Source organism: Sus scrofa, chromosome 9 (assembly GCF_000003025.6).
Source record: "Sus scrofa isolate TJ Tabasco breed Duroc chromosome 9, Sscrofa11.1, whole genome shotgun sequence".
In the NCBI taxonomy this organism is placed as follows: Eukaryota; Metazoa; Chordata; class Mammalia; order Artiodactyla; family Suidae; genus Sus; species Sus scrofa.
In genome coordinates, this window is record NC_010451.4 from 45,660,741 (window position 1) to 45,899,145 (window position 238,405).

Genomic DNA, 238,405 nt, shown 5'->3' on the forward strand with positions numbered 1-238,405 from the left:
GCCTAAGGCTAATGGGAAAAATAGAAAGAAGCCCACAGTGGCCTAGAGCAGAGCCAGGGTTTACCAAGTCATATCTGTCACCCATACACGGATTTCGGAGACCCGTCTCATACTCCGTGAAGCTTCAAAACACCTGCCTTGCAGCTCACCCATAAGCCTGCCACTACCCGCCGGACACCGCCCTAACGCCACTTCCGGCTACTTCCGCTCCGCCCCAGCCAGCCAGCGCATGCGTCGTGGGGATGTTTGCGCGCCCGCTCCCAACGCAGAGCGACACACCCAGTTTCCGGCGCCTAGACGAGATTCCTCAAGGCACGGCGCCTAGTCATGATGTAAGTTCCGGTTGCGGTGCTGAGTCGGAAGTGGGAACCCTTCGGCCACTGAGACTCTGTCGTGTCGTCGCTGCTGGCCCTTCTGGCTCTGGTAAGAGACAAAATAGCTGGAGGGGAGGGGAACCTTTGAGGCTGCAGAGGAATTTTTTCCTTCTAGTCGAATGCCAGTCCAAACCTCTGCACTGTTAGCTCTTTCAAATTCTTTTTACCTGTGCTTTCCTGACCACTGGCTTTCTCCTCCATGAACTTCGACCCTGACTGTTTTGGGAACCCCTTACAGTGCTCTAGCTTCTGGCCTCTCTGGCCCCCTTGGCCATTCTCTTCCTGGAAAAGCCAGGAATCTTGGCCTTGCATTAATTTTGACTTTCTTTCTCTAGAACGTGCGCCCAGTGGGTGGGTCTCCCTCCATGCTGCGAATACCTTATGGAACCTGGAGGGATAAAATATAAAAAGTAGACAACAGATAGCCAAGTGCCAAAGAAGAGGAAATTAAGCACAGCCTACGGCTGTGTCATAGGCTGGTAATCAAACCAGTTGAATACATATGGCAGGGTATTGACATTTCTTAAGGCAAGCAATCATTTCACCTCTCAAAACTCTGCTGGCACTCTGCTTCTTGCTCCCTCAGCAGCTGGGTTTAGAAGGCACTTGCAAAATTGAGTAACTAGAGCTCAGGAGCTTATTTTTGATGGATCTTCTCCTTGGGATCAGTTTTTTGCTTCCAGAACAAGAAAATGTTTAGTCTCACTCGCATGGACCATTTTGGTCTCACATGGGAGCCCTTCTGAGATAAAATGGGCCCCAGGAGGGAGTACTGTCTGCTTTGCTACTTGATGAGCTCCTTCTAGCTTGCCGATGTGACTGATGTGACCAAAGGATCTGTTTCCACAGTAGAGGCCTGAAAGGGTAATTGGAGGGGGAACATGTGATGAAATATTTTTTTAATTCCTTTTTTGGTTTGACCTCACCAGGAAACTTAGACCTTATGGAGTATGATTTAATAAAGTTTGATTTTGAGAATCCCAGTTTTGTGAAGTATTCCGAGTATTTCTGTTTAAAAGCAATATCAAGTCCGATGTTAAAACGTGCGCTCATCTCTTTAAAAGCTGTCAGTGGCCCTTAAGGGATAGCAGTATTGCTTATAAACAAAAGATTGAATCAGGGGAGAGTGAAAGGATTTTGTAGGACTGGGCTAGACAGCTATTACAGACTCTTGGAGCACATGTATCAGAGGGAAACATGTTTTTAAAGAGGACGGATTTAGGGAGTTCCGGTCATGGCTCAGCAGAAACGAATCTGACTAGTATCCACGAAGACACAGGTTCGATCCCTGGCCTCCCTCAGTGGGCTAAGGATCTGGCATTGTTGTGGCTGTGTCGTAGGCTGGCAGCTACAGCTCCGATAAGAGCCGTAGCCTGGGAACCTCCATATGCCGAGAGTGTGGCCCTGAAAAAGACACACAAAAAAGGAACATATTTAAAGATAAAATCCAAAAGCTTCTATAGGTTGGTAGTTGTGGAGTTCCTATTGTAGCTCAGGGGAAACAAACCCGACTAGTATCCATGAGGATTCAGGTTTGATCCCTGGCCTTGCTCAGTGAGTTAGGGATCCGGCATTGCCATGAGCTGTGGTGTAGTTCCCAAATGCGGCTCGTATCCATTGCTGTGACTGGCGTAGGCTGGCTACTGCAGCTCCAAGTTGACCGCTAGCCTAGGAACTTCCATATGCCACAGGTGTGGCCCCAAAAAGCAAAACCAAAAAAAAAAAGGATTGGTAGTTGTTACAGAATTCCTATTGCGGCTCAGCAGATTAAGAACTGGACATAGTCTCTGTGAGAAATCGCGTTCGATCCCTGGACTCACTCAATGGGTGAAGAATCCAGTGTTGCCACAGTAGGTCACAGATGCAGCTCAGATCTGGCATTGCTGTGGCTGTGGAGTAGGCCTGCAGTTGCAACTCCCATTTGACCCCCTAGCCTGGGAACTTCCATATGCTGTGGGTGTGGCCATAAAAAGAAAGAAAGACTGGTAGTTGTGTCATACCAAAGGCTGGCAACAGGATAATGCTTTATCTCTGTATGGCAGTTGAAAATGGGAGATTATAGATTACCAGTGACATTGAATATTAAACAAAATGTTAAGTTTCCATTTTATTAGACCTTTCTTTTGGAGTGATGACATCTATGCACTCTTTAAATTTATGAGGTCATTGAACAAATCTAAACTGACATCTCTGGTGTTCCCATCCTGGCTCAGCAGCATGAATCTGACTAACACCCAGGAGGATGCAAGTTTGATCCCTGGCCTCACTCAGTGAGTTGGGGGTCCAGCATTGCAGTGAGCTGTGGTGTAAGTTGCAGACACGAGTTGCAGACACAGCTCAGATCTGACATTGCTGTGGCTGTGGCGTAGGCCGGCAACTACAGCTCTGATTGGACCCCTAGCCTGGGAACCTCCATATGCTACAGGTGCAGCCCTAAAATGAAAGACAATAAATAAATAAACCGACATTTCTACAAAGATTCCCATCAAATGACCAGTCCTCCCTTTCCCTATAAAAGTTTCATATAGGTAGTTGCACAGTGTTAGCTCTTTATCTATGAAAACAATTTTTGTACCGATTTGAATTACATATGAGAAAGATGAGCTTAGTGAGGCAGACAAAACCTTTTTGTTTTTCAGAAAGACAGACAGTAGAGATGACAACAGAGATTTATTTCCATTCTCTATACTATACATGCTTGACTTTCCACTGCAACCCAAGACAAATAGTAAAAACCTTACCTCGAAGTAGGATTATGGGTGTTGCTATTGATTACAAGGAGGTCAGGAGTAACAACATGTAAGATTGAGTCATTCAATATATATTAATTTGGGATCATGATCATGGAATATGCCAGACACAGAAGAAAAAATAATCAGATATGAACCCATACTCAAACTGCTTACCTTCTAGCAAGATAGAAGAGCTACATTAGAAATACAATGTAGGAGTTCCCATCGTGGCGCAGTGGTTAACGAATCCGACTAGGAACCATGAGGTTGCAGGTTCAGTCCCTGCCCTTGCTCAGTGGGTTAACGATCCGACGTTGCCGTGAGCTGTGGTGTAGGTTGCAGACGCGGCTCTGATCCTGCGTTGCTGTGGCTCTGGCGTAGGCTGGAGGCTGCAGCTCCAATTCGACCCCTAGCCTGGGAACCTCCACATGCTGTGGGAGCAGCCCAAAGAAATAGCAAAGAGACAAAATAAATAAATAAATAAATAAAAGAAATACAATGTAGAAACTTATCAATCCTATTAATATAGATAAAATGTTGGGAAGCTAGCTTTGTATAAGTGACAGTATATTATTGAGAAAGGAAGTAATAACACCATTTATGATAATGAATCCTCTTTATCTTTTTTAATAATTTTTTTTTTTTTTTGTCTTTTTGCTATTTCTTGGGCCGCTCCCGCGGCATATGGAGGTTCCCAGGCTAGGGGTCTAATCAGAGCCGTAGCCACCAGCCTACACCAGAGCCACAGCAACGCAGGATCCAAGCCGCGTCTGCAACCTACACCACAGCTCACGGCAACGCCGGATCGTTAACCCACTGAGCAAGGGCAGGGACTGAACCCGCAACCTCATGGCTCCTAGTCGGATTCGTTAACCACTGCGCCACGACGGGAACTCCTATCTTTTTTAATAATCTTAAGAGCCTGTCTGTGTCATGTTCTAATTCTTGGCTTTCAGCTTACTTCCTTTCTTTATAGATGATGCAGGTGATGCATCTCCTTTGTACGAATCTGAATTGTTTACAATTGTAGCCCCACCCCAACCCCGCCTCTTTTTAGGGCTGCAGGTGCAACAAATGGAAGTTCCTAGGCTAGGGGTCGAATCAGAGCTACAGCTGCTGGCCTGTGCCACAGCCACAACAATATGGGATCTGAGCCTCATCTGCAACCTATACCCTAGCTCACAGCAACGCCTGATCCTTGACCCGCTGAGAGAGGCCTGGGATCAGACCCACACCCTCATGGATACTAGTCAGATTTGTTTCTGCTGCACCACAATGGGAACTCCCTAGGATTGGGTATTTTTAAAAACTTATTTTAACTGGCTCCCACAAAGTAGGGGAATCTGCCAGCTTATTTATAACTTAGAAGACTCTCTTTCCATCTCATATCTCTTTTCCTATATGTTGGCTTAGTTTTAGGCTAGGCCTTCTCTAGATGGTGGAAAGATGGCAACTCCAGGTTCCTCTTAACCAGCCTAACAGCTCAAGCAGTGAAAAAAGAGTTCCCTTTTCTGTAGATTTAGCCAAAGGACAGAAGCTGGTGTTCATTGATTCTGATAGGCCTTGCTCAGGTCTGTGCCTACTCCTGAATCAGTCACTTTGGCCAGGACAGATTCATATGCCCATTCCTAGAGCTGGTGGATGAGTCATCTCCTTCTGAACACATAGACTGGGAATGGGATGGATCTCCAAAGGAAAAATGTAAAATGTAAGTGTTAAAAAAAGAGGTTGATGTTTTGGAAACAGAAAAATGATAAAAGGTCACTATGCTTTTTTTTTTTTTTTTTTTTTTGTCTTTTTGCCTTTTCTAGGGCTGCTTCCTGTGGCATATGGAGGTTCCCAGGCTAGGGATCTAATTGGAGCCATAGCCACTGGCCAACGCCAGAGCCACAGCAACGCGAGGTCCAAGCCGCGTCTGCAACCTATACCACAGCTCACGGCAACTCTGGATCTCTAACCCACTGAGCAAGGCCAGGGATCGAACCCGAAACTTCATAGTTCTCAGTCGGACTTGTTAACCACTGCGCCACGACAGGAACTCCAAGGTTACTATGCTTTTTATATTCCTCTGCACTTCAGAGTATCTCAGGATAGAGGTAGGGTGGTGATCAGCTAACAATGACACAATTCTTGGTTAGACTAGACTGTCTCCTCAGTCATTATAGCTAAAAAGCCATTAGCTCTTATGCAGGAAACACTGTAGAGGCGTATGAAGCAGCTTGTAGGAATGCCCCCAGAATTGTCTAGAAATGTTAGAGTCTCTCTTCCTCTAAAAAATACGGATAACTTTTCTGACTTGCATTAGCGTTTGGTAGTATGATTCTGTAAGCAGTTTTAACTCAGTCAGTTACTCTGAAGGTAGGCCCAATATTCTTTTTTCCTCCTACATGTGTACCCCTGACCTCACTCCTTCTAAGGCCTCTGTCCTTATAGCAGTACAGTATCCTTGTAAGCATAATATTCATACCATTTGTCTCTTCCTACCCTTTTCAGGGTTCTATGTCCATGCTGTCACCTTAAAATATCAGAAAGGGAAGAAAGCCTTTCAGGGCACTCTTCTCATCCCATTGTGCCCCTGAGGCCCCTTGGCCTTTGAATGAGAAAATGTAATCAGAAGAGTACAAGTGCAGGCTCAATCAGTTCCTAAGTACCTTTAAGGTATATATCTACTTCATATTACACATTAGGAATTTGTGTTTCTTCAGTATAATAAAAACAGATAAATGGTGAAGGTTAAATATAGAATTAAGCAAAGACCATTTAGTTTTTAGGGGAACAAACATCAGTAGTTGTAAGCCTAGAAGTAGAGATAGATTGCTTAATATAGATTTAAGGAGTTTCCATTGTGGCTGAGTGGATTAAGAACCAGTGTTGTCTCTGTGAGGGTGCAGGTTCAATCCCTGGCTTCCCTCAGTGGGTTAAGGATCTGGTGTTGCCGTGAGCTTCGGTGTAGGTCACAGATGTGGCTCTCATCCACCATTGCTGTGGCTGTGGCGTAGATCCGCAGCTCTCTACAGCTCCAATTTGACCCGTAGTCTGGGAACTTCCATATGCTGCAGATGCAGCCCTAAAAAAAAGAGAGAATATGCCCTGATATGCTTCTCATTTTGCAGTTTCACATCTGACATACAGACTTATATTTAGTTTCTGTGTAGCTGAGGAATTCCCAGCTGCAACTCTTAAGTCACAGAAGCCTGGAGTTCCCGTCGTGGCGCAGTGGTTAACGAATCCGACTAGGAACCATGAGGTTGCTGGTTCGGTCCCTGCCCTTGCTCAGTGGGTTAACGATCCGGCGTTGCCGTGAGCTGTGGTGTAGGTTGCAGACGCGGCTCGGATCCTGCGTTGCTGTGGCTCTGGCGTAGGCCGGTAGCTACAGCTCCGATTCAACCCCTAGCCTGGGAACCTCCATATGCCGCGGGAGCGGCCCAAGAAATAGCAACAACAACAACAACAAAAGACAAAAGACAAAAAAAAAAATTAAAAAAAATAAAATAAAAAAAAAAAGTCACAGAAGCCTGAGCAAGTGCCACCTCATGCTTGTGATGAGAAGTAGTCGACCAGCCTAGAGATTTATGGGAAGTCTATAGTTTTTGTCACATTATTTTTAGTGCCATGTTGTTGTTAACAATTGATAGGGAGTTCCCTTTGTGGCACAGTGGAAACAAATCCGACTAGGAAGCATGAGGTTGCTGGTTCGATCCCTGGCCTCACTCAGTGGGTAAAGGATCCAGTGTTGCCATGAGCTGTGTAGGTCGCAGATGCTGCTCGGATCTGGCGTTGCTGTGGCTGTGATGTAGGCTGGTGGCTACAGCTCTGATTAGACCTCTAACCTGTGAACCTCCATGTGCCATGGATGCGGCCCTGAAAAGACACACACTCACACACACAAAAAAAAACAATTGGTAAGTAGGTGAGTTTCCTCTTTGACTTTAATAATTCTTTCCATTTAATCTGTTTCTAAAAGGTATAACAGATAGAAACATGTCAACATATGAATGCATTCCAGCTGAACTTTTTTTTTTTTTTTTTCTTTTTGGGACCACACCTGAGGCATATGGAGGTTCCCAGGCTAGGGGTCAAATCAAGAGTTGTAGCTGCTGACCTATGCCACAGCAACAGCAACGCAGGATCTGAGCCATATCTGCAGACTACACCACAGGTCACGGTAACGCTGGATCCTTAACCCACTGAGAAAGGCCAGGGATCAAAGCTGTGTCCTCATGGATGCTAGTCAGATTCCTTAACTGCTGAGTCACGACAGAAACTCCCCCAGCTGAACATTTTTTATGCTTTTTGGTTTTAGCTGCCCCCAAATCAGGCCAACTTGTCCAGGTGGTAGGTTTGTAACCTACCAAAATTTCCTTGAATGTTGAAACAAGAGTTGAAAAGCATTACCCATATCATTTTTAAGTGTATTATATTCAAGACATGGGAAAAGAAACAACTATGGTAACATTGCAACTGGTGTGTTATCTGCTCTTCAGTGTCTAATACCTGCCTTTCTATAGCCCCTCCCCCTAGGTCTGGATGGAGGATACTTTAAAGTGAAATGACAGACCAGGAGAATAACAACAACATTTCAAGTAACCCCTTTGCTGCTCTTTTTGGCTCCCTGGCTGATGCCAAGCAATTTGCAGCAATCCAAAAGGAGCAGCTGAAGCAGCAGTCTGGTAAGTAGAGGGCCAATAGCAGCAGATGAGATGACCTAGAATGGGGTCTTCCCAAATTAAGTATTCTTTGAGTCCTTAATTGTGACTGGAATTTAAGTTTACAGCAAAAGTTGGTGGTTGTTTTTTATTTGTTTGTATTTGTTGTCTGTTTGTTTGGGGGGTCTTCTCCTACCTGTCCTTCCCCTTCCATAAAAAGAGACTAGAAGTTCCCTTGTGGTGTAGTGGGTTAAGGATTCAGTGTTGTCACTGCAGCAGCTGGGGGGCTGCTGTGACGAAGGTTTGACCCCTGGCCTGGAAACCTCCATGTGCCACAGCCCCCACCCCCCACGCCATCCCCCTGCCAAAAAAAAAAAAAAAAGAGTCTAGATAACAAGTGGTTCCATCATAACAGATGCTATTTGAGATCCCAAAGCTGTCGAGATGTTTTTGTTTTGTTTTGTTTTGTTTTTTAGGGCCACACCCACAGCATATGGAATAACATCTAATACTAATGCTATTTATTACTTACTGTTCACACTCATAATCTGGTGGGGAAACATGATTCACTGAGTAAGCCACAGGGGGTACCGACTGAAGATGCAATAAGTAATCAAACCAAAGCATTATGTTATAGAGTTAGATAGGGCTCTTCAGATATTTGAACCTTTTCACTTTAAAAAAAAAAAAAGGAAAGAAGTGGTACCAGGAGAGGAAATCACTGCTGTATACTGTAATGTCTGTACTCAGGTACCTCACGGGCCAGATGAAAGGTGGTCTGAAGCTTTGGGAATTGAAAAAGAAAGACGCATTTTAATAAATATATATTTTTAAATTAAAAAAAAAAAAGCATATGGAAGTTCCCAAGCTAGGGGTCCAATTGGAGGTCCAACTGCTGGCCTACACCACAGCCACAGCAACGCAGGATCCAAGCCGAATCTTTGGCCTACACCACAGCTCATGGCAACACCAGATCCTTAACCCACTGAGTGAGGCCAGGGATCGAACTTGCAACCTCATGGTTCCTAGTTGGATTTGTTCCTGCTGTGCTACAATGGGAACTCCAAGATATTTTATTTTAAAAATCACCTAGTGAAAGATATTTAACAAAAATATTAAATCTGAGGTTACAGTCGTAGGTATAGAAAGCATGTCACATGCAGCTATAGAAAGCAGATGTGTTGAAGGAAGAATTATAAAAGCTTTTTGTCCCATAAATAAGATTTGTTCTCAGTAAATAAGATTTGTTTTCAATCCCAGTGTTTCAGAGTCTATCTCAAGTGAAATGCTTCTTCCATTCCATGGAGTGACCAGTTTTCATAACATACTGCTTTTAAAACCGATTTCTAAGACAATCTTAGCCTTAATCTTAATGTGAAAATAATTAGAATAATATCTCATTAATCAGAAAAATGATTTTCCTCATCTGGGACCAAAATTAAAATCAAGTCTAGCTTTCTTCTATAAGGTAATATATGGACTGGAAGAGTTAGGATGATGGTTCTCAGATGTCTTAGTCTTATGAGATTATTCACAATTTTTCAAGCCAGAAATTGTTCCCCTTCTCCTCCCTCAAAAAAGAATAATAGTGGGTTTTGGGATTTTGTTTTGTTTTGTTTTATTTTTGCTTTTTAGGGCCACACCCTTGGCATACGGAGGTTCCCAGGCTAGGGATAGAATCTGAGCTGCAGCTGCTAGCCTACACCACAGCCACAGCAATGTGGGATCTGAGCCACATCTGTTACCTACACCACAACTCACGGCAGTGCTGGATCCTTAATCCACTGAGCAAGACCAGGGATCAAACCCATATCCTCAGGGATACTAGTCAGATTGGTTATCACTGAGCCATGACAGGAACTCCAGAATAATAGTGTTTTTATTTTTAGGGAAAATATTTATATTTTTCCTTTATTTTGTGTGTTTCAGAATTGTTCGGATACAGAGCTAAGTTCTGGCCTTGCTCTCTGGTTAGGATTGAATAAAAAGGAAGTAAGGGCAAGACGGATGAGTAGTAGACAGAGTGATGGGTGAAACAAGGGAGAAATACATGTAATACCAACTTTTTTCTTTTTGTTTTTGTTTTTTTTCTTTTTTGGCTGCCTTGCAGTATATGGAGTTCCTAGGCCAGGTATCAGATCCAAGCCACAGTTGTGATCTGCACTGAAGCTATGGCAACTTAAAAGGGAACCTCTGAGAATGGATCCTTTAACCCACTGTTCCAGGCCTGGGATCGAACCTGCATCCTGGTGCTGCAGAGATGCCATCTGATCCTGTTATGCCACAGTGGGATTGCCATGTAATATTGACTTTTTAATGTGACAAAAAGAGACAGCTCTGGAGTTCCCATCGTGGCGCAGTGGTTAACGAATCCGGCTAGGAACCATGAGGTTGCGGGTTTGGTCCCTGGCCTTGCTCAATGGGTTAACGATCCGGCGTTGCCATGAGCTGTGGTGTAGGTTGCAGACGCAGCTGGGATCCCGCGTTGCTGTGGCTCTGGCGTAGGCCGGTGGCTACAGCTCTGATTAGACCCCTAGCCTGGGAACCTCCATATGCGGCGGGAGCGGCCCAAAAAATAGTTAAAAAGGAAAAAAAAAAAGAGAAAGAGACAGCTCTGATTGAGTCTCTGTCTCTGAAATCTCTCCCAGATTTCTTTTTTTCTCTTTTTTTTTTCTTTTCAGGGCCCCACCTGTGGCATATGGACGTTCCCAGACTAGGGATTGAATCGGAGCTACAGCTACCAGCCTGTGTCACAGCCACAACAGTGCCAGATCTTAGCCACGTCTGTGACCTACGCTGCAGCTCACGGCAACGCCAGATTCCTAACCCACTGAGCAAGGCCAGGGATCGAACCCACTAACTCATGGGTACTAGTCGAGTTCATTACCACTGAATCACAACAGGAACTCCTCTTCTAGGTTTCTAAGACAGGCTCAGAATGGGAAACCTTAAATTAAGAGATTGTAGAAGAAAATAGAAAGTGAGAAAGTAGGAAGTTCCCATTGAGGTTTAGTGGTAACAAACCCAGTTAGTATCCATGAGGATGCGGGTTCAATCCCTGGCTTTGCTCAGTGGATTAAGGATTCAGTGTTGCTGTGGCTGTGGTGCAGGCCAGCAGCTGCAACTCCGATTTGACCCCTAGCCTGGGAACTTCCGTATGCTGCCAGTGTGGCCCTAACAAGCAAAAAATAAATAAATAAAAATTTAAAAATAGAGAGGAATTGGAAAAATAAGGAAATGAGGAAATAAAATTTTTTAAGTATGTGGCTGAGGGAAATTTTGCTAATCAGCACACGTCACTCTTGGAATTCAAAGGAGAACTGAATGGTATAGGAGTAGAGTGACAGAAGGCTTGTCCTGGCTGTAAACAGACATAAGGCTGGCTAGAGTTGGGAGCACTGCAGACATCAAGTGGTGGGGACGAATCAGGTGCATGCCCCACTGTCATGATTTTGGCACCTCACCATCATGGTTTGTTTACACTGAGTTTGTCAGGACACCAGGTCTAACCTGTTTTCCACCAATAGTTAGTACTCTGCCAAAACCTTTGGCCTCCATTATTGAGCTTCACTTTTACTAAACTCACCACACTGAAGCAACTCTTGCTTCTGAGAATATTGCCTGTACTTTCAGAGTAACCGTTTTGTCTGTAGATTTGTGTGTGGCTTTTAGTAAACACTACTTATTTGTCCCTTCAGCATGAATGCCATTCTCAGAGGTTCCCATTTAAGCTGCTATAGAAAAAAAGCAAAGGGGGAGTTCCCATCGTGGTGCAGTGGTTAACGAATCCGACTAGGAACCATGAGGTTGCGGGTTCAATCCCTGGCCTCGCTCAGTGGGTTAAGGATCTAGCGTTGTCATGAGCTGTGGTGTAGGTCGAAGGCATGGCTTGGATCTGGCGTTGCTGTGGCTGTGGTGTAGGCCGGCAGCTGTAGCTCCCATTCAACCCCTAGCTGGGGAACCTCCATGTGCTATGGGTGCGGCCCTAAAAAGACAAAAGACAAATAATAAATAAGTAAATAAATAAATAAAGCTCATAGATACAGCCCTGGTGGGTGTCAGAAGCGGGAGGTGGGAAGTAGGCAAATGGGTAAAGGGGATCAAAATGTACAAACTTCTAAAGGAAATAAGTCATGGGGATACAATGAACAGCCTGGCGACGGTCGTTAACAAAACTATTGCATAGTTGGTGGAGGAGGGATGGCTTGGGTTTGGGATGGGCATATGTATATGGAATAGATGATCAATAGCAATCTGCTATATAGCACAGGGAGCTCTACTCAGTATTCTGTGACAACCAGTACCGGAAAAGAATCTGAAAAAAAGAATGGATGTGTGTATATGTATAACTGAATCGCTTTGCTGCACAGCAGAAATCAATACAACATTGTGAATCAACTATACCTTAATAAAATTTTTCTTTTTTTTTTCTTTTTTTTTTTTTTTTTTTTGCTTTTTGGTACCATACCTGCCACACTGAGGCATATGGAGGTTCCCAGGCTAGGGGTCAAATCGGAGCTATAGCCATTGGCCTACGCCACAGCCACAGCAACATAGGATCTGAGCCTTACACCACAGCTCATGGCAACACCAGATCCTTAACCCACTGAGCGGCTAGGAATCGAACCTGCATCCTCATGGATCCTAGTTGGATTCGTTAACCACTGAGCCATGACGGGAACTCCATAAAATAAAATTTTTTTAAATGAGAAAGGAGTTCCCGTTGTGGTGTAGTGGAAATGAGTCCTACTAGTAACCATGAGGTTTCGGGGTCAATCCCTGGCCTCGGTCCAGTGGGTTAAGGATCCAGTGTTGCCATGAGCTGTGGTGTAGGTCACAGACACAGCTCAGATCCTGCGTTGCTGTGGCTGTGGTGTAGGCCGGCAGCTGTCGCTCCAATTTGACCCCTAGCCTGGGAACCTCCATATGCCTCAGGTGTGGCCCTAAAAAGAAAACAAAATTTTTTTTAATGAGAAAAAGTTACCCCCAAAAGACTATATTGTGTATTCGAAAGTTGCTAAGAAAGTAAATCTTAAAAGTTATCACAAGAAAAAAAATTTTTTTCTTGCTGTGTATGGTGACAAATATTAACGATTTATTGTGGTGATCTTTATCTTGGTGATTGTTTCACAATATACAAACATTGGATCGTGTTTCACACTGAAACTAATATTATATGTCAATGATACCTCAATTTAAAAAAAAAAAAAAAATGTTGCCTGCCTCGAGATGTTCACCCATTGGATGGTTAACTTAACATTCAAAATTATACTCCTCTTGGTTATATTTACTGTATGTACTTGGTTTTCTCTTAAAGAAGGATTGTAACTGTTAACGGCTTACATTTTCTGGCAGATGAACTCCCAGCCAGCCCGGATGACTCAGATAATAGTGTGTCAGAGAGCCTGGATGAATTTGATTACTCCGTGGCTGAGATTAGCCGCTCATTCCGTTCACAGCAGGAAATATGTGAGCAACTCAACATCAATCACATGATCCAAAGGATCTTCCTCATTACTCTGGACAACAGTAAGTTACAGATTTGCAGCCAGTCTATTCATTACTCTGCCCTTCTTGCTTAGACTAGGGACTTATTCTTAGACACTTATTGTATGGGTTAAACAAACTCAGGAACACAGTTTATATTTCAGTGATGATTTTGATGGATCTAAAGCAGGTTTTGACACAGATACAACTTTTATTCCTATTTTGATACTTACTGGGCCATGTAGCTACTGTCTTTACCACCTTAAAAGGGAATTGGGAATGGTAGCCAAATCCACTTTCTTCTCAGAGGTGACCTAAACATTTAGACGAAAGCCCCAGAAAGGTTCAGGTAGTGCTTTTCTGTGTCCTTCTGTAGTTAAACCCCGAAAGTTAGTGCTGATGTCTGGGATTTTACTCTTTAAATGTCATGATATTAGATTTATAACAAAGTCCATGTTCTTTGGAGGGGAAAAAGATCTATAAATACTGTTTCGTGTGTCGAGATCATTCCAATAGTACCCGAGTTTAAGAGAAATGCTGTCAAGATCAATTGTCTGTATAAAACAGAAGCATTAACCTTAACCTACGGGATTAAAACCATTTCCCAGGTGACCCAAGCCTGAAAAGTGGGAATGGCATCCCCAGCCGTTGTGTGTATTTGGAAGAAATGGCAGTAGACCTGGAAGATCAGGACTGGCTTGATATGAACAACGTAGAGCAGGTACCATTCTTCTGTTCCTACCATGAGCCTTCAGCCAAAATTAGCCATGCAGGTGAACAGTGCTCACCTTTCTCCAACCATGGCTTTACGTAGCTCTGTCTCTTACCCTTTTGGAACCTTCTCGTCTACCATGGTGACAAATCTGCCCATCCTTTAAGACCCATTTAAAATACTATCCTGTTTACAGAGTTAGGCCAGTAGGAGTTGTGTTTTCTCCTCTGGTCTCCTATGGTAATCTCTCTCTGCATCTCTTATGGGAATTGTCTCCTCCTGTCTCATGTAGTGGCTTCTTATATACTTGTTTCTCTCTCCTAAAGACATTGATTTATCAAGGACAAGGCCCATCGCTTTCTTTTTATCTTTTCCAAAATCAAAACAGTGCTTTTGTTGTTGTTGTTTTGTTTTGTTTTGTGTTTTGTTGTTGTTTTTTTGACTTTTCTAGGGCCGCTTCCGGTGGCACATGGAGTTTCCCAGGCTAGGGGTCTAATCGGAGCTGTAGCCACTGGCCTATGCCAGAGCCACAACAATGCGGGATCTGAGCCGTATCTGCAACCTACAGCACAGCTCACGGCAACACTGGATCCTTAACCCACTGAGCAAGGCCAGGGATCGAACCCGCAACCTCATGGTTCCTAGTTGGATTTGTTATCACTGAGCCACGACGGAACTCCAAAACAGTGCATTTTTACCTTATAGGTGTCTAATCAACATTAAAGGAATGAAAGTTTGGTAGGGAAGTCTCTTGGCAACTTGTTTAACTTTATATGTTTAAATTATCTTTATCTTTAAAGTCTGAGGTCAGCAGTCACACAGAGTAGATTTCACATGTTTTTTTGGATTTGGGGGGTTTCTTTGTTTTGTGGTTTTTTGTGGGGTTTTTTTTTTGTCTTTTTAGGGGTGCACCTGTAGCATATGGAGGTTCCCAGGCTAGGGGTTGAATCGGAGCTGTAGCCACCGGCTTACACCACAACCATAGCAATGCCAGATCCAAGCCACGTCTGTGACTGTTACTTACACCACAGCACACAGCAATGCTGGATCCTTAACCCACTGAGTGAGTCCAGGGATCAAACCTGCATTCTCATGGATAATAGGTTCGTTTACACTGAGCCACAACAAGAACTCCAATCACATTTAAGTTTAATATCTGATTCTCCACACCAGTGAACAAGTATTCTTTTAATGCATGCTCTATGTTAGGGGCTATGCTAGACAATTAACCTTGGTTAGGATAACCTATATAGACAAGTACCTCAGTATATGTAATATTTTCTAAAGTAATGAGCCCCTGGGCCCTTTTTTCCCCTTTATGTCCTGTGATTCTCATAATAACCTGTGTTGAAATTATTGTTTACATCTTGATGTTCTAAATTAACTTTACAGTCGGGGGGTGGGAATAAATTAGAAGTTTGGGATTAATGGATACACACCACTGTACATAAAATAAATAGACTATATATTCAATATCTTTCAGTAACCTGCAATGGAAAAGAATCTGAAAAAGAATGGATATTTAACTGAATCACTTTGCTGTAAACCTGAAACTAACACAACGTTATAATCAACTATACCTAAAAATAAATAAAAGTTTTGAAAATTAATTTTGTAATGGTTTGATATTTTTGTTTTTCTAATAGGCTGTCTTCACTCGCTTATTACTTCAAGATCCAGGCAACCACTTGATTAACATGACTTCTTCTACAACGTTGAATCTCTCTGCTGATCGAGATGCAGGGGAGAGGCACATTTTTTGTTACCTTTATTCCTGCTTCCAAAGAGCCAAGGAAGAGGTAATAGAATAATCCTTACTGAATACTGTATTGTTCTCTTGGGTATGACTTTAGCGCAGAAACCAGAGATATACATCATAGTATATTTGGAACTGGATATCAGAGGCACTATTGGTTTGTCTTCTAAAGTTTTAGTTTTTCCTTCCTGTGGATTGGGGTCCACCCTTCTCCCCAATTAATAAGTTCCTCCTGGAGTTCCTATCGTAGCACAACAGAAATCCAACTAGGAACCATGAGGTTTTGGATTCGATCCCTGGCCTCACTCAGTGGATAAAGGATCCAATGTTGCTATGAGCTGTGGTGTAGGTCGCAGACACAGCTCGAATCTGATGTTGCTGTGTCTGGTGTAGGCCAGCAGCTGTAGCTCCAATTAGACCCCTAGCCTGGGAACCTCCACATGCCATGGGTGCAGCACTTAAAAAAAAAAATCTGATCCAAAAAAGGAGGAAGGCAGTATGACACACACAGAAGTTCACTGGAGTGATACAGCTGCAAACCAAGAAATGCAGTCAGCTGCCAGAAGCTGGCAGAGGCAAGGAAAGGATTCTCCCTTAGGGCCTCTGGGGGAGTGCATCCCTGCACCTTGACTTTGACTTGACACCTTGACTTTGGCCCAGTAAAACTGATTTTGAGCTTTTGGCCATAGTAGTATCAAATAATAAATGTGTATTGTTTTCTCTTAAAAAAAATAGAACAAAGTAATTTAAAAAATTGTTAAAGGTCTGATAAATTCATTTCCACTGAGGTGTAAATAACAGAGTAGACTAACCTTGGTCACTTCCAGCATTGGAATTTTTTTTTTTTTTTTTGCTTTTTAGGGCCTCACTTGTAGCATATGGAGGTTCCCAGGCTAGGGGTCTAATCAGAGCTACAGTTGCCAGCCTACGCTGCAGCCACAGCAAGGCCAGATCCAAGCCATGTCTGTGATCCCACACTTCACAGCAACACTGGATCCTTTACCCACTGAGCAAGGCCAGGGATCCAACCCACAACCTCATGTTTCCTAGTCGGATTCATTTCCACTGTGCCACAACGGGAACTCCCAGCATTGGAATTCTAACAGGTAATTCCTTAAACCAAAGAATGAATTCTCATGGCTTTTCAAGCATCCAGAGGAAAGCAATATTATTTTGGATCAGATATGTCTTTTCTATTTTTTTTGCTATGTCCTCCCTTGTGCCAGGTCACAGAGCTAGTCTCTTCCCTGTCTTCTTCATGCTGTTCCCAGATTACCAAAGTTCCAGAGAACCTGCTACCCTTTGCAGTGCAGTGCAGGAATCTCACTGTGTCCAATACCCGAACGGTTCTCCTCACCCCAGAGATCTATGTTGACCAAAACATCCACGAGCAACTGGTAGATTTGATGTTGGAAGCCATCCTAGGAGGCCGTGAGTACATAAGCAAGATCTGTGAACTTCTACATTTGATTTCCAAGTTTTATATTCCTGTAATTGCATTAGAAAGCTTCAGATCCAATATGATACTGCCTAAATTAAGGACGAGAACTCACCTTGACCTTTGGGGTTGAATACCAGTAGAATTATCAGAAGTATCAGAAGAGTAAAGAGTCGTGTGTAAAGGCATATAAAAACTCCTATGGTCTTCTTTCTCTCATTTGTCTCCTATCAGATTTTGAAAGTGTAGCTGAATTTCTGGATGAGATCATCGGAGCCTTGATACTGGATGAGGAAGTTCGAACATTTTCAGAAGTCATGATTCCAGTGTTTGATATTTTATTGGGCCGAATAAAAGATCTAGACCTCTGCCAGATCCTGTTGTATGCATATCTGGACATTCTTCTCTATTTTACTAGGCAAAAGGATATGGCAAAGGTAGGTCTGAAAGCTCATATATAGTCAGTTAAGTTGGACGCTTAATAACTTTATGTTTCCCTGTCCTGAGGGCAATGTAATATTACCTGTTGAATAAGAGAAAGATACTTTGGTTGTTGCATAGTCTTAACTCTTTGAAGCCCTTTCATCCTATCATTTTAATCTCATCATATAGCCAAATAAGTAGGACTTGTCTTCTCCTACAGGTTTTTGTAGAATACATTCAGCCCAAGGACCCTAATAATGGACAGATGTACCAGAAGACCTTGCTGGGAGTAATCCTGAATATTTCCTGCTTATTAAAGACTCCGGGTGTGGTAGAAAATCATGGATACTTCCTGAATCCATCTCGTTCCAGTCCCCAGGAGATCAAAGTACAGGAGGCCAATATTCATCAGGTGGAACTGTTTACCGGTGTATCCCAGCCCTGGCTCTTAGATTAAGCATTGTTTCTTCAGAGAGCAGATGCAGATAAGGCTGCTTGAGCCACTGTGGGGAGCAGATTGGTCTGGTGGCTCTCTACCACAATCATGTAAAGAAGTTGCCTTCTTTTTACATGCACTAAGAGCAGAAGATAAACCTTTGTGCAGTTTAAGTATAAGCTGCTACTATTCTTTGCCCTCTGCAGTGGCACAGCTGTCCCCTCTTAATCCTTGTTTTTCTCACCAAGCTGTTTCGTATAACTTTAGCTCCTAAAATCTTATGACTAAAGGCCAGCTTGTAAACCAATCATTTTTTTTCCTTTTCCTCCTTCCACTTACGTCTTCTCTATTAGCATAAATTCTGGTAGAGGTCTGGCCGACATATACCTTGGGGACAATTTAAATCTCTCATCATAACTTTCTAAAGCAGGGATTGGCAAATTATAGCAGTGGCCAAGTCCAGCCTGCCACCTGTTTTTGTAAATGATTTTGTTTACAACCATGAATACAACCATGCCCATGTGTATATATGTTGTTTATGGCTTGATTTCCTGTCACAGTGGTAGAGTTGAATAGTTGCTACAGAGACCATATGGCATCCAAAGCTGAAAATATTTATCATCTGGCCCTCTGCAGAAAACGTTTACCAACCTCTATTCTAATGTTATGCAAATGCTATCAGTTAGGCAGGTCATCAGGAAATCTCTTACAAATGTCCAGGGAAAAAAAAAATTTAATCAGAAATGGGGGGTAAGGTACAGGAAGAGTGAGACAAGATTAGAATTTGTGTAGTTGTGGAAATTGCCAGTGGCTAAGGTTTGGGAGTTACAAATATTAGGATTGTGAAACCAGAATGTTCTGTGGTTGTGTTTTCTGGTTAAACAGTTCATGGCTCGGTTCCATGAAAAGATCTACCAGATGCTGAAGAACTTACTCCAGCTCTCTCCAGAAACCAAACACTGTATCTTGTCCTGGCTTGGAAACTGTTTGCATGCAAATGCAGGCCGCACCAAGATTTGGGCCAATCAGATGCCAGAAATCTTCTTCCAAATGTATGCCTCGGATGCCTTCTTTCTGAATCTGGGTGCTGCTCTCCTGAAGCTGTGCCAGCCATTTTGCAAACCCAGATCCTCTCGGCTCCTCACCTTTAATCCCACTTACTGTGCTCTGAAGGAGTTGAATGATGAAGAACGAAAAATAAAAAATGTACACATGAGAGGTAGGGGGAGCTGGTCTTCTCAAAACAGGGGTGTGTGTGTGCGTGTGTGTGTGTGTGTATCTAACATCTAAGGCATTCACTTCCTTATCCTTTTTCACAAAGGTGCCTCCTGAGGATGAGGCAGAACGAAAAGCTATCACAAATTTTAAGAAAACAAACTTTTCTTTTTTTTTGCTTTTTAGGGCCACACCTGCAGCATATGGGGTCGAATCAGAGCTGCAGCTGCCAGCCACAGCCACAGCAATGCCACATCTTCCCACTAAGTGAGGCCAGAAATCAAACCCACATCCTCTTGGATACTAGTTTGGTTTATTTCTGCTGAGCCACAGTGGGAACTCCTAGATGTTGTGCTTTAATGAGACCTCTCTAAAGTTTTCAGACTTGGATATTCATTTATTCATGGATTCATTCTTTATAAAAATGAATAAAGCACAATCCCTGTCCCTTTTGAACTCAAAGTCTCCAGAATAAAGCAGATATGTTAACAGATCATCAGAATATGGTATAGGACTAAGCTATAGGAGCACAGGAAGGAGTAAACGGTGAAGTCTACAGAAGTTGGAAGTAAGTCTTTATTGCTGAGTCTTGAAAAGTGAGTTTGGTTTATCAAGCCAGGGAGCAAGAGTCCCTTTATATAGAGAGAATCACAAGGATGAAAGCACAGAGCTATGGAAAGTCGTAACTAAGGAGCAGTGAGAAGTCCAGTGTGACTAGAGCAAGGAGAAAGTGGGGTAGGGGTTATGGGAATTGGCAGGAAATAAGTCTGGGGAAGAAGGATATTGGAGCCAAATTGGAGAAAACGCAAACAATACAGAGAAGTGGAAAGAAAATAAATCACTCATTCTACCGCTCAGAATGAATCACTCTTAATTTTGATGTATTTCTTCCCAATTTCATAATCCTTCTGTAAATTATGAAAGTAACACATGCTCAAGAGTAAATAATCTTAAATACAGAAAAGCACAAAATAAGAAGCATATAATCTATTATCTCTATCCCCTGGAAAAATCTATAGAGTTATCTCATTCCTTTTCATTTTTTGGTGATTTCATGGTCAAGCTAAAGAGATTTAACTGAATTGCTATAGACAGAAATCAAAATACATTTTTAGACAGAAGAGTAGGAGTGTGACAAGATTGGTTTTTAAGAAGATATCACATGGGAGTTTCCTGATAGCTCCCCAGGTTAAGGGTCCAGCATTGTCACTGCTGTGACTCTAGTTAGAGTTGTGACTCAGGTTTGATCCCTGGCCTGGGAACTTCCACACACCCTGGACATGTTTGCCATACCCCCAGAAAAGATACTACTTAATTCACTGGTGGTAGGGTGGAAGTTGAACTAGAGAGCGGAAACACTGGCGACCAAAGTGGATGTCTGTGGCAAGCCATTTACTCTTCCTTTTAACTTCTTCGAGGTTTGGACAAAGAAACCTGTTTGATCCCAGCTGTGCAGGAGCCAAAATTTCCCCAGAACTACAACCTCGTTACAGAGAACCTTGTCCTGACAGAGTACACCTTGTACTTGGGATTTCACAGGTAACTCCTCTGATGCCATTGGGAAAGAACTATTTAGTTGTGTTGATAACCAGAAGATTGCAAGTGAATCTTTATATAGGTATAGTCTCACTTAATTCTGAAGGTTCACATTTGGATCTAGTAGGAAGAGAGCATTATGCGCATTTATTTGTGTCTGCATGAATTGACTTCGTCCCTATAACTTGAATTTTTTTTTTTTTTTTTTTTTTTTTGTCTTTTTTGCTATTTCTTGGGCCTCTCCCTCGGCATATGGAGGTTCCCAGACTAGGGGTCGAATCGGAGCTGTAGCCATTGGCCTACGCCAGAGCCACAGCAACGCAGGATCCGAGCCGAGTCTGCAACCTACACCACAGCTCACGGCAACACCGGATCATTAACCCACTGAGCAAGGGCAGGGATCGAACCCGAAACCTCATGGTTGCTAGTCGGATTCGTTAACCACTGCGCCACGATGGGAACGCCCTTGAATTTATTTTTAATTTTTGACCTGTTAAACTTTTTTGTCTTTTTTTTTTTTTTTTTTTTAAGGGCCACACCTGCAGTATATGGAGATTCCCAGGCTAGGGGTCAAATCAGAGATGTAGCTGCTGGCCTGCACCACAGCCACAGTAACGCAGGATCCGAGCCAAGTCTTCAACCTTTACCACAGCTCACGGCAACACTGGATCCTTAACCCACTGAGCAAGGCCAGGGATCAAACCTGCATCCTCATGGATGCTAGTCATTTTGTTTCCCCTGAGCCACAATGGGAACTCCTGACCTGTTAAACTTTTTAAAATTAAAATAAACACTAGTAATTTTCTCTCAACTTGGAAAATTTTAAATTACTATCTTCTTTTTGACATCTGTGAAAGTGAAATTGTTTTCATTTAACATTTGCTCTTGTATTTTCATTACTCATTACTCTTGTTGAAAAAAGAGAAGATTCTACTCTGTGGCATAGAGACAAAATTGACAAAATTAAAGAAATGTTGGCATTCCCACTATGATGCAGTGGGTTAAGAATCTGACTGCAGCCACTCAGGTCACTGCAGAGGTTCCGGTTCAATTCTCAGCCCAGCACAGTGGGGTAAAGGATCTGGTGTTGCTGCAGCTTCAGCGTAGATCACAGCTAAGGCTCGGATTCAGTCCCTGGCCCAGGAACTTCCATATGCCACATAAGTGCAGCCATAAAATTTTTTGAAAGAAAATACATGCTCTTTAAAATAAAAAAGAAAGAAAAGAAATGTGTATAGGGTATTTCAATAAGATCAGTAGGACCATAAAAGATCTATGTATCAGAGTTCTGTGGTAGCCTAGCAGTTAAAGATCTGGCGTTGCCACTGCTGTGGCTCAGGTCACTGCTATGGCATAGATTCAGTCCCTGGCCCAGGAATTTCCACATGCCACAGGCATGCCCCCCCCCCAAAAAAATCCATGTTATTAAAGATAAAGAGGATTCTGGAAGTGTGAAGATTTGATTTGAGAGCTAAAGTGTATGACTTCTAGAAATAGTTCTGGCTAACCATATGTCATTCTGTGATTTTGCTTTTCCCTGCTATTTAGCTGATGGTGACAAGTATAAATAAGAGGAGAAGATAGCTACATTCTCAAAGTTACTACTATAGGAAGGGGAACTAAGAACAGCAATTCTTTTTTTTTTTTTATAATTTTGTTTTATTAGGAATTATAATAGTAGAGAAGATAGTACAACAAACACCTTTTTTTTTTTTCTTTTTGTGTTTTCCTTCTCTGACCCTGTTTACCCTGCTTCCCTGCAATTCTGTCAGAGGAAGAAGTCAGAGAAGAAAAGACTAAAATGCTTTATCTCTTTTTTTTTTTTTTTGAGAAGTATGAACATCTTTAATGAATCAATAACTTACTCCTGCTTTTTTTTCTCATAGTTATATTATGTCTTCCAGGCTAAACAACAAAAATTAGCCCAGGACATGCTCTGGGCAAAAATATTAAGTTCAAAACCCGTCGAGTTTAAAAATTTGAGATTTCATTCCTTCTTTACTTTTTTTTTTTTTTTCCCCACTGTACAGCAAGGGGATCAAGTTATCCTTACATGTATACATTTTTCCCCCACCCATTGTTCTGTTGCAATATGAGTATCTAGACATAGTTCTCAGTGCTACTCAGCAGGATCTCCTTGTAAATCTATACTAAGTTGTGTCTGATAACCCCAAGCTCCCGATCCCTCCCACTCCCTCCCTCTCCCATCAGGCAGCCACAAGTCTATTTTCCAAGTCTATGATTTTCTTTTCTGTGGAGGACAGCAATTCTTAATGCCTTCTCAGGATTCTTAAAGTGACACAGTATTTTCAAAACTCAGCAAATTTCTGGAAAAGTGAAATTACATCTTTATTAGAGATTTTTTCTATCCCTGTCATTGACATTTTAAATGAGATGATAGCAATTTAGCATGTGTTTAACCTGTTCAGCTGCCTAGCATCAAACACAAAAATGAATGTCATCTAGTTTCCCAGTATTGGCTAGCTAACCCTAGACATAACCCACAGAGCCAAAGAGGATGACTTTGAACTGTACACATAGACACAACTACCCAGAACATTGAATTATGGGTCTTCATTTCAGTGGAGACCATTTGGCTGACCGTTTATTTTATTGAATAGAAGATTGGAAGCTGCTCTTAGGTTCCCTCCTAGTGGCTACTAGTTTGTATGTGGTCATTACTAACTGAGATTCCTTTTTCACCAACTTTAGTTCTCTACTAGCCATAGAACAACTGTCCATATAACCAAGTCCACGTACAATCATTGCACTTATGTGGTGTCAGACTATCCTATTGGGCTTTTTGTACTTTGCCTAATCATTACTTATTACATGTAATAACAGTTCAGTCTACACCCTACTCAACCAAGTCACGGTTCTTTCGATGCAGCATTTCAGCTGAAGGCTACTAACTGTATGTAATTGAGTCGATTACATTGAATACCTGGTAACATTTTCTTGGTGCTCTACCCCCTGCCTCTGTCCTGGCAGTAACTTTTGTGAGTGCCTTCTGTGTCATCACAGTTGCAGCTTCCTACATCCTAAAAGGGAATACTAGAATAAATAAATGAGAATTTGTTTTTCTGAAACAGTCTGTCCCTATATAAGACTCCTGACCCAGTCTCTTTTGCTTTCTTGGGGGCAGGTTGCATGATCAGATGGTAAAAATCAACCAAAATCTGCATCGGCTGCAGATAGCCTGGCGGGATGCTCAGCAAAGTTCTAGCCCTGCTGCTGACAACCTCCGTGAGCAGTTTGAACGACTGATGACCATCTATCTTTCTACCAAGACTGCCATGACTGAGCCACAGATGCTACAAAACTGCCTAAATTTGCAGGTGTCCATGGCTGTTCTCTTAGTTCAGCTGGCCATCGGCAATGAGGGCTCACAGCCAATAGAGCTAACTTTCCCTTTGCCAGATGGCTACAGTTCTTTGGCTTATGTGCCAGGTAAGCAGGCTGTCTCTTGGGAACTTCCTATTTATAACCATCTAAGTTTAACTGGGTCACTTTGGAAGTTTAATCCTCAAAATATCCTTCCTTAGTTATTCAGCTGTTTTTGGAGAAACAACTCAAACTTGTAGATAATGTCTATTGGTCAGAGCTTGGGGAAACTGGCAACTTATTCCTCAGCCTTGTGTCCCCACTACTGTGCAGATCAGAAGATAGTCTTCAAAGGATAAAGTGCAGTCAGGGTTTTCAGAGCTATTAGTTTCTATCATTAATGTTTTTGTTATTCAACTTATAAATTTATCTGTCTAATCCTCCCTCTATGCTGTTCTTTAGGGAAAAAAAATCGTCTGTTGGTTAACCCAGAAGGGAGATTGTATATGTATGTTGATAAGAGATTGGCAGATACTCTCAGTCAAAATCAGGTTAAATGTTCTTGATCACTGTGCTGGTCATCTATTGCTGGGTAACAAGTTACCCCAAAACGTAACAACTTAAAACCACAAACATTATCTCACACAGTGTTTCTGTGGGTCAGGAATCCAGGAGCAGCTTAGCTGCTTGGTTCTGACTCTGGTCTCCCATGAGGTTGTAGCCAAGCTGTCCACCAGGACCATAGGAATCAAAAGACTTGACCCAAGCTGGAGGATCTGCTTACAGGCCTAGTCATGTGGTTGTTGGCAGACCTCAGTTGCTTGCTGGCTTCTTTTCCAAGCCACACAAATCTTTCCTTAGTACTGCTCATGGTATGGCAGCTGACTTCCCTCAGAGCAAGAAACCAAAATGGAAGCTGTTTTATAGCCTAATTTTGGAAATGACATGCCATTACTTCTGTGTGCCTCATGGTTTATCTCCTACCCTGGAATAGTATAGGAGGAGATACACAAGGGCATAAATACTAGAAGGCAAGGACCATTGGAGGACCCTGGAGACTGATGACCATAGTCATCTAATGTATTCATCTCTATTCAGGATTCTTCATCTAAAGGGTTAATTAACGCAGAGTTAAGCTTGAGTGTGGAAATATATGCATATCACTATACTTTCTTAAATTGCACTCGTGTGTTAACATTTTATGTTTCTACTCTTCTCTTTACTTGAATGAAAATAAAAATTGCCTTACATTTAAAGGAGATTCTAGATTTATTAATTTATTGCCATTCCTAGTACCTCCAAGACATTTGGGGTTTTTTGAACCTTCACTAAGTGAAGGGGAGAAATTTAAATATTGCTTAATATAGAGAGTCAGATGTTTGGCTAATTCTAATTAATATTTTATTTTTCAGAATTTTTTGCAGATAACTTGGGTGATTTCCTCATTTTTCTCCGCCGCTTTGCCGATGACATCTTGGAGACATCAGCAGATTCTCTGGAACATGTCCTTCACTTTATCACCATTTTCACTGGAAGCATAGAAAGGTGAAGTGCTGAAAGCATGGCTCTGTCACAGTTTAGAGCTGCAAAACATTCAGAAGACCAAGAAATAAACAAGCCTGAATCATAAGGGGTTGCCTTCAGAAGTTGTGTTAACACTAATGAATCAGCTGACCATCCTTATGGTAGCCCAAAATCCCACTCTTGAGAGGCATAATAAACAAAGGACTTTGCCCACAGAGAATTTGAACCTGCATATAAGGTACCTGATGGGAATTCCACTGCTAGTCCCTGGTTAAAATAGTTACCTTAATGCCAGAGACCTTTCCAGGTGCTAATGACCTTCTAATGTATGATAACAAAGTTTGCTCGTGAAATTCTGGGTTGGATGAGCAGTAAACTTGGGTAAATGCTCTCTGATCTCAAGTCTTCCCATTCATAGCTTCTTTCCCAAAGGAAGCTGTTCCCTGACCAGCAGAGTTGCTTCTCTGATTTTTGGTGGTAGGCCACAGGAACCTGTGTACGTAAGTGAGGATTCGCTGCACAAAGAAGAGATTCACAGTCCCCTGAGCCGTGTCAGTGAGAAGTAGGTAGAAGCCAGTCCTTCAGTGAGCTGAGCAGACCTAATGAGAAGTCATAAGTCAACAAATATTAGGCACACATGGTATGTGTTGTAAGTAACATGGAATAATTATATCCTGGCCCTTATCCTCAGAAAGCTTGGAAAGGCAAGTTTGCCCCAGGTGAAGCTCTTAAAGAATAGTAAACAGTATATAATATATTACTTTAGAGAAGTAAACAGAATAGCAAAGCATTAAATAGAAATTCAAGTACTGGAGTTCCTGTTGTGGCTTAGTGAGTGAGAACCTGACATAGTGTCCATGAGGATGCAGGTTCGACCCCTGACCTCGCTCAGTGGGTTATCTGATGTTGCCACATGCTGCAGCATAGGTCACACATGCGGCTCGGATCCGGTGTTGCCATGGCTGTAACGTAGACCTGCAGCTGCAGCTGTGATTTGAGCCCTGGCCTGGGAACTTCCATAATGCCACAGGTACAGCCAAAAAAAAAAAAAAAAAAAAAAACATAGAACTGCAGAGCTTGTTGTTTTGTTTTGTTTTGTTTTGTTTCCCTGTAATTTCCTGTATAGGTTGTAATAGGATGTTTTGGCTCCTCATGTCAAGAGGTAGTTATAAATTTGGGAGTTTTCTGCCTGCTCAGTTTCCTTTCTGCCCTGTTCGTAGGATGAAGAATCCCCACTTAAGGGCCAAACTGGCAGAGGTGTTGGAAGCAGTGATGCCCCACCTGGATCAGACCCCAAATCCCTTGGTATCCAGTGTGTTCCACCGGAAACGTGTGTTCTGCAACTTTGCCTATGCAGCCCACCTTGCAGAAGCTCTAATCAAGGTCTTTGTGGACATTGAGTTTACAGGTACAGCAATCCAGAACTGAGAAGCTGATCCATCATTTAATCAATATTTAAATGTCAGGAAAATATCATAAGCCATCAATTATTAAATACCTATTGTGTGCCACCCTTGATGCTAAGTGCTTTTTCTTCACATTGTCTCTTTAATTTGTTGCTAAGTTGTAGAATCAGGTCTGTCTCACTTTAAAAAAGAAAGTCACATACTCTTATCAGCTTTACTGTATTGTTTTGATAGACTCATACTCAAACAAATTAGGCTATACAATTAAAATCTGGGTCTTTATTTTTTTGTGCCTCAAAATTACAGAATGGTGGATAATGAGATATTCTGATTGAGATATTCTTTTATCTTATCCAGACTGTCTAACCTCCTACAGTTTAATTGTTAGATTAAAAATAACAGCCAGTGATAAAACATGATGGAGGATAATGAGAAAAAAATAGTTTATATCTAATGACTTTTTTTTTTTTTTTTTTTTTTTTTTTGCTTTTTTTGCTTTTTAGGGCTGCACTTGCGGCATCTGGAAGTTCCCAGGCTAGGGGTCGAATCGGAGCTGTAGCCGCCAGCCTACACCACAGCCACAGCAATGCGGGATCCAAGCCGTGTCTGCAATCCACACGACAGCTCACAGCAACACCAGGTCCTTAACCCACAGAGCGAGGCCAGGGATCAAATCAGCATCTTCATGGATCCTAGTCGAGTTAGTTAATGGCTGAGCCAGGAAAGGAACTCCCTCTAGTCACTTATAATGGAGCATGATAATGTGAGAAAAAAGAATGTATACGTATGTGTGACTGGGTCGCCTTGCTGTATAGTAGAAAATTGACGGAACACTGTAAACCAGCTATAGTGGAAAAAAATAAAAATCATTTTAAAAAGAAGGATTCCCCATCCTGGCACAGCGGAAACATATCTGACTGGGAACCATGAGGTTTAGGGTTAGAGGATCCAGCGTCGCCTCGCTCAGTGGGTTAAGGATCCAGCATTGCCGTGAGCTGTGGTGTAGGTTGCATATGCGGCTCGGATCTGGCCTTGCTGTGGCTGTGGTGTAGGCTAGCAGTTATAGCTCCAATTAGACACCTAGCCTGGGAATCTCTGTGTGCCCCATGTGCGGCCCTAAAAAGACCAAAAAAAAAAAAAAAATTTTTAAATAAAAAGAATGTATATAAATGTATAACTAGGTCACTTTGCTGTACAGCAGAAATTGACAGAACATTGTAAATCAACTATAATAAGAAAATTTTTTAGGAGTTCCCGTCATGGCACAGTGGTTAACGAATCTGACTAGGAACCATGAGGTTACCAGTTAGATCCCTGGCCTTGCTCAGTGGGTTAGGATCCAGCGTTGCTGTGGCTGTGGTGTAGGCTGGCGGCTACAGCTCCAATTAAACCCCTAGCCTGGGAACCTCCATATGCCAAGGGAAGTAGCCCTAGAAAAGACAAAAAAAAAAAAAAAAAATTAAGTAAATAAGTAACAAACAGCAGCATTCCCTTTCCCTCATGGCCTTTTGAGATCGAACCCTGAAATGTTATGTTTGAGTAGATAGTAAGTACCCCATCTCACCCAGTAAACAAGGTATGCAAAGCAGTTATATAAGACCCCGTTTAAAGGGAATTTCCTACCATCCAATGACAGAGACATTTAACATCTTACTGGCTGCTTTTCCATGGCTGAATTTTTTTTAATTTTATTTTTTGTCTTTTTAGTGCCACACCAGTGGCATATTGAAGTACCCAGGCTAGGGGTCAAAATCCGAGATGTAGCTGCTGGCCTGTGCCACAGCCACAGCAATGCAGGATCTGAACTATGTCCTCGACCTACACCACAGCTCACAGCAATGCTGGATCCTTAACCCACTGAGTGAGGCCAGGGATCGAACCTGTGTCCTTGTGAATACTAGTTAGGTTTGTTACTGCTGAACCACGATGGGAACTCCCATATCTGAATTTTGACTTTGTTATTTGCTCATATCTGAGACTTAGCTTTCTCGTTTGTAAAAGGAGTTGAACTAATGATTGAGTTCGTGTGTATAAATCTTCATTTTGTGGAGTTCCTGCTATGGCATGGTAGGTTAAGTATCCGGAGTTGCTGTAGCTGTGATGTAGGATGCAGCTGTGGCTAAGATTCAGTCCCTAGCCCTGGAACTTCCATATACTGCAGATGTAAGCAAATAAATAGATAAATCTTCATTTTGTGTGCGTGTGTGTGTGTGTGTATGCTGCACAATAAGTCATTGCAATTATCTTATTATATGATCGCTATAATCCTTTGCTTGTAATAGTAGAGGGCATATTATACTTCCTACTTTATTTTCTGAGTAAGTGGAAGTTGAAAAAGATTGAGACTTGCATTAAGTGGAGCCAAATGAAAAACCTAAGTATTCTGACTCCAAATCCCATACTCCTCCTTTATTATATGACACAGCCTATAGAACTCCATTGGGATCTTTGGTATGTTAAAAGCAGTATAGGCCTCAGATTTTTTTTAGCTCCTGGCCTGATTTTTCAGAGTAATCAAAAGCCAGTTGGCCACAGAGTTGGGATGTTAACTATGAAGAATGTGAGGATTACTTAGCCCGTTCTGCATGTGGCTGTCCCTGCCACAATGGCCAGCTGAGGCCTCATGCAGAGTCTGATAAGCATCCTACATTTAAATGTGGAAGCACTTGTTTCCCTTGGCTGTTCTTGTGCGGCTCAGTCCTTGTCCTTTTCTGCCTGTGGTATTCTTTGTATCTGTCTCCCTCTTGCACTGTCTGTGAGGAAATCAGCAAACACTTGGCTATGATTCTAGGCCTTTATAAACTCCCAAGGCAGGTTTTGCCAGTAGCCTTTGATACATTCAGAATAAGAGAAAATGGTTGCAGATAGACGTAAGCTCTCACTCTTTCTCTAATAACACCACTTTTGCTCTTGCCTTATTCCAGGAGACCCCCATCAATTTGAGCAGAAGTTTAATTACCGCCGTCCCATGTATCCCATCCTCAGGTACATGTGGGGCACAGATAACTATCGAGAGAGCATTAAGGTAAGAGAGTTTGGTGAAACCAAAATTGAATTATCTGAGTTTTGCTCCAGATAAGCCCCAGTGGGTTGTGGCTCAGTTCTAAAATGGTTTTCTCTTCGGCTGGGACTTACAGGATTTGGCTGACTATGCCTCTAAGAATTTAGAAGCCATGAATCCCCCACTTTTCCTCCGCTTTCTTAACCTGCTAATGAATGATGCCATCTTCCTTTTGGATGAAGCCATACAGGTAAAAAAAAAAAAAAAAATTAAATCCAGATTTAACTGCCCTTATATACCATCATACATATTTTTTACTGCTTAGTCATAATAGAGCAATCCTTGTGCCCCTAGTACCAGTCTTGGACACAAAAAATTTGCAAGTAGTAATTACTTCCAATCTTACCATTGTCAGGTTTGACAGGTATTGTTCTATTAGAGACTAAGATCAAGGGTCATCAAAGCCTTATGAGCTAGGATGATACTTTGGCAGAGAGTTGACAAGGAAATGTGAAAGGCCAAACTAAGGTACAGTGACAGAACTAATCAGTCCAGCACTACAGAAAGAAATCAGAGGATCTTCATTCAGTCAGTGACTTTCAGCCTTTCTTCCATTCCAAAACATCAGTTAACAGTGGCTCACCAAGGCAATGAGTCTTGCCTAGAAGATTCTGATTTTTTTTTTTCTTTTTCTCCTAGAAGATTCCAATTTTTTTTTTCTTTTTTGTCTTTTTAGGGCTGCACCCAAGGCATATGCAAGTTCCCAGGCTAGGAGTCAAATTGGAGCTGTAGCCATTGGCCTATGTCGCAGCCACAGCAACACCAGATCTGAGCCACGTCTGCAGCCTATGCCACAGCTCACTTCATTGCCAGATCCTTAACTCACTGAGCAAGAGGCCAGGGATGGAACCTGAATTCTCGTGGATACTGGTCAGGTTCGTTACCACTGAGCCACAGTGGAATTCCACAAGTCCCTATTTGGAATGTTTCTAAAATAGCTGTTGGCATATGAAAGTACCTGGGCCATATCAGGAGTCTGCAGTTGTGGCCTACACTACAGCTGCAGCAACACCAGATCCGAGCTGCATCCTAGTACAGCTTGCAGCAGTACCAGATCCTTAATGCACTGAGCAAGGCCAGGGATTAATCCTGCATCCTGGAGTTCCCAGTGTGGTTTAGGAGGTTAAGAACCTGATTGGTATCCACGAGGATGGGGGTTTGATCCCTGGCCTCACTCAGTGGGTTAAGGATCCGGTATTGCCGTGAGCTGTGATGTAGGTCACAGATGCAACTCGGATCCTGTGTTGCTGTGGCTGCAGTGTAGGCCGGCAGCTGCAGCTCTAATTAGACCCTGAGCCTGGGAACTTCTATATGCTGCAGGCGCAGCCTGAAAAAGAAACCCAAAAAAACCCCTTCCTCCTTACAGAGACAACATTGGGTCCTTAAACGTTGAGCCACAACAGGAACTCTGAGCTTTGTTTTTTGTTTTGTTTTGGTTTTGGTTTTGTTTCTTGTTTGTCTTTTTAAGGCCACACCTACAGCATATGGAAGTTCCCAGGCTAGAGGTCAAATCAGAGCTGTAGCTGCCAGCCACAGCCACAGCCACAGCCACAGCAATACCAGATATGAGCCACATCTGGGACCTGTACCACAGCTCACAGCAACATCACATCCTTCAACCTACTGAGCGAAAACAGGGACTGAACCTGCATCCTCATGGATGTTAGTCGGGATCATTACTGCTGAGCCACAAGAGGAACCCCTCAGCTTTGTTTTTTGATAAACAGTTTTTTTGTCTTTTTAGGGCCGCACCCATGGCATATGGAGGTTCCCAGGCTAGAGGTTGAAATGGAGCTGTAGACTCCAGCCTACGCCACAACCACGGCAACACAGGATCCAAGCCACGTCTTCGACCTACACCACAGCTCACGGTAATGCTGGATCCTTAACCCACCGAGTAAGGCCAGGGATTGAACCCACAACCTCATGGTTTCTAGTCAGATTCGTTTTTGCTGCGCCACTATGGGAACTCCTTGATAAACAGTTTTGCAGTGTTGGTTTTTGGTTTTGTTTTAATGAGCATTTCATATCTTTTATTTATCCCTTTCCCTTTTTTTGGCTGCACCCATAGCATGTGCAAGTTTCTGGGCCAGGGATGAAACCCATGCCACAGCAGTGACCTGAGCCGCTGCAGTGACAATGCTGGATCCTTTATCCACTGCATCACAAGGGAACTCCTGCTGTTTATCTTTTATTTTTCAACTCTCAGGAAGGAATCATCCTCTTTTTGCCCTGTAGCCTATTTGTTTTTACCAAGTTTTCTTATACTATTTATCATCCTTTCTATTTTTTAGACTATAATATTTCCAGGAGAATTATCCATAAGTCTACCCAGGCTGAAAAAAATCCATATAGAGGGATAATTTTTTTTTTCTTTTTTTCCCACAATTTCTTTTTAAACTTCAACCTGTGCTGAGAAATAAAGCCTCATTTCTCTTATATAGTCCCTGGTTTCCCTAGCTTTTGGACTAGATTTTAATAGGACATAGAACCTCTTAAATAATCATCTTCCGTTCAATACACTTTCTTCTCTGATACATTCCACCCCTGGTTTCTGTAGTATTTGAGCAAGATAAAGATTCAGCAGATTGAGAAGGACCGTGGTGAATGGGATAGTCTGACTCCAGAAGCCCGCCGAGAAAAGGAGGCTGGCCTACAGATGTTTGGACAGCTGGCACGTTTCCATAACATCATGTCCAATGAAACAATTGGTACCCTTGCTTTTCTGACATCAGGTAAGGATACAGAACACTTTCTTAAAAGATGCAGTGGTCAAGATCTGCTTCATTTGAGGGTTCAGCCCAGCTGAGACTAAGAATGCAGACTCTGGTGACTGTATCCTCCTCCACAGTCTGAGAGGAAGTGAATCACTAAAGAAACTTCAAAAAGAATGATGTCCGTTGTTGACATGGGAATGAGGAAATGGTCACCCTCACAGCTGGCAGAAAGCATAAGTTAGAATCATTTTTCTTGAGGACAAGTTAGACATATAAATATATCCTGGGGTATATGTGTTAAGCTGAAAAATATTTGTAAACCTTGGTTAAATGTGGTAGATTAAACCAAGACAGTTATCTCTACTTCCTCTACAATTGCACCGTCCAGTTTAGTAGTCACTCGCCACATGTGGCTGTCAAGCATTTAAATTGTGACTAGTCTGAATTGAGACGTGCTGTAAGTAGAAAACACACGGCAAGACTTTGTATTTTAAAAAGAAATTAAGGAGTTCCCAAAGTGGCACAGCGGAAATTAATCCAATTAGGAACCATGAGGTTGCGGGTTCGATCCCTGGCCAAGCTCAGTGGGTTAAGGATCCGGCTTTGCCGTGAGCTGTGGTGTAGGTCACAGACACAGCTCGAATCCTGCATTGCTGTGGCTGTGTGGTAGACCAGCAGCTGTAAGCTGTAGCTTCGATTAGACCCCTAGCCTGGGAACCTCCATATGCCATAGGAGGCGGCCCTAAGAAGCAAAAAAGAAGAAGAAGAAGAAGAAGTAAAGCCCTTGGTAGCACAGTAAGTTAAAGATCTGACATTGTCAGCTTGGGTTGCTGCTGTGGCATGGGTTTGATCCTGTGGTATTTCAGAAAATCAGGGTAAAGAGAAGATCATCAAAGGTCCCAGAGGAAAATCAGGTCATGTACAATGATTTAAACATCAACATGTCTTTGAATTTTCCAACAGGGACATTCGAAGCTGGAACACAGTCCTAAAGACAAATATCTTTTCGGCCTAGAATACTGTAGCCAGTCAAACTGTCAATTTTGTTTGAGGGTAAAATGTAAGGACACTTTGAGACATAAAGATGTCAGATTTACTTCTAATGTACCCTTTCTTGGGAACCTATGAAAAGATAAATATACTCCATCAAAATGAGACAGGAGACAGTAAACCCAAAAGGAGGAAAGTAGAATCCTGTGAGAAAAATGCAAAGCAAGTCCTCAGGCAAGTTCACAGGTGGAGGAACCTTGTGTGGCACCACACCATAGGCCCATAGAACAAGGAGTCCATATTGGAGTGATGGATGGAAGCTTCCAGAAAGAGCATCTCCAAAAAATATCTTTGAGAGTTTTTACATTTCTGGTGGAAGGTTTACAAAGATTTAATGGGGGAGTTCCCATCATGGCGCAGCGGAAACAAATCCAACTAGGAGCCATGAGGTTGCGGGTTCGATCCCTGGCCTCTCTCAGTGAGTTAAGGATCTAGTGTTGCCATGAGCTGTGGTGTAGGTCGTAGATTCGGCTCGGATCTGGCGTTGCTGTGGCTGTGGCATAGGCCAGTGGCTGCAGCTCTGATTCAACCCTAGCCTGGGAACCTCCATATGCCATGGGTGCGGCCCTATAAAGAAAAAAAAAAAAAAAAAGATTTAATGGGAGTTCCCATTGTGGCCCAGCGGGTTGAGGACACAACATAGTATCCAGGAGGATGCAGGTTAGATCCTTGGCCTTGCTAACTGGGTTAAGGGTCTGACGTTAACTGCAAGCTGCAGAATAAGCCGACAGCTGTAGCTCCAATTCAACCCCTAGCCTGGGAACTTACATATGCCACAGGTGTGCCCTTAAAAAAAAAGGTATATACATTACTTTATATATATATATAATCATTAGAATACTGTGTGGTTGTGCTATAAATGACATTTACATGATCTTAATGATATAAAGTCTAAATTATTCAACCAAAGATTTGCTTATATATTAGGGGAATTTGTATTTGGACAAGAATAAGAACTAAACTCTCATCAGTAGTAGAGTCAATAGATAATGACTAAAATTGAAAAATTAAGGACCAGCAGTGTGGAGTTCCTGCTGCAGTGCTTTGGGTTAAGAATCCGACTACAGCTGCTCAGGTTACTATGGAGACAAAGGTTCGATTCCTGGCCTGGCACGGTGGATTAAAGGATCACAATTTTGGAGTTCCCATTGTGGCTCAGAAGTAACAAACCCAGGTAGTATCCATGAGGATGCAGGTCCAATCCCTGGCCTTGCTCAGTGGGTTAAGGATCTAGTGTTGCCGTGATCTGTGGTGTAGGTCGCAGACGTGGCTCAGATCCCGCATTGTAGTGTAGGCTGGCAGCTGTAGCTCCAATTCAGCGCCTAGCCTGGGAACTTCTTTATGCCGCAGGTACAGCTCTAAAAAGCAAAATAAAAAAGATTGCAGTTGTGGCTCAGATTCAGTCTCTGGCCTGGGAACTTCTATATCCCATAAGTTGCGGCTGTAAAAATTTTTTAAATTCAAAAAAAGAACGAACAGTGCTAAGCAAGCCTTATCATACTACTTGGCTTGTTGCACTTGGCCTGTATTAGTTTATTTATTTATTTTGGAGTTAATGCCCCATGATTTAGCAGTTCCTTACAAATTTGTTGTAGGAAGTAATAAATCAATGAGACATGTACACAGTGAAGTTCATCCATCAGTGAAATGCTTATAATAGGGAAAAAATTGAAAGCAACTGTAATGTCCAGCAGTAATAAAGATAGAGTAAATACATAACTCATGGTACAGTCACACACTGGATAACTATGTAGCTGTTAAAAAGGGTATAAACCATCACTATCCTACAGAACTTTCTGTGGTGGAAATGTTCTATAAATCTGGACTGTCAAGTACTATATATAGATATTAGCCATGTGTGGTCATTGAACACTTGAAATGCGGCTAGTGTATCTGAAAAACTACATTTTTTGTTTAATTTTAATTTAAATAGTCATCTGTAGCTGGTGGCTACCATATTTACTAAAATGATAAGATATTTATATCATTAATGAAAAAAATAAGTTACATAATATGTACAATATGATAGCCATCTTGTTTTAGAAATGTATATTGTGTAAATATGGACAAAAAAGCTAGGGTATATTAGCAAAATGTTAACAGTGTTTACTTCTGAACAGTAGTTTTTGTATTTTGTTTGCTTTTGCTTATCTAATGTTTTCTAAACATTACTTTGATGAAAGTGTATTTTAAAAAATAGCAGGAGTTCTCCATTGTAGCTCAGTGGGTTAAGAACCCAACTAGTATCCAAGGATGCAGGTTAGACCCCTGGCCATACATTTTAAAGATTAAGGATCCAGCATTGCCACAAGCTTCAGCATATTTCACAGATGCAGCTCAGATCCTGCATTGCCATGGCCAGGGCTGTGGCTGGGAATGTCCATGTGCTGAAGGTGTGACCCTGAAAAAATAAATAAAGAAAATGAAATAAAGTAAAATAGATGAAAAAAAATAGCAGCCCCCCAAGGATTCCCTCATGGCTCAGCATGTCAAGGATCAGGCATTGTCACTGCTGAAGCTCTGGTTACAGCTGTGGCTCGGGTTCGATCCCTGGCCTAGGAAGTTCCTTGTGCCATGGGTGCAGCGAAAAATAACAACCCCCAGAGGTCTCCAAGTAAAAGTAAGACATAGTAAGTTAAAGATTGCTAATGGATTGAGTTTTTAGAGACTTTGGCTTTTTTTTTCCAGAGATCAAATCACTCTTTGTGCACCCTTTCCTGGCTGAGCGCATCATCTCCATGCTGAACTACTTTCTACAGCATCTGGTTGGCCCCAAAATGGGGGCCTTAAAAGTCAAGGATTTCAGTGAATTTGACTTCAAGCCCCAGCAGCTCGTTTCAGATATCTGCACCATCTACCTAAATCTCGGGTACCTGGATTTAAACTGAGCAGGCCAGAGAGGATGCTCGTGTTTCACTTTGGGGTTTTGATAATGGAATAACTGGTTGGTAGTTATGTGGAGAATAGAAAAGGAATGGTTTGTTTCTAGTTGGCTGGTGAAGGGGTCTTTTGCAGTTTTAATTAATGAGATTTTGTATGTCTTTTGTTATTTAGAATTTCCAACATTCTGCCTTGATCTATGCAAAGATAAGCAGTATTCTTTTAAGGCCACAGGATACTTGATAGATTTCCTTCCTAAAGATTAGAGGAAGTCGTTCTATATCAAAAGAACATTCATGGTATATAAGGGATGGGGAACTTTGTTCCTCAGCCCATCTTTTATCTCCCTGTTTGACCTGTCGCTGATGCTCAGTTTCTTTCTGACGCTGACCTTCCAGGGATGAGGAGAACTTCTGTGCCACCGTGCCCAAGGATGGACGCTCCTATTCCCCAACTCTCTTTGCACAGACAGTCCGAGTCCTGAAGAAAATAAATAAGCCTGGAAATATGATTGTGGCTTTCAGCAACTTAGCAGAGAGAATCAAGGTGACGAGGAGGATAATTTGCTTATTAGTTCAGTAAAAATCATGTTGTCAGCTCAGCTGTTCTGCCTTTTTACCAGTTTCAGGGGGGTTGGGGGAAGAACATTGTTTTGAGAAAATGTAAATAGACCATTTTCCTGGTCAGTCAACAATTTGAACTACCATATTCTTAATAGTATTGTTTTCAGTATGAGGGTAAGAACAGAAAAATAATTTAAGAAGCTTCTACTAGAAAAGAAGAATGTATAGATTTTTATTGGCTGTTTTTGAAAACTTCTCTGTACAGTGTTAGCAATAGATAGAAAATCCATAATGTTAATATAGAACTTTTTAGACTAGAATTAAGATTAGTAGCTTTTAGTCATTGATTTTTATTGGTTTTTTTTTTTTTCTCTGTTCTCTGTATTTGTAGTTCCTACTTGGCTTATATAGGAATAGCCATACATTTTAAAGATTAAAATACTGTATTGTCTTCAGCTAATCCCTTTGTTTGGAGCTTGACAGAGCTCCATTAGCAGTTATGAAGAAGGAAAAACGATGGCACAGAGTCTAATGGAAAACCTTCCTAATTGATACTAGTCTTCCCTTACTGAGTAACTTATTTATTGAATTGGATTTCATCTTTGCCTCGAGCTTAGGCAGATGGGTCCCTGAGGAACTAGAGTTATGAAGGAATCAAATGTCAACACCACTTATAAATTCCTATACCTGTTTGTTCCTAAAACCAGAAACTGCTTTTCATATACCGACTTCATGAATGACTCTGTTATTACGCAAATAACAACCCCCTCCAACCGGCATCCCTTTTTGAATGATGACATTTACAAAAACAGGACTGTTGCCAGAGTGTGGATGTTGTATGTGATAGGTTTTTTTCTTCCTGTTAACATTAATGATCCTTTAAGATTCAGGTATAGGAGTGCCCGTCATGGCTTAGTGGTTAACAGATCCGACTAGGAACCATGAGGTTGTGGGTTCGATCCCTGGCCAAGCTCAGTGGGTTAAGGATCCGGCGTTGCTGTGAACTGTGGTGTAGGTCGCAGATGCGGCTTGGATCCTGCATTGCTGTGGCTCTGGTGTAGGCTGGTGGCTATAGCTCTTAGACCCCTAGCGTGGGAACCTCCATATGCCTTGGGAGCAGCCCTAGAAAAGGCAAAAAGACAAAAAAAAAAAAAAAAAAAAGATTACCTTGGAATTCAGCTGCTCTGTGAATCCCCCTTAATGACCCAATGTTTGTTCTCAGTCTCTGGCAGACCTCCAGCAACAGGAAGAGGAGACCTATGCAGATGCCTGTGATGAGTTCCTGGATCCCATCATGAGCACACTGATGTCTGACCCTGTGGTGCTGCCATCTTCCAGAGTCACTGTGGATAGATCCACCATTGCCAGACATTTGCTCAGGTAAGCCAGCACCCAAAAGCAGCCTCAGAGTACAGAGGTACATTGGTTTGCTATCATCTTTTTCTTCCATACAGTACTATGCACCCAGTAGTACAGTAGCTGTCCCATATTGTTGATTTATTAATGTGTTGGGGAGGCATTTTGGTAGAGGTATATCACTTGATTGTTAAGGATTTAAACATCCAAAACCAGACACCCTGTTGAGAAATGCTGGCTTTAACTTCACTTCTTCCTTCCTCGAGGAAATAATTTCTGTCAATATATGTTATAAAGTATGTCAACCTGGAGCTTCCATTGTGGCTCAGTGGTAACGAACCCATGAGGACGCAGGTTCTATCCCTGGCCTCACTCAGTGGGTTAAGGATCGGGCCTTGCCTTGAGCTGTGGTGTAAGTAGCAAATGCAGCTCAGATCCTCTGTTACTATGGCTGTAGCATAGGCTGGCAGCTGCAGCTCGGTTTTTTTTTTGTTTGTTTGTTTTTTGGCTTTTGTCCTTTTAGGGCCATACCTGAGGCAAATGGGGATTCCCAGGCTAGGGGTCTAATTGGAGCTAGAGCTGCCGGCCTACACCAGAGCCACAGCAACGCCAGATCCAAGCCTCGTCTTGTGACGTACACCACAGTTCACAGCAACACCAGATCTTAAACCTACTGAGCAAAGCCAGGGATCAAACCTGCAACCTCATGGTTCCTAGTCGGATTCTTTTCCACTCTGCCATGACAGGAACTCCTGCAGCTCCGATTTGACCCCTAGCCTGGCAACTTCCATATGTCTCAGGTGTAGCCCTAAAAAGACAAAAAAAAAAGGTCAACCTGGAGTATAACTTGACTTGAAACTTGTTTATTTTTACTATAATCAAAAAAAAAAAATATAGAAGACAGGTTTTGGTTTTGTTTTTGTTTGTTTGTTTTGTCTTTTTGCCATTTCTAGGGTCGCTTCTGCGGCATATGGAGGTTCCCAGGCTAGGGGTTTAATCATAGCTGTAGCTGCCAGCCTACACTAGAGCCACAGCAACGCTGGGTCTGAGCCGCGTCTGCAACCTACACACAGCTCATAGCAACGCCGGATCCTTAACCCACTGAGCAAGGCCAGGGATCAAACCCGCAACCTCATGGTTCCTAGTCGGATTTGTTAACCACTGCGCCACGATGGGAACTCCGGGTTTTGGTTTTTTCATTCGGGTGTTACACTCATCATATGGGTTAACCCACATTCTGTTGCAGCTGTTGTACTCAGCCATGGCAACCATGAGTTTTCCCCAGCCTGCCTACTCTAAGTGCAGCATTAGCTAGAAATGGGTTCAGAGAGATTCTGCCTTTTTTTTTTTTTTTTTTTTTTTAAGTGACCACACCCATGGCCTATGGAAGTTCCTGGGTCAGGGATTGAATCTGAGCCTTGGGTGTGACCTACACCCCAGCTGCGGCAATAGTGGATCCTTTAACCCAATGCCCCAAGCCGGGGAACAAACCCAGGCCTTTGTAGCAACCCACTCCCTCTGCCTACTTAAAATGAAGTTATAGGCAAAAAGACAAAAAAAATTAAAATAAAGATATAAAAAATAAAATGAAGTTATGGAAGTTCTCCTGTGGCTCAGCAGGTTACGGATCTGACATTGTCACTGCAGCAGCTTGAGTCACTCCTGTGACACAGGTTTGATCGCTGGCCTGAGAACTTTCACATGCCAAAAAAAAAGTTATGTACGTTGACCCAGATCTAGGGAAATAATTTTCTTCTAATATTGAAGAAAAGGATGTTCTACTTGATGGTATTTGCTCTTAAGCACTCACTATATTCATGATTCTGTGCTGGATAGTAGGTCTTTTCTAAAGTGTCAGTGAGAATTTATATTTTATTGTGGCTTCAGAAGACAGAAGATATATCAGCCCTTGAAGTATGTTATAAATCATTTTACCTGTCAGGAAGCTATCGTCTGTGTTTACTTGAAGAGCAATCCGCTAACTAAATTGTCAGTCTACAAGGCTTTATCCCTTAACATCTTAAACTGTTCCAAGAGTCTGTCACTAAAACTACAAAGAGCTCTTCCTGCTGATATGAGTGTAGGGTCTCTGTCCTAGGGAAATCAAATCAAATATCACCTGAAGAACAATGTTGAGATAAAATTTGCTAAGTCATGTACAAAAGCCCAAAAAGGCTTCCCAGATCACTCTCTTATCTCATCTTTCTAACCTCAAGTCAGCACTTGATTCAGAATACACTCTAGCTTCAGTCTCAAGGTGATGTACCCAGGTGTTCTATTTTTGGCAGAGGATGTTAGAACTTAACGGAAATAACCCCATTTCCCTTTCTCTTTTTGTCCCAGTGACCAAACAGATCCCTTTAACCGTAGTCCCCTCACCATGGACCAGATCCGGCCAAACACAGAACTAAAAGAAAAAATCCAACGGTGGCTCGCAGAGAGGAAGCAACAACAAAAGGAGCAACTTGAATAAATACTGTGACTTAAACAAACCAGAAACCAACCCCAGATAAACAAATGTTTGTGGTTTCTCTCTTTCTGGTTCTGTTCTTTTCCTTTTTCTTGCTTTTTTTTTTTTTTTTTCTTTCTTTACTAAATTAGAGAATGCTCTTGCTCGAATTACGATAATTAAAATTCCTAAGAACTTTACAGTGCCCTCCTGGCTTGCAGGAAATTATACTTCTTATAGCATCACCACGTTTAGAAATCATTACTGATTTTCACCCTTCGCTGTCTCTTCCTTTTCCTGTCTGTCCTAAGTTACATTAACTTCATCTACTAAAACCTCCTGCCACCTTACTCTTTCTCTTCTAAGAACTGCTCCAACGTCTTTGGTGAGCACTACTCTTACGTATATGATATCACATATTTCAGTGATCAACTGATACCAGAAGGTCCTGTTTTATCAGAGTATTTACTAGTCTTCATGACCCAGACTTTAGCCCTTTTCCTTGTTACAGCTCTGCAGTGTCACAGAATAACCTTTTACATAAAAGCAGACCCCTTGATATTTGAGTAGACTTTTGAATAAGATGATAGATGAGATGAAAAAAGGAATTTTATGCAACTTCTTTGGTAGCTCTTAGTTTTGTGTTATCTTGTAATTCAAATATATCTTGGAGGGCAAACACTCCCCTGTGGGGTTGTCATTACCACAGAAAACTTAGCCCTATAATATATTTAGGAGGATTGGTAAGACAAATTTGCAGTTTTGACACTTTATTCAAAAGTTCCAAGGTGGTAAAATAAAGAAGGATTTTGAGCCCTTTTTACCTTCTGGAAATCAAAGAACAGAAAAGTAGTTTAGTAGAGTAGAAAAGTTGGGCAACAGATATTGTAACCATGAGAAATGTCATTTTAAGAATATCTCAAAAATGAGTCTAAAAAAAAATCACCTTGGTACAACAATGTGTGTACACACACACACATGCTTTTTTATATTGGTCTAGTGTAAAATGAGCATCTCTTTATGTTCTCTCTTCCAGAGAAAGATGTATGTAGTATGTGGCCATGTTTACTAACACTTATTCTAGACAGAATCCTGAGACTATAAAATATATATAGTTAATGTTTGTTTGGGCTTACGACATGATTTCTGAGAGCTGCTTCTAACTCAGCCTTAGGTCATCAATTAACATTGTAGGAATTTGAGCACAACCTTGTCCACCAGCTATTTTAAATATTCACTTAGCCCTATGTAGTTAGTAGGTGGATGGGCTGCACTTTCACAAGTTGAGCTTGAGTTCCCCACTCAATAGTGTAGCTTAACATGCTGAGTGAGGCACATTCCCCTATGGAGTGTCTGTATCACTATTCCTCTAAGCCTGAAATATAACTAACAGGAAAAGCGATATGATCTAGAAACAGGGGTCATTGCTTCATTTAGAGGACGTTATTATTAACCACAGCCTGTTTCAAATAAGATGGTAGTTTTATGAAATTCCAGCACGAGCTGTTATAAGCAGTCTTTGATGTGTTTTTGATGGTATCAGCTGGAAACCCTCAAATCGGAGGGCATCCCACACTAGATAGAAAGTAGATGTTGCCTGTTGCTGTGCTTATAAATGAAAAAGCCTGGCTGGAACTCTTGCAAACGCCAGAATGTAAGATAATAATTCACTATGCTCCTTGAGCCTTTAAGATATAGGTTGACAGGATTTATTTCTTAAAATGAGCTTCATTTCATATTTATTATCTTCATTTATATCTCTGAGAATTAACTATATAAAAAAGCTTCTGTCTGCTTGTATTTATCTTCCAAACCCAGTCTAATAGGATATTTTGACTTTTAAAAGAAGTGGAGAAAAGACCAGAATTTTATAGGAGAAAATTGGAAGAAAAAACGGGCACAAAACCTCAGAAGGCAGCTGTTCCCAGCGGCTTTCTATTGAACAACCTCTATGCTGCCTCTTGTATCTGTGTCTGTATTCTACTTCTGTGTTTAGTCTTCAGATTGTAAGCCTTTCTGGCAAGCTTGTTTTTGTTTTTTTTTTTTAAAGCTCTTTTCCTGAAACTTTTTATGAAAGGCTATGGCACCATTAATGCTGCTGAGTATCTTTAAACTCATTACAAAGACAAGTGCATAGCTTAAGGCCACTATTGGTAAGGAAGCCAGGTGTCCTCTGTGCCTTTTTTCTTTCCTTGAAGTAATTTAAGAACACCCCAAAAATGAGACTAAAAAATTATCATCTTGGTACAACATGGTATTTATATATGCACTTGGACACTTAAAGAGGTGTTGTGTTATCCAGAATGCAGAAGCAGCTCTAAACTTATTAGAGCAAACTTTCTGATATATCAAGTTTTGTGTGTTGGCTTTGCTAGGGTATGATAGGAAAATGAAGACTCTTTAATCAGCTCTAGTATTGCTTTTTAAGAGGGTAATACTAAACTTGGAAAATTATTTAAGTAGGTTTTATCAAGCAATCTGGGTTGTTGTTTTTTTTAATATAGTTTTTAATAGATATTTGAAAAGTGAAAGAAACTTCAGAGGTTTTTTAATGGTGCAGGTGAAGGTGCCGGTTGCTATTTGGTATCACACCCTACAAAAGCTTCATTACTTTATTTGATGCTGGTTGCTAAGCAGCCATTGCACAGAGCATAAGTCTACTGGGTGCCTTTACAAGCCAGAGGCTTGATGCTGCACTGTTGATGTCACGTAAGAAAATAATGCACATGCTCTAACTGCTAAACAGGAAAAGAAACCTAGAAACAAAGAAAATGAAGAACAAAATGACAAAAAAGTTTGATTGAAATAAAATTTGATCAACATAACTGTATTTGGAAACATTCCAGGAAGGTTACTTCTGATCAAACTTGCCTGGGGGTGTTTGTTCAAACTTGTATTTAATAAATGAACATCTGACTTACAACCTTTTGTTATCACTTCCTTTATTACAGTATTAAAAGGCAGTGGCAATTTCAGAAATCCTTCTGAAAACTTCAAGGACTCTACACTTCACTTTTTTTTTTTAAGGTCGTATCAAACGTGTGGCCTGGCTAACTTGACCTCCCTTGCTAGACTTCTGGACCCTGGAGTTAGCTTCAGAAGATGAGTCTCTGGGCATGTATTTTCCTAAGCAGTTCATTTTTGGCTTCACTTTTCTGGCCCAAACCACAGGTCTTTCATTTTAATTGTTGATTATCATGTTCCCCTTTCTTGCCTCTTGTTTCTGTACTCTCCTATGCAAGACCTCAACCCAGATTAACTAACCCAGCCATTCTCCCTGCTCCAATATTCCAGCTACAAACAACTATTGGAGAAAAATGACAGCCTTTAGAGTGGTGTGGCCATAAATGTGTCTCTAACATTACCCAACAACTCTGTGTGTCCTTAACTTAGCAGCTATTCCAAACTTAACCTCTTTCCTCAAATTCTCTCCCACGCTCCCATTTAACCCTTCACACTCAGGTGAACTTGCCTTCTATTTCAAAGACATCAGAATTTCCACTTTCAGACTTCTCTTTCATCATTCCATCTGTGGAAAAGGCCCCACCACTCCAGGGCTAATCCCAACAACCTTATCTCCTACCTCAGCAGGAATCTTGTCAGTCCCCTCTCTCTAGCTTCATCTCTCCCTTCAGTTTCACATCTCATTTGGTTTTCTGATTCATATTCCTTTATAGCCATATTTCTCACTCATCCACTCTGACTTCTGTCCTAATTGTTTGAAACTGATCTATGTTTCCATACTGCTAAATTAACATCCCCAGCCTTTCTTTGACTTCTCTAGAGTATCAGGCAACTGAATCACTCCTTCACTCAAAGGCTGATCTTGGCTTCTTGATATCACTCCTAATTTTTCATTCCACCTCTAACCATTCCATCAATCAAAGTTTTACTTCTGCTCAGGCTTCTTCCAGGTACATTACTTATTCTGTTTTTCTCATCAAATGCCACTTCCCTATATGTATCTTTTCCTCCAGTTATATTTAACTATAAAGTTTCAACTCTGTAGTACATAGGTGTTCTGTTATACATTAATTCAAGGACCTCCTTCTCTAGGAAGTCTTCCCAGATCAGCAAGACGCCTAATTCCATACTAATGCCTTTTCTTTGTTTACAATGCAACTTCTTCAGATCCCAACTCTGCTATATGAACATTTATCAATTCCAGTCTTAAATGGGGACGTTACCTGACACAGAGGCTTTCTTTAAATTCCAGAATGCCTAACAGACTGGAAGCCGTCAGTAAATGTGATTTTGTTCTTTATATCTGAACAGTTCCTTGTGGCTGGTTAGGGAATTAGATTCTAACCCTGATACAGGATGCAAGGGAGACGGGGATTACAAAAGATCAACTAGAGAAAAGCAATGGGCTGAGGCAGATGACAAGTTACGTAGCGCCCCCCCCCCCCCCCACTATACATGTTTGGCCTAGGACCCTCTGCCTTTGTAAGACGATCGTGTTGGCCTAGAAAAATCGCAACAGCGCCTTCCAGTCCTAACTTCCCACGTTGTCCCAGAAAAGCTGCAAAAGCACCCTACACAAAAAGTGGAGGTGGGAGCAGCAGGCTGCCCGGGACGCTCAGGGCACATGCGCCTTCCCGCCCCGCTCCTGTCTTCCGACTTCCCTGAGCGGCTGCCCCAAGAAATGCCTGTTTCTCTGCGGCAGAAATGTGTTGCTTTTTACCTGCTCTCTGATCTCATCTTCTCATACCCACTTTTCCCTCTTGTGAGTGAAGAAAATAAACTGACCCACTGGATTCCGAAGAGACAGTACACCTAAATATATTGGACAGGCGCAGAAAGAGGAGGCCTGACCTTGGAAGCGGAACGGGGTCCTGCCGCAGGTCCTTCCTGGCGGGTGACATTCAGCCAGCCAGTCGCAGCGACGGACTTTCACTCCTAGAACCATGGCCCAGTTTGTCCGTAACCTCGCGGAGAAGGCACCGGTCTTGGTTAACGGTGAGCGCGGCGTGAAGCCTGCCGACTGGGGTACCCGGGCGCGGGGTGCGGGGGAGAGGCCTGCGAGGGCCTGAGGGGAGGACGCGGGCTGCGGTCACGAGGGGCCGGCGGAGCTGTTGTGTGTGCCGCCTGAAGGAGGACTGGGGACAGAAGGCAGATTCGCGATTCTTTTCTAGCCTTTTGGCCAGGCCTGCGGCTTGGGTTCTCTCTACAATCTAGAAGTTCTGAATTTTGACCACGACGGGGAGGGGAGGGAGTGTGCAAGCAGCCGGGGGTTGCCCTGCAGCCGCCGCCATGACGCCCTTGGACCGCTCGGAAAAGGAGCAGGGAGGGGGATGGCTCTGTTAGGAGGGCGAGGGAGGTGAGGACAGAGACGTGTAGAAGTACAGACGTGCGGCCTCATCGGCTTTTCTGCTTCCGGTGGAGTATTTGGAAGGCTACAGAGCTTTTAAGGATGGGTGACCTTTGGAACGTTGCCTTTGCTTTATGCCTTGGCCAGGCTCCGAGGTATTTTGTCTTTAATCTAAGTGAGTTTTCAGATGAAGTTGAACTTTACGGACGAATGTCCCTGCCTTGGTAAGTATAGGAAGGGATATGTGTAAATAGTAATCCTTATTATCATAGTTCAGCGTCCGTGGGGATTTTCCGTTTGGAAAAGCATCGCTGGTCGAACGCTGTGTTTCGGAACAGGTGAATAGTCACAGCCCAGAGTAGTAGTCTTAAGTGAGTAAATGTTTCAGTTGTCTGCTGGGTATCAAGCTATTCATTTTATTCCCAAAATGAGATCAGTTAAATTAACGGAAGCCTTTCCATTAGATGTGCTATATTCTAAGTAAGTGGTTGAAGCGCAGATCTCTAAATAGCTTTCGGTCAGATTTGATTAGAAAAGTAAATAGAAATTTTTTTAATATGTATAATATTTCTGAAGCTATTTTGCTGTGATTGGTATTTTCTTATTCATTGTCTCCTTCCTTTCTTCCATGAACAGTTATTGAAAGTCTTAACAGTCAAATAATTGATTCTTCCTATGGTTCCCTTCCTACTACCAGTTAATACACTTAACCAAAGAACTTAAGTGTGCAACTTTACTAAAAGCACTACATTTTTTACATAGTACAAAGAGAAGACATAGCAGCTTGCTTATTTCGACTTTGTGGATGATTTGAGACAAATTTTCTAGAATTGCAAGTGGGTTTTTTTTTCCTCCTGCCATGGCTTTCACATCTTTTTTAATTCCTTCTTTGCCTGTTTTTTTAATTGCCACACGTGTGGCATATGGAAATTCCCAGGCTAAGGGTCAAATCCGAGCTGCAGCTGCCAGCCTACACCACAACCACAGCAATTCGGGATCCGAACCCCATCCACAGCCTACACCGCAGCTCACGGTCAACACCAGATCCTTAACTCCCTGAGCGAGTCCAGGGATGATGGAACTTTCATCCTCATGGGCTAGTTGGGTTCGTTTCCACTGAGCCACAGCAGGAACTCTGGCTTTCACATCTTTTCAGTGGTGTCTTGAGGAATTGAAGACCAATTTTTTTTTTCCAAATGATTTTTATCTTTTCCATTATAGTTGGTAAGACCAATTTTAATAATAGTTTACAAAAAAAATAAGAAAGTTTTAAATTATGAAATATAACTTGTTATAATTAATTCAGCTCTTTATTATGAATAAAGATAAAGGTTGTTATTCTTCCAGACATACTCAGAAAGGAGAACTCAACCGGGGCCAGAATGCTAAAGTAGAAATATATTTTGTTTTCTAAATTAACTCAGTGTATTAAATGTTAATGTTAAGTATATGAAAAATTGGAGTTCTCTTCTGGTGCGACAGGTTAAGTATCCAGCCTTGTCACAGTCTATGACAGTTTCATAGTCTTTGCTTACCTTTCATGACCTTGACAGTCTTAAGGTGTCTGTCTAGGTGTCCTATAAAGATGGTCCTCAATTTGGATTTGTCTGGAGTTTTTGTAATGATTAGTCTGGAACTATGGATTTTGAAAGAGAATACCACCAAAGGGAAGTGCCCTAATCACATATCAGGATGTGAGTGATATTCATATAACATCACTAGTGAAATTAGCTTTCATCATTTGGTTAAGGTAGTTTCACTAGGTTTCTCCTAAAGTTACTGTTTTTTCCTTTCCATATTTTTTAGAAGCAAGTAACTAGGAGTTCCCTGGTGGCCTAGTGGTTAAAGGATCCAGCATTGTCACTGCTCTGGTGCTTGTTTGATCCCCAGCCCGGGAACTTCCACACGCCATGGATGTGGCAAAAAAAAAAAAAAAAAAAAAAAGAAGTAGGAGTTCCGTAGGGCACAGTGGTTAGCGAATCCGACTAGGAACCATGAGGTTGCAGGTTCGATCCCTGCCCTTGCTCAGTGGGTTGACGATCTGGCGTTGCCGTGAGCTGTGGTGTGGGTCACAGACGCGGCTTGGATCAGGCGTTGCTGTGGCTCTGGCGTAGGCTGGTGGCTATGGCTCCAATTAGATCCCTAGCCTGGGAACCTCCATATGCCACAGGATCGGCCCAAGAAATGGCAAAAAGACAAAAAAAAAAAGAAGTAGTAGTAACTAAATTGGGGGAGGTAGAGGCAGGATTCCATCTCCTGTAGGAGGGAATATCTACATATATTTAGTAGAATTCTTCTATGAGAAATAATTGTCTCTGCCTCATATATTTATTCAGTCATTCATTGTGTGGACTCATGCACATTTATTTCATACTTTGTACCTCCAGTAGTATATTATTTTGTTGCTCAAACTATTCCAGCTTTGGCCATTGAGAACTCTTTCAGTATGGCACCTCTCTCCTTTGGACATTCCCCCTTTCTAGTTCTACAAGATGCTTCAGATTCTATGTATTCCCTGCCCTAGCCTTAAAATAGCCATTTCTCCAAAGAACCTGAGTTCTTTTTATTGGACAATAGTAATTTGAAACTAAGATCTAGGTACTGTATATATTCCTTGCTACTAGTCTACGGTAGTCACCCTTTAATCACAGGGGATAAGTTCCAAGACTGCCAGAGGATGCCTGAAACTACTGGTAGTACTAAACACTGTATATGCTGTGGCTTTTTTGTTTTTTGTTTGCTTGTTGTTTTTACTACTGCATGTATTGCATTCGGAAGTTCCCGGGCTGGGGGCCTAATCAGAGCTGCAGCTGCTGGCCACAGCCACAGCACTGCCAGATCCTTAACCCACTGAGTGAAGCCAGGGATCGAACCCAAATCCTCGCAGATACTACATCGGGTTCTTAACCCGCCGAGCCACAACAGGAATTCTGTATGCTGTTTTTTCCTATACATACACACCTGTGATAAAGTTAATCTATAAACTAGGCACAGTAAGAGAGTAATACCAATAATTAATAAAATAGAACAGTTGTAACAAAATACTACATGAATGTGGTCTCTCAAAATATCTTATTGTACTTTACTCTTATATGAGTGAGATGTTATAATGCCTGCGTGTTGAGATGAGGTGGGTGAATGATGTAGGCATTGTGTCAGAGCATTAGGATGGAGCAGGGACATCATGAGATTCACCACACTACCCAGAAAGGCTCACCGTTTAAAACTCGTGGATTGTTTATTAATGGAATTTTCCATTTAATACTTTCAGACAGTGATTGACCACAGGTAACTGAATTGTGGAAAGCAAAACCACAGATAAGGGGGTACTTCTGTACTAGAATATCATTGCCTCTTGGCCCTCTCAGTGGACAAGGGGGGGGAGGTGTATGCACAGAGCTTCCTCAACTTAATAAAGTTAAGTTCCTCAGTGTAATAAAGTCACCTACCAATAAACCCATCACAAGTTGAGAATGTTGTGTCAAAAATGCGTTTAATACACCCAACCTACCAAACATCATAACTTAGAAACATCATAACAGCACACCTTAAATATGCTCGAATACTTACATTAGCCCATGGTTGGGCAGAATCACCTACCACAAAGCCTATTTTATAACACATTGTTGAATATCTCATGTAATTTATTGACTGCTGTACTGAAATTGAAAAACAATGTTTTTCTGTTGATTGTTTGCCTTTATATCACATGACACACAGGGAACTGCATCTTGCTGCCACTTTGCATCATCATAAGAAAGTATGGTACCAACTATCACTAGCCTGGGAGAAGATAAAAACTTGAGGTATAGTTTTTACAGAACACCTTTCACATTATAAAGTGGAAAAATTGTGTGGAGTTCCCATCGTGGCTCAGTGATTACCGAATCTGACTAGGAACCATGAGGTTGCCAGGTTCGATCCCTGGCCTTGCTCAGTGGGTTAAGGATCTGGCGTTGCTGTGAGCTGTGGTGCAGGTCACAGACGCGGCTCGGGTCCCATGTTGCTGTGGCTCTGGCGTAGGCCAGTGGCTGCAGCTCCAATTCGACCCCTAACCTGGGAACCTCCATGTGCCGCAGGAGCGGCCCAAGAAAATGCCAAAAAGACAGAAATAAATAAAGTGGAAAAATTGTAAATTTCAACAATCATAAATTGAAGACCATCTGTATACACACACACAGTTGACCATTGAACCATGTGGGAATTAGGGGCATTGACCCCCATGCAGTCAAAAATCCAAATACAACTTTTTGTTGGCCCTCCATATCCATAGTTTTCTTTTTTATTGGAAAAAAATCCACGTGTAGTTGGACCCACTCAGTTCAAGCCTGTGTTGTTCAAGGGTCAATTGTAATTATTTCTGTGCCAGTCCATCTGTATATATATTAAATTAAACATGGGTTCATATGATTGTCTCTAGTTCTAATCCATTACCCCAAGATTTGTTCTTGCTCATCTCTAACTTTCCCCTCTTAAAGTGAGAAACCTGGTTCCCGTCATCCACCATTCATTTACTTACTTTTTGTTCATCCCTTATGTACTTGTTAAGCAATTTCAAACTTTTTATACTCCCTGAGAAACAAATTTATCAGTTAAAGTACAGTGTTTGTGTACTGTGTAGTGACTTGTTTCTAAGAATGATATATCTGTGTTGAAGATAATCTTAAAGTGTTTGTTGACTGATAAACAAGATAAACTTTATTCTGATTGATAGTGCCATCTTACAGGCATTGGCAGTTCCATTTAGAAATAGCTCTTGGAGCTTTTGTGTCTGCTTAAAGATTTACCCAAGGCTCTGAGCACAGAGGATGATAGAGGTAGTTATTCTACGAGCAAAGAAATACTCGAATACAGGCAATAATAGGGAAAGTACAAAGAGCTTTGGATAATCTATCTTTGAACAAATAGCACATGCATTTGTGCTATTTTTATTAAGCTGTCTTGTCCTTTTTTTTTTTTTTAATAAAATACTTTTCTCTTGCTGAAATCACTACCAAAAGTTTCACATCTACCCTGGTTATTAAAAATCTTTTTTCCTGAAATGGTAAATACCTTGAGGAATTTCAGCTTAATAGGAGATTCAAATTTTGGCTCTTCTTACCAATACATGTAGGTTTTATTTTTACTATTTGTAGTATTTTGAAGGAGGCGCAGCCATGCTTTTGTTAATCCAGCATGTATTGGTGAGGATACCAAAAATGGGAACTAATTGGTATAATTCCATCTGGATTTGTGGCCAACATTGTGACAAATTTTAGATCTTGTTCCTAAGGATGCCATTCTACATAGCTCCTTCCCTCCCCTTCTCTACCTTTTCCCTCCAAATTTTTTGGTTTCTACAAGAACGTACAGTTACATTGCTGCTGTTTTCTTGTTTTTTGAATCCATCTTCTAGTAACTTAACAGTTAACTAGATTTGCTGTTCATAAATGAAATACTAGTACTCTGGTACTGGCCACTAGTGATGTCCTGGCATAATTGAATGTGCTTATAGCTTCCTGCCTGATTGAACTTCCCTGTGACACAGGTGTTCTGCATCTTTAAAAGCCTCTGGTTACCAGGGAGCAGCTTTGACTTTTCACACCGGGTGCACATTTGGTACAAGCAGTGAATGAATGTGATGCATGAATAAATATTTGTGTCCAGCCCACACATCTGCTTCTTTCAGTCTCTAGTGAGTTCATCCTGGTTTTTTGTTTTGTTTTGTTTTCCAGCTGCTGTGACTTACTCGAAGCCTCGATTGGCCACATTTTGGCACTATGCCAAGGTGGAGCTGGTTCCTCCAACCCCTGCTGAGATCCCTACAGCTATTCAGAGCCTGAAAAAAATAGTCAATAGTGCTCAAACTGGTAGCTTCAAACAGCTCACAGTTAAGGTAACTATGGGCTAAATGAAAACGTATGTGCATAACAGAAAATGTCTTCCCTTGGGATTTTTCTGATTGTTTTGATTAATATATGTATTTTCCAGTGAGGCTGAATCCAACATAATGAGAGATAATCTCTTTTTTGACTGCCCAGAAGGATATTTACCTTTCTAATTTTGTCATCTGGGTTGAAATAATTGGGCTATGTTATGTCTTGGTTTCCTATTAATCTTATAACAAAGAAATGATCATTTTTATTGGGCAGCTCTTTTTTTTTTTTCCCTTTCCTATAAAATAGTATGGCTTGCTTTGCTGATTCCATACTTTTTTTGTCTGTAGTCCTAGAACTATCCCCATTTTGGCCAAAAGATCTGTTGGACTGTATCACACTCAGGCAGCTAATACTCATGGAGGATGAAAACACCAAAACCTAGCAAGCCTGTAAAATGATATGAGGGGTTATTAAAGTGTGTGAAGATAAAGTCTTAAGACCTTAAGAATTGGAACTTGGATTTTATGTTTTCTTGATCTAAGCACAGGATACAGAAAAGCCTAAATAATTAAAGTATTGCTAGCTTTAGAACCTACCTCCTGGAAAAAAAAAATTTTTTTTTTTTTTTTTTTTCAGGAGATTTCCATTATTTCTGGTTTAATTATAAGGGGAAATTTTGCTTCCAGGTGCTAAAAGGAAAAGGTCCAGTTTTGTTGCAGAAAAGCATTTTTTTTTTCAACTAGAATTTCAAGGTTAATATTTGTGATTGTATGAAAGACTTTTCTAGAATTATATATGTACTTTTTAGGGAAGTAAAATGTTGATTTGTGAAACTGAGTTATTATTGAATGTTTAGAAAGAACCCAAATAATAAATGAGTAAAAATGATATATAAAGGGAAAGAGCACTTCATCTTTCAACAGATTTTCTTTGGCCAGACAGAAACGTCTATTCAGAGACCTGCCTTCCTATCGCCATCCTTTCATATGAATGCCATGTCTAAATGTGGCAGCTATTTCCAGGATGTGGGTTGTTTTAGGGCTCATAAAGTGCCTCATAAACTAATAATGAAAGGGTTAAGTCAGTTCAGGTCTTTAAAGAATGCTTTGAAATAATTTATAAGCTCTGGACTACTTACCTTACATAATTGAAAGTTCAAGGGTTCTTGGCAGTTAAAGTTAACATCAGTAATTTTTTACTTTGACTAAAACTGCCCTCTAATTTGATTAGAATCCTTGTGTTCTCTGTTACTTAACCCTGGAAAAGAATAGTTTTAAATATGTAAGAAAAAATGTCTATTAAAATTTTTGCTTCTTTTTCAGGAAGCTCTGCTGAATGGTTTGGTGGCCACCGAGGTGTTGATGTGGTTTTATGTCGGCGAGATCATAGGCAAGCGTGGCATCATTGGCTATGATGTTTAAAGACCAATCTTTTAACATGTCATTATATTTGGTTTATTATTTCGGTGTTCTTGGACCATGTGTGATCAGACTGGTATTTGAATAAAATAAGACAGCGTGTCAAAATCAGTATTTTCTCTATCAAACACTGTATGGAAGGTCACGATTTTTTTTTTTTTAATTAAAGTATAGTTGATTTACAATGTTGTGCCAATAGGCTACAGTTTCTCTTGATGTTAAATTATGTTCTCTTTTGCTTTAATACATTAATGCAGCTCTAAATGCATGTCTTTGTTTAGTCTGCAATTGGAATATTGCAAGCAACCTGGTAACATTTGATGGTAACATTTGATTTTGAAGGCTTGAAATAAATGATAATTAAGCTTTATTTCTAGAAAAGTTGGGGAAAGACCTTGAGAAAACTAGAACTTGCTCCAGTAGAAGAAATAGTAATACCATGAGCCAAATATGATGAAGTTAAATTATGTAGTATAAAGAATAAAATTTGGACTGTTTTTCTTTGCTAAAATCAGAGAAAGACCCTTTTGACAACACCTGTGTCTGTAAATATAGGGGAACTCTGTCAACTTGAATATAGCCTCCCTAAGAGAGAAGAGCAAGGTGATATTCTGTGTACCTTTGTGACATCTTTAACACTAGGACAGAGTGAATGACAACAACAATGTTTTGTTTTGTTTTGTTTTGTTTTGTTTTGTTTTTAGTCTTTTTAGGGCCGCACTTGCGGCACATGGAAGTTCCCAGGTTAGGGGTTAAACGGGAGCTGTAGCTGCTGGCCTCCGCCACAGCCACAGCTGTGCCAGATCCTAGGCGCATGTGTGACCTACACCACAGCAACGCTGGATCCTTAACCCCTGCACCACGACGGGAACTCCCTTTTTAATCTAATTTTGATATGTGTTATATTCTGTCCAATTTGGTTTTTTTAGGACCTATCTTTGCAAAAATAAAATATCCTATATAGGGAGTTCTGCTGTTGCTCAGCAGGTTGTGAACCCGACTAGTATCCATGAGCATGCAGGTTCGATCCCTGGCCTCACTCAGTGGGTTAAGGATCCGGCATTGCTGTGAGCTGTGGTGTAGGGTGCAGATGATGCTCAGATCCCAAGTGGCTATGGCTGTGGCATAGGCTGGCAGCTGCAGCTCTGATTCAATACCTTAACTGGAAACTGCCATATACCAAGTGTGTGGCCCTAAAAAGCCCCTCCCCCCAAAAAAAAAATCCTATATAAATTTAACAGGGTTATAATTTAGTATCATCCATGGGTCTAAATAGTGTGTTGTGGGAGTTCTCTTTCGGCACAGTGGGTTAAGGATCCAGTGTTGTCATTGCAGCAGCTTGGGCTCCTAAGGCCAGGTTCAATCTCTGGCCCAGAAACTTCCACATGCTGCTGGCATCCCCCCCAAAAAACAAAACAAAACAAAACAACAGTATATTATGTCCTGAAATAAATACAGCTCAGTCTGTCATCTTGAGCTATTTTGTTGAGGATTTGAGAACAACTTAATCATTCACTGGCTTTTCCTGGGGTCTTATCATCTGTGAGTGGCTCATTTGTGTGTGTCTAAATCTATTATAACTCTCTTGCAGCCCGTGCACAACATGGAATACCTACGATCTGATGATAACCAAAAGATGATTGCATATTGGAAAAGCATGACTCATGATACAGTATTAATCCTTTAATAGTATTGAACCTTTAACCAGTCAATCCCAAATTCACCAGCAGGTTTAGAACACTGCTGCCTTAGCCAATAAAGGGCACAGCTTTTCTATGTGATTAAGGCAAGAAGTCTCCAAGAGAGACTGTTACCTTCTAAAATACGAAGTTATGCCTAATTTACTGCAGGTGGCCAAAACTGAAACTACTATTTTTCAAAAAGTATTCAGTAACTTAAAATACGCACCCAGAAGACTGAAAAGACACTGCTACAATAATAGTGCTGTTTATGTGTTTCTCTATTGCATACATGAATGAATAGTACTTTTTTTTTTAATTTTAAGCTACAAGATCAGCTAGCACTGGTAAACTTACAGAGGCGTAGTTGATTCCTAATATGTAATATGATTTTATTTTAACCACATAGTCACACCAGAAAGCCCTCAAAATAAACATCTACTACTCACTTCACTGCTCCTTCCTTCTCTGCCATTTGGCACACCTCTGGTATATGGTGGCTAGTAGTGTGTGCATAGAACTTTCTTAGGTTAAAGTAGCAGTGGACTTGGTAAAGTGGCCACTTGACTTCAGCTGACCTGTTACTTTTTGCCCTAAACCCCAAATGTCTTGCCTCCTAACAGAACTTTTCAGGCTGTCTTTTGAATTTTTGTGTGCCAAGTGTTTGCCACTGGCAGCTTCAGTGTACCTCAGATATTTATGGTGCATCTCCTAAGTCCAGGTATGCTGAATGGTAGAAACATTCATGAACAAAACTGGTACCTGTTTCACAGTTTGGTCTGGTAAGATAGGTAGTTAAGCATATAGTTAGAATAATGTGAGAAGTGGTCTAATGAGGAAAGTGGAAGATCTGCATGGAAGAGTAACCCAGACTTGAGAAGGGGGATCAAGAGGCTGTCAGAGGAACTAATATCTAAAGTAAACTGGAAGGCTAAGAGCCAAGAATGGAACGAGGTGAGCGGGGCAGGTGAAGCAGCCTGTGCAAAAGCTATTAAGGCAAAGAAGGTCTGGCACATTGGAGGTTCTGTAAGATTGTGTGTATGGCTGAATATCCCATTACAGAGGAGAGTAGTGAGGTGAGACCAGAGATAATGGAGACCAGATAATGAAGTGCCTTTATACCATATTAAGGACTGGACTATCTGAAGGGTAGTGAGTGGAAAGCCACTGAAGGTTTTGTATAGGTAGCAGTGGCAGGCAATTTCAAATCCAGGTATCAAAAGCTAGGATAGAGGAGTTCCCACTGTGGTGCAGCCAGTTAAGGATCCAGTGTTGTCTCTGCAGGGGGATTGGGTTGCTACTGAGGTGCAGATTCAATCTCCAGCCGGGAAATTTCCGTATGCCACAGCCAGAAACAAAAAGGATAGAAATATCATGGGGTGCATGTAAGAGTGTATGTGGTCCTGCATTTTTCTGAATACAGAACAGTATAGATAATAACCATTTAGTAGTAGGCATCATGAGGAGAGGGGAAGCCATAGTTAAAGTAAGAGCCAGTTATACAAAAACCAGTCACTGTGGTCCAATAGTATGATTCCTCAGGAAAGCGCTCCAAAAATTATTTAACATAAATACCAATAAACAGCAAAGTCTTCATGAAGCTTGCATTTCAAAACTACATTGAATATTCGAGTTCCCGTCTTGACGCAGCGGAAACGAATCCAACTAGGAACCATGAGGTTCCCTGGCCTCACTCAGTGGGTTAGGGATCCGGTGTTGCCATGAGCTGTGGTGTAGGTCACAGACGTGGCTCAGATCTGGCTTGGCTGTGACTGTGGCATGGGCCGCAAGTAACAGCTCCAATTCGACCCCTAGCCTGGGAACCTACATCTGCCACAGGTGTGGCCCTAAAAAAACAAAAGAACAAAAAACTACATTGAATATGAAACCACATTTCATGTTTAATATTTGTTCTATACACCTCAGCTTTATTCTCCTTAGATAAGTTTCCTTTTTCCACTGATTTTTTTACATTCCTCAGCAGGTTTTCTGCCTTGATTTCTAAGGGTTGCTAAATGTGATTTACTTTTTTAATGTTTCGAATCTGTGCAGCACTTTACATTTTCACTATCTCAGCCCTCAACTTTCCTCTGATAGTCCCATTTAACAAGTCAGGAACTAAACAGCAAAGCATTAAATGACTTGGCTAAGATCCCAAGTAATTGGAGGAACCACAAGTTGGGCCCAGTGGTGATACCATGTAGTTGGTGCCCTGACTCTCCCGGCCACCTTGTAGACTTCCCTGCTTTATAATACTCACAGTTCTGTTCTGTATTTCTATATAGTCTCCATCCTGCTTTGTCCTGCAGTCAAGCTATTTAAGCTTTATTGTCCCATTAGATGTGTGCCTACCTAATCTAATATGAAGTGAGATCTAACTTTGTGAGACTTCATATTTTCTAATTAGTGTGGTTTTCCTTTCTACTGGAATACAAATTGCTATCATTGTGATCACTCTTGAGATGAATACAGTAGCAATTCCAGCAGAGATTTCCTTACTGGGAAACTTAGATGAGGTCTACTTAGCAAATGAAAGGCCCTGATACTTTGATAATACTGGTAAAGTATACACCAGGCCCTTGACAATATGTCTTTAGCCTTACCTTAATATCATTTTGCTGCCAACCAGTGTTTCAGCCATAGTTCCTAACCAGTCCCCATAAAAACTCAAAGCTTTAAATCTCATTTTCAGATTATATGCCTACCACTCCTAATTGTTGCCGTTTTCTTTCAATCACCAGGCCACTCTATTTCTGTTTGGCTGAGCCCACAGCATGTGGAAGCCATACCCAGCACCAAGCCAAGACAGTACACTGACAATGCCGGATCCTTAACCAGCTGCACTTTATTTGTTTTTCTTTTTCTTCCCCCCTTTTTTCAGTCACATCCACAGCATACGGAAGCTCTGGGCCAGGGATCAAATCCGAGCTGCATCTGCGGCCACAGCTGTGGCAACGCTGGGTCTGGGTCCTTAACCAGCAGTGCCGCAGAGAAGCCAGATCATTAACACACTGCACCAGAGGGGTAACTCCCTATTTTTTTTTTTTTTTTTTTTTTTTTTTTTGTCCTTTTAGGGCTGCACCTGCGGCATATGGAGGCTCCCAGGCTAGGGGTCAAAATTGGAGCTGTAGCCACTAGCCTACACTACAGCCACAGCAATGCAGGATCCGAGCCACATCTTCGACCTGCACAACAGCTCATAGAAATGCCAGATCCTTAACCCACTGAGCGAGGCCAGGGATCAAACCCGCATCTTCATGGATACTCGTCAGGTTAGTTACCACAGAACCACAAAGGGAACTTCCAGGATCACTCTTGAATAAACCCTGAACTTGCGTGCCTCTCACTCATTTTGTCGTACTCATTTGCCAAAACCACATCCTTGGCTAAGTCTGCTTACTTTGCACTTGCACACTTGTAGCTGAATGTAGATGGAGTAAACAACCAAAGTGGCTAATCTCACTTTACATTCAGGATCAGAACCGTAAGAAAGAATTTAGTACTACCTGACAAACACATTGTGCTTCCTTGGGCCATAATTATTTCTGTTAGCAGATGACCTTGCTTACTACTTAACTAAGAAAACTTGGGAGTTTCACCGTGGTGCAGTGGGTTAAGAATCCTAGTGCAGCGGAGACATGGGTTTGATCCCCTGCCTGGTACAGTGGATTAAAGGATCTGATGTTGCTGCAGCTGTGATATAGGATCCCTGGCCATGAGTACAGCCAGCCATTGGAAAAAAAACAAAAATGGGAGTTCCCGTCGTGGCTCAGTGGTTAACGAATCCGACTAGGAACCATGAGGTTGCGGGTTTGATCCCTGGCCTTGCTCAGTGGGTTAAGGATCCGGTGTTGCCGTGAGCTGTGGTGTAGGTTGCAGACTCGGCTCGGATCCTGTTTTGCTGTGCCTCTGGCGTAGGCCGGCGGCTGCAGCTCTGATTCAACCCCTGGCCTGGGAACCTCCATATGCCGCGGGAGCGGCCCTAGAAAAAGGCAAAAAGACAAAAAAAAAAAAAAAAAAAAAAATGGAGAATTTCCAATACATCTACTCAATACTACCATTTGCACACATACATGTTCTCCACCTTGCCTGCACTAGATAGTTCACACTTTTTTCCCCCCTCTTTTTAGGGCCGAACCTGTGGCATATGTAAGTTCCCAGGCTAGGTGTCGAATTGGAGCTGCAGCTGAGAGCCAATGCCACTGTCACAGCAACACCAGATGTGAGCCATGTCTGCAACCTACACCACAGCTCATAGCAACGCCAGATCCTTAACCCACTGAGTGGGGCCAGGGAATCAAACCCAACTCCTCGTGGATACCAGTCTGGTTCACTACCATTGTGCCACCATGGAGACTCCTGACTATTTCTCACTAACTCCACCAAGGCACTATCATCTCTCACCTGGAGTGCTGAAACGCCCTGTTAGAGGTAGAGGGCCTCGTCATTCCAAGCTTGCCTGTCTCCTGTGTGTGTGTGTGTGTGTGTGTGTGTTTGGTTTTGTTTGTTTTGCCACACCTTCGGTTTGTAGAAGTTCCCAGACCAGTGACTAAATCCGAGGCGCAGCTGCAGCAGTGCTGGAAGCTTAACCCACTGCACTGACAGGGGATCAAAAAACCAGGCCTCCATAGTGACCCTAGCTGCTGCAGTTGGATTCCTAACCCATTGTGTCCCAGCAGGAACTCCTGCAATCTATTCTTTACATCAGAGTGATGGTATCAAAATACGAGGCAGACTGTCACTCCTCTGCTCAGAACACTTCAGGGGCTCTCAGCACTCAGATTCAAAGTGAAAATCTTACCATGGACTGCAAGGCCCACCAAGATCTGGCTTTCCGTTACATCTTTGACTTCACCTCCTACTTTTTTCCTTCCTCACACTGCTCCACTAGCCCCCTTGCTCTTCTTCAAACACACCAGGCAACTCCAGCCTTTGGTACTGACTGGTTCCTCAGCTTGAAATGCTCTCCCTCAAGATATTCCCAGGGCTGGCTCCCTCAACCTCATTCATTATTTTCTGTGTGCGCTTTCCCAACCATCCTAATTAGAATTGCAAGAAACCTCTCTCCAAATATGCTTTTCTTCTTGCTCTGCTTTTTTCCCAAAAATTTCAACTTCTGATATTCTCCATGATTTACTAATTTATTGTTTATTATCTGATGGTAATAACTTGCTAAAATTAATGCAAACCCTACAAAGTCAGAAATTTTTTAAAATCTGTTTTCTTCTCTGATACAGCCCAAGTCCCAAGCACATAGTCACTGAACACAGATGCGATAAATAAATGAATGTATCCCTGTATGAATCCATACCTTTACAAATGTTTTCCCTTTGCCTTCATCCTGGTTCTTTCTACCTGCACATCTCCGTTCCACTTTGAGAAGTCTTTTCTGATTTATCCATACTCTTTCCCTTTGCCCTCATGTTGGGTATACATTCTTGTACCCTAATGACATATTTACATTTGTTTATCCTCCTTACTAAATTTTAAGCTTTTAAAGGAAGGCACAGTCTCTAATTCACCTTTGTAATCCTAGCCAATCACATTTTCAATCTGGTTTGTCCCTAGTAGGTGTTCAAACAGTGAGACAGTAAACTCTTAACTTACTGTGTTTGGTACTAGGCTGATAAACAGCAAAGTTGAGTGGCAGTTTGCCACAGAGGGAGATGCAGGCCTGGGGGACTCATTTCCTGAAGGCCTGGCTGCTGAGGCAGCTTCGGAGCTGATGCCAGCTGAGTCACTCCGGCATCTCAGCCTCTAACTCTGAAACTCAGAGATTTGGATCCCTGATTAGCAGCCCTGATCTACTGAGCAAGGTCAGTACAAGGCTGCCTTCACGTAAGGCCTAGGAGGGAAGGAAGGGAGGGTGGGCAGCAGAAGATCCTTTAGAGAAGACAGCCTGAAATCTGAAAACCCCAGAAATTCCTTGGGAACTGCTCATTTTAACTCCCTCTTTCTTTGCCATTCCTGCATTTTATTATCCTTGGTTGAGCTGAAAGATGCATATCATATATAGGTTCATAGCACCACACTTTTCCTCATAGGATTTACACATACAACCTATGAGTGGATTTTTTATGAATCATATGTTGGATTTCTTGCACAAAGCAAAAAAGATTTTCTTTAGCTGCTCCAGGTTTTAATGCATTCCAGTGTTGTCAAATCCAACAGCAATTAAAACACTGTTGTGTGGTTTTGAATTATAGCCTACTTGTTAAAATAGCTATTGTTTTCCCTAAGGATAGCCTGCATTTTGCCTTGACGTCATCTCTCTCTGGGTCTCAAGAGGATAGGGAACTTAATAGAACAAGTGAATAAATATAGTTCTGAGATTATAGTGATTCTAACCTGATGGTAGAAAAGTAGTTACCGATTTTGATGACCTTCAGGTGGAGTAATGGAAAGAAAGCCACACAAGTCCAGGATTAGTGTTTTGTTTTGTTTTGCTTTGTTGTTTTTGGCAGCACCTGGCACATATGGAATTTACTAGGCCAGGGAATGAACCTGTGCCACAGCAGCAACCCAAGCCATTGCAGTGACAAGGCAGATCCTTAACCGGCTGCACTACAGGGGAATTCCTGGGTGTTTGTTGTTTTGGTTTTTTTTTAAAGTAATGTTAGTCAAATAAATATTAAGTCAGGAGTGATATTTTGATCATTATTGCTTAACCTTGAATCCTGTTATGGTTTCATCTGCCTTGAATATTGCTCTTAGAAGAATGCTTTATTATGTGATGCTCATGTTACTGCTACATTAGGGAAACTAATTTCTACTGCGCTTGAGGCTCCAAATTTCACTCCCACTGCACTGAGGGTAAACGCTGAAGCCAAATGGCCCTCAATATGAAACCCTTGAATTTGTTTGCTCTACCATCACCATCTAACCCTCCCAACCCACCCATCACAGAAGAAAGCTGCTTCTAAGAACTGAGTAGTACGCCTCTCAAATTTGTCTGTGGAAAGGCCTTCCTAAAGAACACATCAGCAACAAAACCTGTTTTCTCTCTTAAAATGGTATCCTCAGCTGTATGTTTTCCTTATTCGCAGGTCTCTGCTAACTTGTGCAGGTTAGCAGAAGCCACTCAGCCTAGAAGCTTTGAAACAAAATGTTACTCTCCTCACTTTTCAGCAATGAAAATGAAATGAAGTGGAGCCATTGGCCTGAGGTGAGTGAGTCAGTGTTAGAGGGGCTGGCATGCAGAACTCTGTTCCTGCTTTCCTGACTCTACATCTTTTCCACGCTGGGATATTTAAGCTGGCCATTGTACAGTGACGGGCAGGTTGGGAAAAGGAGATGGTTTGCTTTTTTTTTTTTTTTTTTTTTTGTCTTTTTGCCTTTTCTAGGGCCGCTCCTATAGCGGCATATGGAGGTTCCTAGGCTAGGGGTCTAATCAGAGCTGTAGCCACCAGCCTATGCCAGAGCCACAGCAACTTGGGATCCGAGCTATGTCTGCAACCTACACCACAGGTCATGGCAACGCTGGATCCTTAACCCATTGAGCAAGGCCAGGGATCGAACCCTCAACCTCATGGTTCCTAGTCGGATTCGTTAACCACTGAGCCACGACGGGAACTCCAAGGGATGGTTTGCTTTTTAAGTTTTTACTCAGAAACTTATATCTGAACGCTAACCCACATGTAGGACATTTCATTTCAACTTTCACAGGAGCAAGTGATGATTCATAACATATAATTTGTGTCAGAGTCCCATGATTTTTCCTGAGTCTTAAGCAATTGGATTGTTTAGATGTTAATAGTACCAGAATGGAGAACAAGGCTAAAATGAAAAGGCAAAACCCTAATATTAATTATCTTAAAAGTCAAATTAACCAGAGACTGTTTAACTATCTAGTCTCTACCCACGACATTTCAAAATAAATGCTCAGTTTTTAAACTTGGTATCAGAAGCTCATATAGCTTCACATATGAGAGACATTAATAAATACAGCTTTTGAAGCAGGCTTAGGAGTTCTTATATGGTGCCACTAGTTAAGGATCCTATGTTGTCGCTGCAGAAGCTTGGGGTTGCTGTTGTGTCATGGGTTCGATCCCTAGCCTGGGAACTTCTGCATGTCTCAGGCATGGCCAAAAGCAAAACAAAACAAAAAATAAAATAGGCTTACATTTTTGTATCAGATTTTATGAAGTCTTTTTGCCTTGTGTGATGATGGCCATGCTCTTGTGGTTTTGTTTGGTTTCTTACTTTAGTTATCTACCAAACTATATACAGTGAGTATTTTTTTTAAAAATCTAGGATGGAGCGGGGCGTGGAACGACGAAGGCATGAGGGGGGGATGGAGGGGAGGGGGGAGCGGGGAGGGAGCGGGGAGGGGGGGGGGGGGGCTACAGCTGATACACTACTGGAATCATATGCAGCGAAAGATAAAAAAAAAAAAAAAAAAAAAAATCTAGAATAAACAGCTAAACACAATGCATGCACTGTATTATAGATTCAAAAATATGTTAAAAAAAAAAAAAAAAGGAGTTCCCATTGTGGCACAGTGGTGAACGAATCTGACTAGGAACCATGAGGTTGCGGGTTCGGTCCCTGCCCTTGCTCAGTGGGTTAACGATCTGGCGTTGCCGTGAGCTGTGGTGTAGGTTGCAGACATGGCTCGGATCCCTAGTTGCTGTGGCTCTGGCATAGGCCGGCAAGTACAGCTCCGATTCAACCACTAGCCTGGGGACCTCCATATGCTGCGGGAGCGGCCCAAGAAATAGCAAAAAAAAAAAAAAAAAAACCTTACCTAACTGGCCTTGAAAAAGATAACCTTTGAGAAATCTTCCAGGCCAGTCATGATTGCTGGAGAGAAAATAACCAAATGTTTATTATTCAAAGTGACAGTAAATTCTAGTAGTCTTTCAATACTAGCATCTTCACTTGTGGAAATTCATCTCAGAATTCAGGAATTGGTAGCTTCTAGCTCCTATGAGAATATTCCTCAATCAACAAGTTGTCCACCTAGCTAAGGGACAGCTTCCTGGAATTAAGACTGAAGAACCTGAGGTTATAATTAACTCAGACTTCCTCCTCCTCTTGTACCTTGGCCATGACCTTAATCTTCGCCTAGAGTTTCCATCCCATCTACGGATAAAAATTTGTCCTAATTTAGACCAACTGAACTCAGTCTTATTAGCCTGTGATAAGTTAGCATTGGTGAATGAATCCTAAACCAATTTCAGACTATTTAGTTAGAATTTAAGCACAATTCAAAAAAAGCTAGACATCTTAGTGGGACAATAACATTGCTCTGGTTTACCCTTTTTAAGCCTATAGTGAAAAAAAAAATTACTTGGTATTGTTAAGTCTAGTGAATTTTCAAGGTAATCTGGAGGCAAACAAAATGTTTTCAATTATAGGAACTGCAGTATTGACAATACACAGAAATAATTAAGTGATAAAATGGGAAGGGCCTTGGAATTCAGCAGTTTTCAACAGCATGGATTTAAAGTAATGTTTAAGTGAGGATCAGTAGGTCCATTGACTTAGGTAAAGATTCCAAATCTTTATCTGATATGATCTCCTTGGCTTTTACAGTTTCACAAGAAATAAGGTTTATGGGATAGAGAATAGAATCAAATTTTGGCAGGTATGAAAGTTGAGGCTCAAAGAAATTGTTATTATGCACCTTTAGTCACGTGCAAGTCTTGGAGAAAAAAAGCGTGCTTCATCCTCTACATTTAGGAGAAACAGAAACTATCCAGCACTGACTCCTTCAATTTCCCTCCCCTCACTTCAAAGGGATCTATTTCTGATTATACCTTTCCCTCCTTTCTCCTGTCGTAGAAGAAAACATTTAAAACATTCTTTCGAAAACTATCCTTCTACTTCTGCTCTTGATTCTTTCCACTCTTCAGTAGTCTGAAGAGACCTACCATCCTCCATTTTCACTTATTCATTTACTGATTTGTTCAACGAACATGTGTTGCACTCTTGTCATAGGTCATATTAAGGCTTGGCATACTGAAAATAAAAGACACATTTCCTACCTTCAAAGGGCTCAAAGTCCAGGGGAGAAAGTATCAAAATTAATAAACAAATCACACAATTATGACGAATAATGTAAAGATCAACAATAGAAGTCTGCCCATTATGCTATGGTTGTATACACAGGAGAGACTCAAGAAGGCTGGGGAGGAGGGGATGACACCTAAGATGGGTCTAGAAGTTAGCTATGAAACAAAAGGGGAAAGAGGAGTGTTTTCTTTTTTATTTGGCCACACCCCAGGCCAGGGATGGAACCTGGGCTGCTGCAGAGACAACATCAGATCCTTAACCTGCTGCACCACAGTGGGAACTCTGAAAGAAAGACATTTTAGAGGGAGTAACATGCACCAAAGCATGACCATACAAGAGAATTCAAGTCAGGGAATTCCCGTCACGGCTCAGTGGTTGACGAATCCGACTAGGAACCATGAGATTGCGGGTTCGATCCCTGGTCTTGCTCAGTGGGTTAAGGATCTGGCGTTGCCATGGGCTATGGTGTAGGTTGCAGACTCGGCTCGGATCCCGAGTTGCTGTGGCTGTGGCATAGGCCGGCAGCTACAGCTCTGATTCGACCCCTAGCCTGGCAACCCCTATATGCCTCAGGAAGCAGCCCAAGAAATGGCAAAAAGACAAAAAAAAAGAGAGCGAATTCAAGTCAATAAAGCAGGAAGGAGTTCCCTTGTGGCATAGTGGGTTAAGGATCTGACACTGTGAGTGCAACAGCCTGGGTTGCTGCTGTGGTGCAGGTACAAGCCCTGGCCCAAGGAACTCTCACATGCTGTGGGCACAGCTGAAAACAAACCAACCAACCAGTAAGGCAGAAACACAAGATATAGATGTGTGTTGGAGGTAAGGGATGAGGGAGAGTTAGACCAAATAACAAAGGATCTTGAAGATAATAAGGAATTATTAAAGTATTTTAAGAATGGAAGTAATATGGTCAAATTTGCATTTTATTTTTGTCTTTTGGTCTTTTAGGGCCGCACCCGTGGCATATGGAGGTTCCCAGGCTAAGGGTCCAATTAGCTGCTGGCCTACACCACAACCTCAGCAACTCGGGATCTGAGCTGCATCTGCGACCTACACCACAGCTCATGGCAACGCCAGATCCTTAACCCACTAAGTGAGGCCAGGGATTGAACCCATATCCTCATGAATGCTAGTTGGGTTCATTAACCGCTGAGCCGTGATGGGAACTCCAGATTTGCATTTTAGGAATGTCTTCTATCAGAGGATAATTAGCGTGAAGGGAAATGAGCTATTGGGAGTGCACAGTGGTGTAATTAGAGGAGGCAGCACAGAAAGAGGTAAACTTTAGGGTAAATAGGAATGAGTTTAAGGACATACAGGTGAAGATGCCTGACAGAATACTGATTCTGTGTATCTGAAATTAAAAAGAGTGGTTAGTGCTGGAGATGTAAATTTGGAAGTAACAAGAACACAGAGCCGACTGGGGCCTTGCTTATCAGATGAGATTGCTTAGGAAGAATGGGTAAGCTCCCTGAAGGGAAGATAGGTGTTTTTATAGGTTTTGTTTATTGCTACCTACCTCCCTAGCACCTACAACTGTGCCTGGTGTGTAGTAGGTATTTGAATAAATGAATGAAATAATGAAAAGAAAAGAGGATTAGAACATAGCTCTGGGGACTTCCCTCATGGCTCACAACATAACTACACGGCGTTGCTTCTACAGTGGCTGGGGCTTGATTCCTGGCTTGGGAACATCCATATGCTGCAGCTGCAGCCATTTGTTTGAAAAAAAAAAAAAAAAAAGAACATAGCTCTGAGAAACGTCAACACAAAAGAAGCCACTGAATGGATTTGAGATAGAAAGTTTCGAGAGGTAGGAGGCAAAACGAGAAGAAGAGAATGGGGTCACAGAAATCAAGGGAGGAGAGCTTCGGAAGTTCAACAATGCTGCAGAAACACAGATGCAATGAGAAATAAAAAGTCTCCATTAGTTTTAGCAACTAGAAAGTCACGGGGTTTTTTGTGAGTGTGACAGCAGTTTCATGGTGGTAGGGAGTGGGCAGATGATAGTGTTTCAAGACTGTATGGAAGATGGGAAGGAAGTGGAGGCTGTGAAAGTAGGTGATTCTTTTCAGAAACTTGGCTGCATCTTCATTAAGCAATTTTTTTCTTTCCTTTTTCATTGATACTTCCCCTCAAGCTACAAAGACACAAGTCTCCCTATCTTTAAAACAAAAAAGCAAAAACCAAAAAATTTAATCTTTTTAATTCGTTCTCAGGATACTGACCTATCTTTTATTACTCTTCTTCTCAAGTGAATGGAAGCGAGTATATCTTGAACCCTCTTTCCTCTTCTTTTTAATTCTATTTATTTATTTATTGTCTTTTGAGGGCCACACACATGGCATATGGAGGTTCCCAGGCTAGGGGTCAAATCTGAGCTATAGCCGCAGGCCTATGCTGGAGCCACAGCAAAACTGGATCCCAGCCGCTTCCGAGACCTACACTACAGCTCACAGCAATGCCGGATCCTTAACCCACTGAGTGAGGCCAGGGATGGAACCTGCAACCTCATGGTTCCTAGTCGGATTCGTTTCACTGCGCCATGATAGGAACTCATCTTCTTTTTAAAAAATTACAGTAAGCTTTACTTTCATTGATTTAATTTAGTGTAATTTAAAAGTTGGTCTTGGGAGTTCCCGTCGTGGCGAAGTGGTTAACGAATCCGACTAGGAACCATGAGGTTGCGGGTTCGGTCCCTGCCCTTGCTCAGTGGGTTGACGATCTGGCGTTGCCGTGAGCTGTGGTGTAGGTTGCAGACGTGGCTCGGATCCTGCATTGCTGTGGCTCTGGCGTAGGCCGGTGGCTACAGCTCCGATTCGACCCCTAGCCTGGGAACCTCCACATGCCGCGGAAGCGGCCCAAAGAAATAGCAAAAATAAATAAATAAATAAATAAATAAGTAAGTAAGTAAGTAAATAAATAAATAAATAAATAAATAAATAAAAGTTGGTCTTGGAGTTCCCGTCGTGGCACAGTGGTGAACGAATCCGACTAGGAACCATGAGGTTGTGGGTTCGGTCCCTGCCCTTGCTCAGTGGGTTAAGGATCCGGCGTTGCCGTGAGTTGTGGTGTAGGTCGCAGACGTGGCTCGGATTCCACGTTGCTGTGGCTCTGGCGTAGGCCGGGGGCTACAGCTCCGATTGGACCCCTAGCCTGGGAACCTCCATATGCTGCGGGAGCGGCCCAAAGAAATAGCAAAAAGACAAAAAATAATAATAATAATAAAAGTAGGTCTATATTCTAAGATGAGCAAAAGCACAGGTTTCCTAAGTCTCATTCAGAGATGTTTTTTTCCCCACATTCTTCCTCTGAGTAGGGCATGGGGTTTCAGGGGCTCCAGTGGTAACATCTAACACTGTACCACTGCAGAGTTTACCTATAGGTACAGAAAGAAGAGATAACACTAACATATAAGAATCAAAGTATATGAAGGTACTATAGTAAGAAGTCCTTGTGTTATATTCCACCTACCTTTTAGGGTCTTTATGATGACTGATTTTTTTCTCTGCCAAGTTCAATGTTATTGTTGTTGTGGTTGTTGGCCATGCCCATGGCATGTGAAAGTTCATGGTCCAGGAATTGACCTACACCACAGCTGTGACCTGAGCCACAACAGTGACAAATCCTTTAACCATTAGGCCACCTGGGAACTTCTTTGTTTTTTATTTTATTTTATTGGCCATGGTGTGCAGCAGCTTGATGTGGGATTTCAGTTCCCAGACCAGGGATTGAACTGGGGCCAACTGCATTAAAAGCATGAAATCATAACCATTAGAACACCAGGGAACTCCTTTGTTTTTGTTTTAAGCAAAATGACAGAATATATTAAAATGCTATATTTATCTTAATACACTAAAAATAGTGAAAGTATTGAGTTCTCTTGTGGCACAGCAGGTTAAGGATCTGGTGTTTTCACTGTAGCATCTTGGATCACTGCCATGGCGTAGGTTTGATCCCTGGCCCAGGAACTTCCATGTGGCGTAGGCATGGACCAAAAAAAACGTGGAAGTTTAAAAATTCTACTTGAGGAGTTCCCATCGTGGCTCAGTGGTTACCGAATCCAACTAGGGACCATGAGGTTGAGGGTTCGATCCCTGGCCTAGCTCAGTGGGTTAAGGATCCTGTGTTGCTGTGAGCTGTGGTGTAGGTCGCAGATGCAGCTCGGATCCGGAGTTGCTGTGGCTCTGGCGTACGCCAGCAGGTCTAGCTCTGATTAGACCCCTAGCCTGGGAACCTCCATATGCCATGGGAGCCACCCTAGAAGTGGCAAAAAGACAAAAAAAAATTCTTCTTGAGTCCAAGGTGGGTCATGACTACTATGGATGGCGATTCCCCAACACACTAATTCCAAGATTGAGGATCATCAGCAAACTGGCACCTGCAGTCAGGCCTGCAGGCATAAAATTTCCGGACTGGTAGAATCTCATTCCCATAATGCCAGCCATGGTTCCAGTTGTAACTAAGAAAATCCAAATGTTCCTTGAATCCTGAGACAGCTGATAAGCACCCAGGCCCACTAAACCACCAAAGAGGAGCCCACCTGGCAGCCAGGTATGGGACACTACCTGCTTTTGCACAGCCAATGATCCCACCAGAAGCAACCAGGGCTGCATGAGCAAAGCCAATCCAATGTCAAGGCACTAGTGAGCTGTGATTATACAAGGTTCTGCACCTCCTTCCTGAAGGTCTGCACCGGCTGTCTTGAACCCTCTTTCTTCTATTGGTTCTCCTAAAGTTTCCTTTTAATTTATTTTTTGACCTGGATAGCCCTTGTATCATTCTGTAATGAATATATCTATGTATATGATTCACTTATTCATTTACTTATTCATTCATCATTACCCCTTCTATTTCTCGTACACCCTACATTTACTACATCAATAAATTATTACTCTATCTTCAAATTATATCCTGAATCTACCTATTTCTCATCACCTCCACCTCACTACCCAAAGCCAGGACACCACCATCTCTCAACTAGACCACAGCAATCACCTTCCAACTGAACCCCCCACCTTCACCCTGCCTCTCACTTTTTCTTTCTTTCTCCTTCTTCCTTTCTTTTTCTTTCTTTCTTTCTTTTCTTTTCTTTCTTTCTTTCTTTCTTCCTCTCTTTCTTTCTTTCTTCCTCTCTTTCTTTGTCATCTTTTTAGGGCCGCATGTGCAGCATATGGAAGTTTCTGGGCTAGGGGTCGAACCAGAGCTGCAATTGCCTGCCTCCACCACAGCCACAGCAATGGCAGACCCAAGCGGCATCTGCGACCTCTGCCACAGTTTGTGGCAACATCAGATCCTTAGCCCACTGAGCAAGGCCTGGGATCAAACCCTTCATGGGTACTTATCAGGTTCATGACCCACTGAGCCACAACGGGAACTCCTCTCCTTCTTATACTATCAGCCAGAGTGATTCTTCCAAGTATTAAGTATTCTGTCAGTCTTCCATTTTGAACCCTTTAATGGCTCATCACCTCATTTCAAGTCGCTGTTTGACCTGAAGCACGCCCCCGCCGTTGCTCCGCTCACCTCATTTCCTCCACTATTCCCACCATTGACCTTACTCCAGTCACACTGGCCTCTTTGTTGTCCCCTAAACACCAGCCACTTCAAGCCATCTATCTGCATTTGCTGCTTTATGCTCAGAACACTCTCTCCTCAGACATTGGTTTACTCTCTCAATCCTCAGCACATTGTTCAAATAGCCCCATAACCCTAAGGTCTCCCCGCTCAGCCTTCATAAATCATCGCATCTTGGCTTGCCCAGCTCTCTACTCTCTTCATCCCACTTCCATAGCACTTGTCACTAGCTAACCTATGATAGTAACGAATTTATTGTCTGTTTCCTTTCACTAGACTGTAAACACCTACAAAGTGCCTCTACCTAGAGTACCTCCCCTGGAGAAGCAGAGACAAAGATAACCAAGTAACTATTCCTGCCCTTGAGGCACCCACACTTGAGTGAGTCATACAGCCCAACAAGTAATTAGAATGGAAATGCTCAAAGCAGTCTGGATGCAAGATTCAGGCCCCAGGGAACAGTGCGGTTTGGGGCAGCAGTTGTGGGACTCTTCCGCCTGGGTTGTAGTTAAAACCATGAGTTCACTCTAAGAGAATGTGAAAAACGAAAAGTACTCAGGAGACACCAGTGTCTAAGGAGTGAAGGAAAGAGAGGGCGGGGCGAGAAGAATCAATGGGGGGAAGACGGGCTGGAAGAAAGGAAGACTCACTGATGTTGGAACTCTTCTGTCGTCTTTATAAAATATTGCTGATAATCATAGCAATGAACATTTAATACCAGTTTTCTATGTGCCATTACGGTTTATTATGTTCCCATATTAAATTTCATAAGAACCCAGGAATTTAGGCACTCACATGGCCCCGTTTTACAGGGAGGAAATGCATTCACTTACCCAAGTGCACACATGTACTGAGAAATAAAGATTAAAACCCAAGCAGGACTCAAAGAGATACTTGTACATCAATGTTCAGAGCAGTATTATTCACCGTAGTCGAAGGTAGAAAAAATTCAAATGTCCATTAACAGATGAATAAATAAATGAAATGCAAAAACAAAGACAAAAACAAAAAAACCCAAGTGGTTTGAGCTTGCACCCTTAATCACTACGTTGTTATGCATAATACTATACTGTGCTGGCTCTATATGCTTTCTCCTATTTTATGGAATACCTGTTGAGGGGCAGGTATTGTTCTGGGTTCTGGTTATAGAGCAGTGAAGCAGACAAAGTCCCTTCATGAGGCACATATCCTAATTGGGGAGAGTGACATGGAACAAGTCAGTAGATGCAGATAAAAGTGCTGTGAAGAAAAACAAAGTAGGATAAGGTATCCTGAATGATAGTGGTGGCCTCTCTGAAGAGGTGACATTTACGTAGAGATCTAGAGGAAGTGAGAGAGTGAGCCAAGAGGATATCTCAGGGAAGAACATTCCAGGCAGAGGGAACAGCGAGTGCAGAAGCCTTAAGGTATGAGTGTGCTGGTGTGTTCCAGGAACTGCAAAGAGGTCAAAGCAGTAGGAGCACAAAATGAACTAGGGTGAGAGAGGCGAGATAAGGTCAGAAAGACAGGGGAAGTTTTCCAAGATTTACTGTTAAGTGAAAAAAGATTAGGGGATAAGGCATAGTAGTTTGCATGGTATAATCACAGTGAGTAAAGCAGTATGTGTTTGTGTGTACCTCCATATAGATAGTTAAGATAGATAAGAAATGTATTTGTATTTATATATATAGGAGTTACCCTGTGGTGCAGTGGGTTAAGGATCTGGCATTGTCCGTTCAAAGCCCAGGTCACTGCTGTGGTGCAGGTTCTATCCCTGCCTTATAGGTGTGTGTAAATACACACACACACACACACACACACACACACACAGAATATATGTTTATATTCTACGGTAATAGATAACAAACTTAATAGTGGTTACCTTTTGAGGGAAGGTAGGGATGTTTAGACTTTATATTCTCCCATATTATTTGAAAAAAATGTACCTTGCCTCTGTTGCTTTTTTTTTTTTTTTTTTTTTTTTTTGGTCCTGCCCATGGCATGCGGAAATTCCCAGGCCAGGGACTGAATCCAAGCCACAGCAGTAACAACAGCCACAGCAGTGACAACACCAGGTTCTTAACTGCTAGGCCACCAGGGAACTCCCTGGGTTACTTTTTTAGTAACAACAACAAAGCTAGAAAATAAATAAACGCTTAACTGTGTTTTAAAGGGGCTCCAGCTAAAGTCCTCTTTCCCTTTGTGGCCGAGCCTCTCCAAAGCTGCCCCCACTTGTTCCTTGCCCCCTCTGTGTCCCAAACCAAATACAATCCGGCTCCAGACTTCACCTCGCTCCGCCACTGCCCTTACAGAGATCACCTGCCACTTCCTTAGGCCTATGAGGAACACTCTTCAGTTCTTTGATTCTTGACCTCTCTGCTATGTCTGACATTGTCTACAGCCCCTCTGTTTGAAACTCTTTCTCCGAGTTTCCGTTGTGGTGCAGTTGGTTAAGAATCCGACTAGTACCCATGAGGACACAGTTTCAATCCCTGGCCTCACTCAGTGGGTTAAGGATCTGGTGTTGTCGTGAGCTGTGGTATAGGTCGGAGTCATGGCTGGGATCTGGTGTTGCTGTGGCTGTAGGTGCGTCCCTAAAAAAAAAAGAAACCCCTCCAACCTTGGCTTCCCTCCTGCTACCTTTAGACTTTTGCTTGCTGAACATTCTTTCTCAGTCTTCCTCCACTGGTTATTTTTGCTAGCCCACCCCAGAGACCTAAATTTCTTCTGGTTCTATTCTTGACCCATTCGCCTCTGTGTGCTACACATACTCATTCTGTGTGGTAACCCATAGTATCAGTAGCCATCTTTTTCTTTTCTTTTCTTTTTTTTTTTTTTTTTGGTCTTTTGTCTTTTTAGGGCCGCACCCTTGGCATATGGAGGTTGCCAGGCTACGGGTCTATTCGGAGCTACAGCTGCTGGCCTACGCCACAGCCTCAGCCACACCAGCTCTGAGCCAAGTCTGCGACCTACACCACAGCTCACTGCAACAGTGGATCCTTAATCCACTGAGTGAGGTCAGGCATCAAGCCCACAACCTCATGGATCCTAGTCCGATTCGTTTCCGCTGCGCCACGGTGGGATCTCCCCAGTGACCATTTTTATTTTTATTTTTTTGTCTTTTTGTCTTTTTAGGGTCGAATCCACGGCATATGGAAGTTCCCAGGCTACAGGGCAAATCGGAGCCAAGGCTTGCGGTCTACGCCACAGTCATAGCAACGAGGGATCAGAGCTGCATCTGCGACCTGCACCACAGCTCAGGGCAACGCTGAATCCCTAACCCAGTGAGTAAGGCCTGGGATCCAACCAACCCTCAACCTCATGGTTACTAGTAGGGTTCATTAACCACTGAGCCATGACGGGAACTCCTGGTGATCACCTTTATGCTCCAAGTCCCAAACTCTAAAGCAGTACATCCAACTGCCTATTAGCTCCACCTGCAATTTCGAGCGATCTCAAACTCCACTGTTCTGAAACCAAATTCATCATTTCCAAGCAAATACACCTTCTTCCTCCTGTTGTTTTTATCTTAGTGGGTATTATCGCCATCTGCTTGATTGACCTCAGCTGGCAACTTGAGAAAAGGCCGTCTTTTCATCCCCCATGTCTAGAGAGACACAAAAATACCTCTGGAATCTGAGGCACATGGAGGTTCCCAGACTAGAGGACGAATTGGAGCTGTAGCTGATGGCCTACGCCACAGCCACAGCAATGCCAAATCAGAGCTGTGCCTGCAACCTATACCACAGCTCATGGCAACGCCAGATCCTTAACCCACTGAGCAAGGCCTGCTAGTCATGGATGCTAGTCAGGTTCATTTCTGCTGAGCCATGATGGGAACTCCAGCCTGTTTTCTTATACCCAGTTGCCACAGTGATATGGCACAAATTCTGTCATGTCAGTCCCTGTTTGAAATCTGTCCATTTTCCTCTCACCTTCTAGAATAAATTCCAAACTCCTTAATATGATCTGGCAAGTCATTTTTTTTTGACACTTTCCCACATGTACCTAATGTCTAAGCAATACTGAAGTACTCTGTTTCCCAAAGGCCTATTTTCTTTTCATGTTTTTGTGGAAATTTTGTGCCATAGCATCTTTGTATCTCCAGATCTAACATAATACCTTGTACAAAGCAGATGTTCAGTAAGTGCTCATTGGTGTCCCATTGTGGCTCAGCGGGATATGAATAAGGTATAGGTCGCGGTTGCAGCTCTGATCCTGTGTTGCCCTGGCTGTGGCATAGGTCCCAGCTGCAGCTCTGATTCGACCAGGAACTTCCACGTCACACGTGCAGCCATTAAAAAAAAAAAGTGCTCATTGAATAAATAAAAGGATAGAAATTCAGAAAGCATAGAGGTTATTTATTTTTTGTCTTTTCTAGGGCCGCACCCCCGGCATGTGAAGATTCCTAGGCTAGGGGTCTAATCAGAGCTGTAGCCACCTGCCTATGCCACAGCCACAGCAACACGGGATCCAAGCCGCATCTGCGACCTACACCACAGCTCACGGCCATGCCGGATCCTTAACCCACTGAGCAAGGTCAGGGATCGAACTTGCAATCTCATGGTTCTTAAATGGATTCATTAACCACTGAGCAATGACGGGAACTCCCTTGAAAGCAGAGGTTAAAGGTAAGAACACCAATCACAAGACTCCTGTAAGAATATAATTTCGGGGTAATTAAGAAGAGAGGGAAAATAAATGCGTTAGTGCAAAATTTCCTTTAAGCTTCTACAAATGATTCTTATCATTTTTCTCTCTTTAGGAGATAATAAACCTCAATCATCAGTACATTTTCAAATGGAGAAGTTCCCACTGTGGCATGGTGGGTTAAGGTCCTGGCATTGCCACAGCTGTGGCGTAGGTCACCGCTAGGGCTCAGATTCCATCCCTGTCCCAGGAACTTCCATATGCTGTCCGAAAAATAAAAAAAATTTCAAATGGAGACAATTTACTGACTTTATTTATTTATTTATTTAGTCTTTTTGCTATTTCTTTGGGCCGCTCCCGCGGCATATGAAGGTTCCCAGGCTAGGGGTCGAATCGGAGCTGTAGCCACCGGCCTACGCCAGAGCCACAGCATGCGGGATCCGAGCCGCGTCTGCAACCTACACCACAGCTCACGGCAACACCGGATCGTTAACCCACCGAGCAAGGGTAGGGACCGAACCTGCAACCTCATGGTTCCTAGTCGGATTCGTTAACCACTGCGCCATGACGGGAACTCCATGACTTTAAATAAAATATATATTCTTAAAAAGCCCAGCATGCAAAAAAAAAAAAAAAAAAGGAAACGAAAGCCCAGCACATGCGACTGCCAAAATCCTCTGACAAAATAAGACCCCTTAGGTATGGATCCCAAGGTCCAAGAGTGCAGCTGGGAAGGGTCATTTATTCCTTAATGGAAGGGTGCCTTTGTAGAAAAATAATGGGCTTGGTCTTTCTTTGGATCCCTTTTTTTTTTAAAGTTATTATTATTATTATTTTTTAAGGGCTGCACCTGCAGCACATGGAGGTTTCCAGGCTAGGGGTCGAAACGGAGCTGTAGCCACTGGCCTACACCAGAGCCACAGCAACACTAGATCCAAGCTGTGTCTGCAACCTACACCACAGTTCATGGCAAGGCTGGATCCCTGACCCACTGAGTGAGGCCAGGGATGGAACCCGCATCCTCACGGATACTAGTTGGATTGGTTTCTGTGGAGTCACAATGGGAACTCCCCCTTCTTTTTTAAATGGTCGCATCCACTGCATTTGGAAGTTCTCAGGCCAGGGACTGAACCCCAGCCACAGCTTCGACCTGTGCTGCAGCAAATCATTGTGGGATCTTTAATCCGCTGTGCTGGGCAGGGGGTTACTGAACTGGCACCACGGTTGAATTCTTAACCCGCTGCACCAAGGCAGGAACTCCTTTCCCCCCCCCCGCCCAAGGATCCCATCTAAGTATTCTGAACAGTCCTCAATGCAGATCTAACTGTCCTTTGGGCAAGTTTAAAGGCTCAGCTTTCTTCTCTTAGTTCCAGGACTTTGGTGACTACTAGTGCAATATTTTCCATGGGGGGCCTGTTTGGAGAAAGGAAATTGCTTATTTAAGAGGCAGGTATTTTCAGCAATGACTAAGGAAGATTTTTTATCTAAATGAGAGAGAATGAACTTTACTTGGATTAGTTCATTCAATCTTGATAATAATCCTGTGAAGTTGCTATTAATATCTTTATTTTTGCAGATTAGGAAACCTAGACATTATGAGCCTAGGTGCCTGGCTCAAGATCACTTAACCGCAATGATTAGGTCTGAACCCATATTAGTTTCACTACAATACTGATTTCCAACCTAAAAAGAAGAGAAAAGGCAGTTAACAGCTAGAGGTCCCTTCAAACCAGAAGCAATTCATGAGTTTGCAGAAAGGGGCAAATTTCAGGCTCCTTTCTTAAAAATTTTCTTTTGGCATTTTGAAAACAATTTTAAATGTATGCATTTCTACTAGGTTGGCAAAGATCAAGAAGTTAAAAAATCCATTTCAGAAAGATGTGGAGAAAGAAGCATTCTTGGAGTTCTGTGATGCAGCAAGTTAAGGATCAAGCATTGTCACAGCTTGGGTCACTGCTGTGGTTTTGGTTTAGTCCCTGACACGGGAACTTCCACATGCTGCAAGTTCGGCCAAAAAAAAAAAAAAAAAAGTAAAAAGAAGAGTTAAAAAAAAGAAGTTCTCTTAAACAATGCTGGTGGGAGTTTGAATAAGAAAAATCTTTCCGGGGGGGCAACTCAATCTTTATAGGGGACTACATGGCAAAATCTATCAAAATTATAAATGTACGTACCTTTTGACTTAGAAATTCCACTTTCAGAAATTTACATAACAGATATATTTGCACACTTGCAAAATAACATGTGTTCAAGGCTGTGCACTGCAGCATTGTTTGAAATAGCAAAAGTTTGGAACCTACCTAAGTGCCCACTAACAGAGAGCTGGTTAAATGAATTATGCTATATCTAGCCCATGCAGCCCCAAGAATGAATAAATGCTGTCTACTGACCAGAATGATTTCCAAGATATAGATTTCTAAGCAAGATCCAGGAAATGGGTTTGATATTCTTTCATTTATGGTTCAAAGTTCAAATACAACTTCTATATGTATTTGCTTCTATAGGTACAAACTATCCCTGGAAGAATATACAAGAGATTGCTAACATTCATTACCCCTAAGAAAGGATATAAGGTATGACTGGGTGAGGGGAGGGCAGTTCAAAACAAAAGTGAGGTGAAAACTTTGTTTCACCTTAAAGGTTTTTTTTTAAATTTATGGCCACACCAGTGGTATGTGGAAGTTCCCTGGTCAGGGAATCAATCCAAGCTGTACTGCAGCTGTGGTAACGCTGGATCCTTTAACCCACTGTGCCAGGGTGCTTTCCTTTGAGTGCTGGAGAGACACCATCAATCCCATTGCACCACAGTGGGAACTCTTCCTTCTCTAAGTTTTAAAACTATATATATGTATATATACACACACACATATATATGCTATTCAATAAAAAAGTATATATGTACACACACACACACACACACACACACATGCTGTTCAAGAAAAATAAATTGGGAGTTCTCTTGTGGCCAAGCAGAAACCAGCATTGTCACTGTTGCAGCTTGGGTCGCTGCTATGGTACAGGTTTGATCCTTGACCTGGAAACTTATGCATGATTCATATATGGCTAAAAAGAAAGAAATCAGGAGTTCCCATCGTGGCTTGGTGGTTAACGAATCCGACTAGGAACCATGAAGTTGCAGGTTCGATCCCTGGCCTTGCTCAGTGGGTTCAGAATCCAGCATTGCTGTGAGCTGTGGTGTAGGTTGCAGAGAAGGCTCAGATCCTGCATTGCTGTGGCTCTGGTGTAGGCCAGCGGCTGCAGCTCCGATTAGACCCTTAGCCTGGGAACCTCCATATGCCCTGGGTGCGGCCCTAGAAAAGACAAAAAAAAAAAAAAAAAAAAAAAAAGAAATTGAATTAAATTTAAAATAAAAATTATATAAAACACATGCGGTCTAAGGTAACATGAGTAAGATATAATTTTTTTTCCCCTCTTTTCTTTTTTTTGGCTGTGCCCAAGGCACATGACAGTTACTGGGCCAAGGATCCAACCCATGCCACAGCAGCAACCTAAGCCACTGCAGTGACAACCCCAACTGTTGATTCGCTGCGCCACAAGAGAACTCCTATGTCTTTTTAAAAAATTGTTATGCAGCCGTCACCACCATCCATCCCCTTAACTCTTTTCATCTTATAAATCTGAAACCCTATACCTAATAAACAATAACTGTCCATTCTCCCCTCACTCTATTACCTGGAAACCACCATTACACCTTCTGTCTTTATGATTTTGACTATTCTGAGCACCCCATACAAGTGGAATAATACAGTATCTGTCTTTTTTTTTTTTTTAAGGGCCACGCCCACAGCATATGGAAGTTCCCAGGCTAGGGATCCAATCGGAACTGTAGCTGCTGACTTACACCACAGCCTAAGCAACGCCAGATCCAAGCCTTGTCTGCAACCTACACCACAGCTCATGGCAACACCAGATCCTTCACCCACTGAGTGAGGCCAGGGTGGAACCTGTGTCCTCATGTATCCTAGTCAGATTTTTTCCACTGAGCCACAACAGGAACTTCTGTTTGTCTTTTTGTGACTGTCTTATTTCACTCTATATAATGTCCTCAAGATTCATCCGTATTGTAACATTTCACAGAATTTCCTTCCTTTCCTTAAGGCTGAATAAGTCTATGAGTAGACCACATTTTGGTAATCCATTCATTGGTTGATGGACACTTGTTTGCTTCCATGTTTTGGCTATTATCAATAGTGCTGCCATGAATGTGGGTGTTCAAATATCCCCTTCAGACCCTGCTTTCAATTCTTTTTTTTTTTTTTCCCCTTTTTCAGCCACACCATGACATATGAAAGTTCCCAGGCCAGGGACTGAATCTGAGCTGCAGATGTGCAGACCTACACCACAGCCGTGGCAACATCGGACATATCCTTAACCTGCTGTGCCAGAAAAGGAACTCCCCTAGCTTTCAATTCTTTTGGGTATATATCCAGAGGTGGAATTGCTGAATTGTATGGTGATCCTTTTTTTCTTTCCCCTGGAGGAACCACCAAACTGTTTTCTAAGTGGCTGCACCATTTCACATTCCTGCACAAGGGTTCCAGTTTCTCCACATCATCACCAATACTTGTTATTTCCTATTTTTAAAATAATAGTCATCCTAATCCATATGGCGTGGCATTGTATGTCTTTTGGGGAATCAGCAGTATGGTCAGTTGATACTGGCGTCAGAGCCCACGAGATTTGGTCTTGCCACTTACTAGCTGTGTGACTTTGGACATCACCCCAGTTTCCCCATTCCTAAAATCAGAATTAAACCAGAGAGGTGGTGAGAATTGAATGTGCATAAAGCACTCAGGCTCATAGCACTCAACAAATATAAGTTATTATTATTTCTGCCTCAAAAACTCCAACAATAAACCACATTCTGACTTGCTCAGGCTCCTTTTGGATAGTTAGGAGGGTAAGAGAGAAACTAGATGATTTCTCAAGTTTTGCACCTAGAGGCTTGAGTCTGAGGACTTTCCATAGTCTTCACAGACATTCTTCCTTCCTGCTGTCCCCACTCAACCTGCAGACCTTCTACCTGTGCCCAAAGAAGTGTGCTTGAAATGAGGTTACTCATCTCTGCCAGTTTGTGTTTTCTCAGGGGTGTAGGACGGGAAGAAATCCTGTTGACACAGCTAGGTAAAGCCTGTCACTCAGTCCCTTGCCTATCACCTCTGCAGACCGTTATGCATATTAAAGGAGGGGGGGGCGGCAAATACAAAAGAAAAATAAGCCAGAGAGAGTGAGAGAGGGAACAAATCAGGATGCTTGAGGGAATCCACGTGGTCGCCAATCTGTAACTGATCAGAGCAGCTACACAAGCAAAACCCCCAGCGCCTAACGCTAAATATATTGCAATGGAGAAACCGTCCACAATGGGGTGTCTATGTCCTTAGCAGAGTCCTGGGGCTGCCGTTTAAGAGACTCTCTCCCTACTCTCACCCTTTTTGCACCTAGTAAACCACGCGATGTAACAAGGGAATCTGGTTCAGTGTGTGCGCTGAGTGTGCGCTTTGCAAACCATCTGGGCTCCATCCTGCGCGGTTGGAACCACGATCGATCTGGGACGAGTTGGGGGAGTTGGGGCTTGCCTGTGTCTTCTCCCTTTCTCTGTTCATCTCTAGCCCCCACCCCATCTTACGCTCTGCACAAACGTTTCGCGGGTGGAGGGACTTAGGTTTTCAGCACCAGGAGGCCGTGGACCTTCTCTGAAGGCGTGTAGTGCACCCTCCAGAGGGCCAGAACTGACTGCAACCTGCTCACTACGACCCTCCCTGTCCTCAAATTCGCCGCCCCAGGCTGTAATATTGCATGCCCGGCGCTGTACCGGTGCGGGAGTCCAGAAAGGCTGCGTGACCTTCCAGCGAACTCCACCTCGGCTTGGGGGGGGGCGGGGGGAGGGCCGGATGGAGGCTGCCCGGGGGCCTGCAGGCTGTGTATCGATCCCCCAGTCTCAGCCAACGCAAGTTCTCCCGGTACAAACCCCTCCCTTCCTTCTGTGCTTTCCCAGCCTTGCAGGCTTCTAACGCCTAGCTTGAGGCGCCCTCCCCTCTTTCCCGCAATAAAGTAAACCCGTGGATATTCATCTCCGGCCCTAACCCTCCTCCTTCCCCCTCCCCCCTCCGCCTACTAACCCCGCGCACACAGCTCGCCGCTGGCGGGCCCCTTCCACCCAGTGTATCATAATGCTCAACGCTCTTCTCCTCCCCCTCTCTTAATCAGAAACGTGCTCGCGAACCCCCCTCCCTCTGCGTGCATACATTAGGGTCTGCTTTGCATGCAGCGGCAGGCAGGGAAGGGAGGAAGAAGGGGCGGGGGCGCTTTTGCCCGCCTCTTCCCTCCAGGCCCCGCTAGCCACCCAGCTTCAGCCTCGTTGTAACGCCGCCTCGTTAGCGGAGCACGCCGTGGCCCCCATGCCCGGGCTGGCGAAACACAACGCAACTCTTTGCAAAAGGGCACGAAAGCCAGAGGTTCCTCAGCCCCGAGCGCATAATAGGGCAAGGAGGTGGCGGGAGCTGAATCTCTCCGGGTTTGCGTTTTGGAGAGAGCTCCAGCATGGAAATGGGAGGGGCTTTTTATTTTTTAAAGCGCATTCACTGAGGGCCTTTCTGTTTTGCATAGAGTAAACTGGACAATAATTCTGTCTTGCCTGTAAGCACAATAAGGGCTCTTTTATTCTAGAAGCGTTAAATCCAGGCTAACCATCTCGTATCCATGCCTCGAGGCGGAGAAGGCGCACTCGTCCCCGACCCGGCCGCCGCGTTAGACTGGAGGCTACTCTCCCGGGCGGTTCGATTCCCAGCGCATCCCGGGAACGTGTGTAATCAGCTTCTCGGCTCTTGAGGCTGCGGGCGGCCGGGATCCCTCCGCCTCCATCCTCCCCGTAGCCCTCGCCCCTCCCCCTCTCCCCGGAACCCGCGCTCCGCGTCGGGCTCCTGGGCTTCCTTCCCCCCTCCTTTTCCAGAGCAATGCCGCTCCCGGAGGGCGGGGCATGCAGTTATCCAGGTTGCGGGGCGGGAGGGCGGGCGGCAGGCGGCGGCCCGGGCCTCGGGATGGCGTAGCCGCGGCTCGGCGTTGGCAGCGCGGGCCTGAGCCCGCTATACAGCTTGCTGGGCCGGCTGGCGCGGCCCGGCGCTCGGCATAGCGGCCGCGGGGTGCAGGCGGCCGGGCGGCGCCGAGCGGGCCGGGCAGGTTCCGGGGCCCGCGCCCCCCCCTCCGCCTCCCCGCCCCCCTGTGTTGTCGCCTCTCCCTCTCGCTGCTTCACTTCACGGGGCGAACATGGCGCACAGCTGTCGGTGGCGCTTCCCCGCCCGACCCGGGACCACCTGGGGCGGCGGCGGCGGGGGGCGCCGGGGCCTAGGGGGCGCCCCGCGGCAACGCGTCCCGGCCCTGCTGCTTCCCCCCGGGCCCCCGGGCGGCGGCGGCGGCCCCGGGGCGCCCCCCTCCCCCCCGGCTGTGGCGGCCGCGGCGGCGGCGGCGGGAAGCGGCGGGGCTGGGGTTCCAGGGGGAGCGGCCGCCGCCTCAGCAGCCTCCTCGTCGTCCGCCTCGTCTTCGTCTTCGTCATCGTCCTCAGCCTCCTCTGGGCCGGCCCTGCTCCGGGTGGGCCCGGGCTTCGACGCGGCGCTGCAGGTCTCGGCCGCCATCGGCACCAACCTGCGCCGGTTCCGGGCCGTGTTTGGGGAGAGCGGCGGGGGAGGCGGCAGCGGAGAGGTAAGGGGGCGAGGAACCCCCAGGTCCGGGGTCTCGACCCTCTGCTGAGCCCCCTCCCCTCCCCCATCCGGGATTGTGGAGCATCCCAATTCGGGGACCATCCTGGGGTCCCTGACCCGGGGCAGATGGCCCTCCCATTTCGGGGCCCCCATATAGGGGTGCGGGCCCCTAGGCGCCCCCACCCCGGGATTCCGACCCATCAGGCCGAGCGCGTTTGCCTCCCACCCTCGTTCCTCTGACCCTTCCCCAAATCCCTTGGCACAGACCCCTCTCCCGGGTTTCCCATCCCGGGACTGAACCCCTCCTCCCTTTCACAGATTACCTCATCCGAGCAAGATTCCTCCCTCCCTCCCTCCTTCCTAGAGACTTGATCCCGCCACATCCCCGCCTCCCTCTCTAGGCAGATGTTTTACTCCTGGGCAGTTTTCCTCTTGGGCATCTCTCTGGTGATGGCCTCATCCAGAGCCACATTCTTCTCCTACCCTTGGGGACCGATGTCCCTTCCAGCACCTTGCTTCCGAAAACCTGATGAACCCTCGCCCAGTCCCCAGGCCAGGTCCCTACACTACCAGCCACTCCCCCTTCCTTCACTTCCACCCTCAACCCCTACCCCCTGCAGATAGATCCTCCCGTCATCCCGCCTTACCCCACCGGGGAAAATCTACTTTCCTCTCCACCTTGCCTCCCTTCACCTCCTTTTCCTTTGAAGGTAACGGTGAGCTCCTCATACAGCAGTGTTCCCCCATCTTAGAGCTGCAGTTTCTAGCCTTTTGGTAGCAGGGGATTACTCTACCTTCACGCCATCCTTTCCCTCCTTTAGAATGAAGGATTAGTGGCATCTTTGAGGGAAAAATAGTCCACTGTCCCCTAGGCGCAGAGAAGAGCAGCTTTCTACCATTTCCCCTGGAGAGGAGGCAGGCTTTCCCTCCAGCTCTGGGGAAGGGGCCCCGTGAGGGGAGGTGTTTGTGGGGGGACCGGGGCAGCATCCTCCCAGGGGAAGCAGCTGCTCTCCTACCCCACCCACTGCGCCTGAGAGCACGCAGTCTCCAGTCCTAGCTCCCTCCCACCCTTCTTTTCTCGGTCATTTCGTTATTGATCCACCTTTTCCTAGGCCAATCCTGGGGCTTGAAAGGGCTGGGGGAAGCAAGGTTGGGGTGAGGAGAGTAGATAAGGGACAGTTTTACTTTAGTGTGGTGGTGGCGGCTGCTTCTGGTTGGGAGAAAGGAGGTTATGAAGCAAAGTTATTCCTTAGAAGGAGCAGTTAGGGTTATTGCTAGGATGCATTTAAGGGGGACTCAAGGTGAATGAAAGGTCTGGAGCTTTGCCCCCTTCCCCATTAGTACTGGGGCAAGAATGGGGATGCTTGGATAGGTATTATTCAGCCCCCTTCGGCCAAAAGGAAAGTTGCCCTGGGAAGGGAAGTTGAGTTCAGGTTCTGCCAGCGGCGTTGCGCATTTGTTTTCCATTGGATGCAGGAGGGGGAGTTTGAATTGTTGGGGAAGGGGGAGAATGGGATGGGGGATGCTAGGAGGAGGAAGAGCAGCTGCTAGGGGCTGAAGAGAAGGGGGGCAGGGGGTTGCTGCTCTGGAGTGCTCTTGATTGAAACAGAAAGGGAAAGATAACAACCAGCCGTTTCCTGCGTGCTCTGCCCGTTGGTGCACACAAAATATCCTGGGCAAACCCCTCGTCCCCTATTGTGCCCCACACCCCTGTAGATCTCCGGAAAGATCCTGGGAAGTGGGCGGGGGAGGAGATCCCAGGGACCCCAGCCTCTTCTTTCAAGGAGTTGGCAATTTTTTAGTTGTTAGTCTTCCTGCCTTCTTTTTTAAATCGTTTCTAAGGCAGCCTGATCAGGAGACTGACAACAACCCGCCTTCTGACAGAGCAAGGAGGACATGATGGGGGCGTGTTCCTTGCTGTGTAGCTAACTGCAGTGTCCCTTTTCCCTGCCTCTCTCTGCTCTCTCTCCACCTCCTTTTCCCAGCCTTCAGAAGGCAGCTGCAGTCAGCAGGGTTGTTTGAGACTATTTATTGGTTGCTGTAGATTATTATTTTTTTTTGAAAGGCCAATTCTGTATTTTTTAAGCTAACAACACAGATCCCATGTAGTTGGAGAACCAAAGGCCTCATACATGACAAAAAGACTGAACCGTTCAGGTTACTTGCATGGAGTTGGTGCTTAAATGTGAGTTGATTTTGCTTTTTTAAAAGATACAGCAGCAAAAAAAATAAAAATAAAAAAATAAAATAAGACTTACTGACATTTCATTTACCTGCTTATTTTCAAAATTGAGATTTGCCTGGTTATATGTAGAATTTTAGCCCCATGTATATTTGAGTATAATAAGAAACTCTCTATTAGGAGAAGTTAGTCTATTTTCAAGGATTTCCTGAGAAGTATTTTCTTCTTGTTTAGCATGCTTATGTATTTTATATTGACGGACCACATTCCAAATATTGTTATCACATATTCAAAAGCGAAGTTTTATGCTGACAGCTTCCAATCATAGCTTTTCAAGAGACTGGTTAGAAAGAGAGCCACCTGGATTCAGGGACCTAATGTCTGGGCACCAGAATATTTTATCTGTTGGTCTTTGACAAATCACCTTTAAAGTTTTAATCAGGTGCTAACATTTTCTTATCCACTGGCATTATTTTGTTTAGCAGTGGTATGTAGTGTAGAGTCTAGCAGGGAATTGCAGTAATTTCAAGTAAGATCATACTAATAGTTTTTTTTTTTTTTTCCTTTAAAACTTTTGCCTGAACAATAGTTGCTACTTCATTATGAGAAGAGTGGTCAGCTCCTTACATTAAACTTCACTATTTTTTTCTGAATTAAACTTGAATGAGCTGTTGTTCCATTGGTAAGCCTTTTATGTGGTAGTTTGAGGCAACCTTCATGAGTGCTAACCCATGGTACGGTTTAGTACCAAAACGGTAGTGATTATATCCTTTGACCTGGTAGTTTTCAGTGTGGAAACCAAGCATTTTGTTACAGTCTTACAAATCAATGGTAAAAGTTCCACCCAGGAGGTTTAGGGCTCTCCTGGGCTGACAGAGAATTCTAAAGATTGTTTCTCAGAATTTGCTCACAGATCTATATCAAGTCTTGTCTGGATTCATGAAGAAATGGTTTGTGGTCCACAATGATTCTACCCTCTTTAAATTCTGGTTTGCTTTAAGTGAGCAATGGCTATAATTTCTCCATAACAAAGCGTAAGTTAATACTTATTGAACTACTAAATTAAGGTGGTTGAAAGGTGACAGAACTTCCAGATCAGTTCCCTGTTTTATACTCTTTCAGCTGTAGATTTGTCTTTGCCATAAGTTCGAACCCTTCAGATGGAATAGCTCTCTGAGTAAGAGTTCTTCATGACCAAATCCTGCCAGAATGGGATTATTTTTAAAATATATAAGTGTTGCTGGCCTTCTCTTTGGGCTTTCTGTGTGACAGTTATGAAGCAGAATTTAAAGTTTTATTTGTGCATTGTGAAAAGTCACAGAGGTCTGCTTTTTTACCTTCTCTCCTACGCAGTAGCTGCATCCCATTTTTCTGAGGATTGTCTCAAGTGGTGTTTATGCTACTCTACTCTGCTATCTAAATAAACATAGTACAGCATCCTCTCTGTTGACTAGAATTTGGGCTGTTTTATCATGAACCCCAGAACTGGTCTGTTTATCAGCAAGTAGCCTTCGTTTATTAATTTCATAATCCATTTCCTACCAGCTCATAAAATGTTAAAAGCAAAGTTTCTACCCTGATTATAACATGGCAAACTTTGATTAGACATACATGGAAACTGACTTACAACATTGATATGTATGTATTTGTCTTTATTTGAAATGGCAGTTTAGTTCAAGCGGACTAAGGTGGGCTCTTGGGTTGGGCCTAGGAAAGATGGGGGGTCCTGGAGTGGGAGAGTGTCTGCGACTTTTTTTTTGGTTTTTTTTTTTGGTGCTCATTGGGCATACATACCAAGAGAGGGGAGTTGCTCCTTCATTGGCTTCACAGCTAATCCTGAGCTGGGCAGAAAGAAAGTTAAGCAGAGAGCACAGTGGACCAGAAGACCCCCTCCGAGTAGAAGAAGTCAGTGGGCAAGGGCTCTCCTTGCATTCATCTTTCTCACTGACCGGTTTGGACTATTGACTTTTAACCTGAAGTTTCTGATTTGTAAAATGAAAAAACTGAGCTAAATGTCAGCTCAGGAATCTTTTCTGCTCCAGTATTCTGATTTCTTTCTATTATATTATTTGCTCAGGTCAGAACTTCTTATTCTGAGTCAGTCAGTGAACCTATTTGGTAATTTTTAATATCAAATTATACATATGCCCATTTTCCTGCCATTATTATTGGGAAGAGAAATTTGAACTTGATGAGGAAGTTTTCATTGTATAGACAAAATGTAAAGACTTACCTGTGTGGGAAAAGTTCTTTGCTGAAGTTGACCAATTTCATTTATAAGAAAAATGAAGATAAAGTTATTTATTTATTTATTTTTTGCTTTTTAGGACCGCAGCTGCGGCATATGGAGGGTCCCAGGCTAGGAGTTGAATCAGAACTACAGCTGCTGGCCTACACCTCAGCCTCAGCAACACGGGATCCAAGCCGAGTCTGCGACCTATACCACAGCTCAAGGCAACTCCTGATCCTTAACCCACTGAGTGAGGCCAGGGATCAAACCACATCCTCATGGATACTAGTCGGGTTCATTAACCACTGAGCCATGGAGGGAACTCCAAAGATAGTTTTAAGTATAACTCATTATCTAGGGTTTAGAGGTCTTCTTGTTTGGCTAAATTTTTCTTCATGTTTTCAATGTTAAAGATTCCTGACTGACTAAAAGGGAAGTTATTTTCAGTGTAGTTGGTACATTCCTTTAGGCATGTGAGCTTTTAAATGAAAAGAAAAATCCAGTACACTAATGTATTTATAAATCCAAAGTAATGGTACCTGTGTTGCAGGGAGTAGTTGTTAATATGCTCTGAAATGTTCTTTGGTTAGTACTTAGCATCACAAATGCAGTCTCGAGGACTTTTCTTCATCTTTCACTGAAAACCATATCTCTTGTCCCCATCTTTACCTGCCATCTAATTATCTTGAGGCATATGCTCTCATAGGACATCATCATTCACAAAATAGTGATTTATCTTCTGATTGGAAGCAGAGGAAAGATACTCCCACCTTGACTCTGGTCCCATCTCTGCTTACCTGGGGGCTGGCCTTCCTTGGAGCAGTTGTGCAGACTCAGTACCCGTTGTCTTCCTTGCCCTGTGGCTAGAGGGGGGTGGCAGCACTGCTTTGCTTGCTCTGAGGCATAACAGACTGCAGTGTCTCTCTCTTCTTTGGAGACTCACTGTTTTAATTGTAGGTCTCCTAATTAAGATCTCTTTGTGCCTGCCCACATTCCACTAGTGTTGGCACAGAACTTCAGCTTCCTTCTAGCATTTAACTGAAGGCCTTCAGTCAGGCCTTTTGTGAATATCTTGTCTCTTTCCATTCTTCCTCTGCCAAGGTGGAGAGCCCAGTGGCATAGACCTATGACTAAGGGGGAAGCTTTGTGACTGGCACTACTTTAGGAGGCATTTATTCTAGGATTGCTGGGATGGGACCTTCTCTTGTTTGTATATGTTATTTTCAGGAATTATGAAAGATTAAATTACTAATGAGTCTGACATGAGGTACCTACATTTTAATCGGATTCTTAACGTTATAGGCACTAGAAGGAAGGAGAAAGCTAAAGAGTTTACAAAATGTTAAAAAAGTATTTGTTTAGGGGAGTTCCCTTGTGGCACAGTGGATTAAGGATCTGGCGTTGTCACTTATAGCAGCTCAGGTCTCTGCTGTGGCAAGAGTTCTATCCCTGGCTCAGGAACTTCCACATGCCACAGGCGAGGCCCCAGAAAAAGTATTTGTTTAGGTCTTATCTAGACTGGTTTAAAGCTTGATAAATAAAGTCTTATGGAGTAAATCAGGGACTTGGGATTTTTGTGGTTTCGAAGATGATCAGTCAAATGAAATTATTGCTTGTTCCTAAATTGCGTCAGGTTTTAAAACAGACTGAGAGTTAACTTTGAGATTTGAGTTAACTTTTTTGATTAGAAAAGACTTCAGGAGCATATAGAAATTATTGAGTTAATTAAGAATAATTAATTGTAGCCTCCAGCATTTTTTTGAGACCGTCAGGAGTTGGCTAGGCTTCTAGAGTAGTTTCAGAATAAGGGAAAGTCACTTTTCTGGAAAATGTCGTTTCATTCTAGTTCCCGTTATGTTAGTGCTCAAAATACAGTATGTCCTTAGTGGATCTATCTGTGGCATGCTAGAGGAAATGCAGTCCTAATAAGAACAAGGAATCTTGACTCCTTCACTGGACCCAGATGGTTTCATTGATCACATCAGTATTAGGCAGACAAAGGGCTGCTTTTTTGTTGTTATTGTCATTTCCTTGGTTGTGAAGAAGGCCTGAAAGAAGGAAGTAAGAGATCTTTATGGCATGCATAAAATAAAGCTGGAGGCCTGTGCTCTTATACCTGAGTGGGTGGTTTTATGGCCTAATTCTCTAATTGCTGGCATTTATGACAGTGTGGATGCAACTGGCCCTGTGGCTGAGGTGGATTATGTTGGGAATAGGGAGAAAAAAGGGGTCCTTTTGTTAGCCTTTTCATTTTCCCCCTCAATAAGTTCTCTGAGAAAGCCCTGAGGAAATACAGACACTTGGATTGAGGGAATGACATCCCATAAAATGGTTCTTTATGTTTTTGAAAAGGATGAGTTGCTTTTCTTGACCTATCCAAAGAAATCCATACCACCACTGTTAAATATTTCAATAAGCTTTGTACCTTGTCGGGTTACACACCAGGGGAAGCCAACCAGGAGGCTGGAGCTGCTGCCGGAGGTTTGCTTTTAAAGACCCAAGACATTTGAAAGAAGAATTTTGTTGTGTGACTTGTAGTTAGTTGTTTTGGATGATACAAATCATCTTGTAGGTTTAGTATGAAACTTCTTAGTGACCAAACTTGGTTTGACTTTTTAGATACTGAATATACTATTCTCATGAGTTTTAGTTTTAAGGAAACAGTTAAAGATATAGTTGGCAGTTTTCTGTGCTGCGTATGAAAATTCCCCTTTCTTTGAAATGAGTAGTTTTTCTATTTGACAAAGAGGCTGAAGGGATTTCCCCAACCCTTCTACCTTTAATTATTACTACAGCAGTGCCTTGTGTGGCACCAGGGAGTAGGGTCTATTCCACTGGCACTTATTTTTGGAGTTGGAGTTTCTTCTATATATTTTATCTATTTTCTTACATTTCTGTTTTTGTGTTTGGTTGGAATGTTTGGATTTAGATATTTTGATGTCTTTCACCGGTAAGAGCTGTGAACCTTCCTCACATTCAGACTGTTTGACAGATGCAACCCTTAAGATCCATGCTTTGCTGAAGCATCATTGTTTCATTCTCATTTTACAGCATCAAAGTAGTTGTGGCTTTCTTCTTGAATTAAGGGAGTAATATTACTTGTGAGTAGTGTTTTTGGAGAAAATATTTTTTCATTAAGCTCTCGTTTGTACTATCTCAGTTCTAAAAACTGGGAAAAGTTAATCACAAATATCTCTCTACACCTAGAGGAATAAATGTCTACACATACTGTTATTCAACTTCTGTCCATCTGTGAGTACTGGCTGATTTTTAGATCAAACACAAACATAAAACATTGTCTCTAGATTATTGCCCTTAATTATAAGCAGTAAACCCATGTGGATAATATCTCTTTAAGCTTAGTTAATGAGGAAATCCTTTTGTAATCTCTCCAGCAAGGATTTTTTATTCGTGCATATATAAATACCTTTACAAAGCAAGGGCAGAATCTCATTATCTAATCTGTAATAGTGTGAGATAGTGTAGCACAGTAATTAAGAGCTATTAAGACCGTGAGCTCTGCATTTAAACTGCCTGGGTTCAAATCTTGGCGCCACCATTTATTAGCTGGATGACCTTGGAAAACTTTCTTAACCTCTGCATGCTTCAGTTTCTTCGTTTGTAAATTAGTAGTAATTGTGCTTCATAAGATTATTGTGAGGCTTAATTGAAATTATGCATGCAGAGTACTTAGCACTTTGCCTGGTACATAGGAATGCTAATTATTATTAGGACTTAAAGGCCTGGAGTGCTTAATCTTTTTTTTTCCCCACTGAGATAACTGGTTTTTATTACTTTGAGGTCTGCAGTATATGTGCACACTTATATACCTGTTCGAGTGCTATAATCTTGACTTTAGAATGTTCTTGATTTTGGTCTGGGTGTCAAGTTCATCAGTAGGCTAGGTGGAACCAAACTGAAGCTGGTTCCACATTTTAGTAACAGTGGGTACCATTGGTGTCCAAGTATAATATGATTAGAGATAAGGCAAAAAAAGGGAGGAAAAAGAAGACAGTAAACAGGCAGGTGGGTAACCAAGGAAGGCAGTGCCTCTCTGAATTATCAGACCAGGGCAGCTATATTGGGGTTGCTACTCAGGGTCTCTAATTGGTGTTCCTTATCTTTTTGAGTATGGATACTTGGTGATCTCCTAAAACAGCTCTGAGGCCCTTTAGGGTTCTTGGCCCCCAGGTTCAGATCCTTTAGTCTATACTTGGTAACTCTTTGACATTTGTTCTCAAGTTTCAGCTTAGGGAGAGCAAGTGTTGGTCTACAGAGATCAATGCAACAAACAAGTTAATTACTGAAGACATGCTAAATTGTAGGTTGGAACTTAACTTGAGAAATAAAAATAACCACATAGGATAGTCAAAAACAATTAAACGTTAATAATAACTAGTAGCTAGTAGAGTATTACCACCTTAAGGAGGAAGAATATAATTCTGTTTTATATCACTTAAAAAAAAAAGGTTTGGGAATTTCCCACGTGGCACAGTGGGTTTAAGGATCGGTGTTGCCGCAGCCGTGATACAGGCTGCAGCTGTGGCTCCGTTTTCAAAAAAAGGGCTGCTGGAATACCTAATACACCATCTTTTTACAGATGAAGAAACCTAGGAACAGACAAGATAAATAGATTTCTTTTGGTCGTATGCTAGTAAGTGGCTGATTCAAACCTATAACTATTTGAAGGTTCATTCATGCTCTCTGCACTGTGCTACCTTCAAGCCCTTTCTCTTATCCCATCCAATCAATTTCTGAGGCTTCTCCATCATACCATTGTAGTGTTTCTTTAATCTGTCCTGGCTTTTCTGTTTTTACCGTCCTACTTTGAATTTCCACTACTTTTGCTTGGATTATAATGGTAATCTCCTGATGAGTCTGTTTGCCTTTGTTTTCACTGGATTCAATGTTGCCAGTGGTTTTCTTAAACACAGATCTGATTTCTGTCACTTTATTCCTAAAACCCTTTGACTTCTCCCTCAGTGTAAAGTAAGATTTAAAATTCCTGACCCTTCATAATCTAGGTGGCCTATATTTCTACATTTTGAGCATTATGTCCTGAACACACATTTTCACTTAATGTTTTCCACAGTCTGTGTGTACCTGGCCTGTATGCCTTTGCTAATCCTCTCCTTTGCCTTAAAGTCTTTCCCACCTTGGCCTACCTCTGACTTACTCATCTTTTTTTTTTTTTTTTTTTTTTTTGTCTTTTTGCCATTTCTTGGGCCGCTTCCGCGGCATATGGAGGTTCCCAAGGCTAGGTGTCTAATCGAGCTGTAGTTGCCAGCCTACGCCACAGCCACAGCAACGCAGGATCTGAGCCGCATCTGCAACCTACACCACAGCTCACAGCAACACCGGATTGTTAACCCACTGAGCAAGGGCAGGGATCGAACCCGCAACCTCATGGTTCCTAGTCGGATTCATTAACCACTGAGCCATGACAGGAACTCATCTTACTCATACTTACTCATCTTTGATGGCTCAGTTCAGATCCCCAGATCCCAACTCTTCCATGAAGCTTTCAGATAGCCACTACTAGTTGAAATTCAGTTTCTCCTTTACTGTTCTCTTATTATACTTTATACCTACCTATAAAGAATTTACCCCAGGATACTTTATGTTGTAAATACTTTTGATGTGTTTGTCTTTCCCCCATTAGATTATGATTTCCTCAAGACATGGGCCATTTCTGAGTCATCATTCATGTTTTATAATTGTTTACAAAGGTGGCTTTACATATAGCAGGTAATTGGTGAATGTTTATTTAATTGAAAATTTGGTATACATACAACTTTCCGAAATTCTTTGCAAAAACATATCACATAAGCTGTTACGTTGTTCAAGTGTTTTTTTTGTGTTTTTTTTTTTTTTTTTTTTTGTCTTTTGTCTTTTGAGGGCTGCACCTGAGGCATATGGAGGTTCCTAGGCTAGGGGTCCAATCGGAGCTGTTGCTGCCAGCCTACGCCACAGCCACAGCAACGCCAGTTCCATGCTGCATCTGTGACCTACACCACAGCTCACGCAACGCCGGATCCTTAACCCACTGAGCAAGGCCAGGGATCAAACCCACAACCTCATAGTTCCTAGTCAGATTCGTTTCTGCTGCGCCACAATGGGAACTCTTTTTTTTTTTTTAACATTGTTCAAGATTTTTAACAGGATAATTTGGGAGTTCCTGTTGTGGCTCAGCAGGTTAAGAACCTGACATAGTGTCCATGACGATGTGGGTTCCATCTCTCGCCTTGCTCAGTGGATTAAGGATCCTGTGTGGCTGCAAGATTCGGTGTAGGTTGCTGATGTTGCTCGGATTCCTTGTTGCTGTTGCTATGGTGTAGTTCAGCAGCTGCAGCTCTGATTTGACCCCTAGCTTAGGAACTTCCATATGCCATAGGTGTGGTCCTAAAAAACAAACAGACAAATAAACTGGATAATTTGGAGTAATTTTTAAAAATAGTGGATTTCCCATTGTGGTGCAGTGGAAACGAATCCAGCTAGGAACCATGAGGTTTCAGGTTGGATCCTGGCCTCACTCAGTGGGTTAAGGATCCAGCATTGCCGTGAGCTGTGGTGTAGGTTGCAGATGAGGCTCAGATCCTGCGTTGCTGTGGCTGTGGCGTAGGCCAGCAGCAATAGCTCCGATTAGACCCCTAGCCTGGGAACCTCCATATGCTGTGAGTGTGGCCCTAAAAAGACAAAAAAAAAAAAAAAAAGTAGTAGTAAACTACCTTAAGTTTGGAAGGAGGAAAGTCTAAGAGCCATCAAAGGACATTTTTTGTAAAAGGACTGATCAGGGCTCTAAAAGTAATGTTGAGGAATCCTGATGGGAAGGCTGGGAAGGCATCACCTTTTATATAGATAGTGCTGGCGCTGGTCACCCCCTTACTTGAGTGTTGTTTCCATTTCTAGGTTCCTCAACTTAGAAGGGATGAGGAGACCTTGGAGACGGTTCTGAGGAGACTCAAAAGATGATTATATGATTGGAAGTCAGTCCTATGAGGAAAGGTTGGGAGAATGAAAGGTTAGGAGGCAACTTAATAACTCTTCGGAAAAACATGAATGGATCCATTATTAGGAATGGTAACCAGCTGTTTTCTAGCTCCACTGATGCTAAAATAAGAGAAAAGTAGGTTTAAACTGAAGCAAAGCGTAGTTCTATAATATAGAACTTCTTGCTAAAGATGGTTGTCATTATAGTGATTGTGAAAAAGTTACCAAAATTTATGATCCTCTCTGGAGGTGATTTTTTTGTTTGTTTGTTTGTTTGTTTGTTTGTTTTTGGCTGCACCCTCAGCATATAGAAGTTCCTAGGCCAGGAATTGAACTTGTCTAGAGGTGAATTTTAAAGTACAGTCCTACCTGTGTATGTGTAAAACGATCTTTCAAGCTACCTTCTCTTTTTTGGAATCAACAAGTATATTTTTAATCAGATCCTAGAGGGCATGGATCCTGTTTTATACTTTTTAATATTCCCCAAGAGGTCCTAGGGTCTCATTGGCTCTCTAAGAAGTGTTTGATTTGAATTGTCAATTTATGGCAGTAATTAACTTTCAGTAGTAAGCTCCAGAGAAATGTCTTTATGAAATGATTTTATAGTGGTTTTATAGGAGAATAAAAACTTAGTAAATGGGGCTAAGAGAGAAATCTTAAATGTCAAGAGAAACTAGGAAAACAGTAGGTGTGGTCTCAATATAAGAGATAATACTTATAGCTTTTATGTCCATTTTCAGTTGTAGTTGGAAGAGATGTGCTTCAGAATATCCCTTGTTAAGGCTATCACTGCTTGTGGATGCATTATAAGAAGTGTTTTGTAAATCCTTTCCAGTCTAATAAGTTGGCTTCATGTGAATGAGGGTTACAGAGGCCTCTGACCCTTGGCTTTTGAGGCAGTGAGGAGAGCTTGCATCACTCAGAATGAAACCTCTTAAGATATGTTGGGTTGCAAAAAGCATTTCCGGTACAGTCAGAATGAAAACTGTGAATTGGGATTATTCATATAGATTACCAAAAGTCTGGGCAGAGCTGATATTAACACCAGCTCATTTTCCTACTAGCTCTTCGGTTCCGAAACCTTGAGTGGGTTATTGAAGCTTTAGGACGTTGGAATTTAGTACTGGGATTGTGTATAAATTCCTTCTCATAGGTAGATTGGTACTAGGTTTATTTAAGCTTATTTACATATAATGAAGATTTTCTCAGTTTCATATAGTAAATGCTGTCCACTGTTAACCAGACCATCTCATAAAATGACTGGCGTTCAAAGGTAAAACTGGATTGTTGCAAGAATTCTCCAAGTGGTGGCAAAGTGAAGGGCGGCTTGCTTCCCTAAGTGTGAATATGGTGTCATTCGAGAAACTGGAAATTGGAAATATAAGAGAACTATACTTTTCCTCTTTTAATTGCTAGTCATATAGGTATAAATTCAGAAAGAAAGATTGTAAAAACACAATGATTTTCATGATTCTTTATTCTTTTTGAGAGATTTTAATGTTCAAGTAATAAAAAAAAAAAAAATACCAGGGGCTTTTGTTGTTGTTAGTAAGTTAATGGCACATAATATGGGCTTTTCAGAATGTGATGACAAACTTCCAAATATGACGTAGTCAGAAGAGAGTCAGTATCTTTTCAAGATAGTAAGAACACAAAACTTCCCAATTCATATATTAAACATTAATTCCTCAAAAATATTAGGCCAAAATTGTTTTGGCTGGCTTGGTAGCTTTGTTATCTTGCCAAGGGGAATATTTGCTTTTGTCATCTCATTTCACTTTGCTCCTTCAAAACACTGGCTTTTTGGAGAGATAACTCTATTTACCATTAGAGGAAAGGAAGTTGTGAATTCCTCAGTGTTACTTTAGTTGCTGTTGGTCATTTGACAGCCCAGAAGGAAAGATGCAACCTGACTTTTATACCAAGATCAGAACAATGAGCTGAAGAAAAAAAAATGAAAATTTATAGTAGAGACATGTAGCTGAATAAGCATATAGCTTAAAATGAAGTTATCTACTGAAAGTTGGCATATGGAGTATAAAAGCCTCTTATAATAAAAAGAACCATCTCTGAAAACAAAGTTGGTGTTGTTTGTTTAATTTTCCCAGCCTGTTCAAATGGATCTGGTCATTTTGTGGTACTTTCCCATTGAACAGAGAAGAATAAACCATGTGATTGTGATGATTAACTTAATTTCTACAGTATATCGGCTAAGTGGGCTTATTTCTTCTGCTTCAGCAAGGAGATAAACCAGTTCAGATTTGGAACCTATGAGTCTGGAAAGAGACCCTTCTTGATTTTTGTTTGTTTTTTGTTTTTTAAGATCCCGTGACGTAATTTTGGACATCTCCAAGAATCTGTATAGCTTACTATCTGATGTAGTGTGTTCATTTTTGCCTTTTTTTTTTTTTTTTTTTTTTTTTTGAGACATTGAGCTTCTTTATGACTGCTACTTTTTCCGGAGCAGGATGGGTGGAGTTCACCTGTCTCATTTGCTTAGTTGTTTTGAGCATCTTTGCTGCCTGCTCTTGTTGACATAGAGTGAAGATGAGGAGATATTACTTCTTTCTCTAATTACAAAGTAGGGAGCATTTGTGTTTTGTAGGTGACAGTTGCTAGGTAGACTTGGATTAAATGTTTGAAAACAACTTCAGTCTTGTGTGGGTGAAAATTTTTACCAACTTTTGTTATTGAAGAACAGTGTATACTGTCTTTGCTCTCTTCAATATTTTGGCTCAATATCAGGCAGAGATCATATTTAAAACAATTTAAATCTCTTCCTGTTATGCATTCAAACAACCACAGTGCCTTTTGATGTACCAATAGCCAGAAAGGATCTGGCCTTGGCCCTGCCCTTGCCAATTTGTTGACAAGAGACTGATGTTCGTTCAGTAACTGCATGTATTTCTCAACTGGTTTGGATTTCAGAAATCATCTTGGCTTAAGAAATTTGTCTTTTGATGTCTGTGTATTTGACTATTCTTGAGTATAATATACTTTTCCCTTCTTGTAAATTCAACAACATTGTTGGGGGTTTTTTTTTGTTTGTTTGTTTGTTTTTGCTTTTTAGGGCCTCACCTGCAGCATACTGAGATTCCTAGGCTGGGGTCGAATCAGAGCCACAGCTGTCAGCCTATACCACGGCCACGGCCATATGGGATCCGAGCCACATCCTCAACCTATGCCACAGCTCAGGGCAAGGTTGGATCCTTAACCCACTGAGCCAGGCCAGGGTTCAAACCTGCATCCTCATGGATACTAGTTGGGTTCTTTAACCGCTGAGCCATAATGGGAACTCCAACAATATTATTGTTAAATTCACTTTTTGGAAATGATTTACAGGTTTCGCTATTTTTTTTTCTTTTACACATGAAGAAAAGCTGCTTGCAAAGAGGCTCATCTTCTCCCTAAATGGCATTCACAGACATAGTAAGCACTCTTCAAAGTAAGAAATGGAGACTGGAAATCTAATCTGTTTTTCAAAGAACATCATTTATGTACCAGGCAGATAACCAAGTGCTGGGGCTTTGGCATTGAACAAATCTCTTCCCTCATGGAACTTACTATCTATTTTTTCTTTATTTAGTTTGGCTTAGCATGAATATAAGTACTAAAATTTTAATACTTTGCAAGATACTTTGTAAACTGGTCATTTGAAGGTGGAAGCTTTCAAAACTAATATTAACAGAATTCTTCCTGGGAGCAATTCTAGTAATAGTCTTCATTTACTGATTTACCAGTTCTCAAGAGTTATATCAGTTGTGATATAAGAATCAAGATACTTAATTTTTAAAAATTATTTAATTATTTTTTTTTTAGGCAAGAAGTAGACTTATGATAGGACGCTTGTGAGAGATGTAAGCGGGCAGGCAAGGAAGCTCTGCCAGAACCAAGATACTTTAAATAGGGAGTTCCCGTTGTGGCTCAGCAGAAACAAATCTGACTAGTATCCATGAGGACGCAGGTTCTATCCCTGGCCTTGCCCAGTGGGTTAAGGATCCGGCATTGCTGTGAGCTGTGGTGTAGTTTGCAAATGCAGCTTGGATCTGGCATTGCTGTGACTGTGGTGTAGGCCGCAGCTGCAGCTGAGATTTGACCCCTAGCCTGGGAACCTCCCTATGCTGCAGGTGCGGCCCTAAAAGAAAAAAAAGACCAAAAAAAAAAAAAAAAAGATACTTTAAATATTCCTGGGGTATTTAATAGCTTTTCCCTTCCTGTTGAAAAGGGAACTTAAGCATTAGCACATCCTTTGCTGCCTTCCACTACTGAGGAAGTACCACTTGTACTCTGGATTCCATCCCTTCTCATCTACTCTCAGTTTCTGCAGTTATCCCCTCTCTCTCCTGCATTGGCAATTTCTCTCTCATTCTTATAATCCTTCTTTTAAAAACCCCTTGACCCCACATCCTCTCCCAGCTATCTCTCTCTCTCTCTTTTTTTTTTTTTTTTTTTTTTGTCTTTTTGCCATTTCTTGGGCCGCTCCCGCGGCATTTGGAGGTTCCCAAGCTAGGGGTCTAATCGGAGCTAAAGCCGCTGTCCTACGCCAGAGCCACAGCAACTCTGGATCCGAGCCGCGTCTGCGATCTACACCACAGCACACGGCAACACCGGATCCTTAACCCATTGAGCAAGGCCAGGGATTGATGGGAACTCCTCTACTCTCTTTCACAACAGAATTCCTTATAAGTTCTCTGTGTAATTGCAGGTGCCACTTTCTCACCTCTCAGCCCCTCCTTACCCACTGCAATTGGGCTGAAATTGTTCTTATCAAAATCCTCAAGGACCTCCTCTCTCATCAGATTGAATAGATAATTCTCAGTCCTCATCCTATTCAGCCTTGGGGCAGCCTTTGAACGAGCTGACCACTCCCTTCTTGAAACACTCTCTGCTTGGATTCTGTAGTATTACACTCATCTGTTTTTTATTTTTTTTTTTAACTCTGGTTATTAATTTTCAGTACTCTGTATCATTTCCCCCCTCTGCTTAACTCCTCTGAATGTCAGAGGCACCTAGGAATCTACCAAAGGAACCTTCTTTCTGTGTGCACTCCCCCTAGATGATCTCATTCCAAGCCGAGGACCCCTGAATCTTTGTCTCTCACCCTTGATTATTTCTTAGAATCCCAGACTTGTGTTATCAGTTGCCTGTTTGACATTTCCATTTGTGTAATAACACTAAGCACGGTTAGCATTTATTGAGAGTTCATTGTGGGCCAGGCAGTCCTGAGTGCTTCACAGGTATTATCGCACCTGAACATGACCACCCACCCAGGTAGCCACTACTCTTCCCAGACAAGAACACAGGTGTGCGTGGAAGCACTTGGCTATCTAGTATATACTTCCATGTCCAAAAAATCATGATTGTCACCTTTCTTCTTGTTTCAGAATGACTCTGTCATTTATACAATTACTCAGGCCTGAAATTCAAGAGTTATCCTTATCTCTCTATTTAGATCGCAGATGACCCACTGGCAAATTGTGTCTGTACTGCCTCCAAAATACCTTGAGTTCCCGTCGTGGTGCAGTAGTTAACGAATCCGACTAGGAACCATGAGGTTGCGGGTTCGATCCCTGGCCTCGCTCAGTGGGTTAAGGATCCGGCGTTGCCATGAGCTGTGGTGTAGGTCGCAGACATGGCTCGGATCCCGAGTTGCTGTTGTGGCTGTGGCGTAGGCCGGTGGCTACAGCTCCGATTCGACCCCTAGCCTGGGAACCTCCATATGCTGTGAAAGCAGCCCAAGAAATGGCAAAAAGACAAAAAAAAAAAACCACCTTAAGTCCAACTTCCTCTCAATAGTTCTCCCACAAAACCCCAGTCTTACCCATTAAAATCTTTTGCCTGGACTATCCCTCATCTCTTTGCTTGTGTTCTTACCTCAACTGAAGTTTGTTCTTCACACAGCAACTGTGTATTGCAAGTTTAAATCAAATCCTCTCCCTTCTCTTTAAACCCCTTGTTGTCTCTCCCTTGACTCCCTTCCCCCCACTGCTTGAATAAACCCAGATTCCTTACCCTATCCAGCAAAGCTGTACATGATCTGGCCTCTGGTCAGGTCTGCTGCCTTAGCCCACTCTCTTCTCTCTCTCTCTTTTTTTTTTTTTTTGTCTTTTTGCCTTTGCTAGGGCCGCTCCCGTGGCATATGGAGGTTCCCAGGCTAGGGGTCTAGTCAGAGCTGTAGCCGCTGACCTTCGCCAGAGCCACAAGCAACATGGGATCTGAGCCATGTCTGCAGTCTACACCACAGCTCGCAGCAATGCCGGATCTGTAACCCACTGAGCAAGGCCAGGAATCGAACCTGCAACCTCATGGTCCCTAGTCGGATTCGTTAACCACTGAGCCACTACAGGAACCCCACTCTCCTCATCTTGCTCAATTCTGTTGCACAGCTACACTGGCCTTTTTGTCCAGCTAGAATACTACTCCGCCTATGTCTTTATATATAACTGCCCTTTTCCTCATCATTTATATCTATACCAGGTTTCAACAAGTTTTTTTTCTGCAAGTGGTCTGTGGCAGTGACTTGCCTCTGCTGTTGTGCAGGAGTGGCCAAATAGAGAAACAATGGCATGTAGGGTCATATGCCGATAAAACTGTGTTTATGGTCACCAAAATTTGAATTTCATACAATTTTCATGTGCATGAAATAGTCTTCTTTGGGTTTTTTAACCATTTAAAAATGTTAAAAACCATTCTTAGCTCATGGAACAAAACAGGTGGCAGGCCAGATTTGGCCTCTGGCCCACAGCTTACCAGTCATTGGTAAACCATCACCTTAGAGAAGCCTCCCTGACCACCCTAGCAGAAATAACCCCCACAGCTAACCCCCATCAATCCTTAGTGCCCTCATTTCTTTATTTGTTTATGTTTATTTTCTGTCTCCAGCAGAAGACATGGGGCAGTAATTTTGTCAGTTCTTCACCTGGGTATCTTTAGAGTCTAAAACAGTGCCTGTCAACATTGAATGAATACTTGCTGGAGTGATTGAATGCCAATCACACTTGAATTTTGGCTATCTGGTCTCCCTTTATTCAGTCTTTCCTACTCTGTGTGTTGTGTGTGTGTGTGTGTGTAGATTAAACTTCAGAGACAGTTATACCTTTTCTGCACTTGAGACCCAAAGGTAGCTCCTCGTTTATTGGATGACCTTTGAACATACTATCCTAGAAGTAACAAGATTCTGATACTTCATTTGTCTTTGATCTTGGCTCTACTATGGCTACCCCTTTCCATCCAGATCAGTTTTCACCAATCTTTGCATCTGATTTCCCACTTCTCCCCACTACTTCCCCCTCCCATTTATTCTTTTTTAAAAATTATAGTTGACTTACAGTGTTCTGCCCTCCCACTTATTCTTAATCAGCCATTATCTGTGATTTATTTTCTTCAGAGCTGCATTCTTAAAAACTTTTGTAGATTGTGAGCCTCTTTGAGAATCTGAAGAAATCTGCTGTGTCTCTGACATGGCAGATGCCCATATAAGCAAAGTTTTGCCTGTGATTTCAGAGAAATCTTTCGGCTTACTACCTGTAAGCTTGTCTACAACTACAGGCATGCTTAGCCTCTTGCTGTATGGGGAACTCCCTTCCACTGTGCTCAGCCTTCATTCTCTCTCAGTGCCGACCCCTCCCCCATCCCTTTTCCATGTATTACCGGTTTGCTTTTGAGGATTTTCAGTCTATCCCTGACTGCTGTGTTCCCCTTCATCATGTGAGCATACTCATCTCCAAAAGTAATTCTCCAAAGAAGATCTTTCCCTGTGTTGTACCCTTTCCCTCTTTTCCCATAGCCGAGTTTTTTCAAAAGATTAGTCTATACTCACTTCCATTTTTGTCGCTTTGGAATCACACCTCAATCCACTGCACTTTGGCTCCTCCTCTCTCTGAAACTGCATTGAAATTGGCCTTGGTAAGCTCACAAGTGACTGCAGTTTTTTTGGTTTTGGGGGGGCGGTTTGGGGTTTTTTAAGGGCCAAACCCATGGCATATGGAAGCTCCCAGGCTAGGGGTCGAATCAAGGCTATAGCTGCCAGCCCACGCCACAGCTGCAGCAGTGCCAGATCCAAGTCATATCTGCGACCTCGGGCACAGCTGTGGCAATACTGGATCCTTAACTCACTGAGCAAGGCCAGGGATCAAACCCCCATCTTTATGGATACTAATTGGGTTCTTAACCTGCTGAACCACAATGCGAACTCCCATGCCCTCAAAATTTTGATATCCTCTATACAAGTTTCTGTTTTACCTAACTTGACTGTTCTGTACTTCTCCTTGGCCATTCTGTCTCTATCTTTTCCCTTAGCTTCCCTTCCCCTGTAAACGAAGTGCAGGTATTCCTCTGGGATCTGCCTTGGATCCTCCTTTCTCTCAGTGTTCTCTCCCTGGGTGACTGTGTTTATCTGTACAGTTTCAGCATTCATAAATTCATTGAATCAGATGTGTTCTCTCCAGATCATTATATCTTACAACTTGGATAGACATTTCAAATTCAAATGTCTAAGGTGATTTCCCTTCCCATTTAGAAACCTCTTTTCTTTCTTTCTTCCCAGTCTTATATCACCATAAACCTAATCAACATAAGCCCAATACCTGCAAGGCTTTATTGATTCCTTCTTTTGCCTTAACCCTTTATATTAAAACCTTGTTCATTTTGCCTCCTGTTTATGGAATCTGCCCTTTTCCTCAATCCCCAGTGCCGCTGCAGTCATTTTATAACTGTTCTTCTTGCCTCTGGTTTTAAAGACAATCTCTACTTCCCCACTGCTGCCACAGTGATCTTTTGAAAATATAAATTTAATCATGCTTCTCTCCTGCCCCGAAGCGTTACTGATGAGCTTTAGCCTTCAGGATGAGGCCCACACTTCCTTGAAGATAAACTTCAAACTCTAAAGGCATATTTAAGACCTTTCATGATCTCCCTCTGCCTTTATTCCCCCTCAGTGTCTTAGCTCCTTTCCTACATCAGCTAGGGCCTCAGCTGTACTGAACTGTTTGTAATTTCACTCCATGCTATGCTCCTTTGTACCTCTATGCCTTCTGTGTGTTATATTCTCGCTGACTGCAATAGCTCCCTTCAACCCTAATTTATTATTTTTCAAAAGTTAGAGTAAGCTTTCATCCTTTCTGCAGGGGCTTTCCTGACTCTTCCTGACTGGGTTAGTCACCTTTCTGCTGTGTTTCCTTAGTCATTCCTCTGGCGTGTGTATTCATCTGGCATAGTAGGAAACACTGTATTCCATTAATTTAAAAAAATGTTTTATTTATTTAAAAATTGAAGTATAATTGCTATACGGTATTATTACAGATGTAAAATATAGCAATTCACCATTTTTAAAGGTTATACTCCGTATATAGTTGTTATGAAATATTGGTTATATATTCCATTAATTGAATGTTCAGTTCTTGACAGACTAGCAGGTCCTTGAAGGCAGAAGCTGTCTCTTCTCTCTATATTAATCTTTTAATCCCTTGAAATAGGCTCACACATATTTGAATGAATGAATGAATGGATTTAGTCCATCCTACCAGCCTGAGAACATTTTCCCTTTTGATAGGCTCCCAGGAGAATGAATATTCTTTTTTAAAATTTATTTTATTGGAGTTCCCGTCATGGCGCAGAGGAAGCGAATCGGACTAGGAACCCTGAGGTTGTGGGGTGGGTTCGTCTCCTGACCTTGCTCAGTGGGTTAAGGATCCAGCATTGCCATGAGCTGTGGTGTAGGTCACAGACGTGTCTTGGATCTGGTGTTGCTGTGGCTGTGGCGTAGGCCAGCAGCTGCAGCTCCGATTAGACCCCTAGCCTGGGAACCTCCATATGCCGTGGGTACAGCCCTCAAAAAGACAAAAGACAAAATAAATAAAATTTATTTTATTTACTGAAGTATTGTTTTGTGGGTTTTATTTATTTATTTATTTTGCTTTTTAGGTCTGTACCTGCAGCACATGGAAGTTCCCAGGCTAGGGGTCAAATCAGAGCTGCAGGTGCTGGCCACAGCCACACCAGATCCAAACCATGTCTGCATCTACACCACAGTTCACGTGGTGATCTTTTACTGGATCTTTAACACACTCAGCGAGGCCAGGGATCAAACCCGCATCCTCATGGATACTAGTTAGGTTCATTACCACTGAGCCACAGTGGGAACCTATAAAGTGTAGTCGATTTACAATGTTGTGCCAATTTCTACTGCCACAGTAAAGTGACCCAGTCATACACACATGTATATATATATTTTTTCTTTTATTATCTTCGATCATGGTCTGTCCCAAGAGATTAGATATATTTCCTTGTGCTGTATAGCAGGACCTCACTGCTTATCCATTCTAAATGTAATAGTTGCATCTACTAGTCCCAAACTCCCTGTCCATCCCACCTCCTCCCCCCTCCTTGGCAACCACAAGTCTGTGAGTCTGTTTCTGTTTTGTAGATAGGTTCATTTGTGTCATATTTTAGATTCCACATATAAATGATATCATATGGTATTTGCCTTTCTCTTTCTGACTTATTTCACTTAGTGTGATAATCTCTAGAGGCATCCATGTTGCTGTAAATGGTATTGTTTTCTTTTTTATGGCTGAGTAGTATTCCTACACACACACACACACACACACACACACACACACACACACACACTACATTACATCTTAATCCATCTGTTGATGGACATTTAGGTTGTTTCCATATCTTGGCTATTAGGAATAATACTGCACTGAACGTAAGGGTGCATGTATCTTTTTGAATAAAAATTTGTCTGGATATATGCCCAGGAATGGGAATACTGGATCATATGGTAGTTCTATATTTAGTTTAGAGTTTTAGTTTTGTTTTGTTTTCATAGGGCCACACCCGTGGCACGTGGAGGTTCCCAGGCTATGGGTTGAATCGGGGCTACAGCTGCTGGCCTATGCTACAGCCACAGCAATTCAGGATCCAAGCCCCATCTGTGACCTAGATCACAGCTCATGGCAACACCAGATCCTTAACCCACTGAACAAGGTCAGGGATCGAACCTTTGTCCTCTTGGATGCTAGTCAGATTCGTTTACACTGAGCCACGATGGGAACTCCTCTATATTTAGTTTTCTGAGGAAGCTGCATACTGTTTTTCATAGTGGTTGTACCAGTTTACATTCTTACCAGCAGTGTAGGAGGAGGTCCCTTTTCTCCATACCCTCTCCAGCGTTTGTTATTTGTAGATCTCTATGCTTTTTTTTTTTTTTTTTTTTTTTGCTTTTTAGGACCACACCCGCAGCATATGGAGGTTCCCAGGCTAGCGGTCTAATCAGAGCTGCAGCTGCCGGCCTACACCACAGCCACAGCAGTGCCAGATCCTTAACCCACTGAGCAAGGCCAGGGATTGAACCCGCAACCTCATGGTTCCTCGTCAGATTCGTTTCTGCTGCACCACGAGGGGAACTCCCCTATGCATTCTTAAAAGTGAGAATCTTATTTGTTAATTTTTTGGAGTCCACCAGTAATTTTTTTCCCATTTATTTATTTATTTGTTTTTGCTTTTTAGGGCCACACCTGCAGTATATGGAGGTTCCCAGGCTAGGGGTCAAATCAGAACTGTTGCTGCTGGCCTCCTCCATAGCCAAAGTGGAGCTGTAGCTGCTTCCTATACTGCAGCCGCAGCAATGCAGGATCGAAGCTGTGTCTGTGACCCACACCACAGCTCACTGCAACGCTGGATCCTTAACCCAGTGAGCAAGGCCAGGGATGGAACCTGCATCCTCATGGATGCAAGTCGGATTTGTTAACCACTGAGCCATAATAGAAACTCCTTCCCTTATTTTAGGTTAAAGTGTAGTTGATTTACAGTGTTGTGCTATACCAGTATTTTCTACTATAGTGCCATTACCATCTAATGTTTTTTTAAATAGTATACTACATTTCTTTTTATTTTCATTTCACAAACATCGAATGCCAAATTTGTGCTAGATACTAGGAATACAACAATGAATAAGTGAACTATTCCTGTCCTCAAAGAGTGAACACTCTAGAGAAGGAGGCAAACATAAAAACACATTTCTTATCCTTTATGCTAATTAAATACTGGCGATTATGTGTGTATGTCTTTAAAACGCAATACTAAGGCCTTGATATTTTAGAGTTTGTAGTGGTAGACACAAATGTGCCAGCAGAAGTGATAGCTTGCTAGAATAAATTCCCAAAGGAGAAGTGTTACTCTTTTCTAACTAGAGTTGCTGAGACATACAATATGCCTCCTTGATGTTTTCTTCATCTTTAATTTGTTCTTAGTGTTTTTCTGGGTTCTGTGTCCTCTCATATTATGGAACCATATGTGATGATACCAAAAATTATAAGCTTTCAAAACAGAACTTTAGAGAGTATTGGGGTGCTTTTGATAACGCTCTCTGGTTATTGATTGTTATTTCCAATTGATTCATCAATAAACATTTGCAATTGAAGAAATTTGATTTTTAAAAAATTCTTAAGACTCAACATTTTAGAGACAGGAGAAAGCCAAGATATGTACCGCTTAAGTCAGTGCTCTGAAGTGCTGAGGAGTCTCTTGCTAGTAAAGAAAGGAACGGTGTGAGTAAAGCAAGGAACGGTCAGCCTAGGACTTACGCATCGAAGGCCAGAGGTAGCTGAGCTTATTTAATAGAAGTTTTCAAAGTTGCTTTGGATCCTCCCCAGTAGATTGGGAGGTGAAGAACTCCAGGTGAGTGATTTTTTGCTCTAATTATTATAAATTGGGAGGAGTTTAAAGGAGGAGCTAAACTCTGTATTTTGGTTGGGGTAGAGAAGAAAAGGCATTGAGGTCTGTCAGTTGCAACCTGGTCAGATCACTGGTATTATTAGGAACCGTGTCACATCTAATCACTGCAGATGATTCAGGTCTCATCTGCTTAAATTCTGATTTCTAATGCCAGAGTGGTGCCGGCACAGTACTGAGGGCTGGAGGTAGACATTAATATCATTTGGAAGACTTTTGAAATTTGTTGAATATCTCTCATTGAACCTAATACGAATATAAGAGGAAGAAGGAACTATTCCAAGATTTAAGCAAATTTTTTTTCTAGAGGATGAATTACATCGTAATTTATCCTTCACAAATATTTTAATGGATTTTGGCTTTTGAAAGGAAGCTGAAATTGTGCACCTGCCTGTCTTCCTTAGAAACGTCTTTGCTTTGGGAATGGGTAGCATATATAAATGGTTGTTGAATGAGTGAACAAGTAAAAGACATAGTGCTTTGTTTGAAAAGTTGCCTTGTAGTGCATAATTCCTTAAAATATAGAATTTCATGTATTTTTCTAAAATGTCTTCATTGTTATATTTTATATATAAACATTATTATCTGTAATACTTCTTTTGGGTTTGCATAGATTCTCTTGTAGAAAAAATATTCCTATTGCTTCATCACCTACAAATTCAACAGTGTGTAAGGGATTAAAATTCCGCCATTAAAATAAAGATCCTCAAATGTTAAGATATTTATGGGTAAAATAGAATTTGCTAGTAGAGTTATGTTTGGAAGTTCTCAAATAACTGGTTACCCTAGACTTAGGAGTAGGGGTAATAAAGAGAGAAATTCTACATATTCATTACTTTGGAATTAGATTTCACATAGGAAGCCACATTAGTGTCACTGAATTCCTAATCACTGGAAGCTAAATGTGATTTAACAGTATTTTACAGTGCTCAACTTGGCAAGGATATTTTTCTGTCTTTGGAGGTAAGAAAGGGGTAAAATCTTGGCGAGCTAGTCTCCAAGGACTTCATTATCCAGAAGGGATAGGTTTGTTGGCTCCTGCCTATACTTTGTCTTGGAATGCTGTGTGCATTAGAGAAAGCCAGAATGAAAGGAAAAGTATGCATGGGTGTGTGGACCCTGTTTCCAGGAATATTTGGTATCTCCTGTTCCCTCTCTCCAGGGCTGTCCAGGCTTATGATGCCATAGTGCCAAACATGGATTTAATTGCAGCTCCTTTTGTTGTCTTTTTGTAGACATTTTGCCTTAGTATTTCGTTTTTTAGGCAAGCCTAAATCCCCAGGAAGCCTAGCACTGCTGCCATGTTTACTTCATCTTCTAGGAACCCCGCATGTTTAAAAGCGGGTGATGGGAGTGACAGGAGAGGCAGAAAGGACTTCATTTGCGCCTTCTTGCAGCAATTTTTTCCCAGTGCTTTCTCAGTTTGGCTTTCCTTAGATTTTGGGAGGCTCTTACACGGAATTGGAAGTTCAGAGTTAGCCTCTAGGGCATTTTAACATAACAATGAGGGCTTTTGTTTTTGATTAAACTGTCTGGATTATTTAAACAGTGGGTACTTACTTTTTTTAAGCATGCTTCAAGAAGTCAATCTATATTTCAAGTGAAAAGAAAGTTCTTGGGTGGAAGTAAAGTCTTTCTTATTCCAACTAAAAGACCACAGGGAAAGAGTTAATGCTCTCTGTCATTTTAGAAAGTACTTGGAAACTTTAAACATTGGCAGAGTTAGTTAAATTACTGCCTGGCTGCTCAATAGCACTCTGTTTGGGAGCATATTGAATTAGGGTTGTACAGGTACATATTGTGAAAGTTGGAAATAAAGAAAGTGACTCACTAAGGTTGCTGATAATGAACATAGCAATGTGAATCTCTTAGGTTTCTTTTAAAGATTAATCATCTTTCCTTACTTCAGCTGTTGGTTAGGTTACTTTACCTGTTGGTTACTTTGGTTATGTATAGTTGTTAGAACTCTCATTGCAACATATGGGGCATAAATTTCATGCATTTAGCAATGGAGTCCCTAGGTAAGTGTTAGGAAATCGCCAGAGGCCTTTGTGAAATGTATAGATTAGCAGATTGTTCAATGAGGATAATGCAGGAAAAGAATGAGTTAAATCAGAAACTTTAAGGGTTTGAAAATGGGCATCGTGTTACATTAATGGTAGCTGAAAGAATAGCATATTTTGTACTGTAGATGATTTATTTGATTTCTTTGAATATTTATTTATAGTTTTAGATTGTAACCATTATGGTAGGAAGTTCTTTGTAATTGACTGTATGATATTGGGCAAGTCACTTGGCCCTTCAGAACTTTGGTTTCTAAAACCACATCAATAATGAGAATATAAAGTGGATGCTGCCTTATAGTTTTCTGGGTAATTTAATGTAAATTACACAATTTACGTAAATTACTTTGTTTACTCCTTATAACACTTCAGTCAGTGGTGTCACGAGCTGACAAACGAGGATGGACTGGCCCCATCTAAAACTGGGGGTCTTTAATTAGTGGAACTTAGTTTGGGGTTATCAGTATAAATTGGAGGTACAAGAAAATCTGTCTTTAATTCCTTGTTTTGTTCTTGTTTTATGTGGGTTTTATTTCTCGCATCTGAAATTCTTTTTCTTTCTTGTCTCTCTCTGGAAAGAACTCTTATTAATCTTTGAATCAGTGAATTTCTATTAATCAGGTTGTTTAAATAGACCATGTTTCTTGAGAACTTGTTCAAAATTGGTTAAACCCTTAGTATTTTTTAATATGACAGATTAAAAGTTAGAGGTAAGGAGAAGTTTTTTGCCTTTTCCAAGTACAACTGAAAATAAGATGTTTCCTTCAGTTAATCTTAGATGCATTTCACCCTTCATGTGGTCCATTCATCAACCTTTTCACCAATGCTGCTGCCCACCATTAAGTCTCTTATCACAGGGCATTTTAAAATAATGCCATAAAATGCATGTTGAGAATCTTTGGATCTCAAATGTACAGCAATCACATCTAAATATCAGTTCCTGAGTTAAGGAACTGACAGTTATGGCAATTGCAGTCTCTTAATATTTGGTACATAAGAGATTATGATATGGTTTATGTTATTCCTAATGTGTCTGTAGACTTTACTACTCTGAAAAGATTTATGTGTTTTATTGGGGCTGTATGTTTCTCCCATTGTACTGATTTGCATACTTGAATTAAAGTCATTCTTTAATTGTTTTGGGCCGTATCTATAGTTTGAAATTTAGGACTATCCCCTGTGTACTGTGCACCAAAGGTGATTATCAATGCATTGTTCACTTACTACACAGCTCCTATTTGTCTATAATGAAGCTGTATGGCTGGATCCATTTAGTTCAATATTAAGTTATTTTATAAAAATATCCATGTGAATGATGATGATTAATACATAGAGGATAATTTTTCCAAATTGTTTGTGTCTCCTCTGGGCATTTCTTTGGGATATGTTCACAGTTATGTTTTTTTCCCTGATTTTAAAATAATTTTCCTTTGTTGTAGGATGAGCAGTTCTTAGGTTTTGGCTCAGATGAAGAAGTCAGAGTACGAAGTCCCACAAGGTCTCCTTCAGGTATGGCCAGTTAAATGCATGGCGCCTTTACGTTTTAAGAGACTGTGGCCTCTCCTTGCCTTCTTTGCCTGTGAAGGGTGGTCTTAAATACTAGGGTTTTGGGATCCTTTCCTTTTTCTCATACTAAGTAGGAAGTGGCTTTTGAACTAGACCTCTTTATGGGAGCCTCTCTGTCAGGCTGATTTTGGTTTATTCTTGGTTTTGCTTCTCTTTGGGAACCACTTGAGGCACGGGGGCTATGTTTCCATGGAATGACTGCAGATTGAAGGCTACCTCCTAAGAGCATCCTCAGATTTACACATTTTGAACTGAATGGTGGTAAACATGACTTTGGAAAACATTTGGCCATTGTATTTTACAGATGAAATTTGGTCTGCTATTGTCTAAGAACTGAAAACAAAAAAATGGGCACTGTATGAAACTGTTTTACCTGATCCTTGAAAAACTGTATTAAAATAAAGAAAATAGAAATGACATGGGTATTTCCATTTATTAGCAATATTTGTTGTTGTTCTTACCAAGAAAATATCTAGAATGTCTTACTTCTAGACTTAAGGGCAGTTTCCTGTGAGTTGATCCTCAGTGGAAATAGTATTTAATGGCTTGCAGAATTCTGTTCTGTATAGGAGAGAGCTGTAGATCTTTTGATGAAAAAAATCATTCCCCATTGGCGCTGCCATTCGGACTTCTTGTATAGTTTCCTTTGATTTTATGTGGATGGACAATCTACTTAAATAGGATGTTATTAGCCGTGTTTTGCTCTTTGACTTTGTCTGTGATGTTCGTTAGCATTTGGGTTTCATTTAAGAGTCATATGTTATATAGTGATCTAATTCAAACACGTAAGTTGACAGTTTTTTCCTTTCCCAGGTGGAAGGACCTAGCCAGTAGTATCCCAGTGTCTGTGCCATTTAGACAGTAGCAGTATTCTTGTTAAGATATGATGAAATCGTAAAACTTCTTATCAGAAGTCTTACCCTTCATTTATAGATGATAAGCAAGGCCCAGAAATGAAATGAGGGTGAGCAGTTACTTCTAAATGACTTGTGAGTTCTTTGAATGTGTTGTGGATTATGAAAGTTAGCAGAAATGTACTCTTCTCTGTTCTGCTTGCTTTTTCTAGTTTTCTATCCAAAGGTTCTTTTGGGAGGGGGGGTGCTTTGCCTGTGGCATATGGAAGTTCCTGGGTCGGGGATTGAACTCAAGCCATAGCAGGGACCTAAACCACTGCAGTGACAATGCCAGATCCTTCATCCACGGTGCCACAGGAGAACTCTACCAAAAGCTTCTTTTTTGGATAGAAGAGCTTTTCAGAATTAATAAAGGCCTATGAGTGGCCAGGTTCAAGTCTGCCTTGATGATAAAGAATCTTGTGATATATTTCTGAGTAGGAGTTTATTTTGTTAATTCACAGCCGTTGATGGTTTCTTGTTTTTTTCTTGGCTGTCAGTATACCTCGAATGTTGTTTTGTTGTTGTTTTAATCATTTGTATATACTTTATTATTTAAGAATTGAAAGATAGTTTTCTGTCTCCTAGTCCATTATTTTTGTTGTAATTAGTGTATTTTGAGTCAGATTTGTGAATCCTTAATCTGTTAAGGGAAGTCTCGAGTTAATTGGTGAGGAAAGCATTTATATTTGGAAAGCTTAACAATAAGACCTTTGTTGATTTTTGTTCTGTTTGTTGGTTGCTTCCATAGTCTAAAATGTTCATCATAATGACATAAATCTCTTTTGGTGCCTGTTAGGGGAGGTTTTAATCTCAGAAGAATGTTGAGTCATATAAAACATTGAAAAGTCATGAGAGAAGGGAAGATATGATACATTAGTCAACTCTTTAAATTTTTTCTTTATTACTCAATGATAGATTAAGCAACTCTTAATACATTTAGAAAGTACAGTTTATACAAAGGAGTTTAGAAAATAGTTTTATTAAGTTTCTTGATAAATAGCAAATTGAGCTAATTTATAAATTGGCAAATTCCTCTTACTTAAAATAGAAGGAATCTGATTTAAGTAGTTTGCTCTTGACATCAATTATGGTTACATCTTTTTTGTAACTTGAGACTAACTAGTTCAAGAACCTGTAGGTAGGGGACTAGATTAATGGGCACATCATGTCATTTCACCAAGCAGTTCACATACCACTGAGTTCTATGATCCTATTCTGGTGTCTCATGAATGAATTTTTTTTTCCAATGAAACTTTCTTAACTTACTTTGGTGAAGCCAGTTAAAAAGTCCAGGAAGCTGAACTGCCTGTAGAAGTTGGTATGTTATTGTATCTGCAGAAGTTGATGCATTAATGATTGAAGAGCACCTAGTTCAAATTTATTAAAACTGAAATTCTGAGTTAAAAAGATGGGATGAATACTGTAAATGTGTTCTCAAATACTACTCTTGGTGGCTAGGATATGGAAAAGGTCATACAGTTAGTTTTAAAACTTTTTTTTTTTTTAATTAAAAAAAAAACCTTATTCACCTAAAGCGGTAGGAAAGCCAGTTTAATATATCAATTGCTTAGTTGAAAACCTTATTATTATCTTAGTTTTTCTGTCAACAATGTAGTTAAGTGTTCTTATGGGTAGGATGTTATTTACTTGATTTCTTCAAGGCAGGTTTTTGGTGAAAAGAAACTAAGCACAATTAAGATGTTTTATTGACTCGTTATACCCAATAGAGTTCAGTACAAAGTGGCTTATGCTAAATTATATTCAGCTTAGTTAAGACCTAAACTACAAAGCTAAATATATGCTCTTCATTGTTTAATTTCTATACACAGTTAAAACTAGTCCTCGAAAACCTCGCGGGAGGCCTAGAAGTGGCTCTGACCGAAACTCAGCCCTCCTCTCAGACCCACCTGTGTTCTCCCCTCTAAATAAATCAGAGACCAGACCTGGAGATAAGATCAAGAAGAAAGATTCTAAAAGTATAGAAAAGAAGAGAGGAAGACCTCCCACTTTCCCTGGAGTAAAACTCAAAATAACACATGGAAAGGACATTACAGAGTTACCAAAGGGAAACAAAGAAGATAGCCTGAAGAAAATGAAACGGACACCTTCTGCCACGTTTCAGCAAGCCACAAAGATTAAAAAATTAAGAGCAGGTAAACTCTCTCCTCTCAAGTCAAAATTTAAGACAGGGAAGCTTCAAATAGGAAGGAAGGGGGTACAGATTGTTCGCCGGAGAGGAAGGCCTCCGTCCACAGAAAGGATAAAGACTCCTGCAGGTCTCCTCATTAACTCAGAACTGGAAAAGCCCCAGAAGGTCCGGAAAGACAAGGAAGGAACACCTCCACTCACAAAAGAAGATAAGACAGTAGTCAGACAAAGCCCTCGAAGGATTAAGCCGGTTAGGATTATTCCTTCTTCTAAAAGGACAGATGCAACAATCGCTAAGCAGCTCCTGCAGAGGGCAAAAAAGGGGGCTCAGAAGAAAATTGAGAAAGAAGCAGCTCAGCTGCAAGGAAGAAAGGTGAAGACACAGGTCAAAAACATCCGGCAGTTCATCATGCCTGTCGTCAGCGCCATCTCCTCGCGGATCATTAAAACCCCTCGGCGGTTTATAGAGGATGAAGATTACGACCCTCCAATTAAAATTGCCCGACTCGAGTCTACACCGAATAGTAGATTCAGCGCCACATCCTGTGGATCTTCTGAAAAATCAAGCGCAGCTTCTCAGCACTCCTCGCAAATGTCTTCAGACTCCTCCCGATCGAGTAGCCCCAGTGTTGATACCTCCACAGATTCTCAGGCCTCTGAGGAGATTCAGGTACTTCCTGAAGAGCGGAGCGATACCCCCGAAGTTCATACTCCACTGCCTATTTCCCAGTCCCCAGAAAACGAGAGTACTGACAGGCGAAGCCGAAGGTATTCAGTGTCAGAGAGAAGTTTTGGATCTAGAACGACGAAGAAACTCTCCACTCTGCAAAGTGCCCCCCCGCAGCAGACCTCTTCCTCGCCACCTCCACCCCTGCTTACTCCACCCCCTCCACTGCAGCCAGCCTCCAGCATCTCTGACCACACACCTTGGCTCATGCCTCCAACGATCCCCTTAGCATCACCATTTTTGCCTACTTCTGCCGCTCCCATGCAAGGGAAGCGAAAATCTATTTTGCGAGAACCAACGTTTAGGTGGACTTCTTTAAAGCATTCTAGGTCAGAGCCACAGTACTTTTCCTCAGCAAAGTATGCCAAAGAAGGTCTTATTCGCAAACCAATATTTGATAATTTCCGCCCCCCTCCACTAACTCCTGAGGATGTCGGCTTCGCATCCGGGTTTTCTACATCTGGTACTGCTGCTTCAGCCCGATTGTTTTCGCCACTCCATTCTGGAACAAGGTTTGATATGCACAAACGGAGCCCTCTTCTGAGAGCTCCAAGATTTACTCCAAGCGAGGCTCACTCTAGAATATTTGAGTCTGTAACCTTGCCTAGTAATCGAACTTCTGCTGGAACATCTTCTTCAGGATTATCGAACAGGAAAAGGAAAAGAAAAGTGTTTAGCCCTATTCGATCTGAACCAAGATCTCCTTCTCACTCCATGAGGACAAGAAGCGGAAGGCTTAGCACTTCGGAGCTGTCACCTCTCACCCCACCGTCTTCTGTCTCTTCCTCGTTAAGCATTTCTGTTAGTCCTCTTGCCACTAGTGCCTTAAACCCAACTTTTACTTTTCCTTCTCATTCCCTGACTCAGTCTGGGGAATCTGCAGAGAAAAACCAGAGACCAAGGAAGCAGACTAGTGCTCCGGCAGAGCCATTTTCATCCAGTAGTCCCACTCCTCTCTTCCCTTGGTTTACCCCAGGCTCTCAGACTGAAAGAGGGAGGAATAAAGACAAGGCCCCTGAGGAGCTGTCCAAAGAGCGAGATGCTGACAAGAGCGTGGAGAAGGACAAGAGTAGAGAGAGAGACCGGGAGAGAGAAAAAGAGAATAAGCGGGAGTCCAGGAAAGAGAAAAGGAAAAAGGGATCAGAAATTCAGAGTAGCTCTGCTTTGTATCCTGTGGGTAGGGTTTCCAAAGAGAAGGTCGTTGATGAAGATGTGGCCACTTCATCTTCTGCCAAAAAAGCAACAGGGCGGAAGAAGTCTTCATCACTTGATTCTGGGACTGATATTGCTTCTGTGACTCTTGGGGATACAACAGCTGTCAAAACCAAAATACTTATAAAGAAAGGGAGAGGAAATCTGGAAAAAAACAACTTGGACCTCGGCCCAACTGCCCCATCCCTGGAGAAGGAGAAAACCCTCTGCCTTTCCACTCCTTCATCTAGCACTGTTAAACATTCCACTTCCTCCATAGGCTCCATGTTGGCTCAGGCAGACAAGCTTCCAATGACTGACAAGAGGGTTGCCAGCCTCCTAAAAAAGGCCAAAGCCCAGCTCTGCAAGATTGAGAAGAGTAAGAGTCTTAAACAGACTGACCAGCCCAAAGCACAGGTACTCTTTTCCATCTTGCCTGTTAAAATCAACAGTTCCTCGAGCCCTTTGCATGAGCAGGTTTTAGGCTGTGTGTTTCAGGTACATCCAGTTATGGAATCTAGAAAAGATGGTGAACCTATAAGGACTGGGAGGATTTTAGGTAGAAAATGAGAGGGGAGAACATTTTAAGGAGGGGGAGCAGTGTAGGTAGAGATCAAAAAGTGTAACACATACTTGAGGGCTGGTGAATAGCTGGACCAGCAGGCGTAGGAAGGTGGTGAACCAAGACTGAAAGGTAGGTGGGGCCGAATTACACAGAGAGCTGAGTTGTTGGGACTTAATGGGTTCGGTGTGATGGAATCAGGGACTTCATTTTGAAGGTACATTTTTGCAGTCAAATTGCTTTCTGTTGTTTACTATAGAAAACAAGGAGGGGGATTTTTTTCTTCTGAGTAGCAAGTGATTAGACTAGTAGGAAATAAATGTTTGCAGAATACATATGAGAAGCACAGCCTTTTTTGTGGTACAGAAAAGCTGAAGAATTCAGTTAGTTAAGAGGATGACAAATAGGAATTCCCATTATGGCTCAGCGGTAGCCAAGCCAGCTAGTATCCATGAGGACTGGGTTTGATCCCTGGCTCTGCTCAGTGGGTTAAGGATTTGGCATTGGCATGAGCTGCGGTGTAGGTCATAGACACGGCTCAGATCCATGGTCGCTGTGGTGTAGGCCAGCAGCTATAGCTCTTGATTTAACCCCTAGCCTGGGAACCCCCATATGTCGTGGGTGCAGCCCTAAAGAGCAAAAAAATAAAAATAAAAAGATGATGACAAATAGATTTTTGTAAAGAACAGCTTTAAAAAACAAACAAAAAAAACCCCCAAAATGAGCCAGGCACTGGCTTTTTTGAGAAAACCTGTCAATCTTTGGGTTTTTAAAAAAAAGTTTTCATGTAGTTGACACATGTTTATACCAACATATCAGGTTAGGTTAAGGTGACCACAAACAGGTTTTAATGTTGTTCAACGTAGGGCCACATTTACATTTAGTAATTTTTGCCAGTGGGAGTTCTCGCAGGAATATGAGACTTATTTCTGACACCATTTTGGATGTGTTTGGTTAGCCTCCTAGCTATAGAAGGTATGGCTCTTTAAAATGTGGACCATTTCTGTTTGGAGCCTTTTATACTTCATTTACAGGTAATTTCACCCTGCTTCCCTGTTGATCAGGAAATATAAGAAAGAGTCTGTGGTTAGATAAACCCTGTTTATATCAGACTGAACCTTTTGATAATATAGACTGGCAGATTGTTTTTTGAGGGGAATTTTTTGGTTTCTTCCTTTTTGGTCACACTCATAGCATGTGGAAGTTCTCTGGCCAGGGACTAAACCCACACCACACTAGTTACCAGAACCACAGCAGTGACAATTCTGGATCCTTAACCTCCTGAGCCACCAAGGAACTCTGGGAATTTTAAAGAAGTAGTATAATTGGGAATGGAAGCTTGGTAGATCTCTGTTTTTTAGTTAGAAGCCTTTTCTGCCATTTTTAGGGTATAGAAGTAGGTGATTTCTGTGTTTTGGTATGGTAAAAATCAGCTGGAAATAACTAGAGTTGCATGTGTTGATTCTAGATTGTAAGTTAATCAGCTATACCTTGCCTTCATTTAATTTTATTTTCAACACACATGATTGTTACTGTTTGTTTTTGGCTTGCCCTCTGATTCAGGGTCAAGAAAGTGACTCGTCGGAGACCTCAGTGCGAGGACCCCGAATTAAACATGTCTGCAGAAGAGCTGCTGTTGCCCTTGGCCGAAAACGAGCTGTGTTTCCTGATGATATGCCCACCCTGAGTGCCTTACCGTGGGAAGAACGAGAAAAAATTTTGTCTTCCATGGGGAATGATGGTAGGTCGGGAATGTCAACCTTGAGTTCTGAGCAGACATTGGGTTTGTTTGTTGATCATCCCAGAGGTGCCCAATAGGTCTTCATAGCATTAGAGGTTAGGCTGGGTCCTCCAAAAAACGTGGCATGGGGGGAGTAACTGCAGGGATTTTATTAGAGGAAACACCTGAGAGAAAATGGGGAGGGAGTCAGGAAAGCTGGGAGTCTGACCCTAATGAAAGTAAGAGGTAAAGAAGTGGACAGAATCTTCCTCCTAGACTGACACGAAGTGTAAGAAAGCTTGGCAGGGCTGTGGGGCATCCTTGAGCAAATTTTGACTGTCCTAGGAGTCTTGCATCTCCCAGGAGCAGGCCTACCTTAGTGTCCCTGCCACGCTCATCACTGCCTGAGAGCAAGCCCCGTGGTAAGTGTGGCCTCTGTACCCCTGGATTTCAGAGCACAGTGGCTGGGGCCTGTGGTTTGAGGTCTGTGAGGCATGGTTCTCATGGTTGCCAAATAGTTTTCAAATGCTGGTGACTACGCATACGAAATTTGAGGGTTAGAGAGTCTTCAGAGGCATTCAGTTCATATTCTTTTTTTGGCTGTACCTAGGACATGGGGAAGTTCTCAAGCCAAGGATCAAATCCGTGCCACAGTAGTGGCCTGAGCCACAGCTGTGATAAGGCCAGATCCTTAGCCCCTAAGCCACTAGGGAACTCTTCAACACATACTCTTTTTTTTTTTTTTAATTAAAAAAATTTTTTTTAATTTTATTTATTTATTTGGTCTTTTCAGGGCTGCATCTGCAGCATATGGAACTTCCCAGGCTAGGGGTTGAATCGGAGCTGCAGCTGCACCTGGCCACAGCTACAGTAATGCCAGATCTAAGCCACATCTGTGACCTATGCTGCAGCTTGCAGCAAGAGTGGATCCTTGACCCACTGAGCAAGGCCAGGGCTCGAACCTGCATCTTCTTGGATGCTAGTCAGGTTCTTAACCCGCTGAGCCACATCAGGAACTCCCTGAACTCACATTTTTGATTTTAGGTTACACTGTGTTTTGTTTTCAGTGATTGGATTTTTGCTTTCATCATGTTGCAAGTTATAGGCATTTTTAAAACATTTAAGTACTTATTTAAAAAAGGCTATGAACTCTGCATATGAGTATTTTTTTACTATAACGAATTGCATTTCTGGGAGTCCCGATTAAAACAAGGTTGGAATGTATATAATCACATCAGTAGATTTTGAGAATCTCCCCTCCGTTCCCAGAAAAGAATCAGATACTCCCTCAGAGCTAATGACACGTTCCTTTAACAGACAAGTCATCGATTGCTGGCTCAGAAGATGCTGAACCTCTTGCTCCGCCCATCAAACCAATTAAACCTGTCACCAGAAACAAGGCTCCGCAGGAACCTCCGGTAAAGAAAGGAAGGCGATCAAGGCGGTGTGGGCAGTGTCCTGGCTGCCAGGTGCCTGAGGACTGTGGTGTTTGCACTAATTGTCTGGACAAGCCCAAGTTTGGTGGCCGCAACATAAAGAAGCAGTGCTGCAAGTGAGTACACATCTGCCCCAAGTGGCTGGCCTCCTTTCAGCCAGGAGGTGGTTGCCTGTCCCTAGTTTGTCTTCGAGATGCATCAGAAGACCCGGTGTGCTTGTACTGCATCTTCTTGTAAGATGAGTTGCACAGTTGAATTTTGTGATGTGCCAGGTTTGGGCTGCACTTAAATAAGAAATCCTTAGGGACAGTGCTAACAGAACTTTATGGAGTGGCATATCTGCTCAAGTTCAGCCTGGTAGCTGTGAGCCAAATGACTGTTTAGCATCTGAAACGTGGTTAGTGTGACTGAGAAACTACATTTAAAACTTTGATTTAATTTTAAAGTTAAATAGTCACATGTACCTAGGCTACTGTATCACTTCAGCTCTGGAGGGTGTCTTCTTAAAAACTGACGAATTTATGTATGGTATTTATTAGGTCAACTGAATTACCTTTATCTTTATGGCATTCAGGAAACATGATTGCCAAAGTTCCCCTTGTGGCTCAGCGGTTAACGAACCTGACTAGCATCCACGAGGATGCGGGTTTGATCCCTGGCCACACTTAGTGGGTTAAGGATCTGGCATTGCCGTGAGCTGTGGTGTAGGTCACAGACACAGCTCAGATCTCACGTTGCTGTGGCTGTGGCGTAGGCCGGCGGCTGTAGCCCTAATTGGACCCCCTAGCCTGGGAACCTCCATATGCCACAGGTGTGGACCTAAAAAGACAAAAAAAAAAAATTAGGAAATGTGATTGCCATGATTGGAGTTCCTTGCTCTCTAACTCTCTAAATATTTTCATGCCTATGGGTTTTTTTTTTTGTTTGTTTGTTTGTTTGTTTGGGTCTTTTAAGGGCTGCCCCTGCAGCATATGGAGGTTTCCAGGCTAGGGGTCCAATTGGAGCTGTAGCCATTGGCCTACACCCCAGCCACAGCAATGCCAGATCCAGGCTGCGTCTACAACCTACACCACAGCTCATGGCAACACTGGATCCTTAACCCACTGAGCGAGGCCAGGGATCGAACCTGCATCCTCATGGATACTAGTCAGATTAATTTCTGCTAAGCCACAACGGGAACTCTAGAAGTTTTGATTTACTCTACCTTTTTTCCCTTTTTTTTGAGTTGTTTGTGGATGCACTTTTTTTTTTCCTTTTTTTGTCTTTCAGGGCCGCGCTTTTGGCACATGGAGGTTCCCACACTAGGGGTCCAATCGGAGCTACAGCTGCCAGCCTACACCATAGTCACAGCAATGCAGGATCCAAGCCGCACCTGTAACCTGCACCACAGCTCACGGCAACGCCAGATCCTTAACCCACTGAACAAGGCCAGGGATGAAACCCACAACCTCATGGTTCCTAGTTGGATTCGTTTCTGCTGTGCCACAACAGGAACTCCTAGTTGCACTTACTACTCGTGGGATAATTTGTTTAAAATGGATGAGAGGGTTGCACAGAAATTTCAAATTTCAGATTTCAAATTCTCAAATAAATGAGAATCTTTTCAAGTGCTTGGCACCAGGAAGAGATATTTTCAATAGGTATCTGCTTAATGAATGAATGAATGACATGACATGAAAGTGATTTATATAAAACATAATTGGGAGAAATGCTGCATTACTTATTGAAGGGGACACAGTTTCTAGGAGACAGCAAGTAGTTCTGTGCTTTGGTTTAGTCTGGCCTTAAGCAAGAATCTTGTTTTAGGAGTTCCCATGGTGGCTCAGTGGTTAACAAATCTGACTAGCATCCGTGAGGATGCAGGTTCAATCTCTGGCCTTGCTCAGTGGGTTAAGGAACTGGCTTTGCTGTGAGCTATGGTGTAGGCTGCAGACCATGGCTCGAATTCTGCATTGCTATGGCTGTGGTGTAGGCTGGCAGCTACAGCCCTGATTGGACCTCTAGCCTGGAACCTCCATATGCCACGGGTTTGGCCCTAAAAAGCAAAATAAAAAAATTTTTGTTTCAGTCCCATTAGTGAAAGGAAGTGAGACAATTCACAGATCAGCAAAAAAGGTACATGATGGCAAGATAAAATCACTAAATTTAGGAGTTGAAGTGGATTCAGTTCAATTTTAGACTTCAAATTAAGTTTGAGTTTCATTAAATTGAGGACTGAAATATGTGTCTAAGCCCTGAGATAGACCTGTAGCATTACAGTGGCAGATGGAAGACTTGGGTAATTTTAGTCTATTTTATATTCAGATTATTATATGAATATTAATCTCATAAGGGAGCAGAACTTACCTGACTGCAAGAAATAATGACTGATCATTTTGTGTGTAGTTGCAAGATATTTGAATCCCATTTCACAAATAATTTTATATTTGCTCCATTAGATCTTCAAGGTAGGTAAATTTGCTGGTCAAAAGATTCAAAGGCTTGGATTTAATTTAAAAAATGAGCAGCTCCCTTTTCAGTCCTCAAAATGAACCTGAATAAGAGTTCACTGATTTTTACAGACCAGTTAACGCTCTTTCAATTGGTTCTCTTCTGAATGTAGTTTACTTTATGGTATTCCTTTTTATTATAGGATGAGAAAATGTCAGAATCTACAGTGGATGCCTTCCAAAGCCTACCTTCAAAAGCAAGCAAAAGGTAGTATTATAAAAAGATCTTCCTCCAAATGCTTCCCCCTTCAGTGTCATACACTCATGTACATGTAGTGTAAAGAGAGTACTAGCCTTTCTTTGAAGTACTGTTCTTCCCAGAGAGCTGATGATTGTTGAAGCTGGGTGATAGATATATATGAGTGTTCGTTTTACACTTCCCTTTACCTTGGAGCATGCTTGAAATTTACCATAATAATTTTTTTTTTTTTTTTTTTTTGGTCTTTTCACCATTTTCTTGGGCTGCTTCTGGCACATATGGAGGTTCCCAGGCTAGGTGTCGAATCAGAGCTGTAGCCACTGGCCTATGCCAGAGCCACAGCAACTCAGGATCCGAGCAGCGTCTGCGACCTACACCTCAGCTCACAGCAATGCCGGATCCTTAACCCACTAAGCCAGGCCAGGGATCGAATCCGCAACCTCATGGTTCCTAGTCGGATTCGTTAACCACTGCGCCACGACGGGAACTCCCTATAATAAAATTTTTAAAAAATCCATTTAAGGACCTCCCACCATGGCACAATGGATTTGGCAACGTCTTTGGAGCACAAGGACGTGGGTTCAATCCCTGGCCCAGCACAGTAGGTTAAGGATCTGGTGTTGCTGTAGCTTTGGCTCGGATCTGATCTCTGGCCCTGGAGCTTCATATGCCCTGGGGCGGCCAAAAAAAAAATTTTTTTTTTCCATTTAAAAATTGCATTATATTTGATTTCCTAGAGCAATAAAAATATACCTATCTCATTGACCAACTTGCCACTAACTTTTTCTTGCACCTTTCAGGTTCAGCTTTAGGAAACTGAGAATAAGATCATTACATTCCTATACTTATATATGTTAAATAAAATGTTCTCACAGGAAAATAATCTTGCTTCCCCCCCCAGCTGTGAAAAAGAAAGAGAAAAAGTCTAAGACTAGTGAAAAGAAAGAGAGCAAAGAGAGCAGCGTTGTGAAGAACTTGGTGGACTCTAGTCAGAAATCTACCCCAGCAGCAAGAGAGGATCCCACCCCCAAGAAAAGCAACAGTGAACCTCCTCCTCGCAAGCCGGTGGAGGACAAGAGTGAGGAAGGGAATGCCTCCGCCTCGGCCCCTGAGGCCAAGCAGGTGGCTGCACCCACCTCCAGGAAGTCCAACAAGCAGGCCTCCCAGCCAACACCAGCCATCCCCCCACAGCCACCCAGCACAGCACCACCGAGAAAAGAAGTTCCCAAGACCACTCCTAGTGAGCCTAAGAAAAAGCAGCCTCCACCTCCGGAGCCAGGTGAGTGAGGAAGGCAGGAGGAATTGCTCAACCAGAAGTACCAGCAGAGAACACTGACGTCATAAAGAGCGTTTGGAAACCTGAAATGTATGTTTGAAGTCTTTGATATAACAAAATTAGCTCTCTTGTAACTATTATATAAAAATAAAGAAGTAGAAGCTAAACCCAGTTAAGTTGGAGATTTCCTGTTTAAAGTCTAGAGTATAAATGGTTTTTTGTTTTTTCTAATGCCCCCTTCTTCACAGGCCAATCAGGTGTAGAGTCATCGCTGCTATTTAGCATTAACTGTTAAGTTTAGTCGCATCTGACTGTGATTTATTTTGAATTCTTTAGGTCCAGAACAAAGCAAGCAGAAAAAAGTGGCTCCTCGCCCAAGTATTCCTGTAAAACAAAAACCAAAAGAAAAGGTGAGGAGAAATTTGTTTCTCTGCTGTTTCTCAATGATGTGTTCTGAAGGGAAATAGCCTTATCCTTGCCTTGATTGAGTTTGTACAACTGCATTTCTGCTTCTATGTTGATGGCAGTGAAATTTCTTAAAATTAGCAAACTTCAGGTTTAGGCTTTAGCTCATTTCTTTTTTTTCCTCCTGTCGTTTTTCTCTTTTTTGTAGCCCACATGTTTTTGCTGCAAGCTGCTTAGTGTAATTGTTTTTTTCCCCTCAACATCTTTTAGCAATATTTGTCTATAACAGTCAGCCTCTTCTTGTGTCCACTATTTTTATTATGTGGGGAGGGAGGTCTTTAAGAATCTTCTAGCTCTTTCTGTGCCACCATAATGGAGCCTATGAACATCCTGGCTGATCCTCTTGAGAGCATCAGCAATGCTGAAGAAAGAGGCAAATGCCAGGTTTTTACTAAGTCATGCTCCAGGATCATTGTCCAGTTTCTCACTATGATGGTGAAGCATTGGTGAGTTTGAAATCATTGATGAGCACAGAAGTGGTAAAACTATTGTGCATCTTATAGGCATGTTACACACATGTGGCGTGATCAGCCCCAGATTTCATGTGCGCAACACCAAGATCTAGAAAAAAATGGCAGAATAACCTGCTCTCACCCCGTCAGTGTGGTTTCATTATACTGACAACCTCAGCTGGCATCATGGACCACGAGGAAGGAGGGAAAATCTTGGGTTGCCAATAAAATGCCTCAGTGGGCGGGGGGGGACGACTCTGAAGATTACTTTTCTGTTCTGTAGGACACTTATTTTGGAAACATGCTTTCCAACTCTATTAATAAAATTTGTCATTTGCATTATTATCTGTTGCAAAAGTGAAGGCAAGCCAGGTGTGGATTTTCCCTTTATCCATCTTCAACCTCCGCAGGAAAAACCACCTCCAGTCAATAAGCAGGAGAACGCAGGCACTTTGAACATCCTCAGCACTTTCTCCAATGGCAATAGTTCCAAGCAAAAAATCCCAGCAGATGGAGTCCACAGGATCAGAGTGGACTTTAAGGTAAAAGCATTCTGTGACCACATCGTATGTTAAGTGTTTCGGACTTTAAATCAAGAAAATGATGTTAGGAGTTCCCGTCATGGCTCAGTGGTTAATGAATCCGACTAGGAACCATGAGGTTGCGGGTTCGATCCCTGGCCTTGCTCAATGGGTTAAGGATCCAGCGTTGCCGTGAGCTGTGGTGTAGGTCGCAAATGTGGCTCGGATCCCACATTGCTGTGGCTGTGGCATAGGCAATTAGACCCCTAGCCTGGGAATTCCATATGTTGGGGGTGTGACCCTAAAAAAGGCAAAAAGACAAAAAAGAAAAAGAAATTGATGTTAGCAAAGCTGTTAAAGAGAAAATTCACACCAGGTGGGGGAAGGAAGAGCTACACGTGAGCTCTTGTCAGCGTTACCAGGTCAGTCTGTGGGCTGACTGAAGGACAGAGGCTCTCGAGGCAGTCCTGCCCATCCTGAGTTGTTAAGTCCATTTAGAGGAGAACAGTATTTGAGGAAGTAGTTCATTCACATAGGAATTACCAAACCATGATGATTGCTTGAATTAGCAAAACTCAAAGGGAAATTTAGTTCCAGTAGATCTTTGCATAGTTAACAGTGAGCCTTTTAACAGATTGTGTCAGATTTAGGTTTTTCAAAGCAGCATTTATTTTGAACTTGTTGAAATGAAATATTTTTGATATTCTGGTGTCACTCTAATTTTATGCTTTTCATCCTTATTTTCAGTGCAGTGTTCTGTCATAAACTCTCAAATGATCTTTCTCTCTTTTTCCACAGGAGGATTGTGAAGCGGAAAATGTGTGGGAAATGGGAGGCTTAGGAATCTTGACCTCTGTTCCTATAACACCCAGGGTGGTTTGCTTTCTGTGTGCCAGTAGTGGGCATGTAGAGGTGAGATATCCTGCTTCTCTGTACCCCAGAAAGGATAATGATAGATTAGCATGCTGTGATGCAATAAATCATTATATTCTGTTTTGTTGGTATGTAGCAGGTACTATAGCCTGTTTGAACCAGCAAATGAAGTGCTTTTGAAGTTTTTTAGAAATTTCAGGAAGAGGTTTGCTGTTTTTTGGAGTAGCAGTTATGTGAGTGTGGAAAGTTTAATAGTTTCATCTCTTAAATTTATTCATTAGAGTTCTGATTTTTCTGCTAGATGTCCAAACATGAAAGAAATGATAAATGTTTTTCTGGAAAAAGAGGTGCTTTTGATAGTTGTTTTATGTTTAATATCAAAACCTCCTTGTCTGTAAAGAGCTCTTAGCAATTAATAAGAAAAAGGAATAGCACCGGAGTTCCCATCGTGGCGCAGTGGTTAATGAATCCGACTAGGAACCATGAGTTGCGGGTTCGATCCCTGGCCTTGCTCAGTGGGTTAACGATCCGGCGTTGCCGTGAGCTGTGGTGTAGGCTGGTGGCTACAGTTCCGATTTAACCCCTGGCCTGGGAACCTCTATATGCCGCGGGTGCGGCCCTAGAAAAGGCAAAAAGACAAAAAAAAAAAAAAAAAAAAGATAAAAGAAAGAAAGAAAGAAAAAGGAATAGCACCAAGTAAAAAATCTGAGGACAAGAATAGATAATTTACAAAATGAGAGGAACATGGTGAGAGGGGAGCTGATTACCAAACACTGTAAATTAAAGCATGATAAAAAAGGTCAAGTGGAGATCCTGCCATGGTGCATCAGAGAGTATGTAAAGCGTAATGCCATTTTGGCTTGGGAAAATAAAAATATATATGTAAAAAGAATTCTTGAGGTTCCTATTGTGGTTCAGTGGGTTGAAGACTCAACGTCTCTCTGAGGATTCGGATTCCATCGCTGGCCCTGCTCGGTGGGTTAAAGATCCAGTGTTGCCACAGTTGCGGCGTAGGCCACAGATGTGGCTTGGATCCAGTGTTGCTGTAGCTGTGGTGTAGGCAGGCAGCTGCAGCTCGTATTCTCCCCCTAGCCTGGGAACTTCCATGTGCCATGGGTGCGGCCCTAAAAAGGAAGGAAGGAAAGAAAGAATGCTGAAGGATTTATACCAAAATCTTGAGTGTGGCTGGCTTATGGGTGACTTTTGTTTTTTATTTTTCTTTCTTTTTGAGTTTTTTTTTGCAGCATGTGCCACCTTTACAATAAGAAAAAAAAGATAGCACAATTTTAAATAGGAAGCAGGAATTTGTCATTCATATAATTCTCAATTTCTGAATATTTCTTTAGCTTATTTATCACATACGTTTTCTAAGGTCCTTAAAAAAAAACAAACCAAAGCCAAGTTAATTTAGATGTTGAGCAATCAGTGAGGTTAATTTACTCCCTCAGAGATTCAGTCCTGCTCACTTGCTATTTTAAATTATGCGTTAGCAAAATTACATGTTATTGCCTGGTATTCATTAAGGAAATAGTTTCTTAGTGCCTGTTACAAACTATATTGTTCTACGTGCTGGAGTTGCTTTAGAGATAGCATTGAAACCAAAACTCTTCAGTCTATAGGTGCCAGGGGTCCACTGTATCTCTTTTCCTACATAATCTAATGCTTTACGTCCGCACACATGCTACCCATAGGAATGACTTATTTTTGTAACACTAGTACTTCAACTTCTGTGTTCAAACAGGGTTTTTTTTTTTTTTTTTCCAGAGTATAATTGCTCTAATTTAAATTGTGTAGCTGTGCACAGCAGTCCCACGGGATTCCTAAAAACGGAATTAGAGAATGCCTGCATTTCACTCCTAAAGCATAACCCGTGCTTGATGAATTCTCCCTCCATTTGAATTTTTAAAAACTTCTTATGTTGACATTATTTCAGATTTACAGAAAAGCTATAAGAGTAGGACAAACAATTCCCATATACCCTTTACCTGGACTCCCCAAATGGTAATTTTTTTTTCTTTGTGTGTATATATTTTACAAAGGAATAAAATATATGCACACATTTTATATGTAGACACTTTTTTTTCTTAAAATTTGAGGGCATGTTGCAGACATAAGCCATTTTACCTCCAAGTTATATGTAGTAGATTTCCTAAAACCAAAGACATTCTTACATAACCATAGTAAAATTATCAAAGTCAAGAAATTAAGGAGCTCTTGTCATGGCGAAGCAGAAATGAATCCAGCTAGGAACCATGAGGTTGCAGGTTCGATCCCTGACATCCCTCAGTGAGTTAGGGATCTGACGTTGCCGTCAGCTGTGGTGTAGGCCGCAGACGCGGCTAGGATCTGGTGTTGCTGTGGCTGTGGTGTAGGCCAGCAGCTACAGCCCTGATTTGACCTCTAGCCTGGGAACCTCCATATGCCACGGGTGCGGCCTTATGAAGACAAAAGACAAAAAATAAAATAACATTGGCATATTATAGTTATCTAAGTAAAACTTTAAGTTTGACCAGTTGTCCCAAGAATTCTTTCATGGCAAAAGAAAATTATGAGTCACCTTTATTTGAATTTTTGAAAATCTCTATCATTATGACAATAACTTATTTCTAAAATTAAAGGTGGGAAGGACAAAGCAGAACTTAGAGTTGTTTAGTAGGTTGTAGAAAACCTTAAAAACTCTCCCTGTTTCCCCTTCCCTCACTCTTTTACATTGCCTTAGCTTTTTATTTTTACTTCTTTTATGGCATTTAGCATGTCTGTTATGTCTTGGATTATATATTTAGTTGTTTTATAATTCTGTTATTATTACTTTGGTCTCCTCATCTCTTGCAGTGCCCAGTATTCTCCTTTTTAACATAGTCATTATTTAGCGAATATATTGAATAAAATATAAAGCCCAAAGTATGTAAGTAGGAAGGACTTGGTTGATATTTCTACATATAATTTGACTGCTTCTGTGTTCCTGTCTTCCCCAAGTTTGTGTATTGCCAAGTCTGTTGTGAACCCTTCCACAAGTTTTGTTTAGAGGAGAACGAGCGCCCTCTGGAGGACCAGCTGGAAAATTGGTGTTGTCGTCGCTGCAAGTTCTGTCATGTTTGTGGAAGGCAGCATCAGGCTACAAAGGTACAAAACTGAGCAATGGAACCACTTTGAATATTGCTCTCTAGCTCTATTTCTGCCTTTTAATTTAGGATTTTATATCTATATTTTTTCTCTGTTGGCTTAGTCTGTTTTGATTATTTAATTGGATATAATCAATTGCATATTTTTTTGTGTTTTGATATTGGAATTGTAGCAGAAAACAGGGCATTGGATAAAATCTTCCAAATAAATGAAATCTACCTTATTGCTGAGTGCCTTTGGAAGGCAATAAATCCCCGTGTTTTGAGAGTAAATAAATTATGAGAAAGTTTAAACTGTTACAATGATGTGCTGTACTTAAGTAAAGATAAATATGAAATGGGGTACTGAGTGACAGGTGTCCAGTGAAGGTGAGGTCATGCCATCTTTTTGCTTTCTTATTTCCTTATAGCAGCTACTGGAGTGTAATAAGTGCCGAAACAGCTATCACCCTGAGTGCCTGGGACCAAACTACCCCACCAAACCCACAAAGAAAAAGAAAGTTTGGGTGAGTACATACATTGTACAGTTACAAAGAGAAGGGGGACTGTTGGGCTTACACAAATTATAATAGGAATGTTGTGCCTGAGAGAGAAAAGCTGTCCCAGTAGAGAGCTGTCTAGAAATGGATTTGCATTTGAGATTTTTTTAATAAGAAGAGATATTAAAAATAAGTTCCTCTTGAATTTCTTTTCATCTCTTCCAGATCTGTACCAAGTGTGTTCGCTGCAAGAGCTGTGGATCCACAACTCCAGGCAAAGGATGGGATGCACAGTGGTCTCATGATTTTTCACTGTGCCATGATTGTGCCAAACTTTTTGCTAAAGGTACCTCAAAAAAGCCAGTTTTGCTAACTTTTAGAGGTTGTACTTAGTGTTTTGGAGGTAAACTGGACACTGCAGTGGAATGAACAAGTCTTACCATCTTGTCAATGATGCCTTTCAGACACATTACTAAGTTCTTGGTCTTCCTCTTTTTTTTTTTTTTTTGCTTTTAAGGGCCACACTCACGGCATATGGAGATTCCCAGGCTAGGGGTCTAATTGGAACTACGGCTGCTGGCCTACACCACAGCCGTAGCAACTCAGGATCCAAACCACGTCTGCAGCCTACACCACAGCTCACAGCAACTCTGGATCCTTAACCCACTGATCGAGGCCAGGGATCGAACCTGCAACCTCATGGTTCCTAGTCGGATTCGTTTCCGCTGTGCCGTGACAGGAACTCCATTGTTCTTTTCTTTACACAGAGAATTATACAACTAGAAAGGTTTCATTAGGAATTCCCATTGTGCTCAGCAGTTAACGAACCCGACTAAGTATCCACGAGGACATGGGTTTGATCCCTGGCTTGTTCAGTGGGTGTAGGTCACAGATGTGGCTCAGATCCCGAGTTGCTGTGGCTGTGGTATAGGCTGGCAGCTACAGCTCTGATTCGACCCCTAGCCTGGGAACCTTCATGTGTCGCAGGTACGGCCCTAAAAAGACAAAAATGAAAGAAAGAGTTTGTTAGCTTTGGGGGAATGAATTAAGGGGACTATTTATAGTAATGCTTTAAACACAGTATGCTTTAAACCAGTATTTCCCAAAGTGAGGTTATATATTCATTTGATTGTTTCAGAAATGATTTTAGGGAGTACTAAGTCAAATATTTTATTTTATTTTATTTTTTTGTCTTTTTGCCGTTTCTTGGGCCGCTCCCGCGGCATATGGAGGTTTTCAGGCTAGGGGACCTACACCACAGCTCACAGCAACGCCGGATCGTTAACCCACTGAGCAAGGGCAGGGATTGAACCTGCAACCTCATGGTTCCTAGTCGGATTCGTTAACCACTGCGCCACGACGGGAACTCTAAATATTTTAATAGTTAAGCTGGGGAATTCTCGTTGTGGCACAGTGAAATAAACCCGACTAGTATCCATGAAGATACAAGTTTAATCCCTGACTTTGCTTCAGTGGGTCGGTGATATGGTGTTGCCATGACCTGTGGTGTAGGTCGCAGATGCAGCTCAGATCCCCAGTTGCTGTGGCTGTGGTGTAAGCCGATATCTGTATATCCGATTTGACCCCTAGCCTGGGAACTTCCATATGTCTCAGGTATAGGCCTAAAAAGAAAAAAAAAAAAAAAAAAAAGTTATGTTAAAAAAAATTATAACCAACACATTAAACTCCTAATTTTACAGACTAAGGATAATAATGAGATAAAGGTCACTACTGCAGAGTTAGTTCCCTGGTAGCCTAGCAGTTAGACTTCAGTGCTTTCATTACTATGGCCTGGGTTCAGTCCTTTGTCTAGGAACTCAGATCCCACCACAAGCTGTGGCCTAGAAAACCGAAAGTTTACTATTGAAGTTATTTGAATAAGTAGGGCAGGAGTTCCTGTAGTGTCTCAGGGGTAATGAACCCTACTAGTACCCATGAGGACACAGGTTGGATCCTTGGCCTTACTCAGTGGGTTAAGGATCCAGCGTGCCATGAGCTGTGGTGTTGGTTGCAGATGCAGCTTGGATCTGCCATTGCTGTGGCTGTGGTGTAAGCCAGCAGCTACAGCACCAATTTGACCCCTAGTCTGGGAACTTCATATACCTCAGGTATGGCCCTAAAAAGACAAAAAATGTAAAATGAAATAAAACAAGCAGGGAGTTACCTCTGTTCCTCAGTGGGTTAACAATCTGGCTTATTTCTGTGACAGTGCTAGTTCTATCCCTGGCCTGACACAGTGGGTTAAGGATCCAGCGTTGCTAGAGCTATGGCATAGGTCCGTAGCTGCAGCTCAGAGTTAATTGCTGTCCAGGAACTTACTTATACCTCCGTGTGACCAGATAAAAAAGTAAGCAAACCAGGAGTTCCCTGGTGGCTCAGTGGGTTAAGGATCTGGCATTGTCACTTCTGTGGCTTGGGTTGCTGCTTTGGTCTGAGAACCTTCGCATGCCATGGGCAAGGCCAAAAAAATTAAATGAATAAATACAATGAGCAAATCAGTGTTAAGTCTATTAAGTGAAAAAAATAATAGTGATATGGATAAAACAAATTGATGAAGGTTATATATTTTTCTAAATTTTAGAATTGCTGCTCTAAGTTAAAAGCATTAGAAATAAGGGGAAAATGTAAATTAAATGTGGTTTTTTTTGTTTGTTTGTTTTTTACTTCTATTATCCTCTCCTCTATTTTGTTTCTTTGTTTTTTGGGGTTTTTTTTTTTTTTGGCTTTTGTCCTTTTAGGGCCACACCCGTAGCATATGGAAGTTCCCAGGCTAGGGGTCTAATCGGAGCTACAGCTGCTGGCCTATGACAGAGCCAAAGCAACGCCAGATCTGCGACCTGCACCACAGCTCCCGGCAATGTCAGATCCTTAACCCACTGAGCAAGGCCAGGGATCAAACCCACAACCCCATGGTTCCTAGTCAGATTTGTTTCCACTGCGCCATGACAGGAACTCCCTTCTCCTTTCTTTCTTTCTTTCTTTCTTTCTTTTTTTTTTTTTTTTTTTTAACATTTTAAAACGTTGTTTATCTGAAATTTCAAATGTAACAGCATCCTATTTTTTTTTTCTTTTTTGGCCACCCTGAGACCTACGGAGTTCCTGGGCCAGGGATCAGATCTGAGCCCCAGTTGCGATCTGTGCTGCAGCTGCGGTAACACCAGATCCTTAACCCAGTCTGCCAGGCTGGGGACCGAACATGCGTCCCAGTGCTCCAGAGTCACTGCCAATCCTGTTGTGCCGCTGTGGGAACTCCTATCCTCTCCTCTTTTAAGAATTTAAACATTTCTTTGGAATATTTAAGAGAACGTTCTCTCATTCATTTCCCATTATGTTATCTGTACAATCTACCACACGACCTTTAAAAATAGGTCTGACGAAGAGAGCTAGTGGCATATTCTGAGAGTTCTGAATAATCTGGATACTTTACAGATGTGTGAACATTCCATAGTAGATCCATGTTGGTGTATGTCAGTCGTTCCCCAAGCAGAATGTAGTGGCTTGCGTCTTAGATCAGGTTGACATATGTGAGTCAAGGGCCATAGAGGCATTGGTATGTGAACCAAAGCATTGCTGATAACTTTGCTTTGCTTTCAGGAAACTTCTGCCCTCTCTGTGATAAGTGTTATGATGATGATGACTATGAGAGTAAGATGATGCAGTGTGGGAAATGCGATCGCTGGGTCCATTCCAAATGTGAGAATCTTTCAGGTACAGAAGGTTGGAGTCTTTTTATTACAATTTCCTTCTTTCGTGGTACAGCTGCATTTACAGTCCCCCAAATCCTATTCATGTAAAATTAGGGTAGTGTTGTTACTCGAAGTCTTTTTTAAATGTTTTTTTTTTAGTTTCTAAAATAAGAACATTGTTTTAAGTTTGTGCTCATCTATCTTGAATACATCCTTTAAAATATTGATTTGCTTTCCTTTGTGGATACCACAACCTATAGATTTTCCAATAACCAAATCCCGAGTTAGTGTTAATAACAGCCCTTTGGAGATCAGTATGTATGAGTTCTTAGGGGATGTGAGGAGAGTCTTATTGCCGTTCCTAACATACAGCTTTGTGTTAAGTTCAATGGCATAGTTTCTGCTTTTCCCTCTCTCTCACTCTTTAGAGAACTTCGTCATTGTAGGTTTTTATTTTCCCAGATGAAATGTATGAGATTCTATCTAATCTGCCAGAAAGTGTGGCCTACACTTGTGTGAACTGTACTGAGCGGCACCCTGCGGAGTGGCGACTCGCCCTTGAAAAAGAGCTACAGATCTCTCTGAAGCAAGTTCTGACAGCCTTGTTGAACTCTCGGACCACCAGCCACTTGCTGCGCTACCGACAGGTAGGCCTGAGTCTCATTTTCTATTCTGAGAGTTTGTTCTTAGCTGCTTTCTACCTAGACATGGAATGTGTGTATGTGCAGTGGGGTGGGGTGGATGGGTTGTATGTATGTTTTAAAATTTATTTTATTTTGCTTCATTCTTCACTTAGTTTTGTAGAGTTCCTTGTTTTGGCCTTAGGCCATCAAGAAAAATGTTTAGCAGCAAGAGTAACACTCTTCTTTGGGGTAAGAAGTAGGAAAGAGCCATATCCGTTTCAAAGTCCTTGCTGTTGTAATTTGGACTCTGTATTCTGAAAATTAGGGGGAGCCAATGAAGGACTTCACCCAAAAAAGTAATCTTCTCAGAGCTGCTTTTTAGGGGGAAAAAATGCTTTTTGCCCGTGTAAGTCATAAGCTCTCTACCTGTGAAGCAGTCATTGGGAGCATAGGTATACTGTTGGAAGAACCACATAGATAACTAACTCAGAGCCAGGCTGCTGCTTTATCTTTTAATAGAGTTCCATTTTTTAATAGGAAAATTAGCTACTATCTCTGTCTTACTCAAAAGCAATTGGACAGTTTCTGTTTCTTCATACAGGGTTGGGAGTTATTAAGCAAAGCTCCTAAGTCAGCCTAGCCAAGCTATTAGTTGGCTCATTTTAACTTGCCTTTTCTATTATTTGAAAAATCTCTGATTATTTTCAAGTTCTTTAGGTTTTCTACTATTCATCATTCAGTACCATCTTTATTCATTTTCATAGAATTTTTCATGGGTGCCTCATTTTCAGCGTTAGATAAAAGAAACATATCTTTCCTGGCAACAGGCTGCCAAGCCTCCAGACTTAAATCCGGAGACAGAGGAGAGTATACCTTCCCGCAGCTCTCCAGAAGGACCTGATCCACCAGTGCTTACTGAGGTCAGCAAACAGGAAGATCAACAGCCTTTAGATCTGGAAGGAGTGAAGAGGAAAATGGACCAAGGGAACTACACATCTGTGGTATGCCTCTACAGCAGACTACCCAAATTTCCAGTGCCGGTTTAGCTTTTTTGGGTCTTAGGGGATGAGGCTTGGTGCAAGCATTTAAAGATGGTTTGTATTATATTTAGAAATGTATGTTGTTGTATTATTTTTTAATTTATATATTATTATTGTGGGTTTTTTTGTGGGTTTTTTTTTTTTTTTTTTTGCTTTTTGGCACCACACCTGTGGCATATGGAAGTTCCCAGGCTAGGGGTGGAATCGGAGCTGGAGCCACTGGCCTACATTATAGCCACAGCAACTTCGGGATCTGAGCCTCGTCTTCGACCTACATCACAACTCACAGCAATGTTGGATCCTTAACCCCCTGACCAAGGCCAGGGATTGAACATGCATCTTCATGGATGCTAGTCGATTTGTTTCCGCTAAGCCATGACAGGAGCTCCTCATGTGGTTTTAAATAAGTAAAAATATGTGTTATTTTTGTTCTGTGTTTCAGAAGATGGTTTGTGACAGGGAAGGTAATGTCTTTTATTTGGCTTCCATATGAATTCTCTAAAAATTATTTTTATAGTAAAACTCTTTATGGAAAAATGCTAATATGAAGTTAACTGGTTTGCCCCCTTTGAGATTACATTTGAATAATACATCTTTCTAAACAGAATACTTATAGATAGAAAGAAGCCTTTTATCTTTTTTTCTTTTTGTCTTTTTAGGGCCACACCCCTGACATATGGAGGTTCCCAGGCTAGGGGTCGAATCAGAGCTGTAGCTGCCATCCTACACCCCAAACATAGCAATGTGGGTGGGATCCAAGCCACATCTGCAACCTACACCAACCACATCTCTCGGCAACGTTGGGTCCTTAACCCACTGAGAAAGGCCAGGGATGAAACCCAAGTCCTCATGGATACTAGTCGGGTTCATTAAGCACTGAGCCACGACAGGAACTCCTATAGATAGATGCCTTTTAATTTTATGGTTTTAAGAGTGCATAGAAAGTGATCATCTGTTATCTCTTGGTCCACATTTACTATTCAGTTGTTTATTCATATTAGTCTAAATAAAATAGCGTGGCCTTATTTTCGTAACTTGTTATGGCACAGCTAATTTATTTGCATTCTTGCCTTAAATAGCCTGGCATGTCTTGACTACCGCAAGTTATTTATGAACTGAGTCCCCAAAGTCTCCACTAAAGAGAAGTTATACCATATTAAAATAGGGTGTCCATTTTCTGTTGGATCTCTGTGCTAGATGATTTAGGAGGGAAGAGGAAGTGTTTTTGCAAATACAGTTTTATGGATAATTAATTCTTTGTTTTTATATGCAGCTGGAGTTCAGTGATGATATCGTGAAGATCATTCAAGCAGCCATCAACTCAGATGGAGGGCAGCCAGAGATTAAAAAAGCCAACAGCATGGTCAAGTCCTTCTTTATTCGGGTGAATGATATTAATAGTTCATGTCTCTAATGCTTATTAATCTTTGTGTTACCCCATGAACAGAATGGACTTGTTTTCATCTACATTTTGCTTTGCCTTATGTATAAATCATCTTTTGGTTTAATTTGTTCCTCTGATTCTTTGGGAGGAAGTTGATGAGGTCCCAGAGTGGATGGATCTTTACCTTGGTGGCCTGAAATTATCCTCATATTGACAAAAGTTGTTGGTTTTTTTGTGGTTTCCAAATTAATGGTCACAGCCTTACCTTGCTTGTTTGTTTTTCTGTTAGCAAATGGAACGTGTTTTTCCATGGTTCAGTGTCAAAAAGTCCAGGTTTTGGGAGCCAAATAAAGTATCAAGCAAGTGAGTAAATTCAGTATTACTTTTTTCTCCTCATCAACAAGAAATCTGAGAGTTCTTCATTTCTAGGTTGAGTTTTTTTAAGACTAGGTTGTAATATTAAAGACTAATCAGTTAAATGCCTCTTTGTTGCTGGTTTAGAGATAGCACTTAATGTTTATTATAGTCTATTGCCCTTTTTTTGCTTTACATATTAGTTGTGTTTTAGGGAACTTGTGGCCTATGTACAATACATGGGCTATATATACATATAGCCCAGTAATTAGCTGGTTATAACTGGATTCTATTTTATTTAGTTCAAATGGTACTCTCAACAGCTCCTGATTCTTCATATTTAACCTTAAATTTTTATTCCAGTTAATCCCTTTGGTGCATTGATAAGGTTATCATTTGTTTCTAGAAACTTAAGAAGCACAATACATCGGGATTATTTTTTTAAAAAATAAGTAAGTCCTGGAGTTTCCGTTGTGGCTTAGTGGTAACTAGCCCGACTAGTATCCATGAGGACATGGGTTCAATCCTTGGCCCTGCTCAGTGGATTAAGGATCTGGCGCTTTTGTGAGCTGTTGCATAGATCACAGACATGGCTTGGATCTGGTGTTGCTGTGGCTGTGGCGTTGGCCAGCAGCTGCAGCTCCGATTTGACCCCTAGTGGGTGTGGGTTAAGAAGAAAAAAAAGAAAACAACTAAGTCCAGTGTAGGTCGTTTTCAAATTCTGTAACTCGTTCTCACAGTCTGTGAAGGCTTATGCACAGACCTGAGACCTGACGATATCAAGAATTTGACTGTTTTGTGCAGTTCTAGGTATCTTGTAGGAGTTCAATAAATACTTGTTGAATCAATTATTTCCAGCAGTGGGATGTTACCAAACGCAGTGCTTCCACCTTCACTTGACCATAATTATGCTCAGTGGCAGGAGCGAGAGGAAAACAGCCACACTGAGCAGCCTCCTTTAATGAAGAAAATCATTCCAGCTCCCAAACCTAAAGGGCCTGGAGAACCAGACTCACCAACTCCTCTGCATCCTCCTACACCACCAATTTTGAGTAAGGCACCAAATGAAGACTCGTTACTCATTTCTCTCCGGGTACAAATGATTGACTTTGGGAATCTATATGTAATATACTTCCACACTGGAAAATTTTGAGGTCATCCTTAAATGTAATAAAATCATTATTTTGGTCTTAACTTGGAATGTTAACAAGGAGTTGATTTAAATAATGTAACAGATGGTAAGATAGCATAACTTTGAACACTTTTTGAAAGTGTTGATTTCATGAACCATAGGCTGTTTAGGCTGAATTTTCTTTTTTTCCTGAAAATCAGACGCAGTAGTGCCAATTTTCACTGGATGTCTTTTGGGTTCAAAGGTACTGATAGAAGTCGAGAAGATAGTCCAGAACTGAACCCACCACCAGGCATAGAAGATAATAGACAGTGTGCATTGTGTTTGACGTATGGGGACGACAGTGCTAATGTAAGTACCTTGTACAGGGTCCTGCTTAGTAGTCTAGCCCACGATGAACTCTTTGTCGTGTCTAAGCCTGATGACCAGGTGTCATTTATTCAGTGACACTTAGTTTTCTACAGCTGATTTAGTTGATTTAAAGATGAGTTGCCTTCGACTAACCTGCTGATGTCTAGTGATTTCTATAGGCAGTTCCTCAAAAAAAAAAAAGATTTTATGAAAGTCAGTAAAATAGAAGTTGCATATTAAATAGCCTGTGTTTAATATAGTTATCAGTATGCTTAAGATCCTCAGTCCTGGCAGGTCGCCCGCATCATTTTTCTGCTTTACTGCCTACTTGTTGACCTTGGCAAGGAGCTTAACCTCTTGTGACTCTCAGTTTCATTTTTAAAATGAGGATAATAATAGTACTTACTGCAGAATGGTTGTGAGGATTAAAGGAAATAATGTATGTAAAGCCTTATTTAGGGTCTGGCACATAGTAAGCTTACAGTTTAAAAAAAAAAAAGATTTTTAAAATGCAAGCTAAGAGAACTGGCTTTGAAATGTGGTTTTAAAGAAGTCAGTGGGCACTTCTATAAACTTAACACATACTTCTTCTTTTTAAATTTCTGTGTCTATAAAATATATCCAGTCTGTGGAAAAGATAATCTAAAAAGATGAGAAGTAAAAACAAAGAACTTGGAATTGTGATTTTCATGTTCATCCCTAAGTTTAATGAATTAGAATTGATTTACTGAAGTTACCTTGACCGAGGTGAAGCTAATACCAAGGACAACGTTATTTGACATTGTATTCTTTAAAGAAAGAAGGAAATCTCTTTGTTTCTTAGGATGCTGGCCGTTTGCTCTACATTGGCCAAAATGAGTGGACACATGTAAATTGCGCTTTGTGGTCAGCAGAAGTGTTTGAAGATGATGATGGATCACTAAAGAATGTGCATATGGCTGTGATCAGGGGCAAGCAGCTGGTAAGAACTTGCAAGTGACTATCATGGCAAAATCTTTCTCAGTTTCCAGGTGTTCTTTCTGTGGCTCAGTGCTGCTTCACTGATATTCCTCAGAGTGCCTTCAGAGGGGTTTGCCAGCAGCAGATATTGGTGTACACTGTGCACAGATTGCTATTCTGACCCTTGGAGGATGGGGGCAAAAGAAATATAAGCAAAGTCTTAACTCGTTAAGGAGATACTCAGACATTCACGAACAGTATTAATTCATTAAGTGATTTAGACGAAATGATCTCAGAGGTCTCAGTTGAATCAGCACTCTGAGGCTGCTGTAGGATGAACCCATGAAATACATACAGGAAGAGAAGATGTGAAAAGTGATCAGTAGCAGCTGAGAGTAATCAGAAAAGGCCATGAAGGAGTAAAAACTTAAGGCTATATCTTGAAGGAGGGGAGAAAATGAAGGATTATCAGAATGAAACAGAAATAGCACATTTGTAATAAGCATAGGTCAAATGTGTAGAGAGCACAAATACAAAGTCTTCTCTGGAAGGAGCCCGGACTGTGTGTGTGACAGAATAAGGTGGTAACATATAGGCTAGTGGAAGGAAATCTTTGGATCATGTACGTTCATCAGTTAAGCCTAGTAATTAGAGAACCATTTTCATTATGCTTCTGACTAGTGTAAGCTTTCTAGAACTGAGTTCTTTTGGACATAATCGCTTTATAGCAAGGTGATGTGTTTTTAACATCACTCTTCCAAGTTTCATCCTCTCTAAATCAATTGTGCATCCTAGGAAAAAATGTTTTGGTCCAAGTTCTAAATCAAATTGTAATCTTTAAACTTAATAATTATGGGCCCTATGGGCAATGAAAGGGAAAGCCTTTGCGGAAGAGGCTTTGTGGTTCATATCACTTTTCTGTAATTCAGCAGATGACCAATAACAAAATGAATTGTGGGAAACCCAGAATGGGGTGACTCTGTAGAAGAGATGGAAAATAGCTTAAAACATCTGAAAGTCTGACTCAGCCTCTGTTCTTTCTGGATTGTTAGAGATGTGAATTCTGCCAAAAGCCAGGAGCCACCGTGGGTTGCTGCCTCACATCCTGCACCAGCAACTATCACTTCATGTGTTCCCGGGCCAAGAACTGTGTCTTTCTGGATGATAAAAAAGTATACTGCCAGCGGCATCGGGATTTGATCAAAGGCGAGGTGAGACAGCCTTAGTTGCTTTGGGGATTCTCTAGGAATTCTCAGGAAATAGAGGCTGAAAATAGAAAGATGTTAAAGACACGAGGTGTTCCTAGAATCACTTCCTCTTCGGAGAAAGAATGGAGACCCTGCTAGGGAAACAGCGTGATTTTGAGATAATGCTATGCATTTTCCCTCTGAGTCAGTGTCGTGAGTATAATGTGAAAAGGGATAGCCTAACAGCTACTCTGACTTTTCCTTCAAGGTGGTTCCTGAGAATGGATTTGAAGTTTTTAGAAGAGTGTTTGTGGACTTTGAAGGAATCAGCTTGAGAAGGAAGTTTCTCAATGGCTTAGAACCAGAAAATATCCACATGATGATTGGTATGCCATGGGCCTTGGTTGCTGGGAGGGCTGGATGTACTGCAGAGGTACTTTCTAGTCTTCAGGTACAGAGTGAGCCTTCTCATGGTCGCCTCTAATCAGTTCTTCTTTCTTTACTCAGGCTCCATGACAATCGACTGCTTAGGGATCCTGAACGATCTCTCTGACTGTGAGGATAAGCTTTTTCCTATTGGATATCAGTAAGTAGCTCTGCAAAGACGAGATAGCAGTCACCGATTGAAGCGCCCTGAAGCAGTGAGCAAGTCACTCAGTTGTAGAGCCATACTTGTTAACACCTTCCAGCTAATCACTTTTTTGCTACGTCTCGTAGATTGGGAATAAGGTATCATTTTGTCACCTTGATCAAGGAAAGTATTGTTAGTGTAATTTCAGAGTCATTTCTAAATAAAACTTAAGTGGAAAACACCAGGTCAATCTTTTAAGATTCCATTAAATTCCACTCAATCCAGAAGTCTAGATTGCTATCATGAATCAACCACCTTCTGCTTCTTTCCTCAATTTACATTTAATAGATCCTTCTAAAAATATAGACCCCCCCCCACAATAACAATCGGATTCTCCAGCAAGAATTTATAATCCTTCCTATATGAGGCAAATTGTTTACACCTCTGGCAAGTTGACAATGTAAATTTAAAATTTTTTTCCTGTCCCTTTACCTTTGGAGTCTCATTTTGTTACATATGCTTCAGTTTATCCTGCATCTCACTTTGGACAATGCAGTCTGCACTCCATGTTTAACTGGCAGCTCTTTGTATAAACTACACTCATTTAGCTTCCAGCAGATTTGAAATACATTTTCCTTGTCTCATGGACCTTTTCTCCCAGAAGAAACACCCCAGATTTGTTCCTTGCTAACTTTGTAATTATGGGGCAGCGATCCTTTCCTAAAGGCCAACAAGTATTTCTTACAGTAGTTAGTATTTTTCTTCCTTTGCATTTCAGAATATTTTACTCTTTTTGTCCCTTGCTCACAATAAAATTAAAAAAAAAAAAAAAAAAAAAAAAAGATCTGATGCTATTTTCTGAGAGGCCAGGAAAAACAAGGACTTCAAAAAGCTTGGACCTAGGGGACTCTCCAATTAGAATCCATGAAAACCTAAATTCTGTAACTCAAGAAGGGGACCTAGGCTGAGAATAGGTTTTGACAGCTGTTGGTCTCTGTGCTTTCGTGTACGGTGATGTTTACTGTCTGTCTGCAGGTGTTCGAGGGTGTACTGGAGCACCACAGATGCTCGCAAGCGCTGTGTGTACACGTGCAAGATAGTCGAATGCCGTCCTCCAGTTGTAGAGCCAGACATCAACAGCACTGTTGAACATGATGAAAATAGAACCATCGCTCACAGTCCATCATCTTTTGCAGGTTAGTCTTTAATCAAGATGGGGCTTGAATTAGATTTAGGGGAATACTGTGATTGAAGAGTGGAAAAAAGGCATTCCCTTGGGAATGATGCATTTCTTTCTGTTTCAGTATTTATCTGACAGCTGGCTTTTTATTGGTGGTTGTGTTTGATATTTTAATTAAACTTTTGTAGTGAGAGTTTTTATTTCCTGCCACAGAAATTTCATCTAAGGAGAGTCAAAACACAGCTGAAATTGTAAGTCCTCCATCACCAGACCGACCTCCTCATTCACAGACCTCGGGTTCCTGTTTTTATCATGTCATCTCAAAGGTCCCTAGGATTCGAACACCCAGTTACTCTCCAACGCAGAGATCCCCTGGCTGTCGGCCACTGCCTTCTGCAGGTAAAGGACTTCGTTGACCTACTTGACCCAAGAAGGTCAGCTCAAAAGATTAGTTTGCAATTCTTTCAGGCAGTTTTATCTTAGTGACTTTTGCCAAATGAAAATGTTGATTCTCTGTTACATATAAACATATATAACCAAGTCCTTGAAACCGATGACTATAACATATTTGTTCTATCTGTAACAGACTTTCTTGCTTTTGTTCTTGTTTAGGAAGCCCTACCCCAACTACCCATGAAATAGTCACAGTGGGTGACCCTTTACTCTCCTCTGGACTTCGAAGCATTGGCTCCAGGCGTCACAGTACCTCTTCTTTGTCACCCCAGAGGTCGAAGCTCCGGATAATGTCTCCAATGAGGACTGGGGGTACTTACTCCAGGAATAGCGTTTCCTCACTCTCCACCATAGGGACCACTACCGATCTTGAGTCAAGTGCCAAAGCAGCTGATCATGTCTTAGGGCCACTGAATTCAAATACTAATTTAGGGCAAAACACTCCCACCTCTTCAAATTTGCAAAGGACAGTGGTTACTCTGGGCACTAAAACCAGTCACTTGGACGGCCCTTCGTCTTCAGAGATGAAGCACTCTAGTGCCTCAGACTCGACCTCCAAGAGCTCCTCTTTGAAGGGAGAAAAGACCAAAATGCCGAGTTCCAAGAACTCGGAGGGGTCTGCACATAACGTGGCTTACCCTGGCATTCCGAAACTGGCCCCACAGGTTCATAATACAACATCTGGAGAATTGAACGTTAGTAAAATGGGCACTTTCGCTGAACTCTCTTCAGTGCCATTTTCTTCTAAAGAGGCCCTCCCGTTCCCACCACTCCATTTGAGAGGGCAAAGGAACGATCGAGACCAACAGCCAGATTCTAACCAGTTGGCAAACCCTCCTCCCGATGAAGATACTGAAGTCAAAACTTTGAAGTTGTCTGGAGTGAGCAGCAGAGCGTCCACTATCAGTGAACACGTGGGATCTAGTTCCAGAGACAGGAGACAGAAAGGGAAAAAATCTGGTAAAGACACTTTCAAAGAAAAGCATTCCAGTAAATCTTTTTTGGAACCTGGTCAGGTGACAACTGGTGAGGAAGGAAACCTAAAGCCAGAGTTCATGGATGAAGTTTTGACTCCTGAGTTCATGGGGCAACGACCATGTAATAATGTTTCTTCTGATAAGATTGGGGACAAAGTCCATTCTATTGCAGGAGTCCCCAAAGCTGCATCCATGCAAGTAGAAGGGTCTGCCAAGGAATTACAGACACCCCGGAAACGCACAGTCAAAGTAACACTGACACCTCTAAAAATGGAGAGCGAGAGTCAGTCCAAGAATACCCTGAAAGAAAGTAGTCCTGTTTCCCCTCTGCAGATAGAGCCAGCATCTCCGACAGAACCAGTCTCAGCCTCTGAAAGTCCAGGAGATGGTCCAGTAGCCCAGCCAAGCCCCAATAATACCTCCTCCCAGGATTCTCAAAGTAACAGCTATCAGAATCTTCCAGTACAGGACAGAAACCTAATGCTTCCAGATGGCCCCAAACCTCAGGAGGATGGCTCTTTCAAGAGGAGGTATCCTCGTCGCAGTGCCCGGGCGCGTTCTAACATGTTCTTTGGGCTCACCCCGCTCTATGGAGTACGATCCTATGGGGAAGAAGACATTCCATTTTACAGCAGCTCGACTGGGAAGAAGCGTGGCAAGAGGTCCGCCGAAGGCCAGGTGGACGGGGCTGATGACTTGAGCACGTCAGATGAAGACGATTTATACTATTACAATTTCACCAGAACAGTGATTGCCTCAGGGGGAGAGGAACGGCTGGCATCCCATAATTTATTTCGGGAAGAGGAACAGTGTGATCTTCCAAAAATCTCACAGCTAGATGGCGTCGATGACGGGACAGAGAGTGATACTAGCGTCACAGCCACAACAAGGAAAAGCAGCCAGATTCCAAAAAGAAACAGTAAAGAAAACGGAACGGAGAACTTAAAGATGGATCGGCCCGAAGATGCTGGTGAAAAAGAACATGTCATTAAAAGCTCTGTTGGCCACAAAAATGAGCCAAAGATGGATAACTGCCACTCTGTGAGCCGAGTGAAAACACAGGGACAGGATTCCTTGGAAGCTCAGCTCAGCTCCTTGGAGTCAGGCCGCAGGGTCCACACCAGCACCCCCTCAGACAAAAACTTACTGGACACCTATAACACTGAGCTCCTGAAATCAGATTCAGATAATAACAACAGCGATGACTGTGGCAACATCCTGCCCTCAGACATTATGGACTTTGTACTAAAGAATACTCCATCCATGCAGGCTTTGGGTGAGAGCCCAGAGTCCTCGTCATCAGAACTCCTGAATCTCGGTGAAGGTTTGGGTCTTGACAGTAATCGGGAAAAAGACATGGGTCTCTTTGAAGTGTTTTCTCAGCAGCTGCCAACAGCAGAACCTGTGGACAGTAGTGTCTCTTCCTCCATCTCGGCCGAGGAGCAGTTTGAGTTGCCGCTAGAGCTGCCATCGGATCTCTCTGTCCTGACCACCCGCAGCCCCACCGTCCCTAGCCAGAACCCCAGTAGGCTAGCTGTCATCTCAGACTCAGGAGAGAAGAGAGTAAGCATCACAGAAAAGTCCGTGGCATCCTCTGAAAGTGACTCTGCACTGCTGAGTCCAGGGGTGGATCCAACTCCTGAAGGCCACATGACTCCTGACCACTTTATCCAAGGACACATGGATGCAGACCACATCTCCAGCCCTCCTTGTGGTTCAGTGGAGCAAGGTCATGGCAACAATCAGGATTTAACTAGAAATAGTAGCACCCCTGGCCTTCAGGTACCTGTTTCCCCTACTGTTCCCATCCAGAACCAGAAATACGTGCCCAACTCCACCGATAGTCCTGGCCCATCTCAGATTTCTAACGCCGCTGTCCAGACCACTCCACCCCACCTGAAACCAGCCACTGAGAAACTCATTGTTGTTAACCAGAACATGCAGCCACTCTATGTTCTCCAGACTCTTCCAAATGGAGTGACCCAAAAAATCCAGTTGACCTCTTCTGTTAGTTCTGCACCCAATGTGATGGAGACAAATACTTCAGTATTGGGGCCCATGGGCAGTGGTCTCACCCTAACCACAGGACTAAATCCAAGCTTGCCAACTTCTCAGTCTTTGTTCCCTCCTGCTAGCAAAGGACTGCTCCCCATGCCTCATCACCAGCACTTACATTCCTTCCCTGCGGCTACTCAGAGTAGCTTCCCGACTAACATCAGCAGCCCTCCTTCAGGCCTACTTATCGGGGTCCAGCCTCCTCCAGATCCCCAGCTTTTGGTTTCAGAAGCCAGCCAGAGGACAGACCTCAGTACCACAGTAGCCACTCCACCCTCTGGACTCAAGAAAAGACCCATATCTCGTCTGCAGAACCGAAAGAATAAAAAACTCGCCCCCTCTAGTACCCCTTCCAACATTGCCCCTTCCGATGTGGTTTCTAACATGACCTTGATTAACTTCACACCCTCCCAGCTTCCAAATCATCCCAACCTGTTAGATTTGGGGTCACTTAATGCTTCATCTCACCGAACTGTCCCCAACATCATAAAAAGGTCTAAATCTAGCATCATGTATTTTGAACAGGCACCCCTGTTACCACAGAGTGTGGGAGGAAGTGCTGCCCCGGCGGCGGGCACATCCACCATAAGCCAGGATGCTGGCCACCTCACGTCAGGGCCTGTTTCTGGCTTGGCCTCTGGTTCCTCTGTCTTGAACGTTGTATCCATGCAAACTACAACCGCCCCCACAAGTAGTGCATCCGTTCCGGGACATGTCGCTTTAACCAACCCAAGGTTGCTCGGTACCCCAGATATTGGCTCCATAAGCAATCTTTTAATCAAAGCCAGCCAGCAGAGCCTAGGGATTCAGGACCAGTCTGTGGCTTTGCCTCCAAGTTCTGGAATGTTTCCGCAACTGGGGACATCACAGACTCCCTCTACTGCTGCGATGACAGCAGCCTCTAGCATCTGTGTCCTTCCCTCCACTCAGACTGCGGGCATAACGGCGGCTTCGCCTTCTGGGGACACAGATGAGCACTATCAGCTTCAGCATGTGAACCAGCTCCTCGCCAGCAAAACTGGGATTCTCTCTTCCCAGCGGGATCTTGATTCTGCTCCAGGGACCCAGGGATCCAACTTTACCCAGACAGTAGATGCTCCCAATAACATGGGGCTAGAGCAGAATAAGACTTTATCCTCAGCTATGCAAGCCAGCTCCACCTCTCCTGGGGGCTCTCCATCCTCTGGACAGCAGTCAGCAAGTCCCTCAGTGCCGGCTCCCACTAAACCCAAACCAAAAAGCAAGCGGATTCAGCTGCCTTTGGACAAAGGGAGTGGCAAGAAGCACAAAGTTTCCCACTTGCGGACCAGTTCTGAAGCACACATTCCAGACCAAGAAGCCAGCACGACAGCCCTGACCTCCGTCACAGGGTGAGAGATGCAAGCGTTGGCTTTGGGGGGGTCTGTGGGATTTCATGCTCGGGATTAGAGGCTGTGGAAGTGCTGGTCTTCTGGGAGGGACACTGCCTCTGTCCAAGCTGCGTTACTCAGGTGTGTTCTAGATTTTGACTTGGATTTCTTTTTTCCTCAAGTGATGATTCCTAGAGTGAAATTTAGTTCATCCATGGGCAGTTTGTCCCTTGGACAGAACCACATCTCTACTCTTGGCTCTGATTTAAAATGGTGCTGCTGGAGCTCCCTTTGTGGCTTAATAGGTTAAGAACCCAAGGTAGTCTCTGTGAGGATGCAGGCTCAATCCCTGGCCTCGCTCGGTGGTTAAGATCCTGCATTGCTACAAGCTGCAGTGTAGCTCACAGTTGCAGCTTAGACCTGGGGTTGCCATGGCTCTGGTGTAGGCTGGCAGCTGTGGTTCTGAATCAGCCCCTGGCTCAGGAACTTCCATATGCCACAGGTGTGGCTGTAAAAAAGAAAGAAAGAAAAATGGTGCTACTGTTTGCTCCTCTTTCTATTTGCTGAGGCTTGGAATATTAAGGGATGATTGATTATTCCTCTTTGGAGGGCAAAACCACCTGTTGTAGGCCTTCGTGGTGGGTTTGTTGTTGTTGTTTGTTTTAAACATTTAAGTACAGCATGCATAAAGCGCACAAGGGGATTTTTAGGTAGGAATGCACCCCTGTAGCTGCCACTCAGATCAAGTATATAGAACATCTCTAGTGTCCCCGAAGGCTCGTGGTGACCTGAGTTATTTCCCCCTCAAGGTAACCACTGTCTAACCTGTATCACCACAGGTTAGTTTTACCAGCCCATAAATTTTATCAAATTGTTAGCGTCGTTTCTTTAGACTGACCTCCATGTTTGGTACATATATACTGGCATTTTCTTGAAAAGATACAAATGATTCTGTTGCAGGACTCCAGGAGCAGAGGCTGAGCAGCAAGAAACAGCTAGTGTGGAGCAGTCATCACAGAAGGGATGTGGGCAGCCTGCAGGGTAAGTATAAAATTTGGTTCCTTAAGATGAAGCCCTCATTTCTATCTGCCTCATTTAGAAAATAGTTTTTCCTCATTTGTATTGATTTTTTTATTGCCAAAGTTTTTTTAAGGGAATTAAAACATGGTTATTAAAATTAAGAAGCATAACATGATTAAGTAAGAGATAGTGGTTCCATGTACATCCTGCCTACCCTCCTCTCTGTTTATTGTCTAGAGGTTACCATTGCTTGTAATTTGTTTTCGTTCATGCTGACATTTCTATACCTATAGGTATACATAGTGTATTATGAATGTCTATATACCCTTTTTGCATAAAATGAATAATGCTGCACATACTCTTCTGTAACTGCTCTTTTTTCACCTACTGTATTGTGTACATATTTCTGTACCAGTGCTTCTTTCTTTTTTTTTTTTTTTTTTTTTTTGGTCTTTTTAGGGCCGCACCTGTGGCATATGGAGGTTCCCAGGCTAGGGGTCAAATCAGAGCTGTAGCTGCCGGCCTACACCATAGCCACAGCAACGGCAGATCCTTAACCCACAAAGCAAGGCCAGGGATTGAACCTGCTTCCACATCTTTGCTAGTCAGGTTCGTTAACCGCTGAGCCATGGCAGGAACTCTGCGCTTCATTTTTTTTTTTTTTTTTCTTCCTCTTTTTTTGCTATTTCTTGGGCCGCTCCCGAGGCATATGGAGGTTCCCAGGCTAGGGGTTGAATCGGAGCTGCAGCCACCGGCCTACGCCAGAGCCACAGCAACTCGGGATCCGAGCCACGTCTGCAACCTACACCACAGCTCACGGCAACGCTGGATCCTTAACCCACTGAGTAAGGCCAGGGACCAAACCCGCAACCTCATGGTTCCTAGTCGGATTCGTTAACCACTGTGCCACGACAGGAACTCCTGCACTTCATTTTTTTAATGGCTATCTCCAGTTCTGTTGTGAGAACCTGCAGTAACTTATTTAACTAATCCGTTTCTGATCTGCCTCAGGATTGGGTTTTTTGTGTTTTTGTGTTTGTTTTTTGTTTTTTCATTTTTTTAAAGTTTTATTGAAGTATAGTTGATATACAGTGTTGGTGGTCATTTCTGATGTATACCGAAGTGATTCGCTTAATACATATACACACATCCATTCTTTTTCAGATTCTTTTCCATATAGCTTATCACAGAATAGTTCCCTGTGCTATACAGCAGGTCCCCCTTGACCATCCATTCCATATGCAATAGTGTCCATATGCCAACCCCAAATCCCCACACCATTCTTCTTTGCTAACCGTAAGTTTGTTTATGCAGTCTGTGAGTCTGTTTCTGTTTTGTAAATAAGTTCATTTGTATCATCTTTTTAGTGTCCACATATAAGTGATATCATAATGATGTTTGTCTTTCTGTCTGCTTACTTCACTTAGTATGATTATTTTATAAATCCATCCATGTTGCTGCAAATGGCATTATTTCATTATCTTATAAATCCATCCATGTTGCTGCAAATGGCATTATTTCATTCTTTTTTTTTAAGGCTGAGTAATGTTCCTTTGTATATATGTACCACATCTTCTTTATTCATTCATCTGTCAATGGACATTTAGTTTGCTTCCACTATTGTAAATAGTGCTGCAGTGAACATTGGGGTATGTTACCTTTTTGAATTATGGTTTCCTCTGGATATATGTCCAGGAGTGGGATTGCTGGATCATATTGTCATTTTTCCCTAATGCTTAAGGATATGAGAAAAATTTCAAGGACACAGTCTACAACTCCAAAAGCAGAAACTTAAATGTTTGGGAAAGAATCTCACAAAAGATAGTTGTTGTTATGTATCATAGAGTCACGTGGTGGTGTGTTCATTCAAATGCTGTACACAAAGCATCTTGTGGTCCATGTTTTTAGTTGTTTTGTGTAACTGACACAGCTGTATGGCAGATTATGGACAGTTTTTACCTTTGAATTGAGGAACTAGCCAGTGTTGCATCTCACATTGGGTTTTCTTTTCATGTAGGCAAGTGGCTGTTCTTCCTGAGATTCAGACAACACAGAATCCAGTGAATGAACAGGAAAATTCAGGTAGGTGGGTGGTAACAGGTTAGAATCAGAATTTCAAAGTCAGAAGTACTATAAACATCCCCTACATTACCTACTGATTTTCTAGATTAAAAAAAAAAAAATCAAAGCTCTAAAGACATCAAGTAATTGGCCAAAGGACACAAGACTAAAAACCTGTATTCTCCTGCTCTGTTTGCTATAACAGCGGTGTGATTTAAATAGCTAGTGATAACCTCCCTCCATCCCGTAGTTGTCACTGGTGAAAACCAAGAACCATTTTGATTATATAGAATAGCCAGATTTAGTTATGACACCAGAGAGGTCTCCTTAGCACTGCCATCTGTCCTTATGAATTTCATCAGTAAACAACCAGTCACTTCACGACTAGAGAGCTCTGGATATAAGGCTTTGCCCTTTACCGTGAAGGGGATTCCCAGAAGAAAACCAGGCAGAGAAAATGCTTAGGCATAAGATTTGGGATGCAGTCACATTCTGCTGACTTGCTGATTATGCAAGAGGATTGATCCATCTCTTTATGTAACAGGGCAGCATGAGGGGTGGTGTCTGACAGTGCAGACTTTGGACCCAGATGGGTTGAGACCCCAGCTTTACCACTTAAAAACTTGGGCCACTTAACCTCTCTCTGCCTCAGTTTTCTCACCTTTAAAATTTAGATAACTGTGAGTTCCCTTCATGGCTCAGCAGTTGATGAACTCAACTAGGATCCATGAGGACTCAGGTTCAATCCCTAGCCTCACTCAGTGGGTTAAGGATCTGGTGTCGCCACGAGCTGTGGTGTAGGTCACAGACCCAGCTTGCATCCCTCATTGCTGTGGCTATGGTAGAGGCCAGCAGCTGTAGCTCCGATGGGACCCCTAGCCTGGGAACTTCCATATGCTTCAGGTATGGCCCTAAAAAGCAAATAAGTAAGTAAATAAATAAGTAAATAAAATTTAGATAACCACCTGTCATTGGATTGTTGTAAGGTTTATCTGAGTTAATATAGAAGTTCCTAGAAGAATACTTCATACATAGTGCTTCATTCATATTAACCATTATTATTTTTTAGCTTTGGTCCTGTTGAGGGCAATTAATTATTGAAGAACTGTAGGATTGTCATACCAGAAACTACCACAGAGACAGCATGACTTTATGTTAAAAAAAAAAAAAATTCTAGTTTTCATCACTTTCTAGCTATAACTTCAGGCAAGCTGCTTCCACCTCTTTGAGCCTCAGGTTTGTTTTCTGTAAATGGGACTAAGAAAACCAACTGTAGAATGTTGTTAAGCTTAGAGACAACGTACATAAACTCAGTAAGTGTTTGCTATTGCATCTACTTTGGGTCCTATTTTCTCCATCACAGAACCTAAAACAGCAGAAGAAGAAGAAAGTAATTTCAGCTCTCCACTGATGCTTTGGCTCCAGCAAGAACAGAAGCGGAAGGAAAGCATTGCTGAGAAAAAGCCCAAGAAAGGTCTTGTTTTTGAAATTTCAAGTGATGATGGCTTTCAGATCTGTGCGGAAAGTATTGAAGGTGAGTGGGTTGAGTTAGCCCAGGCTCTATTCAGCTGGAGCTGTGCTTTATTGGCACCATTTATGTGGCAGTTTGGTGCTTAGAGTTTGGGAAGATCTTGGAGGCATTATACAATTAACATCTTCTGAAGATGTTCGTGTTATTGGAGAAATAGTCTGTGATGTAGATGAAAAGCTAATGCTATAGATCATGTTTTTAAGGTTGCACACGCCAGAGCAGAGCACATGTTTCCCTCTCATAGCTTAAAATTTGTTTTCTAAATGTTTGTTTACTTTTTTCCTTTTCTTTTTGGCCACCCTGCGGCACGTGGGGGTCTTGGGTCAGAGATTAGATCCGAGCTGCAGTTGCAGTTGCGACCTACACCACAGCTGTGGCAACGCCAGATCCTTTAACCCACTGTGCCAGGCCAGAGATAGAACCTGCATCCTGGCGCTGCAGAGGCGCCGCTGATCCTGTTGTGCCACAGCAGGGACTCCTTGTTTACTTTTATGTCTTACTACTCAACAGAGAACTTCCCATACAGGCTGGAATTTTGTTTTCTTACTCATCTTTGTGTCCCAAGCATATAAGTCCATTAGTTGTTGAAGGACTAGTGAATGTTCTCTAGGCAGTAAGAGAAGTTTAAAGGAAGAAAGATCACCTTGGATCAGTGGAATAGAAGATTCTGTTAAGGGAGATAATAGGATTGAGGTTAGGCAGAGGAGTCAGGGAGGCTCTCTATCGAGGGCAGGGGGAGGGGGGGATACACAAAGTTAGTTAGACAGGGTGTGTCTGCTGGGTTAGAGTAGTGTCATGCTGGAAGGAGATGCTGAGAGCCCTGTTGGGTGGTAGTGAAAACAAGTTCAGAAGGTGAATTAGGCACAGGTTTTTGGCATTCAGTGCCAAACCGTGAGGCCTGAAAAAAGCTGGGGAGTAGAATAAAAGCAGAATTTCAGGAATTTTAATGTTAGCTCCACGTAAGACAGATTGAACTGGAGACGCTATAACACAAGAGGCCACTAGTGAAAGTGTTGCTGCAGTAAAAATGTCAAGTAATTAAGCCCTGTTTCCAGTAGCAGAAGAAGGGAAAGGAAAGAATGACAATACGCTGTATGACTGCTTGGTTATGGAGAATAATAAGCAGTGAGTCAAAAGTGACTGATGATTCAGGCCTGGGTGACTTAAAAAAAAAAAAAAGACGGAGTTCCCGTCGTGGCGCAGTGGTTAACGAATCCGACTAGGAACCATGAGGTTGCGGGTTCGGTCCCTGCCCTTGCTCAGTGGGTTAACGATCCGGCGTTGCCGTGAGCTGTGGTGTAGGTTGCAGACGCGGCTCGGATCCCGCGTTGCTGTGGCTCTGGCGTAGGCCGGTGGCTACAGCTCCGATTCGACCCTACCTCCATATGCTGTGGGAGCGGCCCAAGAAATAGCAAAAAGACAAAAAAAAAAAAAAAAAAAAGACGTGTAAGAACAAAAAAAATCTGGAGTTCTCATTGTGGTGCAATGGAAAGGAATCCGATTAGTATCCATGAGGACAAAGGTTCCAATCCCGGGCCTCACTCAGCAGGTTAAGGATCCGACATTGTTGTGAGCTGTGGTGTAGGTTGCAGACTCAGCTCAGATCCCGAGTTGCTGTGGCTGTGGCTGTGGCTGTGGCATAGGCTGACAGCTGTAGCTCGGATTCGACCCCTAGCCTGGGAACATCCATATGCTGCAGGTGTGGCCCCCCCCCCAAAAAAAGAAACTAATCTCGTGTACAAGTTCTACATAAGACATATTGAGTGTGGAGTGGTGGCAGGAAATCCAACAGATGGGAAGAGAGCACAGACTCTTAGCTTAGAGCTGGAAGGGATTATAAAGGTTTTGTGTGGGTAAACGGTACAGGGAGTATGAATGAATGCCAGACAGCTAGGTGTGCAACCCAGCCTATCGATTAAAGGGAGTGAGTGCTTTGGGGATTCTGGGATCATTTTCAGAAGGCAGGAGTCTCCTCATTGGTTCTGTATCCTTCACAGAATGAAGCACTGTGGGTAGTGCACCTTCCCAGTTTCTTTTTTATTCCCTGAACTGGTTTGGTTTAAACTAAGAAAACAAAAAGCTTTTCTAGTAGGGGATGTTTTCATATCATTGACATTGAGAGATGTTTGACTGGGAGTTCCCCTCATGGCTTAGCAGTAACAAACCCAACTAGTATCCATGAGGACTTCGGGTTCAATCCCTGACCTCTCTCAGTGGGTTAAGGATCCAGCATGTCATGAGCTGTGGTATAGGTCATAGGCGCAGCTTGGATCCCATGTGGCTGTGGCTGTGGCACAGGCCAGCAGCTGTAGCTCCTATTCACCTCTAGCCTGGGGGCTTCCATATGCCACGGAAGCCCTAAAAAGACTGAAAAGAAAAAAAAAAAAAAAAAAAGATGTTTGACTGAATATATTATCTCCTCACAGATGCCTGGAAATCATTGACAGATAAAGTCCAGGAAGCTCGGTCAAATGCCCGCCTAAAGCAGCTTTCATTTGCAGGTAATGCTACAGTGGTCGTTCTGCTTCTGTCTCAGAATCTTCTAATAACTTGTGGGTCTAATCGGCAGGGTTGATTCTAAAGAAGAAAAGAATCAACCTTCTTATATCATTTTTCAAAACTTTATTATGAAAAGAACTTATTATTTATTCTAAGTAATCCTTATACTATATACAGTTTACGTATTTAACAAATTGGGAGTTCTGGAGTTCCCGTCGTGGCTCAGTGGTTAACGAATCCAACTAAGAATCACGAGGTTGCAGGTTCGATCCCTGGCCTTGCTCAGTGGGTTAAGGATCTGGTGTTGCCGTGAGCTGTGGTGTAGGTTGCAGACGGGGCTCAGATCCTGTGTTGCTGTGGTTCTGGCGTAGGCCGGCAGCTACAGCTCCGATTATACACCTAGCCTGGGAACCTCCATGTGCCTCGGGAGCGGCCCAAGAAATGGCAAAAAGACCAAAAAAAAAAAAAAAAAAAAAAAATCATATCCTCTGCAAACAGAGATGATCTTACTGTTTCCTTTCCAATTTGAGTGTCTTTTATTTCTTTTTCTTACTTATGTGCTCTGGCTAGTACCTCCAGTACTATGTTGGATAGAAGTAGTGAAAGAAGTAGTGTTTTGTTTATGATCTTAGAGGAAAACTTTGTCTTTTGCTATTGAGTATAATAGTCCCTGTGGGTTTTCCATACGTAGCTTTAATTAGTGCTTCATTCCTTTGTTGTTTATCCTGTCAGCTGATAGATGTTTGGGTTTTTTCCACCTTCTAACCATGATGAATAATGTTGCCGTGAATGTTCATGTACAAGTATTTGTATAGATACAGTTTTTGTTTGTTTGTTTGTTTTGTTTTTTTGGGTGTATACCTGGTAGTAGGATTGCTGGGTCATGTGGTGACTGTATTTAACTTTTTGAGGAACTGCCAAATTAACTGTAGGCAGTGTAAAAACATGTTTAATACAGTTGTTTCAAGCACACATTAGAGATTTTAGTTAGGAGTTCTCATTGTGCCTCAGTGGTTAACGAATCTGACTAGGAACCATGAGGTTGCGGGTTCGATCCCTGGCCTCACTCACTGGGTTAAGGATCTGGCCTGGGAACCTCCATATGCCATGGGTGCAGCCCTAAAAAGACAAAAAAAAAAAAAAAAAAAAGAAGATTTTAGTTAATTGGAGTTCCCTGGTGGCCTAGTGGATTAAGGATCCAGCATTCTCACTGCTATGGCTTGGGTTCAAACCCTGGCCCAGGAACCTCCACATGCCACAGATGTGGCCAAAAAAAGAACAAAAGGGAAAAAAAAGGTTTTAAATAATCTAAGGAAGAAACCTTTCGTTGACTCTGGTTTTTCCATGTCTATCTCCTAATAGCCTCCTTTTAGATTGGTTCTGGGAAAGGAAGTGAATAAGCACTATAAAGGGTGAGGGTTAGGGTTTTTGTTTTAAGAAGGAAGGAAGGGTATATTTTATTTTATTTATTTTTTTTATTTTTTGTCTTTTTGCCTTTTATAGGGCCGTACCCGCAGCATTTGGAGGTTCCCAGGCTAGGGGTCTAATTGGAGCTGTAGCCACCAGCCTACGCTAGAACCACAGCAACACAGGATCCAAGCTGCTTTTGCGGTCCACACCACAGCTCACGGCAACGCCGTATCCTTAACCCACTGAGAAAGGCCAGGGATTGAACCGGCAACCTCATGGTTCCTAGTTGGATTCGTTAACCACTGAGCCACGACGGGAACTGTGGAAGGGTATATTTTAAAACATTGACATTCGTTTATTTTCTTTTATTTTGTCTTTTTAGGGCCACACCTGCAGCAAGTGGAGGTTCCCAGGCTAGGGGTCGAATCAGAGCCGTAGCCACTGGCCTGTGCCACAGCCACGGCGACGCCAGATCCTTAACGCATTGAGCGAGGCCAGGGATCGAACCTGCATCCTCATGGATATTAGTCGGGTTTGTTATCACTGAGCCACAATGGGAACTCCATCACTTTGCTCTCCCCTCAAGATACCTTGTTCTGTGGCTCCACTATACCTTACACTGTTCCACACTCAGCAGTGTGTCTTCGCATGTGCTCTATGGACATGAATCAGAACCTCTGGTGGTGAGACAGCTGAATGTTTAACATGTGTCCCAGTCATTCCTGTCATATTACACCTGCTTCCACAGTAGTAGAACTTGGCTCATGCAGTTCCTTCAGCCAGGATGGCCTACTTCCCCTCATCTTCTCTCTCCTACTCCCCAAATTTTTGTTTGCTTGTCAAACTCCCATTAACCCTTGAAGACCCTGCTCAAAGTCACTTTTTAGCCTCTTTTTGACCATTTTTTTTGTGTGTGCATATTGCTTTCTCATTTAGGATGCTTTCAACCTCATATCACAGAAACCTGAACTCTTGACTGATTTCACAGCAAAGACCAGACGTAGGACAGGCAACAGGATTGGTTGATAAAGGATTTACAGTATCATTAAAGACTTAAATTCTGGAGTTCCCTGGTGGCATGGCAGGTTAAAGATCTGGCATTGTCACTGCTATGTCTCTGGTTTGATCCCTGGCCTGGGAACTTCTGCACACTGTAGGCACGACCGAAAAAAAAAAGACTTAGATTCTTCTCTTTCTCCTACTTTGCTCTCCATAGTAAAGCTTCATGTTTAGGCTAAGGAAGTTTCCAGGATCAGTCAATCATGGCAGTGCTCAGCAGAGGGGCTTTTATTAGGAAAAGACCTAATAAAAGACCACATCTCATAGACCAGAATTTGGTACCATGTCCATTCCTAAGCTAGTGACCGGCAGAGGGATGAGAATTCCTGTGGTTGGTTTAGACTAGTCCCCTGGGTGGAGAGGATGCTGGGAGTGAACCCCAGTGATCACATGCTCCCTAATCCAAAGCCTGTCCATTATTCTCCCTCTGCCGGCTACCACCTGTCCTTGCCCTCAGGACCTTACATTCTAGTGGCAGGTATCAGACCCTGCAGAGGTTAACATGGGGACATGAAATAGAGACAGACACAAAGGTAGGTAGTTGGTGGCAGGGATCCTTTTCTAGATAGAAGAGTCAGAAAAGGAGTCTCGGAGTTCCTGCTGTGGTGAAGTGGGTTAATGATCCGGCTTGTCTCTGGAGGTGCTGGGGTTTTTTCGTTTTTTGTTTTTGTCTTTTTAGGGCCACACCTGAAGCACATGGAGGTTCCCAGGCTAGGGGTCGAATTGCAGCTGTAGCCATCGGCCTACGCCACAGCTACAGCAGCATGGGATCCAAGCCATGTCTGACCTGCACCACAGCTCACAGCAATGCCAGATCCTTAACCCACTGAGCAAGGCCAGGGATCGAACCCGAGTCCTCATGGATACTAGTCAGGTCCGTTAACCACTGAACCACGACGGGAACTCCTGGAGGTGCTGGTTTGATCCTGGTGCAGTGGGTTAAGGATCTGGCATTGGTGCAGCTGTGGCGTAGGCGTAGGTCGAAGCTCTGGCTGAGATTCGATCTGGGAACTTCCATATGCCACAGGGGCGGCTGAAAACAAAAAAAATTTTTTAAAGAAAAAAAAGTAAAGGAGTCTCTTAAAGAGGTGATGTTAAAGCTGAGATCTGAGTACTGATGAGGAGGAGCCAGTCATGTCCTCAGTGCTTAGAGTCAGAGAGTGACAAGGCCCTAAGGTGGGAATGCATTCTTTGCTGTGTTACTGCCTGTGTCTTTGGTGAGATAAAACTTCCATTGGCTACAGGTACCTTTCTATCTCATTCACCTTAGTTTTCCCAGATTCTGTCTTGCACAGTGGAGAGGTGGAAAGAATGCGTGAGACATAGTAGGTGCTCAGTAAATGTTTGTGGGATGAATAAGTGGGTCTCCCACAACAGAATGGATTGTTCCTATAGTATTTATACTTCACCATTATTTGGATGCGTTCACATTGCGAGGCTTATGTATATATCTGCCCCTCTCTGCCAAGGGCTTTTTGAGAACAGGGGGCTATGCTTAACTCATCTTTGTTTTCCCATTGTTGACACAATATCTAATCTCATTGTAAGCCCTCCAGTGAATGGAGAGTTGAACACTCAGCCTAAACATTAAAATGAACTTTCTATGAAAATACACTTGAGTATGTTTTTTTTTTTTTTTTTTTTTTTTTTAATGGTCTTTCGACCTAGGGAATCTGCCAGCAAATCCTTTAAAGTTTCCATAGGTTAGGAATTTCATGTTATGGGATAAATCTCTTTTCTTTTTTTGATTTAGTAATTACTTAATTCTCTTTAGTTTGTTACATACCTGTTGTTGCTTTGTTTGTTTTTTTTTTGGCTTCTTTGGCATATGGAGTTCCAGAACTGATGAACACACTCCTATAATGCTCTTAATTTTGAAAATCAACCTGTTTTGTTGTTTCTTTTTTTTTTTTTTTTTTTTTTGTTTTTTTTTGCATATATGGAGTTCCCCAGCCAGGGAACTCCCCAAATTACATCTTTATAAATATGCTTTATAACACAAACTGTGTATCTGTTGGAATTGCATATGTGATCCTAACCCAGTTATGTTTATGAAATATATATATCTTGTCCATAGTAGACATCATTATTATTTTGGTACCTATTAATAATACCAAAAACAATATTCTAAATGAAATAATATTTTTTGCTTAATAAAAATATCAAATACAGGAGTCCCTGTTGTGGCGCAGTGGTTAACGAATCCGACTAAGAACCATGAGGTTGCGGGTTTGATCCCTGACCTTCCTCAGTGGGTTAACGATCCGGCGTTGCCGTGAGCTGTGGTGTAGGTTGCAGATGCGGCTTGGATCCCGCGTTGCTGTGGCTCTGGTGTAGGCCGGTGGCTACAGCTCCGATTCGACCCCTAGCCTGGGAACCTCCATATGCCTCGGGAGTGGCCCAAGAAATGACCAAAAAAAATAAAATAATAATAATAAAATACATTAGCTATTTGCTCGTATCAAAAAGAGGTGTAGCAAGGGATTCCCCTTGGTGGCTCAGTGGATTGAGGATCCAGCATTGTCACTGCTGCAGCTTGGGTCACTGCTGTGGCACAGATTCGATCTCTGATCTTTGGCCGCAGAATTTTTGTATGCTGCCAGTGCAGCTCAAAAAAAGGTGTGGTAGTTATTACTGTGTCCCAACCCTTTAATGAAAGAAGCCAGTCATTTTAGAAGGCCTTTCACCACCTATGCTAGCTGATTTATATAAATGTTGTTCTTTATAAAATAAAAAGAAATAACTTCTCATTAATGAAGTAAGACTAAGTCAACAAAGCAGCTATGGCATGTATTTCTCCATACATTCGCTGTAACAGCGCAGAAGAGAGTTCCGTGTTAGGGATTTACGAACATTGCTTATGCATTTTAGTGAGATACCTGTGTGATTATGAGCTCACAGAACCCAGATACTTCATTATCTGTAAACAAAAGTGGGATCTTAGTTGAAGGTAAACAGTCCAAGCTTCAAATCCTGTCAAACTAGCTATGTGACCTTGGGTGTGAGCCTAGGTTTACCTACCTTGTGGTGACGCTAGTAATTCCTGCTTCCTATGTTCATTTTGACCATGAAAGGAAATAACGCATATAGCATTTCTGTGTGCACAGAGAACATGGAAAAGAGTCCATAGTTTGGTGTTATGCCTTTTTTCACTTACTCTGTCATGAATGTTGTCCTTATTGATGGATCTGGAGCCGCATCTTTTTTGTTAAAGACCGCACCTGCAGCAAGCATATGCAAGTTCCCAGGCTAGGGGTCGAATCAGAGCTACAGCTGCCAGCCACAGGCAAGCAATGCAGGATCCGAGCCTCGTCTGCCACCTATACCACAGCTCATGGCAACACCAGATCCTTAACTCACTGAGTGATGCCAGGGATCAAACCCACATCCTCATGGATACTAGTCAGGTTCTTAACCTACTGAGCAACAGGAACTCCCGAAGTCACATCATTTTAATGGCTCTCTACTGCTAATTTCTAGCTTGTCTTTAATGTAATTCACCCTTGAGCAGCCTCTGGCAGAGTTATTCCCCAGCATAACATTTCTGTAGTTGTGGGCAACTTCCTGTTGGCTGGGCTCCTTACTACCCTGGTGCCTTTGCTCCTACAGGTGTGAATGGTTTGAGGATGCTGGGGATTCTCCATGATGCGGTTGTGTTCCTGATTGAGCAGCTGTCTGGTGCCAAGCACTGTAGGAATTACAAATTCCGTTTCCACAAGCCAGAGGAGGCCAATGAACCCCCCCTGAACCCTCATGGCTCAGCCAGGGCTGAGGTCCACCTGAGGCAAGTTCTGTTCTTTTCCACAAGCGGTTTGAGGGTCTTGACTTTGTTATATGATTATTTTCCCACTTAACCTTTGGGGAGTTAATGCTCTTCTTCTCTGATTCTGTTAAAGCATGTCTCTAAGTATATTTTCACCTTTTGGTTACAGGAAGTCAGCATTTGACATGTTTAACTTCCTGGCTTCTAAACATCGGCAGCCTCCTGAATACAACCCCAATGATGAGGAGGAGGAAGAGGTACAGCTGAAGTCAGCTCGGTAGTCTGGAGTGCAGGGAGGTCATAAGAAGTGCTCTTTGCTTCTTTCCTTCTGTTCCAGTATTGCTTGGATCAGAATTTCCCAGATAACAATTAAGAAGACTAAAGTATAGGAGTTCCTGTTGTGGCTCAGCAGAAGCAAACATGTCTAGTATCCATGAGGACGCAGGTTCCACCCCTGGCCCTGCTTAGTGGGCTAAAGATCTGGCGTTGCTGTGAGCTGTTGTGTAGGTGGCAGACGCAGCTCAGATCCCACGTGGCTGTGGCTGTGGCTGTGGCTGGCAGCTGCAGCTCCAATTCGACCCCTAGCCTGGGAACTTCCATATGCTATGGGTGAGGCCCTAAAAAGCCAAAAAAAAAAAAAAGGCAAGTATAGTTTGTGTTGAAAGAGCAGAAGCTGGCTGGCAAAGAGAGAGATGTATGTTACAGAGGAGAAATTTGGATTACTAGAAAATGTACATTTTCTCTTCTTTACCATGTAGTATAGGATGCTCTGTCAGCTTTGGATGTACCATCAGTCTTCATATCTAACAGACTATTATAGGCCTAATTTTATAAGGCACTTCTTATGCTTCGCATTGAACACAGAGAATAGTGTAGTCATATGCTCTAGAAGCCTTCAATCTGAGACTCAAAACTGATGATTTCCTGAAGAGAATTCATTAATAACGAGCCTTCTCTCTTTAGGAGGGCAACTAGTATGGATCTGCCAATGCCCATGCGTTTCCGGCACTTAAAAAAGACTTCTAAGGAGGCAGTTGGTGTCTACAGGTATGGCTAAAATTGTAGAAAGAATTATAGAAAACTAATGAAGTTTTCCAAAATCAAAGTGGACCAAATGCTGGAGAGACCTCCCTCATTCAGTAAGTGAGGTGTTTATCAATACTGCTAACTGAACCTGACGTCTTGGGATTCTGCAGCTCCTTGTGTTGAACAAGGAATTTAATAAAGTAAGCATTAATACATTGCTGCTTCTAGTGGGCTGTGGAATGGAGAAATCCTTAATCCTTGGCCATTTGTTAGAACAGTTCATATACTCAAATCAGGTGGGTCCATATTTTTTTTCCCCCCAGTGTCTGTCCCTTCTGAGGAACTAACAGAGCAGGAGATAGTATTCATTTATTTGTGTATTCACACAGTTGACCTTTTTTGCAAAGGCTGCGGTTGATGTCTTTTCCATCTTTATGTCCTAGGTCTCCCATCCACGGCCGGGGTCTTTTTTGTAAAAGAAACATTGACGCGGGTGAGATGGTGATTGAGTACGCCGGCAATGTCATCCGTTCCATCCAAACCGACAAGCGAGAGAAGTATTATGACAGCAAGGTGAGGCTCACACAGTCACTCTCGCAGTTCTTTTGTTTGGATCAAGGCCATCAACTACAAATATGATCCCTGGATCCCAGAAGAAATAGTGTATTTTATTGATTCAGAGACACTTTTTTTTTTTTTTTTTTTTTTTTTAAAAAAACACTTTAATGTCTCTGAAATTTGTGGTGGGCCCAGTCCACTCTGAGCAAGAGCACACTCTTCGAAGGTTTGAGTGGCTCCAGGCTCAAAGGCACACAGTGACACAGTTTTAGGTTTCTCTTGCCTGTGGAGGGAGACATTAAGAAACCACTAGTCCAGGACTTCCCTTCATTGCACAGAGGAAACGAATCCTACCAGGAACCATGAGGTTGCGGGTTCGATCCCTGGCCTTACTCAGTGGGTTAAGGATCCAGTGTTGCCATGAGCTGTGGTGTAGGTTGCGGATGCGGCTTGGATCCGGTGTTGCTGTGGCTGTGGTGTAGACCAGCAGCTGCAGCTCCCATTAGACCCCTAGCCTGGGAACCTCCATATGCCGTGGGTGCAGCCCTAAAAAGCAAAATTAAAATAAAAAATAAACAAGATAATAATAATAATAAAAGAAACCACTAGTCCAGAAGTTCCCACTGTGGTGCAGCAGAAACAAACCCCACTAGTACCCACAAGCGGGTCTGATCCCTGGCTTCACTCAGTGGGTTAAGGATCTGGCATTGCTGTGAGCTGTGGTGTAGGTCGCAGACGCACCTCGGATCCCACTTTGCTGTGCTTGTGGCGTAGGCTGGCAGCTGCAGCTCCTATTAGACCCCTGGTCTGGAACCTCCATATGCTGCAGGAGTGACCCGGAAAAAGAACAAAAAAAGAAACCTCTAGTCCAGTGCCTATAGTCTAGAAATTTGTCCTGGAAGCATTCTGAAAGATGGAAGAAATCTGGAAATTTTACCAGAAGCAACTTTGTTCATCAGCTACGGTCACATCAGAGAAAGGTTGGAAATGTTCTCAAACCTAAGCTGTAATAAATAACAGATTCTTCTCCTTGCTCTTTCCTGTGCAGGGCATCGGTTGCTACATGTTCCGAATCGATGACTCTGAGGTCGTGGATGCCACCATGCACGGAAATGCCGCCCGCTTCATCAATCACTCCTGTGAGCCTAACTGTTACTCCCGAGTCATCAATATCGACGGGCAGAAGCACATTGTCATCTTTGCCATGCGCAAGATCTACCGAGGGGAGGAACTCACTTACGACTATAAGTTCCCCATTGAGGATGCCAGCAACAAGTTACCCTGCAACTGTGGTGCCAAGAAATGCCGGAAGTTCCTAAACTAAAGCTGCTCTTCTCCCCAGTGTTGGAGTATCAGGACCGAGGGCCTCCACAGCAATGCCAAGGGCCTTTGCCAGCAGCCAAGAGTTCCAGGATTGCGTGGGCACAGTTGAGGGGCCTCCGTGACGGCTGGGCTCCCTTAGGTCCCATATTCACATTATACATGTGATCATAGTCCTGGAGAGAGAGGAGGTCTCGAAGAAAAGACCCGCCATCGGTTTTCTACCGGGGCCCCTCTGATCATATGCTGTTAAAAAGTGGGAAACGGGGTCCCTGGCAGACCTGCCTGGAAGGAGCCTATAGAGGGTTAGTTATGCTGGGAGAGAACCTCCTCAGAGAGAAGCTGCCATCCTGCTTGGCCCTTTCCTGAGCACCGTAAGCCAGGGCTCAGGCAGAGCCCGGGGGTCGGGTTGCTTGGATACCTGACAGCTTGCCAGCCGGCCCAAGTCTGTAGCCGTGGGTTGAACAGAGATGGTCTGGTGGTTTTCTCTACCATCCTCCCACTTGAGAGTTCCTTTCTGGTTGGGAGACAGGATTCTGAGCACGTTTGGTGTCAAAGGCTGTCTTGGGGTTGTGCCAATTAATTACCAAACGTTGAGCCCGTGGGCTGTAAGTGGGAGCGTTACCCCATGAGCCTTACCCTGGTCGGTCACCTTCCTAGACCATAGGAGCGGCTTCCCTCTCATTCCTTCTCTTCAATCTGCTTTCCTGCCCCCCTTCAACCCAGTCTGCACCCCACTGCTTTCCTGTTCTCTCTGGGTGGTAGGGAGAGTGACTCCCTGCTTGAGGACACTCTCTCTCAGGCACAGCATTTGCCTGTAGAACGTTCCCTGAGCCTGTGAGCACTCCCAGCGGGGAAGTGGACAGGAGCCATTGGCCATAACCAGACAGAATTCGGAGACGTTTTCATAAAGCTCCACCGAGGGTTTTAAAGAAAATATGTAGCATGATTTTTTAGAAGCGGAAGATAATTTAAATAGGATTTGAATCATGCAACAACCAGAGTATCACAACCAGGAAGACTCCTGGGCCCCATTCCTAGGACATGGTAACTTTATTTTCTCCTTGTTAAGACATAGGAAAACTTAATTTCTAAACGGTCAGTGTCCAGTTGAAGGCAGAACACTAATCAGACTTCAAGGCCCAAAACTTGGGGACTAGACCAACTTGTATTGAGGGAACTCTGCCACCCGCGAATCTATGGATAAATTAAATGACACTACTACCCTGATTACTCCCTAGGATGTGGTCAAAACAGCATCAAATGTTTCTTCTCTTCCTTTCCCCAAGACAACGTCCTGAACCTGTTAAATTAAGTCATTGGATTTTACTCTGTTCTGTTTACAGTTTACTATTTAAGGTTTTATAAATGTAAATATATTTTGTATATTTTTCTATGAGAAGCACTTCATAGGGAGAAGCACTTATGACAAGGCTATTTTTTAAACTGCGGTATTATCCTAATTTAAAAGAAGATCGGTTTTTAATAATTTTTTATTTTCATAGGATGAAGTTAGAGAAAATATTCAGCTGTACACACAAAGTCTGGTTTTTCCTGCCCAACTTCCCCCTGGAAGGTGTGCTTTTTGTTGTTTAATGTGTAGCTTGTTTGTGCCCTGTTGACATAAACGTTTCCTGGGTTTGCTCTTTGACAATAAATGGAAAAGGAAGGTCCCCCAGCTCCATCGGGCCACTCCCCTCCTCCGTATTGAAGCTCCTGAAAAGGCTGCGGTAGGATCTCGACACAGCAGTTCCTCCTCCTCTTTCCCGCACTGTCGCTCCTTGCCGGCACCAGCTCGGAGCGCTAAGAGGTGGGAGCCCACACGTCCCTCGTCTTCCCTCCTGCAGAGCTAGCAACCAAGCTCAATGGCAACCTGACATTTCCCATCACCATCTGCCTCATAGGTCTCCTCGTTCCCTCTCCCTCTGCCCACCAAGTCCTCATACCTGCAAAGACCCCCTGGGTCCCCCTTGTGCCCTCTTTTGGGGCAGCCTGTTGAAACTGAAGCACAGTCTGACCACTCACGATAAAGCAGATTCTCCTCTGCCTCTGTCAGCCACGAGGTTTCAGAGCAGCGTAGTCCAGGGGCGCCTTTTCTCGCCACGAGAAGCCCATTCCTACGGGAGGAAGTCTAGCGAAGCAATATGACTCAGCCCAGCGCTCTCTGCCCGGGACTCATGGCTCTGCTGTGCCTTCCATCCTGGGCTCCCTGTTCTTCCGTGACCTTAAGAACTTTGGTGGCTCTGCTGGAACATTGTCACTGTTTTCACTGTCATGCAGGGAGCCCAGCACTGTGGCCAGGATGGCAGAGACTCCCTGTCATCGTGGAGGAGTGCCAGCAGGGGACTGGGGAAACGCACTCCACCCAGACCTCACCTCCCTTCCTCCTTTTGCCCGCGAACAAGATACAGTGGCCCGAGGGGTTCCACTAGTGTCTGGTTTCCTTTATTATTGCACTGTGTGAGGTTTTTTTGTAAATCCTTTTATTCCTTTTTTTTTTTTTTTTTTTTAAAGAAAAAACCTTAAGCTACATTTGTTACTGAAATGATTAATGCACTGATGGGTCATGAATTCACCTTGAGAAAGACCCAAAGGCCAGTCCGGGGTGGGGGAAACTCAGCTAAATAGACCTAGTTACTGCCCTGCTAGGCCATGCTGTACTGTGAGCCCCCTCCTCATCTCTTTCTACCAATCCCAAACCCTGAGGCCAGGGGAGGAACCCACGGCTTTCCTCCTCCTGCCAGCTGCAGATGGTTTGCCTTGCCTTTCCACTCCCACCATCAACCACAGAGACAAGTGATTCCTCTTAGAGCTCAGCCTTGAGTCCATTGCCAAAATTCAGCGTACCTGCCAGCAACTTGGGGAATAAGCTAAGGTTTCCCTACAAGAGGGAAAGAAGGCAAAAACCGGCATAGCTATCTCCAAAACACCTCTGCGTTTGTTTCGAAAGTGACCAAGGGAAACTCCGCACAAAAGTGCAGACTGAGGAACTGTGGTGGGTCGTTCCCAAGAATCCCCCAAGGGGCATCCCAAATCCCTAAGGAGGAACAGCTGCAAACCTGGTCAGTTCTCAGTGAGAGAGCCAGCTCACTTACAGCTTTGCTGCTAGAACCTGTTGTGGCTGCATTTCCTGGTGGCCAGTGACAACTGTGTAACCAGAATAGCTGCATGGCGCTGACCCTTTGGCCGGAACATGGTCCTTTGGCTCCCTCTGCTACCGTCCACCACCTTCAGCCCAGCCCCTCCTGTTTTTAGACCAATAACAAGAATCAAGGGGGAAGTCCTGGCAGCTCTATGTAAGTTTTCAACCAGATTCCTTTGCCAGGATCCATCCCGCTTGCCTCTGTCAACTCCCCGGCCAGTGCAGTGAGCACCATGCAGCTCCCTTGATTTAAAAAAAAAAAAAAAAAAAAAAAAAAAAAAAAAAAAAACAACAACATAAAAACTCTTAATGAATGTATCTTTCTAAAGGACTGACGTTCAATCAAGTATCTGAAAATACTAAAGGTCAAAACCTTGTCAGATGTTAAGTTTGATTTGGAATTTTTTTAAAAATAGAAATCAAGTTGTGGGGTTTTTTGGTGTTTTTTTTTTTTCTTTTTTTTTTTTTTCTTTTTTTTTTAAAGGAAAAGCGGGTCATAGCAAAGGGCTGGGTGTAATTTTATGTTTCATTTCCTTCATTTTAAAGCAATACAAGGTTATTGAGCAGATGGTTTTGTGCCGAATCATGAATACCAGTCAAGTCTCACACTCTGAAAACTTGCAACTTTTTTGTTTTGGTTTTCAAATAAATATAAATATGATATATATAGGAACTAATATAGTAATGCACCATGTAACAAAGCCTAGTTCAGTCCATGGCTTTTAATTCTCTTAACACTATAGATAAGGATTGTGTTACAGTTGCTAGTAGTGGCAGGAAAACGTCAGTCTGGCGCTCCTCTGAGCCCCCAAAGTGGGGGGGGCAACCCAAACCTTAAGGGGATGGCAGAACAGTCCATTCCCAGGATCAGAGAGAAATGCAGAAACGGTGTCACCTGGATTTTTTCTGCCTGTGAATGTTGCCAGTCAGTACCTGTACTCCTTGTTTATTTTTGGTTATGAATGTTGGGGTAACCACCTGCATTTAGGGGAAAATTGTGTTCTGTGCTTTCCTGGTATCTTGTTCCGAGGTACTCTAGTTCTGTCTTTCAACCAAGAAAATAGACTTGTGGTGTTTCTTTTATTGAACTTTTAACAGTCTCTTTAGTAAATACAGGTAGTTGAATAATTGTTTCAAAAGCTCAACAGATGACAAGCTTCTTTTCTAGAAATAAGACATTTCTTGACAACTTTATCATGTATAACAGATCTTTTGGGTTTTTTTTTTTTTTTTTTTTTTTTTCCCTTGTGTTCTTCCAAGCTTCTGGTTAGAGAAAAAGAGAAAAAAAAAAAAAAAAAAAAAAAAAGGAAAAAAATGTGTCTAAAGTCCATCAGTGTTAACTCCCTGTGACAGGGATGAAGGAAAATACTTTAATAGTTCAAAAAATAATAATGCTGAAAGCTCTCTACGAAAGACTGAATGTAAAAGTAAAAAGTGTACATAGTTGTAAAAAAAAAAAGGAGTTTTTAAACATGTTTATTTTCTATGCACTTTTTTTTATTTAAGTGATAGTTTAATTAATAAACATGTCAAGTTTATTGCTGCACATGGTTGAACTTTCTTTTGGCTTGGCTGGGGTGGAGAAATGGGAGGGTCATGGCTGTGACCTGATGACAAAGTCCCTTCCACAGTCCTTTCTCTTAAGGTGGAATCATGCAATCCTTCCCCACCGCCTGCCTCCAGACGCCCCTCTCCTAGGTGTATTTTCTTCCCTTACTCATCAGTGATGCATATTCAGGACCTAGTTAACTCTGGATATGAGCAAGGGGCCAAGAGGACAAAGGAGGCGTTCCCTTACTTCATATACCCCGTCTTCATCCTTGGGCAGTCACGCGTTGGCTTATAACAGTTTTCTCCCAATCCATGAATATAATAAAATGAAGGCATTTCAGGGAGAACCTGGACAGCACCCTCTCTCTGCTCTGTTCCACCTTGAAGCTGAAATTGGATTTATTTACTCTGTTTTATCCCTAGGACTGGGGTGGGGGCAGGGAAGCAGTTGAGAAATATTTGTAAATACTCTACCAAGCCAGGTCACTAGCCCCAGGCTAAAAGGGGTTGAGTTTACACCCCAGCCAGTTTACGCTCCTCCTCAAGGGGGATGGTCCTCAAACAGACCTCCTCCCTCCAGATCAGCTGATAAGAAGCTCGGCCCTCACCCCTTCCACCCTCTCATTGTGAGCCACCTTTGCAGATTTGGGAGTTGCGCACCATGGGGACTCCGAATGACCAGGCGGTGTTGCAGGCCATCTTCAACCCGGACTCCCCATTTGGAGACATCATTGGATTGGACCCAGGACAGGAAGCACAGAAGGAAGTAGATGAAGGTGAGTATTTAGCCTGGGAGGATAACTCTGCACACAGGCTGGCCTGCTTCACTGAAGTGACAGAGAAAGGCGGTCTTACAAGACCCCTTGTTCCGTGCCCCTCTGATGATAATTGTGATTGGAATCGGAGGTTGGCCGAGACTCAGTGCACCGGTGGGGGCTTGGCCAGAGTCACCGTCCCAAGAGGAAGAAGCCAGGGTTTTCCCTCAACCCCACACCTCTGAACTTAGCACTCAGTTCACCCCCATGATCCAAGCTTAACTGTGCCAGCGTGGTAGGGGGGGGGCGGCGAATGTGAAGCTCCCACGTCCTTGTCATAGAGAGTACATCACCCTAAAACAGCACAGGAGGCAGACACAGGGCAGGGGCGGCTCAGCTAAATGCCTCCAAACTAAGCAAGCATTCAGTGTCACACACTCTTACACGCCAAGCTAATCCTGCCAGAGTGCGCTCACAGGCTTTTCTGCCAGTCCCTTAGGGGAACTGCTGTCCTCATCAGGAGCGTTTGAGGCCCTTTGTTTCTAAAGAACTGAAACCTAGGCCTTTCTGACTTCAGGCTGAAAAGCTAAGGGAAACACGGGAAGTGGATCGTGGTTTTTGTGATCCGGGTATGTCAGGTGGCCTTCCTGTTGGAAGCAGTGGAGCAAGTGCAAAATGGGGACAGACCAAGGAGCCAGAAAGACCTGGGTTAAAATCCAAGCTGTGCAACTTGCTGGCTGTGTAACCTTGAGCTACAGGATAAGGAGTTTGGGTTTCATTCTCTTGGCAACGGGGAGACAACCAAGGCCCCTCTCCCAGGACCCTTGGGAATTAAGCAGTGCTAACTCTTAGCCTTGGTGACCTCAGTTTGCCCTGCCCTGAACACTGCTTCTGACTCCTGCTGTGACTTCCAGCCCAGCCCAGTCAGCCCTGGCTTGCATCCCAGGTTTCCAAAGCCTGAGCTGGCTTTTGCTTCTTGCTCCCAACTGCACACCCGTCCCCTCCTGGTTCCCTCCCTGGTACAGATGGAGTTTTCCCTCGAGCACAGCTGGAGCAGTCCAAGGCCCTGGAGCTGCAGGGGGTGATAGCAGCAGAAGCTGGTGACCTCAGTACAGCCCTGGAGAGGTTTGGTCAAGCCATCAACCTACTGCCTGAGAGGGCTTCAGCCTACAACAACCGAGCCCAGGCCCGGCGACTCCAGGGAGATGTGGCAGGTGAGGAGAGTCCCTGAGGCCTGTGAAGAAGGGACCCTGGAGGGCACAGGCCAGAGATGTCATGGCCGTGGGGCTTGGACACAGGGCATGGGAAGTCACTAGGCCCTTCTGGAACATACATTCCTACCTTTAGGAGATATACCACAGGCCCTGCTAAGCTCTTAGGGATTTTGTGAACTATTGAGAGACTGCATTCCATTTATTTATTTAAGAAACATTTAATGAGAGCCTAGTATTGCAGCTGTGGGCTAGGTGCTGAGGAATATGCTGCTTATAGCAATAACCATGTGCCAGGCACTAAGCACTTTACCAGTGAGGTATAGTCATTCACAACAACCCCAAAAGGTATGTGCTTTTGTTACCTCCTTTTTTTTTTTTTATGTTGTTGTTGTTGCTGCTGTTTCTTGGGCCACTCCCGCGGCATATGGAGGTTCCCAGGCTAGGGGTCGAATCGGAGCTGTAGCCACCGGCCTATGCCAGAGCCACAGCAACGCGGGATCCGAGCAGCATCTGCAACCGACACCACAGCTCACGGCAACGCCAGATCGTCAACCCACTGAGCAAGGGCAGGGACCGAACCCGCAACCTCATGGTTCCTAGTCGGATTCGTTAACCACTGCACCACGACGGGAACTCCTTTTTTTTTTTTTTTTTTGGTCTTTTTAGGGCAGTCATCACGGCATAAGGAAGTTTCCAGGCTAGCGGTTGAATCAGAGCTGCAGCTGCTGGCCTACACCATAGCCACAGCAATGCCAGTTTCAAGCCAAGTCTGTGACCTACACCACAGCTCACAGCAGCACTGGATCCTTAACCCACTGAGGCAGGCCAGGGATTGAACCTGCATCCTCATGGATACTAGTCAGATTCATTTCCACTGAGCCACGACGGAAACTCCTACTACCTCCATTTTACAGATGAAGACACTGAAGCGTGGAGGTTAAGTAGCTTTCTACCCACACAGCTGAGAAGTGGCAGCGCTGGGATATGGACCAGGTGACAGGGCTCCAGACGTGTGCTCTTAATCCCCATGAGATACTGCTTCTCAAAGAGCTCCCGGCCTAGAGGGTAGGACAGACGCATAAATATAATAGCAGCATAACAAGCTGAGAGGGTTCGGCATGGGATCTGTTCCTGAGGGGTGAGTTTGGAAGGATGAGGAGGAGTCAGCTGGATGGAGGGCAGGGAATGGAAGCAGGCACAGCCTGCAAAGTCCAGAAGGCATGGACAGGTACAGGGAGCTTCAGACCTCCAGTCTGGCTGGAAAAGGAGGCAGTGGAAGGATGGAGCCCTCCAGAGCCTGGAGACCTAAACAAGGGCCGGAGAGTTAAGAACTGAGACCATCCGGCCAAGATTGGACTTTGTCTTGAAACCACGGGGAATCACTAAAGGGCTTCCCCTGTAGAGTGACTGGATCCAACTTACTACACTCAGGTTGCTCTGGTTGAAGGAGGGACAGTGGGACAGACAGAGAGGGCCATGGTAGGGACCAGAGAGAAGGCTGATGCAACAGTGTAAACCACAGAAGCCTAGGAGGGAACTAGTAGACCATTAGGTGGTATTCCTTGGGCCAGGAATTCCAGGCTGGGGAGTTTGGACTCCATTCTGGACACATGGGGGAAGCCCAGAGGGCCCTTTCCCCAGGCCTGTCTACCACCTGGCTTTGGCAGAGCAGGGCCATAAAGGCCACTGGGGACAACCTGCGGACTAAAACCCTGGAGAGCATCAGAGGCGATTCTGCCTGGAGGAAGCTTTCAATTCCTCCTGACCAGCTCCTCTGAGGAAAGCCAAGGAATGCTGTGATTAGTTTTTCAATCCACCAAGTGGGGTGGAGAGCAGAGTCCCTGCTGGGTTCCAGGAACCAAAACTCACAAGAGACAGCACAAGGAAGATCAGCCTTGCTGTAGGATGCTGCTGGCACTCCCCAAGTGTCCTGCCCTGACAGGCTCTTTAGACTAGAGAACGTGAGTGAACTGAAGCAGAGACCTGCAGAAATGCTCCAGTGGCCCCTACAGTGGATACAGCTGGCTGCCTGAGGTTACTGTTCAGAGCTGTGATGCCTCAGCCAAATATTGGATGATTAAAAAAAAAAAAAAAAATACAGCAGGCCAGCTCCCAAGACCGCCTTCCAGAAATCAGATACAAAATAATGAAGATCACGGAAACAAAGAATGAGGAGAAGGAGTTCCCATTGTGGCGCAGCAGCAACAAATCCGAATAGTATCCAGGAGGATGTGGGTTCAATCCCTGGCCTCGCTCAGTGGGTTAAGGACCTGGCCTTGCAGTGAGCTGTGGTGTAGGTCAGACGCAGCTCAGCTCCTGCATTGCTGTGGCTAGGCCTGCAGCTGCAGCTCCAATTAGACCCCTAGTCTGAGAACCTCCATATACCGCAGGTGCACTGCCCTAAAAAGCAAAAAAAAAAAAAAAAAAAGACTGAGGAGAGGCACTCAGTAGAGAACAGTTGGGAGAAGCAGGTTTAAGACATGCAATGTAAAGAGACGTCTTCAAACGTTGGAGAAATGGGCTTTATATATAAGAAAGTTAATTCCAGTGTTTTTGAACTCTGGGGTTCAGAGTCAGTCACCTGGTACAAGGTAGATGTTAATAACACATCTATGGAATAAACTGCCTGTTATGTTCCTGGGCAGTAGGCCAGATTCTCTCTCTCTTTTTTTTTTTTTTTTTTTTTTTGTCTTTTCTAGAGCTGCACCCGCGGCATATGGAGGTTCTCAGGTTATGGGTCCAATCAGAGCTGTAGCCACCAGTCTATGTCAGAGCCACAGCAACGCAGGATCCGAGCCACGTCTGCGACCTACACCACAGCTCACGGCATCGCCGGATCCTTAACCCACTGAGTGAGGCCAGGGATTGAACCCTCAACCTCAGGGTTCCTAGTCGGATTCGTTAACCACTGAGCCTCAACGAGAACTCCTCGGCCAGATTCTTAACATAGTGACCATCCGAAATCCTCCCAGCAACCTCTTGCTTTGATGTATCAGATGGTGGAAAATAAGCACCATCTCTCAAGAGATCTGGACTTTAGTCCCAGCTCTGCCACTAATTGGCTGTGAAACCCAGGCCAAATCTTGCCAACTTTTCCAGTATTCATCTGCATAACGGGAATAACAATACTGAGGGTCAAGTGCAGGCGGGATGTAAATGGCCAGGCCCCAGAGCCTCCACTCTAGGTCAGAGGGAGTGCTGGCCGTCGCCCTGACCCCTGCCTACCCGTCTGTCCCGCAGGAGCCCTGGAAGACCTGGAGCGCGCGCTGGCGCTGAGCGGCGGCCGGGGCCGCGCCGCCCGCCAGGGGTTCGTGCAGCGCGGGCTCGTGGCGCGGCTGCAGGGCCGGGACGACGACGCCCGCGAGGACTTTGAGCGAGCGGCGCGGCTGGGCAGCGAGTTCGCCCGGCGCCAGCTGGTGCTGCTCAACCCGTACGCGGCTCTGTGCAACCGCATGCTAGCAGACATGATGGGGCAGCTGCGCGGGGAGCTCAACGGGCGCTGAGCCGCTGGCGGGCGGGGGAGGGTGGGAGGGGCACCTGCAACCAATAAAGCTGCCGGCTTCCCCAACCCCGCCAGTGTCTCCGTCCGCCCACCGCCTCTGCAGGGAACGCACTCAGGAATTTTCTGCGCGCGCCCACGACGCGCGGGGGGGTGGTCCCAGAGCTCCCGCCGGGGGAGGGGGACGTCGGGCGGAGGTTGGGCATCGATTGGCCCCGCCTGGCGCAGCCTCGGCCCCTGCGGCGGACTGCGGTGTACATCAGACCTGAGCAGTCGCTCTGGCTGCGCTCGAGGAGGGAACCAGGTGAGCCGCCCAGAAAGGCGGGGCGCGGGCGGGGATGCTTTGCGACTCCCCCGCCTCTCGGATCCCCTCCTCTGCGGCCCAAATCCGGAGGATGGGGAAAGGGGGAAAAGAGGGTGTAGATGGGAGAGGGGATTGGGCAGGAAAGAGCCAGAGTCGGGAGAAGGACGGGATACGTGTACGCTAGTGTGTGCGCGTGTGTGTGTGTGTGCGCGCGCGCATATGTGTGTGAGCTCCTTGTGCAGGCTGCACCATTGTTAGTTGTTTCTGTGTACCTGCGAGCGCGTGCTTGTTTGTCCCTTGGAGTAAGTGGTTAGTTCTGCGCCCGCAGGGTGAACAGGTACGTGCCAGCTGGGTTTGGATCTTTGGGCTTGGCCATTTCCTTCCTTGCCGTCAACCGCTGTGGGTCGGTCTACTTGTGTGTTAGCGTGCATGGTTTATTTTTGTTTCTGGGGAGTAATTTCATGGAGGAGTTACTAAGCTTGCCTGCTCTCACCTGGCTACTAACATCGAGGCCCGCCCCCTTCTCTCGGCAGCCTGGGGCCCACACAGGGGCCACCATGGCGCTGCTTCCCGGGCCAGCAACCCTCCCGCACACACTGCTGCTCCTGCCAGCCCTTCTGAGCCCAGGTACACCCCTTTCATCCTTTGGCCGTGCATTTTTGGGGTCAAGTCTCCCTCTCTCCCCACCTTGCCTGCACCTTCGGTTTGGGTACCCACTGCAGGCCCCAGGCACCAGAGCTGGGTTCCCCAAGGTCCAGCCAGTCCTGGTGAGAGAACCCAGGTGTTCTGTCTCTTGGCTTGCTGTCCCTCTGTAACTGGACCTCCCTCATCCTGGTTTCAGAACAGTACCAACCTTCCACCAGCCCTCCCTAGGACCCCCTGTGTTCCAGGTTGGGGGGAGTTGGCGCCACAAATTGATGGTCAGACCTGGGCTGAGCGGGCACTTCGAGAGAATGAACGCCATGCCTTCACCTGCCGGGTGGCAGGGGGGCCTGGCACCCCCCGATTGGCCTGGTACCTGGATGGACAGCTACAGGAGGCCAGCTCCTCGAGACTACTGAGCGTGGGTGGGAAGGCCTTCTCCGGAGGCACCAGCACTTTCACTGTCACTGCCCAGAGGGCTCAGCATGAGCTCAACTGCTCCCTGCAGGACCCAAGCAGTGGCCGGTCAGCCAACGCTTCCGTCATCCTCAATGTACAATGTGAGTGCCTCTGAGTGGACAGAGAGAGATGTTCTCTGCTTAGGGAGTCCCAGCAGCCGCCAGGCAGGTTGGTCCAATAGGATATTTATTTATTTATTAGCCACACCCGCAGCATGTGGAAGTTACCGAAAGTTCCAGATGCACCACAGCAGTGACCCGAGCTACTGCCGTGACAACGCCAGGTCCTCAACCCGCTGAGCCACAGAGGAACTCCCCAAAGGACATTTAACAAACACTTAAGTACTTTGCAAACGTTAACTCACTTTGTCCTCACTATAATCCTACAAGATAATGACTGTTGCTGTCTCCATTTTACAAGTGAAAAAACCTGAGACACAGAGATGTTAACCAATGTGCCCAAAGGTCCTGCCGCTGGGGAGCAGCAGCGCCAGGATTCAAATTGGACATTTTGGTTCTGGTATTTATACTCTTCATCTTTGTTTATACAAAACGCTGCCTCTCTGGCAGACCCAGCCATCCTGTTTCCCGGTCTGCTCTAAGGAGAGGTCCGGGCCCCTAGGTCCCTTCTGAGTTGGGGAAGAAAGGGCAAGGAGTGGGAGGGGCTGTGGTAGGTACATACTGGTCTCTGCTTTGCACCAGTTAAGCCGGAGATTGCCCAGGTTGGGGCCAAGTACCAAGAAGCTCAGGGCCCAGGCCTCCTGGTCGTACTTTTTGCCCTGGTGCGTGCCAACCCGCCTGCCAATGTGACCTGGATCGACCAGGATGGGCCGGTGACTGTCAACGCCTCTGACTTCCTGGTGCTGGATGCCCAGAACTACCCCTGGCTCACCAACCACACTGTGCAGCTGCAGCTCCGAAGCCTGCCACACAACCTCTCGGTGGTAGCCACCAATGATGTGGGTGTCACCAGTGCCTCGCTTCCAGCCCCGGGTGAGCACTGCCAGCAATAAGCCCAGCAAAGCCTCGGGTGGGTGTGGGATCACAGTACAGAAATGAAAAGACTTGTTGCCCTTGGGTGGGTCTTGTGAAAGCTGTCCCTGGCCATCTTGGGCAAGCATGGAGTAGTGACCTGTAGCATCTCAGAGTTGGGGGCCTTGCCCACTTGGAACCTAACCAGAGGATGACCTGCAGGGCTCCTGGCCACCCGGGTGGAAGTGCCACTGCTGGGCATCGTTGTGGCTGGAGGACTTGCCCTGGGCACACTGGTGGGGTTCAGCACCTTGGTGGCCTGCCTGGTCTGCAGGAAAGAGAAGAAGACCAAAGGTAGGGCCAAAGCGAAGCAGGGGCAGAGGGGGCCTGGGGGAGCAGAGGCGAGGTTGGGGGGTGGGGTGGGGGGAGTGGCCAGGGCCCAGCAGCAAGTGGAGCTGGGGAGAATGTCTCTTCAGCGGTAGGCCAGGTCTTCCTGGGTACGGCCACGGTTTAGACCACGTGCAGCCCAGGTAGCAGGGCAGGGCACTGGGAACCCAGTCTGGGCAAATCTGGCAACTCGTGGCCTGAGGGGGCAGGGCCCAGAGCAGGTGAGCACACTGAGACAGTGGCGTGGTTTCTTTGTCCTCAGGCCCGTCCCGGCGCCCATCTCTGATCTCTAGGTAATTTCCTGGGCCTGGGTGGATGGGCCAAATGGAGATGCAGCATGGGGGCAGCTGGGAACCTGTGCTTTCTGGTAGTTCTGGAATGGGCTCCAAAGCTGGAATCTGTGCCCTCTGGTGCCAGGGCACACCCAAGCCTTTGTCTGCCCTGTAGCGACTCCAACAACCTGAAACTCAACAACGTGCGTCTGCCCCGGGAGAACATGTCCCTCCCGTCCAACCTGCAGCTCAACGACCTCACTCCGGATTCCAGAGGTATCACCAGGGCCCTCTGTTTGCCCCTGTTTTATCTTAGGAGCTGCTTCTGAGCAAAAGAGAGACCTTGGGCCTTAGGTGGGGCTAGGCCCCACGGGTGTGTGCCTGATCCCGGGCGCCACCCACTTTGCCATCCCTACAGGGAAGCCAGTGGACCAGCAGACTGCACAGAACAACAGCCGGCCAGAACTGCTGGACCCAGAGCCTGGAGGTCTGCTTACCAGCCGAGGTACGAGAAACGGGCCTACTGCCCTCCTCCTCTGCTTCTCAGCCCTTTCGCTTGTGCCAGAGGCCTCTGAGTCCCCGAGAAAAGAGAGCTATCACACAGCTTCTAAGGAACGAGGGTTACTGAGTCTCCTGGCATCTCCGACCCCGCAGGTTTCATCCGTCTCCCGATGCTGGGCTACATTTATCGGGTGTCCAGTGTGAGCAGTGATGAGATCTGGCTCTGAGCTGAGGCTGAGACCAGCTCCTCCTTGGCCCCTGGGCACCCTCCCCATCCTCCTCCAAGGCATCCTCTGCCTGGCCACATTGCCGACGGAAAGAGGCCATGCCACTGCCACTTTTGCTTGCCCTCTGGAGCACAGGTATCCTTGGCGAGGCTCTTAGCTGGACCTAAGCCCTTGCCCCAGCTCCCGTTGGGGGCCTGCATGATTGCCTGTGCCCAGGCGGACTGAGTGCTTAGTCCAGGTGTGCCTGAGGTCATTCAGCATCTAGGTGTGGCCTGGCTCTGCTGGCTTGGGTCTGCTGTGCCCCACACCTCAGCACTTTGTACAGCAGGCATGGAGCACGCCTGGTTGGGAGGACCCTGCACGTCTTGGATTTCCTTTCCATGCTATGCAGCTTTGTTCCCTCAGGGAGAATGTAAGACCCTGCTAGCTGTAGAGAACCAGTCCCCAGCTGGGGGCACTGGCCAAGCACACAGCAGTCCCTTCTGCGGCATACCTCGCTGCCCCCTCGACCCCCGCCTCTTCTTGGGTATCGAGTTATGCCTTGGACCCGCTCCACTTCTCCACTGGGGCACTAGACTCCCCACTGACCTGACGCCAGGGGTGCCAGCGCCTGGTGTTAGCACAAGTCAGGAGAAGAGTGGGAGGTGAGAAGTCTGGTGCATCCAGGACCATGTGTAGCTATGCATTGTTTTCTTAGTGTTAGCACTTTAAGCACAACTCCTGAGGAGGGGGTGAGCAAGGGCTCCAGGGCCCCATCCGTGACTTTCCCAAGTCTGGCCTTTTCATGATTCACTGTGAGTGCCCTGAGCCCCCGGGGTTGATGGTTTCCCACTCACGATGTCTCTCCCACCGCTTGGGATCCCAGCCCTGAGCAGCCCTGGACTGGCCCCTCGGCAGGAAGCTTCCTATCCCACCCTCAGTTCTTTAGGGGATGGTCATAGTGGCTCATAACTGGACAGTGCCAGAAACCTTAGGGGACATGGAAAAAGGAGGGAGACCACGTATCCCAAAACAAGCTAAGAACACTTTTGAAAAGCAACAAGGAAAAGAGTGCAAACCAGTAGAGTGCAAAATATATTTTTCCCTTGTTGATACCTTGTTTTGTGATTTTTCTCATTTTACTGCCTAGGACAGTGCCGAGCACACAATAGATTCAATAAACTTGACTGAGTGAATGTTGTATGTCTATTTCATTCCTTCAAATATGATTTTTTGAAGTATAGTTGACTTACAAGGTTGTCCTAATTTATTCCTACCCCACTCCCCTTTCGCCTTTGGTAACGATAATTTTTGTGCGTGTGTGTTTTTAGGGCCACACCTGCGGCATATGGAAGTTCTCAGGCTAGGGGTTGAATCAGAGCTGTAGTTGCCAGCCACAGCCACAACCACAGCAACACCGGATCCGAGCTATGTCTTCGACCTATACCACAGCCCAAGGCAATGCCAGATCCTTAACCCACTGAGTGAGGCCAGGGATCAAACCCAAGTCCTCATGGATACTAGTCAGTTTTGTTACTGCTGAGCCACAACAGGAACTCATAAGTTTGTTTTCCATGTCTGTGAGTCTCAGTTCATCTGTGTCATTTTTTTAGATTCCACATATAAATGATATTTGTTTTTATCTGATTTATTTCTCTTAGCTTGATAATCACTAGGCCTATCCATGTTGCTGCAAATCACATATTTTATTCTTTTCTATGGCTGAGTAATATTCCACTGTATTTATATACCACTTCAGTATCCATTCCTCTGCTGATGGACACTTAGGCTCTTTCCAAATCTTGGATATTCTAAATAGTGCTGCTGTGAACATTGGGGTGCATGTGTCTTTTTGAATTAGAGTTTTCATTTCTTCAGATATATGCCCAGGAGTGGGACTGCTGGATCATATGGTAACTGTTTTTAGGTTTCACTTTGTTTTGTTTGGCCACACCTGTGATATGCGTTAATTCCTGGGCCAGGGATCAAACCCAAGCCACAGCAGCAACCTGAGCCACACAGTGACAGTGCTAAGTCCCCAACCACTAAGCCACTAGGGAACTCCTCTACTTTTAGTTTTTTAAGGAATCTCCATACTGTTCGCACAGTGGCTGCACCAATTTATATTCCCACTAACAATGTAGGAGGGTTGCCTTTTCTCCACACCATCCTTAGTATTTATAATTTGTAGACTTTTGATGATGGCTATTCTGACCAGTGTGAGGTGATAACTTCATTGTAGTTTTGATTTGCATTCTTCTAATAACTATTGATGTTAATTAAGCATCTTTTCACGTGCTTGTTGGCCATCTGCATGTCTTTGGAGAAATGTCTACTTAGGTTTCTGCCCATTTTTTGATTGGATTTTTTTTTTTTATATTGAGCTGTATGACTTGTTTGTATATTTTAGAAATTAAACCCTTGTTGGTCACATCATTTGCAAATATTTTATTTTAGTCTGTAGGTTTTTTTATTTTGTTGATAGTCTCCTTTGCTGTGCAAAAACTTTTGACTAGGTTCTATTTGTTTATTCAAGTATGGGTTTTTTTTAAAGGAAATCTTTAAATCCACAGTAGAGAAAACAGCACAAACACCTGTGTATCCACCATTAACTGTTGAATCTTTGCTTCAGATCTTTTGTGTTTAAAAATAAATATTTTGAGGAGTTCCTGATGTGGCACAGTAGGTTAAGGATCCAGCATTGCCTCAGCTGTGGCTCTGATTTGATCCCTAGCCCAAGAACTTCCATATGCCAAGAGTGTGGCCAAAATAAAGTTTTAGGAGTTCCTGCTGTGGTGCAATGGGATCAATGGCATCTCTGGAACATCAGGATGCAGCTTTGATCCCTGGCCCAGCCCAATATGTTAAGGATCCAGTGTTGCCACAGCTGCAGCATAGGTTGCAACTTTGGCTCAGATGTGATCCCTGGCCCAGGAACTCCATATGCCTTGAGGTGGCCATAAAAAGAATAAATATATACATACATAAAAAAATCTTTTTAAATAAAAAGGAAATACACCTTCTGCAACATGGATGAACCTTAAAAACATTATGCTAAGTGAAGTAAACCAGGTACAAAAGGATAAATTTTGTTATGATTCAACTTCCGTGGTGCCTAGACCAGGCAAATTCATAGACAGAAAATAGAAGTTACTGGGGACTGAGGGAGGGGGAAGAAGGAATTATTGTTTAATGAGTGCAGAGTTCCAAGTGGGGATGATGAAAAAGTTCTGAAGCTGGGTAGTGTTGATAGTTGCACAAGGCGTGAATGTACTTATGGCTACTGAATTGTACACTTAGAAGAGGTTAAAATGGCGAGTTCCGGTTGTGATTCAGTAGGTTAAGAACCCGACTAGTATCCATGAAGATGAAGGTTCAATCCCTGGCCTTGCTCAGTTGGTTAATGGTCTGGCCTTGCCGTGAGCTGTGGTGTAGGTTGCAGATGTGGCTCAGACCTGGCACTGTGGCTGTGGTGTAGGCCAGTAGCTGCAGCTCTGATTTGACCCCTAGCCTGAAACTTCCATATGCCGCAGGTGTGGCCCTAAAAAAAAGTTAAAATGGTAAATTTCATGTTATGTATATTTTAGTTTTTAAATTTTTTTTTGTCTTTTTAGGGCCGCACCTGTGGCATATGGAGGTTCCCAGGCTAGGGGGTTGAATCAGAGCTATAGCTGCTGGCCTATACCACAGCCACAACAACACCAGATCTGAGCCACATCTGCAACCTACACCACAGCTCACAGTGATGCCAGATCCTTAACCCACTGGGCAAGGCCAGGGATCGAACCCACAACCTCATGGTTCCTAGTTGGGTTCGTTAAGCACTGAGCCATGATGGGAACTCCTGATTTTTAAAAATTTTGATTACTGATTCAATATCCTTACTAATTACAGGTCTTATAAATATTCTACTTCTTCAGTCTTGGTAGGTTTTGTGTTTCTAGGAATTTGTCCATTTTATCCAGGTATCCAGTTTGTTGGCATACAACTGTTCCTAGCACTTCCTGCTCCTTTTCACTTCTATAGAATTGGTAGTAATGTACTCACCATTTCTTTCTTTTTTTTTTTTTTTGCCACAGCCGTAGCATATGGAAATTCCTAGGCCAGGGATCTAATCTGAGCAGGATCTGATCTGTCCTACGTCGCAGCTGCGGCAACACTGGATCCTTAACCCACGGTGCCACAACATGAACTCTCCCATTTTCTTTTTTTTTTTTAATTTGTCCCCCCCCCCACACTTTCGTTTCTGATTGTAGTTGAGTCTTTTCTCTTTTTCTTAGACAGGAGGCTAAAGGTTTTTCAATTTTGTTAATCTTTTTGAAGAACCAACTTCTGGTTTTATTGTTTTTCTCTAATTTTTTTTAATTCTCTTTATCTCTGCTCTAATCTTTATTATTTCCTTCCTTCCACCAACTTTGAGTTTGGTTTGTTCCTCTTTTTCTAGTTCCTCAGGTTATAAAGTCAGATTGTTTGAGATCTTTCTTCTTCTTTTTTTTTTTTTTTTTTTTGTCATTTCTTTGGGCCGCTCCTGCGGCATATGGAGGTTCCCAGGCTAGGGGTCAAATCGGAGCTGTAGCCACTGGCCTACACCACAGCCACAGCAACGTGGGATCTGAGCCACGTCTGCAACCTACACCACAACTCACGGCAACGCCGGATCGTTAACCCACTGAGCAAGGGCAGGGACCGAACCCGCAACTCCCCTTTCTTCTTTTTTAATGTAAATGTTTATAGCTATAAATTCCTTCTGAGCTTTTGTTGTGTCCTATATAGATTTGGGAATGTTGTATTTTTGTTTTCATTTCTCTCTTAAGTATTTTCTAATTTGCCTTGTGATTTCTTCTTTGTCCCATGGGTTAAGAAAGTACTATTTAGGAGTTCCCGTCGTGGCGCAGTGGTTAACAAATCCGACTAGGAACCATGAGGTTGCGGGTTCGATCCCTGCCCTTGCTCAGTGGGTTAATGATCCGGCATTGCCGTGAGCTGTGGTGTAGGCCGCAGATGCGGCTCGGATCCCGAGTTGCTGTGGCTCTGGCATAGGCTGGGGGCTACAGCTCCAATTCGACCCCTAGCCTGGGAACCTCCATATGCTGTGGGAGCGGCCCAAGAAATAGCAAAAAGGCAAAAAAAAAAAAAAAAAAAAAAAAAAAGTACTATTTAATTACCACAAAATTTTCAGTTTTCTTTATGTTATTTATAACTTGCCTGTGGTCTGAGAAGTTACTTTGTATGTTATCTATTGAGACTTAATTTGTGACTTAACATGTGTTCTGTTCCTGGAGAATTCCCATGTGCACTTGAGAAGGGGAATCCTCTGCTGTTGGGTTTCATGTCTGTTAGATCTAGTTGGTTGATTGTGTTGTTCCAGTCCTTTAATTCTATTTCCTTAGTTACCTTCAGTCTGGGTGTTTTATCCATTATCGAGAGTGTCCCGCTATTACTGTAAAACTATTTCTCCCTTCAACTGTCAACTTCCCCTCATATTCTGAGTCTGTTATTAGGTGTGTAAATGTTTATAATTGTTATATCTTTTTTTTTTTGCTGTACCTCCAGCATGTGGAAGTTTTTAGGCCAGGGAATGAACCCATGCCACAGCAGCAACACCAGTTCTTTAGCCCACTGGACCACCAGGCAACTCCACATAATTGTTATATTTTCTTGCTGTTCCTTTTGTAAGTCTCCTACTCTTGTTTTTGTTTGTTTGTTTGTTTTTTGTTTTCGCTTTTTAGGGCCATACCCTCGGCATATGGAAGTTCCCAGGGTAGGGGTCGAATTGGAGCTACAGCCTCCGGCCTTTGCCACAGCCACTTGGGATCCTTAACCCACTTGGTGAGGCCAGAGATCAAACCTGACACACACACACACACACACACACACACACACACACACACGCACACACACAAATGAGATACCTGAAAGCTGTCAACCTGACACACACACACACACACGAGATACCTGAAAGCTGTCAACCACACACACACACACACACACACACACACACACACACACACACACGAGACACCTGAAAGCTGTTTGAAAGCTGATGGGTAGGAAGGGGGACCTGGACATTTGCTTAAGGATTCCATGTCAGTGTCTGCAGGTCTTTTTCTCTTTGGCTGATCAGTTTCAAGGGAAGACTCAGTACTTGGCTCCATTATCCACCCAGCTGCTCAAGCCAAAAATCCTGGGAGTCCTTGCTTTTTTTCCTTCCATCGTCCACATGGAGTCTATCCCCAGGTTCTTTTGGTTCTACCTCTCCTGGATGCCTCTTACCCCACACCCTCCCTTCTATACTCTGCTTTATGTTGCCTGATTTTCCTAGTTCCCTTTGCCAGCTGCTAAAGTTCTGCCAGTGAGCGCCACAGGCAAGATATGGGGAGCGGGGAAGGAGGGAGAGAGGAGGCAGCAGCCAGGCAATGGGGTCTCCGACCCGGCGGCGGTGGCAGCTCTTCTGTTCCACCACTTGCAGTGCATGCTCCCCTTTAACCTTTCCTTCCTGCGTAGCCTCCACTCTCCCCCCATGATCCCTTTAGCCCTTCTGACACTTTTGTAACCAATTTTCCATGTTTAGCATCCTGTGTTAGAAATAACTAGTATGGTTTCTGACTTCCTGACTGGGGTGATAAAACCGCCGAGATGGTTCCTGAATCTGCTCATCTCTACAGCCACCACTACTGCCTCCCTCATCCCAGACCCCATCATCTCTCACCTGGGCTACTGCAATAGCTAGGCTCCCTGAGACCACAGCTTGACAGGTCTGGAGCTAGACTGGCAGGCAGCACCATGTGGTGAGACACGCCCCCCAGGAGAAAATAAGTTCTGGGAGAAAAATGCTTCCCCACTACTGCCAACCTTGGAGGATCACGGTTTGATTTTATTTCACAAAGTCAATTTGTTTAAACTGCTATTCACTTAATGCCTATTAGGCCAAGTTCCTTATCTCTGCCTATGCTCAGTCTGCCTTCTCTCTTTCGTAATAAAGGACAGCACCATAACCTGCAAGATAAGAGCAATTTATTTGTAAAATATTTGCCGATTAATTTTAAGAAATCAAAGAAAACAATTCTACTGCTATCTCAAAAAGAACATCTTTTAAGCCTTCCTCCCAACCTGAGCAACTTGGGATCCCAGAAATTTCCATCCGTCCAACTTAAACCCATGTATCACAGTGGTGTACACGCACAATTCCCATGGGAAGGAAATCTGAGATGGGCATTAGCCACTTAACGATCACATGCAGTGCTTTCTGGCAGAGAGGGTGTAGTGTGTGCACCGTGCCCAAGTCGAGCTGTGAGGCAGGAAAGGCCGCCAGGTGGCTGATCCCTCCTTCTCAGATGGGGCAGAGGAGTCGGCTCAGCCTTGAAACAGAGCCACAGGGGGGGTACCTCAGCTGAAGGTTAATGTCTCTGCATCTCCGGCTTGGGAGGTGGAATTGGATGGAGGGGTGAATGCTTTCTTGCCTTCAGCTAGTGCTTTAAAATGCTGTGATAAAAGAGGAGAGGGGACATGGAGGATTGGGGATATGCCAGCTACTACATTTTAGTGAGAACTAACCTCCTTACAACTTTCTCCTGTCTTCCAAAACAATTCCTTGGTGTTGTCTTTGAAAAAACAGCTAGAAATGTGCCCTACCTCCTGCAAACATGAACCCCTTTTTTCCTTCCTTCCTGCTTCATTAGGCCACTGGGTTCTCCTGGAAGAATGAGTGTCCGCCCTAGATGCCTAACCCAGCCTTGTCTAAGGCCCACATCTCTTCCACTTCCCTTCTTTTAAAGGCCAACCCCTGCGCTTTGCAGTTCCCTTCGATATGAGGAAGGGTAAGGGTCACTCCAGGCAGAGGCACCCTTCCTTGTCACAGGACAGAATCACAGTGGGCCCAGAAGAGCGGTGGCAGCAGCAATCCACAGTCAGCTCGTGTCGCTCGCCAGTGCTAGTCTTACCTGTGAGTTCTTAAATTCTGAGTAGAGGGAAAAGAGCAGATGGAGGGACTGAATCCGACTCTTGTAGATAGGGATGTCCAGGATGGCTAAAATCAAGAACTCCCGTGAGCACAGACAAAAATCCAGGAATTATGGGGCATCTCTGTTTAGGATGGTCGGCCCCCTCCAGATGGGATGTGTTACGATCACTGGGGATTGAGCATCCGGCAGGGAGTCACATAAACCCAAATACCACCCTCGAGTGCTGCCGAATAGCACAACTGGTGACAAGGGAAAGCTGTAAGAGTAAACAAGCTTTTTCAACAGCCCCCAGTGAATTTATCCAGAGATGATGGGGCCAAGGAAGGGCTGGAAGAGCTCACTTACCACAGATCATGTCAATGTACCCTTCCAGGCTGCAGTCAATCTCTGCTGTGGGCAGGCTCACCTGGGAGGGACATGGGATGGACCCAAGTCAAAGGTCGAAGGTTCAGTGATTCTAGCATCACTTTCTCTCTCTCTGAAGGAAAAGAGCTCCAAGCGTGAGATGTGCCATGGGCTGAACTGTGTTCCCTTCAGATTCATGTGTCGAAGTCCTAACCCATAGTGCCTCAGATGATGTGAGTGTATTCGGAGATACGGTCGTAAAAGAGATACTTAAGTCAAAATGAGGTCATTAGAGTGATCCCTAGTCCAGTATGACTGGTATCGCTATAAGGAGAGGAAATCAGGACATAGACACATACACGGGGAGGAAAGGGTCAAGGAGAAGGGTTCTAGAAGAAATCAACTGCTGATCATTTGACTTCCAGCTTCTAGCTTCCAGAAGTATGAGAAAACGAATTTCTGACATTTAAGGCATTCAGTCTGTGGTACTTTGTCATGGCAGCCACAGCAAATAATATGTGCCTTTTTTTCCCCCGATCAGTAAAATGGAATTGGTTATACTCCTTAACCACCAAAGCAGCAGAGGATGTAAAAGGACCAAAGTATTTTATAAGTAAAATACTGCCATCCAGTCTTCCTGTGTATATTTGTGCAGAAGAAACTGGTCCCAGGTTATGGCCAACTATTCGGTTACTTGGTATTGTAAGGCCTAGTGGCCCTTGGATACCAGAGGAACAGAAAAAAATGACATATCTCACATGACAGGCTTCAGATGTAAACCAGTCATATTGTTTTTAAAAACCATTGACTTCTTGGGATTTTTTTGTTCTTTTTTTTATTGCCACACTCATGGCATATGGAAATTCCTGGGCCAGGGACTGAACCTGTGCCACAGCAGCAACCTGAGCCCCTGCAGTGACAATGCTGGATCCTTAACCCGCTGTGCCACAAGGAAACTCCTTTTTCTTCTTTTTACGTAAGTTAGAGTGTATATAGTTCTGCAATTTCCTTTTTCCACTTGACAACGTGTCATGATACTTCTCCATCTCAGAGCAAAATAAGACACATGGAATACACATGTTCCATTGTGTATTTCACTGAATGGATGTACTACAATCTATCTATTCAATTCCGTAATCAAACATTTTTCTTCAGATACAGCTTTAAAATGCTAGGAGAAAAGAGATTATTTTCAAATTCTTTGCTTTTACAACAACTTCTCAATAAACATGTACCCAAAAAACTGTCTTCATGGAGCTTACATTTTAGTAGGAACAAAAATAAGTGGGAACAGCATGTTAGAAGGTAAGTATTATGGAGGAAAAGCAGAAAAGAGGCTGGGGAACATGGTGTAACAATTTTAAATATCCTGGCCAGGAAGGACCTGTTAATCATCTTTGCTCAGTTTTCTTTTTCTTTCTTTCTTTTTTTTTTTTTTTGTCTTTTCTGGGGCCGCTCCCACGGCATATGGAGGTTCCCAGGCTAGGGGTCTAATCGGAGCTGCAGCCACCCGCCTACGCCAGAGCCACAGCAACAGTGGATCAGAGCCGCGTCTGCGACCTACACCACAGCTCACGGCAACGCCGGGTCATTAACCCACTGAGCAAGGGCAGGGACCGAACCCGCAACCTCATGGTTCCTAGTTGGATTTGGTAATCACTGCGCCACGATGGGAAATCCCTCTTTCTTTCTCTTCTTTTGGCCACGCCTATGGCATGCAAAAGTTCCTGGGCCAGGGTCAAATCTGTGCCACAGCAGTGACAACACCAGATCCTTAACTTGCTGAGCCACAAGGGACTCCCAAATTTTCAGTTTCAAAGAAAATGCAGTTAAAACTTTAACTGAAATGGCATTACACTTACCTGTGAACTGGGAAGTTGTTTTTGTTTTTTGTTTTTTGGCTTATTCTGTTCAATATTTTAATCAACAATGTACATATAGACAGACAGAAGGCAATGTTCATCAGACTTGGGGAAGATTGTGCTATGAGATTGTTCCCTCCCAGGAACATGGCTTGACTCCTCACTCAGAGCTAGTGTTACGCCTTTCACTAAAGTTTTATCCTTTATTTTCAAAAAGGTCTTACCAATTTCTTTCTTTTTTTTTAAATGTTTTTTTGCTTTCTAGGACTGAACCCACAGCATATGGAGGTTCCCAGGCTAGGGGTCCAATTGGAGCTACAGCTGCCGGCCTATGCCACGGCCCATGCAACACCAGATCTGAGCCACATCTGTGACCTACGCTAAAGCTCACGGCAATACCAGATCCTTAACCCACTGAGCAAGGCCAGGGATCGAACCCACAACCTCAGGGTTCTTAATCGGATTTGTTTCCGCTGTGCCATGACAGGAACTCCACCAATTTCTTATTAAATGTATTCTGGGGCACTTTTTAAAAAACTTGGGGTCATTATAAATAAGACCATAGCTTCTTAGAAAAGTATATATACTTCTGTGGAGAAGGTGGAGTCTAAAGGAACAAGACAAGAGGTATGTATGTTCACCAAAAGGTATGTGTTAGAATGTTCACAGGCATGTTACAGTGCTATTACAGGGTAATTTTTAACAACCCCAAACTGGAAAGTACCCAAATGACTATCACAGAATGGATTAATTGTCATATATTCAAACAATGAAATAGCATACAGTGATGAGAATAAATGTACAATATGAATGAGTCTCCATATGGAGGAATAATATAGATAAGCAAATAAGACACAAAGGAATATGATGTTATATTTAGATAAAATACAAAACAGGCAAACCTAATCTGTGCTATTAGAAGTCAGGAGAATGGTTACACTGGGAGGTGGAAGCAGCAGGGGGCCTTCCAGGATGCCAGCAACGTTCTGGTTTTTTTTTTTAAATCTGTTCAGTTGGTGAAAATTAACTCTTATGTGTATGTTTCTGATTCCGTATTATACTTCGATTAAGAAGATAATGATAATAGTAATATGAAAAGAGAGGAACCACTGGGCCCTAAAATGAATGCCACATTTTCTTAGCTCCTACTACCTTCCACTCACCTTCCCCAAAAGTTCTTCAAACTCTGGAGACCATTCCTGCATCAGTGTGTCAATATCTGGCATAGGCCTAGAAGGAAAGAGGTAAGTATGAGCAAAAAACATGGACTGAGGATAGCAGAACCTCTGCATCAAGATATTCCAAGATGAAGGGAGGTCCTCAATCTGGCGCATTAGGATTCCAGGGGCATGTAGACTGGATGTGCCAAAGTTACCGAGGGCTTGGGTTTTGGAGAAGCTGGCTAAGTAATAATACCAGGTAAATGACAATCTTTACATCTGCAATCTTAGCCAGCAGTGGCTAGGATCCACAGGTCCTCAGGTTGACTAAATATGTCCCAAATATGTCCCAGACTTAAGGGCCCCTTCTCAGAAGCAATGGTTTCATAGGTGGTGAAGGTTACCATGGATTACTATGGGGAAGAATGTGCTATTTCGTACCTGGTGTAGTGCACAGTGGCAGGGGCCTTGGAACGGTGTAACTCAGAAATGCTCTCGATCCATGTGTCAATGGCTTTGGGATTCTTTTCTGCATCTTCCAGACTCTTGACTTTCATATGTTGCTGGAAAAGTAAAGGGAAAGCCTGGCTGATGGCGCTGAAGGGGCTCTCTTGTTTTTATAGAGTGGCTCATCATATGCTGCTATTTCATATTCAGGATAGCTGATGAAAAGGGAAGCCTGCCAGCCGCCAAATGAAGCTTATAGGAAAGGCTGAGAGTCTTCTGGAGCCAGAGGAAGGGAGTAGGTCAACAGGATAGGAGTGACTACAGTGCGATACCATTTCACACCTACTAGGGTTGCTAGAATGAAAAAGATGGACAATACCAAGTGCTGGTGAAGAGGTGCAGAAATTGAAACTCAAACTCATTGCTGGTGGGATTGTAAAATGATTTAGCCACTTGGGAAAACAGTTTGGAAGTTTCTCATAATATTACAGTTACCATATGGCCCAGCCATCCCAATCCTACCTATATTCCCCAGAGAAATAACAATGTATGTCCATGCAAAAACCTGTACATGTTCATATTAAGTATAGTTAATAGAAGTAGAAACATCTGATAAATGGGTAGACAAAATGTGGTATGTCCATAAAATGGAATTATTCAGCCGTAGAAAAGGAATGAAGTAGTGACCAGGGTCTAGCAGCAGGGGGATTAAGGAGTGACTACTAACAGGTATGGGGTTTCTTTTTGGAATGATGGAAATATTCCTAAATTAGACAGTGGTGGTGGCTGTACAACCCTGTGAATATGCTAAAAATCACTGATTTGTGTAATTTACAAGGATGAATTTCAGGGTAGGTAAATTATATCTCAATAAACTATTATTTAAAAAATAGGGCTGGCTGAAGCCATAGCCATCCCTTTCGACAGGCAGTAAGTCAATGGTACAAATACCAGAAAGTCCTCCAGTCTTGGTCCCCTTGAGCTGGGGCCTATACCAGGCTAGTATCTTACTGTGACGTTGTGCTGTTTGGAATTCTCTGTTAACCAAAGGGAGAGCACCGTAGGGTCTGACTGCTTTGTAGAAGGCTCGTCTAATACCAACAGGCCGAGGTTGTCAGGCTTTCCATCAGGACGTGGAACCTGGTTAGGAGAAAAGTAAGTAAGCAGAGGGGAAAAAAAGAGGGAGGGATATAAAAAGACACGCTTGGAGTTGCCGTCGTGGCTCAGTGGATAACGAATCCGACTAGGAACCATGAGGTTGTGGGTTCGATCCCTGGCCTCACTCAGTGGGTTAAGGACCTGGCCTTACTGTGAGCTGAGGTGTAGGTCACAGACACAGCTCAGATCTGGCGTTGCTGTGGCTCTGGCGTAAGCTGGCGGCTACAGCTCCAATTAGACCCCTAACTTGGGAACCTCCATATGCCGAGAGTGCAGCCCTGGAAAAAGACAAAAAAGACCAAAAAAATAATAATAAAATTAAAAAATAAAAAGGCACACTTATTGTTTCCAATAAGCCAAAGAGGAAGAACTCTTCCAGTTCATCATGATTATTAGAATTAAAAAGGATGCCTGGGAGTTCCTGTTGTGGCTCAGATACTAAGAACTGGACATAGTATCTGTGAGGATGCAGGTTTGATCCCTGGCCTCTCTCAGTGGGTTAAGGATCTGGCGTTGATCCCAAGTTGCTGTGGCTGTGATGTAGGCCAGCAGCTGCTGCTCTGATTCAACCTCTAACCCGGGAAGTTCCATATGCTGCAGGTCCAGCCCTAAAAAGGAGGAAAAAAAAAAAAAGAAAAAAAAGGCATGCCTGTATATCAAGCTGTACTAAAATACTACCTGGAAAAAAAACCATGGGAATTCCCTTGTGGCACAGTGGGTTAAAGATCTGGCTTGTTATTGCAATGGCTATCACTGCTATGGTGCTGGTTCCATCCCTGGCCTGGAACTTCCACATGCCCTGGGCATGGCCCAAAAAAGAAAAAGAAAAAAATACATTATCTATAGGGCTTCAAATATAAAACTGAAGTCATGGATAATTAGGAGCCATATAGATGACAAATTTTAACACATATGCTAATCAATTACTACCTAAAAACAACGAGTATAATTGGGAGTAGAAAGCAAAGTTAAGCAAAGTTAAGGACTCCAGTGAGCGAGTTCCCGTCGTGGCGCAGGGGAAACAAATCTGACTAGGAACCATGAGGTTGTGGGTTCGATTCCTGGCCTTACGCAGTGGGTTAAGGATCCGGCGTTGTCATGAGCTTGTGATGTAGGTTGCAGACCCGGCTCAGATCTGGTGTAGGCTGGCAGCTATAGCTCCAATTAGACCCTTAGCCTGCGAACCTCCATTTGCTGCAGGTGTGGCCCTAAAAGGACAAAAGACATACAACCACTACGGAGAACAGTATGGAGGTGCCTTAGAAAACTATACATAGAACTACTATATGACCCAGCAATCTTACTCCTGGGCATATACCTGGACAAAACTTTTCTTAAAAAAAACACATGCAACTGCATGTTCATTGCAGCACTATTGACAATAGCCAAGACATGGAAACAACCCAAATGTCTATCAACAGATGATTGGATTAGGAAGATATGGTACATACAATGGAATACTATTCAGCCATAAAAAAGAACGAAATAATGCCATTTGCAGCAACATGGATGGAACTAGAGACTCTCATACTGAGTAAAATAAGTCAGAGAAAGACAAATACCATATCACTTATATCTGGAATCTAATATATGGCACAAATGAACCTCTCCATAGAAAAGAAAATCATGGACTTGGAGAATAGACTTGCGGTTGCCAGGGCAGAGAGGGAGGGAGTGGGGTGGATTGGGAACTTGGGGTTAATAGAAACTATTGCCTTTGGAATGGATTAGCAATGAGACCCTGCTGTGTAGCACTGGGAACTATGTCTAGTCACTTATGATGGAGCATGGTAATGTGAGAAAATAGAATGTGTACATGCATGTGTAACTGGGTCACTATGATATACAGTAGAAAAAAAAATTGGGGAAATAACAATTTTACAAAAAAATGAGGAGTTCCCGGTCGTGACGCAGTGGTTAACGAATCTGACTAGGAACCATGAAGTTGCAGGTTCAATCCCTGACCTTCCTCAGTGGGTTAAGGATCCGGCGTTGCCGTGAGCTGTGGTGTAGGTCACAGACGCAGCTCGGATCCCACTTTGCTGTGGCTGTGGTGTAGGCCGGTGGCTACAGCTCCGATTTGACCCCTAGCCTGGGAACCTCCATATGCCGAGGGAGCAGCCCTAGAAAAGGCAAAAAGACAAAAAAAAAAAAAAAAAGAGTGGCTCAGAGTTCACCAGAGAGGTGTCAAGGTCAAGACTGCTGCCCCTCAGGAAAAGAGACAGGCACAAGGACTCCGTTTAACCTGTCAAGATTTCCTAGCCCAGCGACATCAGACCAGACCTTATTACCTACTGTGTATGAATTTATGACTATAAAAAGCTCTTTATTAATGTAAAAAAAAAAGGACAAAAGACAAAAACAAAACAAACAACAAAAAAAAAGAACTCCAGTGAAATGAAGAATATATTCAAGGTAGTTACTGCTAGTCAAGGAAATGAGTGGAACTGTGAGAACAATAGAGGAGTCAGAAGAAACACTGAAGTCATTTTTAGGATGTTCTGACTCTACCTTTAAGAATGCATCAATATCCCCAACAGCTGGGATAAAATCAGGAATGAAAGGTTTCAGTTTGTGGTCCAGGTCAATCAACTGAGGTGTATATCTGAAAGATATTGACACAGGAAGGTGGCAACTGTTAGAGAAACTTACTTTGTTATTCAGGCTAAAAAAGCCTCAGGGGAATGGCCACGTTTCAGACTAGAGGAAGGAAAGGGCGAGGCAGGGTTGAGGGTTACAGTGGGAGGTCCCAGTACTCACCTACTGATGTATTGGAAGAGTTCCTTAATCTCAGCAGAAACTGGCAAATGCTCATAATCTGCAGGATCGTAGGCCCTGGGGATAGGAAAATTTGGTTCAATGACTTAAAGTTCACACCCCAGATTATAATTTACGGAAGCAGGATCACGAAGTAAAAATCAGTCTGGTATTAAACATCTGCCTAATTTAGTGTCTACCTGCAGGTGTCAAATCCAATTCTAATTTTTATTAAACTACTTCACTGAGTAAATGATACATGCACGTGGTAGAAAATAAAAGGCACAAAATGCATATGGTGAAAAGTTATGTCTCCTTGTTGCCAAGTTCCCCTAGCAAGGGCAATCAGTATTCTTAGTTCCCAGTGTATCCTGGGGGTAGCTTGTGTAATATTTGTTTCATACACATACCTTTTAAAAATGTAACTATCTCTTGGAGACTCTTCTTTACCAGTGCATGGAGTGCTGCCTCATACTTTTTAATGGATAGAAAGAACCCCACTGATTGGCTATACTTTCATTTATTTAACCAGCAATTATATTTTAAATGAATGAGCCTTAGAATGCACTTTGATTAAAGCCTATACGGGCAAGTCATGAAATCTAGCACTGGGCCTGGAACAGGGTGACGACAATTTTTACTGAAGCATTATCCAGGAACATTTTGGCTCAACATGGGGCCTTGGAAACCCCTATTCTCTGCCTGTCCTAAAAGGATCTGAGCCTAAAAGAGAAGTGCTCCTTTGCAGATGTGTTCTTCCTGCAAAGTAGAAATGCTGTGGTATATGTGTAAAGTTATCTTCTCTTCCCTACAATGTGCACTCCTTGAAGTCAGAGACCATCAGTCAAATTGACTCAGCAAATCCTCGTGAACCCTCTGAATCCACCAATGTTTCAGACAGTGCAGGTGACATCACAGGACTCTGGGAGGCAGTGGAGCCAGAAAAGGAGAACTCCTTACACTGGGTTTCTGAGCCAACTGATAGTCCTAAACCGAGAAGATCAAAGGGGCTGCTGGAATTTCACTTCTCACAGATGTCCTCCTGCCCAGTGTTCTGAGGGAGGCACTGTCCTCCTTGGTGATGGGGCTTTCCTCACCCTTCCAGGGGGGCCCGGTGCTCTTCTTCATCATCATCAGAATCGGTTTCAGATGAGTCATCATCGTCGTCATCATCATCGTTTTCACTAAAGCCCCGCTGAGGTGTCAGCTGCGAGGTCTTCTTCTTTTCCTGAGATAGGGCGGGGCAGGCACAGAAAGGCCCATATCAGGAGCAATCCAGCATACCTGTGCCCCGTGTTCTCCCGGTGCTCTGACCACAACCTCCCACCGGGCACCAATTCACTAGAAAGAGAAGGAAGCACCCCCAGAAGGGCTCCAAGAACCTTCTCCTGCTCCTGCTGAACTACTGACTGAGGCCCCGACTCCTCTAACAATGGTCTACTCCTCGACTTGAGGCTTAGGTATAAGTTTTATCCAATACTGATCTATTTTACCTATTACTTAGGAGCTCCTGAGAACTCTGCATAAACTTTATCCAGTCAGCTTCAACTCTAAAACTTCGGGACTACTGAAGAATAAAGCAACTCTTAAATAGTTATTTTGGGAGGAAATGGGGAAAGATGAAGTGGGAAAGATAAACTTTGGGGCTCTTGACACTCAAAAGATCACAGAGAGGAAATCTAGTATTTAATTATTTAATTTTAATTTTATTTAATTAATTATTTAATTTGCAAGACTGCCCAGGGTAAGCTGCTTGCAACTATCAAAAGTTCACCATCAACCCTGTGTCTGAACTCTGATCAGCATTTTCAGAGTCTGTGGGTCTTCCCTTTCCATTCAATGCGAATCTGACCTATCCATCTTACCCCCCTCTTCCCTGTAAGTTAAATGAAATGACTGGACGTTACATCTGAAGACTCTTCTTTTCTTGGCATTACAACTTACCTTTCTGAGCTTCTGGTTCTCAACAAACCATCCCACCCTCTCAAGCTCATGAGAAGTCTGGTGGTATTTGGACTTGCAATTGGGACACGGTCTATGTCTTTACCTCTAGGGCCTGGAGGCTGAGGCAGGTGTCCTCACTTAGGATCTCAAGGGTGACCAATTGGCCCCCTTTAAAAATAGGTGTTTGGAGTTCCTGTCGTGGCTCAGTGGTTAACGAATCCGACTAGGAACCATGAGGTTGCGGGTTCGATCCCTGGCCTTGCTCAGTGGGTTAAGGATCCGGCGTTGCCATGAGCTATGGTATCGGTTGCAGACACAGCTCAGATACCCAGTTGCTGTGGCTCTGGTAAAGGCCGGTGGCTACAGCTCCAATTAGACCCCTAGCGTGGGAACTTCCATATGTGGTGGGTGCGGCCCTAGAAAACACAAAGAGATAAAAAAAAAAAAAAAAGTGGGTTCAAGCTTGGTTTCCATATGTCATATGACTTATACTGAGGTTAAGAAGTATTTGGTTCTAGCTTTAAAAATTATTTAATGTGTCTCTTACATTAAAGCACCTATTGGAATTCCCCTTGTGGCTCAGCAGGTTAAGGACCTGATGTTGTCTCTGTGAGGATGCAGGTTTGATCCCTGGCCTGGCTCAGTGGGTTAAGGCTGCAGCCGCAGCTCTGATTTGATTGTGATACATTACAGGGTATCAAAAACTTCATTTGGTAACATTTTCCTCGAAACATAACACAGATTTATTATGCATAGATGAAGCTATATTTTAACTAATCTGTAACATAAGGGACAGAAGACACAGTTGCAGAATTTGCCTTATTGGTATACAATTAATAAGACTGACTGTGCCTGACGGGTTTACAATTGATAAGAATATCCCAAAGTGTTATTTCCTGATTCGGAATCTGCCAAAATTATTCTTGGTCACATGGGAAGCAGTCTGGCAAAGGGAGCTTTTTAAGAATATTGTCAGCTTTAAGAGTTTTAAAAAATGGATCATTCCCATTCAGCGCTGTCACTGTAGTGGCTTGGGTCACTGTGATCCCTGCCCAGGGAACTTCCACATGCCATGGGTACGGCAAGGGGAAAAAAAAAAAAAACCCTTAAGACTCTGGCTGCATATTAAATTGGAAAGAAAAATAAGCTTTGAATATTGACTACATTAGATAAATGCTAAAAAAATTGAGGGTGAATATACAAAATTAGAAGGTCAGTTTAGGAAGATTGTTCACTTTTGTCTGCTTCTTCAAAGTAGTGCTTAGCAAAATCTCTGACTAAAATGAAAGACTTTATATACCACAGAAAAATGCCCCCAAATTACTTTGTAGGTAAGATATAAAACAGCACACTAGTTATGAAGTGGGGCTATCTTAAAACATTACCTTTTAAGGAGTTCCCGCTGTGGCACAGCAGACACAAATCCCACTAGTATCCATGAGGATGCAGGTTTGATCCCTGGCCTTGCTCAGTGGGTCAGGGATCCAGCATTGCTGTGAGCTGTGGTGTGGGTTGCAGACACGGCTCAGATCCTGCGTTGCTGTAGCTATGTGTAGGCTGGCAGCTGTAGCGCCGATTTAACCCCTAGCCTGGGAGCCTCCATCTGCCGTTGAGTGTGGCCCTAAAAAGGAAAAAGAAAAAAAAAGTTTGTGAAACACTAGGCTATGTTATATGAAATTTCTCACCAAAAAGTCAGCTATATAATAATAAGCCTTATTCCTGAAGGAGAGTCAAAATCTTACGGCTCTTTGAATTGTCCTCCATGAGCTTAAAGATACCCAACCTCTGGAGGTGAGTATTCAAGAAAAGGCTGCTAATGAACTGGTGTCAAACTACTACTAAAAACTCAAAGCGGAAATTTCACAAGATGCTGTGGGTTGTACGTACCTTGTTATTTTCCTCTTCACACTCATCACTACTGTTATCAGCCATAGTCTTGTTAGGAAGATGGGCAGAATGAGGAAGTCCTTGGAAGAAGATTTTCCCTTTAGGTTATTGTCAAAATGATTTTTAAAGACAAATATTTTTAGTTTATAATATTTTATGCTCTAACCATTTTATGGAACTGGGTTTATAAGAACATCTAGCTGAAAGACCGGAAACTGAATTCTAGTCGGCTCTGTAAATTTAATTCAATTCAATTCAAGATGTATTTACTTGGAGTTCCTGTCGTGGCTCAGTGGTTAGCGAACTGGACTAGTATCCATGAGGATACGGGTTCGATCCCTGGCCTCGCTCAGTGGGTTAAGGACCCAGTGTTGCCGTGAGCTGTGGTGTAGGTCACAGATACGGTTCGGATCCCGAGTTGGTGTGGCTGTGGTGCAATCCAGCAGTTACAACTCTTATCCAACCCCCAGCTTGGGAACCTCCATGTGCCATGGTTATGGCCCTAAAAAGATCAAAAAAAAAAAAAAAAAGATATGTTTACTTGAATTATTATGTTTTAGGCATTACTATGGTTAAGGCATTGGGTGAGACATTATATTGATTATCTGCCATTACATAAATAGTATAAAATCTGTGCTTAGTTTACACATTGGTGAAATGAGGTTAGTAATTAGTAAAGCAAAAGAGTGCTGGATATATAGGCAGAAAACTGGGTGTAAAGGACAATGCTATCACTTTAACAAAATAACTTAATTTCTTTGTGTCTCAGAATTCTCACTTCTAGATGGAGTTAGTAATATTTTTCAGGACTGTTGTAAGGATCAATTGAAAAAATTTTACATGGAAGAAAATGATCTAGTTCCTGGCAACTAATGGTCATAAATATGAATCTGAATCAATGTCTATAAGATAAAAGCAATAAAATATTCAGAACAATTATAAAGCAAAATCAGGGAGTTCCCATCACGGCTCAGCAGAAACGAATCTGACTAGCATCCATGAGGACGCAGGTTCGACCCCTGGCCTTGCTCAGTGGGTTAAGGATCTGGTGTTGCTGTGAGCTATGGTGTAGGTTGCAGACATGGCTCGGATCCTGTGTTGCTATTGCGGTGGTATAGGCCGGCAGCTACAACTTCCATTCAACTCCTAGCCTGGGAACCTCCATATGCTGTGGACGAGGCCCTAAAAAGACAAAAAAAAAAAAAAAAAAAAAAAGCATAATCAGGAGTTCCCATTGTGGCTCAGCGGTAACACACATGACTAGTACCCATGAGGATGGGGGTTCATTCCTGGCCTCACAGTGGGTTAAGGATCCAGCGTGGCTGTTGGCTGTGGTGCAGGTCAGCAGCTGCAGCTCTGATTCGACCCCTGGCCTGGGAACTTCTATATACTGCAGGTCCTAAAAAGCAAAAAAATAAAATAAAATAAAATAAATAAAAGCATAGTCAAAGGTAAGATATTATTAACTGGCATGAAAATATGTTCAATGATTTCTAAGTCAATCAAATGCCTATTTTTCTGCCTATTAACTTGCCTAAACTAAAAACAAATTATAATGACCATGGCTGGCAAGATTATAAGTATGCTTAAGTCAGAAACCTGGGTGTATAGGTTTTATATAAAAGATTGAAAGCAGGGACTCAGACAGTTGTACACCAATGTACATAGTTGCACATTCACAATCTCCAGAAGGTGGAAGCCACCCAAGTTCTCATCAACAGACAAATGGATAAACAAAATTTGGGAGTTGCCGTTGTGGCACAGTGGTTAACGAATCCGACTAGGAACCATGAGGTTGCGGGTTCGGTCCCTGCCCTTGCTCAGTGGGTTAACGATCCGGCGCTGCCGTGAGCTGTGGTGTAGGTTGCAGACGCGGCTCGGATCCCGCGTTGCTGTGGCTCTGGCGTAGGCTGGTGGCTACAGCTCCGATTCAACCCCTAGCCTGGGAACCTCCATATGCCGCGGGAGCGGCCCAAGAAATAGCAACAACAACAACAACAACAACAAAAGACAAAAGACAAAAAAAAAAAAAAAAAAAAAAAAAAAAAAAAAAAATTTGGTTATATATACAATGGAATATTATTCAACCATAAAAAGGTTAGCAGGGGCTGGGAGGGGAAGGGGAATGGAGGGTTACTGTTCAACAGGTACAATTTCTATTCGGGATGATGAAAAAGTTTTGGAAATAGTTACACAACAACAGGAACCACTTAGTGCTACTGAACTGTATACCTCAAAATCGTCAAAATACCAAATTTTTATGTAGGCAAATTAACCACAATAAGCAAACAAACAAGCCTGGACGTCATCCTTGATTCCTAAGTCAGGAGTTAAATTCAATCCTTCAGCAACTCTCAGTGATCTGACCACAACAATACCTCTGGCATTAACCAATTCTATTATCAACTGTCACCACATCCAAGCCACTGTCACCTCAACTCCACCATGGCAACAGTCCTACTGACCCCCTACTTTCTCCGTAGCACCTTTCAATCCATGTCACACATAAGAGGAATATGGCCTCTTGAGCCCTGCTTGTCATGCCTCCCGCCCACCTCTGAGGCTACTTCCCCCTACCATATGCTGGTCTCTTTCAAGTCCTCAAACTAATGAAGTTCTTTCTGGCCTCAGTGCCTTTTCAATTTTCACTTGCTGCTCCCTCTTCCTGGCTTACTTTTCCTCAATGTCGAGACCCTTCTCATCTTTCAGCTTCAACTATCACCTCCTTGGGTCTTCCTTGATCCTTCTATCAAAAGTGGAGCCCATTCCTCACCAATATTCTCCATAACATCAAACTCTTTGCTTCCATCATGCACTTAATGCATCTGTAATTTTGTCTCTTTATTTATTTGGCGTCTGTCTCCCGTAATCACAAGCATCAGGATGACAGGGTTAATGTCTCTTTTAATACAGCATACCTAGTGCGAAGCATAAGGCTGACAGCAGGCATTCAAAAAATGTTTGTTGAATAAATGATGGTGTGAAGTCCTCTAAAAATATTCCGTTGAGATTTTAATTGGCATTGCAGGTTAAGCGCAGGTTACTGAAGCATCTTCAAAACTGAGCAAAAGACTTTTTTTTTTTTTTTTTTTGTCTTTTTGCTATTTCTTTAGGCCGCTCCCGCAGCATATGGAGGTTCCCAGGCTAGGGGTCGAATCGGAGCTGTGGCCACCGGCCTACACCAGAGCCATAGCAACGCTGGATCCAAGCTGCGTCTGCAACCTACACCACAGCTCACGGCAATGCCGGATCGTTAACCCACTGAGCAAGGGCAGGGACCGAACCCGCAACCTCATGGTTCCTAGTCGGATTCGTTAACCACTGCGCCACGACGGGAACTCCAAGACTTTTGATAAATTAAATAAACAAACATGAACCCCTGGCAGATTATGGGTAAAGAGTATCACGAAATAAATGATGATGGGAAACTGGTCAGATTGAAGGAAGATCCTGCAATGTGGGTGGCGGTGTTTTCTCCCTCCTTAAGTAGTTAGAAAACAGAAGCGACAACAAATAACTTGACTCTGAAAGTCAACATTTGCTATTATAAACTAAAAAATTATTGGAAACAATCATGAGTCCATCCTGCTCTTTGCTCTGAGAACCGTCTGTCTTCTTTTCTCTTCATTTATTTCTTACCTTTGTGTCTTGAGGGAGGAGTATAAATACTTGCAACCTCTTCCGAGTCGTTAATCTCTAGACGCTCATCATATGTCTGGTTTTCTATAATCTTGGTCTAAGTAAAAGGAAACATGATTACACAGCTCCTATCACGGGACAGTAAGCACTCTGTGGGGAGCTGGACTCCAAACCAGCAATGGTTCCGAGACACCAGTTTTACATGAAACCCTCACCCCAGTTCAAGCAGTTAAGTCATTCTGCTGCAGCCCTTATTTAGGAACTGCTGGCAGGCTGACCGGAGAACGAAGAAATCCTGGAGCGAAACAACAGCCAACTTCTGCATCACCTTCCCCAAAGCTCTTTTGTAGAGAACGGCTCAAGTGAGCCTCAGGTTCGGTCAGTTTCCCAAGGCTGCTGGGATTTCTTAGCTGTAGAGGTTCTAGAAACAATTCTGTTTCTAGAGTCACCAGGGCGGGGGCTGTTCCTCTAAGAGAGGTTAAACTCTAGTCTCTTGGTCCAAAAGCATCACCCTCATCTATACCATGACCACCCCACCCCCCTTGGTCTCGTCTTGTAGTTCGGATGCCCCTTACGTTTCGTGGGGAGTAAGGCAAGCAGAATGGTCGGTGATGGCGTGAAGGGAAGGGAGAAAGTATAGTGGGTAAGAAAACGGAAAGAAGTGGAGAGGGGTTGCGAGGACAGAAAAGGAGTCCTTTCTATTCCTCTTGGGAGAGAGGAAGCGTTCTCTGTTAGGGTGAGTACGAATTACCTGTAGCCCCTCCGAATCCGTCTCTTCTATCTGGAAGGAACCCCAGCCTAGGGCTGGGGTCTCACCCTAATCTCAGGCCAGGCCACTTTTACTTGGAAAGAAGGGGAGCAACTGGCGTGTTGTCAGTAGCTAAGCAAACAAACAATAAATAAATAAATAAAAAGAGCGAAGAAAGAAACAGAAAAATCGCGAGACTTCCTTTAACTCTCGTGAGAGCTCAACTCGCGCATTATGTTTCTCCCCAGCTAAGGAGCCAAGCAGAAAAAGAGGAGCTCACATCGTGATTGTTTAGATTTCAACAGATGTGTCTGTGGTGGCATCTAGCGGCTGCAGGCAGCAAATCAGATGAATTCCGGTTGGTAGAGAGTTAAGCTCTAGATCCCGAAACACGGTCTGCATTTTTTACCCAGGGAAAGGATCAGTAGGTATGAGTTCCTATTAAGTCAGACCACTCAGCCTTTAGGCAAACTCAGGGGTTGCCTCAATTCCTGACATTCTGTACTACTTTTATAGCATTTTTATTACATTATAGTCTTTCCCCTCCACTGTGTCCATAGCATGGGACATATTTATAGTATTAACAAATTATTATTTACCTGTGATTCAAATTTAACACATTCTCCCGCTTTTTTAATTTTTTAATTTTAATTTTTTTTAGGGCTGCACCTGCGACCTATGGAAAATCCCAAGCTGGGGGTCAAATCAGAGCTGTAGCTGCCGGCCATTCTTTCTCTGTATGGATTTATCTGTTCTGGATATTTTACATAAATGGAGTCATAGAAGATACGGTCTTTTGTGAGTGGCATCTTTCACTTAACATAGTATTTTCAAGGTTCATCCATGTTGTATCATGTATCAGAATTTAATTCCTTTTTGTGACTAATATTCCATTGTTTAGATATACTACCTTTTTTTTTTTTTTTTTTTTTTGTCTTTTTAGAGCTTCCTCCACGGCATATGGAGGTTCCCAGGCTAGGGGTCTAATCGGAGCTGTAGCTGCCGGCCTATGCCAGAGCCACAGCAATGCCAGATCCCAGCCGCGTCTACAACCCACACCATAGCTCATGGCAACCCCGGATCCTTAACCCACTGAGTGAGGCCAGGGATTGAACCCGAAACCTCATTGTTCCTAGTCGGATTCGTTTCCGCTTTGCCGGTGGGAACTCTAAATATACCACATTTTGTTATTCATTCGAGTACTGAGGGACACTTGGATCGTTTCCACTTTTTGGCTATTATGAACAATGTTTCTATGAACATTAGTGTTCAAGGTTGTGTATGGGTGTGTGGTTTTAACTCTCTTGGGCGCATACATAGGAGTGAATTGCTGGGTCACATGGTAACCCCATGCTTAGCTTTTTGAGGAGCTGCCAAGCTTTCCCCAAACAATTAAACTACTTCAGGTTCCCGCCAGCAGTGTATGAGAGTTCTAATTTCTCCACATTCTCACCAACTCTTATTATTATAGCCATCCTAGCAAGCTTTGATTTGCAATTCCCTAAGGACTAAAGATATTGAGCATATTTTTATGTGCTTATTGGCCATCTATCGTTTTGTTTTTGTCTTTTTATGGTTGCACCCGTGGCATATGTAAGTTCCCAGGCTAGGGGTCAAATCAGAGCTGCAGTTGCTGCCACAGCCACCAGCAATGCCAGATCCAAGCTGTGTCTGTCACCTACACTGCAGCTCAGGCAATGTTGGATTCTTAACCCACTGCATCAGGCCAGGGATGGAACCAAATCCTCATGGATCCTAGTCCCGTTCCGTTTCCACTGAGCCACAAGGGGAACTCCTTCCATTGTTGAGTTTTAAGGATTCTTTATATATTCTGGCTACTAGTCCCTTATGAACACCAGTTATTTTGTATGTTAAATGCTACCAGTGGCTCTGAGAGCTTTATAAACTGCAAGAGATTTCGCAATTTAAACGAAGGCGCTGAGGACGGTGAAGGAACTGAAGCCAGCGGTTCCACGCAGGAGGTGGAGGCTCCAGGACTCCATGGCACAGCCTGCGTAGCAGCCCTGCGCCCGGTCTCCCCACTCACGGCGCCCCGCCTCCCGGCCTTTGACCCGCGCCGTTTCCGGTTGGAGACGTGGCTCGAGGCCGCCATCTTGGCAGGAGGCGAAGCGGCCGGCGCTCCTGTCAGGGGGGCAGCAGGTTCTGAGCGGCGGGTGCTCCCCTTCCTCCCACCCCAGCCGGAGTCGCAGTGGAGCTGGAGCGCGGGAGCGCCTCACCACCGCCCTCACCATGGTAAGACCTGAGCCGGACCCAGCTCCCTGGACGGCCTCGCTCGCCCGCTTTCCCTGCTGCCGGCCTGGTGCTGGGGCCAGAGGAGCCCCGCCCCGAGCGCCCGGAGCCGGTCGCTTCGCTGGGGCTCTGGGAGCGTTGTGGCCTTCCCTACCCTGTGTCCGACCTGTGGAGAGATCCGAGGGACCTGACTCCTCCAGTCGTCTGTCGTTGCGCCCACACCCCTCCCCCGCAATCGGCTGGGCACCCTGCTCTGCCAGGACTCAGGCCCTAAAACGGGCCTGGAGTTTTGCTCTGCAGGAACCTCTTAGTGATGTCCCGTGGACCCCACTCTGCGGACCAGGAAGCTAGTGTCCAGCAGGTTCCGTGGGTGCTTAGGCTCAGCAAGCCGGGCCTCTCAGGAGTTCTCTTCTGTAATCGGCTCACCTCCCCCCGGTGTTCCTTAGGCCATTGATGTTCTAAACCTAAATCTAAATCCGTTAGCGTTCCGGACTTTTTCTTTAGTTTGTTCAAAAGGGAGAAATAGAGGACAGTTCCGAAAAGAGGCCTAGAACAGGTAGGATTAACTTCTGGCACTAATTTGTAGGACCCAAGTGTTCCTGAAAGCTGCTACCTATTTCTGTAGATCTTGGGTAAGTCCATTTATCAGTGCGATTGAGTATATAGGTGTGTATGGAGCATTGTAGAAATGTGAGCAGATTAAGGAGAACACAGGCTTTCTGTCTTCAAGGAGCTTATAGTTCAGGTGAAATGAAATGTGTGTGTCAGATGTCTCACGGGAGTGAGAAAGGGTTCACACTCTGGGACTTGCTACTTGCCTTCAGTTGTGTTCCCATCTGTTGTTGAGACAGTTAAAATTAATGTGGATGGGATGGGACAAAACACAATGCTCAATCCACCAAATCTTGCTTTATTACTACCGCGGATGGGTATTTATGAAGCAGGAGAAATTTTTTGGTTCCAAACAAGCTATAAATTTATTTTTAAGTGCACTTTATGGCCTTCAGTCTTTTGAAGGATATTCCTTTTTTTAATTCTTTTTTTGTCAGTAGGTTCATAATTTGATTTAAAGCATTTTCCTACATGCTTCAGATATGATGATGTAATTTGGTGCCAGTCATATTAAGTTCTGTTGACAGCCTTTTTCGTGCTTGGGCTTTAAACCACTGAAAGATTTTCTTCAGCTTCAGGCATATAAATTGCATCAAGCAGGTTTGCCTCATAAAACTTTTATGTCGGACATAAAATTTCCAAAAAGTCCTTTCTTCATTTCCACTGGGAGGCTTAATATTTGGGTAGTGATTTTTAAGTTACTTTCCTTTTACATCCTGGGTGTACTTATAATGCATTTCAGAGTATATTATAATTTTAAAGTCAAAATTAAAGCCTTGTGTTACATAAACCAAACATAGGTGATCTTTACAAAAACCTTGTAAATCAAAGAGTTCCTGCTGGGTTGAGAATCCAACTGCAGGGAGTTCCCTTCGTGGTGCAGTGGAAAGAATCCTTAGGATGCAAGTTCAGTCCCTCAGTGGGTCAGGGATCTGGTGTTGCTGTGAGCTGTGGTGTAGGTTGCACACACCACCTGTATTCTGCCGTTGCTGTGGTTGTGGCATAGGACTGCAGCTGCAGCTCCAATTTGACCCCTAGTCTGGGAACTTCCATATGCTATGAGTACAGCCCTAAAAAGCAAAAAAAAAAAAAAAAAAGTAATCCTACTGCAGTGGTTCAGGTTGCTGCAGAGATATGGGTTTAATCTTTGGCCCTGCATAGTGGAGTAAAAATCTGGCATTGCTATGGCTGTGGTGTAGGTCACAGCTTCACCTCAGATTCATTCCCTGGACCCAGAAACTTCTGGGTGTGGCCATAAAAACAAAACAAAACAAAAACCTTTGTTTGTTGAAAAGTTCTTGGAACCTAGTACAATTTTTTTTTCCCCAATGCTATTTTTTTTTTTTTAAATCTTTTTATCTTTTCCAGGGCTGCACCCAAGGCATATGGAGTTTCCTAGGCCAGGGGTCAAATCAGAGCTACAGCTGCTGGCCTGCACCACAGCCATTGCAATGCCTGATCCAAGCTGCATCTGCATTCTACACCACAGTTCATGGCAATGCCAGATCCTTAACCCACTGAGCAAGGCCAGGGATGGAACTTGAAACCTCATGGTTCCTAGTCAGATTCGTTAAACACTGAGCCACAACGGGAACTCCCCCAATACTATTTTTAATTCATCAATAACCAGAGATAATGGTAGAGCCCTAGGTGTTGAGTGGTAAACATAAACATAAATTTTGCATGTTATTCTTACTCATGTGCATATACAGTTGTGTCATGTTTAACATATGCATATATGTCTTAGTTATTGGGGACTAGGCATGATCCAGTTACCCACAGATTTGTGTACTCTGGAGAACAACTTACTTCAGTACATTCTTCTCTGTTACATCTTAAGGCATTATTAAGTATTATCTTGTGTAATGTTTTGGGGTCATTTTCATTTACAAAGAGATCTCTGAACAGAGAAATGTCTAAATAGCGTAACATTTTGTAAGATTTCTTGGATCTAAAAGTTGTAAGCAAATTTCTAAAAGTTGATTTTTCTTCCATATTTTTGTTACAAAATTTTCAAACGTAAAAAAGTCGAAAGAGCTTTACAGTGAACACTGTTGTAACGACCAGCTAGGTTCTGAAATTAACATTTCATTATTCTTGTTTTATCACACGTCTAACCATCCATCCATCCCTATAGCCATCTTTTTTTCTTAATGCTTTTTTTTTTTTTTTTTTTTTTATCTTTTTTGCCTTTTCTAGGGCCGTTCCCACAACATTATGGAGGTTCCGAGGCTAGGGGTCTAATTGGAACTGTAGCCACCTGCCTACACCAAAGCCACAGCAACACAGTATCCGAGCCATGTCTTCAACCCACACCACAGCTCGTGGCAACGCCGGATCCTCAACCCACTGAGCAAGGCCAGGGATCAAACCCGCAACCTCATGGTTCCTAGTCAGATTCGTTAACCACTGAGCCACGGCAGGAACTCCATCTTTATGTACTTTTGAGTAGGTTGCAGATACCAGTACATAAATGTTGTTTTTTTGAAAAGTATATATCCTTTAGCTTTATTTATTGAAATTAGAGTAAAATGTCCTCCACTGCAAAGTCCTAGTTGGGAAATAAAAGAACAAATGCAAAAACAAATGGCTAATGATACTTTGTTATAAAATGAAGTACAAAAAAAGCATCTTTTGATCTTTTTTCTTCAAATTAATGAGAACATGTTCTTATTTTCTTAATATTTGCCAGATATCATTATAGTCAGCTCTTTTAATAAACTTATTTGAATGAGCTTTATTTTATTTTATTTTGTTTGTCTTTTTGCCTTTTTTAGGGCCACTCCTGCAGCATATGGAGGTTCCTAGGCTAGGGGTCTAATCAGAGCTGTAGCTGCCAGCCTACACCACAGCCACAGCAATGTGGGATCTGAGCCGTGTCTTCGACCTACACCACAGCTCACGGCAACGCTGGATCCTTAACCCACTGAGCAAGGGGAGGGATCGAACCCACAACCTCATGGTTCCTAGTCGGATTTGTTAACCACTGAGCCACGATGGGAACTCAAAAAACTTTTTTTTTTTGGTCTTTTTTTTTTTTTAAGGGCTACACCCGTGGCATATGGAGGTTCCCAGGCCAGGGGTCAAATCAGAGCTACAGCTGCTGGCCTACACCACAGCCACAGCAATGTCTGATCTGAGCTGCATCTGCGACCTACACCACAGCTCACGGCAATGCCTGATCCTTAACCCACTGAGCAAGGCCAGGGATTGAACCTGCAACCTCATGGTTCCTAGTCAGATTTGTTTCTGCTGCGCCACGATGGGAACTCCATGAATAAACTTTATATTAGCACTAATATATAGCACTAATCTGTAAAATCTTGTTTTATCTACAGTTTTACTTGTTTACTAAATATAGGCAATGAATAAATTTGCTGTAGTAATCACAGTATGTTCAGTTCCCAAAAGTCGTTGGTTATTAGAAAGCTAGGATTTGAGTTTGTATGGCTATACATGATGGGGGAAACTGAAATCCTATTTTTATTTTTATTTTTTCCCACATACAGTACAGCAGCTGCACAGCTATTGTATTCTTTATGTATCTTTTTGAGAGGAAAGGAAAAAATGAAAATAATTTGCTCGAGTTTCCACTGATTTGCCATCTATTTATTCCCCAAATTGGAAGTACACTGTAGAAACTGAGAATGATGTCCTTTTATTTTTATTCTTTACAGGTTTTTATTTTTTGTTTTAGAAAGGAAACTTGTGATGAGCTTAAATCTCTTACTGAGTAACTTCAAGTTTTGGTTTTGTATTTGGTCTAGATCTTACTGTGATCTTCCCCTGGATTTGATTTTATCTATAACTACTTCATGCAAAGGAGAAAGACAAAATGATTTTCTCTGAAGTTGTAGAAACTAGCCTTAATATGGTCATGAATTATATATATGTGTCATCATTATGATGAATTATGAAAGAGAAGGTAACTGGTTAATTCTGGAAGTAAGGAAAAGCCCTTGACTTTTTTCTTTAGGGAATTGTGCATATTTATGCTGAATTACTACGTGTTACTCTTGAATCTATCACTAGTGGGGATGAGGGGATATGCAGCTATTTGGTACATGTATATTATACACACTGATTTTAAACAGTTTGACTTTTGGCAGCTTAATATTAATGTAAAATATGGCTCCAGAGTAGTTTCTACTGGAGCAGTGGGTGTGAAATGGAGGTATTGCACATTTTCTGTTGCTGTAAATTTTTCAAATGCTACACTTATAGAATCTTAAAGATGGGAGTTCCCTTGTGGTACATCGGGTTAAGGATTTGGTGCTGTCACTGCAACATCTCAGGCCACTGCAATGGTGCAGGTTCAGTCTCTGGCCCAGGAACTTCTATGTGCCCTGAGCACAGCCAGAAAAACAAACACAAAAAAATCTTTATAAAGATGTACAGCCTACTTTATTTTTGGGTTTTTTTGTTTCATTTGTTTTTTGGCTGCACCCACGGCATGCTGAAGTTCCCGGGTCAGGGATTGAACCCACACCACAGCAGTGATGCTACAGTGACAACACCAGATCCTTAACCCTCTGAGCCACAAGAGGACTCCTAAAGTCACTTTAGATTTCATATAAATTAGTCTCTTTTAGGGATATTTCAAGAAGCGATTAAGTGATAATTAATGGCAGAGGCAGAACAGAAGCCTAATTCTCCAGATTTCTTTACTTAAGGGACTTCCTTTGGTGGGGGGGGCACACCTGCAGCATGTGGAAGTTCCCATGCTAGAGGTCTAATTGGAGCTGTAGCTGCTGGCGTACACCACAGCTCACAGCAATGCTGGATCCCTAAGCCACTGAGTGAGTCCAGGGATTGAACCCGCATCTTCATGGATCCTGGTTGGTTTCATTAACTGCTGAGCCACAAAGGGAACTTCCTCAAGGAACTTTCTGATCCATGTAGTTAAAGCTGTGTAGGAGAGAATTTTTATTCAATCCAAAAACAATTGATAATATACTCAAACTACTTTAAGTATTATTAAGAGAAAAATTGTTTGACAAATTTCAACCTAATGGGAAATTTTATTTTGTTTTTTCAACAGTCCTGATGAGATCATCGGCATGACTTCTGGGTCCTCAGTTTTTATATTTATAAAACAGTCAAAGGCTCTTGAAAGTTTCTTTTAGGTCTAAAAAGAAAATGTAAAAAAATAAATAAATAACTTCATGGAGAATCATGCATATTCATTCTTCCTGAAAGAAAATCACATCAGATTACACTAGGAACAATTAACTTACCTTTTAGTGTATACTATAATAATTTTTAGACATTGGTAAACATTAATGTGAAAAGAAGTTTATTTCAAGGCATTTGAGAAGATGAATGTTAATTTAGAACAGGTTTAATTTATCTTGTTTTGAGTTGACCATATTTTCCAGCCATGTTTGAATAACAGTGAATAGAAATCTGTGTCAGCTTCCTGGACCCTGTGATTGTGGTGTCTTGGGTGTTTCAAGGTTAAGAGCCATATTTAGTGTGGGGCACTTTGGTCCTGCCTTGGGAGCCTTATATTGCTTGTATCTGGATACTGGAATGACTCAAAGAGAGTCTCAGTTTTCCTGCTTGGGACCTACTGTTTTACACTGCTGTTTCTTCATCTTTATGTACTCAATTCCCCTGATTCATCAAAGCATAACTTAAATACTTTTGTTCTGTCATGTCAGCAGTGGTCTTGTGAGCTGAAAGTAATCTCTTCCTCCTCTGAATTCCCATAGCACATTACTTAACATGTTCTGCCTAGTATTACAGTTATTTATGTTTGTGTCCCTACTAGGCTGCTGCTGGATTTTTTGTTTTGGGGGGATTTTTTTTTTTTTTTGAAGTATAATAGACATATAACGTATTACTTTCAACATAATGATTTGATATTTATGTATATTGTGAAATAATCACCAAAATAAGTCTAGTGAACATTTGTCACTATTTAGTTATGAGTTATTTTTTCTTTTCATAGATGTGAGAACTTTTGAGATCTTGCTGGATTTCTTTCTTTCTTTCTTTTTTTTTTTTTTGTCTTTTTAGAGCTGCACCCGAAGCTTATGAAAGTTTCCAGGCTAGGGGTTGAACTGGAGCTACAGCCGCCAGCCTGTGCCACAGCCACAACAACGCCAGATCTGAGCCGCATCTGTGACACATGCTGTAGCTCATGGCAACACTGTGATGCCAGGGATTGAACCCACATCCTCGTGGATACTAATTGGGCTTGTTACTGCTGATCCACAATGGGAACTCTGAGATCTTGCTAGATTTCTTAAGGGAAGAATCTTACTAATTTCCTCTTGCTGTTTCCAGAGAGCATCTAGTGTGTATAGTAGGTGTCCAATAAATAATTATCTTATTAATTCTTAAAATAATACTGCTAACATGGAGATTTTCAGTACCTGTTATTACCCTTTGACCATGCTCCATCAATGCAGCAAAGTGGATGAGTTGCCCCTCTGTATAGCATACACCTTTCTGTTTACAGATTGCCTTTAATTTCTTTTTCCCTTTCATGTTGCCTTTGATGATGATAATTTTTACCTAAACTCTATCTGCATGGTATGGAGACGTTTATGTTTTCTTTCGTTTTTATTTTTATGTTTGTCTTTTTAGGGCCGCACCCATGGCATATGGAAGTTCCCAGGCTAGGGGTCGAATTGGAGCTGTAGCCCCAGGCCTACAGTTCAGCCACAGCAACAGGGGATCCAAGCCAGGTCTCTGACCTAAACCACAGCTTATGGCAACACTGGATTATTTAATCCACTGAGCAAGGCCAGGGATCGAACCTGTGTCCTCATGAATACTAGTTGGGTTCGTTACTGCTGAGCCACAGTGGGAACTCCTGGAGGCATTTTATTTATTTCTTTTAAATTTTTTTGGCTTTTTAGGAGCACACCCGAGGCATATGGAGGTTCCCAGGCTAGGGGGCCAATGAGAGCTACAGCTGCTGGTCTACGCCACAGCAATGCCAGATCCGAGCCGAATCTGTGACCTGCACCACAGCTCACAGCAACTCTGGATCCTTAACCCACTGAGCAAGGCAAGGGATCAAACACGTAACCTCATGGTTCCTAATCAGATTCATTTCTGCTGCGCCACAACCGGAACTCCCTGGAAGCATTTTAAATTCCAGCTGCCATTGTGGCTTACTGGTTAAGGACCCGACATAGTCTCTGTGAGATTGGTGGTTTGATCCTTGGCCTTGCTCAGTGAGTTAAGGGTCTGGCGTTGGTGCAAGCTGCTGTGTAGATTGCAATTGCTGTTTGGATCCAGTGTGGCTGTGACTGTGGCGTAGGCCTCAGCTGCAGCTCTGATTGAGCCCCTAGCCTGGGAACTTCCATTATGCCCCAGGCATAGCCGTAAAAAGAAAAAAAATTCCATCTGCCTAAGAACTACTCTGAAACCTACAAACATTGTTTCTAACAGGTTTATTATTATTAGGCATATTCGATATGGGCTTTGCATTAAGTCAGCATATTTATATAGGTCTAAAGGTTTGGTCTGAGTAGTCCTTTTTTGAGGTAGACATTTGACTTCAAGTGTTTAAATTGTGTGCTTAGTATCTTTATGTACTTGTGTTTTATTTTATTTCTTTAAAACCATAGAAAATTCTAAGGTAGGGGACCACATAATTCTTAGGACTGTGGTTCTCAGCCTCCCCCTCTCTGCCCCATGAAGAAGGCCTCTAGAAGTATTAAATTTATAATATGCCCCATTTATTTGTAATATTTCTCACTGCATAAAGTGATTATGGGTCACTTGAGAATTTCTACTGTAGAGGATCTGTGAACTCTGAAATTTTATATAAAATGTTGTAGGAAGAGAGTCTGTGTCCATTATTTAAACATTAAAATATTGCCAAACCCATGAAGGTAAAAATCCATTAACTTGAAGTGATAACTTTCTTGGCAACTTTATTTTTTTTTTTTTAATTTCTTTTTTTGTCTTTTTGCCATTTCTTGGGCCGCTCCCATGGCATATGGAGTTTCCCAGGCTAGGGGTCTAATTGGAGCTGTAGCTGCCAGCCTATGCCAGAGCCACAGCAACTCGGGATCTGAGCCGCGTCTGCAACCTACACCACAGCTCACGGCAACGCCGGATCGTTAACCCACTGAGCAAGGCCAGGGATCGAACCCGCAACCTCATGGTTCCTAGTCGGATTCGTTAACCACTGCGCCACGACGGGAACTCCGGCAACTTTATTTTTAATGTGCTGTTTTACATTGTGAATATATGTGGTATAAGTTACATAGTGCTTTGGTTTACATTTTTATTATACTCATCTGGCCCTCATAATAGCTCCTGAAATAGATGATGCTCCATTTTATAAGAGAAAAAAACTGAGGCTAAGAGAAGGTAAGTAACTTAAAGTCAGGCAGATAATAAATAGAACAAAAATTAGGATCCATAGTCATTCGGTTTTCCTGATATGTTAACTTGGTTCTTGGCAAATTTAGAACACTTTTTTTGGGGGGGGGGGCTGCACTTGCAGCATATGAAGTTTCCTGAGCTAGGTATTGAACCTTAGCCACAGCAGTGACAACAACAAATCCTTAACCGCTAAGGCACCAGGGAACTCCTAGAACACTATTTCTAATTCACATAGTTTTGGGGGAAAAGAGAAAACAATGTAAGGGAATTCCTCATTTTCCTAATGATTTATATTAAGGAAAACTTTTTGGAATATATAGAGTTTTAGGACTGTAGCACAAATAGTTAAATGTATTCTTAAAATATTTAATAATTTACTTATACATACTATTAAAAGTTGTATGGGTAAGATTTTTTTTTTTTTTTTTTTTTTTTTGTCTTTTTGCCATTTCTTCGGCCGCTCCCATGGCATATGGAGGGTTCCCAGGCTAGGGGTCTAATCGGAGCTGTAGCTGCCAGCCTACGCCAGAGCCACAGCAACTCGGGATCCGAGCCGCGTCTGCTACCTACACCACAGCTAACGGCAATGCCGGATCCTTAACCCACTGAGCAAGGGCAGGGATCGAACCCGCAACCTCATGGTTCCTAGTCGGGTTCGTTAACCACTGCGCCATGATGGGAACTCCACGATTTTTAATTGAGAAATAATTTCTTTTTTCTTTCTGAGCCATGATCAATGGGAACTCCAAGAGAAAATTTTAATTTGAGAGGTTAAACAGTTGTTGAATCATGATTCAAGTAAGATTTATACATTGTAATTAGTTGACATGACATTTTTTTTATTTAAAAAAAATTTGGGGAAGTTCACTTCGTGGCTCAGTGGTTGATGCATCGGACTAGGAACCATGAGGCTGTGGGTTCTATCCCTGGCCTCGCTCAGTGGGTTAAGGAGCTGGCCTTGCCGTGAGCTGTGGTATGTGTAGGTTACAGACGTGGCTCAGATTCCGAGTTGCTGTGGCTCTGGTAGAGGCCTGCAGCTCCAGCTCCAGTTGGACCCCTACCCAGGGAACCTCCATATGCCGTGGGTGCGGCCCTTGAAAAATACAAAAAGACCAAAAAAAAAAAGAAAAAAGAAAAAAAAAGAAATTTGGCTGCGTCCTTGGCATGCAAAAGTTCCTGAGCCCAGGATTGAACCTGTGCCATAGCAGCGATCCAAGCCACAGCAGTAACAACACTGGATCCTTAACCCTTTGTGCCACCAGGGAACTCCTATTTTTGGATATGACTCTTAAAAATCTATTTTAATGTATGGATTTGACTTCCATTCCTTTTTCTTTTAATTGAAATATAATTCATGTACAATAAGATTTAGCCTTTCAATTTTATTTTTATCATTTTGTCTTTTTAGGGCAACACCCACAGCACATGGAGGTTCCCAGGCTAGGGATTGAACAGGAGCTCTAGCTGCCAGCCTACACCAGAGCCACAGCAACAGCAACATGGAATTCGAGCCATGTCTGCGACCTACATCATAGCTCATGGCAATGCCAGATCCTTACCCCACTGAGCAAGGCCAAGGATCGAACCTGCGTCCTTGTGGATATTAGATTCATTAACTGCTGAGCCACAGTGGGAACTCTTAGCTTTTTAATTTTAAAAGAAGTTCTAGGGCCAGGGTCAGATCTGTGCCACAGTTGTAACCATAGCCATAGCAGAGACAATGCTGGATCTTTAATCCACTGAGCCATAAGGGAATTCCACCACCTACATATTTCTGGAAAAAGGGAAAGGTAGTTGCTGCTTCAGCTCATGGATCACAAGCAGGTATGTCTCTGTATTGGCTCACTGAAAGTTTATATGACTTTTATATGAAAAAATTTTTATGTCTGAATAAGGTAAGATTTTTTTTTTTCTTTTTAGGGCAACACATGCAGCATATGGAAATTCCCCGGCTAGGGGTTGAATCTGAGCTGCGTCTGTGAGCTATGCCACAGCTTGTGGCACTGCTGGATCCTTAACCCCCTGAGCGAGGCCAGGGTTCAAACCCACATCCTCATGGATACTAGTCAGCTCTTAACCTGCTGAGCTGCAATAGAGACTCCCACGGTGATCATTTTGAAATGTGTAGCAATGTCGAATAACTATGTTGTACACCAGGAAGGAACATAGTGTTGTAGGTCAGTTTTTTTGTGTATGTGTGTTTAGTTTCTTTTTTATTTTAGTTTTTTATTTTTGCTTTTTAGGACGGTGCCCGAGGCATATGGAGGTTCCCAGGCTAGGGGTCAAATTGAAACTGTGGCCTCCGGCCTACACCACAGCCACATATGCTGGAATAATTAAAGTAAATTTCAGGAGTTCCGTCGTGGCGCAGTGGTTAACGAATCCGACTAGGAACCATGAGGTTGCGGGTTCGGTCCCTGCCCTTGCTCAGTAGGTTGATGATCTGGCGTTGCCGTGAACTGTGGTGTAGGTTGCAGATGCGGCTCGGATCCCACGTTGCTGTGGCTCTGGTGTAGGCTGGTGGCTACAGCTCCGATTAGACCCCTAGCCTGGGAACCCTCCATATGCCGCGGGAGCGGCCCAAGAAACAGCAAAAAGACAATAAATAAATAAATAATTAATTAATTAAAAAAAATATATATATATAAAAAAGTAAATTTCAATGTAGAGGTGATAGAGACATAAAATCATATCACTGCCTTAAATATGCTTCTTTCTAAACTTGCAGTTGTTAATTGGGAAATAGAGCCGTTGATAGCCTTGTTTTTGAGATTTCACATGAGAAAATTTGCCACATGTTCATCGGCAGTAAATCAGTAAAAATAAAATTAGAGGGAAATTATTTGTGCAAGATATAGATCAAATACTTTTCCAGTATAGATTGTTTTTACCTAGCTGCTTGGAAATAAGCATGATGGTAATTATCTCCCAGATATTTTAATGACCTGTTTTTGATGGAAAAGGACATTGTGTTCTATAATTATTATAAAACTATATTGATGTTTTAAAACCTTAAGAATATTTATTCACATTGACTCATTTTTTTCTTCAAGGTGGTTAATTGTTGAGGACAGGTTTCAGGCTGAGAAGCCTGACCAATAGGATGTTGATATTTTAGAGGTTGTAGCCTAGCAGTGAGGCTTCCAAAATGTGTAAATAGTCTTTTTGTTACTTGTACTTGTCAACTTTTGAGTTCTTGAACTGAAGAGATTTTTTTAACACTGTACTTAATTTTCTGACTTCTCTCTGATGGCATTTGGGGTCTCTTCTTTGGTGCTTTATTTATTTATTTATTTGTGTATTTATTTCTTATGGCCGCACCTTTGGCTTATGGAAGTTCCCAGGCTAGGGGTCGAATCAGAGCTGCACCTGCCAGCCTACGCCACAGCCATAGCAACTCGGGATCCAAGCCACATCTGTGACCTATACCACAGCTTCTTGCAACACCAGGTCCTTAACCCACTGAGAGCAGGGCCAGGGATTGAACCCGCATTCTTATGAATACTAGTCACGTTCGTTACTACTGAGCCACAACAGGGACTCTGGTGCTTTGTTTTGTTTAATGAAATACCTGAAAAAAAGTCTCTGAAAAAAGGCTGTTGGTCTTGATCATTGCTCAGTGTCAAAACCTGTATGAAACATTGAGTCATTTAGTTTTTCATTTTATAGATTGTTTACATGTCTGGAGGTAAGATAGTGTGGGATGGGAAGGTTAATCAAAGAACAGAAGATAAATTTAGATTTGCTAGCTTGGTTCCATATTCCAAGTAAAAATGACAGGAAGAGTCAGGGGCCTCATGTAAACATTGAATCTACTTGATCAGAGGTGTTTTGGTTGTAGATTTCTCTGTTCTTCTTTGAGTTCTTTATGGAGGATCTTCTATAGAGTATCTTCTCTTTATGGGTCTACCCAGTTCTGAGTAACAGGGCACTCAGTCTAAGTCCATGAAGACCTAGAAAAAATTATTTATTTACTAGGGTTTTTTTTATAGGTATGTTATTGAAAAATAGGAATAACAGCTTAATATTCCTCTATCTTTGCCTTATGAATAACATACTATAATTAAAAGAGCAATGAAGTAGAGTTTGAAATTCAGCATTCTAATAGTAGTCATATCACTAAATAAGTGTGCCATTTTATGGAAGATTTGAAGATGCTGCGAAAACAAATGTAAAGAAATAATTAGTAATGATTTATGCATATGTTCCTGGCAGGTGTTGTTGGCAGCAGCGGTCTGCACGAAAGCAGGAAAGGCTATTGTTTCTCGACAATTTGTAGAGATGACCCGAACTCGGATTGAGGGCTTGTTAGCAGCTTTTCCAAAGCTCATGAACACTGGAAAACAACATACATTTGTTGAAACAGAGAGCGTCAGATATGTTTACCAACCTATGGAGAAACTGTACATGGTACTGATCACTACCAAAAACAGCAATATCTTAGAAGATCTGGAGACTCTAAGGCTCTTTTCAAGAGTGGTAAGAGTCCTGTTAATACCGGGTTACAGTTTTTGGTTTTAAATTTTTTGTGTGAAATTATTTTTTCCCTAAAGCAGCTGATGCTTATCAGTTTGCATGCTCCATGCCCCTAACCCCGACCCCAGCACCTTATAGTTACAGTTCTTTATTCATTCAGCAAACATTTACTAGGTATCTTAGACTGTAAGTATTCCAAAGGAGAATATGAGAATTGCCCTTTTGTTTCCTAGTTCTCTAGCAGTTACTCTAACCTGCCTTTGTGGTTCTGATACTTGTTTGGCCATGTTTTTAGATAATGTTCTTTAGGTAAGATTTGTTGGTGTAGCTACACATATACAAAGACTGTATCCAAAGTCTTGCTTAAAATAAAGAGTGATAGGGAGTTCCTTGATGTTCTAGTGGTTGGGATTTGGCACTTTTTCACTGCTGCGGCCCAGTTTCAGTTCCTAGATTGGGAATTGAGATTCCCACATCAAGCCACTATGTGCTGCAGCCAAAAAAAATAGTAGTAGAAGGAGCTAATAAAGGGATTCAGGCTTACTGAAATTTGTGTACTTTATCTATTTAGTTTTTTAGTTTAAAAATTTTTTTTCTTTTTGGCCACACCCACGGCACGTAGAGTTCTTGGGCCAAGAATCAAATCCATGTTACAGCAGTGACAACGCTGGATCCTTAACCCACTGAGCCACAAGGGAGCTCCAGAAGTTTGTATATTTTATTTTTAAAAAATTTTTTTTGTTTTGAAATTTAAATTTTTTAATTTTTTTTAGGGCTGCACCCAAGCCATGTGGAAGTTCCAGGCTACGGTTCGAATTGGAGCTGCCGCTGTTGGCCTACAGCACAGCTCACGGCAATGCCAGATTCTTAACCTACTGAGTGAGGCCAGGGATCAAACTCGCATCCTCATGGATACTAATCCATGAGGATTCTTAACCTGCTGCACTACAACAGGGACTCCTAGAAGTTTGTGTACTTTAAAGATTAAGACTTGGAAAACATAACAGTTGATAAATCTAAGTCTTTTTCATCACTCTCCGTGATTAGATTCCTGAATATTGCCGAGCCTTGGAAGAGAATGAAATATCTGAGCACTGTTTTGATTTGATTTTTGCATTTGATGAAATTGTTGCCCTCGGATACCGGGAGAATGTTAACCTGGCACAGATCAGAACTTTCACAGAAATGGATTCTCATGAGGAGAAGGTGTTCAGAGCAGTGAGAGAGGTAAGTAGGGTCTTCTTTGGGACTGCTGGGTTTGTATATCTTTATTTTAGACTTCACTGCCTGATTTTCCTGTTGCTATTCACTAGTCTACACTGTACTCAAAGCTACATCCATGTCTCTTTTCATAGACTCAAGAACGTGAAGCCAAGGCTGAGATGCGGCGTAAAGCAAAGGAGTTACAACAGGCCCGAAGAGATGCAGAAAGACAGGGCAAAAAAGCACCAGGATTTGGGGGATTTGGAAGCTCCACAGTATCTGGAAGCAGCACAGCTGCTATGATCACAGAGACCATCATTGAAACTGATAAACCAAAAGTGGCACCTGCACCAGCCAGGTATAATCCAGTGTATTACCTAGTGTGCAATACTAGAATGAAAGATGAAGCCTATATGTATGTATCTTAGAGTGATATGATTTCTAGGCAAACTGTAAATAATGAGTGACTTAATGAAGTGAGATGTAATATTAATCTTGACTACATAATTTGGGGATAAAGAAAAAATCTGAATGTGGAATTTTTCCTTTTGTGTGAGAGAGTTCTTTTGCAAATTATATCATGATCTTAATTTCCTATGAAAGTTGCCTTATTTTGGGAGAAGAGGGGATTTTTTTTTTTTTTTTTTTTTTTTTTGGTCTCTTTAACCTCCCCCCTCCAGCATATGGAAGTTCCCAGGCTAAGGGTCCAATCAGAGCTGTAGCTTTTGGCCTACGCCACAGCCACAGCAATGCAGGATCCGAGCCACATCTTCGACCTAGACCATAGCTCACGGCAATGCTGGATCTTTAACTCTAACCCCCTGAGTAAGGCCAGGGATTGAACCCGTGTCCTTGTGGATCCTAATTGGGTTGTTACCACTGAGCCATGATGGTAACTCCGAAGAGGAAATATTTAACTATTCATGGAACATTTTATTTTTCCTTTTTGGCCTTGCCTGCTGCAAGTGGAAGCTTCCAGGCCAAGGATTGAACCTGTGCCACAGCAGTGACAACGCCAGGTCTTTAACACTGAGACACAGAGGAACCCTTGGAACATGTAATTTTAGTTTAGTGTTCATAAATGTATTTGGGGGGAAATCTGAACTACCTGAAATTAAATACAAAAGTTTGTATACAGGTATATTTATCTGAATTGAACATAGAAAGCTTTTCATCAGATCATAATTCTTATAAAAGTATGCCTTTGGTTTTTGGGTACTTGAAGCTTACATATTAATTGCCCAATTTGGGCAGGGAGTAGTCTAGTTGTCCACTCAACATTAGGAAGTTCAGTTTTTCCCTCGAGGTACTCACATTCCTCTTAAAGAACAACTTCAGGGAAAGCTTCAGTAATAGGGAGTATTAATTCGTTTTTAATTTTTTAAATCATGTGAATGTCTTTTCTGATTTTTGTGTTCTTCCACTTAGGCCTTCAGGCCCTAGCAAAGCTTTGAAACTGGGAGCCAAAGGAAAGGAAGTAGATAACTTTGTGGACAAATTGAAATCTGAAGGTGAAACTATCATGTCCTCCAATATGGGCAAGCGTACCTCTGATGCAACCAAAGTGCATGCTCCTCCCATTAATATGGAAAGGTAAGTAGTAACTCTTTAAGTAAAAATACTACATAGTGTTAAAAAATTTCTTTATCTCAATGCGTTGTAAGTTCTTTTTGTGTCTTTTAATTTCTCCAGATTTGAACAACTTAAGAGTATATTCTAGGTATGAACATGAGGTCTTCTTTTTTGTCCTCTCTTAACTGTGATTGGGGATTCTTAGCCATTTAATTTACCATTTTATCAACTCTGTTGTCTGAATTTAACAAAAATAATTTGTCTTCATGCCTAGTGTGTACTTGTCTCTTAAAATGGACTTTTTTTTTGTCTTTAGGGCTGCACCTGTGGCATATAGAGGTTCCCAGGCTAGGGGTAGAATTGGAGTTATAGCTGCTGGCCTACACCACAGTCACAGCAACGTGGGACACAGCTCATGGCAACACCAGATCCTTAACCCACGGAGCAAGGCCAGGGATTGAACCAGCGTCCTCATGGATACTAGTTGGGTTTGTTTGCCACTGAGCCATGACGGGAACTCCAGACTTTTTTTTTTTTAAGTATACTTGATTTACAATGTGTTAGTTTCACGTGCACAGCACAGTGATTTTATTTATACGTATATGTATTCTTTTTCAGATTCTTTTCCTTTATAAGTTATTAAAAAATATTGAGTATAGTTCCCTGTGCTATACAGTAGGTCCTTGTTGGTTATCTCTTTTATATACAGTAATGTGTATATGTTTATCTTAATTTCCAAATTTATCCCTCACCCCAACACTTTACCTTTTGGTAGCCGTAAATTTGTATTTTTTGTTTTGATTTATTTGTTGTTTTGTTGGCTGTACCCACGGCATACAGAAGTTCCCAGGCCAGGGATCAAATCTCTGCCACAGCAGTGGCAATGTTGGATCGTTATCTCATGAAGCTACCCGGAACTCCCATAAGTTTGTTTTCTGTGTGGGTCTATTTCTGTTTTGTAAATAAGTTCATTTTTTTTTTTAAGGTTCCACATATAAGTAATACCATATAAATATCTTTAATAGCAAATAATGTACTATCTTTTGCCTTTTAAGTATTTGAGACCAGTATAGAATACTTTGATTTGTCTCTTATCTCAGGACTGTGGTACTAGTTGCTAACATTTTTAAGTAGTAGTTATCAAGTGCACATATTCATGACTAAGATTTCTAGTCTTGAAGCCCAGACCTTCTACTCTTACTGATAATTTTGAGGTCAAGTGAAAAATGAGTCTAGGAGGATACTTCTATCAGGTGTGCATAAAAGAGGAGTATTTTGTTTGTTTTTCTCTGCATGAAATGAACAGGGTTACACTGGAATAAATCTCAAATCACTAAACCTCCTGTACTCTTCCTAGCGGTGGCTTTGAGTGAGACAGAGGGCTTGACAGTATTTAATAAGATGTTGGAGGAGTTCCCATTGTGGTTCAGCAGAAAAGAACCCGACTACTGGAGTTCCCATCGTGGCTCAGTGGTTAACGAGGAACCAACTAGGAACCATTAGGTTGTGGGTTTGATCTCTGACCTTGCTCAGTGGGTTAAGGATCCACGTTGTCTCAAGCTGTGGTGTAGGTTGCAGGTGCAGCTCAGATCCCACATTGCTGTGGCTGTAGCATAGGCGGGCAGCCACAGCTCCAATTCAACCCTAGCCTGGGAACTTCCATATGCTGTGGGTGCTGCCCTAAAAAGACAGAAAAAAAAAAAAGATATTGGAGACTCTTTTGAACAATGAAATGCTTCTTGAGCATGGAGCAAACACTTTTTTTTGTTTTAAACTTACTTTTTTATTAAAGTATAGTTGATTTACATTGTTGTGCCAATTTATGCTATACAGCAAAGTGACCTATTCATAGATATATATACATTCCTTTTCTTATATTATCTTCCATCATGGTCCCTCCCAGGAGATTGGGTATAGCTCCCTGTGCTGTATAGTAGGACCTAATTGCTTATCTATCCTAAATGTAATAGCATCTACTAACCCCAAGCTCCCTGTCCATCCCACTCCCTTCCCTCTCCCTGTTGGCAACCACAACTCTATGTCTGTGAGTCTGTTTCTCTTTTGTATATAGGTTCATTTGTGCCTTACTTTATTTATTTTATTATTTACTTACTTATTTTGCTTTTTAGGGCCTCACCTTCAGCATATGGACGTTCCCAGGTCAGGGGATGAATCGGAGCTATATCTGCTGGCCTACTCCACAGCCACAGCAATGTGGGATTCGAACCATGTCTGTGACCTACACCACAGCTCATGGCAACACCAGATCCCTAACCCACTGATCGAGGTCAGGGATCGAAGTCGTGTCCTCAGGGATACTAGTCAGGTTTGTTACCTCTGAGCCACAAGGGGAACTCCCTGTGCTATATTTTAGATTCCACATATAAGTAATATCATATGGTATTTATCTTTCTGATTTATTTCATTAATATGATAATCTCTTTTTTTTCAGAGCTTATTAACCAGTTTGCTTTTATAGATTTATTTCTTTTTATTTTTATTGGGATCTTAAAAAAATTTTTTTTCATTACAGTTGATTTATAATGTGTCAATTTCTTTTTTTTCTTTTTTTGTCTTTTCTAGGGCCGCTCCCGTGGCATATGGAGGTTCCCAGGCTAGGGGTCTAATCGGAGCTGTAGCTGCCAGCCTACACCAGAGCCACAGCAACTCGGGATCCGAACCACGTCTGCAACCTACATCACAGCTCACGGCAGGATCTCATTGCCTGTCCACTCCAGATGCAGTAGTTTGCATCTACTAATTCCAAACTCCCAGTCCCCTCTCCCCTTTGGCAACTACGAGTCTGTTCTCCATGTCCATGAGTTTGTTTCTTTTCAGTAGAGAGTTCATTTGTGCCATATATTAGATTCCAGATATGTGTTATCATATGGTATTTGTCTTTCTCTTTCTGACTTATTACTTCACTTATTATGAGAATCTCTAATTCCATCCATGTTGCTGCAAATGGCATTATTTTGTTATTTTTTATGGCTGAATAGTATTCCATTGTGTGTGTATATACCACATCTTTTTTTTTTTTTTTTTTTTTTGTCTTTTGCCTTTTTGTTGTTGTTGTTGTTGTTGTTGTTGCTATTTCTTGGGCCGCTCCCGCGGCATATGGAGGTTCCCAGGCTAGGGGTCGAATCAGAGCTGTAGCTGCCAGCCTATGCCAGAGCCACAGCAACGCGGGATCCGAGCCGCGTCTGCAACCTACACCACAGCTCACGGCAACGCCGGATCGTTAACCCACTGAGCAAGGGCAGGGACCGAACCCGCAACCTCATGGTTCCTAGTCGGATTCGTTAACCACTGCGCCACGACGGGAACTCCCATACCACATCTTAATTCAGCCATCTGTCTGTGGACATTTAGGTTGTTTCCATGTCTTAGCTATTGTGAATAGTGCTGCAGTGAGCTTAGGGGTGCATGTTCATGAAATTTTTGTCTCTATATATGCCCAGGAATGGGATTGCTGGAACATATGGTAGTTCTGTCCATACTGTTTTCCACAGTGATTGTACCAATTTACATTCACAGCAACAGTGTAGGAGTGTTCCCTTTTCTCTACACCTTCTCCAACATTTGTTATTTGTAGACTTATTAATGATGGCCATTCTGATTGGTGTGAGGTGGTACCTCATTGTAGTTTTGATTTGCATTTCTCTAATAATTTGTGATGGTGAGCATTTTTTTGTGTGCCTACTCTGTCCATCAGTATGTCTTCTTTGGAGAAATGTCTGTTTAGGTCTTCTGCCCATTTTTCAGTTGGATTGTTTGGTTTTTGATTGTTGAGTTTTATGAGTTGTTTGTATATTTTGGAGATTAAGTCCTTGCTGGTTGCATCATTTGCAAGTATATTCTCCCATTCTGTAGGTTGTGTTTTTGTTGTTGTTGTTGTTGTTTTTTCCGTTCTTAGGGCCACACCTGTGGCATATGGAGGTTCCCAGGCTATGAGTCAAATCAGAGCTACAGCTGCTGGCCTATGCCATAGCCACAGCAACACAGGATCCAAGCATGTCTGCGACCTACACCATAGCTCGCAGCAATGCCACATCCTTAACCCACTGAGCAAGGCCGGGAATTCAAGCCACAACCTCATGGTTCCTAGTCGGATTTGTTTCCGCTGCGCCACGATGGGAACTCCTATTTTTGTTTTTTATTTCTATTGCCTTGGGAGACTGACCTAAGAAAACATTTGTATGGTTTATGTCAGAATGTTTTGCCTATGTTCTCTTCTAGGAGTTTTATGGTGTCATGTCTTAACATTTAAGTCTTTAAACCATTTTGAGTTTATTTTTGTATATAGTGTGAGGGTGTGTTTGGAGCAAGTGCTTGTGAAGGTAAATGAGAACTTGCATGCATTGTTGTTTTTTGTTTGTTTATTTTTTCTTTTTGTCTTTTTATCTTTTCTAGAGCTGAACCTGTGGCATATGGAGCTTCCCAGGCTAGGGGTCTAATCGGAGCTGTAGCTGCCAGCCTACACCACAACCACAGCAATGTGGGGTCCAAACAGTGTCTGTGACCTACACCACAGCTCACGGCAACACTGGATCCTTAACCCACTGAGCCAGGCCAGGGATCAAACCCGCAACCTCGTGTTCCTAGTCAGATTTGTTAACCACTGAGCCACAACAGGAACTCCCACATGCATTGTTTTTTTGTTTTGTCTTTTTTGTCTTTTTAGGGCCGAACCTGCAGCACATGGAGGTTCCCAGGCTAGGGGTTGAATTGGAGCTGTTGCTGCTGGCCTCTGCCAGAGCCACAGCAATTCCAGATCTAAACCACGTCTGCCACCTACACCACAGCTCAGGGTAATGCCGGATCCTTAACCCACTGAGCAAGGCCAGGGATCGAACCCACAATCTCATGGTTCCTAGTTGGATTCGTTTCCGCTGCACCACAATGGGAACTCCAAGCATGCATTGTTTTTAAGATACACTCCTCTGTGGTCTTGAAACTCATGCCTTTTTTTCTGGGAAGATTTAGAGGTTGGAACAGAACAAAGTGGGATGCCAGAATAGTTTTTTTAAGCCTCTGAAGTTCACCTGGCTAAAAATAGTTTTAGTGAGGAATATGGATAGATTGTTCTTGGTAACTACCCATAGCAGCAGTACCTTTTATTTTACTTATTTTTAAAATTAGGTTATATATTCATATAGTTCAAAATTCAAAAGATTGAAAGGGCATATTACTCTAAAACTTCTTCCTCCCACCCAGCCATGCAAATTTCTCTTTTTATAGGCAACTGGTATTAAATAATTTTTTATGCATCTTATGAGAGGGATAGTCTATATATAGATGAAAGAAAACATGGTATAATTTGTTTTTCTCTTCTTTATACGTAACTGGTGGCATACTAGATACTTTATTTATTTAGTCTTTTAGGGCTGCACCCACGGTATATGAAGGTTCCCAGGCTAGGGGTCTAATCAGAGCTGTAGTCGCTGGTCTACACCACAGCAATGTCAGATCTGAGCCGCCTCTGTGACCTATACCACAGCTCTCAGCAACGCTGGATCCTTAACCCAGGAGCGAGGCCAGGGATCGAACCCGCAACCTCATGGTTCCTAGTCAGGATCGTTTCTGCTGTGCCATGACAGGAACTCCCAAGACAAGACTTTTAAATGCAATTTACCTTACCCTAGAATAATAGATCTTATACTACTATAAAGGGCATTATTAAGTCAGCTGATAAAATTGGCATATGAATGGTAGGTTAAATAAAAGTATTATAAAAATGTAATTTATGAAGTTAATAACAATGCTGTGTTTATGTAAGAAAATATTCTGTTCTTACAAAATATACTCTAAAAATGTTTAGGGGTAAAAGGCCATGATGTATTTAATCTGCCTCTAATGGGTTCAGGGAAAAGAGTAAAATGTATTTGTATAGGGCATTCCCATTCTGGCTCGCTGGTTAAGAACCCAACTAGTATCCATGAGGATGTGGGTTCGATCCCTGGTCTTGCTCAGTAGGTTAAAGGATTCAGCATTGCTGTGAGCTGTGATAGCAGGTATGGCTTGGATCTTGCATTGCTGTGGCTGTGGTGTAGGCCAGCAGCTACAGCTCTGATTTGATCTGTCATGTATTAAGGAGTTCCGCTATTGTTGTTTCTAGATTTTTGCTATTACAAGCAATTCTTCAGTGAATAATTTATTAGTTGTTTTGTATAGGTGAGAATTCTGTAGGATGAGAAATTGCTGAACCAAAAGGAATAATACTTTAAATTTTGATACATCTGGTCGCAGCACCTTAAAATAAGTTGCTGATGGCTAATCACCATTAAACCCCAGAGAAAGAGGGTTCTGGTTTCTCCCTTTCTGAACAAATTTATTATTCTTTCTCTGCAGTGTGCACATGAAGATTGAGGAAAAGATCACACTAACCTGTGGGCGAGATGGAGGATTACAGAATATGGAGTTGCACGGCATGATCATGCTTAGGATCTCAGATGATAAATTTGGCCGAATTCGACTTCATGTGGAAAATGAAGATAAGAAAGGGGTGCAACTACAGGTGTGTAGTGGCTTTTGAAAAGAGAATATTAAGGCTTTCATCTACCTAGCACAGTCTTTCTCATCTGGGGTTCCTTATATGAACCACAGAACACAGAAGATTATTTAAGTTTTATCACTAGTGCCATTCTAGATGCCTAGGAAAGAAGTTAATTTATTACCTACAAATGATGCCTTGAGTCAATAAACGCCTTCCCAAGCTGGTTGTGAATGACTGACAGAAACTGTTTGAGTATGGACTTTTAATATTAGAATTGTATGAAAAGTTATTTAGAAATCTAATGACTTCATACTGACAAAAGTACAAAGAGATGCTTATCTATTACTATTTTGCAAAGAGTAAATTCATTTAGGATATTGCTTGAAATATAGTTTAAAAAACAACAAAAGTTTAAAAAGTTAATAGAGAGGTATTTTATTAAAATAAGTTGTGATGCTTAAGTTTATTCATTCTGCTGCTATATTAACTGCTAATGCTTATTTTGTTAGCTGAAAGGCAATATATAATGGTCTATTTGAAAAGTGCATAAAATTTTTACAAAATAAATATGTATATTCCACCTACCTAGATATGTTAGAGATTTTATATTATTATGTTTATATTATTCTTTTTACATTTTGTTTAGATAATCTTCTGTCTCTTGTCACAAGAACAAAGCTTTTTCAGAGAAGAAAGTGATTTTGTCCACTTTTTTCCCTTTCACAACCAGCACACAGTTGTCTTTTGGAAGTAGTGCTTATATATTATTTGACAACAGCTTTACTGGCTCCCCCCCCTTTTTTTTAATAGTTGATTTACAATGTTCTGTCAATTTCTGCTGTACACTTTGCTATCCTAAAGTTATTTCTTTTTCCTTTTTTCCTCCTAATATTACTTCTTTTTAAAAAAATCGGTCTTTCATGGAGTGCCCATCATGGCTCAGGGGAAATAGTCCGACTAGGAACCATAGGTTGTGGGTTCAATCTCTGGCCTTGCTCAGTGGGTTAAGGATCTGGCATTGCTGTGAGCTTTGGTGTAGGTCACAGACAAGTCTTGAATCTGGTGTTGCTATGACTGGTACGTAGGCCCGAGGCTATAGCTCTGATTTGACCCTAGCCTGGGAACCTCCATATGCCATGTGTGTGGCCCTAAAAAGCAAAAAATAAAATAAAATAAAATTTTTTTAAAAATTAGTCTTTCTTAGTTGGCCTAAGTTTGAACAACTTTCAGCTCTCTAGGCAAAATTGCAACTAAACTTTCCACGGAGCTTTTCCCTCCCCACCCTCCTTAGTATAAGGCTGGACAGCTAGTTGACCCAGACAGCTGATCAGCATCTAACATTAGTCATCTACTTGGCAAGCATGGCCCCACCATGAGGCTGCTTCATGTGAAGCGTTTTTGTAAAGGATTTGGTTAATGGTCTTTTAATTTTTTCAATTACAAAATTACCAACTTGTTACTTACAAAATGGAGTTAAAATTACTTTTTTTAGGAGTTCCCGTCGTGGCGCAGTGGTTAACAAATCCGACTAGGAACCATGAGGTTGCGGGTTCGGTCCCTGGCCTTGCTCAGTGGGTTAACGATCCGGCGTTGCCGTGAGCTGTGGTGTAGGTTGCAGACGCAGCTCGGATCCCGCGTTGCTGTGGCTCTGGCGTAGGCCGGTGGCTACAGCTCCGATTCGCCCCCTAGCCTGGGAACCTCCATATGCCGCGGGAGCGGCCCAAGAAATAGCAACAACAACAACAACAAAAAAGACAAAAAAAAAAAAAAAATTACTTTTTTTATTACTATTTTTTAAATATATTAAAACTTTTTTTTTTTTTTTTTTTTTTTTTTTTTTGGTCTTTTCTAGGGCCACTCCCGCAGCATATGAAAGTTCCGTGACTAGGGGTCTAATCAGAGCTGTAACCACTGGCCTACGCCAGAGCCACAGCAACTCAGGATCCGAGCTGCGTCTGCAACCTACACCACAGCTCACGGCAACGCCGGATCCTTAACCCACTGAGCAAGGTCAGGGATCTAACCCGCAACCTCATGGTTCCTAGTTGGATTTGTTAACCACTGCGCCACGATGGGAACTCCAAATGTATTAAATCTTTAAAAGTCTTTGAAGAAGGGAAGTCTTTCTTCAAATCAAAAAGAACTATACTTTTTTTGGTACCCTATTTAGATGTTTAAATTATGGACCATGTAAGGCCAGAAGGAATTTATTTCCTGTTTTAGCATGTCTGAACCTCAGAAGTTTTCTTTTCCTTGTTTCAGACCCATCCAAATGTGGATAAAAAACTTTTCACTGCAGAATCTCTCATTGGCTTGAAGAATCCAGAGAAGTCATTTCCAGTCAACAGTGATGTAGGAGTGCTAAAGTGGAGACTACAAACCACAGAGGAATCTTTTATTCCACTGACAAGTAGGTGCCTCTGGCCAGTCCTACTAAGCTATTATGCACTGAGAACTAGAAATAGCCCTGGCTTATACAGTCTTATGTTCATCACCATAATTCTTTCTGACAGAATGACGGTCTTTCAAAATGAACTCAGTGCTGCATTTCATGTGTTGTAATGATTAGCATTAATTTTTTTTTTTTTTTTTTTGGTCTTTTTTTTGCCTTTTCTAGGGCTGCTCCCACAGCATATGGAGGTTCCCAGGCTAGGGGTCTAATTGGAGCTGTAGCTGCTCGCCTATGCCACAGCCACAGCAACACAGGATCTGAGCCGTGTCTGTAACCTACACCACCATTCACTGCAACGCCGGATCCTTAATGCACTGAGCAAGGCTAGGGATCAAACCCAAAACTTCTTGGATCCTAGCTGGATTCATTAACCACTGAGCCATGACGGGAACTCCAAGCATTAATTTTTAATACCTTTAATTTTGAAGCCATTTTTTTTTCTTTTTCGGCTGCACCTACAGTTTGTGGAAGTTTCTAGGCCAGAAGTTGAATCTGAGCCACATCTGTGGCAACACCAGATCCTTAACCCATTGTGCTGGGCCAGGGATCGAACTGGTGCTGCCACAGAGACAAGCTGGATCATTAACCCACTGTGCCACAGCAGGACTCCTGAAATCATTATTTTTAATTTTTAAAAATAATTTCATTTATTTATTTAAAGGCCACACCTGCGGCATATGGAAGATGTCAGTCTAGGGGTCGAATCAAAGCTACAGCTGCTGGCATGTACCACAGCCAGCAGTAACACCAGATCCAAGCTGCATCTGTGACCTGTGCTGCAGCTTGTGGCAATGCAGGATCTTTAACCCACTGAGCGAGGCTAGGGATTGAACCTGCATCCTCATGGATACTAGTGGAGTTCGTTTCTTCTGAGCCACAAGTAGGAGCTCCCTGAAACCATTATTTTTAATAGTTTACGTTAGGATGTTTCTGGCCTGCAGTTGTCTGTTTTGATTTACCATCTTCTCCTTTTTCTAATGTTATACCTGCTTTGCTTTTCTCTTCAGTCAATTGCTGGCCCTCGGAAAGTGGAAATGGTTGTGATGTCAACATAGAATATGAACTGCAAGAAGATAATTTAGAACTGAATGATGTGATTATCACCATCCCACTCCCGTAAGTTCCCCATATAATTATTTTTTCTGTAGTGAGTTTATAGAACTAACCTTTTGGAGGCAGCACTTAGCTGGCTGTCATTCTGTTTGTTTCTCATAAAGGCCAGGTGTGAAAGAAGCCAGGTTCAGAAGGCAGCATATTTACTTTGATTCCACATATAAGACATTCTGAAAAGATAATACACTTAGAAATCAGACATTTGACTGCAAAGAGAGGAAGCATTTGATTGCAGAGGAGCACAAGGGAACTTTTGGAGATGATGCAAGTGGTCTATGGCCTGATTATAATGGTGCTTACAGGATACATCTTTAAGAATGCATTGAGCTGTACACTTTTAAAGGAGTGGGTTTTACTGACTTTAAAGTCAAACAAAGCTGGTTCTAGAGCTGTTTTTAGTCCTTGGTCCTCAGTTTGTTCATATAGTAATGAAGGTTTCCAGAAGGGGGAGCCAGTTCTCAATCAGACTTCTTTCCTCTTTTGTTTTGCAACTGTGAAGGGAATTGAGTCTGTCAGACTAAATTTTTCTTTTTCACTTTGCTCTCTAAACTTTCGGCTGAAGATGAGAGTATGTTTTCAAAGATCCCATTCTTGCTGAAAACAAGATATCTGTATTAGTTTCAGCAGATTTTCCCACAGCTTTATTGAATTATAGTTGACAAGCAAGTAAACTACATATATTTAAAATCATTATAATCTAATAAGTTTTGACATGTATGCATCTATGAAACCATCATCACAATTAAGATAACAAAATATTTGTTACCCCCAGGAGTTTGGTACCAGTGAGTTTTTTGTTTTTTAATTTTGGGGTATAGTTGCTTAGTTCCAGTAAGCTTTTGATGTATGCTTAAATGGCCTACCTTCCTGGGATCTTCTAGAAATACTGTCTACCTTGTTTATCTCCTCACTAGCGGATGACTGTAAACTGTTATTACTTCACATTGAATCCCTACTCCTCTCCTCTGACTCTTCTCACTCCAGTGATCAACTATAGGGCTTAATTATGAATACCCAGTAAGTGTATTCTTAGTGTGTTTTTACTGTTAAATTGCTCAGTTATTGGAGTTCCTATCATGGCGCAGTGGAAACAAATCTGACTAAGAACCATGAGGTTGTGGGTTTCATCCCTGGCCTAGCTCAGTGGGTTAAGGATGCAGTGTTGCCTTGAGCTGTGGTGTAAGTCACAGACTCAGCTCGGATCCTGCGTTGCTGTGGCAGTGGTGTAGGCCAGCAGCTACAGCTCCAGTTAGACCCCTAGCCTGGGAACCTCCATATGCCTCGGGTACAGCCCTAAAAAGCAAAATAAATAAATAAAAATATAAACTAAAGTGAAATTAGATTTAAATTATGGTTTGAGGAGTTCCCATGGTGGCTCAGTGGTTAATGAATCCGACTAGGAACCATGATATTGCGGGTTCGATCCCTGGCCTTGCTCAGTGAGTTAAGGATCCAGCGTTGCTGTGAGCTGTGGTGTAGGTCGCAGACGCGGCTCAGATCCCACGTTGCTGTGGTTCTGGTGTAGGCTGGCAGCTACAGCTCAGATTAGATCCCTAGCCTGGGAACCTCCATATGCCATGGGAGCGGCCCTAGAAAAGGCAAAAAGACAAATAAATAAACAAACAAACAAACAAAAGTTTGATTCAGGCCTTCGCATGGCCAGGTCTTGTTTTAATTATTCTTATTGGCATATTTAAAAATATGCTTTATTACCAGTATCCCCTTTAATGGGCTAATAATCATCTTATTCACAGCTTGGTTGTTATTTCAGAACAGTAGATGGCTACCTTGAACCATTGTAAGACTTGGCGTTGGTGACAGGTGTGGGTTTTATTTTGTTAAGATTTATTTTACTGGACTATTTTTAGGATGCCACAAGTTTTAGGCCTCTCCATCCACCCTGTAATTGTGGTTATGATGGTTTCCTGTGTCTTAGTTAAGTTTTGCCATTGAAATCTCCAGAAGGGACCCTTAGACAGCATTTTACTCTGTTGTCTAGAACTGATCAAATTAGAGGAGATCAGAATCAGAATTGGAACAAGGGCAAAGAGAAGAAACATATACAACTGGGACCATGAAATCGATAAGGAAGAGTTAATTGTGCTATATCTCCCTTAAAGTTTTCTTTGTCTCTGTTATTTACCCTGCCCCTAATACAAACATTGGATGTCACTGGTGAGTTAAAAGATGGTAAATTTAGAATGTGTAGGAGTAGGCGACACTGCCTGTCAGCCATATGTGGGGGTACAGAGTACATCCTAACTAACCCTGGTTCTCCTGCAGATTAAGGACAACTATGCATCTCTCTCTCCCTTCATGTTCAAATTTTGCCCAGGGGTAATTATACTTTTACTTATCAAATAAATTTCACTAATTGGATTTTAAATCAAGTAAACACTCTGGTATCAAACTACAGTAAGTTTTGAAACCTTCTAAAATCTTTTGAAGACATTGTCTCAGGGGCCCATTTCATCTCTGTTCTAAATAAGGTGTTTACAGGAGTTCCCGTTGTGGCGCAGTGGTTAACGAATCCGACTAGGAACCATGAGGTTTTGGGTTCCATCCCTGGCCTTGCTCAGTAGGTTAAGGATCCAGCGTTGCTATGAGCTGTGATGTAGGTTGCAGACACGGCTCGGATCCCGAGTTGCTGTGGCTCTGGCGTAGGCCGGTGGCTACAGCTCCGATTAGACTCCTAGCCTGAGAACCTCCATATGCTGCAGGAGCGGCCCTAGAAAAGGCAAAAAGACCGAAAAAAAAAAAAAAAATCTGTTTACAGTCCCCCCCACTGTTATCATCAACCTGTTTTTCCCCTCATTGGCACCTATAAAGAGAGCTACACTATGTTAAATTCCTTCTTGACAAGGCAGCAGACCATTAGTGCAGAATTTTTAGAAATAAATCCCTCTTAACACATTTGTCAGCTTCAGTCCTCTGCTAGCTCCAGATCTAGTGTACAAGTTGGAGCAGCCCATGGCTGTTTGTACCAATTATATATGTTGCATATATCTGTACCTACAAAAGGAATGAGTGACACCTTTAGCTGAGGTGCCTGAACTTTATTTATTTATTTATATTATTTTTTTAATTACTAAATGAATTTTATTATATTTATAGGTGTACAGCAGCCATCACAACCAAATTTTATAGCATTTCCGTCCCAGATCCTCAGTGCACCCTCCCACCTTAACGTGCTCAAACTTTGAACCTTGAAATTAGTAGGGAGTCTAATTCTTTCTAGGACTATATAAAAGTGGGCAGAACTTGAGAACCATAATCAAATTTGGGGCTGTTTTTCCTTGGCAGAGTTCTTCTAGCTATGGACAGCTAACTCGATTCGGATGTTTCTTATGACAGATCTGGTGTTGGTGCACCGGTGATTGGCGAAATTGATGGCGAGTATCGACATGACAGTCGACGAAATACTTTGGAGTGGTGCCTGCCAGTGATTGATGCCAAAAATAAGAGCGGCAGCCTTGAGTTCAGCATTGCTGGGCAGCCCAACGATTTCTTCCCTGTTCAAGTCTCCTTCGTCTCCAAAAAAAATTACTGTAACATACAGGTATTCCCCGCAACCTTTTTTTTGGCCGCCCCCACATCTTGCAGAAGTGCTCAGGCCAGGGATCAAATCTGAGCTACAGCAGTGACAACACCAAATCCTTATCCACTAGGCCACCAGGAAACTCCCCATTTTAATAGAGAGCTTATATGGGCAAAGTGGTAGCACAGATGTCAGATAGGCAGTATGGCTTCATGGTCAGAGCAGGAAATCAGAAAAGCTAGTGTTCTCCATGGATTCTGTTGCTACATCATTGTATAATCTTGGTCAAATTCTTCATGTGCTTTAATCTCAATTTTCCTCTCTAATCAAAGTAAAGAATTTGAAAATGTCCAGGTATAAAAGTACTTATGGGTCGTGCAAGAGTCCTATCTCTTAGTTTTATAATCTCATACATCTTAAAATCCATTTGCCAAAATACTCAACACCAAAATACTCAACACATGACTTAGTACTACCTTTTGTATTGTCACTTGGTTTGAACCCAAAAATAGAAAGAAAGTTTATTTGGAATGCAAAATTATTGCCAAAAATGCTGATTCTAGTACAAATGGATACAATTTTTGTTTTAGTTTATGTCACAGCCTACCTTCATTAATATAGATAATCATAAGCCAGTTCTATTGTAAACTTTGTCCTCTAGGTAGGCAAAGCAATGGAAATTTGTGAACTCTTCCTTTAGATCATTATTTTTAACTCATTATTCCTCCAGTTTTTGAAATTTCATTACAAGGACCCAGTTCACATTGTTGTCCTCCCTTTGACTTGTTGATTTGCTTGCTATCCTGACACTGTCTTATCTTCCCAGATGGACTCTGTCTCACCTGTAAGTGCTTGGGAAGCTATAGTTTGCTCTTTTGGAAAATTCCGAAGAACAGTTCTCTCTCTTTCCCCTCTCAGTTATTGGCTTAACCCCATCAATATTAGGGGCACATTGTTGAACCCAAGACATTTCCTGTTAGGGACCATTTGAAGAACAGGACCGTATAATTCCTCTCTCAGAACCTCATTAGAAAATATGAATCAATGGTTCGAGTATTGTATTGATGCCATTTCAGGCACTGTTATTTCAGGTAGTTCATTAAACTGGACACTTATTATTATTAATAAAAAGAAACCTCAGTAGAAGGACTCAGCCACATCTAGAAAATAAATATCATAGAGCAGCTTAATAAGACTTTGAGAGCAAATTGAACAGTGTTGAATTGTTAGAATGTTTCATTTTGGGTGAAAATGTTATTGATCATCCTAATAGAATGTCTAAGACTTTCATTGGTTTTATAGGGCAGAGCCTGGGCAGTGGCCACTCATTCTGGCCACTCTACGTGTCTTTCCAACAGTTATTATTTCTATATTGAGGGCAGATTAATTATGTTGGTGGGGAAAGGTGATGTTATGAGCCACAGTTGTGAATTGAACTTTTTTTTTAGTATTTCTGGGTTACTTTTAAAACTGTTTTGGGGAATTTGCTCTGTTCTATACTGAGAATTTAGCTAGCACCTTAAAGACCCACTATCCTCAGGAGTTCCCGTCGTGGTTCAGTAGTAATGAACCCAACTAGTCTCCGTAAGGATGTGGGAGTGATCTCTGGCCTCGCTCAGTGGGTTAAAGATCTGGCGTTGCTGTGAGCTGAGGTGCAGGTTCCAGACACGGCTTGGGGTTGCTGTGGCCGTGGCTGTAGTGTAGGTTGGTGGCTGCAACTGCAATTCATCCCCTAGCCTGGAAACTTCCATATGCTGCAAGTTCAGCCCTAAAAAGAAAAAGAAAAAAAAAAAAAAAAAAAAGACCCACCATCCTGCTGTTTTACCTTCTTTTTATTTGTTTTCCTAGGTTACCAAAGTGACCCAGGTAGATGGAAACAGCCCTGTAAGGTTTTCCACAGAGACCACTTTCCTAGTGGATAAGTATGAAATTCTGTAATACCAAGAAGAAGGAACCGAAAAGGAACATTTTCAAATTAATAAAGAAGAAGCCAACAGTGGCTGAAGTTTTTTCCAAATCTACAAGCCATTGGAGACCCTTTTTTTCAAATACAGTGCACGATTCTCTGAGCGCAAAGGACCCTCAACTCATCCCCAGTGTTTCAGTGTCACAGAGACATTCTTTGGCAAAGAAATGACACAAAACATAAAAGGAAAGGCTGCTGATTTCTTTGGCAGATTTTACTGGCCAGCAGGATAGCAAGCTCTCCAGAGACTGCCCCCAGTTAAAAACTTTCTCTGCCTTCTCCTGAGTTGCTCTTTTATTTTAATCTCTAAATGTATTTCATAGTTTGTTTTTTAAAAGTTTTCTCTGTGGAAGATTTTAATCTTTCATACTCTTTTCTTTTACCTTCATTTTTTTTCTTTCCGTATATCCAATCAAGCACTGGACTCATCTGCAAATAGGTATTGCATTTGGCACTCCAGGAACAGGTTGAGCTAATCCGTTTTTGATTTTTGGACTATACAGCTGAACTATTTGAGGAGTATGGGATCTAGAAGTTAAAAGCTTAGGCTGTCTAGTGTCTTTTTCCTATATCTGTTCATCCCTCCATTCCTTTGCCAAGCTGTCTTTCTTTCAGGCCTGTCCCTCCAGATTAGAACACTACTGTGAATCCCATTTGTGTCCATATTAACAGACAGCTGAGAAGCACTTTTCAACTATTTGGGAGGAAAATGGTCACATTCAGTTAGGGATTTCACACCCATAGGTAATCATGTCTGTGGCTGGTGCTCCCCAGTCTTCCATTCTCCATATTTTGGGTACTTCGGCAAAAGCATGAAGCTCATGGTCTTAATAATCCATTCCTTCCCTGAGATTCACCACCTCCCTCTTCCTGGATGTTCTCTATGTCATCAGTTTTCTCCTTTCTGTCAGAGATGAGGTTATAATATTGGCCCTAAAGTGTCAAGGAGACTCCATTTTTTTGCCACCAGGTTTTTAGCATTTCAACATGCAGCTGATTATATTGCTATGTAGGGATTACTGATACATACTCCATTTAACCTTCTAGCCTGCCCAACATTTTTTCAGCAGCCTGTCTATCCCTGTCTCTGAAATCCTTCCTTTTTTTGCCCTAAGGCTTTTCTGTCAAGTGTCGTCATATAGTGGTTGTTTCTCAACTCCATCTTATTCATTACTTTTTTTCAGTGAAGAAGACATCAGCCAGCCCATCATTGGCTTTTAACCCAGTATTGGACTGGTGGTTGGTGGAGTAGCTGTCAGGCTGCAGCCACAGGCCAGGGGAAGAGACAGGTGACTGTAGATGATCTCCTGCACTTTCAGCAGGTTAGAGGGAACCACTCCTACTCTGAGTGACATCTGGCCTTCCCTGCAAAGAGTGTACTTACTGTACTTGAAGCAAAGCAGTCACATACAAATGACCATGGATGGAATTGTTTGCCAAAGAAATTTTTGGCCTTTCCCTTTCCCTTAACTGCATCAGGGAAGAATACTTACTTATCTCTAGCTTGGTTTCCACATAAGGTTTTTTTGAGGAAGGGGACTGGGACAAGAAATCTGTCATGTAGTTAAGTAGGTAAGAAATCTTATTAATTCAGTTTTGTTTGAGAGTTGCTTGTCCATATGATTTTTTAAAAGTGAAGGTTTCACAAAAACTTTTTTTTCTGAAATTGTTTTTGGGGTAATATTTAAAATGAGAGACATTTTGTAACCCTGTAAAATACATAGGGAATATAACATTCCAGTGTACACAAAGAAGGCAAATTCTTTAATCAAATAAAGAATATTATAAAGTGAATGTTTTTCAGACTTGACTCTCATACTTTGATATCTTGCTAAGTCAGGATGATGTAATGGGATCTAACATTAAAAATTAATAAGTTTCTTTAAGAGGAAGTAATCTCTAAGTGTTCGTTGCCTTTTCTCCCTATTAACAGATATTTTGCCTCCTTGTGTATTTTCTACATTCGAGTACACATACTCCTTACAGTACATTTTTAATTTGATGATATATGTGGACTTTTGATCTTAATTTTGTCAATGGCAGTTTTAGAGTCAGAAAAATTTGGTTTCAATTTTAAAGAATAACCATAGTTGGGGATATCTTGTTCTCTTCCCCATTAGACAAACAGTGGTAAGAAGTAAGTGATACAGGCATGAGTGATGAATGCCTTGGGAGTTGATAATTCCCTCAGAAAAGGCATCTTATTTTTTTTTAATTTAACTTAAATTATTGAATGTCACCAAGTTGTTTAGAAGGCAAATCTGATGAATAATAAGTTTCTGGAATGAAAAAGGTTTTTTTTTTGTAATGGTGAAAGCCAAGATCTTGAATTTTTTTTCCTTGAGAGAAATAGCAAGTATCTGGTCTAATGTTACTCAAGTGTGGGTTGGCGCTGAGACTGTAACATTAATCCAGTGAAATGAAGCACACCAAAACCACACTGCACCGTCTTGCTGGCAGCTGATCCCTCTACTGCGTCAAGTGGACTTTTTACTTGGCCTCTTATGAGGGAGACTAATAAAATAATTAGATTGGACTGAGCATTCTGTTTAATGTAGATTTATGGTTCTAGCTCTGGGTTAATTAATTCCACACAGAGGCGGTAGGAAGGTAGGTGAATTTCTTTTTTCTTTTTCCTTTTTTTGTCCCATTTTTTAAAATGTTACTGAAGTGTAGTTGATTTACAAGTTGTGATAATTTCTGCTATACAACATAGTGATTCAGCTACACATACATACACATCCATTCTCTTTCAGATTCTTTTCCCATATAGATTATCACAGAATATTGATTGCGTAGAGTTCCCTGTGCTGTACAGCAGGTCCCCATTGGCCAGGCATTAATATACAGTGTGCATGTGCCAATCTCAAAGTGAATTCCTTTTAAAAAAGGTCTGTCATTCACCTACTTGCAGTGTTGAACCCCAAATCCGTGCATCTCTGCCATGAAAATTTGCCCTTCATTTAGCATGGTTCGCATGGGTAGGCTCTGAGCAATTTCTGGGATTGATACAGAATAGCTTTTCTTAAAAGTGTCCATCTGCAGGCTCATGGAAGAAGAGTGGAGAAAAATAAAAGTCCCCATCAGATTTGAAGTTGAACTGGAAATAAACGGTGTACCCTACAGAGCTTTCTTGTCAAGGCAGGTAAGCGTTAACTGCAGCTAGTGATACTCAACGTGGCACTCAGTGAAGGTGAGGAATAGTGCTTCTGTCCAGTAGGTTTCAGATGAATGGCTCAAAAAAGAAAAAAATCTCCGAATTGACTCCCTATACTATGCACATCTCTCATTGCAACATCCTCTCCATTCCCTCTTTTTGCCCCCTTTGGTAAATATATTTGCATGTCTAGAGTTTTTTTTTTTAAAAAACTAGAAGATCTACAAATAGATTGGTTGCTGTATGTTGCTCCTGACCCAAGGGCATA

The 238,405-nt window shown here is 42.8% G+C and overlaps 7 protein-coding genes, 1 long non-coding RNA gene and 1 pseudogene across 22 annotated transcripts; 6 read left to right on the plus strand and 3 right to left on the minus strand.

The window, feature by feature from the left end:
- UBE4A (ubiquitination factor E4A) lies at nt 350-41,171 on the plus strand. Its single transcript, NM_001244872.1, is given in 20 exon segments — nt 350-423; nt 7,615-7,776; nt 13,108-13,281; nt 13,848-13,960; nt 15,598-15,750; nt 16,979-17,138; nt 17,380-17,582; nt 17,789-17,980; nt 18,890-19,223; nt 20,638-20,758; nt 23,901-24,205; nt 25,492-25,624; nt 26,824-27,011; nt 29,934-30,034; nt 30,147-30,260; nt 32,631-32,805; nt 36,526-36,706; nt 37,116-37,263; nt 38,503-38,660; nt 40,980-41,171. Coding segments are annotated over 19 exon segments (3,204 nt in total). The 5' UTR covers nt 350-423; nt 7,615-7,655; the 3' UTR covers nt 41,110-41,171.
- LOC102167309 lies at nt 25,481-46,032 on the minus strand. Its single transcript, XR_002335663.1, has 2 exons — nt 45,901-46,032; nt 25,481-25,662 (listed from the first exon to the last, which is right to left on the minus strand). It is a non-coding gene; the product is annotated as an uncharacterized LOC102167309 (long non-coding RNA).
- On the plus strand, nt 45,709-55,801 carry ATP5L (ATP synthase, H+ transporting, mitochondrial Fo complex subunit G). The gene is given in 3 exon segments (NM_001244137.1): nt 45,709-46,044; nt 52,111-52,271; nt 53,577-55,801. Coding segments are annotated over 3 exon segments (312 nt in total). The 5' UTR covers nt 45,709-45,992; the 3' UTR covers nt 53,676-55,801.
- LOC110255438 lies at nt 69,591-70,466 on the minus strand (annotated as a pseudogene).
- Nucleotides 82,826-167,819, plus strand: KMT2A (lysine methyltransferase 2A). Of its 6 annotated transcripts, none has more exons than XM_021062911.1 (37): nt 82,826-83,287; nt 85,373-85,471; nt 110,929-110,998; nt 113,781-116,434; nt 118,143-118,320; nt 119,617-119,851; nt 122,368-122,432; nt 123,325-123,702; nt 124,036-124,109; nt 125,027-125,158; nt 125,936-126,049; nt 128,987-129,133; nt 129,543-129,638; nt 129,837-129,957; nt 133,206-133,328; nt 133,760-133,944; nt 134,748-134,921; nt 136,234-136,344; nt 136,634-136,707; nt 137,557-137,750; nt 138,075-138,181; nt 139,005-139,142; nt 140,173-140,331; nt 140,576-140,693; nt 140,815-140,893; nt 141,914-142,074; nt 142,272-142,457; nt 142,671-146,913; nt 147,853-147,933; nt 149,930-149,994; nt 151,337-151,507; nt 153,931-154,005; nt 160,082-160,256; nt 160,405-160,512; nt 161,199-161,282; nt 161,705-161,834; nt 162,868-167,819. In XM_021062911.1, exons 1-37 carry the CDS (start codon nt 82,856-82,858, stop codon nt 163,141-163,143), a joined length of 12,012 nt encoding a protein of 4,003 aa, XP_020918570.1. In that variant the 5' UTR covers nt 82,826-82,855; the 3' UTR covers nt 163,144-167,819. The 6 variants fall into 6 exon arrangements, with proteins under 6 accessions (XP_020918570.1, XP_020918571.1, XP_020918574.1 ...); XM_021062912.1 differs by having other exon boundaries at nt 133,206-133,319; XM_021062915.1 differs by having other exon boundaries at nt 82,827-83,287; nt 116,298-116,434.
- Nucleotides 168,274-178,238, plus strand: TTC36 (tetratricopeptide repeat domain 36). Of its 2 annotated transcripts, XM_021062923.1 has the most exons (10): nt 168,274-168,608; nt 169,613-169,801; nt 173,042-174,806; nt 174,907-175,224; nt 175,407-175,697; nt 175,899-176,030; nt 176,326-176,356; nt 176,511-176,611; nt 176,754-176,840; nt 176,990-178,238. In XM_021062923.1, the coding sequence occupies exons 1-3, from the start codon at nt 168,494-168,496 to the stop codon at nt 173,302-173,304; spliced, it is 567 nt and encodes a 188-aa protein (XP_020918582.1). In that variant the 5' UTR covers nt 168,274-168,493; the 3' UTR covers nt 173,305-174,806; nt 174,907-175,224; nt 175,407-175,697; nt 175,899-176,030; nt 176,326-176,356; nt 176,511-176,611; nt 176,754-176,840; nt 176,990-178,238. The 2 variants fall into 2 exon arrangements, with proteins under 2 accessions (XP_020918582.1, XP_020918581.1); XM_021062922.1 differs by lacking the exon at nt 174,907-175,224.
- Nucleotides 173,457-178,238, plus strand: TMEM25 (transmembrane protein 25). Of its 8 annotated transcripts, none has more exons than XM_021062917.1 (9): nt 173,457-173,604; nt 174,138-174,231; nt 174,495-174,806; nt 175,407-175,697; nt 175,899-176,030; nt 176,326-176,356; nt 176,511-176,611; nt 176,754-176,840; nt 176,990-178,238. In XM_021062917.1, the coding sequence occupies exons 2-9, from the start codon at nt 174,162-174,164 to the stop codon at nt 177,061-177,063; spliced, it is 1,098 nt and encodes a 365-aa protein (XP_020918576.1). In that variant the 5' UTR covers nt 173,457-173,604; nt 174,138-174,161; the 3' UTR covers nt 177,064-178,238. The 8 variants fall into 8 exon arrangements, with proteins under 8 accessions (XP_020918576.1, XP_020918580.1, XP_013844976.1 ...); XM_013989522.2 differs by having other exon boundaries at nt 173,573-173,604; nt 176,481-176,611; XM_021062921.1 differs by lacking the exon at nt 174,495-174,806 and having other exon boundaries at nt 173,492-173,604.
- IFT46 (intraflagellar transport 46) lies at nt 183,896-201,178 on the minus strand. Of its 2 annotated transcripts, none has more exons than XM_003357317.4 (12): nt 200,954-201,178; nt 200,203-200,299; nt 196,564-196,643; nt 193,830-193,960; nt 192,736-192,810; nt 192,487-192,580; nt 189,829-189,957; nt 188,812-188,933; nt 188,374-188,440; nt 185,349-185,409; nt 184,983-185,068; nt 183,896-184,524 (listed from the first exon to the last, which is right to left on the minus strand). In XM_003357317.4, the coding sequence occupies exons 3-12, from the start codon at nt 196,606-196,608 to the stop codon at nt 184,429-184,431; spliced, it is 906 nt and encodes a 301-aa protein (XP_003357365.1). In that variant the 5' UTR covers nt 196,609-196,643; nt 200,203-200,299; nt 200,954-201,178; the 3' UTR covers nt 183,896-184,428. The 2 variants fall into 2 exon arrangements, with proteins under 2 accessions (XP_003357365.1, XP_020918583.1); XM_021062924.1 differs by having other exon boundaries at nt 183,896-184,038; nt 200,954-201,154.
- On the plus strand, nt 203,032-236,785 carry ARCN1 (archain 1). Its single transcript, XM_003357318.4, has 10 exons — nt 203,032-203,203; nt 216,380-216,643; nt 217,688-217,867; nt 217,996-218,201; nt 219,272-219,436; nt 225,767-225,932; nt 228,174-228,321; nt 229,371-229,479; nt 232,831-233,035; nt 234,863-236,785. The coding sequence occupies exons 1-10, from the start codon at nt 203,201-203,203 to the stop codon at nt 234,950-234,952; spliced, it is 1,536 nt and encodes a 511-aa protein (XP_003357366.1). The 5' UTR covers nt 203,032-203,200; the 3' UTR covers nt 234,953-236,785.

Bases quoted from the DNA above. Each gene is read 5' to 3' on its own strand.
- TMEM25 (XM_013989518.2), top strand. From the start codon at position 174,066: ATGGAGGAGTTACTAAGCTTGCCTGCTCTCACCTGGCTACTAACATCG. The intron at 174,807-175,406 runs GTGAGTGCCTCT...GCTTTGCACCAG, and splicing joins CGTCATCCTCAATGTACAAT to TTAAGCCGGAGATTGCCCAG. The intron at 175,698-175,898 runs GTGAGCACTGCC...GATGACCTGCAG, and splicing joins TGCCTCGCTTCCAGCCCCGG to GGCTCCTGGCCACCCGGGTG.
- IFT46 (XM_003357317.4), bottom strand. From the start codon at position 196,608: ATGGCTGATAACAGTAGTGATGAGTGTGAAGAGGAAAATAACAAG. The intron at 185,410-188,373 runs GTGAGTGGAAGG...TGTCCCTCCCAG, and splicing joins TTGAAGAACTTTTGGGGAAG to GTGAGCCTGCCCACAGCAGA. The intron at 185,069-185,348 runs GTAAGTGAGCTC...TCTTGATTTTAG, and splicing joins GTACATTGACATGATCTGTG to CCATCCTGGACATCCCTATC.
- TTC36 (XM_021062923.1), top strand. From the start codon at position 168,494: ATGGGGACTCCGAATGACCAGGCGGTGTTGCAGGCCATCTTCAACCCG. The intron at 168,609-169,612 runs GTGAGTATTTAG...TCCCTGGTACAG, and splicing joins ACAGAAGGAAGTAGATGAAG to ATGGAGTTTTCCCTCGAGCA. The intron at 169,802-173,041 runs GTGAGGAGAGTC...TCTGTCCCGCAG, and splicing joins ACTCCAGGGAGATGTGGCAG to GAGCCCTGGAAGACCTGGAG.
- KMT2A (XM_021062911.1), top strand. From the start codon at position 82,856: ATGGCGCACAGCTGTCGGTGGCGCTTCCCCGCCCGACCCGGGACCACC. The intron at 126,050-128,986 runs GTGAGATATCCT...GTCTTCCCCAAG, and splicing joins CCAGTAGTGGGCATGTAGAG to TTTGTGTATTGCCAAGTCTG. The intron at 146,914-147,852 runs GTGAGAGATGCA...ATTCTGTTGCAG, and splicing joins GCCCTGACCTCCGTCACAGG to GACTCCAGGAGCAGAGGCTG.
- ARCN1 (XM_003357318.4), top strand. The intron at 217,868-217,995 runs GTAAGTAGGGTC...CTCTTTTCATAG, and splicing joins TGTTCAGAGCAGTGAGAGAG to ACTCAAGAACGTGAAGCCAA. The intron at 225,933-228,173 runs GTGTGTAGTGGC...TCCTTGTTTCAG, and splicing joins AGAAAGGGGTGCAACTACAG to ACCCATCCAAATGTGGATAA.